The 288,358-nt window shown below is 42.6% G+C and overlaps 3 protein-coding genes and 1 long non-coding RNA gene across 13 annotated transcripts; 1 reads left to right on the top strand and 3 right to left on the bottom strand.

The window, feature by feature from the left end:
* Positions 1 to 21,244: 21,244 nt before the first annotated feature.
* On the bottom strand, positions 21,245 to 68,780 carry LOC118079881 (uncharacterized). Of its 2 annotated transcripts, XR_009557190.1 has the most exons (5): positions 68,699 to 68,780; positions 37,508 to 40,456; positions 36,684 to 36,787; positions 28,909 to 31,722; positions 21,245 to 27,522 (listed from the first exon to the last, which is right to left on the bottom strand). It is a non-coding gene; the product is annotated as an uncharacterized LOC118079881 (long non-coding RNA). The 2 variants fall into 2 exon arrangements; XR_009557189.1 differs by having other exon boundaries at positions 36,684 to 40,456.
* A 308-nt stretch (positions 68,781 to 69,088) lies between these two features.
* Positions 69,089 to 184,844, top strand: TNRC6C (trinucleotide repeat containing adaptor 6C). Of its 9 annotated transcripts, none has more exons than XM_035104572.2 (23): positions 69,090 to 70,614; positions 93,837 to 93,933; positions 95,721 to 95,742; positions 119,760 to 120,092; positions 132,191 to 134,779; positions 141,799 to 142,008; positions 142,659 to 142,828; positions 144,062 to 144,142; positions 144,582 to 144,639; positions 144,909 to 145,054; positions 149,490 to 149,639; positions 152,375 to 152,521; positions 153,433 to 153,552; positions 161,018 to 161,101; positions 161,389 to 161,656; positions 162,477 to 162,644; positions 163,979 to 164,170; positions 164,604 to 164,747; positions 171,270 to 171,386; positions 175,663 to 175,857; positions 178,284 to 178,354; positions 180,174 to 180,313; positions 181,723 to 184,844. In XM_035104572.2, exons 2-23 carry the CDS (start codon positions 93,871 to 93,873, stop codon positions 182,081 to 182,083), a joined length of 5,829 nt encoding a protein of 1,942 aa, XP_034960463.2. In that variant the 5' UTR covers positions 69,090 to 70,614; positions 93,837 to 93,870; the 3' UTR covers positions 182,084 to 184,844. The 9 variants fall into 9 exon arrangements, with proteins under 9 accessions (XP_034960470.2, XP_034960463.2, XP_034960466.2 ...); XM_035104575.2 differs by having other exon boundaries at positions 161,389 to 161,620; XM_035104574.2 differs by having other exon boundaries at positions 141,802 to 142,008.
* An 8,037-nt stretch (positions 184,845 to 192,881) lies between these two features.
* On the bottom strand, positions 192,882 to 194,600 carry LOC118079878 (GTP-binding protein Rhes-like). The gene has a single exon (XM_035104571.2). The coding sequence runs from the start codon at positions 194,573 to 194,575 to the stop codon at positions 193,733 to 193,735; it is 843 nt and encodes a 280-aa protein (XP_034960462.1). The 5' UTR covers positions 194,576 to 194,600; the 3' UTR covers positions 192,882 to 193,732.
* A 36,610-nt stretch (positions 194,601 to 231,210) lies between these two features.
* Positions 231,211 to 269,028, bottom strand: SEC14L1 (SEC14 like lipid binding 1). The gene is made up of 17 exons (XM_035104569.2): positions 268,816 to 269,028; positions 265,244 to 265,334; positions 251,149 to 251,298; positions 250,931 to 251,062; positions 249,310 to 249,438; positions 248,264 to 248,495; positions 247,683 to 247,792; positions 244,448 to 244,637; positions 243,248 to 243,336; positions 242,433 to 242,503; positions 241,493 to 241,664; positions 240,843 to 240,977; positions 239,621 to 239,755; positions 238,089 to 238,340; positions 235,893 to 236,071; positions 233,533 to 233,634; positions 231,211 to 231,729 (listed from the first exon to the last, which is right to left on the bottom strand). Exons 2-17 carry the CDS (start codon positions 265,304 to 265,306, stop codon positions 231,714 to 231,716), a joined length of 2,157 nt encoding a protein of 718 aa, XP_034960460.1. The 5' UTR covers positions 265,307 to 265,334; positions 268,816 to 269,028; the 3' UTR covers positions 231,211 to 231,713.
* Between the last annotated feature and the right edge of the window lie 19,330 nt (positions 269,029 to 288,358).

The following is a 288,358-nucleotide window of genomic DNA, read 5'->3' on the forward strand; positions in this document are numbered from 1 at the left end:
TATTAACAGTACAATGTGTGCCATATGTATGACACAATCTGAACACACACAACAAAACTGGCAGTTTTTTTCCTGCAATTATACTGCAAATTTCAGTAAACGGTATAAAAAAAATGAGATTTATAACAAGGGAAGCTCACCCATACCTATTTATAAATTGTGTGTGAAAAGTGCCTTCCCTTCAAGTAACCACAAGAGGCGGAGGAGGAAAGCTGCTTGTCTTGGGGGACAATTGCCCTGTTTTAGCATGGCAAACAACTCCATAAGCTGTGCAGTTCCTGGGACTGTGGGTGAAGCCACACCTTGTCCAGGCTTTCCCGTGTGCAGAGCAGAGATCCTTGCAGGAAACTTTGCTCCTTTTTTCCTACTACTGGGACTTTCTGTTTGTCCTGAAATGTTGCATGCATTTGCCTCGCTGTGGCTCCAAGCCCTTGCAAGTGTTGTGCTGATGCTGCTTCAGCTCTACCGTATGTGTTATGGTATTATTTCAGAATGTGCAAATGACATAGGTTTGCCTTTATATGCAAATGGCATTGAAATTCTGCCCCATCCATACTTTTGAGTACTTTTGATGTATAGGATTGCAAGTGAGCTGCCTAACCATATTTGCCATCCTTAACAAGCTTTGTCTGCTAAGCATGCAAGGGAGACCGACCATGGAGCATCCCTAATACAATTTGCACCTTAGAGCCAGTCTGTACCCACTTCAGATAGCTACAACATGGGACAAATCTGGCATGAATGCTGCTGGGAGGGGGGCAGTGGCTAGAGGGAAGTCGTGGGAAGACCCAAAGCTATACAGGGCACATTATTTTAGCATGTCACTCTACACAAGTACTCTGTGATGGGGATCTTCTATCAGGCTTTTCAGAGTCATTGCTTGCAAGAGGCAGGGTCCAACAGCACTGTGTTCCACAGCCCGTATAGCATCTGGCATTCTCTCTAGGAGATATTCAGCTACTCCAGTCCTAGCAAACAACAAAGTCTGAATGCTCCAGCAGAGATCCTGCACTGCAGCATTCTTGTTTCACCCAGGTGTTGTAAAGCCAATGGGATTTGAATAGGAGAATCCTTGGGGATCCTGCGTTTGTTTTTTGCTAAATAATAATAATAAGACCTCCACACTAGAATCAAAGTAGAGGAAAGTTCGCTGCTTTGTGTCCCTGCCTGTACCGCAGGGAGCTTAGAGAGGCCTGATGTTGATAGATATCACTCCAACAAAGGTAAATTACACGTGAGAGCAACAAGAGGGTCCATCTCATCTTACAGATCTGCCAGGGAATTCATAAAAGGAAGGTGGCTGTTTCATTGTGCAGCCAGCCCTCTTTTCTCATTCCCTTTTTGTCAGGGGAGCACCAGGTCATACATTTTAATGTATATTTGTTCTTCATTCTGAAGCATGAATAACAAAGTGAGTAAATAAGGTTGGAATGAGGATTGAGTGCCATGGAGTGGATTCTTGTGAGTGCTCAGTGTTATTTCGATTGGGACTCAAAGCATACATGCACATTCATGCACACAGGCATACACCAAAGGTTTTCTCTCTCCACACACACCCTTTCCCCTTTTTGTTTTTGGCTGTAGCATATATAGCCATGTGTTGTTAATCCTTACAAACAGTATTTACATAAGCAAGAATCAGGAGTTAGTCATGTCCTCTTCTAGTAGAAGGTCCACCATGGCTTACTGAAGGGGGGCACCTTCTCTGCGCACAGAAGGTTAAGTCCTCAACATCTCCAGCTTGACCTGGAAGGAAACAGAAACCCTGGAGAGCCACTTCCAGTCAATGTAGTGAACTAGATTGACCAATGGTTTGACTTGATCCCATGTTGGCTGTAGCTCAGCGGCAGAGAATTTGTTTTGCATTCAGAGTCTCAGCTTCCATCCCCAGTACAAAACTAGGTGAGACCTCTGACCGAAACTCTGACAATACTGAGCTAGGTGGCTCAAAAGTCTGGTTTTGTATACAGCAGCTCCATATAATCCTGTGCTTTGTGGGGGGAGGCATGGTGTAAGGCAGGCATCCCCAAACTTCGGCCCTCCAGATGTTTTGGACTACAATTCCCATCTTCCCCAACCACTAGTCCTGTTAGCTAGGGATCATGGGAGTTGTAGGCCAAAACATCTGGAGGGCCGCAGTTTGGGGATGCCTGGTGTAAGGGATATGATAGGCAATATTCAATTGAATAACTGCACAAGCGGATTAAGCTCTGCTTGCACAAGGGGACTTTCCCTCCTTCTCCGCCCCCTGCTGCCCCCAAATCCACTCCATAGGGTTATCAGGGTACCCAGAACAGATTTAGGGGTTGCATTGGGGGCAGAGAGGGGCGGACAGTTCTGTTGCACCAGGAAAAATCCATACTCTGACTGAATGTGCTACATTGAATGCAACCCAATGAGACGCTTAAATATAAATTGTGGCCTTAATTGCTGATTTGTCAGCAGGGCTTCTTAAGAGGATTGTCACTGTTCTCACACCAGGAATAGCACAAAAAGCATGAGGGGTGCTGATGTAAAGCAAAATATGCCTGTGGAAATCAATAGAACTCAGGAACATTGGAAGCTGCCTTAAACTGAGTCAGATCATTAGTCCATGTAGTTTAGGATTCTCCACACTGACTAGCAGTGACTCTCCAGGATTTCCTGCAGGGGGTCTCTCAGTCCTACCTGGAGATGCTGGGGATTGAATCTGGGGCCTTCTGCATGCAAACTAGACATGCTACCATTAAGCAACAGCCTTTCCCCAAAACCATGATCTCATATATCCCCCCCCCCAACAGTCTATGGACCTGGTTTGAAAAGATTTATCAAATGGCAATAGATGTGAGGGTATATCCACATAACTTGTTGGGCAAATATAAATAGAAAAAAAGGTGTAATTTCAGAACCTCCCTGTAAGGATTAGTGCTGTTGGAATCATTCTTATCCATATTGATCAACTGTAACAGACAATGCTTAAAACGTTTATAAAAATAATCGTAGAATCATAGAGTTGGAAGGGACCCTGTGCTAATATATCTATCCATGTTTTTGGTTTTTATGCACAGGGTTTGTGAAGCGAGTGGGAAGACAAACACCTCACTCTAGGTGTGTGTGTGTGCCGGATTACACAGAGCTACAAATATGGGGTTCCTTTAAAATCCAAACACCGCTTTAAATCTAATGGTGCTGGCTGGTCTCCCTATGATGATCCAGCCCATTGATAGAAAGTGGCAAGACAAGCAGATGCTTTTAACAGTGCTGGATCATGAACGGGGCCAGCTGCTGGAGGCGACAGGCTATTGTCTGAAACATGAAATTTATTACACAGGACGGCATACACCGACTAAATTAGGCTATCCAGAGGGGAGGGGGAGGGCGGCAAGCCATGCCTGGTGTGTTTGTGTGTTATATGTCTGTATAGCTTGTCCTATCAGCAGTGTGGTCTTCTACGCATGAGGCAGGTGGCGGCGGGGCTGTGTAGTTTTTTAAACAACAACACCACATTGTCTTTTGAGATGGCACCGTAATGGGCTTTCTTTAAAGTGATGTCTAGGTGCTCACAATTCCAGTGGCTGGTGAGATAAAAATGAACAAACCGCTAAACATCTCAAGCCAGTGATCTGAAGAAATCACGCTCTTCCCCCCACTCCCACCCCCAGAAACGGTAGGGTAGAGGAGAGCAGGGGCCTGTCAGGCTGCAGAGAAGTTTAATAAATTCCATGTCACTCTAAAGACTATCGTGTGCTGAGTCGCCCAAGGCCAATAAAAGCCTATAAACCTCCAGATAGGCGGCTGCAACGCTCCAGTGCATGTTACTGCTTTGATACATTACATGGAGGGAGGGAGGGTGCTTGTTCTAACTTTTTGTGGGTGTTGTGTTGTTGTTGTTGTTTAAAAAAATAGTGAGGTCTTTTGCTTTTCTTTTAACCCCCCCCCCCCCAAAAAAGAAAAGAAAAATAGTGATAAAAGAACCTAAGAATTTTGCATAGCTGCCATTTGTGGCTGTTTAACTCAACGAAGCATGTGGGAGAGCAGCAGACATACAATACAGTATAGCAATCCATGCATGGGAGATCATGTAATCTTCCTCCCACCTTGGAAATGGAAAGAGCTTTTAACATTGTATTATTGTGCAAAGGTTGGAGGTCTTTTAAGATTTGGTCCCGTTTCTGCAGTACAGAGCCCTCATGAACTGGTACTTTACGAAGCAGCCTCAGTTTGCAAGAGACTGGTGTATGCATCCCAGTCCCTATCATAAAATGCTCAGACGGGACCTTCTGAACCAGGCATCCCCAAACTGCGGCCCTCCAGATGTTTTGGCCTACAACTCCCATGATCCCTAGCTAACAGGACCAGTGGTTGGGGAAGTTGGGAATTGTAGTCCAAAACATCTGGAGGGCCGAAGTTTGGGGATGCCTGTTCTGAACCAACTGGTTGTGTCCTTTCATTCACAAAGCCGCGCAGCTTCAATGGCTTTATACAGTGAAGCGATCTATGGATTAATTAAATAAAATAGCAAATAATAAATCTTCTCCCTCGCATCCACTTTTCTAACCTCCATCCTTGCTGCAGTGGTGGTAGGGAAGAACTTTCCAAACTTTTCATGTTGGCGACACACTTTTTAAACAAGCATCATTTGATGAAACAGTCATTCAGTTTTACTAGCAAACCAGAGGTTAAACTAACCCCTTTCCAGTCCTTGGAGGAGCGCAGCAGGGAGCATTCACACAACATACCTAACGTGTCACAACACACAGTTTGGAAAGCTCTGCCGTAGTGGAAGGGATGCAGGTCTCTCTCCCATTTCTTCCACTCTCACACTTAAGCATCCTGCTACAGGTCCTGAGGCTGGGAGCTCTGGGTTTTCCTTGTGTTATTGATACCTCCAGTAGTAGTGATGGGGAAGCTGTGTTTCCCAAGACTCCCATCACCAGCTTACAGGTGGTTGCAGCATGCCAGGAGCTAGAGGGATACTTGAGATACAATATTCTCTCCTTTTGCTATCCGCACAGCAGCAAGCCAGATAAGCTGGTAGATGGGAGGAACTATTCCACGTTTGGAAGAGAGCCAGCTGGCAGGTAGCTAAGCAAGTGGGAGGAGAATTGGAGGCTAACCAGAGGGGATCAGAGCCTATTGTTTTCCCATGAAATACAACAGGTCCAATTTGGCTTTACATTGGATTTGGAATAAATTGAGCTATTTTTTGAAGTTGCGGTGTGGGGGGTGGGGACATTGTTGTCTTAGCCCAGTTCCAAGCCTGAGTGCAGCAGCTTGCCTCATCCCTGCCTGTGACTAATGCACACAATTACCTTTAGTTGTCATTATTACTGTGCGCTTGAAGCTCTGTGCAGAAGGAAGGGAAATAAATTTATGAAAAATGTGCTCAGATGGCTCAAGTCAGCAAGCCATTCTTTATGTTTCAAGGGGAGGTCAAACATTAAAGCACCAAGGTAAATGGATCCCAGTGTTCCTGATAGGCATTTCTCTTTAGCTTTGATCCTTCCAACTTGGGAGAAATAAATTATGCACTCGCTGAATACAGTTTCATGTTTAAATATAGTTTCATGTGGAATGTTCAATGAGAAAAGTGCAAAAGCTTAATAAATAAAAACAACTTTCAATTCCGTGTTGAAAGTGAATGCAAGGCAAGATTTTTGATATGCATAAAATATACCGAGCTATGTTTTCCCCCTGGTAAAACATAAAAAAAAATCAGCTTTCATTTAAAGCAAGCAGCCATGAAAATAGTATTTCAATGCAGAGTTTCTGTGTAGTTCCAATGATGGTTTTCACAATCTGCATCATTTAAATGTTCCCATGTGGGCAAAAGTGCACGGCATTTTTTTTAATTGTTTACTAACCCAGGAGAAAAGAGTTGCTGAGCACTCTCAAGTAGTGCACCGGGTGGGATTCATCCATGGTCTACACATTATAAATGCCTCAGGAGAGTGAATATTGTTACAAGTGTGTTCCATTTCCAGAGAGGCATCTCTGATTGTCAAAATCGAACTCAAGCAGGGCTGGTTAGCTCAGTAGGTTAGAGAGTGCTGCTGATAATGCAAAGGTGGCAGGTTTGACCCACATATGGACCAACTACAAATTCCTGCACTGAAGGGGGGTGGACTAGATGATCCTCAGGGTTCCTTTCAACTCTATAATTCTGTTATATTCTATTCTGAATTTCCCAGTAGGATCTAAGTGGATCTTTGTTCCACATGAGGGTGGTGGCGGCTCTTGCCTAGAAGCCTCTCATCCATAGCCAACAGCTTTAGTCTGCAAAACGACAACGGTTTGTTCCCTCTTTCTAGTGCAGCCAGCATTGGTTACATGTGTCTCAGAAACTTGCTTGATTGGCACAATGTAGGGAAGACAACTTATTTGTAAGAGTGGTAGAGCAACGGAGTGAGGACTTTGGGGATCTCTTTATAAAAAACTTATTTCAAAAGTGAGTGTATTTTACAGGGAAATCCAAACTTTGCCCAGGGAGCAGAGGAGCATCTGCTTCTACCAGCCAGGGGGAAAAGGTGTGTAACCCCCCCCCCTTATTTTTTCATTATGCTAGCTTTAGGCTGGTAGACTCAAGGAGCCCAACAACTGGGTCTGCCAGTGCCCCGCTCCAACATGCCCTCATTGCAGGGCTTTCCATTGGCTACCAATGGCGGGAGAACTGATTGCACTTGTTGCCCACCAGGCACTTGTTGCCCACTTCTACTGTGGCAGAGCATTATCACCAGAAGTGGCAATTTCCTCACCAGCCTGACCCCTTCCACACATACACGCACACACATACCATCCACACTGGGAGTTAGGGTAGGATTGCATTTGAGGAAGCCATGCTCAGAGAATACAAAGTAGCTTTAAATAAAATATATCACAAAGCATTGCTCAGTATATTACATGGAGAAAACACAAACGTTTACTTATTTAATTCACAGATTTCATCTCCCAACCTCCCATAAAGGGCAGCTTACAAAACTCCCAAATTGTATCTTCAAATACGAAACCACAACAAGATAAAATAAAATAATCAGGAAAGTGGCAAGCTGGATTCCCAGCCCAAACCTCCTAAAGCTTTCCCAGGCAAAGAGCTATAGTCAACTGCTTTAGCAGTAGGAGTTGCCACATTTTCATTAAATTAGCCAATGTGATTGTGACGACAGGCTTGAACATTGCCATTATAAAATGCAACACAACCTACTGGGCTTGCCTTGCGAGAGCTTACTGTACAACAGAAGCCATAGAAATTAATGTAGGGAGGTTAGATGATGTTCCATCAAAGCAAGTGTTATCCCACACTTTCCACTGCATTTCCCCACCACTTTCCTTATCACAAAAAGTCTGATCTTTAGGGAAAGAGCTTTGCTACACAAAAGCTCCAAGTCGACTGTAATTGCACAACCTGAATTTGCCAGTATGTGATTGAATCACACCTGAAAATAGCATCAGTCTAGAAGCGCTCCTAGATAACTGAGAATAAGGATTTTCTGGGTGCTTTTCCTCCTTCCAGGAGGTAGCTTTGAATTTCAGGCCAGAATATTGTAATTATTTGGGGGCTAGCACTGTGTACCTATGAACATGCTTATATGCTTTATCAGCCTATACATTTGCAAATCAACTTACTATTACAAAGACATTAGTTCTTTCTCCTCCAAATGCTCTCTGAACTTTCTGCTGCTTGGGGAAGAAGGGTAAAACAGTCTAAAAAAAAAGCCATAAAGGGCATGTGGGAATCACTTTTCTTTTAAATTGCACGATGGCCTGCAGAGAGGGAGGGGGAGATATTTCAGATCACATATCTATTCTTTCAGAGTAGATCACCTGTCCTTGGCTCCCTTTTGCTTCTCTATGCTATTAGCTCAAGTGTTTGAGCTATATATGAATTAGATTCCTTCTCTGTGCGCCTGCAGAACTGTAAGTCGGATGTATGTGATGGGAATGAAATGCATTTATATAGAAGCCTGCAAGGGGAGAAAGAGAGAAAAGTGTCTGCAAATCTTTAATGTTGCCCATTTTTCAAGAGCATTCACTCTGTTCATCATAATCCCATTTTCTGCCTTCGACGTGTCATTACTGCCCACCAGATTTGGGGTGACAGCAGCAGGAAATGAGCTGGAAAAACATTAAACAGGTTTTTTTTATAGAAAAAAGGGGGGAAATCATTAACACTTTAAAGATATTTAATGAACTACAGGCAGTTTCCATTCTAGGTAAGTATAAATTCTATTTGCAGATGGAAGGAAGATGTGAATAATATGCATACAAGCAAAGGCAAGGACTTGGAGTTCATGTGGAATACCTTAGAAGTGAATGGCAGCACCTGCAATCTATAACTTTGTTCCATGTCCATCACCAGTAAAATCCATGGAGCTTTCATTGATGTTTAAATTAAGCAACCAATTCTGTGACTCAGGCCCACCAACTCTCCTCCTTTGGGTGGTAGACTAGGTCACATAAGTGCTGGTTTCGGCCTGAACTTAAAGTCTGAATGTTACCTTTTTGCTTGCAAGGTGCTTTTCTTTTGTTCCACCCAGTAAAAAAGTGTTTGTTTCTTTAAAATAAGCTTTGGAAGAGGGTGACTGCATGCCAAATAAAATAAAACTTGCAGCCATTACAAAGAAGGGCTAAAGTGTGGGTGGGAGACAGAAAACACTAAGCTGCTGCACCCTTTTAAACATGTTTGTGCAAACACTATATGTTTTAATGCTAATATGGCATGTGGTGAGTAGAGATGAGTGAGCAGCCATATGCTTACTCTGGAAAAAGAGTGAGGCCCTTCGAGTTTTCCATTCAAATGCATGACATAGCTGCCAAGTTATCCCTTATGCTGAATAGGCTTCCTCACGAGAAAAGGGAAAACTTGGCAGCTATGATGCATGAAAATCATCCAAGGAACTTCCAAGCATTCTATGACATCCTCTCATCATGTGGTTCAAGATGGGGTGGCAGATAGTGGCACCCCCTTTCAGGATGGGAGAGAACCACTCAGGCTCTCCTTCATCTCCCACAACTATCTGCAAAGTGCAGAAAACTCATATCAGAACCACCATTACTGTGACCCCTATACTACAAATCTAGGCTATTCATCAAGTCCCAACTAACTGATTTATGTTGGCCATTAAAACTGAGGTCCATGTTGAGCTTTCTGCACTTGAACAGCCTGCATGGTTGGCATGGCCAACTCTACAATTTAGCAACTCAAGGAAACAAAGAGGGTCTGCTGCTGGCTGAAACCCAAAATGATTCTATGTTAACTCTTTATTCAAAAAAAGTCAATCACAACTGATATCATACAACCCCATTCAATGTAGGAAGAAGCAGACATGTTGCTTTGAATCCAGTTAGGGAAAGATGCATTACGATGCCCGATGCCTGATGCACAGGATGGGGGGAAATACCACAGCGAGGATGTTATGTTCCTATTTAGAGATGTGTGCATGCGGAACCCATGATTTGAAAGATTATAATACAGGAGAGCTTTTGACCAAGTTCATGCCACTAGACTCATAAATTAGCTACTACGATTCCATATCACAAAGGAAGTTGCTTCTCTTTGCCCATCATTATTTGGAATTAAGATTGCCGGAAGAAATATCAACAACCTCAGATATGCCGATGACACAACCTTGATGGCAGAAGGTGAGGATGAATTAAAGAACCTTTTAATGAGGGTGAAAGAGGAGAGAGCAAAATATGGTCTGAAGCTCAACATCAAAAAAGCCAAGATCATGGCCACTGGTCCCATCACCTCCTGGCAAATAGAAGGGGAAGAAATGGAGGCAGTGAGAGATTTTACTTTCTTGGGTTCCTTGATCACTGTAGATGGTGACAGCAGTCACGAAATTAAAAGACGCCTGCTTCTTGGGAGAAAAGCAATGACAAACCTAGACAGCATCTTAAAAAGCAGAGACATCGCCTTGCCTACAAAGGTCAATATAGTTAAAGCTATGGTTTTCCCAGTAGTGATGTATGGAAGTGAGAGCTGGACCATAAAGAAGGCTGATCGCCGAAGAATTGTTGCTTTTGAATTATGGTGCTGGAGGAGACTCTTGAGAGTCCCATGGACTGCAAGAAGATCAAACCTATCAATTCTGAAGGAAATCAGCCCCGAGTGTTCACTGGAAGGACAGATCCTGAAGCTGAGGCTCCAATACTTTGGCCACCTCATGAGATGAGAAGACTCCCTGGAAAAGACCCTGGTGTTGGGAAAGATGGAGGGCACAAGGAGAAGGGGACGACAGAGGATGAGATGGTTGGACAGTGTTCTCGAAGCTACCAACATGAGTTTGACCAAACTGCGGGAGGCAGTGGAAGACAGGACTGCCTGGCGTGCTCTGGTCCATGGGGTCACGAAGAGTCGGACACGACTTAACAACTAAACGACAACATCTTGAAAGAATCAAGATGGCACTTCAGATGCTTGTGCTCCCTTCTCTCTTTTGAACCGTTCCTTGTGATTTTCAAGGGGAAGGGAGCCAGGCATCCCCAGGCATCTTGTAGCCTAATGGGTTCCCTGATCATTAGCATGCTGAGGTATTTTGCCTCCCTCACCCCTACTCCAAGAAAACAATCCACCCCTCTTCAGAAGAGAGGCCCCCTTTCCTGAAATATTATTTTCCAGGAGTCATAATTGCCAGATGAAATTAGAGGCTAGCCTTCAAAGAGAGAGCCCTCTGAATTGTGCATTTGCCATCTTAACAGGATAAGCCCCCTTAAGAGTTTGCCCTCATTCCCCTCTTGAAATTATGTTTGACTACAGGGCATGAAATGTTATTCATCCATCTTGCCATCTCCCTCCCCATCCATTTCTATTCAGATTTGGTACTGAGTAGCAGGTATATGAAGCGGGGGGGGGGGAGGGGGGAGATTTTTCAGGTGTTTGAGTTCTTTTCTCTCTTTCTTATTTCCTGCTTCCCCTTTTATGCAGGGGAAAATGGCATGAAGAGCAGAGCAAATGAGAATCAGAAATAAAGTGAAGGGTTTTTAAAGCAATCTGTTAACATTGTAGAGTTTATTATTCGCCGACGTGCACTCGTGATATGTAAAACATCATACGCTGAATGGAAAGTGAACTGACTAATAATAATAATAATAATAATAATAATACCCCCATTCTCTCTTGCCTAGGAAGAGAAAGTGGTCAAGGGCAGCTAAGAGAGGATGGTATTGTGGTGGCGGCTGGGCATGAGGTTAATATCCATTTCACTCCCTGGCAGTAGAAATTTCACGGATCTTGTCATCTGTGGACGGCTGCAGGAAGGGAAGATCAGAAATGACAAATATCCACATTACCTCCTGGGATTAAAATGCCACGAAAAGTTCTTTTAATATGAAGCTGTCGGTTGATCAACGATCTGATTGTACAACAGAAGCCACAGCTTAAAAAATACCAAGGCTATGCAAAGGTAGCTGCAGCCTTCCAGAGTATGAGCCTAAATGGAGCCACCCCAGGGATGGAGCTTAATTGGAACTGTTTACTCATATTGGCTGCCTGTTGTCTTCATTCGCTTTCTGGTAAAAAAGAGAGGCAGATGCTTTAAAAAAAAATCCTTATTTATAAATCTAGACTTAAAAACAAACAAACCATGCTTTAAAAATGTTTGTATATTACATTTATATCTCGTCTTTTAGAGATCATGGTGGCACACATCCTCCCCCTCTGTCCTGTTTTATCCTTACAACAAAACTGCAAGGTAGGTTAGACTGAGAAACCCACCACTACCAAATCTAGGTATTTCAGCACACTGTAAAATCTGTCAAGTAGCAAGCCGCCAATTCATGTGGGGAGTTGCTACAATGTCAGAAGACCAAGCACTGATGGGAAACACAGATGCAAGAGTAAGAAAGAAAAGTATATAAATAAAAGCAAGGAAATGAATTCTACTTCTTTTAGCTCCTCCTTGCTATCCCCAAGAGAACAGCCTTGACCAAACATCTGCACAAAAGCTACATAACTTGCAGACTCAAATGGATGTTGTGTGGCGATGCCCCGAGTCCTCCCCGCGATAAATAAAGACACGAGACACATTGTATAAGGTTAATGGGCATAAAAGGCCACAACTTTATTGATTATGACTGTAGAGGGGTATTGGCATAGGCATTGGAGCTAACCGACTATATCTGACTCCAGCCCGTTCTGCTGGCAGTCTGTGAAGGGTTAACCACCATTGGATGAGTCCTGTGATGCACATCAACTAGGAACTCATCCTGGGGCCACCATTAGGGGCGTGCCCTCTGGCCCTCACCTACCACGGCTTCGGACTTGGCAACGCCCCAGACTCCTTAGGGGAGTACCCTTCCACATTCTGGGGGAGGTGATGGCAGCAACCTCCCCCCCGCAACCTGTACCTTCTTGAGATAATCCAATGCCTACCGCCAAACCCCCAAGTTGTGACGATTTGCATACGCGGCAGGCAAAAACCACAAGGCCAGAGCCAATTTGCCAAGTGGGAAAAATCCTACCAGGTCCCAGATGGCGACCAACAAGTGCGCAGCAACGTCAAGAGAAGAACCTGCCTATGAAGAGGGTGGGTGGGTGGGAAAAGCAGGATCCAGGTCCGACGAAAGCAAGGCCGATCCCTCGCCGTGTGCTCCCTTAAATGCGTGAGCCGCGCCCCCTTGGCGCAGCCCGATTGGGTGCGCCTGGGGCGCGCCGTGGCGAGGAAGGAACCAATGGGCTGGTGGGAATGCTAGCCATCCCCCCCCCACGTGAAGGCCTCGTGTGCCCACAACATCTCCTCCCCCCGAGGAGGGAAGAGATTTTGTCAAAATATGAACAATAGGAGGTTCATGACATTGGTCTCTTTGCTGGCACAGGTGCGTAATGGCTGTGATGATTGGCCAAGAGGACGGCCAACACCTGGCCACCTCCTTAAATAGTCTAGGGGGCAGACTGGTTGCAGCCCTCAAGCCCCTTCCTCTGATTGGCTGAGCGTGCGCTGCCTGCCCTTACCTGAGGGCCCAACGTGGCTGGAGGTGCGCAGTGCCAGCCATCACCTCCCCCCAGCCACGCCGGGCGATTGCCACCCTGGGCCCACCACAGCCCTGGCATGTGGCACCAGCTGCCCACCTAGAATCCCAGGTGAGTGGATATTCTGTTTCGGCATCTTCTGCTTCATATTCCCAAAGAAGGATGGAGTCTAACATATTCATCTAAGAAATCTGCTCACTTAATTTATCTTACTGTGTAGTCTTGTGTGGTTCATTCCACACGCTTTCAATTGGCAATTATATTCTGATAAGAGCTCCTGTGCCATTGATAGCTGCATCAAAATCACTTTAGAAGGAAAGCTTCTGAAGGTGCAGGATTGGGGAAAGATTCACCTGCTAAATTTCTGCATATCATTAAGTTGTTAAAACCGTAGTGGCCCTGCTCTGACAGGGGTGCTTCCAGACCCTCGCTATTTTGCAGAAGGGATTAAAGTGCACACTGAAAAATAGGTTTGTGCACTTGTGGGTTAAAGCTCTCTGTCATTTTTAGCACAACAAAATCCCCTTTAAAAAACAAACAAACCAGACTTCTTGCAGCTAGGAAAGTGAATCAGAGCAAATGCTTAATGAAAACTGGATGTAGTCTAACCACTGCGTAAGAAAATCAGGATGTATGCTCAATAAACAGGTTGTCAAGAGGAGCACCTGTTCAGTCTGGAGAACTGTTGTACCCTGTGACTCTCGTACTCCCACAGGTGCCATCTGCACTATGTAATGTATGCATTATCAAATAAATATCTGGCAGAAGACAAGGCACACCAAACATTTAAAGCAATATTATACTACTGTACTTTAAATAGTCATGGTTTCCCCCAAAGAATCCTGTAATTTGTTAAGTGTGCTGACCTGAGATTTCTTAAAAGACACCCTTCCCCTCCCAGGGCTACAGAGGGATTTAACAATCAATCCCTCTTCTTGGGAACTCTGGGAATTGTAGCTCAGTGAGGGGACTAGGAATCTCCAAACTACCCTCAGCGTTCTTAACAAACTACAGTTCTCAGAATTCTTTGGAAAAGCCATGACTGGTAGGATACTGCTTTAAATGTATGGTGCAGATGAGGTCATGTTCCCATTTCAGTATAGGAAAGCTGTTTGAATGGCCTTTTAGCAGCAGCTGGCAGTCTGTCTCTGGCAAGCAAAATACAAAAAGAACTAGTGACTGACTAAAAAGGAATGTTGTCTCTCCTAGTCCTTATACAGTCTCACATTTTCTAGTCTGTCATTTAAACCCATTTCCGCTAACACATCGCGCATGTGTGTGTGTGTATGGGCTCACATTATTTTTGAGATTGTAAGTTTTTAAAAACTGTTTTTAATATTATGTTTCAATGTTGCAACCCACCCCGGAGCCTTTTGATAAATGGTGGGTTATGGTTAATAATAATAATAAATAATAATAATAATAAATAATATAATATACCAACTCAAGGTTTCACCTGGTGTGGACATCTTTAAAAACAGTTTTGCCAAGGGGTTGCAAGGTGATATGAGCATTAAAAAATATGAAAATTAAGAAAGGCATAGTCTGGGTTGAGACAAGTCATTAAGAATTATAAATAGCTCCTAGAGGGTTGGGAGATATGGGCCTGAACCACATTAATTTCATTTAAAACCTCCCAACAAAACTTTGCTCTAATATTGGCATTTTATTTATTCATGCATTTCACCTTCTCCCTGTGTGCCTGCTATTTCAGAGAAGTCTCATCATGTCCTCCCACTGACACACACTATTAGCCGGGAACAAAAAGCTTGGTTTCAAATTTAGTCTCCAGCACAATGAAACCTTGAAATGCCAGAACTGAAAGCACTGTGAGAGCCTACAACAAAGGCTTCATTCAGTACCAAGGGAAAGAAATGCACCAAGTGAGGTTGGTTTAAATTTAGATACGGCCAGGAAACAGGAAAAGAGGGAGTGTGAGTGGCCCTGCTTCCTTTTCTCATTCTTCCAGTGTAACACCCAAATATGAAACTCCTGCAGGTCTCCCATGAAGAAAGGTGTCTGCTGAGCAAACAACAGCAGCTCAAGGTCTACCTGCAGGCAAGTTCTTACTTTTGCCATTACAGAGGAGATGCAAAGAAGCAGGTGCCATTCATGTTTCCTTGACTTTGGCCTTAGAGTAGTATCCAAAGATGCCCATATAGAATCATAGTATCATAGAATGGTAGAGTTGGATGGAACCCCAAGGGTCATCTAGTCCAATCCCACATTCCCACAAGTATTCCACATTCACATCTTTAACTGAATTGCAGACCTAGGCAGTGAGTTCATACTAGGGACAAGCTTCCTATGGTCCTGGGATTCGTCCTTAATATATTGTTATGAGTTTGTGGGGTTTGAGACACCCTAAATTCCTGGGTCCAATAAAAGAATAATCAAGGTTGGGGGAGCTGAACTGTGCCAAACACTGAACCTCCAGATCAAGTTTATGTTAACGAGCCAGGGCAGCCTGTTGATTGTTAGCTGAGTGTGGGTTCTTAGTTGGACAAATGCTGGTGATGACCTATCAAGAAAGTCACCTCTTCTTCTTCTTTGGTGATCACTCGTAGCCAAGTAAGTTTGTCTTCCATACACACGGTTTTAACAATGAGTCTGTAAGTGACTGTGGAGGCCAATTCTGGATCGACATGTCCTTCCACAGTGGGGACATTTGTTTCCAGGCGGGAGTTGACCGTGGTGAGGGTTTGCCAAGCGTGCCTCCCTCTTAGCATGTTTCTCCCTTGTGTCCTGAGTTCGAGTGTCTTCAAAGCCCATGATACCTTTGGTAAAGGCTGTTCTCCCATTGGAGCGCTCGCAGGCAAGTGTTTCCCAATTGTTGGTGTTTATACTGCATTTTTAAAAATTTGCCTTGAGACAGTCTTTAAACCTCTTTTGTTGACCACCAGCATTACGCTTTCCATTTTTAAGTTCAGAATAGAGTACAGTAGTTGCTTTGGAATACGATAATCAGGCATATGCACAACATAACTTCAACATCAACTTCGTTGGACTGGTCATTGTCTGTGCTAAAGATTGCCTTGATGTGCTCCTTACCAGAGCTATGATGAGTGCTGGTGACTGCTGGACAGATCACCAATTAATACACTCCACGATGGCTATCAAGATTATACCTCAACACTCAAGCCCTTCAAGATCCCATTAAGCGGGATTGCTTCCAAACTACTCTAAAGGCCCATCTGCTTTCAGAATTCCCTGATAACATCAGAAGTCACCAGGAGGGTGAAGACAGTAGAAATGCAGCAATGAGTAGAATCATAGTAGTATAGAGGTTTCTAGACAAGACTGATTTGCGCGATTTATAGTTATACATACCGTAGATGAAAGCCTGAGCTGATGTCTCAGTAGTACTGTGAGACTAATTTAAGGTGTTGGCTCTAGCCATTTGAGCTTTGCTTCAGCAAAAAAATATTTGAGCTGGCTCAATTTCCTGAGCCATTTTATTTTATGTTTACAAATTAGAAGCTACTTAACATAAGCAACCTCTAAACAGTTCTAGCAGCAGGGGGACTGGGTTCAGAAGGACAGGGAAGAGGAAACCTCCTAAATCACTGTGTTTCCCCAAATGCTGGCTGTTTGGATGCAGGAGGTGTGGTCCCCCTGTTATTGTGATTCCACTTGCACAACTCAGGAGACTTCATTCAAACTTTAAAATTGAAACACCTCACCTACAAACACATAAGCCAAGCCTGCACTTAAAGGGAGGCAGTATTGGCAGGAAGGGGAGAAAATGTGTCTGGTAGTAAATTTAGTGATTTTAGCAGTTGCTAATTGCCAGGAGGTGGCCACATCTGCTATACTTGCCACTTCCTGCAAATGAACTGAATTGTTAATCAGAAAGACACCTGCTAGGACTGATAAAGTTGCAGGGCCAGCATCTGCTTCTGTCTCAGCCTTCCGCATCATGCCCGGAACTGCTTTCCAACATTTTAAATATAATATTTTAATCTCTAAATATGATGAGGTCAAAACTAAAGGAAAGGTGGGGTGTCTGCCTAGCTATCATTTATACTTCTTCTCAAGCATGCTATTTTATTTTATTTTATTACACAGTCCTGCACAGATATCCACTAAATATACACATAATAGCCATGTTGGTGTGCAACCACATGACTTTGTGTCAAGGCTCAGCCATCGGCAGCTGTCAGGGTGGAGTCATGCCAAAGGTCAGATCCATAGGTTTCAGCCAACCAAGGATCCAAACCAGGAGTCAAACCAACCAGGAAATAGTTGTTGCCCAGGCAAAGTCCCAGCATGCACACGAAGCCAGCCAAGGAGTGGCCAATGGCCGGCCTGAGTGTGTGGCAGCACTCCAGAAGCTGGAAACACTTTGTCCAGGGAGTTACTACAAGCTGCAGTCCTGTGGCTTACAACACTGGGCTGGGGAAGGAAGGAAGTAAATCTTAAAACGCACTGGGAGGAGGGATTAAATCCATCACATTACATTTTGAACAATTGTTCTTCCTCAGGGGCATTGGCTTAGTAGGCACAGTGGAAACATAGTGGAAGGAAAAAAACCAGTGCGTCATGGTTACCTCTGTATACAAGCTCTGTAGAAATGACCAAGGAACCATGTCCAGGAGGTGATGTTGCTCTGTACACCAAGTAGGGCACCGAGTCCAACAAGCTAGAAATCCCTAAAGGGGTAGGCTCCTCCACAGAACTGTGGGTGGAGATACCAGAACCCAGGAGTAGTACTTTAGGGACATGCCATTGTTTCCTGGACCAAAATGCTCAGGGAAATCTTGAGATGGAGAATGAGATCAGGTGTCTTCAGCTACCATCACATGGACTGGGTTCATGTGTCATGGTGAAGAGGTAACATTTCTAGATACCCTAAAGTTGCGGTGTCCTGGAAAAGTTGGTCTTGGAACTAATGGCGGTGGGGGATGACAACCTTGGCTTAACTTTGATATAGGTGTTTTGCACCACTGAATTTCTAAATCTCCAAATGATCTTTTTTAGATATACTGATGTATATTGGTCCAATAGTGGTTGGGAAAATAAAATCCAACAGTATAAAATGTTTACCCCCTGACTTGTTTGATTGTCATAGCAGAGCCTAGTATCACTGGAAATTGCGTTCTTTGCATTTTGAAAGGAAAATAAATTTCTGAAGGTATTAAACCTATACTGTATGGGGAAGTAGTACTCAATTACCCACTACCTCCCCGGAATAAATTGAGATCCAAGCTATTTTTAAACATGTTCCATTTCACTTTGTGGGTTAATAGTTCCTTAATGGCTCTCTTTTCCAACATGAGCCTATGAGGGGGTGGTTCCCCTTCTGAATTCATCTTATTTCATTTGCTCACCATTGTCATCAGTCATCATTTGATACATGCTGTGATAGGTGTCACTTGGGTTCTCCATTTTTTTTATTTAAAAAATGATCCTGTTATTAATATAGCCCCAGTGCTCCTTCTTATAAGTCAGGATTGTAGACATGGAATGTGCCCAGATGGATTCCACTGAGAATTTTGTTCCACAAAAAAAGTAACTGTGGTATCCACAGTTAAAGCACATATCAATAGCTCCAGTTGTGCTATTTTTATATGAATCTGTTTTGTGGCAATGCTCTTGTTCCTTCTGCTAAGAGACATTCTACAAATCTTCTAGCTTGGGGTATTTCCATACTGGCTGCTTATTCTGGAATAACCACTGGTGGTATCCAACTAACTCATTGTTCCCTCATAAGGATTTCCCCTTGGACAATAGAACTTACCTCCATCTCCCTTCCTCACACCCACTAATCATGTTCTGGATTTTCCTCGAACCCTTCAGAACAGATTTGGAGAGGCCAGTGCTTTTCTTTTTTTTAATTGTTTGATAATGCTCCATACTTCATTCCTCACTTTTTATCAAACTTCTGCATATCCTAATTACAACTCTCCTATGGTTTTCCTGTGGTTTTCCTGTTTCTTTCCAGACTTTAAGAAATCTAATTTTGGGAGAAGGAATGGCTAGTCTCCACAGATGTGGATGGATAGACCAACATAACTTGGACTTGATCATTTTATAGTGAAGCTTTCCCATTCTCTCCTCCTATTTCACAAATATAGTCTACTATAAGTTGCTGAATTAATTCGTTTACATTATATATTGTGCTACAGCTTTTACTAGCAGCCCAATGGTAAGAGCAAGTTTATTTTACACACCACACCACTTTATTGCTCACAAGGACTCAAGATAGCTTACAGATAAAAATAAAAACAGCTTAAAACATAGGGGAAAGCATTTTAAAAACAATTAAATATTCATAGAATCATGGGACTGAAAGTGCCTTGGTCGCACTGGTTGATGATCTCCGGTGCGCTAGGGACAAAGGTGAGAGCTGTTTCCTAGTTCTGCTGGATCTCTCAGCGGCTTTTGACACCATCGACCATAACATCCTCTGGACTGTCTAGAGGGGCTGGGAGCTAGGGGCACTGTTATACAGTGTTTCCGCTCCTCCCTCCTGGGCTGTGTTCAGAAAATGGTGGTGGGGGATGAGTGTTCAGACCCCTGGGCTCTCACTTGTGGGGTGCCTCAAAGTTTTGTCCTCTCCCCCATGCTTTTCAACATCTACATGCAGCCACTAGGAGAGATCATCAGGGGGTTTGGGCTGTGTGTTCATCAGTATGCGGATGATACCCAGCTCTACCTCTCTTTCAAATCAGAACCAGTGAAGGTGGTGAAGGTCCCGTGTGAGTGTCTGGAGGCAGTTGGAGGATGGATGGCAGCTAACAGATTGAGGTTGAATCCCGACAAGACAGAAGTACTGTTTTGGGGGGAAAGAAGGTGGGTAGGTGTGGAAGACTCCCTGGTCCTGAATGGGGTAACTGTGTATCCCTACTTCCATTTGGTCTGTGTTTTATTCTGCTTGCCCCCATGCTTTTTAGTGGGAAACACCAGGTTTTCCCGTGGAAAGTCACATGGTAAAAGAAAAATCTCTCAGATCCCGTGCCTAGAAAGCATAGGGCAAGCAGAAGTGTGGAAGAGCCCTAACGGTGTATGTACTCACAGATGATTATATAAAACCAGAGTGCCTTATTTGCATAAATATGGTAGCAAAATGTTAGTTGGGCGAACAGTTTGAACTGCTGGCTATTGTACCATATTTATAAAAGCATACAGAATTTTGCTAGGTGGATTTCTATTTGTAAATCTAGAGGAGGGTTCAGAGTTCTTTCCTCTGCTTGTGGTTCCCGCCATTCCTAAAAATGTGTCTGATTCCCTGTGTTATTACTAGTGAGGTCCCTTTGATGTGTTACGTGTTTTGTGTTCCCCCCCTCCTGTGCATCCATCCTCACAGCTCTGCGTGTGGCCTTCTCTATCCTCAGATGGGAGGCAATATCTTTTGTGACACAGTGTGGCTAATGAGCTGTCCTGGGAACTGAAATACTGGCTCAGGATTGATGAACTCTGCTGCTTGTTTCCTGCTCTGTCTTAATCACGGTGTTGTAGAGCACTCTCTCTCTCTCTTTTGTATTTGTGTTTTAGTAAAAGACTGTTCTTGCATGGAGCTGTTCAGTAAGACTGAGCAAGAAATCAAAATCAACAAGGGTTTCAATGAATGTGTGTGTGAATTAGTAATAGAGGAAGGTAGGAGCTAAGTAACTGTATTGTCAGAAGAAGATGCATTGCAGGGCAGTCTTTGGATGCCCTCCAGATGTATTGGACTAAAATTTCCATCAGACCCGACCACCAACTAAAAGCGAACACTTCTGAATGCCTTCCAAATATGTAGATAGGGGACGGAAGGAGCCCAGAAGAGGCTTTATTCAGTGGAGAACCTTCCAGACAAACTCCACCCACATAGGCTGGCCATTGGACCCTTCTGAAGAGAAGGAGTATAAAGGACTTCCTGTTTCAAATGAGCCTTGCTTGAGTGGCAAGGTTTACCTGAGCAGTGCGTAGCCCTGCTCTGATTCAGGCTGTTCCTTGCTACTGAATCCTAGTGTGTCCTTTGATCCTACCTTGCACATCAGCTATAACTTCTGGACTTTCCCATGGCTCTTGGTTCTCAACTCCAGACTCATCTCAGACTTCTGCTATGGTCCTACCCCAGGGGTCTGCAACCTGCGGCTCCGGAGCCGCATGTGGCTCTTTTACACCTTTGCTGCGGCTCTGGAGCGGATACGAGGGGAGGAGGCGTCCGAGCCATGCACCGCCTGAGCCATGTGGCGGCGCCCGCCACTCCCGCCAGATACTCGCATGGTGCCCACCGCCGCCGGAGCACACAGTTGCGGCGGCGCGCTGTGCGCCTGCACCCTGCACGGCACCCGCCGGAATCCACAACTCCGCTGTGCGCGTGCGCTGTGCAAAAAGGACGCAAGGTGACGTTAGCAGCCCGGGGAGCGTGGTCGGCCCCCTCCCTGCATCAGCCCCTCCCCGCCGCATTTCTGCAGCCAATAGGCTCACGGGGGCGGGGGCAGAGTTATTTGTTTTTTTAAACGGGCGCGCTTCTTCCCGCCCAGCAGCAGAAAAGGCTTGCGGGCTCGGAGCGCGTGTTTGCTGCTGCTGCTGCTCCTGCCTGCGGGCTGCCTGTGGCCTCCTGTCGGCCTGGTCAGGAGATTGAGGTAGATGTATTAATCAATGGGTTGATTCAATATGAGGAAATTTTATAAGTTCACTTGATGGGAGCAACACACATGAAACCATACAGGTGTCCTAATAAGGGAGTCAGAGTTTTGCCCATTCCCAGTAATCAAGGCAGCCCAAACTCATAAGGCAGTGGTTGCTGGTGCCCATTCCCAGTCATAGCTGCCAAGTTTTCCCTTTTCTCATGAGGAAGCCTATTCAGCATAAGGGAATTTCCCTTTAAAAAAGGAAGAACTTGGCAGCTATGTCCCCAGTAATCAAGGCAGCCCAAACTCAAAGTTATTTTTATAATGACGAGGATGACATTGGGCCCTCATTATTAATTATTATTTACATCAGGCACTGATTATGATTTATGGTACACTGGGGCCCTGATTAATTTTCTATGGCATTTTGGGGCATTGATTATTGGGCATAGCAAATTTTGCTATGGGGCCCTCTGATTTCTAATTACGTCCCTGTTTTGCGGCTCCCAGTTTATTTTTTTTCTTCGGAAACGGGTCCAAGTGGCTCTTTCTGTCTTAAAGGTTGCAGACCCCTGTCCTACCCTGACAGTGCCCATTCTTAATGTGTTGTTAGGGTGGAGGAGTGTCTTAACGTGGTGCACCTTACATATATACAGGCGTCCCCCACTTATGCGGGGGTCAAGTTTCCGGACTCGGCGTGTATATGTGAAATTTCATAAAGTGGGGAGGGTTCTATTGAGAGAGGCTGGGAAGCAGCTCTCTTTCAGCAGTTCCTGTCCATCCCATCCCCTTTCCCCAACCGATGATGTGCCCTTGCACATGTGTGCCCTGACTGCCTCTGGGGACCAGTAAGTTGAGCTGGGGGGTCTGTAGATAGTTGGCTCCTGGTGCCTCATATCGCTGCAGGGCCTCTCAGCACTCTCCCTGTTAATCCTGGAAGTTGCTGGAGACAATTTCTTGACATGAGCAAGCAAGGGAGGGAGGGATGGGCAGACAGGTGGAGGCGCAGAGCACCCCCCACCAAACAATGGCTTTGGTTCAAATAATAATTATTTTTAATTTCATGGCAGCGTGTATAAATGTTGTGGCGCGCAAGTGGAATGCACATGAATGGGGAGGTGCCTGTACACCATTTGGTGAATTGGCCATCTATATTGCTAATCTAGCATTGAGCAGAAAAGGTATTTCCAAAGGTTCCTGAGTGTCGTGGCTAAAGAAAGCCTTGTCTTCTGTCTCTCCCTGCCATATTTTCAGATCTTAAATTCAAGTGTTTGGCTGCATTAAATATTTGCTACTATTGTGAAGTATTTTTAATATTCACTTAAGTTTGAGTCTACTTGAGGGTTCTTGTTTTTGTGAGAAACTGCACTCATATCTCTGAAGTTATGGTTCTGTGTGTGCTATGTGATGAAGGGGGTGGTTATGCTTTCATATTAATATTTTGTTATAATTGCACTGCGTTCATATTTGAACATATTGTATATTACAATTGCAATAAAAAAAACTAAGCCAACCCCACCACCACCTACATTATATTCACAACTTGAAAACTTCACATTAGAACAAATTAACTACCTCCTTCCCTAAACAAAGGACCAGGAAGTAGGGGTCAAACATTGGAGGACTGTATAGAGGGATAACTAGAAGTAACATTTTTCCTATCCTGGTGGGGTAAGTCATGAGGTATACACAGGCCCTCATGTCCCAGAGAAATGTATGCTAATCTGAATCATGACTCCTAAATCAAAAGTTTTTTAAAAAATGTATTCCAGTGCTCTGGTGATTCAGATAAGGGGCATCTATTTGACTTGAAGGTGTCAAAATAAGGGGCACTCCATAAAATATGAAGCAATTGGAAACTCCAAGTGTCACAGCCAAGCTGCATTCTCACTACAATCATTGAACTTGATTCTTAACATATGAACAAAAGCCAAAATCTGGCACAGATTTCTATTTCGCTTTGCTTTGCTTTTCGTCATGGATTATTTTCCTTGACTAGGTGGAAGGACACCAAGCTGAGATGAGCGCTTGCAGCCCTGTCCTGTGTGGAGTTGGGATGCAGCTAAGCCCACTGCTTTTCGGTGGGCTTAGATGCGCCTAACTCTGCATGGGATCAGGCTGTCAGTTTCCTACTGTATAAAGCTGTAGGGAGTGGCGGAGCAATAGCCTTACCCTCTCATTTGCAGAACGCAACCTGCAGAGAAGCCAGGCCCTTGGTGCTTTGTAACACAGTCATTTTGCTCTCCCAGCTGTGTTGGTGTCCACTTTGATTTATTAACATGCTGGCTCACGTTAAATTTTAATTGTCCTATTTTTCTCATAAGAGACACACGGTGCACAGGGCAAGAAGATGCCCGTATACAGGGGAGATTTTTATCTTTGCCTAAAAGGGCACTGTCCTGTTATTTTTCAAAATCTTTCTTTTTTATTCTGCTGACACTTATTTTTAATTAGCTCCCATTGGAAGGCTGGCACTGAAATCTGTTTCCTCTCATTGTTGCTGGATTATTAATAGTAGTACTGAGCTGGCAGTATGCCCAGCAGTGTATATCATTGGGTGGGTGGAAGGGAGGCAGAGGGAGAAAGAGGGAGGGGAGGAAGAAAAGATGAGACGGAGATAAAGGAAAGCGATGGGATTCCTTTCTGTGTATTTCCTTATTACACCTACACTCTATACACACTGTGAACCCAGAATCAATCTCATATAAATCAATACAACCTCACTGGTGTAGTAGAGCTCACACACTTTACATGGCTCAGGCCTGAACAGATGTTTAATTGGAGGCAACAGCCAGGAAGGCCGAGCTCCTCCATCTCAAGAGTCAGGTCAGCAGAAAGGAAAAGAGCATGCTGGCTGCACTCATCCATTCGTTGTTGTTGTTATTGTTGTTGTTGTTGACTTATGAAGCGCATAATAATTTCTGAGTATTGTACAAAGATTGAAATATAAGGCAGGCCCTGTCAATAGGCTCACAAACTAATAGACACAATATGAAAGGAAGAATGAATGGTGAGGGATCTGGTGTGGTTGTGCTTGGAGCAGCTGCACCTTAGCTGGCCAATGGATGGGATCAGGCAGGTCTCCCTCTTGCCATGGTGCTCTTATTGGATAGCAGGGGGTACAGACTCTCAGTGATTAGTGGAGCCTGGTGCCTGTGAGGACTGGTAGGTCCTTTCTTACATACATATAGGGAGGGGGCTGCTATCAAGCACGGAAAAATTTTCACTGCTCTCTTCCTCATTAAGCCAGCACTGTGTTATCGCATGACCATGGCATCAACAATTATCTGCCTGTGGAGTTCAACAGGTTTCCATCTGCATAACAAGCATCAAAACATTTTAAAAATTCAAGAAGTCAAACATGAAAAATTCTTATTCCTTTGGGAAACATTTGAAATAAAAAACCGAGGCACAGCAGCTGAAACCTGTGTAGTTTCCAACAGGGGTAGGGAGATCGCTTGGCCATTTCCCTTTCCATTTTTAAGTGGAGAGTCTCAGAAATGAACAAATATGGCTCTTACTACAATGCTAGACCATCATGGTGATGCACAAATTACAACTAGTGAAGAATGCATCAATTTCTCTAAGTTCCTCGTTTTTCTTAAGTTCAGTTCACCACATTAACTCATCAGTTTGTCAACTGATTCTTCCTTTTTAATGAAGTCCTCGTGAAATTGGTCAGCATTTTAGTGTGCATCTCTTCTAATTTACACATTTGTATATGTGATTACGGTATGTCTAATATACACATTTTTGCAAGCTGTTTCCCCTAAGGCAATGTGTTTCTTATGTTATTTTCAGCTACATATGCATTATTGTGCAGACTCCCCTTTAATATATGCATTTTTGTACATAGTCTTTGGCTGGAGAACCAGAATTCAGAGAAATAGATATTTCAAATGAGAGCATATAGCATATTGTTTTAGGAAGTGTGCACTTTCTCCTCCATCTTTATAACATAGTTATAATAACACACTACAGAATCTGATTCAGAGAGCTGAAAGCCAAAGGCTCCCATAAATGTAGCCTTTATTATGTATTTCATGAGTCAAGAAAGGAAGATATATGCAGCAAATGAAATATATCGCAAACAATCTCACAGTCTAAAATCCAGTCACTGACCTGGCTTCCGTCTGAATCTTTGTTCTTTCTCAGCCCAGTGTTGCATGTGAGTGAGTGGCCTTGATTATATTTAAGATCACAGGCTGCTGGCTGAGATACTTAAAAGGACTAAATTATATAGCCATTTCCAACTGAAACTGAGGGGAAAGAGGGCAGAAAACTGTGGCATTTGTGCGACCTCAGAGTTGTTTGAAGAAAAGTGGTGCCAATCACCACAGCACCCTACCACAGCCACCTCAAGCCACAGCATTTGGTCACTATGAAAGGTAGCAGATAGGGAAACAGGCAGTTCTGACCCATGGAGCACACAAGCTTTAATCAGGGCTGGCCCTAGCATTAGGCAGAACGAGGTGGTTGCCTCAGGGAGCAGGTTTTGAGTGTCATGAAAGACCAGCAAGCTGTTATTTTTCCAAATGTATTGTTATTATAATTTTGTTGCTAGAGACAGGGAGAGGCACTTGTGTGATTTTCAACCTCAGGGGCAAAAATGATTTAGCTGGTTTGGGTATTATATACCTTGACTTAGAGGTGTGTGATGTTTGCTACTGTGCCTCAGGCTATAAAATGCCTTGGGCTGGCTCTAGCACCATTAGAACGGATGGCAGTAGCTCCCATTCATTTTGCTGAGGTTTGGGCAGGACATTTCCAGCTGACTACATTTGTTAGTTAGAAGGAAGGAGGCCGCATTTGGGTTCTCCACCTAGATGTCTTAGGCTGCCCCTGGTGACACCTCCAGAGGCAACTTCAAGGTACACTTCAAGGGCTTGGCAAAATAGCCAGATTCCCTTTTCATCTCTTATTATCTTTTTTCTAAGCGATGGAAATGAAGTATAATTGCAACCCTTAAAAAAAGAAGAAGAAGTTATGAATTAACATGGAAGGGTCAGCTCTGTAATACATTAAAATATAACACAAGGCACCAGTGTAATGGCTCAGGGGGCTGAAGTGGAGATAAATGGTTCAGATTGCTATATCTTAAAATGAGACAAGGGAATTCTGGTATTATTGTTACAGTCTGAATGTTTAAAAATAAAAAGAACAGAAGAAAACACACACTCCACCACCAAAAGCCACTCAAGAAACTGCCTGATAAGTCTTTGAAGGAGTGGAGTTAAATACTGTAGTAATAGAAGTAGCTAGAAAGAGAGAAAGAAAGCATGTTGCAAAAGTATCGTTTAGAATCTAAAGGCCAAACGAACGGGCCCCCCAAAGCACAATAAATTCTGCTCTTTAAGTAAGCAGTTGTTTATGTGCATTCTTTCTGTAAAACAGAAGCATTCGACATTTTTCTGTACCGGCTAGATTTCCTTTCCAGTTCCAACTCAACCAAAACACTGAGAGTTGGCAGGAATAGCCATTAATCATTCTTTCTGGAGACCTGGTCAAGCAGAATAACCTTTTGTAGGTGGTATATAAATACGCTTAACCTTTAAAAAGAAAGTTTAAGTGAGGACCAAAGGCAATGTGAAAGACCCTCACCCAAGAGAGAGATTCCCAGCTGGCTGCTTCTTGACTCCAACCCATCAAGAGAAACTCTCAAAATGAGACTTGGGGATCTCTTCCATTGATCCTCGTTTATCAAACTGACAGGGCTGTGCTGCCCACTGAGGAACATGGACGAAGTGAGAGGGAGGGGGGTGCAAAGGGAGAAGGGCTGCCTCTGAGGAGAATTCAAGGACAGATAAAATCATTATGGTTCACCTGTCCTGGCTTGCTACCAACATACCGCTTTCCACTGAAAGGTCAGATGTGTGGGGATGTGTTTCTCATCACTTCCTTCCAGGTTATTTTCACTCATCAGCAAGGCTGAGATGCTGCAATACCCATCCCGTTTCCCTGGTACATTCTCTTTTGCAAACTAGAACCAAAGGGGTGTCTTCAGGAAACCTGGAGGAAAACATGGATGGAAGGGACATGCTTGTTTTCTTCCTGGTCTGTTAGCCTCCCTATTGCTAGCACAGTTTAGTCATAAGCTAGGACTGAATGGAAGAGCTTTGTTCTATTGCCTCATTTACAGCTACAATTTCTGCTTCGGTAAAATTAAGGTTGAGAAGTAAGCTATGTTCCATGTCATCTATATTCTTTTCCTGCCCCCTTCCCTCTGGGCAGTTCTGGCAAGCCATATGGTAGGTTTCCCCCAACTCTCTTTTGGCAGTATACACATCAGTCCAGATAACAAGGGCCCAGAAGTAGTCAACATGGTGTAGGGCTGCCATACATCCGGACATTACTGGGATTTCAAAGGCGGAATTGAAGTTGGGGGGGGGGGGTTGAAAGGCGGCACTTTTTCCTGGATCTTAGGAAAGTCAATTGAAATTTTTTGGGGGGGTTGTGTTTTTGTAAAAAAAGAAAAAAAGAAGAAGAAAGCTCAATAGGGGCGCCCCAGTTTTTACTTTTTGAAATATGGCAACCCTAACATGGTGTCCTCCAGATGTTGTTTGACTGTAACTCCCTTTAGCCCCAGCCCCAGTGGTTAGGTACATTGGAAGTTGTAGTCTAATAGTATGTGGAGGGCAGCTTTAAAAGTTTCAATGTGAAAGCCTGTATTAGGAAACTTGCAGTTTTCTCAGCCTTTGCTATTATTGGTTTTGTTTTTATTAAGTGGGGTTTTTTTGTACTCCACTTCATCAAAATTGATTCCAGGGTGATTTACATGGCTAAATAAATTACACCAGCTTTCTTCCCAGTAAAAGTGGATTTGTCAAAGTTATCACATGCGAAGCAAGTTCCTGTTCTGAAGCTCTATGATGAAAGGCAATGCTACTCCCCATTCAGGGGAGAGACCAGTAGTTGGAGAAATACTCTGGAACTCATCCTGGGTTTGATGGTCAAAAGGCAGGATATATAAATATACCGTAATAGAATATCACTTACATTAATAGAAACACATATAGAATTAATAACTGCAGACAAAAATGCCAGTGAAAGGTATTTGTAATGTTAATGTGCACATTCTTAGTCCCTATGATTTTTTACATTTGATAATACTCATTTTGCCTCATGTGAAAAAGCAGCCTTCCTCACACTCATACACCCGGCAGAAATTCTCTAAATCAGTTTCTCAAGAAGCATTTTTCAAGGCCAAAAGATACGCAATAGCTCTAGACTGTGTGTGGACAATGTGTTATGATTCTCATCAGCAGCATTGATTTATTAATCACTTTCTAAACAACTGTCTCGAGGCAATTTTAAGATTATTAAAAACAGTTAAAAACACAAAACATCAAATACATTTAAAACAAAGCTAAAACTCTAACAACTCATGGAAAATACCTGTTTATCTAGCTGGGAAAGCCAGAATAAAAATGTCTCCAGTCTTTTCCAGGAAGTGCAGATGGGGTGCCTGTAGTAGAAGAAAGAAACACTCCATCTCTATTGATTCTAGAACATGTTGTGCATACTGTATGCTGCAATGCCTCCTTCTCAAATTCAATGCTAGTTAGCATTCTCTGCTTGAAAGTGTTCTAAACTCCCATAAATGAAGGCCACACTGAAAAGTCAAAATTTCAAGGGCTCTTGCTATTCATTCTCACAGCAAACACTTGGCACACTGCGAGATGGAGATGCAACATGACTAGCAGGGGCTGACAGTGTCAACAGCTAATATTGTATTGCTCAGAGATGGTACAGAAGTCTTGCTGAGAGAGGCTTTCTTAAAACCCCACATTCACGATGTTGACTCTAACACTATCTCTGATTATCACGGCGACACCTTGACATTGCCAGTACAAGGAGAATTTTCTGGTAGGCTAGGCCTCCTACCCTCTCATGGTGGGAATAAGGACTGTATACACACCCATTTTGATACTTCTTTATCTAAATCATGTGCGACAGTTGCCACAAGTAGCACAGGCGAGGCAGTTAGGACTCTTCCACACTTCCGTTTCTGCTGTGCCTAGAAAGCACAGGTCTGAGCAGTTTTGTGCTTGCTCCGCTCCATTCCAAGGGAAAGCTCACTCTATAGCGATAGATTGGAACAAATGACAATCATAGCTGCCAAGTTATCCCTTTTTTAAAGGGATTTTCCCTTATGCTGAATAGGCTTCCTCGCGGGAAAAGGGAAAAGTTGGCAGCTATGATGACAATCCAGGGAAAACTTGAATTTCCCTGTTTGCTCTGATAGAGCCTTAGCCCTTAGTGGCATACCTCTGCAGGAAGGAGATATGAGCTGGTCGTTTATGAGCTACAGTCTGGAAACTAAATAGGATTTACAGTAGAATCCACTTGGTTTTCCAGTGTATCTAATTCATTCAGCGGCATAGTGGTAAATTTTGAAGACAGCCCCCATAGGCATACTCCAATGAGATTCCAAATATGTAGACATCTGCTTTGATCCATTCACACACAGGGAGGGAGATAGAAGAGCAGAACAGTGGCATGTTGTATAGTACGCAATTTATTAGGATCAGCTTAACTTCCATGCTATGTAGTTTCCTGGAAGGAAGGTCCATGGAACTCAGTGGTGCTTGTTTCTGACCCTGCTAGCGTGAAGTAAGAGTCCCATCAAAGGAAAAGGTGGGGGCGAGTTCCCAACCCTTGCTTGATTATTTTCCTCATTCTCTAGTTTCCTCTGGTCCAATGATCTGTGACAAACTTGAAAGCCTCTTTATCACCTCACTTGCCAAAGGGAAGGAGGAGACGCCAGTTTCCCTTGTTCTCCAAAAGGTGATGTCCATCACTCCTGCTGTGAAAAATCTCCCAGAGCTGTGCTCCCCTTCATTTGCACGCTTCTGCACCACTCAATCTGTGTAACCTTCATGCACCAGCACTTCTGCGGTGCTCCAATCTGAATGACAAAACCTGCCCAGTTTAAATTGAATTCCAATGTCCTCATTAAATTCATAAATGATAAAAAAAATAATATTGACAAAGAATGCTAGACTTTCTCCACAATTTCGCCCGAAAATATTCAAGATCTGGTTTGTACTTTCCTGTTCCTAAAACGCCCCCCCTCTTTTTTCTGTGTATCTCACTGTTTATGTAGGGTATGTAGGATAGCTCTTCCGTGTTCAGAATAGGCAACTTGAAGAACAGAAAGAAAAGCAGGAGGAATTGTTTCTGCAAGAACAGCAGCACATGAGCCGCCTAGAGAAGTGAACTTGTTAGTGCAAAATTAGATTCAGCACTAGCTGGTCTTGCATTAAGGACCTTTAGAATAAAACTAGGCTAGTAGACATTTGCCGTTTTCTTCTACAGCAGGAAACCAACTTCTGAGGCAGCCACTATTTCCCTGCTGGCTTGGTAGGGCACTCATCAGTGGAGTCAGAAGAAAATTAGCTGCCCTTACCTGCCCAATCATCAGCCCTGGCCTATCACTCCCTACAGACCCAATCAAATATACCTGGATCTAGTTTATTGTTTGTATTCCATTCTTACACCATCCACTTTGCTTAGGGAAGTGGGGTGGGGTGGGGAGGCCTATTAATAGAAAGGAGATTTGCCAGCCCCCCTCTGCTGCAAGCAGGGAGGGGGAAGCTTTTCTCTTTTTTTAAACTCTTCTGTTATTTTTATTTTATTTTACACAAGCAGCAGTGGGAGACAATAAAGCAAAATTGATGCTTTTACAGTAAAAACCCATTAGATGAGTTACTGTTGTAATTTAATAATGGGATTGTGGAACTACAGAAAATTACAAAAGTCTATAATTAAAGCGAATCTCTCTTAAAAGGATCATTTTCATCGTGTCACATCCCCCCCCTTCCTTGAACCTCCTTATCTTTCTTTAAAAATAAAAACCAAGCGCTGAGAGGAGAAAGCTGTAACCGTGACACTTTTCTCTGGAAACCTCATGCTACACACCTTTTATGCTCATAAATCTGTGCATATTTATGAATCAGGGAAGCCAACACTCCAAGCGAGATTACACAGATGATTACACCTTTTAGCTTTACCTGGCAAGAATGTTAGGGAGGCAAAAATTCCTATTGTAGCCAAGGCACACTGATGCTTTATACAAGGCCTCCTTGCTGCTGCTGCTTCTTTATAATGTTACATGTGATGCTCATAAAACAGGAGAGGTAAGGAAAACTTCAGGGTTGGCTTTCTGGAATGAGGACCAGGTTTCTTCCTCCTCCTCCTCCTCCTTTTCTAAAAGAAGCCATATAAATTGGGTGTACGAAAAGGAGCAATAACATTACAGTTCAAGTACAAATCAACTACAACATACAGCAGCTGCAACAACAAACAAACTCCTGGATAAAAGCTAGTATTTGAAAGTAGCAAATAGAAAACAAGAGGATGTGTACCTTTGTGTCCTTGGCAAGGAGGTGAAGCCAGGAGAGACCATGGACCAGAAACTCAAAAAGTTTGCTTTTCATTGCCTTTCGCACAATGATATGAGATGATAATTGTTCACATTGCCTAGGTCCTGGTTTTATTTTTCCAGAAGGGGGTGAAGGTTAGACCACAACCACAACCTGGTAAATGATTAGTATTTGTGCTCTCCTTCAGCACATTCAGGCCTCCACTACAATATGCCTGGTTCCCTAGCCATACAATGCAAACTCTCTTTCTTTTTATCTTTATCTTTCTCTGTGTATAGTAAGAACTGTTTAAGCTTATAACCCAGGCAGTATGAGTATGGATAGTCTGTATAACCTGTATTTATTAACTACCTTGCTATTTATTTGTTTATATTTTAGAAAATTCAAAAGCTATTCACTCAAAAACAATAAATAAAAATGTCCCAGGCGATGTACAAGTCCATCACTTAATATTTCTGTATTGGTGCTCCAAATTAGAATGTTGTTTTACTGACTTTCTGCTATGTTATGTAATTAAACATAGACTTTTCCTTTTTTATTATTTATTATAATGTACATTTATTGTTTCTTGCAACCCATCCACCCCACTACTCTCATGAGAGCCCAGGGTGGGGGCTTAACATAAAAATTCAGCATCAATGGCAGAAGCAGAACCACAATACAAAATGCAACATACAATAATAATCCACATTACTTTATACATATTTACAATATGGAGAGTGGATTGAATCTTGGCTTCTTGAATCATTATCTAGACCACCAAGTAGTATTTTGCCTACAATTAGGGTTGCCAGATTCAATAGAGGACAGGACTTCTGTGCCTTTAATTGCCCTGCTCTCTTTTGAGTCTGGAAACCTTAAAGAGAAACCAGCAGACCCTTTGTTTAATTTCCAAGCAAAGGGTCTGCTGCTTTCTCTTTAAGGTTTCCAGACTCAAAAAAGAGCAGGGCAATTAAGGCACAGAAGTCCTGTCCTCTATTGAGTCTGGCAACCCTACCTACAATGCAGTCCTATACATGATTACTCAGAAGTAAGCCCAGCTGAGTCTGGTGGAGCTGAGTAACAATGCAAAAGAAATAAAGCTACAAAACATGGTCTAGAAATTGCATAATTGGTGTTGTTGTTTTTTAAAGAAAATGTCTCCATGCAGGTGAACCTTGGCGCCCAGAGATCTAATATGCAATTGCTCAATGGACATAAAACAGGACTGAACACATCAGTTATGGAAATTATACCTTTATCATTCCACTTAGAGAAAACATGATAAGCTAAGTCTAGTAGAGACCTGGATAATCGTAAATTGATACTAACAGAAAAGAACAAGTAGATCTGTCAGTCTGTGTTATGTGTGCCCCATTTCCCATCATACACTATCACAAATGCAAGAAATAAGAGCTGAGCTTTCATAGCCTTGCATATTTGGCTTTCTTGTACAGTCATACCTTGGATTAAGTACGCTTTGGTTTGAGTACTTTCAGTTTAAGTACTTCGCGGACCCGTCTGGAATGGATTAATCCACTTTCCATCACTTTCAATGGGAAAGTTCGCTTCAGGTTAAGTACGCTTCAGGTTAAGTACAGACTTCTGGAACCAACTGTGTACTTAAACCGAGGTACCACTGTATTTGGCAAAAGAAAGGGATACTTTTAATTCTAAATGCACCTACCTCTGAATAACGTGTAATAGCCCTCTTTACCAACTCCCCACAGAAAAAACTGAACAATCCAATCCATGGAAACTGATAACATGATTTGCTACCGAGGCCCTGTCCATGTGCTTTCCAGTAAAATCTATCAGGTTTTCAGACATAAGAAAACAGGTCTTTTTTGGTGCTGGCTCCATCTCTATGGAGCAGCACCTTTCCATGTGAGGTAAGACTGGCTCCTTACTTCAGTGTTTCTCAACCAGTGTGCCTCCAGATGTTTTGGGACTACAACTCCCATCATCCCTAGCTAGCAAGACCAGTGGTCAGGAATGATGGGAGTTGTAGTCCCAAAACATCTGGAGGCACACTGGTTGAGAAACACTGCCTTACTTAACTGTTTTTAAACTGGCCTTAAAGACCCGGTTTCTGACTCTACTTTTAATTGACAGTGATCTTATAGTTTACAAAAATTATTAACTCATCCCATGGATGTCAATGGGACCTAAGTTGAGTTCACTTAGCCTGGATCGAACCCTATCCCATTCATGCTGTTTATTCTTAGCTTCCAGTGATTTCATGTGTTGGGACACACGATGCAATCGTCTTTATTAATAACCACTCACAGGTCCATTTTCCATAACTTTGCTTTAATATCTTTATATTATTAGTGAAAACTATTTCCTTTGGCAGAGTTCCACTATGACAGGCTTCCCCAAACTAAGGCCCGGGGGCAGGATGCGGCCCACAAGGCTCTTTTATGCGGCCCCTGGCAACCCCCGCTGCCGCCGCCCACTCTTAAGGACGCAGCGCAGCGCGGCTGCCCACTTCCGGGTCGTCGGAGCTTGGGAAATAGCTTGTGCGCATGTGCAAGCATCATTTCCGGTGCGCTTCTGGGCTGGAGGAGGCCCATGCACATGTGCACAAGCTATTTCCGGTGTTCTGGCGACCCAGAAGTGCGCCGGAATTCACGGGTGCACATATGTATGGGCACGCGCTCCCGCACGCTCCGGCCCACAGCACGATCGGCGCTGGCGGCACCGGCCCTCGGTGAGGTAAGTTTGGGGACCCCTGCACTATGATGTTAATCTTCACTACCAACCAGGCATCCAAAGGGTTTATTTTTAGCAATGCAACTGTGCACTGTCTGCATCCAGTGTTAAAATGCTTCTGCACATGAAAAACAACTGCTTGCCTTTGCAGCAGGAGAGGGGGAGGCAGGAGAGTGTAAATATGGCGATCCGTTTTATTTTTGAAACTGAATAATATTTTAATGACTTTTGTTATTGCATTAAAATCCATCCTCTGCATTTATTTGTGCATAATCTTCAATCTGGGAGAGTGGCAAGCAGCTGTTATAGTTGCTTGACTTAATACAGCCATGTGACAGAAAAGTCTAATGAAGAGTTCCATGATATGAATGTAATTGTAAAGCGGGTGGGGGAGATTGAAAAATTGGTTCCAGTAGTGTGCGATGCAAGAGTTCATTTGTTTCCTCATTCATGCACTAAACAAGGTCCTAATTAATCTTGGACCCTAGAAGGAAAAGAGACTAGATTGGCATCTTCTGAATAAGAATGTACTTCACATTTTTGGAAAGTTTGAAGAGGCTCTTCAGCTTTCTCTTTTAATGGTATTTTTGTGGGGTTTTAAGTGGCTTTCATTAGGCAGCCAAAGCTACTAATTGCATTACCATATTTTTTAAACTTTGGAGATGCAGATTAGATCTAGGCACTTCCAAAATAATCAGATTAATTTCATAGCTGGAAGCATCTCCGTTTTATCCGAACTGAGAGGCTCTCCCCTTTGGTGCTTGTCCTGATTGATAGCAATTGTGTTGGTCAATTGTGTTGGTAGACTGGACCAACAAGATGTTCCCCGGCTAAACAACCAGCCAGATGCTGCTGCAGCAATCTGGTCTTTAATGTGCATCCTGCAAGGCAGGTGGGAGGGGAGGCATCAGGGTCAGACCTGGCATCGGATGATCCTAGCAGCAAATACATGCACCCTGAAACATTGCATAGATGACAATAAGCCCACGTTTACTGGCCAAAGTGTGGCCTTTGGCTTCTCGTGCTGGTTTGGCACACTACTCTCCTTGCATAGTTTATCTTTCCCCACAGAATATCTCTTTGGAAAATTGGAAATGCAGAAAGAAATGTGGTACCCATGTGTGCAGGGAAAGGAGCGGGTGGGGGTGGAGTTTTGTTGCGCAAGCAGAAATCATTAGGCTGGTGAAACATGTTAGCTGGACACCACCCCCTTCCCAACACATCATATCAAGTCATTTGATTGACCTCTTTCTCAGGTGAGCTGCATGGATCAGCTGAGGAGGGGGGGCTGTGTGTGTGTCCGTCCTGTGTGGTGCGTGTGCCTGCACAAGATAATATGGGGTGGCCACACAGACTGCATGAAGCCCCTGGAAGGTAAATGCAGCCCTTGGACCAAAATAGTTACCCACACCCAGGAGCAGCCAGCAAGAAGTGCCAATGCGCACCTGGCTCTCCTGTGCCAGCATCACTGGAGCTTACCAGGACAGAGAGGGGCAAGGTGGCAGGGAGGTTGGTACTGTGAAGGCACACTGGCAAGAATGCCAAATTGGCATCTGCACAGCGATGCCAGTGGCAGGAGGCCAGGCACATGCTACTGCTTTTCCTTGCCAGCCTCCCCTAGCTTACTCTGATTAGGGGGGGGGGTGCAGCCCCATCTGCAACAGACTGAACACACACACACACCCAAACAGGTAGGCCACCTGCAGACAGGACCTCTGTTCTTGTTTTACCACACCTCACCTAGCCCCTCATCATCTGCAGAAGGTTCTTTAAGCTCATAATGCCACAGCTACATGGCAGTGGTTGACATTATGGAGTAAATCATTTTTTAATTATGTTTTAAAATTTGCATTTATTAAAGAAAAAGCACAAAAAAAGAGAAAGGGAAACCCCCCCAAAAAAACGTCCACTGAAATTCACAATGCAATAAACATTGTTGCGCCCGTCTTAATTTTCACATAGTTCTATATACTATGTGTCTCCCAAATGAAGCTGGTGTTACAGAAAGTATGTCTGAATGTAGCAAACTCATTAACTATAGACACACAGTGCAATTCTACGCATGCCTCCCTAAAAGTCAGCCCAGCTTACTTTCTTCCAGATAAGTGTCCATGGGACTGCTGCCACATGATCCTATACTAAAAGGTGGATCCTTTTACCAATTTCACTTCTTCAGCTGCCACACGCTTTTAAGTCTGGAATGCAAGGAGAAAAGGAAAAATCTTAGCCTTGGGAAAGTAAGGAAGTGCTGTGTATTAGTATTTTTGTAGCAGTTCAGCGATTCTCATGACAGTCGATGGTCTTCTGAACTTTAATGAGGTCACTTCTTTAGAAGAGAGGCTTCAGCTAATCCAGGGGGTTTATCTAGGGCAGTATTATTGCAAACTGGATAAGATAACATGCTTAGCACAAAACATATTTATCAGTTGTTGATTGCTATTGGCTGTATTTTGTTAGTAGAAAGGGAGAGAGAGGGCAAACCAGCCTTTTCTAGAATTATAAATGTCATGATAAGAGCCAGCATAGAATCTGAATAAGGGAAAATATCTGGAACAAGTCTGAGGTGGGAGCTGAATGCTGATCATACTAACATACAAATGAACCTGTCCTCTCGCAAGTGCCCAAGGATTTAATTCATTTTATTTACTTTTTTTTTTTTTTTGCAGATTGTGCCCTTGCTCATTTTGTCACCCCGTGATGCAATATATTATTGGTGTCCGCAGGACCAAGAGTCATTGGGGTTTCATTAGTTATGTTTATGCCAATAGAAATAAATCTCAGCAGTCAGAGGAGAGGTGGTTTGTACTACAGGCCCTGTCTAGGGAATTTGAGTGGCCGCATCCTTGATGTGCTGGTGAAGCAGATACAGTTTGAGATATACTTTTGCCTTATTGATTTCAAGGCTCCTTCATTACCTCCACAGCATTGCCAATCGATAACCAGGCCTGGAGCAACATAATAGATTTAAAAAGAAAAAAGAAAATCAATTAAACAAAATATTCTTAGCAGAACCCCAGTGGAAAATTCTAGTTGCATTTGGTGTTATCTTCTGTAAGGCTGCAATGGATTTACAATTCAGGTGTTTGTTTATTATAATAAAGAATCTTTGTTTGAAGAGGCACATGCCGCAATATTAACGCGTTTGCATCTGAAGGGTGATCACTTATTATTAAAAGCAGAAACCTCCCAGCTTTCTGCTTTGAAACTCAAATTCATCACAGAAGGCTTGCAGGAAAGTGAAATAATGTTTGTGGTCTTAGCTCAATTCCCACTGGACAATAACTCAGTTAAAATACACTGAAATCCGTCATGATTCCCTCTCTCTCTCTTGCTTGCTCACTCTCTGAATGCAGGGAGGACGGTTCCTTTTAAATTAGCTTTCATGCTTGAAAGGTTTTTCCTTGTGCATCAGAGCCCGATTCTGCTTCAGCTCATGCCAGTAACAAAGCCAGCATTGATTTCTCTGGGTGCGGGATTGGGGTCAGAAAAACAGATTTCCCAAAGGGCAACTCCCCGAAGGCTAAAAATGGCTCATGAAGTTCTAGAAAGGAGACCCTTCTGCCCTTCTCAGCTTGAGGTGGAATGAGGACATGGGGGAGATCATCAGGGTGGGGAGGAGGTTATTTCGGACAAGCAGTCCCTCTTCATCGGGGAAGATATAAATGCAGGCAGGTGTTATTGCTGGATGCATTTGAGATGAACAAAAAGATGCCATTTCAAAACTAAGTTAAGGATTTGCTCTCCACATATGACTAAATCCCTTTAAAGTATTGACTTTCACACCAGGTTTCAATGTGCATGGTGGAGCTGAATCAACTCCCCCCCCCCCCAGTTTGTAAACCATAATCACTTTGCCCTTGATTAATTTTCTGGTGGTTTAGAGAGGGTGGAGAGAGAAACCTGACTATATATTAATTTTAATCTATCAGCATTGGCAGTTTGGGTGGGTTTGACTAGGCTGCTTTATGTGGTTTCCTCTCCCCTCCAACAAATAAGACCCAGACCCTGGTGGAAGTTGTTTTCTATGTATGCAAGGTGTGAAAGGTTTGAAAAAAGACATATTTCTTCCAGATATGTTGATATTTTGCAGGAACATGAGGGAGCAGCAGCCAGGTGTCAGTGACTAGCAGAATCCACACATACCCAAATCAAAACTCGAGCTCTAGTTCCAAACCATCAATTCCTAATACCTGTGACTTTGTAGGGATGGGTTCGGACACTTAGGTTCTTAACTATTTAGGGCCTGTAATCAAAGTTAACCCCAGTGTAACCACCCATCTGCTTTCTTAAAAGCTGCAGGGATAGGAGCTTTGGGCTTAGATGCATGCTCAGCAATTGCAGGTAACCTCCTCTCCCCCACATAGTTAGGAGCACCGAATGACAGGTTTTTAAGCAGCTCCTGTGTGATGGCTCCCAGGTGTCTCTGCAGCACTCTGTGAGTGGGCTTAGGGGGTCATCAAAGAGACAGAGGCAACATCTGCACCATACATTTATAGCAGCATTATCCTTTTTGGAAGCTGCAGTTTGTTCAAAACATAGTTGCTTACTGGAAGCAGGCATCCAGGGCATGCTTGGGTGGTGCTGAAAGATCTTCATTAGGTTATAGCCCATTTTTAGTTGCTATTCAATATCCTCATGCTCAGCTTTTATGCTTAACATAGCTTGGGACTTGGGTACCTGAAGGAGAATCCACTCTCACATCAACCTACCTGTGCACTTAAGGAGGTCTCCCTCTGGGCATCCCTTGCTTTCTGGGGTGAGGTATTGAACGAGGAGGGAACCGTCTCTGTTGCAGAACTCCACTCATGCTGTTCACCAAAAGCTCATTTTGATGCACTTCTGGTGCAAGATGGAGACTGTACATTTTTAGCTCCTTTCATTGCAATTTTGCCTGCCAATATATTGCTTTGATGTGCTTTACTATCATTTCATAATTTGCTTATTATATTTGCTTTGTGGATTATTTCATTTGTTTGTATTGCCGGCTGCTTCCAGCACCCACAACCACCCCTACAAAAAGTTGTGAAGAAAAGTTAGGAAAGGCGAAGGGTGTCTTCCCCACTGTCTGTCAGCCTGCCACTCACTTTCAATTTACAAGGCAGACAAGGTGTTCTGTTTCTTTTAAGAGAAGGGGCTTGGCCTGCAGTGCCAATCCCTCTATGACCACTCTGCTACTAGACGCTTTCTAGAAGGACTTCAGTGATACAGTGTGACACATCCCATTGCCATAGAACAATTTTAGGAAGTGTCGGGGCCCTTGGATGGTCTGGTGCCCCAGACTAGGACTTCCTAGTCAGGACCTTGTGGTGATGCTGCCTGTGTGCTTCCCCCCCCCCCAAGTCAGGGAGGGAGGGCTGCAGAGGGGAGGGGAGGGTGGTGAAGTCACATTGTGCAAGCAGAAGCCCATTACTCAAGCATGGACAGCTGTGGATACAGTCCTCTTTTGTTAAGAACAGCCAGGCTAATTTATTTATTGAGAAATATTGATTAAATAACGAATTAAAAATTGAATGTTGGTTAAATAATTAACTTATACCTGGCCTTAAAAAACAACACCTTTCCTTACAATGCAGCTCACAAAAACAAAGTAACAACAATATATAAAGCAACATAATTAAACTAAAACACACCACCTCAATGCAATCAATCAATAAGGACAGGCAATTATACACATTAACATATTAAAACAACACAGCTCAGTAATAACAGGTGTGTTACTACCTAACCTTCAATTTCAGTTGTCCATTTCAAGCTCCAAAAGTGCCCAAACATTTTCAAAGTGTGTGGAGACTTTCTCTAAAATGGATAGTTCTTTTAAATTAGTTCACCCTCCTGCTACATTTATTCTCTGCTTTCACTGCCAGCTGCAGGGTAAAAAATATCCCTGATGTTTTATTTCATTAAGCATGAGAATCCCACAGAACAACATGCCACAAACCTAACTTAGTTAGGTTTACACTAATAACTACTGTATATTTTTAATTCAGTAGGTTACACACACACACACACACACACACCTATCAGAAGGCACTCTAGGAAGCCTGAAGGGACATATAATCATAGAATTGTAGAGTTGGAAGGGACCACAAGGATAATCTAGTCCAACCCCCTGCAATGCAGGAATCTTTTGCGCAATGTGGGGCTCAAACCCATGGCCCTGAGATTAAGAGTTCCATGTTCTACCAACTAACATTACATATGTTGGTGTAGATGATATCATTTAAATCTAGAGGTGGGGGTCTAGTGGCCCTCCAGACACACTTGGTCTCCATCCACCATTCCTAGCCAGTAGGGCCAATGGTCAGAGATGGTGGGAGCAGGAATCCAGCACCCTCTGGAAGAACCCAGTTTCCCATTCCCGGTCTAGAGTCCAGATAGCCATATGGAGAGACTGTTCCCTTCCGCTTGCCTTTTCTTCTTCTCTTCAGTTAAGCCGTTGTGCATTCCGCATGGATGGAGAGGAGAATGAGAGGAATCTTCCTAGCCACAGAGTCTAATGAAACCATTGGGAGTAGCCTTCAGCTCTATTTCTCCATTAAAACTGAGTCAGGAGAGGCCATGCGCAAGGTGAACCTGCAGTGCCGGGGGGCAGGTGGCTGCATGAGGGTTGAGAGGCAGAAGCTGGATCCTGCTAAGAAGGCAGAGGCACTGTGGGCGAGTGGTCCCTAGGTCCAAGAGTTGGGAGCTTTGCCTGTTCTGGATGGGGCTTCACACCCTTTGAAGGTGCGCAATTTAGTCCCCCATCCTGCTGCTGTCCGGGTGTTTTGACCATGCCTCCCATCATCTCTGATCATTGGTTATGCAGGCTGTAGCCCCAAACATCTGGAGAGCACCAGGTTGGTATATACATAACATTTCTTTTGACTTGCCATTACTTCCAGTTCACACAGTTTCGCAGGTAAATGAAACAAAACAAAAACCCACATCACCTGTCCACCAGAGGCAAAAGTGGAGTGAGAGAGCACATTGCAAGCAGCAATTCCTCTTTCAAACTACCTTCAGCCCTCTGAAAACACGATTTTCTGTTTGCAGCCTTTGTAGACCTTTGCAATCATGTCTCAAGAGACTGGAACGGGAGATCCACTCATTATAGACAGGCCATGTGTACAGAAAGTATAGATGGTGGTAGCATTACAGTTGACATTTCTGTCTCTCCGTTCCCCCCTTTGTGATATTACCATCCGCACTTCTTTTGCCGTTGAGAAAGGATTATTTCCCTATGATATTCTATACTCAGCTAGTCCACACTATTCTTGCAAGAAATGTAAAAAAGCATGAACTGCTCCTTACGAACACGTGTGGGTTTTGTTTGAGTAACACATGAGAGGAAGGAGGGGGAGAGGGCATGTTTGGAAGAGTGATTTGTTTGCTTTGGTGATAGTGAGCTCTGTTTTGGAGAGACAGATGGAAGGTACTTTTTATTTGCCGCAGACACTTCATGATCCAAGCTGTCCATATTGTGTAAGAGAGGCCAGATGCCTTGTTAATTCATAGACATGTTTGCAGCATAGGGATCCTTAGTAGGTGAATATGAATGCTAAATAATTATTAGGGCTTGCTTGACAAACGTCTGCCTCCTGACTGAAACTGGAGCAAAGCTTTGACCTTTTCTAGAGCAGCAAGATATTCTGGCACATGATAAGCTTTGGGAGCAATTTCCACAGCTTAGAAAGGCAAGCTCCACAATAAGGTTTGGGCTGCAGGCATGAGAGGTTTTTAAGTAAGATTATGCCTGCAGAGATGGGCAAGGAAGGTCTTTGTTCCTAGCAAAATCCAAGAGTAGGTTTCCTGGAAGACTGCCAGGTCCTTGTCCGGAGATCATCATGTCTGTACCTTTAAGTGCTACAAGACATGGAATGAAGCTGCTGGCCATTCCTCCAGTGGTCCTGTTACCCACTCCCCACCTCCATTTTACTGGCCACATCAGGTGGAATAGGGTAGGTTAAAAAGAACAGGGGGGGGGGCGTAAATCACAGAGGAACATGATGCTTTGAAATATTTAGAAGTATGGCCACAAACTTCTGAAGAGTACTACTGTGTGTACATACGAGTTCCCCAGGCCCTCAAGGGAACAGCCCATATGTGGTGCCAGTAATTAGCCAGGTCAAGCACTGGCTGGGGGCCAGGAGCTCAGAAGAGCCCCACCCTGGCCCAAGCCTGACCTTCCCGCACAGGCCATGACACACTAGCGCTCACTCACCTGCCTCACCTCTGCACAGCCTGCTGCTGCTACTCACTCATTGGCTGCTGGATCTGGCACAGAAGGCAGAGGATGCAGTAAATGCCTTTCTGAGTGGGAGTTGCTCAACTCCCACGACTGGGGGCTGCCTGCCATCACATTACCCAACATGCAATGCCCTGATGAGGTGATGTGAGAAAAGGAGAGTGCTACAGAATGGGTGGAGGCAGCTGAGGGGTGAGGCTGCAGAAAGGCACAGGCCCTGCTCTGTGCCTTTTTTGGGTGATTATTACCGTATGTTGACATTAGGAGTTCCAAAAGTCTTCAATGTGCTGGCCAGCCGCAGGACTTGATGGAAGCATTTTGGTCACACTAACTGTTTGATGCCCCTAATACGTAACTTTAAAAGCCATGACACCCCATTGCAGACAACAGAAGAGCTGTTCTTTTACACACAGAGAGAGTTTAATTCTGATCAGACTTCCCACTAGATAAAACACACCTTTCTGAATATTTGTGTAATTTGATAATGGTGGTTAATGATAACATTTTAAAAAGGGTTTTCCTTACTAGCAATGACCTGACTATTGCCAATTATTCAGAAAAAATGGCTAGGTTTTTACTGCCATAGACCATGTTCCAAGAAACAAAGCACCGCTGAAGAGCTTGGCTCTTGCCGGCTTGGCACCCACACATGGCAAAATGATTGCAACTGGCTGAGCAAACTCAGCTGATGCAATTTGTCTGCTGTCTCAGGGTGGAAGCTGAATGATGCACACGGCTTTTTGGCAACCAAGCTCAAGAAGCAGATCACTTGCTCTGTGGACTGAAAAACTCATGCCTTCTCTCGAGGCATTGCCTCTCAGCAGGAAATCAAGCCTGATACAGGAGCAAGAAAAAGAAACACTGGGCTCGTCTGATGCCCCATTAAAAGCTAGCGTGACTGCTTCCTTCTTTGGCACTGCATTCCCATACAGATTATCCCCATAGGAAGTAGCCTTATACCAAGTGAAATAATTTGTCAGCTGACTCCAATATTGTCTACCCTGACTGGCAGTAATGGATTTCCAGCATCAGCCTGAGATCTTTCACTTCACCTGGGATGCTTTTAGTTGGGAGATGCCGGGGATTGAACCTGGGACCTTCTGCACGCAAAGTATGCATTCTTCCAACTAACTCACGGTACTTCCCTGAGGGACATTATTTTCAGGTGAAGAAAAAGACCCACACATGCTCAGCAGTTAACATTCCTGAGCATCTGCCAAGTGCCGTTCAGTGTGCATGGTTTCCAAAAGTTCCAAATAAAAGCAAAAGCAAAGTCAGAGGTTTGTTGTCACTCTACGTATTTGGAAAGACCATAATCACCCAGGGGATGTTTAATAGTTCTGACTCCGCTATAGGTCTCTGAGATGTGAGGTCCTGATCCTGAAGAGCATATTCTTCACCAAGCACATGTATTCTCCCACTTACGACTCGGCATTTCTTCACACAATGCACAATTACTAATTTTGGGAATTCACTGCCCAGTGATATGGTGGTGGCCCTTGGCTTAGGTGGCTTTAGAAGGGGGTTAGACAAATGCATTGGTAGCTGTCAAGGAGGACAGCTAAATAGAACCCTGAAGATCAAAGGCCATGTAGCTCTGAATACCAGCTGCTAGGCAGGGGTGGTGGTGATGGTGGTGGCAGCAAACAATGGAGGAAAGTTATTGCTACCATATCCCACTTGTGGGCTTCCTGGAAGCATCTGGTTGGCCATTGTTGGGAATAGTATGCTGGACTAAATGGACTCTTAGCCTGATGAGGCAGGGTTGTTGGCATCATCTTATGTGGGGACCAGATCTCTTCCCAATTGTAGCTTTTCTGAATTGTGCCAATATCACAGTGCACCCTGGAGGAGTGAATGATAATGGTTTTAACTGCCCAAGCCAGAAGGAAAATCAGATCTGCTTTTTGGACTCTGCTTGTGCCCATATGGGCAGACGTTTAGACTCTGATCTTGTCTACTCCAATAAAGACAGATGGTGCGTTGCTTAAATTTTGTCTACTTGCACTTAACTGCCTTCAGATTATGGGAATACCAAACAATATGTATTTGGCCAGAACACAATGTCATGATAAATGTATTGCTGCTCCTGAAAACAGCAGTTGCTTTGGGTTCTCCCTTCCCTGACATATAATTTACAACCTTTGGCCCTCCAGATGTTGCTGAACTGCAACTCCCATCATCCCTGGATACTTGCTGGGGCTGTTTTTTGTTGTAGTTCAGCAACATCTGGAGGGCCAAAGGTTCCCCATACCTGATTTACAACAATGGGGGTGGGGAAGCTGTGGGGAACTCCCCAGATTTTGTTGGGCTCCAACGTCTATCAGCCCCAGCCCCATGGCCAAGGGTTAGGGAGCTGTAGTTCAACAGCATTTGGAGAACCAAGGTTTCCCCACTTATGTACTGCAAGTTATCTATAACATGTGCTGTAATTGTGTGTTCCCTTCTACCTGCCAGGAGAAATCCAGATCCCCATTATGTCAGAACATGGGTAAGTTGTACTAAGAATGATCTAGCCGATTAATATGGTTAGGGTGATGACAGCTTGCTACACAAAGCAGGAAATGTCAAAAAGAAAATCCTGTGTGCTAGGAATGTTATCTTCCTGAGGTCCACATCTGTCCTGCAGTACGTTCACATTTGGTGAGCAAGTGTGCAGGGATTGGCAAGTGAAATGGCCTCCAGGAAATGGATAAAGAAGATAAAGCAGCATACCTTTTGTTTATAAAAGGGCACGAGATTATCATTTGGTCAGAAGGATTCTAGAACTTCCTGCCCTGCATGCACTTTGCTCTGCTTATTGTTAGCATTATTTCTAAGCTAAGAAAGAGATGCATTGTCATAAGCATTCCTAATTATGTAATGCACAGCCCTATTCTAGAAGGCTGGGAAGCCCTATTCATAAAGAAGGCTGATCGCCGAAGAATTGATGCTTTTGAATTATGGTGCTGGAGGAGACTCTTGAGAGTCCCATGGACTGCAAGAATATCAAACCTATCCATTCTGAAGGAAATCAACCCCGAGTGCTCACTGGAAGGACTGATCCTGAAGCTGAGGCTCCAATACTTTGGCCACCTCATGAGAAGAGAAGACTCCCTGGAAAAGACCCTGGTGTTGGGAAAGATGGAGGGCACAAGGAGACGGGGACGACAGAGGATGAGATGGTTGGACAGTGTTCTTGAAGCTACCAACATGAGTTTGACCAAACTGCGGGAGGCACTGGAAGACAGGAGTGCCTGGCGTGCTCTGGTCCATGGGGTCACGAAGAGTCGGACACAACTAAACAACTAAACAACAACAACATCTTGAAAGAATCAAGATGGCACTTCAGATGCTTATGCTCCCTTCTCTCTTTTGAACCCTTCGGACATGACTAAACAACAACAATTCTATCCCAGAAAGTAAATCCCATTATGCTCAGTAGAGCTTCCTCCTAGATAAGTGTGGATTGCAGCGTAAGGATATATCATCATCCCTCTGACTCCCCATCCCCCCTGCCACACACCTTGCCCCAAATTGGGGCAAGTAATTCATGCTCTGCCTCCACAGTCAGAGACTGTGTCAGCATGCCTCTGAAGGTCAGCTGCTGGAAATCTCAAATGGGAAGAATGTTCCTTTTATTCAGGTCCTAGTTTCCATAGGTATCTGGTTGGCCACTGTGAGAACTGGATGCTGGACTAGATGGGCCATTGGCCTCATCCAGCAGGACTCGTCTTATGTTCTTCTGCTAAAGAGGCCCATGTAAACAGAGTGACAAATCCAGACTATATCACAATGTTATAATGCTATCTAAATGATTCCTTGGTAGCTATCGATGGCTAGTCAAGATTGGTTATATACTACTTGTGTATCAGAGGCAGTATGCCTATGAGTACCAGCTGCTGGCCATCATAAGTAGAAAGGGTGTCATTATGTTCATGTCCTACTTGTGGGATTAAAAAACAGAGAAGAATGGGGCCCTCAATTAAAGGTAACAAAGAGACCAAGCCACAATTAAAAGTGATATTGATATAAACACATACAAAAATGATACAAGCTGAGACCACAGAGTAATTACAAGCAAAGGATGTATACAACCATCCAATTCACCAGGATATATAACTTAGGTATACAAGAAAACAATTATCTAGATCCCCAGTACTATACCTCCTTTTCTACTTCTTCAGACACCAACTGGAGAATATGTGTGGATGGCAGCAATAAGCCTCTTATTTCCCCAATTTTCCTTTCTAGATTTTTCTTCCTTGCAGGGAAATATCATTATCATATATCCCCAAAATCACCCATTGAATAATATTAGAGCATACAACATGAGGCTGCAGCCAATAGTAGGATTAAAATAACTGCTGAAATTCTTTCCCCGTGCTCCTGTGCATCCAAGTACGACCAAAAAGGGTTGTTAACTCCAAACATACCAGATTAGCAATATGAACAATTTAATTTTCTAAAATGGGATAACTATTTACAAATTTCTAAATTCAAAACCAAACCTGTAGCTCCAAACTGAGAAGTTTTCCATTTGCAGAAGGAGGGTGGATATATAAAAGCTGCAAACTAATAAAAGTTAGCTTGAGGAGCAAAGTTGTTAATCCACGTGATTCTAACAAGTGGCTCCTCCGCTCAAATGAACTGCCTGCTCTAAGATGCAAAACACTTTTAAAGGAAACACGTCTAACAGCTCGGTGGTTTAACAAGCAATCCCTTTCCCCAGGGAACTATGGGAATTGTAGCTCTGTGAGGGAAATAGCGGTGTCCTGTCTACCCTAAGCACTCTTAACAAACTACAGTTCCCATGATTCTTTGGGAGAAGCTAACCCTGTTTGAATCCATATGACGCTGCTTGGAAGTGAGACAAACCACACAAATGTGAGAAACTTCCACCTTCACACATTTTAACAATCTTCAAAATGGGGTGGGGAGGATTGGCAGGTAGGAACAACAGCTGATGCCACTGTTTAAAAAGTGAAGGAGGGGCTCTGATAGGTGCCGTGGGTATCTTTGTTTTGCAGCAAATGGGCACCAAACAGATTTATCACAGGCCGCCATCTGTAAACCACTTGTTCCACAGGTTTGGAAATCTATGGGATTATTTCAAAGTTAACTGGTTTGTGGATTGCAGCCATCTATAAAAGCAAAACAAGCCTCGGTGTGTTTTATACCCGCCATTTATTTTTTAATGCCATTTGATTATATGATGTGCTATCATTTCAAAGTTACTAATTGTGACCCCTCAGCATGCATTAAGCCCCCACATAACTGTGTGTCTCTATGTCTCTAGCCACAGGCGGAAGCCACAGCCACAGCCACACAGCTCATCCATTCATTTTCATATTATAGCTCTTTGCTAGCTATCAAAGCTGCAAATGCTGATAGACTTAAATAGAAGGAGAGGGAGAGCCTGGTAAAGAAAGAACGAGAACCCAAGAGATCTTCTCTGAATGGGAGGAGAGATCCCCCTACCACCGCAACCCAATGTTATGAATATTGTCAATGAAATTAGCGAACGCTGTTTGGGAAAGAGAGCGTGGGGAGGGTGAAATGTAAGGCAGGCTCAAAGGAAAGCTGGCAGAAAGAGAGCAGGAGTGAATGAGCTCTTTGTTTAGCCTGCTGGTGCAGTGAATAAGCAGCCTGCAGCCCTGTGGTTCCTTGCAGGCTGCCTGCTGAATGAGGGATGGGCCTCCATTAATAGGAGCAAAGGAAAGAATGTGATTCACACTCATTCTGAGAGCTAACCAGCAGAGGAGTAAAGTTAATTTACTATTGGAGTTAATTCCCTGGTTAAGAGAAAGGAAGAAGGAACAGGTTATAATGTAATGAACGTGCAGGCGCGGGAACGAAAGAGGTGCCAGGCCGCCTTCCATTTCCCGATAGGAAATTCTGCACAGCAGATACCAGCGTATTATTTCTGGGCTGACTTAAAAGGACCTATTCAATGTCTCTGAGAGACATCGGCATGGCTGGCAATACGGAGAGCAGGATGGGGGTAACTGAGAGGAGGGGGGGGTCAAATTTCAACATACAGACAGAATGAATGCTGCATCGTTTCATTTCATCTCATCCCATTTTTTTTTAATCTACATGTGCCCCAGCACTTCTAGAAAGGAAGAAGAAAAAATTGCAACACAGGGGTGGGGGAAATTAAGTGTATCATATTTTATAATTATTTGCCCAAGCCAGTAATTTTTAAAAGGCTGATCAAGTACCCTGCCCAGTGCTCATCTGCAGGGGAAGGGGAATTTGCACTGAAAAGGAGCAGGGAAGGTGAATAAGGAGGAGACTGGCTGAATGAATGTTATACTGTGCACATGCCTTGCACACCCATTCACTTTGGGATGGATTTTCATCAGCTTCTGTTATCCCTGCAAGATCAGGGGCCGACCCAGAAACAGGGAGGTGAAGGCAGAACTTGTAAGGGGACTCCCAGCTCCTTCCTAGCTTGGCATTCCATGTGGCAGCCCAAGAAATGCGCTTTTCTAATCACATCACCTTTCTGGATTTATCACTTTAATGTTCTCTGGGCCACTGAGCCCTACAGCTGTAAATTAATTTTTTTGAAGTAATACCGGTTTTAAAACTTCCATCTGTTTTAATGAGCTCGGGGGACTCTCCTTGCTTGCATTAGGAACAGGAAAAAGAAAACTCTGCATGCAATTATTTTTGCCGCCTTGGATTCCATCAGTCTCAGGGACGAAACCTGCGGGACACCCTTCTTGCCCTCTGAGAAAGCCTGGCACCTTTGCAGCTGTGTGCAGTAGGGCACCTTCAGGGCTCCTTCTATGGGGAATGTAGCCAGAGAGAGAGGTCTCTTCTAAGGGTTTAGAACAAACATTAGCTAGTCCCTTGGCAGCCTCCTCAGTCACCTTCCCATTAAGCCAGATCTGCAAGGTAGAATTATGAGGCCACTAATGAACAGCATCAGTTCAGGCTGCCTAAAGAACTGGATTAGCTGGACGTCTCTTTGAACTGCCTGATTACTGGTGGGAAAACTTCACAGGGGGAGAATTGAGATCTGTATTTGTTGTCCCCCGCCCCAGCCTTCTGCATCTGCATTGCAATATTTGCTCATGGTATTTTTTCTTCTTAATCAGCAATTAGCCTAATAAGCCACCTTTTCATTGCACGTGCGTAGATTAGCCACTTCAGAGAATACAAAACAAACATTGCACACACACACACACACACACACACACACACACACACATGTCTGGGGGTGGGGGAAAACAAATGAGTAAAGTGAGTCCTCCAACCTCTGGGGTTTTGCATTTACTTATCACTGCTTGATATTTTTTGGCTTTTGCTCAGATCTCGTCATTAGCATTTCAAGACATCAGTTTTAACACAGTTCATTCTTTCTTTAGAAGTAAAATATTCTGAAGGATGAGTGGGACATATGAATAGGAAACCCTTGGGTCACTCAGATCACACAGGAGGCTTATGATGTAGTAGGACCATTTCATACATGGTGCATAAGCAAGCCAGGTTTGGCCACTGGGAGTGGCAGCCATTGCATTTTGGGTGTATAATTAAAGTACTTTGGATGCATAAAATCCCTTCCCCTCCAAATTGTAACCAAACTGTTTAACATGCTTTGGGAGCCAGCATTACTTTTTGCACTGCCACCAAGCTGCTATGTCCTGCATGTGTGTTGTGTTCTGCTCCCAAGCTTTCTAGCTTTGCAATCAAAAAACCCATTGGGTTTTCAGTGGGTTGAAATCAAGTTAAAGCATTAACTTGATTTCAATACTAACTTCTCTTTGTGTAGCTTTGTGCTTGGTGTGTGTTTGGAATATGGCTTTTTGTCAAATTTGCTCATTGTTCCTTCTGGATGTATGTTTGCCAGGCTGGGGGAGGGAATGATTGTGCAGATGTTCTGTGGTAGAAGGAAAAGGAACATTGTATTGGAGTGTGTCAGCTATTTTGAGGCAATGAGGGAAGAAGTAGAAATGGCCTGGGGATCCAGGAAGCTAGGCAGAATGGGAAAGTCCCATCATTTTCTGTTGGAAAAAACTGCATAGAACTGTCCACTGTCCTTAGCACATAATGGTACTGTCCAAACCTCCGTAGGGATAGAAAAGAGTTTGTTTTCATAAGGTCCTGTGTGTGTCTCTGTGTGTGTGTAATGATAGCAAATGGTGCTGAAGAGGTAAAGTCGGTTATGATATATTGGGCCAAAGACTTTGGGTACAATATACGGCTAAAAGACTGGGGAAAATTGTGGAAAGAAGGAATAAAATTTACAGCATGCAATGCCTTGAGAGAAAATGTAATGAAAATGATGTACAGATGGTATATTACACCAGTGAAATTAGCAAAAACATGGAAAATAAGTAATAAATGTTGGAAATGTAAGGGGGGGGAGGGACTTTTTATCACATGTGGTAGGAATGTAAGAAAGTAAAAAACTTCTGGGAAATGATATATAATGAGTTAAAAAAGATGTTGAAATAGACATTTATTTAAAAAAAAACCAGAAGCATTTTTACTTGGTATTGTTGGCAAGGATATAGACAAGATAAGAAACTGTTCTTATATGCGATAACGGCAGCTAGAATATTATTGGCACAGAAATGGAAGCAAGAAGAATTACCGACAAAAGAGGAATGGCAAACCAAACTAATGGACTATGCAGAATTGGATAAGATGACAGGAAGAATTCAGAACCGAGGGGATCAGAAGTTCTTAGAAGATTGGAGTAAATATGTGAACTATTTGAAAATCAATTGTAATCAACAGATTACGCTTATGGGACTGCAAGAAATTTTGTAAGGACTATATGAAATATTGTACGGAAAAATTATGAAAAGGACTATTGGTTATGGACTATTAAAAGTAATAGTGAAAATAATGAAATGCAAGATAAGTGAGGAAGACTGAAAATCTTTAGATGTGGTTGATGGAAGTCCAAGGCTTATAGCCAAAATAATGTATAAGATAAGGAAAAATGTTATGTGGTGTATAGAAAATATATGCAAAAATTAATAAAAATGATAACAAATGGTGCACTCAGTAACTGCATCTAGTAATTAATAGATGTGATCTCAGAGACGTAAATATTTGAACTTTCTACTCACAATGTGGGGACATGGGTGGCGCTGTGGGTTAAACCACAGACCCTAAGGCTTGCTGATCAGAAGGTCGGTGGTTCGAATCCCCACGACGGGGTGAGCTCCCGTTGCTCGGTCCCTGCTCCTGCAAACCTAGCAGTTCGAAAGCACATCAAAGTGCAAGTAGATAAATAGGTACTGCTACAGCGGGAAGGTGAACGGTGTTTCCGTGTGCTGCTCTGGTTCGCCAGAAGTGGCTTTGTCATGCTGGCCATATGATCTGGAAGCTGTACGCAGGCTCCCTCGGCCAATAATGCGAGATGAGCGCCGCAACCCCAGAGTTTGTCACGACTGGACCTAATGGTCAGGGGTCCCTTTACCTTACTCACAATGTGGGAAGCGGGTGGCGCTGTGGTCTAAACCACTGACCCTAGGGCTTGCCGATTGGAAGGTCGGCGGTTCGAATCCCCGCAACGGGGTGCGCTCCCGTTGCTTGGTCCCAGCTCCTGCCAACCTAGTAGTTCGAAAGCACGTCAAAGTGCAAGTAGATAAATAGGTACCGCTCTGGCAGGAAGGTAAACAGTGTTTCCGTGTGCTGCTCTGGTTTCGCCAGAAGCGGCTTAGTCATGCTGGCCACATGACCCGGAAAAATGTCAGCTCCCTCGGCCAGTAAAACAAGCTGAGCACCACAACTCCAGAGTCATTTGCGACTGGACTTAACTGTCAGGGGTCCTTTACCTTTACTTTACTCACAATGTAAGCTTTGGGTAGCAAAGACAAAAGCTTGGGCTAATGCAACTGTATGAATGCAGCCAATGGACAACGAATCTGTGTATTCATGGCTGCTACCTATGGCAATGACCACTGGCTTCAATGGCTTTACAAGGCAATTAGACAAATTCATGGACGAAATGTAAATCATGGGCAGGGCCAGTCCTATCATTAGGAAAAGTGAGGGGACCACCTCAGGTAACAGATGATAGAAGCCCCCTGGCTGTTTCTTTCCTAGGCTGTGGGGCCATTCACCTCTGTTGGAGGACAGCACTGCATATTACTGTTATTTCTTAGGGGCTAGATTCAACTAACCTGGTGCACTAGCAAAATGATTTGCAATGACTCCCTTACAGAGCTACAATTCCCAGCTCCCTTAACACACTACTGTTCCCAAGATTCTTTATTTGGGGGGAGGGGAGTGCTTCTAATGTATGGTTGTATGCAGCCCTACTTACCATTACATACCCTGGCTGCTTGCCATACAATTTTCAAAGCAATGCTATTTTCAAATACTATCATTTGCTTATTTGCAGGTGGTGGTATACTTACTACCTGTCTTTAAAAAAATATAGCTCTGTATTTTAAAGAAATCCAAACAAACCATAACCCATTCCCCCCCCCCTTTGATATGAGGAAATGTTGCAACACCATGCTAGAAATGGTAAGGGTGTGGGGGAAATCAAACCTTGATCCAATAAGAAATATTTGCTTCAGAATGAAATTACAGCGATAAAGCCTATTAAAAACATTCCTGGATAATTAATTGGACAAATTTAAATGTATAAAACTCCTGTGGTTCTCATTACGAGAGATGCATTATTATGCACAGCAAAATCCCTAAAGCAGAAACAAATATGTTCATTTGCAACATCCGTACCCCAGGAGATATCAGCCATCAGGCATTTTACAGCAAGGCTGGATCATGTAACCTGTCTGAGCTCACACCTGTCTGAGGGATTTGGTCAGTCGACAAGCAACTCAGGACACACACACACATCCTGGTTTACTTTTGTCTCTCCCACACCCACCACTTGCCTGTATCCTGCTTCCTGGTCTAGGGGATGTAGTTACGCTATTGAAATGATTGCAACCTGGTACATGCCATGAAGAGCCATGTGTAGTAGTCTCAAAGCATCACTGCAGGGCACAGTCAGAAACCATCATTACTAAGCATATTTTAACAAGGCAGCACATGATAAGAGAGTGGCACAAAGTCAACCTTTCCTCAAACATTACAATCTAGCAAATGTTACTAAGCATTTTACCAGCACCATTATATTTTATGGCATGTTCCTTCAGGGAGTTGCCCCTTATAGTCCCACAACATAATGGGCATCCCTTAAATTATTATTCTTTTGCATTAATTTATAGACTGCTTCAGGACGTGGGTGGCACTGTAGTCTAAACCACAGAGCCTAGGGCTTGCTGATCAGAAGGTTGGCAGTTCGAATCCCCATGACGGAGTGAGCTTCCGTTGCTCGGTCCCTGCTCCTGCCAACCTAGCACGTCAAAGTGCAAGTAAATAAATAGGTACCACTCCGGCGGGAAGGTAAACAGCATTTCCGTGTGCTGCTCTGGTTCACCAGAAGTGGCTTAGTCATGCTGGCCACATGACCCGGAAGCTGTACACCGGCTCCCTTGGCCAGTAAAGCGAGATGAGCACCGCAACCCCAGAGTCATCCACGAGTCAAGGGTCCCTTTACCTTTACCTTTATAGACTGCTTAATGCCAAATTGGGCTTCCAAGTGGTTTACAAGTATAAAACCAACGACTTGAACTTTAAAATATAAGCATCCATAATCAAAAGACATAATAAAACAACTCAAAGACAATGCTAAGATATAGAAGGGAAATTCAACAAAGCACTATGGCAACCCCTCTGTTAGTGCAAGTTTTTCCTCTTGCCAAACAAAAAGTTCCCCCTCTCCGCCTCTCACACACAGTTCCAAGGGTTCTCCTGATCTCCCCATGAGCCTGTATTTTGGGGGGGGGATCATGGGGGCATGTGGAGGGAGGAGACAGGGAAGCCCTGTTGCACCAGCACGGACCCTTGTGCTGGCTTTATCAGAACTTGCTAGTTGAATCCCACCCTAAATGTGATTTAAAAACACAATAAAAGCAATTCCATCAAAACAACACAACAATTAAAATAGGAGACTCGGGTAGATAGGTCAAGGGAATGCCTATGTAAACAGCTGAGTCCTCAACCAATATAAGCAGGGTCTCTCTTTTTTTCCCCAGCAAGGAGTGCAGTCCATAACACCAGTGCTATTGGTGAAAAAGCCTGGCCTTAAAGCAGGACTTGGCAACATGTGGACTGAGGGTGACATTCAGCCCTCGGGCCTAATCACTTCCCCACAGGAAGGGCTGGTAACCATATTGACATGTTGCTTGTAAGGATCTAGCGGTGCTTGGCATATTACAAACAAAGACGGGTCCTTGCCCTTAAAAGGTATGCATGAGGATGACAAGCCAAGTATATTTGGTAGGGCACAGGCATCTTTGTAGACACATATAGAATTGCCCTGTAATTCAGTGTGTCAGCCTGTTAAAGGAGCAGGAGCAGAGCAATTTTATTTTTTATATTTTTTTTGTACTCCCGCATTCAGCCCACAGGGTGCTCACTCCCTCGGTGCTGTCTGGGGATTCCCCAGACTCCACTCAGAGAGGTGTGTTGAGTGGCGTTGCAAATTATGAGAGTAATTAGGAACAAGGGAACATAAGAGAAAAAGAGAAGCCAAGATTCAACAGGCAACAATGATGTAGCATTAATCATCCACAGTGATTTAGAAGGCGTTGTTTAAAAGCTGAACGTGTGTTTCCAAATCATAACCAATGGGTCCAGATTTTCATAACCCCAAAGCTCATGCTCTCTCTCCTGTGATGAGAATGAATCAGCTTAGTGGAGAAGATCCTTTGCATACCTAAGACCTGCACAACCGATGACCCACTAGCAGCCATGGAGTATGGCCTGGTAGTTTATTTATGTGTTTAAGACATTTATATACTGTTTAATCACTAGCATTCCTAAGTGGTGCACATAAATAAACCATACAGATAATAAAACAGTAGAAATACATCATAAAACCAAACATAAACTCATACACTTCCCTAAAATGCCTGCTGGAATAATAATTAAAAAAACTCTGCCATGTACCTGACATTTGGCAAGGAGGGTACCTATCTCATTGCAATTGTGAGGCAGTTCCACAGGCTTGGGGCCACAACACTGAATGCAGTGTTTTACAATACCGTAATTCTACAATATTACTGAAAATGAGACGTTTAACTATATTACAATTCCACCCACCCATTCACCTGTTTTTATTGTATGAAAAATATGTGTCCAAATCATACTTACTGGATGTCCACAAACTGGGACTGGATTCCCATTGGATGCAAAACTATTACTTTAAAAATGGCCAGACTACAATTTTTTCTCTTGCTGGCTAGGGCTGATGAGAGTTATAGTCCAGAACATCTGGAGGGCAACAGGTTGAGGATGGCTGGTGTAAAAACAAAACAAAAAAAAACCTATCTCAAGCCTGATAGTGAGCACATGACTTTGGTGCCCACATTCCGCATATTGTTGCGCTATGTCATCTTAACCCATGAAGCCACACAACCCAGGCAATGAATGTACAATGCTGAATATGTGGCTTCCCTCTGAAAATTCTCTGTGGAAAACTATTCTCCTACATCTGAGATTGTGACTAATTGGTTGCTCTCGTTAAGGCAACTGAATTATTATACCTTTCTCGCAGAACAGTATATTATGATTAAAGGAGCTGATCAAAGGTGTGGGCTCCCTCAATATTCACCTTCATTATCGTAATATCCCTGTGAAAGAGACCGCTAATGATCTATATTGCCATAAAATTCCGGGCATGGTGCATGTGGGTCAATGATTTTGATTGTGCCCCCACTAGACAATTCGGGGGTGAATTGACAGAATCTGGAAAAAGTCAAATCCTTTGCTTTTGAAGGCTAGGACTAGATAGATATTCAAATAAAGATATGCAAAGGTATGACTTTGCCAGAAGTACACAGTTCCCATCTTGCCAAATGCCCAGCAGGCACAGCTATCTTTCATCCTTGAAATATAGTTTCACTTTCTAGGTGCACCTGCCAAAATTGCCACTGTTGGAGGGCATTGTTTCTGTTGGGGAAAGTATTTCCTTCAGGGCCCAGAGTGGGCATGTGAGATACAGGCACATGCAAAATACAGAGAAGAAAAAGTATTAGTTTCAAAGTGGGCTTTAATAGACCTGACTAGACAGCAAAGAAGCCTGAGGCTCAAGAAAAACATAGCGAAGCTCTTCACACAGCCTTCTGCCAGCTTTTCAGCTGGCAGGACAGGCACACACACCTGGGTGACTTCAAATGCTGCTACTTTCAAAGGCACCTATTGAATGAATGGGCTCTTGACACAGTTCCCTGTGGCTCCTGAAGCATCATTTAGAACTGTTTTAAACATTTAAAAGATAGAACCCACCCAAGACCTTTGAATAGGACCTAGACATTCAGTGTTGTTCATTTGCTCTGTATTTTACAATTTTATAATTTTCGTGTTTTAAAGTCATTACATTGTTTTTACCCATGTTGCTGTTACTGCAACCCAAGTTACTCTAACAGATGACTGTACACCACTATGATAGTTGGTGGTATGTAAATACCTGTGGTTGTCTAACTGCCCTGTGAACAAATCAGTAAAGACCAGGCACCATCTAATCACTGCTTAAGTTTTTTTGCAATCTGATCAGGATTAATGCTGAATAAAGAGCTCTGAAAGAACCGCTAGTAAGGCTGTTCATATGTGATACTCTGTGCTTGTTACAGCCTCTACACATTTAAACACACACAGCGGGCACATATTAGCTCTTGTAGATGACACTAATAGTAACAACTGACCCTACAATAGGCTTCCCCTGCCAAGCTTGACACCTACGTGGTCATCACTCAATAGAGGTGACAGAGCCAGCAGAATTAAGAGCTTCTTTATAGAGCAGAGTGGCAACTGAGAAAGATAGCAAAGCTGATCTGATAGGGAGTAGATTCATCTTGGAGAGTTAGAGGAAGCTGAGGTGGCTGAAACAAAAGCTTTCCATCAGAGGAGTTTCATTTCCAGATGGCTCTCCTGAGGGCTTGTAACACAGGAAGGAGTCAGCCATGCAGAGTTAGGTAGATAAGTGAGCAACAAGGAACCTCAACACGACAACAGAGGTGTTACTCAAATGCAGCAAAATGCCAAAAAGAGTCTGCTGGTATTTGAACTAGCAATGGCAGAATGACCCCAGGAGGTAAGCAGCAAATCTCTAGCAAATTCTTTTGTATTATATAGATATACAGGTAACTGTACTAGGAAGCAGAAGAAACTAGACTTCAGCTTCAGTTTTAGGCTTCAGTTCTATTCCAACTGATGTAGGGGAAAGCTCCACTGAAATCAGTGAGACTTAACTTCTGAGTAAAAACATATGGAATCAAGCCGTGTTGCTGATGAAGTTGAAACGTAACAGGCTGAAAATGTGAATTTTCCCAGTTTGCAAATAACTTGATTGTACAGTATTGCGAATCATGCTTCCCTGCCCTGAAATTCTGGTCCTATTCAGAATTAAAGTTGAGGTACATTATGAGGTTCTGTGCCAATTCTGCACTCAGTTGGTCTGCATTCAACAGACCTGTCCCCAAGGCTGGAAAGCTATAGTTAGAATAGGCTCAGAAATTTGTTGTTTTAACCTTTTATTTCAATGCTTCCAGATGGAGGTTTATTGCAACATTGATACTGCTCATGCCCAGTTTTCCAAGCTCTCCACATGATGTCTTTAATATCAAAGTGTTAGCCCACACTTTCTTCATTTTATTTATTATTGGGATTTATATTTCTTGTTTCACCCTCAGGTCAAAGGACAGGTTATCAATAACAGCAGAAACAAAATTAGAAATAGAACATATTATAAATCTAAAAGCAACATGCCAAATTTTCCACCTGGTAACAATAGTTTTCATCTGCTGCCACAACCCAAAGGCTTGAGAAAAAAAAAACATTTTCAGTTGTCATTTAATACCATATAGTGTGGCAGCTTGTTTGAATTCATGGGGGTGAGGATGTTTGTCAAATTCGAGCTCTAGGGTGCCACCACCTATAATGTTCTGTTCCAGGTTCTTTCCAGTCTCCTTTGACTTCATCATGGAAGAGAGAAAGCTTTCCTGGTCAGTCTCAGTTCTTGGACATGATGGAATTGGGAAAGGTGCTTTTTAAAGCAGCTGGGCCCCAAGCCATTTAGGGTTTTGTATACTTAACACCTTGAATTGGGCTTGGTGAGAAATAGGCAACCAATGTAATGGCCTCGGGAGCCATGTTATGTGCTTCCAAGGTGACAATATAATTGTCTACACTATGGCCTTTTACTCCAGCTGCAGTCTCCAGACTGTCTTCATGGGTAGCCCCATGTGGGATGCATTGTAATAGACAAGTATTCAATTAAGTAAAAATGACCCATGTATACATCTGCAGTTACCACTGCAGTTTTTGTGTGTGTATGCATTTTGTCATTTGTGTGGTGATGTTTCAGTGGGTGGTCCCTCTTGTCACATACCTGCTTGCATTTTACTCTCACCTGAGCAAAATATAGCTATTGTTTCTGGCAGCCCATACTGTACAAGCCTACTGCCACCATTTTGGCTGCAGGCAGAAGGCACCTTGGAATTTCAAGAATGCAGTTGAGAGGAGCTATTTTCTCAAAGTCTCAACACACCTGAGGGGTTTCTTTGGAGACTGTAATTGCAGCATATACATCAGGACTTTTTGAAAAATAGTAGTAATATAGAGGTCTTGCACAACAGCTCTATGCTACACTTAAAAAAAACCCAAACCCTCACACAAATGGAAATGAATGTGTCTCCCACGCCCCACCCAACGTCAAAAGAAAGGATTAGTCACAAGTTGTTTTTTTTCCTATAGTAAAACATGATAAGGGGCTGGTAACATTTGCTCTTGTGCTCTACCAGTGACAACTTTTGTTACAAGGTGTACACATATGGAAATAGTTGTGTGTATGCCCAGAACGAGAAAAAATAGTGAATGACTGAGGGGAGGGGCTAGAAAATGCAGTGCAGAAACATTCTGTTAAGGTCTGCCCTCTGGTGTGGACCGAAAGCAGTGGAATGCTGGGAACTGACATTTTTGTGGAAAGCACTGGGTTAAGCAACCAAGGTAGTTTCAATACGAACTCTCCATCAGGGCCATTCCATTGTCACGGGTGGGACACTTGGACCATGTTTTTTGGTATTCACACATGTGTAAGAATGTAAATATACATAAAAATTAACAACCAAAATTTGAACTATGTTCTTAATAAGATACTGAACATTTTACTAATTTTTTATTATTTTTATGGATATTTTTGACAATTTTATTAAATGTTAAAGTATTGTCACGGGTGGGACAAAAAAAGGACATGGGGCTTGAGATAAGTTTGATTTATGGAAAAACTCTGTGAGTTGGGAGGTGAATCAATTATAAACTCAGCATATTTGTTTAAATCAATGTTTATTGGTTACAACTATGCAATCAGAAATTCAGGTTAAGAAATTTAATGATACAAAATTAAGGAAAAAATGCTGTCACGGGTGGGACAATGAAATGTCACGGGTGGGACGCGTCTGGCATACACTTGATTTAACATACAATTAAGGTTGTTAAAAATGGAATAATTACAAAAAACCTTTTGCTATTACTATACTTACTATCTACCATAGCCTACAAAGTATAATGTTGTATTTACAGTGGTACCTCGGTTTACGAACTTTCGGTTTACGAACTATCCTAACCCGGAAGTTAGTAAACCGAGGTGCCGGAGGTCTACTGAGCGTCCGATGCCTTCGGGGAGGCCGGGCCTTCGCTCCGATGCCTCCTGGAGGCCCGCAGCGAAGGCCCGGCCTCCCCGAAGACATCGGGGGAAAAGGCCAAACCTCCCCAAAGGCATCGGAGCGTCAGATACCTTCGGGGAGGCTGGGCTTCGCTCCGATGCATTTGCGGAGGCCGGGGAGCGTTTCCGTGACTGGGCTGCAGTCACGAAAGTGCTCCCCGGCCTCCGCAAAGGCATCGGAGCCGGGACTTCGCTCTGATGCCTTTGCGGAGGCCGGGGACCGCTTTCGCGGCTCCCCGGCCTCCGCAAAGGCATCGGAGCGAAGTCCCGGCTCCGATGCCTTCCGGAGGCCGGGGAACGTTCCGGGGACTGCTTTCGCGGCTGCACAGCCCAGTCGCGGAAACGCTCCCCGGCCTCCGGAAAGCATCGGAGCCGGGACTTCGCTCCGATGCCTTTGCGGAGGCCGGGGAGCCGCGAAAGCGGTCCCCGGCCTCCGCAAAGGCATCAGAGCGAAGTCCCGGCTCCGATGCCTTCCGGAGGCTGGGGCTTTGCTCCGATGCCTTTGCGGAGGCCGGGACCGCTTTCGCGGCTGCAGCCCAGTCGCGGAAACGCTCCCCGGCCTCCGCGAAGGCATCGGAGCAAAGCGGTTAATCCGTTCTAGGGGGTGTTTTTCCTCGTCTAGAACGGATTAATCAACTTCCCATTACTTTCAATGGGAAAGTTCACTTCGGTTTACGAACACTTCGGTTTATGAACAGACTTCTGGAACCAATTGTGTTCGTAAACCGAGGTTCCACTGTACTAAAATTAAAATCTATTAAAAAAATATTTTCTTGATTTTGATTTGCTGATTTCAACTGTTGGATTATCAATCTCATAGCTGCCAAGTTTTCCCTTTTCTCGCGAGGAAGCCTATTCAGCATAAGGGAAAATCCCTTAAAAAAAGGGATAACTTGGCAGCTATGCAATCTTAAATAAGGCATAGGCCTCTTGGACTGTCATATTCATATGCCGCTTTTGGATTTTGATTCTTTTTCCACTTGTCGGATCTTTAATAGATTTGACATCCTTAAATCCTGGTGCCTGCCTGCTAATATCATCTGAATTATAAAACTCATGGACCTTTGAGATATTATCTTGTGAAATAATAGAACTTTTGGTGTTCTGTTTAGGGCTTTTATCATATACAGTCGTACCTCGGGTTGTGAACTTCGCAAACCGGGAAGTATTTTGCCGCGCGCGCATGCGCAAAAGGCGGTTTGGGCCCTTTTCGGGTTACGAACTTTTCGGGTTACGAACTGCGACCCGGAACGGATCGCGTTCGTAACCCGAGGTACCACTGTAGTGGTTTTGGCGCTTGAGGTGAACTCTCATACACAAGCTTTCGTAACATGGCTATTCTTTATTCTTTTCCGTGGACTTAATGGCAACACTCTTTTAACTTTGGTAACAGCCTTTCCAAGAGATTGTGGGCATTTAAATGACCCAATCTCTGGAATAGTAGTGTCGCCAATTGGCCTAGATTTTTTTCTTTTATCTTTTGTCTGTACTTTCTTTTGTGCTCAGTTTCTTTCCGTCTGTATTCCATAAGTGATTTTGCAGACAAATTCTTTACCAACTTTTCTCGCCTATTCTTATCTCTGACCCTCTCCTTTTCTTTGAAGCTTTCACATTTGTTTTTATCTTGTTTTAGTTTTTCACGCAGCTTTCTCATACGTTCTGCAGATGTAGTCTTTCCCATTTTGTGTATTGATTCAAAGGTTATATTATCTGTATTACTGTATGTATTCGTACTAGGGTAAAGTAACGGTAACTGCCTTTATGTTCCAGAAGGAACAGCTACTATTGATTCATTCAAGCAGCTGCATTTGGCTCCTTAGTCTTATTGGTTTCCACCAAAAGGCAGCTTTGTGATTGCTTGAGATTGTTCCCTCCAAAATGTATCCCTTTCTAGCTAGTTCCCCTCTCCTCAGTCCCTCAGTCTTGTTTGCCAGAATAAAGAATTGTTACATGAGGAATCTGTCTCCTGTCTGCAGAGAGCTGAAATCACTTGCTGAAATCACTAACTCAAGCTACAACAGTAAAACAAGTTGAAAACTGTCACGGGTGGGACAGAAAAAGAATTATTAAAATTTCATGGTGTTTACATTAATTAACTGCATTTTTATTACTGATAGGTGTGTTATACTCTAATACATACTCCCACAATAAAACAAACATAACCTATAAATTAGTTTTATCACAAAATAAACTTTTGTACCTTTTGCTGTCACGGGTGGGACACTGAAACAGCATCCCATTCAATAATAAAAATAAAATAGAAATAACTTACCTATTTAAAAAATTTCAAGTCCAATGTGTAGACAAAGGTCTTCACTTTAATAATATACCAACAATGACAACCACAATTTTTGTTTATCTTTAAAAAATAATGCCAACCTAAATGAACAAAATTAAGCTACACAATCAGAAAAATGATACTGAAACTTCAAGCTCAGATTTCTCATGAAAAAAATAATTTCAAATTCTTTTTTCCTTTGGAATATTGAACTTTAATATGTTTAGTTAATGAAACTATAAGTAAAATAAGTATATTTTAAAAATAGTTTTTTTCTAATCAGGCTCATTTTTCACGGAATGGCCCATCACAAGGTGCTCCTCCACATCCTTTCAAGTGAAAATATAAATCTGAATTTTGGAGCACTACCAATGAGTTTCTAGAAGCTGTCTTGTGGATACCCTGGTACTTGGAGAACAGGTACACAGGAATCTGCCCTATCCAGAGTCTGGCCATTGCTTCATCTAACTCAGTATTGTATACACTGACTGACAGAAGCTCTTCAGAGTTACGGAAAGGGGCGTCTCTCAGCCCTACCTGGAGATGAAGAGAATTGAAACTGGAAAGGTCTGCCTGCAGAGCAGATGCTCTGTCACTGAGCTGCAAGTGGTGAACTACATGCAATTAGAATATAGCTACAATTTTTGGCACTGTTTTAAACAGTGCATAAAAACACCTAGTTAGAAAGCTTTTCCAAAAACGATCTTTTACAAAACCTCAATCTGGAAGCAAATTTCATTTGGCATGTTTTCTTTTAACACAGCAAAACAAGCCATTCTAATCGGACAGCAGCTTTATTTATTATTTAATTAGTGACACTGTAATCATATTATATCCTGTTAATTAGATTGTACTGTACATCAGCAACGAAGCCCACATGGCTGTGCCCATTCTGTTTGTTTCAGGCTTTTGGCTTATGTCGTAAGCAAAATCCTTTCTGAAAGTATCAATGAGACAATCTGCTGTTGTTGCTGTTTGGTTACGTTGCTGGAGGGCGGCGGCGGCAGGGGGGAGGCGTTGCAGGTGTTGACCTATATTTATATACATTACAAAGTTGGCCTGGTTCACAAGTAGAACTCTTATTTGCCGGTTGTTGGTGTGTGTGTTTTTACTCCATGCTTAGCATGCAATTCACCTATGCCACAGACAAAATAAAGCCCCCAGCACCTGTAGTGTAAGGATGGCTGCTGCTGCTTGTTGGCACAAGTTTGCTTTTAAAAAAAAAGTTGCTAGAGCCAGGAAAATTATTATCTTTGATTGCCAGTACATTTTGTGTGAGAAGCAAAAGGTTAAGTTTAAATCTCACTGCTGAAATACTTTGCATGCATATAAATCCTGCCTGCCCTAGAAAACAGTATGTTCTAAATATAAAACTCTGGTATTTGTTTTGCTTTGTTCTGGGCTTCTCTTTCTATTGCTTTCTCAAGCAATGTGGTCTCCCTCCAGTGGCAAAAACAGATCTAATTATATTCCCATTCCCGTGAACCAAAGACACTGTCAGTCTGATACACAACAGCTAAAAATAGAGCTATTATGTATTGAAGATGGGGGAAGCGTTCTCCCTTGCTTCACCCTTAGCATCCTGTTACACTGGTTATCACTTGCTGTACTCAATACACGGCATACAAAGATCTGAGATCTCTTTCTCTCCATGCCAGAGCAAATGTCCCTTAAAACAGGGGATTAAAACACCAGCAGAGATTTCAGGTACAGTACTAGAATTCAGACCAGAACTGGAACAGAAAGCTATTATAATAGATGGGAGAACACCACCTGGTGCTTTGCTTGCTTTAAAGCAACAGCAGCATTGTTACAATAAGGGATCTGATGGCACCCACAGAAAAGGGGGCTTTCTCTCCCCTCTTAAACCTCAGTGCAATAGTTGCTTATGAATGTTGGAAAGGAGCTATGCTGTTCACATCACTGGCTCACTTTCCAAATACAGGGGAAAGGACACGGTCAAGCAGAGACGAAAAAGAGAATTGTCCTGTCCTATGGTACCTTAAAGGTGAACAAATTTATTATGGCATAAGCTTTTGTGGACTACAACCCACTTCATCAGATGCATAAATCATTTGTTAGTTTTTAAGGAGCCATGTGACTTTTTATTCTTTTTGCAATACCACAGATTAACCCAGGCAACCCCTCTAGAAAAAAAGGGACCGTTGTCCCTTTAAACAAGGGACAAGTAGTGATTAAATGTGCAAAAGTATACCTTTGTACCTTAACTCCAATTATGGTTTGCTTGCTGAAGAAAAAGACTGGGATTTCTTTCCCATAGAGTAGCCATAAGGCTCCTCAAGATGGTGCATTTATTGAGCATTCATCCTGATTTGCTTACATGGAGGTTAAATTCCCACCTGTGGAGTTCTTGAACACAAACTACAAAACCTGTTTCTGAGGCCCCTATTCATAGAAATGTAGAACTGTAGAGTTGGAAGGGACCCTGAGGACCATCTAATTTAATGCCCTGCAATGTAGGAATATGCAGCTGTCCCATATGGGGACCGAACTTGCAACCTTGGCTTTATCAATACCACACTCTAACCAACTGTGCTATCCAGCATGCGAAAGGCTCTTTTTCTGTTATTTGTATACATGCAATCCAAAATTTGGCTGGTTACTTCAAATCATTTGAGATGCAGCGACTTTCTTTAATAGCTTCTCTACTCTCCTGGTTCTCAGGCATATGATCTAAGAGCATCCCAAGTTCCTTTGCTTAGCAACTCCTTTTTGGACCTGTCACAATGTTCTCACAGCCCTCCTTTCTACCTTTCAGGTTCTGCCTTCTATCATGCTCCTGTTTTTCAATCCACTCCCTCCGTCCTACATCTGGCCTCTATCTGTTAGCTTCACTACTTTGACGTAGAGTTGGTGTTTGCTTGTGGGCTTCTCGTAGGCATCTGATTGGCTACTGAGGGAACAGGATGCTGGACAAGATGGGCCTTTGATCTAATTCAGCAAGGCTCTTTGTATGCTCTTAGGACCAGTAAAACAAACAAACCTGAGCAATTGGCTGGTGAGTAAATATTGCCACAGTAGTAAGCAAGTCAGTTCAATGTGTTTGTTTCTTATGACAGTAGCAAAGAGTTATAATTCTGCAAATCTTCTATATGACATCACTGCTCCAGTGCTAGATCACATGGAGACAATCATGATCACTGCTACACTGGGAACTGCTTGTGCAATTTGCTGTCTGCTTCCTCCTCCTGAACCCCATGTTTTCTATTCACAAATGCTTTCAGTTATAAAGCCTGGCCAGAAGGATAAGTTTGGTCGTGCACTTTAATTGGGAAGGTAGGGCTGGAAGCTCCCTGGAAAAAGTTGCAGGGCAAAGGGTGTGTACTCCTAAATGATATGTGGCTGGGTGTTGAGGAAGTAGGAGGGACTGTCACTGCTATCAGATATTCCTGTGATGCAAAGAAAAAGTGAAGCAGCCACATTTCTATTTATACACTGCTCTTCCTCTCACAGAGTACAGAATGGTGCCCAAAATGATAAAATACAATAGAGCAATAATAATGAAAACCATCTAAGTATTATAACAACACAACTAAATAACAGGCAAGACATGAAGCATGGTATCAGCAGTAAGACCATAATCTATATTTGTACCTGAAACTTGAGTGAATAGATGTGTCATTGGCTGCAACCTAAAACTTAACAGTGTGGAGGCTAGCCATATTTTCCACAGATGAGGTGCTGCCACTGAGAAGGCCCTACCTCTTATCACCAACATCCACATGACTTAAAATTTGACTATGATCAAACTGACAACTTGCCTGGCTAATTGACTGATATACCAACTTTACTTTTAGGAGCTCTCAGCCTCCCATGTCAATCCTTTGCGAGATCCTTTTCAGTCAACTTGGTCCTTCACAGATGCTGCATTGTTGGCAGCTTTCTGTGAGATCTTAGAATGTTTTTGAGAAATGAAGCCCAACCGAAGCCTGGGAGTGGAGTGATGCAGGCAACAAGCAACTGTTTTAGCCCATTTTATACTGATTTTATTGTTTAAAGCTGGACACTCAATAATGCAGATTTTTCTTTTTTGCCCTTGCAACTTTGTAGTCACCATCATGTCCATTTTTATGTGTACCGCTTGTGTGTTTAAAAGATTGTTTTTTCATACTTAGGGGTTAAGTGAGGAAGGGAACCAAATTTATGTCATTGAGAGTTTGTTGCTTATTCATTAATATGAAGCAAAAGGGCATGATCTAGGGTTTCTGGCAGTAATTTGCATCCCACTTAACAAGTTTAGGTTCTTGATGCAAAAGCAGCTAGGAGTTTGAACCTATGGATGAAACTTGAGAAATCCATGCATTCAACAGGGAGACACAGCATGATCTGATGCACTTCCACAAGGCTAGATTTACACACTGGATCTAATAAATTTCCAACAGAATTCTCCTTACATGCTTGCCGGGCTCATACAGAATCCATAGCATAGGGTGCATTCCATTGCAGGTGCATTTCCCTCCCTTCCTTACAACTGTTACTAAACATGCCAAGCAATTCAGAGTGATGTATTGGTGTGTGGGGATGTGCGCACACACACATGCACAGCCTGTCTGGCACTGGCACATCCTGCATTGGCAAGCTCAGTTTGTTTTTGTTTTACTAGCTGTTCTTGCAGCCCTCTGGGGATCTCAGATGGGAGTTAGTTTCCTTTCTCAGCAACAGTAGGATTTGAAATTAGATTTGTCTGGTGTCAGGTTGTGACCCTGATCTTTCTATTGGGGTGCGACGGGACATTTAACTAGCCACTAAACTGTAAGGGATAGGAACTCTTGTAAACAGACTATGAAAAAACAGCCAAAGCAATTGGTTGGCTGTCAGGCAGGATAACAGAATGTTGGGGAGCATGCTGTCATTATCTCCCCCGCCCCATATATTTTATTTTGACTTCACAAAAGCTTGTCTGCATGTCTGGAAACTTCAGCTAAGTGTACTGTGGGCTGGTTTGTTTTGCATCAATAGCTCTGGGTTTTGAATTTGCATGGGTATTGTTTTTTAACACAGCCCCCCCCCCCAATCCGCCATATCACAGATCACATCTGTCTCTATGGCCATTGTTTTGTGGTGCTGCCATGGCACAGAAGCCTTCACAGTGCCACCATAGTACAAAAATATGGATCGAAGGCAGTTTCCTATGAATCTGCTTGATTTTTTTATTCAGGTTCCTGCCAAATCTATCACCAAATCAGAACCTCTCCATGTTCACAGTCTGCACCATGAACATTACTGCTGCCATAGTGCAATATTATTGATCTGTTTTTGCACACAGCAAAGCTGTCAAGTGCACATGCCATGTTATGCTGCAGTTCATGGGCACAGATGTGATCTCTTGTGTGGCAATTTAAAAATATGTACATTTGTGAGGGATGCTTTAACGTCCTTTTTTATGAAGATGATGATGCAGTTGGTGGGTACAGATAGGATCTGTTGGAATTCCATAGAAAAACACAGGCGACATATGTCCTGTGGCATTGCCCAGATGTCTGACTTTTGCAGGGCAGTCTGTACACACCAATGTAAGCTTTAATTTGATGCTCGGGAGGGGGCGGGATTTTGTGTAAAAACTAAGCAAATTCATTCGTTTTCATTCAGAGGAGCCGACTTGTACTCCCCGCCCCCCCCCAAAATCTTTCAAAACAGCAGCGCCAGGTTTCTGCAGAGCTAAAAATAACAACAGCAATATACTGAAGCAGATGCAATTCAAGCGCAGGCTAGCCGAGTATTATGCATATAGGTAGATAGATAGAAACCCCAGTGCTATGTTTTCCCGTGCAAAATTACCACGGCAAAATTCCCCATCATTTTCATTCCGAGCCTGTGCTTTTTTTCCCCTTTTTCACCTGCAACGCGGACGGACCGTATCTGATAGCTCCCTCCGTGCAGATTAGGTAACACACAAGATGGACGGAGGAGAAAGGCAGGCAGGCGGTGTGTGTGTGTGTGTGTGTGTGCCGCGCATCAGCTCCGGCTCTCAGGCGGGCGAGATGAGAGCGAGGGAAAGGCGGAGCTGCGGGACTCCTGCCGTCACGCCATTGGCTCTCCTCCCCGCCTCATTTGCATGTCTCAGAGCTTTCTTTTATGCCTGCTGTTCCCCAACCACCACGTGACTTGAGCGGCGGACGAGACTTCCTGTTTGAGGTTGGGGAGGGGAGGAGGGAGTAATTCTCGCGTCTCCCTGCCCCCTCCTCCCCCCTCGCGCTCCGTTGTGGTCTCGCGCTGCCTGCCTGGCGGGGCTCTTGTCAGTTAGTAACAAAATGGCTGCGGTGGCAGCAGCTCTGCTCCTGAAGCGGAGGATAGAGGCGGCGGCGGTGGTGGTGCAGGCGGCTGCTGCTACTGCTGCGAGGAGGAGCGGGGGGCCGGCCCGGCAGCATCACTGAGCTCGGCGGCATCGCCTGTCCCGCCAGCGGCCCAACCCCCTTCCCCTCCGAGCGAAAGCTCGGTCCGAGGAGCCGCTCCTGCTGCCTCCACAAATCCCCCGTATCTCCCCCCCCCCCCGAGAACCTCTCTCTCTCTTGAGTCCCTGTGGAGGGGAAGGAGAGCGAGCGAGCCAGCCTGCTGGATCCTGCTACTGATTGGGTGGATCCCACTGGGAGAAAGCCTGACGGACCTCCTTATGAGAAACTCAACGGCTGGATCGCCCTGGGATCCGTGGATCCTGACCCTGTGAGAAAGAAAGAGACTGGATTTCGCCTTCTTTTCTGGATCCACCTATGTTTGGCATAGCTGGGTGGATCCTCATGAGAGAGACTGGTGGACCCCCTCGTCACCAAGAAGCTTATCTCCTGGATCCTTTTAGGATCCCTGTCTATCAGAGAGACTGCTGGACCTCCCTTCCTTGGATCCACATATGAAAGGCACAGCTGGTGGATTTCCCTGGCATCTGTGGATCCTTGCCTTCTGAGACACTGCCTGGATTGCTCTCCCCCTTGGATCTGCCTGAAAGAGACTGCTAGATCCTTTTCCTGCTTATGTTCCACGTCTCTCCTCCCTTTTTAGAGAGACCGAACTGGGTACTTCTTCTTTGGATGTGAGACTCTTCTGGATCCCCCGTGGCTCCTTTTTGTTTTTCCTAAGCTATTCCCCTATACACTTCTGGATGGGTACAATTTTCTCCATTTTAATTTGCACTTTTGAAAACAAAATCTTCAGATGCTCATCCATATAAACTGAGAACCTCCCAAACACATATTTTTAAAAGCTGTGTTCTGATCAATTAGAAAGCATAACATTTTTCACTCTCGCACATCCCAACTGTTCATTTTTGCTGCAACCACGTACATTTAATTTTAGAACAAAATTCCGTGTGCAAAACTCTAGCTGGGGACTCATAACTGCTAGTTCTGCTTCACTGGAAATAAAAAAGATCTTTTAAAAAAAGGACCTGCATCTGCTGCACTTCTCTGGGCTGGAATCAAACTGGAGCTTTTAGCTCTTCTACTTGGATACTGTTGATTTCTTGTCTGGTTTCCCCAACCCCCTCCCTCCTCCTTTGTGGCAGGTTATTTTTGGTGGTTTTTTTATTGGAACGGGCATAAATATTAAAAAAAAAACCCAACAACTGACTTTCTTGGCCGTGTGAGATTTTTTTCGTATTCAACGTGAAAAAATACGGGTACTTTTTGTAAGAAAAAGCATTAAAGAAAGAAAGGAGCACGCTAGTGAAACTCCCAGACGCCAGACAAAATATTCACTTGTTCTTTTTCAAGGAGACTGAGTCGAAAGCTGCCAAAGAGCCCCAGAAGGAAACGAAGCAAAGGTAAGAGGAGGGCCATTCCCTTCTCTTAATAGGGAGGCAGGAAAAGTTAAAAATGTAAAAGACTTCAGTGCATGCCATAAGTACAGAACAGAGCAGTTTTCTGTAGTGTTTTTAAAAAAATAAAAATAAAAATTGTGCTGTAGTCAGTAAAATAATAAATCTATGAAGTGCTTTCTAATAATAAACTATTATTATATTCAAAGACTAAACTAGACTTGGATGCCAGCTTTAAAAACTTCAGTACTGTATTAGGCATATTTTGAATGTAGTTCCTTGTCCCTGCAAAAAAATCCCACACCACATCATGCACATGAGAAAATATGGAAAAGACAATAAATTATGGAACAGAATTAATCTTAAATTATATTAGTGTGTGCATGCTGTTGATAGCATCTCACATTACCATGTGATGCAATGTTTGGAAAATAGTGATAATTAGCCTTGGCAATTTGTCTTGGTTTAAGTGTAGCTAGAATGGAAAAGCTGATTGAATGTAACCAACTGGAGAAAACTTGAACTTCATCCTTGATTGCCTACAGTCGAGTATAAAAAGATGACTGGATCTTTTTTTCAGTGTTTCTTTAGAATGTAGGCTTCTTTTGTGTCTATATTATTAAGTTATTTGCTCGAGTAAAATATTTTAGCATATTTTTGTGTCACCAGTTTTTCCTTTTATGGTAGCAATGATTAATGGAGCAAACCATCAGTTACCAAAGTATCGGGGTCTAAGTAGGATTTCAGTGTGTACAAAATTCTACCTGTGCAAATTTTATTAAAAGTATTTGGAAAACCCTCTGCTTCATTTGCTTCAAAGGCTAAACTTGGAAGTGCAATAGTCCATGCACAGAAGGTTGCTATGTTTTCAAAATATAGAAAATGTTATCTATGGTTCACTTGATACAGAATGCCTTGGTAGATATTTTAGTTAGTCGCTTTATAAATATCAGTCTTTAATTTTAGGTTAATGTCCTCTGTTGGAGAGTTTTTCTCCATTTAAACTCTGTATGTAATAGGTACAACCCATTGTTTTGTTTTCTAAGTCAGGGAAGACCTACAGTACTCTGTAAATAAGGTAGTGGTGTTCATTAATTTCAATGATTCTACTCTGAATAGGATTAACATTGGTGACCATCCAAAATTTTCATTGTAATTTTGACACATGTTTATAATATCAACTCATTCTTAGAGGTATTGAAATGTGGGTGAGAGAGAAACCAAAATCCTGGCTGAATTGGAATATATAAAAACAAGTAATTGTCACTTATTTTAGTGAACCTTATTGGATGCATCAAATTTTATGGGTAAATTGTTGAGATGCAGCAGATAAATGCTTAGCAATACAGACATAAGAACACATAAAGAAGACAGCTGCAATAAACTATAGATATGTTTTTAAGAGCCCATAATATATCATTACGATTTCTACGTAGTGAGACTCACTTCTGGCTTGTTTTTATATGTTTGTGTGGCTGTCAAGATACACATTTAGTAATTATTTAATTTTCCTCGTAATCCAGATAGTTGAACAGTTTTTTTAAGGGGTAAAGTTTATGATTTAATCTCTCCCCCATAGCTGGTTATTGGAATTTCCAGTCATCATCTGACACCCTCTTCCTTCTACCCTTTCTGGCTACTGATACCTAACTGTGAACTCTGATACCAAACAGTGTATCAGAAATATTTAATATTCTCTTCACAGCTACAGGCATGTTTTATTCATACAGTTATTTTCCTGTTATCTGATATTATCAATTTTCTGTGCAAGCATTTGGTAACTTTCAGTTTTCTGAATATCTTCCACAGATACCTTTTGGTAGAAAAGACTCTTGTTTTTTGTTTTTGTTTTTTTAAAAACAATTTGTGTCTTTTCTATTGCCTTTTTTTTTTAAAAAAAAACCACTTTTGTTAGTTGGTTATAGATTTTAAATGCAAATTTTACTTCCCTGATGATGTTTGATGTCCTAGAGCATTAGTAGTAGCAAGTTATGATGCTTTCTACTTTTGTCACCTGGGACATGCATGGATTAGTAAATAAAGTTCATTATGAAAGAGAGATTCCTACTAATGCTGTAACCAAAGCAATTATGATGCATTCTGTGAACTCCTTGTCAGAGATGCTTCCATTGCAAAACTGACTATTGCACTGATCAAAAAATGAAATGGGCTTAGTGAGCACTAGGACTCATAAAGATAGCCCTTTCAGTGCATAGGTGGGAAAACCCAACATATTTTCCACTATCCATACATTCTGAAAGAGAAAATGTGCAGATGACAGGAATGGAACCTTGAGTTCATGGTGAATAATGCAATGAAAAACCTTAACCTAGTACAGTATGCGGCAGCTGTGAAAAAAGCGGATTGCATGAAAGGGATCATGCCTTTACAATATATGGTGTGACGACATTCGGCATTCTGTTGGTTGCTGCTTCTCAAAAGGATGTTGTAGAGCTGGAAAAAGGGTAGCAAGCAAAATTATCTGGAGGCTGGTGCGGAGAAACTGGATTGAGAAGTATCTTCCTCATACTATAAGTATGGGGGTCATCCTATAAAGTTGAATGGTGGGAAATTGAGGATAGACAAAAGGTAGCACTTTTTCAGACAGTGCATAGTTAAAGCTATATAATTTGCTTCCACAAGATCTGCTGATGGCCGACTTAGATGGCTTTAAAAGGGAACTACCGTAGATTAATTTATAAAGGGTAAGGCTATCAATGGCTGCTAGTCATGATGGCTATATGCTACCTCTAGGATTAGAGGCAGATTGCCCCTGAATACTAATTGTTGGGAAACAGTGGGAGAGGGCTATCTTCCTCATGTCCTGCTTGTGTGCTTCTCATAGGTACAGTATCTGGTTGGCTGTTTAGGAAATGGAATGCTGGATTATATAGGCCTTTGGTCTTATATAGCAGGGCTCTTCTTATGTCAACAAGCAGGCCATAAAACACTTTAATAGTGCAGTCTTATGCATGTTTACTTTTATACTTCAGTCACATTGATTACTACAAGGGAAGTGAGTATAGGATTACAGATGAAAAGCACGATATTAATCCACATGGGATTTATTTTTGTGTCCTTACACAGTGTGATTAACTGTTGAATCTTCAATACCTCATGTATTTCTAAATAGTATGCCAGTATTAGTTTGTTCTTCAGCTCTGTGGGTGTTAGCTCATCAAGGGCAGATGTCCTAAGCAATCAGTCTGAAGCTGTGGTGTATCCTTTTTCTGATTGGACTGTTTGTCATGTCTTTGGGAAATGCATATCACATTCTTCTGGAATAGGTAGTGAAAGCTACTATACAGTGGGAGAGATGAAAGACAAAGAAATGGGCCATATACTTATCATATGTTGACCAACATATTAGACACTTGTCTAATGAGATCACTAGCTAGTAGTTCCTGGTGTTGACCCTCATATTAGACTCCTTCAACATATATTCTACAAAAGGGATCTTCATTTTGAAAATAATTTCCAGACTAACCACCTGAAGGCTAGACCCCATGTATTGTTTTGAAGAGGTCCTTTAATCACTTTCACCTAGCAATAGCATTTTGCCCTGTTGCTAAGAAAGAATTGGGTTTTATAATTACTTTTGTGATTCTTGATTTATTCCTGAAGTTGGAATAGATGTATGCTTTTGGTGATTGTTATTAGCCCTTTTGGGCAGCCACAATATTAGGATAGTAATTAAACATTTTAACATTTTGTAGTATTTTAAATTTTAAATTCTTTTGATATTCATTATATCATAAATTGGAACATCACATGATCACTGTAGAAGAATCATATGCCCAGCAACAGAGGTTGTGTGCGATTTTGTTGTCATTTTTTAGTCAGACATTTTAGCAAGGTGTAACACTCCATCATCAGAATAAATAGTATCTCAAACTTGTGTTTGATAGCATTACAAAACCTTTTGTATGTGAAAATAGTCAATCTAGGAAAGAATAAACATTTTTGAGTCTGTTTCTCTGTACTTCTATTTTAAAATGCAAACAGATTTCCATGTGTAGGGAATTCAGTTTTATTTATAAGCAAAATGGTTGCCATAGTGATTGCCAGTTTTGGAACACTTATAAATCTAAAAATGTAGCCCTTAGAGATATACCTACTAAAACATCAACATGATAATTTTTTGGCACTCAGAATCTTAATGGCATAGAAATAAAGCTGCCGTGTGTGCGAGAATGGATAATACTTTTAAATTACATTTAGTTGTTCTATGCAGCTGGTCTTGTTGAGATAAATATGCACTTTTCCCAATGCTGTCATCTGGCTCCTTTCCAAAACAAGCTGGAGGAGGAGGTCAGGGGTGGGGCAGACTTCTACTTCAGCAAAGGAAGGCTTTCAGATGGAAAGAATTGCTAGAGAAAGTCCCTATGAGAACACTGCAGACTTAAAGCTTAGCTCCCACCCGGTTTCTATTCACACAGGGATATATGCTAATTTATTTGCTTTTTGAAATCTTACAATATTTCAGACAAAATCATTTCAAATGTGTACATCAATACACATTCATTAATCTGCTAAATTTTTCCATCTATTATGAACAATAGAAGATTGTTGCTTTGTTGTGTGACTAGGATTCTCATTCTTTACTTTGTAAGCTGCTTTTGGCTTGTGATGTTTTATTTATTGTTTATTTTTAGAACCCGTTTAAAATTCAGATTGCAAGATAATGTCATATTTGGAATATTTCCCCCCTGGTCTTGAAGCTGCAGGAAGGAGTTCATCAGGCCATTTAGTAGTAGAGATGAATGATAAGAAACCTCTTAAGTGCCCGGTGTTGATGTAGTCTAGCCAATTTTGTATCAGCTGTTACCTTCTGGTGATAATGGGTAGAGGTTTTCAGTAGCTTTATAAAGACATCAGCCAGGTCAAAAGAATTTAAAGACCCAATATATTTTGCTGAATTGCAATACGTTATGGCAATAACAAATTTAATTACAAAACTGACTTTCAATTGTTCATATTCTTTGTATTTAGAGGATAAATATAGCAAGTTGTGGAAACAGATTAGTCATACGTGCTGTCTTCCTATCCTGCAGTCTATTCAGAAACATTCTAAATTGAAGGACTGTTGTATTGTTGGCTGTGGAGCTTGCTTTAAAGTATGTGTGTACTGGCTAAGATCCAGAGAGCTCCCATTTATGTGTACAAAGAAGTTGTGCATATGCAGAAGGAGGTGATCATTAAAAAAATAATAATTCTGGTGGCATCTTCTCATTGCTCATGGGATGCTGCTCCAGAGAACTTGTGATCATTGTGATGGGTACAGAGGGCTGCGGGAGAGGAAAGCTAAAAGTTGTGCATGCATGCATGATATTCTGTATGTTGACCCATACTGTGAGTTAAAAGCAAACATCAATTGTAAACATTTCCACTCAGAAATATAGAGTGCACAAACAGCTTCATTCTCAAGTAAAAATCAGTGTGTATTTTATGAGATTTTTTTTTAATGGTCGCTTATTTCTTTAATCTTGTTAAGCCTTCTATAATTCTAGCCTGTTTTCCCCTTGCTCTCTCTGTGGAAACCTATTATGAACTGTGCCACATGTCAGCATGTGATTGCTTTATTTTTATTTTTTAAATATATTTACTTCAATAACATTCCTCCTGAATGTTCATTTGGGTGTGGTTTTGTATTTTAAGAATAGATGCAACCCATGCACAAACTTTGACCCATGAAACATAGTGTCTGATACAGTAAAGGCTAGTTACCAGAGCCCCTCTTGTTATATTTTACAGCTGTGGAGGGCTTAAGAGAGTGAAAGCAGTATCTGTGCTACAGAAGTGATGTTTTATGGCTGGCTGCCCAGATTGTCTAGCTTTGCACACAGCTCTGCAGTTTGTCTTCAGAGTGCTGGAGAGGTGGAATGTATTCTTAATAAATAGCCTCATCTCTGCAGAATTGCATTTCCCTATTTCAAAAAGGGGTCCTTTTTCCAATCTTCATATTTATTTAAAAAGTTGTAGCTTAACTACCTAATATTAAATTTTGTTTAAAAACTGACTGGGCTACCATTGCTCAAATATCGTTTTAGAAAGACTGCTCTCAGAAACAATGTTAGTTCCACACCCACACCCCACTCCGAATGAGATTCTTAATTGGTTTGAATAGCCCTAAAACAATATTGTTGTAATTGCCACCTTGCTTTAACTGTCAGGACAGTAACCCCTTCTTCTCCATCTGCCTTGCTCCTGTGACATATTGTAGTCAAGGAGAATCATGCACATGGCATACCAATATTTCTATAGCAGTCTTTTGTTGGTACATGTCTGCTGACCTCTCTTCCCTTGTGTCTGATCATGGCTGTTGTCTCTCACCCCACTCCTTAAGTTGGTATTTCCTAATATATTCAGAGCTGATTTTTTTTTTAATTGTAGAGGGGGTTCTTCAGGAACAAAAGTAAAAGTAAAATTGGCTGCATTCACTTGGTGCCCTTGCACAAGTTCAGGACTTTTGATCCATCAGGAGGTGCCCAATAACAGAGGAAGGGAGCAGATTGCCAGCCCCCCCTCCCTCTCAACCTTTAGTACCCTGCCCTGAAAATCAGTTGTGAAGGCTCTCCTCAAGAAGAGACTTTCTGGGGGATGCAGGTGGGTGTTTTTGTTTTAAAGAAGAATTCCTCTCCTCCATAGACTCTCTCTTGTCCTCACCCTACAGCCATGTATTTTGAAGTTCTAGGGGTAATAGCATTTCATATGCTTTGTGAATCCCCTGAAGATGAATCCTAAGGAAAGCAAAAGCCCAATAATAATAGGGGATTGTTTTATTGACCCCCAGCACTGCCTATTCCATCTGCCACATGGAAATCATATGCTGCCACCTGTGCAGTTGGAGGGACAAGACAGCACATGTACACATACATTGAGGAGTGCTTAAGGGAGAAACATATGCCTCCCCTATCAACCTTGCTCATCTTAAGGGGACCCACACATTTTAATAATTTTGGATGCTATAAATTGCTGTTGGTTCATCATGGTTTACCTTGAGGAGTGCTAATTTATACCTGTGAAATGCAACGTCTAACACAGTACAGTGGTACCTCAGGTTACAAACACCTCGGGTTATAAACACTTCGGGTTAGAGACTCCGCTAACCCAAAAGTAGTACCTTGGGTTAAGAACTTTACCTCAGGATGAGAACAGAAATTGTGTGGCAGTAGCACGGCAGCAGCGAGAGGCCCCATTAGTTAAAGTGGTACCTCAGGTTAAGAATGGTTTCAAGCTTAAGAACGGACCTCCGGAACGAATTAAGTTCATAACCAGAGGTACCACTGTACTCTGTTTTCCCTGTATATTTAGCATGAATTGTTTTTGTGAAAGGAAAGCAAGTTTGGGAGCAGCTACTGCTACACTGGTCAATGGATGGGGCCAAGTTTGTAGTCTTCCTCAGAGGCAGGAAGTGTGGTTTCTCAGTGGCCCTTGGTGCCATGACTGATGGCAGACATCATTGGTAAATCAGTTCAAACTTAGGTTCTGTGTTAGAACTGCATACAATAATGGGAGACTGCAATGAAAAAGTGGTATAGGAACCCAGCTTTGTGCTCTTCTGGGTTTCACTATTCTATACATCTTCGTCTAGAACCAGATGGACGTGATTGCCACTCTTCCACACCAAGGCTAGTAAAGTAGCTTCTGAACTAGATTAGGATAAGAAGTTTCAAACACGTCTTTACAGTGATGTGTACTAGAATTCTTAAATAATGTATGTTATAGGTTGTTTTGATAATTCAGTATAGATGCTGTTAAACTGTGGAATTAAAACTGCACCTTTTAAATGCAACTTTAATCAAGAAAACAAAAGAGCAGTATTACATAGAAACAAGAAGGCTTAATAGAAATAAAGAGGATTATGAAGCAATTTAAGCATTACAACTTCAGATGGCATCAGGGTTGGATGGTATGCTAATCAGTTTTGGCTTTTACCAGGTAAAATGATGGGTTTATAACCTTTAAGGGCTCAGCTTTCTCATTAAAAGAAAAACTTCGACAAACATGCACTACAGGTGGAATCCAACACTGTTTAAGTTTGCTTCCCCTTGTGCATTGGGACTTCACCTCTCATCCCTGTACAGGTCTCTGTGTGCTCCCCAAATTTCGTTGGAGGGTTCCCCAAATCATCTGGAGAATATTTTGAGTGCACATGGACTATTGCATGGGGGAAGAGAATAAGGTAAAGTCCTGTTGTGCAAGTTGGTTCATTCTACTTATGAACAGACAGTGTTGGATACAAGCCTATTTTGGCATTATTGTATTTGGGCATGTATTGATAATGAGCTTAGAAAGGTAGTAGTAAATGAAAAATGACATAAGACTGCACTGTGTGTAATACAGTGGTACCTCGGGTTACAAACGCTTCAGGTTACAAACACTTCAGGTTACAAACTCCGCTAACCCAGAAATAGTACCTTGGGTTAAGAACTTTGCTTCAGGATGAGAACAGAAATCGTGTTCTAGTGGCGCGGCGGCAGCAGGAGGCCCCATTAGTTAAAGTGATACCTCAGGTTAAGAACAGTTTCAGGTTAAGAATGGACCTCTGGAACAAATTAAGTTTGTAACCAGAGGAACCACTGTACGCTTCTCCTCAGGTGAGCAAATTACATAGTTACATGGTGCCTTTTTAATATGCTTTGTGTATTTTATTAAGAAAAAGTTGATTTAGCAAAATTGATGGTACATAAAAGAGGCTTGCCTACAGAAATACTACAGTATTCAAAAATTAGGTTCATGGATACAATTTGAATTTTCTCTTTTTCTAGTTATATAGCTATGTGTATCTATAAATGGCAGTTCATAGGTTCCTTTTTACAAGCCCATCTCCCACTGAGTACCTTTTTTCTGAATGCAGGGGACAGACTGGATTATCTCTAAACTTTCAAAAGTTATTCACCTTGGGTATGTACCGTAAGGTTTGGTAAACTCATCTATATTGGGGCTAATACAGTATTTTTAGCTTACAAGAGTGCATTTCTTGTACTTGAATGGCTTAAGGCAGGATTAAGCAAATTTCATTAAAAAGTGCTCTTTGTGGATTTCAGCTTTCACCTGTATGAGAATAGTATGGAATGATATGATGGCTTCTCATATTACATTAAAGAGCATTACTGTTTAGTAGCTATAAAATAGTATTTCAGTAGCAGTTAGAGTCATTTGTATAAGCTACAAAGACAATGTTATAGAAAAGGGTGCCTTTCTGTTTGAGGTTCAGTGTAGCAAGTGCAAAGCACTTAATATTCTGCCTTAGTAGTATAACCACCATAATAAATCTTAATTCCAAGTATTTCTAAGTCCTCTATTTTGTCACGTAAGCAAAAGTTTTCTCACTTAATCCCACCCACTCCTGATTTGGTGTTTCCCTCCTCTTGAGAATCCTAGGACCCTTGACATTTCATTGTGTCTCTTGACTAGCTCGCCAGGGGTCTGAGTTTAGAATTCTTCCCATCTACTTAATACACTGAATTCCATATTCACAATGCTTCTAACAAGTATGGAATTTAGAAAACTTTTAAAGGGTCTATTGAATTTACAAAAGAAACGGTCAGTTCATTGAAGAGTTACATCTGCAGCTTGGATGTGGTTTTACTACAATGTGAAGTGGGAATATATCGCAGAAATAAAATGTTCAAAAATTCTTTTGAAAAATCACATTTTCAAAGCAATCCTAAGCTTTAAGCCAGCAGTTTCCAACCATTTTTCCCCAGAAACTGTCAACTAGTTTGGGATATGATTTACCTTGTTCTGTGAAAGAACTGTTGTGCTTTTTAAAAGTACAACCAGTGTGGAATTGAGACCCATTCAGTTATGATTTTTTGGGGGGTAAGATGCCTAGTTTGCCAGTCCTCAAAAAACAGTGAGAAGATTTCTCCCATTTCCCACAAGCCTAACCTACTAGCAACCTCCTCCTGGTTTCCTTAGTGATTTTGAACAACTTAGTTCAAGTTGTTCATTGCAACATCACTTCTGGTAAGAATGATTGCAAGTGAGGGGGGAGACTAGCAGCTGCTGCAGCAGTGTTAGAACCTAAGTGGCAGCAGATGTTAAGCTGAATATTGTGTTAGTTCACCCATAATGTCAAAGCATGGATTGGTGCTATTATAGGAATGATTTCTGTGCTCACACTTCCCTTGTTTTCCCTGAACACTGCAATTCCCTCTCAATATTTTGACAAACTGTAGCAGGTTTGCTACCAATGGCATTAATATCTAGATTGGCAGTCTGAATCATGTTCTTGCTTTTCAAACCTGAGTTTGATCCTGGTATGCAAGGTGAGCACAAACCATAGTGGTCTGATGGAAATTTGTGTGTATAAGGAGAAGAGGGAGAGGAGAGAGCATGTGAGCCCAAGACTCATTCCAAAGTGCCAAAAATTGGGAACACTTACATGTGGACCAAGTTATTGTAGCAAGGCATCATGTAATCACCATCAAACATCACTTGGGGCATTTGTGAAGTGGCGGTAGCTTTGCAGAGACCTATAAGGCCTGTATATTTGATTTATTTCAGTTGCATAAGGATGGGTTCCCTCCCCTTTTTATCCTGGTTGTTTAACAGTCATTTCTTGATGGAGTAGTGATTTGCTACCTTTCACAATAATGGTGGAATTTTCAGTATTAAAGTCTTGATAGCATGATTAGGGATTATGTTGAAGCAGAGACTGCCAATTGAATTAAGAGGTCTTCCTAACTGCCAACCTGTGCTATTAACTTCATTGTTTTTAGCCTCTGTTATCCCAAAGTGAGAACAGAGGTGAGGAAATTATCTGATTATCCAGGAGCACTGTCTTCTTTTTCATTTTCTTCAACTGAGAGTTTACCCTTTGACTGGGTAAAAAAATTGTAGTGCAGAAAAAGCAAGATCAAGATTGCCATTCCAGTGAATTGCCCAATATATTCATGGCAGTTACTAGGATCACTCAGTTTTCTGCTCCCTAAAGACCTATGATGCTTGTGGGATCTATGCAGGTCTGGCTCCAGAGCTTTGGGAGGCATTGCCAGGCTGCCCTGAATGGGCCCTGAGAGTCCTCAGTGGCTCCTCCAGTGCCCATTGCCACTTGGGCCCTTGTGAAGCCACTGCTGATGGTGCCAACATGGTGCTCATGGGATTGCCTCATTGGTTTACCTAACCGTGCTGCTCAGCTCACAGTCCATTACAGTGTTGCTGCTGGATAAGTGCACAAGAGGGTAGAGCAGTCATCAACCTTCCCTTCCCTCTTGTGGTGCCAGTGCTTCAGTGGGTCCTGGCTCATTACAACACCAGTGTTGCTGCTGTCAGGGGCTCAAGTGGCAGCAGGTATTGGTGGGGACAGGCAAGGCTTCAAGTGACAATAGGCCCCAAGAGTGTGTAAGTTGTCCATGCTTATCTCTAGTAGCATTTTTCAACAAGTTGGTTTATATGAATGTGGAGCACATACTTGCGGTTGAAATTGCTGCTGCTGCTGTTGAACAAACTTGAAGAGCCCTGCTGAACCAGGCCAATGGACCACCAAACCCAGCATCTTGTTTCCACAGTGGCTGATTTGAACACAAGAGCCCTCTCCCTATGGTTTCCAGTAACTACCATTCAGCTATGGAGGCAGAACACTGGGGGGAGGGGGCAACAAAAGAGAAGAATAGACAAGAAAAATGGGGGCTCTTTTCTTTCAGAGTAATACAAGTGGGGAAGATTCTAATGCCTCCCTTTTCAGTCCAAATACCTCTTTTAGCATGTATTTTTACTTAATCATTCCATGTTCATGCAAGTCTAGCTAACAGGCTTGCTCTTTATAACAGCTTCTGCATGGGAGAATTGCTGGAAATGAGGAATTTGCATTAGTTATGGCTCGTATTGGAGCACGTGCATATCCACATTTTAGCCAAGCTACAAAAAAAGAAGAAGTTCTATGCCCAGGTAATCAGCTCTCTGGCAAGTAAGGTTGAGATCTGTCACCATTTATAAATTTAGCACATTGAGCAAGTTTTGCATACATTTGTGGGGTGTGAGGGTATTAAAATAATTTATTTAGGTTTTGCTAGTCGTTAAAGGGCTAGAACATTGATGCTGTACCCAGTCATAGATGCCCTGCCCCCTAACTATTGGGAGTTTCTTTCAAGCATAATGTGATAATATGTACAAACTTTTTAAAAATGAAAACAGAGATTCAGGAAGCTGGACAAGTCATCTATTGCTTTGTTTTTTTCAGAATTGTAGCATGGGCACAACCTCACCATTGGCATCCTTTTGAAGAGACTCCAGTGTCCATCAATGACCTACAGTAATTAATTGAGTAATACTTTCTTCTATGTTGAGAAATCCCTCACAAGGAAGAGTTAACTCTCTTACATTGGGTTACATTTCTTCCTCCTATAATATCCCTCTTTTCAGTTTAATTTGCCAAACTTAAACCATTCAGTCTGAGAAGCATTCTGTGCCAGCTTCTTGCCTCAGGCTAAACTTGTTTTGGAAAGTTTCAGGGTAATGGTTCAGCCATTTCAGAGGAAAGAGATGGGGAAGCATGCTGTTTTAGTGCTTCCATCTTTTGGCGGAATACACTGAAACAAAAAGAAAATTCCCTGAGAAAGCTTAAGTTTACAGCAGCTGATTGCTTTGAACTACTGCTATGTTTCTTGATTCTCAGTAGGTATGGCCAGATGTTAGGGTAGACATCAGCTACGAACATTCATGCCCAGTTTTCTTTTGGTAGTGCAAAGATAGTACTGGTATGTCTTTCACTATGTATTAACAATATGTCTTGCTCACTGGATCCCAAAGAGGATAGCGTATAGTTGGGAGTGATGGAAGAAATTTCTAGAGTGGTATGTAGATGGAAATGCTGAGAAGAGGCCAGGATTGCCAAAGCCAATAGCAGAAAGTGGATTATGGAATCAGTGGCCTATTGGGCAAAGTGTGGGATAGTGTGCACACACTCATTTTTCTTCCCTCTCTTATGTTGGGGGTGATGTCAAATAGTTGACTTACTAAGCTTTGTTGCAGGAGAGGCTGGGCAAAGGATTGGGTAAGAGTTGAATGTGTGATGTGATGGGATACAAGAGACCTGGTGGTGGGGTTTGATTGGCACTTCTAATTGTGTATGTACATCTTTGGGAGGAATTGGCTAGAACAGGCTGATGAAAGAGGGGTGACAAAGTAATGAAAGTTGGGTGAAGACATAGGAATATATATGAGTTCAATTTAGGCAATATATTTTTTTGTTTATTCTTTTTAGAACTTCTTCCTATAGGAAGGGATAGAATAGTTCAAGGCTGTGGAACCTGTGCCTTCTTCTCCAATGATACTGGACTGCCAGCTTCCATCACCCCCTGCCAGAATGGCCAAAGGTCAGGGATGGTGGGAGTTGGAGTACAATAGCATCTGGAGGGCCATAGACTCCCCACCCCTGGTTTAGTGTAGACATCTCAGTGTGGTGTCTCATAATCAATGTACTGTACTGACATTTAATTATCCAGTTTATAGATCCTCTCTGATTCAGACCTTCACAGGTGTACTGTGATATTGTTGCCTTGCTCATTTGTTACAGTGGAGGCAACTTTCTGCTTGTAGCCAGTGCTCTTGCCATTGAAATGATTACTGAAGCCCTTGCATGTACTGTACACAACTTCCATGTCTGTATGCCAGTAGATTATAGCAGTTTAAGCACCATTCTAAATCTGGTAGCATGGTAAAGCTTCTGTTCACAGTTTCAAGCCACTTTTGACACAACAGTGGCAAACAGGAATGAAATCTTCATGTTCAGTGGTCTCTTTCATCTTTCAGCCAATGCTTCGTTTCTGTGTTTCAAAATAAACAAACAGAGAAAGAGGAATGTGTAACATATACTAGGGTTTTATCAATGCCTTTGTAATCACAGTTCTAAAAATAACTTCTTGAACACTGAAGAACCTTAAATATTATCCTTTCATTTCACTGCTAGATGATTAGATGTGTCAGCAGAAGCTACTGTTTGACAGACCATTTGGATATTCAGTTCTAATATTTTAAGCTTATTTAAGTGCATGTATTAAAAAATATCATTAGGTAAAACAGTTATGAAAACTGAACTCTATTTTTAAAAAAACCTAAGTATCCTTTTCTGACTTAATTTGAGCTGCTTTAGGCTGCAGTCCTATACAACTGTACCTGGGAATACTTCCCATTGAATACCTTAGAATTAAAAGTAAACTTCATTAATAGGATTGAGCTATTAAACTCAGAAACATATATTTAGAAAAAATAGTGTTTCATTGTGAATTACACTTATGCCTCTTACACTTATCACTAATACATTAATTTGATGGTATTCAAATCACATTGTATTTTTAATCAAGAAGAAAATGTTTGTGGTTCTCTGATTAGTTTTGAGAGATTCTAATTCAGTAATGTTTTGAAGCTAGTTAAGTACTGCTTTAAATAAACAAATGAATATGTGTAGAGAAACTAACATTGGAGACAGTAGATCAGATCCTATAATATTCATAATACATTTTAATATTTGGTCATCTCTAGTGAAATATTCCTAGAATCATAGAATTGAAGAGTTGGAAGGGAACCTGAGGGTCATCTAGCCCAAACCCCTGCAATGCAGGAATGTCAGCTAAAGCATACATGACTGATGGTCATCCAACCTCTGCTTATAAACCTCCAAGGAAGGAGAGTCCACCACCTCCTGGGGGAGCCCTTTGCACTGTTGAACAGCTCTTACTGGCAGAAAGCTCTTCTTAATGTTTAGTCAGAGTCTTCCTTTCCAAATACACTCAACTACAGCTAAAACTGAAGCATTTCCCGAATAAGTTAAAATTTACGTGAGCCTTCCTTTCAATTTAGATCTTTGTGAGAAGTCTTCTGAAGTGACATACATGGCTACTGGTGAGAAGGTCTTCTCAGTAAGACATGTTTATGTCATGCTTTTCTACTATTTTAGGAGTCATTCAAAGGCCTGTTGTCTTGAGTTTTTAATGCCACCTAAATTACTTGATTTTATTTTTATCTTCTGAATAAGTTGCTTTTATGGATTGCAGTTTTGTATTTTGCTTGTTTGTTGTTACCTGACTTGTTGCTCTTGAGAAGCCAGGTTAATAAATTTTGCTAATAAATACAAAATAGCAGGAATTCACTCTATCCTACAGTCCAGCCCTTTTGAATTACAACTTTATGCATTGATATTTTGAAAGGAAAAATAGTTGTTTCCAAATTCATGTGGAATACAGTAGCTGTAAGGTTTTAGGAGTATGTGTAATGGAAAAAAAGGACATTCTGGGTCCATTACCTAGTGCCAGTTCAGAGATGCTGAACCTAAGGATGAAAAGCAAAGCTGTGATTAAATGCTTCGTATCTAACAAAATAAGCAAGAAATTGCAGGTCAGAATAAAACAATGTGATGAACATGGGGCAAAAGATTCCTGCATTGCAGGGGTGGACTAGATGACCCTCGTGGTACCTTCCAACTCTACAGTTCTGTGATTCTATTATTCTATGAATTATATCTATATATCTTTATCTGCAAAATATGAATTTAAGTCAGTAGGTGACAATCTTCCAACAGGCTAGAGTACTTTAGCAAGTCTTAAAATGGCTGTAAGACTTCAGTATTCATGCAGAATGATTTAAAAAAAAAAAGAGGGTAGAAGTGGGTGTAACTGCATGATCTGATCCTTATGTGGATATTAAGGATCTATCTGTACACATATTCAGATCTAACTCTGTATTCTGCAACATTTGAAAGTCACTTTCCAACGTCAGCCCCTAAGTGTGTAACTTGTTTTGTAATCTACTCAGGATTTGCTTGTCTCCAGTGTACATGAATTGTAATGATCCTATACTGGATCTTTATATAATATAGTCTGACAAAAAGGCTTCCTTGTCTTAAACATGCTGTTCATCATTTGAAAAGAAAATATTCCATAATCCAAAACTCCTCCCCCATTCCCCCCCCCCCAATGGGGACAGATTTGGAAAAAATGGTGGGAGAAGTTTCTCTTCAAATCTTTGTGTGTTTTTTTTCTGTGTCTTCCCATCTCTAAGCCTAACAAACAAACTGAACCTGCAGCAGAAGTTATGCAATTAGCCTTTGTTCTCTTGGAGCTCTCCTTCAGTTCCTGTGGGTTAAAGGGCTGCGGTGTAATACAGAGCTGTGAGGGTGAAAAACCTGCTATCCACTTCTAGAAACCTGTCATTATAATCAAGGTTAGCCTCTGTTGCAGTGATGTTCTTGACTGTGAGCTTCTGCTTTCTTCAGCATAAGTGTCTCTCTGTTGTTTGTTTCTGTGAGGACATGAAAGTTGCTTCACATATTGGGACAGTGTTAAGGTGGGTCATCTACCACTGCAGGGCACCTTGGAGGAAATAAGTGATCGTCCTTCCACAGCTAGCAGTTGAGGCACTCTGCAGCCTTCTTGAAGTGCAATGGAAAGGAGGGGAGAGATTGATGGGTATCATCAGCATATTGATGATACCACATTCCAGATGACTGAACAACCTTTTGCAGGGTTTTAATGTACATGCTGAATTTCATGAGGGCCAAGATGCATCCTGGTGGGACCTTCACATCCCCAAAGGCCATGAAATCAAGCAGTGAATGTTTCTTACCTTGTCAGGGATTGGATGCTGTTTGGAGGAAGAGAAGACAGGGGAGGGTTTTTCACATCTTGCCCTGTGATGTTGCCTAGGGAGTAGCATCAGGGGATAAGAAGTGGTAAATGGGGCAGGGAAAGTAGGGGAATAAGGTATGTAAAGGACTGGAGCATTCCCTTCAAACCACTCACCATTCAATTTGATGTTTATTCTGAGCCAAACTTAGACATGAATGGATAATTTGGTGGCTTATTTCTACAATACAACACAGTCAGATAAAATACTGTATATTCCTGCATATAAGACTACTTTTTAACCCAGGAAAAACTTCTCAAAAGTCTTATACGCAAGGTCGTATTTTTTATATGGCGAGTATATCCCAAACTCTATATTTTAACTGGAAAAGTTGGGGGTCGTCTTATACGCCCAGTCGTCTTATACGCCGGAATATACATTAAAACTGCAGAAATGATTTTAACACAATCAATTTAAAAAACCACTAAGAGCCAGAACTGCAAATACCTGCTGAAATCTAATTGTGGGCAACAAAAGAGCCAGGTGTACCTCTCTGGCTATAGCAGGTGGAAAATTCCCTATCTCTCCTACCCATTGCATAACTCACGTTTTCCTCCATGCAAATATAAGGGAAGCCTATCTTTTTACATGAACGGGAAAGGCTACTTCCCTGCCATCTTGCTGTACTCCATTGCTTGGAGTACTTTTTTCCTAGTTAGTCTTGCTTCTGGTATCAGGGTAGGTCTCGGAGAAAGCTGGACTGGAGCAAGGAAGAGTGGGTTAAAAATCATTTTTAAAAATTGTAAATGCTAAGTTTCGCTATGAGTCAATTTTAAATAACCTGCTGATAAGCATCCTAGCCCAACAGTTACTCTCTAAACCACATCCAAGCCTCTACCATATACCATACATTGAGTTAAAGGAGCCTTTTCTACACATATGAATATTGACACTCTACTCACCAAACCCAGGTCTTTCATAATAAGGTAACTGAGCATGATTTTATGGTCAGTAGTACACTTTATATAAATATTTGATTTCAGTCAGCTTTTTTGTTGCTGTCCTTCCACACGAGTTTCTTTTTATGTAAAGAACAGAACATCACCCACCCACACCCAAAATGTAAAGGGGCCAAAACATATGGATTGCTTCCCTACTACATCTAGTTCCATGCTTAGCCATCTGCATGTCATATTTAAAAACTAGTTCTCTCACTGGAATGCAACAGTAGTGAAGAACTGGGATGGAGGGACATGATAAATCCTGTTTTCAAATCCATTTTTCATCATTTTCTGTTTTTCCTTCCAGAAGTGGTTAGTGGCGAAAATGAGCATCTGGTGAAGGAGATGTGCATTGGAGGGTGGGGGATTTGTTTGGGTTGTGACCTGTGCAGGGCAATTTGCTGAATAGATTTAGGGCAGTGGTTTCCATTTTCCTAAGTATTGCGGACCCCCTGTCTTTCAAAAGTCAAGCCATGGACCCCCTACTTTTGAAATGTTATCTCAGTGGTAGCTTTCATTATGTGGCTGGTGCCCCAGACACCCTGGGTGGGGTATGCAGACTCCCTACTGGGAACCACTGTTTAGGGGCTGGGGATCATTTACCTTCTAGAGCAGGCATCTCCAAACTGCGGTCCTCCAGATGTTTTGGCCTACAAATCCCATGATCCCTAGCTAACAGTACTAGTGGTCGGGGAAGATGGGAATTGTAGTCCAAAACATCTGGAGGGCCGAAGTTTGGGGATGCCTGTTACCAGTGAAGTTGTTGGACTACTGGTATTTCTAAAATTGTCCCCTAGCAGCATGTTCACTTCACTTACGGAGGACTGCACAAGGGGATATACAATCACAGACACAAATCTAATATTACAATAAGATAAAATCCACTCAATCAAGTCTCCTAAAGTTGGAGGGGGCGATATCTGGAGAGGCATCCAGAACAACATTATTGAACTGCAGTTGAAAGAATAATTTGGAGAAACACTTAAGATATACAATTATTTGATTTTTTTCCTTGTGTGATCTTTGAATCAGTAACTTTTAACAACTGATGGAGAACATGAGTTTCAGCCTTTTAAACGCTGTTTCAGTACTCATCTGGAGAGCAGGAATACCAGCGACAATTTTAGCAAAGGTTTTAATATCTTTGCCTGGTGTTTGTAGTAGTGAAGAATAATTTCTTTTTAAAAAATTAGAAAAGGCTAATGTGTTTGTAGGCCTTCCTTTGACCAGGACTTGCTTGGAATTCTCTCGCACTTTCAAAGTTGTCAGCTGCGCTGGCTGCATAGGTGTAATACATTTCATCTTTTGAAACACCCAACATCAAAACTGTCATGCAACCTCTCATTTTAATTATGAATCCCAGTCTTTTCTTTATTATCTGGCAGATTCCGTTATAGTGAAAGCAGGATATAGGACTACAACCCGCAAATCAATGGCTCTTTCCCTTCTTTTCCCTTTATGGAAGCCTTGAAAATGCAGCCTTTCTGCATCTATCTAGACTTGGAACAGAAAGGGGCCTTGCTTTAACACCCTTGGAGAAACCTCCCGAACACCTGCTTATGGAACAATTCATCATGAGCCAGTTACTAGATTTTCTTTTTAGGTTGTCTTCAACTACCATTGTAGCTGGAACTTTCTTCCAAGTGCCTTTTACACTGTAACATTCTCACTGCAGTGCGAGAAGGACACAGTTTATGTGTTTGTCTACTCTATATATACATTCAAGGATTATTTTGTTGAAGACTGGTGCCCAAATTTTAAATTTTAAACAGAATATGAGGCTGGTAGTTATTGGGTAGATCCACAGTATTCTGTGGGATCAAAATTAAGCATTCATGTTTTGTAAATAAACTAGTATTTTTTCACCACTTTGTGAAGTTCATCTCCCCCCCCCCTTTTGAAGTTTCATAGCTTTTGCCCATGGGTCATCAATTGATCATCCCTCATGAAACAGAATTAGACTAAAGGATAACAGTTGCACAACCCTTAGTTTGAAAGGATAACAGTTGTGTGTTGGTTGAGATCAACTATTTGGGGTGTGGGGGTGGGGCAGTATTTCTAGTGTAGCTCTCCTTCATGAGATGCAGTCAGTATGTGGCAAAAGTGAATCTTCTAATTTGTGAGAGATGGGGGGAAAGCACCCCTTCATACTAGCAGACATGTGAGCCTCCAGCCAATACAGCAGAGGAAGAAATCGGTGTCATTTTTTTCCTGATAGCTTATTGCTGTGTAGATAGGTATGAAGTAGAGGTGTGTATTTGAGTGGTGATAAGTTACAGTGAAATCATGTCTTTAAAAAACCTAAAGAGTTTTCCTGTCCTCCCTCCCATCTTCTCTAGAGGATTAGAACAAAACCCTAGAACAGATTTGGGGGAAGGGGTGCAAGACAGAAATCCTTGCACTAATAGGATGACTTCATTAAACCCACAATGTTTAAAATAATGGTGGCCAAACTTGGCCCTCCAGCTGTTTTGGGATGACAGTTCCCATCATCCCTGACCACTGGTCCTGTTAGCTAGGGATGATGGGAGTTGTAGTCCAAAAACAGCTGGAGGGCCAAGTTTGGCCACCACTGGTTTAAAAACTTTGCCGCACACCAGCAGTGACATTTGCCTTTCCTTATTTTGTATGAGCATCCAAATTGACAAGTTATGTGTATCTTTTTTATCACATGCCTTGGCTTCATGTTAGAATTAGAAATGTGTCATTTGTAAAGGCTGTCTTAATTTGCTTCTTATGTCTGAGTGCTTTGTAATAAATTAATTTTTGTTAGAAACAAAACATTTTAGAATGAAATTTAAATTAATATACTTTAGTAGGAAAAATTCTTTTCAGTTAGTTCTCAATGAAATCCTCACTCAGGAGGAAGAGCTCTGCTGGATCAGGCCAAAAGCCTATATAGTCCACTGTTGGAGATATATGCAGAGTCAGACTCACTTGCTGGGAATCACTAGTGGAAAGTGCTACTGCACACAGGTCCTGTTTGCGGGTTTCCCATAGGCATTTGCCTGTCTAGTGTGAAAACAGGATGCTAATCCTGTGTGCAGTAGCACTTTCCACTAGTGATTCCCAGCAAGTGAGTCTGACTCTGAATATATCTCCAACAGTGGAGATAGAACACAGCCATTGTGGCTAGTAGCCGCTGACAGATGTATATCCCCTAGGAATTTGTCTAAGCCCCTTTTAAATGTATCCTTCCTATACACCATGAATACCTTTATACACCTCTGTATTCTTTGCCTTACTTGCTTCTTTTTCTAAACTAAAAGGCATCAAATGTAATCTTCCCTGATAGGGGAGTTCCTCTAACCCAGGCATCCCCAAACAGTTGAATCTTTTTCCAGTTCTGCAGTATCCTTTTTTGAGGTAACTAGAACTGTACACAGTTTTCCAGGTGAGGTCTCGACAGCCACATTATGATTGTGACATTTTAATTTTCAATCCCTTTCTGAAATTCACAGCTGCTGGGCAGTCCCCCCCCCCCTGCAATAAATAAATGAAAACTTCAAGCTATGGTTTTCTTTGCAAAGTTTTTCTGTCCATACATTCACATTTTAACTCTCCAAGAGTTACTCTGTGATCCAAGTCTACGACTTTTTTCCTATGATTTTAGCCATGATTGTAACACAAACACACACACAAACACTTGTTCTTTTCCTGGCATGGCAAACTGCAGCCCCCCTACATTGCAGGTTGTCAACCTTCTATCTATTTCTTTGCTACCCTTTGTTCCTCCACAGGTTCTGTCACAGTTACAGTCTGAGTTAAAATATTCCCAAAACACAAAAGGCAAGGTTAAAGGTACTCTGGGAGCTGTAGTTCCCAAACCTCTTGATTGCAGTGTTAAAGGTAGTAAAAAAGACTACATTTTGCCATCTAAGGTGGATGGGAAACCTGTGGTCCTCCAGATGTTATTGGACTTCTCCCATCAATGCCAGCCAGCATTGTCAGGGGTGGTGGAAGTTGTAGTCCATCAGTATCTTTGAGCGCCACAGTCCCCATGTTCCTCAGTGAGTTACAAATAAATAATTTTAAAAAGAAGGTTTAGCTTCAAATTTGGCCACATACAGTGTGTGTGTGTGTGTGATATTTTCAAATTTCTGCATGAATATACTGTTCAGTACTCCCTATGTACTGTCCAAATACTCCCTTTAAAAAGCTTCACACTGAGGTTATACTTGAAAAAAGACAGATAATTAACTCTTGAACAAATTTCTGCTTCGAGAGAGGCTTATTTTTAGCAGAGTTTGTAGTTGCTGGCTGTGTAACAACATAATTCACAGTTCATTGATCTTGCTTGTACAGAACTATGGTGTAGGGTCAAAAGCTTCATCTGCTCTCACAATGGGTCAGGATTTTATATGCTGGATATCTGACACTGAGTAAAAATGACAGAAGAGTGACAGACTTCCTGCCTATTTTCTCAAATTTGCCAATTTACAAACTGTAGCACAGTGCCCATGAGAGAGATTGCTATTGTTACCAGCTGGAAAAGAGTTGGGAAATACGCTGTAACTGTACCTATTGAAAAACAGCTTGATGGTGCAGAAGATGTGTGAGTTTTTAGCATACTTAACACATTTAGCTTGATCTGCAGCCCAGTAAAACCAAAATTCTTGGCCTGAAATTAAATTGTAGATTGGATTGGGTTGCCTATGTGTAATTTTTGAACCCTCTCTGGAGATACAGTGTGATTGAACCTTGGCCTTTTTATTTTCAATTACTCATAGCTTAATATTTTAAGTACATATACAGAAAACAAATGGAGCTTAAGTGATATTTAAAATGTAAAACAGTATAGAATTCTTCAAAATAAAATTGTAATTCATTTCCTCACCATCACTACCTTTGTTCCATCAGCTACTTATCGCAATTGTAATGAAATGTTAGTCCTTCTGCATTTTAAGTGAAATTTGTACCTATATCCCCACTAAAGATGTCATTACTAGTTTTTAGCTGCAATTTTTGCTAATATGTCATTTATTAATCCCCCTCATACTATTTTTCTATTATTTATTAGGGTTAGGTTTTTATGGGTTCTTGCATCAGGTTTCTGAATATAGTGAAACTTTTTTAAAAAGAGTTTCAATATAGTGAAACTTTTTTAAAAGAGAGTTTCAGTTGTGTTTATATTAGTTTTTTGAGATCCTTGGTGTATCTTTAATGTTTCTCAAGTGTTCACTTAATAAGTTGTAGGTACTATATTCCACTCCCTGTATACCCCTAAAATATGCTTTGGAGGGTCCCCCAGTCATTCAGAGCAGATTTGGGGGACATGTGGAGGCCTGTAGTGGAATGGAGAGAGGAGAAAGAAAATCCCTGTTGCTTGAGACATTTGCTCTTCCTATATTTGGTCTATCTATGTTATGTGCAGAACAATAGAAGACGTATGGAACATACAGGAAATGCCTCTTGTAAGACTTGGAAATTTTGATTGCTTTTGTAGGGTTATTAATTAATGCCAATTCTTTCTAAATGTTGTTTGTTACAGTAGTAAAGAGTTGTGTGTAACTGATTATTATTTTTAATTAAAAAAATACACATTGTAGTATAAGATGCATTTAAATATTAGCAGCTTTGGCTATCACTCAGGCTTATTTACAGATTTGTGTAAAACAACCCTCTGTAAAACAGTTACCATTCTGCCACTTTAAACAGGGAGAAAGAACAAACACAAGAAGAGGAACATTTGATGGAAGAAAAGAAAAAGAAAAAGCAGGAAGAAAAGAAAAAGAAGGAAGGTGCTCAGAAAAAGGTTTGTTTGAATGTTTCTTTAATGATGTAATTTTCATATTTTAGGGCGATTTCACCAGGGTGTCTTGGATTAATTATTTGGATTTGCTTTTATATATAGTCCCATAGTCTGTGACCACTATTTGTAAAAGCTACCAAATTTTAGGCATATGTTTGGTTTTCTTCACATTTCTTCTAACAGCTAGAAATACGGTATACCAAGTGATCTATACATCTGTGGATCTAAGAAAATGCTTTTACTATAATTGGAATAGAAACCCCCATATTTATCTGGGTGGCGCTGTGGGTTAAACCACAGAGCTTAGGGCTTGCTGATCAGAAGGTTGGCGGTTCGAATCCCTGCGACGGGGTGAGCTCCCGTTGCTCGATCCCAGCTCCTGCCAACCTAGCAGTTCGAAAGCATGTCAAAGTGCAAGTAGATAAATAGGTACCGCTACAGTGGGAAGGTAAACGGCGTTTCCGTGTGCTGCTCTGGTTCGCCAGAAACAGCTTTGTCATGCTGGCCACATGACCTGGAAGCTGTATGCCGGCTCCCTCGGCCAATAACGTGAGATGAGCGCTGCAACCCCAAAGTCGGTCACAACTGGACCTAATGGTCAGGGGTCCCTTTACCTTTTAATGTACTTTAATGTACCCTTTATACTCATTTAATGTACTTGTAGATTGTACTGTAGATTCAAACCACCAACCACCTGATCAGCAAGCCCAAGAGGTTCAGTGGTTTAGACCACTGGTTTAGGCCACAGCACCACCCGCTCCTGTTTTACCTTATATATTTTCAAGATATAAAAATATTTCATTACTTAGTCTAATTCTTTCATTGACACTCTAAACTATTTTCATTGCTCAATTCATGTAATTATTTAACTGCTTGTGTGATTAGTGCCAAGAGTTCTCTGTAAATATACTGAAGTGCCTTATTTCATCATGTATCATTATGGGTGATATCCAGATTTCAAAGATTAATACTGTCTGTCTTAGTAGTGTCTGTATACATAGGTAGTCTGTAAATTATAACATATACTGTATCCAAAATAAACTTCGTAGCATATGTTCTGTACATTCATTTCTTAAGCAGTAAAGCAGTGATTTGTTTCATCAGACTAGACCTGTATATTGACTTCTGCTGCTGAGGGCCTATCTTTGCTTTCACTTTAAAGCAGAATCATGAGTTAAAATGAACAAACTTCTAGAGGAAAAGATGTAAGAAACTAAAATTTTAACTTTGAAATATAGTGGCTTCCCAAGTAGATTACACATTTTTATATGCATATAAGCACATGTTTTTCATGCCATAAACCATTGCAAATATGTGTACTTATATACATGCCTGTACCTGAGAGTGAGGATTGGTCACAGCTCACATTCCCCATCTATGTGCTCCTAAATGTTGAGATCTCTTAAGGAAGTCGTGTTCTGTGAAGCAATAGCTATGAAGTGATTGCTCTTTTGTGCTGAAGCCTAGTTCCTACTATTGTTTGGTTGCAGTCCTAAACACCTTACTGCTTGCATCTGTAAGACTTCATTCTGAATAACTTGTAGTGTTCAAGAAGAAACAAAGTAAGCACTATAATATACTTCAGGTGTTCTGCTGCCAGTAAAAGGCTATGGAAAAACAACAGCTCTGTCCTCTATTCTTTAAAAAAAAATATGGTGTGTTCTAAACTGCTGAACAAGCCATATTTGGTTATATTTTATATATGGTGTGGTTGATTGCAAGATGCTTTTCACAGATGTCTTCAGTAAAAAATCCTGCTACTAACAACTTTTTTTCTTTTTGTTTTTCAGGCTGCTGAACAAAAAACCAAAGGTAATTGAATAATTGATTCCTTATAAAATATTAATCACTTGCAATTATTTAGAATTGTCATTTCAATGCAGAATATAGACATTGAACTGTTTCATTGTGCGTGCAGTCTTTGGACTGTTGCGATATTGGTTTTAAGCTCGCAGACATATGCTTACTTCAGGCATCATGAGCATGTTCCTCCTCCTTCCCTTCTCTGGTTTGAGATAGCCATAGTTTGCCATGATGCCTGAATTGGGCAAACCATGGTTCCTGCTAACTATAGTTTGCATACTAGTTAGGGAATGAAACTTGCTTCAAAATGTGGTTTCAGTCCCTATCTTGGAGGCTTTGTATTTGAGCAGTTGACATCAGTACTGAGACAAATCTTGCTTGGATCACCTTCTCTGAGCAAAAGCTCTTCCTTACAGTCACTGGGGTGAGCCACAGAGATGAGAAGGATAATAAGGTATTTTCCTCTACTCTCTTAGCAAGGGACTGAAGGCTCACGGTGTTTCTTTTGTCATTACACAGCTGCTATATCTAAAAAGGCCTTGAAGCTTCAAGCCACATTAAAAATAGTAATGAAAATGCTGTGCCAGTAAAGGCACATATCTGTGCTGTGAATTAAGCACATTTGCGCAAGTACTGGTATATGCTTATTTTCTAAAATTCTCCTGCCAAACTGCTGGAGTGGACTTGCAGTTGAATTCATATGTTTTGCTGAAACATGATTCTCATTAGGTGACTGGGTCAGTCACAACCCTTAGTTCTTATTACAGTAAATTTAGAAAACCCTATGAACACCATCCTTAGTTCCTTGGGGAAGACATACACATGTCACAAACAACAGCTAGAACTAGCCTGTGCCTATGGTCAAAGAGGGCAGCACCCTTTCCGAGCAAGCCAACTCTCTGCCTTTTTGTTTTATCTATGATGCTATAATACTTGAAACTCCTTGCTCACATAGTCATAGGTGGCTTTTAAATTACCTTGTGTCTTGAGGTATACAGTGGTACCTCGGGTTAAGAACTTAATTCGTTCTGGAGTTCCATTCTTAACCTGAAACTGTTCTTATCATATCTTACCAGGCATTTTCAAGCATACATTTGCAGTCATGAGATTAAAAATGACCCCTACAAAGATGAACACTAATAATAATAATTCTGTACCCAGTGCTAGAGTCTATGTTTCTTCTTCACTTGCATAGAATACATAGAAATATACACAGCCCTGCTTCAGGTTAGCATTTCAGAGTGAAGTCAAGACTTGAGATCAAAAGTAGCAATCAGTGGTCCACCTGAAAGTCCCATTCTTACTGATTTGCCTCAAAAATATGGTGGAGGTTGACAGCCTTTTAGACTTGGAAGACAATGGAATGATTCTTTCCCGCTGCTCCATGTCAAGTAATTTGGGAAAGTGCCACTCACTATCACTGTCATGCATCTTTTTGCTTCATCATTACAAAGAAAGTGGGAGGAGAAATACTATTCATAAACAGGAATGAATCAAAAAGTTTCTGAAGATGTTCAGGCTGATCAAGTGAGGCGTTATGATAAATCTGTACCAGGGTGACTTCTTAGCCTCCATTGACCAATGGATAATCAACATCAAAATATTTCTCTCTCTCCATCTGGAACAGTAAGCTGTTTGTTTAGCTGGAACAAATAGTAGTTCCAGTATCCAGTCCTCCTGCTTTGTTTCATTCACTTCAGCAAACCTGTTGTCCCTTGATGGCAAAGTTTCAGGAACATGGCATTCTGGGTGACTCCATCAGGAAATTACAACTTGATAACCATGATAGTGGCTCTGTCTCTGAATCTTTTCCCAGCCCTGCCCAGTTTTCTTTAATTGATGGGACTTTTAGGAAGATGATGGGGCCAGCAGCAGAAGTCATCCTGAGAGATCCCAGTTAGCTTGGATACCTTTGTTCTCCTAACCTGATAGAAAATTCTGATTGATTCTTGGTTCTTCTCAAAAAATACTTTTATCTTTTTCAATAGGGACCCCTGCTGCATTTTTCTCTCTCTAATGAAAAACAACAACAGAAAACAGTTAAATTTCATACTGTGTTTTGAAAGAAAGCAGAATCGTATATCCTGTTAGGTATAGTTTGGTGTAAAATAACACCAACTACTGCTTACTTAGCCACATTGTCTCCTGTAGTCTCAGGAAGGAGTGACTGGTTAAGCAGAAAAACCTTCTTCCTGTATGTGGGTGTATGTGGCATGCTGCCAATTAAATATTACACAGGGGCCTCATTTGGCTAAATGTTTTCATTCATGGCATAGAATGTACAAACTATCCAAAATAAATATATGTACCGTCTTGCAATAGAAGGTTCTTTGGAAAAGATTTTCTGCTTTTGATGTTACTGTTCCAGTGCATAAGTGAGAGCTGTTTCAAGAAAGATTTACTTCCTACACAAATACCATAGCATTGCTGGATAACACTAAAGTTATATCCAGTTCAGCATTCTGTCTCCAACAATGACCAATCAAGTGACACTGGTGAGAGCCATTCTTTGATGTTTGTCTGCAGTGTACACAAGTTTAGTGTTAATATGAAAGGAACTTGCATGTGTCCAACTAGACACACAAAAGGTTCAAAGGAGCTAAATGTGTCATCTTTATCTGCTACAATTCTTAGGATTCATGTGTTGATTACTGCAGTCTGCATTTTCTGACATGATTAGTCATGCAGATATATAGTTCCCTGTTGGTTGATGAGATATAAAGCATATGCATTTTTTTAAATTTTATTCATTCATTCATATTTATGCCTTGCTTTTTAGCCAAGATTTGCTTCCAAAGTGTATTAAAATTCCAATCCAAAAAAACATGGAATATGTTAGGGATTCACAGAGATGTTTATGGTATCTATCTGCTTTCCACAGATAGTTAACCTCTTTCTTTGCTCTGGAGACCCAACAAATGACTTTCCTGCTTGATCATTTTCGCTGTCACATTATCATGAGTTGTTGGGACAATCTCTTCTATGTGATGTTAGATGACATTCTATAGTAGCCATGGCCAAATTCATTTACTTTCTCAGAGGGGTTATCATCCCAGAAAGGGGAGTGCACTCCAGTACTACTATTGATACCAGTATTCTGAATAGCCTTGTTTGCCTGACAACACCAGCAACTTTCTCCAGGTATGCTAGTTTGTGCCATGGAGAGTTATTATGAAGAACAAAAGCAGGTTTCTTATGACTACATAGAGCAATAACCCAAATGTTGTCATACAACCCAAATTAGGAGTGAGGAACCTGTGGCCCTCCAGATGCTATTTTACTGAAACTCCCACTATCCCTGCCATGTTGCCTGGGTCTGTTGGAAGTTGGATGCAAACAACATTTTGAAGGCAGCGTGTTCCTCATCCGTGCTTTAGGTCGTAAACTCTCAGTGTGGTTATGAAGCAAGCAAAGAGGCCAGCACTCACCACACCTCTTTAGACATGTGCAAAATGGAAGGAAAGAACACCTACCCATTGTCTAGAACATTCTCTAAGTTGCTCTGTGGGGACTGAAAACCCATGTGTCCATTTCACAGCACATGAAGAACAACTAGTTATAGATAAGCAACTTTTCTCACCCTTTTAATTAGTTCAGGTTGTGAAGTACAAATAAAAGAAAGTTCTAGTTTTGTTTGATCCATGGAAAGTCTGTTGAGTTTACTGCCCCTTGGGTTTCCTGATGGTCTTTGCAGAGTGATGGTCTTTGCAGAGAATGTTATTCATTTTAGAACACCCTCAACGTACAGGCTACTTACAAAGTAATATAAGGAACAAAAAAACCCAGAGATAGCAACTCTGTTGTAGTGTTCCCTCTTCTCCTTCGATGAATCTTACTTTTTCTTGCTACTAAGGAAGGAATACACTGGATGTAGTATAAATCTTCACTAAGGAGAGGTGACAAGTTGGGTACCATTCCAAAATTGCTCATCAGAGTTTAGCAAAATGTTTAAAATTCAGATAAACCCACAGACTGAAAAACGTGGGAATCACTTTTTGCCCTCCCCCTCTGGTTATATTTAAAGCTTAAAAGCTTTAGTCCCGATTCCCTAATGGTGGAATAGGAATAGTAGATTCAATAACTCAGCTCTCACAAATCCTCCGGTGATCCTGGTATAGACGACATCCTTGCCTTTCCCCACCTTTCCTCTGTTTTGTTTGATGAATTGAATTAAGCAAAATACTATGCCTGCGTTTCTTTGCTTTTCTAAGGAAAAGAAGCATTAAACGTCAGCGATTTGCTGAGAGGGCTTGCGAGTTTTGTGTCGGGCCAAAAGGTCATTCAGGAAAATCAATCTCACAGAATAGCACTGTGCTGGCTAGAATATAAATTTAGCCCAACTACTCAACAATAGTTGAGGTAGTTGTGATCAAGCTTCCTGCTGCTTTATGGTTATTTATCCGCCCACAGTGTATACTTCACTGTGCAATAAAAGACTTTTTCTGCTCTAATGTGCTTTGCCTAGTGCACTTTATTAAGCCACACCAGCTGTGATGTGCCCAAACAGTTGAAATTTTAGAAATCACAATGGTTTTAGAAAATTCATTTTTATTTTGGCATGGGGTAGAGTGGGGTAGGCTGAGATCTATGTACTCAGGGATTCTTGTCTATATGCAAAGGGCAACGTCTGATAGCTGCATCCCATAGTTGCAATATTTGAAGAAAGAAGATTGCTGTATATTGTGATATACAGGAAAGATTATTCTAGGCATGTTGCCATTTTTCAGGAGTGTTTATTTCATATTTCAGAAATACACTGGCCTTGATCCTGAGCACCATGGGCATACAAGGTCTCTGTATCTGGGAGACCTTCTGTATGTTCAGATTCATATGTGAAGTCACATTCCCCATGATAACAGGCATATTTTAAAAGGTGCATGCTAATAATTAGGACATCATCCTCTCCATTGTTCTCTACGCAGATACAGATATCAGAGGACTAATATACATTCACCATGTCAGTTGTGAAGGGTACATATGTTTGTAAATAGCTGTATTTTACAGTACAGAGATGCAGTGGCCAAAAAAGGCTCATATTTTAAAGGGAAGTGTGTTCGTACAAGGGTATGATCTCCACAGTTGATAGGTTGGGCGTGTCTCTTATAGTCCAGTACATATCAGATGCACAATTTTAAAAGAAGGTTTTTAAACAGATGTATCATGAATGTGCATAAATGTAAACACAGTATTTCCCTGAATAGTTTGGGTAAAGAACTCAAAAAGTGCTTGATGAATATTAAGCATATTTAGCTGAGTCCCTCTTGCAGGCAATGGGGGGGGGGAGGCAGGGAAATGGAGCATCCTAGAAGAGGGCATGACTTCTTAAAAAGCCTTCCACGTGGAAGCATTTGACACACCTCCTTTCCTAAAGTTTTTGAAGAAATGCAGAAAATAAGGGCCAAAGATGTTAAACATTTCTCCTTTACTGAAATGTTAACTCTTCTGTACCTTTAATGAAATGAGCATTGCATCTCCCCCGCCCTCTCTGAGTAACACCAGTATCAGCAGGATCAACACAGGCACAAGAATAGTGTGTGCTCCCTCTGCTGTTCGCAGAAGATTCCTCTTTTAGCTTGTTCATAAAGAATGGTTCTGATACGCAGGGTTTCCCTCTTCAATAATAGGATGCCAAGCTGTGTGGGGTTTCCCCCTCTTCTCTGTATCTTTTCCAGTTCTTGTGTGGTAACTCTGCACAATACTCATTGGTGTTTCCTAATGATTCCTGAGACGTGCCAATGACTTTTTGAACCTTGTCCACAGGGACTCCAAAGTATTTCTGTGGAACGATAATATGTAACTTGAACGCCAACATTTTGTACAAATTGGAATTTTAAATTTATTAATTTTATTTCCTTTTTTAAATTCCCCCTCCTCTAAGGGTGTTACATTTTTTCTGTAATTCTTTTTAAAGTTTGCTTTATATGTTGTTACTTCACATGTTCTTGATCTTTTCTGAGCTGCCCCTCTAAAATGTGTGTGAGAGAGATAGAGAGAAAGAGAAAGAGATAGAGAGATAGAGAGATAGAGAGAGAGAGAGAGAGAGAGAATATGGAGTCCACATCTTAAGCTTGAGAAAAAAATGTTTAAAACAGTGGTATTATAGCATGGATGAGTTGATTGAAACCAACTTTGCCCTATTCCTTGTCATAATTTGCTGTAAGCAGAGCTGTATCAAATGCAGACCATTCAAGTTAGGCAAAGCATGCATGTGTCTAAAATCAACTGTACAGAATTTTGAATGAATGTAGTAATAGCATAATATTATTAGTGGTTTTAATAAAACATTTAATTTATTTTAACATTGATGTAATAGAATCTGATTTACTGGGAGTGGCATTTAATTAATTTAATTCAATTTAGAGAGTTAACTCTATTACATATTAGTACAGAAAATTACCTCTGAACAGTCATTTCTCATTGGTGACATGCAATAAGTTAATTTAGCTCTGAGTTCGTTTGGGTGCATTGTGAGTTGTGCACAGAGTTGCCATGGCAACGGGTGCTCAAGCAAGAGCTGCCAACTAAAACAACAAATAGAATAAGCCAGCTCTGCACACTGGCACCATTGTTGTTAGTCTGTAAACACAGACATATGGATTCTGTTTGCTCTATGCCTGATTCTAGTCTCTTTGGTGTTTTTAGAGGAAGCCACTTGTTTATATGTTTATAATAGCTGGAGTTGCCCTGGAAGATTTAGCGAACATAAATTTGAAGGCTTCTCTGGTCATGTAAAAGAGTGGCTACATCTGCAAGAAAAACAGAAGGGTTCATTGTTATGTGTGCAACAAATTGAAAGGAGTGCTGCTGGTTTTCATCAACTCATTGATTGGAGAAATTTGTGTGTGTGTGTGTGTGTGTGTGTGAGAGAGAGAGAGAGAGAGAGAGAATGAGCAAGCGGGAGAGGGTAGGGTTTTTTTATATATAGCAGTTGAGAAATCTAAAAACTGCTGGATCTGCATTCCTAGTGTTCCTGAATAATTTAAATGCTGCTTCCCATATATGTCATTAATGTATGATGGCCCTGCAGACATAAAATTCTGTTAGGCTTCAGCTGAATTAATGAAGAGCTCTCCTGATACTGTATCATTCCAAGTTTTCAGTATTGAGCACTAGAATGTCTTTGGTTGTTTTTTTTTGTTTTGTTTTTTAAGAAAAGTGTACTAACCAGCAGTGAATGCTGGCCTTATTAGTGAGCCAAAGGAAACATTTTATAGTTCTGGACCATGTTCTAACATGCAAGAAGTATGGGCATTAACAAAACGAACAGATTCTTCTTTGATGTTAAAAAAAAAAAGGTAACACACATGTGAAGATGTTCCTATCTAGAAAATATTTTTTCTGTAAATATTTTTTTTATTTGCTTGTCTGTTGCACTTCAGCATTAATACATAAACTATTACATTAAAAAAGAAATAATAAGAATGCATCTTTTCATATACTTCCCCTCCTTCTATGGTTCCCTATCTATTCCCTGCCTATCCGCTTCTTCATCTTCTAAAATTTTCTCTCTCCCTCTCCTTATCTCATGTTATAACTTAATGCTACTGAGTTATTTAGAAACATATTATTTTGAAGTTTTTAAAGGGCAGAAGCATCATGAAACAATACATGTTATCTATTTAGTAGATGAGCTGCAGGCTATAACGGTATTTGAGTATTCTATTGTCTATAATTTTTCCCCAAAAAATATTTTTATTAGTTTCCCAATATTAACCCAAGATTACCCCAACTATACAGTTTATACAAATACCAATTAATTCCAAATTAATACAATTTAATTATATAATCCTTTATGGGTATTAACATAATATGGATAGAGAGTAGAGCTGAATGCACTGGTCTCAGCTCTACCTGCTCTACTGCTCCCCCATTTTCCACATTGGGGGCATCTCTGTGAAAGAGAAGTCTTCTGACCATGCATAGGTTATAGGGCTGGGCATGGATACCCCAATCCAATTTGTGGCCCTGAGGTGTAAATCCAATCTCGCCTGATTTGTTCCCGTTCCAGCCCTGTTTGGAATCCAGATTGCAATCTGGAAATCTTATTGACTAGTGTCATGAAACCAAATGGCTATATTAAAAATATATGCATATATTCACATAGGTGTCTGAACGTTGGAGACATGGTAGTTCCTACAGATGGGATAATCCCTGCCAAAGTTCAGACGGGTAGCTCTAGGACTAGCTAGCTTTAAAATTAGCTGTTTTCAAAAATAGATTAAAAAACAACAGGGTCTTCCCTGGGACTTCCATCAAAACTTTGAAAATATTTGAGGGTTTTTTCCAAATAATAATAAAAAAGGCTTGAATTCTAGGCACAGGCAAGCAGCATCAGGATAAAGATATGCATAAATGATAGAGAAATGATACAAGTACAGAAGTCATTTGAGAGGTAGATAGTTAGCAATGGGGGGAAACTAATGTTCCTTGGAGTTACAGAAGAGACCATCTCATTGCCAGCAGCAAGAGTAGATTGCCAGCAGCAAGAGTGAATGAGGGGGTAGAGAATAGAAATATTTAATAGTATTCACTGTGATTGGTAATGGGAAATAATAATAGTGACGATGATACTGAAGTCAAAAGCTTGGCTAATATGCCCACAAGATGTGGGTGGCCAAATAATAATAATTTCTTAGCAAAGAGCTACCCCACAACTAGGCTGTTAAATTGCTTAGCAGTTGGAAAGAACAACAACAACAATAAGAAAAAACTCAAGGGTATGGCTCACTGCTATAATAATAAAGTACTAGACTGTGTTATGTATTCACAATAGACACACAAGACTTAAGTACTAATAAAGACAGACACAGAAAACTGAATACAGCTGTAAATAAACCTTACCTAAAAACTAGAGCCAAATTTTGGAGGGGGTGGGATACTAAGACAAACTTTTTTGTTTTTAAGGATGGAGCTGGGATTTATTGGGAAAGAATAGAAAACAAACAGAAGCTGAACAAATGCCATCTCACTCCACCAAACACTTCTGGAAAGATAGAACTTGGAGAGTGTTGGGTAGATTGATAGCATTCTAGACTAGCCCTGCAACTCCTATTAAGGAAAGTCCTGTGATTGGAGAGTGTTGGGTGGTGTGAGATCATTCTCCCCCTCTCCCCACCTTGGCATATTCCTTATAGGGTGTTGTAATTAATAATTGCAACAGTTTGAAGCTGGTATGTTTGACTTTCTGAGCAACAGATCAGCACAGGTTGATTTGGGACAACTTGATCTGTTTTGATTTGTAGCTGCTTCAGCCTGATGGAGGCAGGGCACAAATTGACCGATTCAGCCTGATTCATTTCAGAACGTAGCTGAATCTGATGTTTAGACCTCATACATTGTCCTCATGAACTGGAACCCTGTACAATTTCTTCGTGTGTTTTCTGTTTCATCTCCTGTGATAGGCCAGTTATTTTTTACGGATTTCTTCAGAATCCTCTGAAAATTGAATTGCTTTGGCTGACATTAAAACATAGTCCATATTATAGCAGGTAATACATACCTATGTCCTTACCTTCTGCTTCTTGGTGCAAAGATGCGCAACATGTTTAATATAGTACACCATGTATTCTTTACCACAGACAATACAATTGCAGAGTTGTGTATAAGGTGCAGAATTCTCAGCATCCTGAGAAGTTCAGCTTTTGTTTGGGCTGTAAAGCAAACCTCTAAGTATTTTGGTTTTGTTGGTAGGTTTCAATATGTGAGCATGTTTGGCAGTGGAGGCACTGCTTAATTGCTCTGCATAAAGTCTTGCCTTTTCCCATAGCCGTCACATCTATGACAGCTCAACTCCTTGCTAATTTGGTATGTTTAGTTTGGAGAAAAGAGAATTAAGAAGTGATATGTTAGTCATCTTCATATGATAGTCATATTTGAGACATAGATAATGGAGTAATTCATTTCTATTGTTCCAGAAGGTAAGACCTGATCCTATGGGTTCAAATTACAGGAAAGAGGATTTAGACTACATATTAGGAAAAAGTGTCCTGATAATTGCAAGCTTCTTGACAGTACAGTAATACCTCGGGTTACGAACACGATCTGTTCCGGATCGCAGTTCGTAACCCGAAAAGTTCGTAACCCGAACGCGACCCCCCCCCGCTTCTGCGCACGCGCACGCGGCGAAAACACTTCCGGGTTTGCGCAGTTCGTAACCCGAATTGTTCGCAAACCGAGGTGGTCGTAACCCGAGGTACGACTGTAGAACTGATTGCCTTGGAAGGTGGTGCACTTGTCTAACAGAGGTTTCTAATCAGAGGCTGGGTGGCTACCTATTGGGGCTGGCCTGTCCATGAGGCAAGCTAAAGTGACCACCTTGAGTAGCAGGATCCACAGGGAGTGCAGATTCAGCCTCTGAGGAATGCATCGCCCACTGCTACTGCCATGTTGCTAGCAGCAACTGCAGCACACTACTTGGAGGCCAGATCTGTCTTCTCCTCAGCAACCCCACTCCCAATGATGCCTCCACAGCGGCCTCTCAGTGAATAGGAGGCACTGCTAGTCTCCTCCCATCTCTATGGAGGAAATGGCAGGGTCTCCTGAGATCTGCACCCACCTTCCCAGTACAGCCATAGGATAAGGTTGATTTGATCCCTCCCGCTTGTTCCCGATATCTTCATTATTTCCTTCTTCCTTGGCCAGAGGGGTGGGGACCATTTTGTGGTCCATCTCAGGTGCCAAAATGCCTCAGGCTGACCCTGCTACCTATTGGGGAATCTCCAGTAGTAGATTTCTTGATTGGCATGGAGTTGGGGTAAATCAGATGTGAGGAATCTGTGGCCCTCCAGAATTTAGTGGACTACAACTTCCATCGTGGTTGATCATTGGCCATGTTGACTGGCCAATGGAACAATAGAGTTCAAAAACTTCTGGAGGGCTGAAAGTTTCCCATCCCTGGGCTAGATGATCTTTGAGGTTCCTTCCAATCACATGATTCTCACAGCAGATGGTAAACATGGAGCAATCTTGGAACCCAACTTCTTCACAGAAAGCCCCCCTCTTTCTCCATACCTAGTCTGTTTTCATAGAATCATAGAATTGTAGAGGGACCACAAGCGTCATCTAGTCCAACTCTCTGCAATGCAGGAATCTCTTTTCCAACGTGGGGCTTGAACTCACAACCCTGAGATTATGAGTTTGCATGGGTACTATGGAAATTCACTATTCTTTTGAATTCAAAACATTTAAAAAGATGATCCTGTAATTTTCGGAGCAGAAAGTGTGTATCTATTGGAAATAAGCAAATAATTGCTGTTGAAACAACCAGAAAGAAAATGTGAAAAGAAAAAGTGAAATATAGCAAAGTACCTATTGCTATCTTCATGTTTGGCTTCACCATGGAATGTGTCCCTTAGTAGAGTTCGAGGCTGAAAAATGTACCAGACACCTTGCTGTTGAGAAGCCTAATCTTATTGTGTTGCTTCTGAAGTGGTGCTGAAAAGTTTGAGACTTAATATTTGTATGATATCATCATACATGTGGAACTAGGCCAGCTTTGGTTCTAACCCGCCAATTCTACATGTCAGGATCATGTTGTGCTGGCCTGGAATGAGGTGCTGTGACAGGAGTGTCAAAGATGCCACCATTGTGTCATTACCTTTTGCTGGCTTAGATCTCTGGCCTTTTATATCTCTTTGAGTAAACTCAATTCCAGTTGCATGCCCACTGATACAGATGATTGCTCTGCTGATGGCAGAGCAGAATGCTGATCTTGGCAATGAATACAACAGCACTTGGGTGTCCTATGCCCCCGCCTTACAGACTGCTGAAGTACAAGGAAGTTGATGCAGTAAGTGATACGGCAGAAGACTGGAATGATACTTGGCTTGAGCTAGGGCCGATCACATTTACTATTTTTAAATTACAAATGAAACATTTTTTAAAATGTTGCCATTATGGTGATAGTTTCAACCACTACTTTTTGTTCCTTTTTTGCTGCCGCTATAGCAAAATTATGCTTGGTAGGTTTCAGCTGAAATGAGTATTTTGTGATGCATTTGTTTCCTCCTGTTCAGATACACAATTTCTTACAGCTTGCTGGGGTTATTTAGACCCAGCTTATAGATAGAATGTAGGGTTGGGAGTGATGGTCTTGGTTTAATTCCTTGGATGATTTTTTACTTGTAACCCACTCATGTAAAGAAGATGCTTGGGGAATGCAGACAACTAATTGTGTGAGTTAGCACAGATAGCAAAATGTCTACAGATGAAATAAGAATATTTACTGGTTGAGGTTGACTTCCAGCCCACAATTCCACATACAAAAGTTGATGTTACAGCACTGTGGAGCTGGCCTCCAGCAGTAGCTTCATTACAACTTACCATGGTGGGAAAACTGGACCGACTTTGTTTCCACAGCTGTTCTGGGGTACCTTGCTGCTGCCCCACCCCCACAGCATTTGGGGAAACAGCAGTGTTGGGAGGCTAGCTCCATATTGCTGCCTTTCCCTGGCAACCACTGTCTGGCAGTGGTTTGCTACCATTGGGACACTGGTTCAGGAGGGTGGGAAGGATGGGAATGGCTGCCTCACTTTGCCTTAAAAAGGCAGCTTTCCAGCCTTTACTGAAGAAACCAATGCTACTAACCTGCTTTGGGGCAAAATTGTCAGAATAGCTTCTAGTTTTGCAGTTTGCCAGATGCTGCTAGGAGACATAACTGATGAGAATGACGCCTCCTACTGGACTCACCTTTGCCTGTGGGTGGGCCTTACATCTTATTAAGTATTGGGGAACCCCAGCTCTAATTTTCACCACTGCATTTTTACCAGTTTCTGCACTCATTTTTCTGCAATAAAAGATTCGATATGGAAGATCAAAGTGGAGCAAACTGTAGTCTAGACACCATCTGAGGTGCTTAAGAGGAGGCCTCTGCCAAATTCACTATTGCAAGGAAAGGAGCTAACTAACTTCTGACTCACACAGACATGGGTTGGTCTGTATAACAAAGTTTTCCTGGCCCTCTCAGTGCTTTGTTTAGAATCTGTCTGTCCCTGTACATCAGCATTCTGAAGGGCTGTGTTAAGGATAGGTACCCATTTTCCATAACGACAGTTATTGATGAGGCAATAGGAAACATAATATCAGGACAGCTAAGCTAGTTAACAAAGAAAGAAATAGATAAGTTCTGTTTCCAGATAGCAACCCTGGTTCCATATGTTCTACCAAAATTCAATATAGATGGTATGATAGCAGCATCTCCAGGGATCCTGAAGAGATGCAGAAATAATGGGTTTTTAAAAGCCCAGTTTTAAGAGAGGCTGTTAATGTAGAAAAGTATACGTAAAAGCAAAATGTTTGAAGCTCTCAAAATTAAAGTGCAACACATTAAATGCTATTCTTAGTGTACTTGTATTTATATGCTTGAGGAAGGATAAGCAAGTCAGATTCAAGTGAAAATGTGTAATTTGTACTGAGTGTATGAAATGCTCCCTCTGAAAAATGTGATTTGTGACTCATTCATTGTAGAACCTATAAGTTACCATGGCTTCCTCATAAAACGTTGGTATCCCACTGATGGTTTTAAATTCTTTCTGGATGACATATTTTCAAGCAGCTTCTCTAGCACAAAAATTAGGAATTAATTTGTCTGAATCAAAAGCTGCTGAATAGATGGCAAATAAATTTCACTGTTTTATAATAGCCATTTAGGATGGGTAGTTATCTACCAACTTCATTTGATGATCATATGTCTTGGTGTGCGCTTTCAGAATAAATTATGCTTCACACCTTGAGGCCCATTAAAACGGTATTCAGATGAGAACAGGCTAAACTGATGTGTTGTCCCTCTGATTTAAGAGCCACAGATAGAAAAGACTGTGAATCTGTGAGTGGAACTGAACTGGAAAGACATTCTGCATACAAATCCTTATGTAGGAAAGAGAGGGGTTATGCTAAAATCTTCACCAGTAGTACTTTGTTAGGATATTTGTCTCTGGCCTGTGTAGGTGCAGGTTAAAACGTGAATGTTCATCAGGGGGCAACTTCTACTCACCATAGCTGCCAAGTTATCCCTTTTTTACAGGGATTTTCCCTTATGCTGAATAGGCTTCCTCGCGAGAAAAGGGAAAACTTGGCAGCTATGCTACTCACCCCAAGTGGACATGCGAATGGCAAATTGCATAACTGAACTAATTCGTTGGAAATGTTTACCCGTACAAGAGCTTGTCACAGTTGAGCACAAGGGCTAAAAACAGATGTGTAAATGTGGCATTTGGAATTATTCCTCATGAATAAGTAAATACATGAATTTAGTATCTTTTTGTAAATTTACCAAACCCCAAAGAGTACTTTTTAGTAAAATCTTGTTTGAAAGCATTTAAAAGTCCATTTGCCAGTATAAATTTTCCAGGATTTTTTGCCTTATGTCATGTGTAAGGTTAATTTTGTAATGTAAAACTTGTAAAGGCCACAATCTAAATGGAAAGTCAGGGATGTTTGGTCTCCCCCCACCTCTGCCCCTGCCCCAGCATCCTAATAGAATATGGTACAGAAGCAACAGCAAGCAAAACTAGATGGTTATATCAAAATGCTCTTAGTATCCTGTCTATATCTCAGGGAGTGTTTAAACAAAAGAGTTTGGTTGATATAATCTTCTAAATCTCTATGCACTCTTATGTGGCAATAAGTTCCTTTTGAAACCAGTGGAATTGTCTTCATGCTATATGCTTAGGACTGGGGTGTTAATCTTGAATCTATAAATCAGACCAGCCTTATTGTCTTTTAGTGGTGCTATTTTAGAGAAAGTGATGTGAAGATTGTAACTAAAATCTTTAAAGCAGCAGGGTTGAGAAAAAATTACAAACCTTGTTCATTTTTTTAAAAGCACCACTTAGAGTAAAACTTCATTTTACACATGATTTGGAATTTTCTGTGTGTAGACAGACATAGCAGAGAACTACCTACATATGAAAAATTACTTATGTAACATTTGTGATACCTTCACTTTTACCAGCAGATGTCACTGTTGTCAAACCTGAGAGTTTAGTAGACAAAGGAAGTAATTTTCTGAATAAAAATTCACCATCTGAAAGTGGAATGGGGGGCAAAATAAGCATTTCCATTATAAAACTGTTTTCTTGCCCTTAAAAACAGAACTTACTTTAGTTCCTGTGTTTCAGCTGAACTGGGTAAGCTCTTTTCTTTGTATCTGGCTTCAATAGGGGTACCTCTTTGTGGGTGTGATTACCTTATTGGTTTTATTTAAAGGGTGTTTCCTGTTTCCTGTTCCTGTTTTGAGGTTGCTTTAACAACTTCTTTCTCTATACACCATACACAGTTTTGGACACGAAGGAAGTGGCTTCATTAAGAACCGGGGGGGGGGGTAGAGGGGATGGGGGGAATTGCCCATTTGATTGGCTGGATGAATAGCTCTGATTTATGGGATCCATCTGTTTCCTGTAATGAATTCATAAACCCATCAAACAATGACCCAAACCAATTACGGGTGGGTGGGGGGGAGAAATACATTGGCATGATATGTTTTATGCAGTACGGCACTTGCATTGTATAATCAAATATTCTTCTCACATACAGCACTTTGTAATGGAGCTGCTGTGTTTAATGGAAGCTGTAAATAAATCCTGTCACAGCAGTGGCCAAGAATGCATTGCTGGGTTTAACTGTTCCTATTCCAGAATACTCTCTTGTGTTGCACCTCTCTTTCCTCCTGCCGATGAAGAAATGCAAGGGGATTTTGTGTGTTCTTGGAGGGGGTTGGGTTCCTTTATTTTAGGAGTGGAAGAGAGCATAGTACAGAATTTGATCTCATGATACTGGAAGTCTAAAACAGTGAGAAATCAACACTATGGGGAATAAGCAGTTTTTGTCACTTCTGTATGCATTCCTTCCTTCTGTTGTAGAAATGTGCTTAAAAGCTTTTGTAGTAATTAAAATCTGGGTGACTGATCCCATTCATTGCATTAATAAAATCCATATACAATTTCTTAATGCTTTTGTGTAGAGTTGGGCTTCCTCTGAGATTGTAATCATTAAAAAGCATATGTAAGTAATTATTGGATTTGTTTCTCTAAAATTGGATTAGGAAGTTAGATACCATTAAGTATGGTGTGATTATTAGCAGCAAGCAATTTGTTTAGAATGTGGAAAGCTTTTGTGCTGTATTACAAATAGATATCTATCTTAAAAACACAAGGTAGTATTGGTTTTGTCTCTTAAAATCCACGTTTGAGCTCTCTTTGTATCAGAGTTAGCCCCTGCTCTGTTTATTTTGAAAATAAACAGTTTTTGAATGTTGTTTAGAAACCAAAATAGTGCATGAAATCCTATCATTTAGAAATGAACAATGCAGTGCTCAAAAGTGGGCTGATGTTCTCAATGGCCTCATGATGACACTAGACTAGATTTCTTTTCTGTATCTCAAGGAGCTGTTTAAATGACAACAGCAACGGCAATATATTACCTTCAGGTGAAAGGGTAGACAGGCAGCCTCTTGTGTAACTGGCAAGATCTTTTTGTAGATTGGCAGATTGGCCCTTGGGGCTGATTAACTGTGTGGTGCACAGCATTCTAGTGTTCCAGTCAGCCTCCACTGACCACAGCCGCTGCCATGCCGTGTTGTATCATTCTATAAAGTTTGCTAGATATATGTGTAAGAGTGTTTGTGCATTCAGAAGAAAGCTCTCCCTTCCAAAATGTACCATTTAGATCAAGAAAGGTGCTCTCTAACAATTGACAGTTTATGAGTCAGTCACTGGATCTGCTACAGTCAAGAAAGCTTTAGCAAAGCTAATGCATTCACTCAAAGCAGCAGGCACTTTCCCACAATGCTGTAGGAAATCTCCACAGCTACTTAGCTGGTGGTGAGGGCTGTTATAAAATTGCATGTAAAGGATTTTATTTTAGTATGTGTTACAACTTGGTGCTTTGTTGCTTTAAAATACCTTATGCAAATCATTGAAATGCTTGATACCCAAAGCAGCAGGTCATTTGGAAGCAAGCCATTTGTGATGTGTAAGGTTTTACTTTATCTTGGTGATGTAGCTGAATGCCTCTCTTCGAAATTCTATAATCAAGTGAGCCTTGTTTTTTGGTAGAAAGACTTTATTATTCTTAAGTGGTTCCCTGCCTTTTAATGAACTTGAAAGCGGGCTGGTTTTTTGTGAGGATACATTCAGAACCCATTTATAGTTTATTGAAAAATATCAGCTCTCATAAATATTTTGAGGACATTAATTCTAAGTTAGTAGGCTGATTACCTTCTTATTTCTAACTAGTGCTGTCAACTGATTAGTTTTTAAAATCATTTTATAGCTTTTAACTGATTGATTATATTTAAATACATTTGCATATTTTAAAACTCTACTGCTCATGCCCTTTAAGAGGCTCTTAAAGAAATGGCACAATCTAGTCTTAAGGATGAAATGTAGGATTTTTGTTTATTACATATCTCATTGTTTAATAGGTTAGAAACCTTTTTGGTATTTGCTTCTCCATCAAATACGTCTTTGCAATAGCACACCAGAAGCAAAGTAGCACAGAAAAAAACACAAGTTCAACTGCTATCAGTGTTTCAGAAGAGCCAGGTTTAAAAGATGTATTGACACTGAATTCCTTTCCATCCCAACTTGTTAGCTTCGGTTTCATATGGCAAAGTTATAATTATTACACTGTTAAAGACAGTCTATTACCCTTTGGTTGAAAAAGAAACATGTTCCTTTCCATAGAGTTGGATACACATGTAGAGATCTGATGTGTTAGTGTTGCCTGTATAACATTGAATCCTTCAAGTCTTAATAATAAAGGCTCTTAATTGAAGTGTCAATGGCACTATTGTTGGGCCAGTGAAACACAATTTATAGATCACTTGCAGAAATAAACAAGGAACACTTGTGTTACTACTCTTATTCATTTTACCACTTTGCAATTAACTGAGGCTATATTAAGAAAATTAGTAAAGAGCAACTGGCATGTTTCTCATCTTTCTTTTTCATGGTCTCTCTTTGCAATCACACGTAGGGTTTTTGTACCTGTGTATAGCTTAGATCATTTGGAATATCTCTAAAGCTAGGCTAGATTTTTGGCACATGCCAAATCCCTACTGTCCATGTTCCTGCTCATTTCTCTTTCAGTTGTCACACTGGTAGTGTTAGAGTGCTTTCTGTGACATTGGGGTTGTCACAATTTTCATTTGACCTTTTTGGGGTTGTCCTTTGCTGCTCATTTGGGCCTAAGACTCAACAAGTGAGCTACTTTGCAAGTCTTGTGGGAGGAGACTCGCTCAAACAGATGGACACAATCTCTTTCTTCTTTGTTTGTTGAATCCTACAATATAAATACCTTCAGCATTGGCAGACTTCCACCAACCAGGCAAGAAAAAACTGAGCTAATTTGAGTTTGATTTCTAAGCAGACATTGTAAACTTGTAATATTATCTAATTTGAACCTATGCAAGGAAAAGGTTACTATCTTAAAAAACAAAAACAAAAAAATCTTTTACCAAATGCATATAATCCAGGAGAGAAAGTCCCACCCCTCCCAAATCTGGGCAATGTTTTGGAGAGTACACCCCCCCCCCCAGTACATTCACATAGCTAATGCCTAATGATGACCTTGGTAAACTAAATAGCATCTTGCAAGAATCATTGGGGTGGTGGGGTGGGAGAGGTTATTTCCAGAGAGCTGAGTTGGTGGGGCCCCTTCCTCAAGCCCCCTGTTGTATCAAACCATGTTTCTAAGTGGAATTGAAATAGCTACTTCAAAAGGTTTCTTGTTGGTGTTTATTTCCTAAGCCCTATGCAAAAAGGCAACTAAAGTACTATAGCAACTACTGGTTTAACTCCTCCCCTCCACAAGCACAGCTAGGCAGCTCATCAAAAGAGAGATTGAAATTTTGGGTACAGGTACCGTAAGTACTAACCAGTTTAGACCTCTAAAAAGCAGAATAGCTTATGGAAATTGGAAGTCCTCCCTTACTTGGTGCAGAATGCAATTCACTACAGGCTGTGCAGAATCTCATGAGTAGAAGCCCTGTCCTTCCAAGCAGCAATACTCCTTTACAAGACTGGGTTGAAATTCATTTCCTGAGGGACTGCAGTCAATTTAATTCGTACTATACATTGTAAGTGTATTCCTTAAAGGTCACCTGCAATAGCGGAGTCTACCACCAAGCGGCTAAATGTATTTAAGCAAAACAAAATACTTTGAAGGCATATCAGATATTTTGCAAAGCAGAAGGACTTTTGCTGCAAAAGCCCATCAGCACATAACATCATCAAGCAAGTGTTGAATGTGGTTTAAGCTGTATTTGAAGTGGCACATATCTACTTTATAGAGAAGCATGTCTAAAAGGCAGGTGCAGTGCCTTTTTGAACATAAGACTAAACTATTGTTTGGATTAAGCAAATGAGCCTCAGATTTGTGTACTCCCACCTCCCCTGTTCTGTCATTATTGAAACTATGGCTACGGTAGTTTAAACCACTGCTATTTTTCTAGAAAAAGAGGTGCTGGAACTCATCATGAATGCCTTCATTGTTCTCTTATAATGGCAATGGCATCCACCTGAGAGGTGCCGGAACTGAGTTTTGTTTGAAAAAAAGCCCTGGTTAAAACTATGATTAATTTAAACAAGCCAGGATGAACCCTTTGTATATGATCCTGGCTTCTTCACTAACTAGAATTCCCTCAAGTTCACAAGTAATAAGGAACTTTGGTTCGTTTGAAACTGGAAGCAAATACTTCTTCTCCTTTCTCCTTTCAGCTGCCCCAGACAGGAGGATGGGGTGTAAGTGAGCATGAGTTTTAGCAATATGTCCCATCTTGTCCTGATCCCGTGATGGAGCCCACAGGACAGGGTGAGTCTGTTGTTACGGTACCAAGGAAACTTCCTAGTGGACAACTTGCTTCAGGAAGGCTTAGAAGTGAACTGAAGCCTTTGGAACTTCTGCCTCTAAGCCCCTTCCCATAGGTTCCATCTGCTTTTGGAAAACTGGAGTCTCTGAAAGGGGCCAAGTTCTGACCTAAATATCTTGCACCTCATGGCCTCCTTCCTTGTGTGCTGTCTGTGCTGTGGACTGGTGAGGTGGTGTGGGAAGCATTTATTTCCTCAGATCTGGCAAAAAGTAACCACCACAGTCCTGGCTCTTGGGATCCTGAAACTGAGAGAACTGGCTCTGCAGGTTTTTGCCTGCCGGCCTTGGGTGCAGTAGTCTTCTGACCATCAACACTAGGCTCAGATCGAGGAACCTTAGCCAGTGACATTGTAACGTCTAATTTGGGGTCCTGATCACTGCTGGACTCGGGGGGTCATATCTTCAAGCCATATAATTGTTTAGCATAATGTCCAAACTGGCCCTTTGAATGAGAATTAACAGAGGAGTGGTTGTCTTGAATAGTTTTTAAGACTGCCTCTTTCATTTTCTGCTTTTTAAAAACTATTGGGAGCTATGTGCACAGTGTTCATGAGAAGCCAAATTGTTTATTCTTCAGTTTTGTCTTAATTTAAAAAGGAACATTTAGCTTCTAATATTATCCTCCAAATCCATTTGCTATTTAATCTTCCTTTCTGTTGTGTATTTTTTGTTTTGATTTGTTTTGAGGCTGTCACTGTACAAATAAAAAATATTATTGCTTTTATTCCTTACAATATCTAGGTTCTTTGTGGAGTCCATTGGCTTTTCTCAATTGTCATTGTGCTTTTCTACTTAACCATAGTAGTGCTTCTAGATTTTCTCTTGTAGGACAATCAAACAGCAGCTTCTGCAAAGTCTGCCTTAGATCAGTGCTCGGAATTGGTGGATTTCCCAAGGCCATATTTTTATTTGACTAGCACTCTGTGCTCTTTCAGCCATTCTGATAACTCATGTGGGCTGCCAGTTGCATTGTGTCACTAGCACCCCCTCCCTGCTAGACTCCCAATTGCTCTGTGCCAGAGAATCAGGCACAGACCAAGTGAGTTTGGCCTCATTACTTCAGGCAAGATTAGCATTTGTGACATGTTTGATAGAAATCTGGAGGGCAGGTCTGAGGCACACATCATGACTGGGATGTGCACACGTGGCTGATATAAATAAGTGAATAGGTCTGCATAAGAAAAGCCAGACAACAAAGATTTAGCATGATGATTCACCTCTGAATTAGTCCTGCTACAATTTTGGTTTCCTGTCTGAAAACCCTGCATAGAGACCTACATTTTCTAATATCTTTCCTGTATAAACACTAGCCTTTCACTGAGTGTGAAATGGATACATGCAATGTCTTATGTTTCAAAGCCTAAAGAAGTGCTGTCTCCTGTGAACAAATGGCTTTCACCAAAGAGAAGGTTGTAACCTGAGAAATTGTACAAGGGAAAGGTTTATTTTTGTTTGGAGTAATTGGGGAGTAAAAGCCTGGGAGCTTACAATGGTAATGTAATGGTTTAATGCATAATAGTTGTAGAACAACTGGATGTGTTCATTATGTGGCGAATGGTTGAATGAAGGAGAAAATAGTGCAGTCTTCCATATGCAGTTCTTAAATGTGAGAAGTTCATTCAAATGCTTAAAGAGTATTCTATAGTGCAGTTGTAGGCATGTCTACTCTTGTGTAAGCTTCACTGAGTTCAGTGGGACTTACTCTCGGGGAGGTGCACATAGGGGTGCAGTCCTAAAGAATGGATAGATTTTTTTGGATTGTGGTTTAAGCCACCATGTCAGCATTTCACTTTCAACGCAATCTTATCATGTTGGTCTCCCTTTCTGATTTTATTAAAGCCAGAAGGGTGTACACTGGAAACACTGGGAAATCTGAAATTCCCAAATGCAGACTATCCTGTCAGAATGTGAGAGATTTTGACAAAACATATATTAATATGAAAAAAAAACTTTGGCTTGGTGTGTTTGTATGTATACACACATGCATGCACATGAAAGGGCAGCTCCTTCCGTGCCTGGCTGACAGATACTGACAGTGCAACCCCCAAAGGACTTAAGCTAGTTAAGCCAGGTGGGCTTTTGGGACCACAAAATGGAAACTATTAGAATTTGCAGCTTGAGAGCCTGGCTGTCAACAGCACACACTTATCTCCATCATATTATGGTTTCCTGTGCAACAGTAGTGGGGAATCTGTGTCCCTCCATATTTTATAGAATTATAGAGTTGGACTGTAGAGTTGGGTCATCTAGTCCAACCTGCTACACTGCAGTAATCTTTTTTGCCCATTGTGGGTCTTCAACCCATGACCCTGAGATCAAGAGTCTCATGCTCTACCGACTGAGCTATTCCAGCTCGACTCCAACTCCTGTTAGCCCTAGTCAGCATGCCTAGTGGTCAGGGATGGTAGGAATTGTATTCCAGCAACATCTGGAGGGCCACAGGTTCTCCACCCCTGTGGTACAGGATGAGCATATTGGAAATTAGAAATGGGGGGAAAAGAAGTGTTGTAGAAAAGGTGAGATGGCAACAGAGCAAAGTTGCACATCAAATTTGCACTAACATTTTGGACTACTATCTCTGGGTAACGTTCTTAGCTGAACTTTAAAAAAGAAACTGATTTCTAATAGATCAGATTAGGTAGGAAATAGAAAATTCTGTGAAGATGTAGTAAGATGTCTGTATTTAAATGGTACAAAACATTTGTATTTGGCAATGTAATTAATGTAGTAAAACTAGCTAATTTCCTCCCCAAAGTCCTTTTAGTAAACACCCACACACATTCTGCTTTAATAGGATCACATTGCTTAAAATTTTCCAGGAGCCTGACTCTGGCAGCAAATACTGCTGCATCAGCTGGTTAATGGTACAGTTGTGGATAAAAAGTCATGTTATACTTTTCTATCAATTACTTTGTGATTTCCTCTATCTCTAGATATTGACCTTAGCAGGTAATGGGGGGGGGTGGAGATTAATACAGTACAAGCATTTCTCTGTTTGATACTTCATTGTTCTTGGATAATGTTACTACAATGGGGATCTAGCTCTGGTTTCATTCCAATTAAAAACCCAGGAAATGTTTCTACTTTTGAGCGGCTGCAGAGGTTTAAACAAAGTCAGTATTTCATCTGTATTCCCAGAGTATACATTCCTGGGCTGTGTTAAATGTACTGTATATGTAGTGCAGCACATTGACTTTGAGCTTTGCAAATGAAGTTGAAAAGAATGTAAAACACAAGGGCTGCTGTGAATGTTGTAGAATACTTAAGCTCATTTTTATTCTGTAATTGTTCAGAGAAGCAGGGTATGAAGGAATGGCATCTCTTTTTGTACCTATGTAACAGCAGCCAATTTACAAGATAAGAGGTGAAGTTTGACATTTATGAGAAGGCACAAATTGAGTCTTCATTGTGATTTGTTAAGAAGATACTGAGATTATTCTAACAACATGGTACCTAGGCCTGCCTGAACATTTGTGACCTAGTGTGTAAACTATACCAAACTATGATTTGCTGACTTTTATCTGCATGAACTGTTACTATGCTGTATGAAGTTTTTCTAAGCCATTGTAACATAAGGTATTCTGTGTGATGGCTCAGAAACCTCAGTTGGTTCAAAATGCATATAATACGGGACATATATTATTTCATTTGTGATGGTTATTGATTTGTTTCCAGGTCCAATGCAAAGTACTGGTTTTGACTTCTAAATCTCTCAATAATCTGGCTCATCCTAGATGTGCTTGGCCTTCCACTTAAATCAGCATTTGAAGCCTTGTTTTGCATTCCTTCATATGCAGAAAGCAGGTGGGCATATGAGACAGGGCCTTTTTAGTTGTGGAGCCATGATTAGGGAACAACATGATAATTGATTAGGGACCTGCTTCTAAAATTATTTAAATGCACGTCAATTAGGATCCCTTCATACTTCATAATCAGTCAATGTTGCCAATAATTTTTTTTTTCAGAAAAATGATTGCATTTAAATGTACCATGTGTTGGTTTTCCATAACACATACTTTGGGGGAAACTACTTAGTTTCTATTTAAAACAAGTGTACAAAGGTGGACTGAGATCTACTTTCAATGAAGCTGTGTTTTAAAAAGAATGTTGTTTAATTCTTTCGCCCAATAAATGTGTTCTTAATATTTCATTTTCAACAGTGCCAGAACCTATTAAGACCAGTTTAAGCCAGCCCCAACCTGCCGGTACCAGTACCAGTACTTCCACCAGCACTATTACTAACAATAGCAATGGCAAGCGTGCATCTGCCAATGGGCAGCAGCCAGCTGCATCCCGATACCTGCCTCGTGAGGTGCCTCCACGCTTCCGCCAACAAGAACAGAAGCAGCTCTTAAAAAGAGGCCAGCCTCTGCCTACTGGAACTCTGATCAGCACGAGCCCAGCACAAGGTACTGGACAAGCAGGAGCAAGTCCTCCTCCACAGCCAGGAGTAGGTGGACATCACCACCCCAGTAAAACTCAGACCCCAACAGGTAAGGATTTATGCTGGAAAATTCATTGCATGAAGATAACCTGTTCAGATTCTCAATTAAATAGTTAACCTTTAACTCAGAATTGCCTTTCTCCCATTCAGAACATAGTGGTCATTTAGATGGGAAGACTTTGTTCTGTTCTCTGGTCACAGGAGCACATTCACCTAGAAAGTATGTGCGAGCAGTGTAGAAATGAGACTTAATTCTTCAGAAACACTAAAATAAAGCTGTGTTGCTAGCTTATTAAGCAGTAGTCACACGCTGTTTCTGTACCAAATGTTGCCTGTTTCAATCCTGCTGATCTCTGCTTACCATACTCTAGTAGAGAACATTGCCCATGCATGCTTCCCTGAGAGGTTAGAATACAAATGTAATAAACTAAAAGTCTTGAAACCAAGTTAGCAAGAAGCAGCTTGTAATTGTAAAGCTTTCCTACAGACAACAGCTAGGACTAATTAATTGAGACAGTGGTTGTCAGCTAAGTTCTACTGAGAGTTAACCTGCTGAAATGACTAAACCCATGTCTGTCAATTTCAATGGGTCTACTCTTATTAGAACTTAGTTGGATGCAACCTTGTGAAATCATATGTATCTAAAAATGGTGTACAAAAGGAATACAACTCTCAAAATGGAAGGTGGGTCTCCATAAATAGACAAGACAATTCATGGGAAGAGTGCATTCCTTTAACCAAAATCTTCACAGCCTGATGCTTGTATATCTTGAATGGACCAAGTGATGATTGCTGATCAGCTCCTTCTGAGTCCGTACAACTTGAAGTATATTTTGGCTTAAATAATTGTGGTGATTTTGCTTCCTTGATACCCCATTCTGAGTGGACATTGAAACATACTGTGCTTGAATCTACTTGTACTGAGATAGGCAGATCCTATTGGTAGATTGATTTACTATGTTTTATCAGAGCTGCATCCTTGCTACAGTGTTCAGAAGCTATAAGTGTGTCCTAAAAGCCATGAGACAATGTTGCCTTCTCAATGGACTTTGGCTTCATGTTAGGTTACATGTGTATAATTTTAAGGTTTGTTCTGACGTAGCCGTAATGTGGATAATCTTAAAATATTCACTGTTACAATAACAACATTAATTTTCTTCATAGTTATTTGTAGCCCACATAGGAAATCATAAAGCAACATTTAACCTTGCTTCATGCTTGGCTGACTTCAGGTATTCCTTTCAAATCTTCAGTTCTCATAATAGAAGGCTGTCACGGGGAAAATATATAACATGCACTCAAGTAATGCTTCATAATATTTCTCATTAACCAATCTTCAGAAACGTTTGAAATCACACATCCCTTCTAAACTCTCTGTATCTTCTGCTCAGTCACAAATATCTGTCTTGCTCCTCTAACCTCTGTGCAGCAGCTTCTTGTCCACTCGCTTGGATCCACTCCCATCTTCTCCTTGCTGCATTTCATCTCTGCTTTGAGTTAACTGGACATCCAGGCAAGCAAGAGATATCAGCCCCCCAACTGCCTATTTTCAGCAATTCCAATGCAGTTACAGATCACCTCACCGCCTATTGAGAAATCTTAAATTTTGACTGTTTATGGAAGGGGTGGGGAACCTGTGGCCGTCCAGATGTTGGGCTACAACTCCTATCATCCATGACTGGCTGGTTGAGGCAGAGGAAAGTTGGAGTTCACCAACTTCTGGAGGGTCACAGGACCCCCACTCTTAGTTTATGACATATGTGGATATAATGCAAACATTTCATACTACCAGCTGTTCTCCTGCACAACCCAATTTGAGGAAACTGTCTGCAGAATTTGTCCATGAATGCATGAAGCTGTCTTACATCAAAGCTACATACACACTATACCTTTGAAGCACATTTCTGCCCTCCAATAATTCTGAGCGGTATAGCTTGTTAAGTGTTGCTGGGAATTATAACTATGTGAGGTGTAAAATACAATGCCCAGAATTCTCTGAAGGGAAAGAATGTGCTTCAAAGTTGCTTGAAAGGTATAGTATGTGTGCAGTCATAGTCAAATCATTGTTTCATCTGGTTCTGCTTTGTCTATTCTGACTGGCAGTGACTTTCTAGTGTTTCAGAAAGGTCTCTTTCTCAGCAATACCTGAACATGCCAGGTAATGAACCGGGGGCTTTCTGTGCAAGATGAGCCCTGTTGTATCTGACCAAAAGGCCATTTAGTCCTTTGCTTTACTTCCTATTCTACCAGCGGTCAGACATTTGTGAAGTTTGCAAGCAGGACCTACATGGACCTACCTCCAGATTGAGGTAGAGGAATGGGAAGAACATAGCCCTCTTTCCTTTCTAAGAAACTGCTATTTATGCATTGCCATCATTGTCTGACACCACTAGGTCTTCTGAGTCTGCCTTTTATAATTTTGCCAAATGCTTTTATGGACTTTAAAATGTGTTTGTGGAAGGGTTGGTTTTTTTAAAACTATTTGTGCTTTTACCTTGTATTTTTATCTTGTGAACCACCCTGAGATCTTATGATGGAAGGTAGTATATAAGTCAGATAGATAGATAGATAGATAGATAGATAGATAGATAGATAGATAGACAGATGATAGACAGACAGATATGTAGGTAGGTAGGTTGGTAGATAGAGCATACTCCCCCCACCTTTGATATCCAGCAACTGGTATCCAAAGGCATGTGGTTTCTTATTGTGGCGGTAGTATGCAGCCATCATGGCTGGTGGACATTGATAGTCTTGTTTTTCAACAGCCTCCCTGACCGAACTGGCTGAGGTTGTCGTGTTGGAGGAACCCAGAGAGGTGGTTTGGGTGACTTCAGCATGCACGGTGAGGATTCCTTTGTTCAGCTCGGGAGTTCAGGGCAACCATAGGTCTGTTTCAGATAGTCATTTGTCCAAGGCACAGAACAGGGCATAATCTTGATTTAGTCTTCACTTCATGTGAGGAGAGGGGTGGTCTGGAAATAAAGGATGGTGAATATCACTCCATTATTATGGTCAGACCACTTCTTTGTGAGAGTTGAACTTGCAATGACAATTCTGCCCTGCCAGGGTGGGGAACCAATTAGGATGGTCCACCTTCTGGAGACTGATGGAATCTGATAGATTCCTTACTGCTGTGTTGTTTCTTTTCAGTGGATAGCACAGGTGATCCTATCAAGGCCCTAGTTCCATTATGGAATGGTGAGACACAACTGCTCTTGAAGGCCCTTTCTAGGGCCGTGGAGCCCACTTCGTTTCTTGATATACTGAGAAAGTGTGGTTGATGAAATGGGCTGAGCTAGGGTTGGGGCATAAGTGACAGTGAGCCACTCTATCTCTGTATAGGTTTGAATAAAATAATTTATACAGTGTTGACACAATTTATTTCTCAAAATCTGAGTTTGAAGTTATTGTTTGTTTAAGTCAGCTGAAAAAATCAGCAGCTGTTACTTTAAGAAACGTCAAACCATGAGCGTTGGCAACTGTTCCTGCTATAAATGCATGATATGATATTGTAGCAGGATGAGCTGGTCCTGTGAGAGTTAATGGGCTTTAGGCCAGCTTATATCATAGCTGAGAAGAATTACTTGTAGATCTCAGAATGTATTCCTTCCCAGTAATAGCCTGAGAAAAGATGAGGCTAAAAGGGGTCTACCAAAGCTGACCCAGACAGTATGAATTAAATGCAAGGCTTATTTGGAGTAAGTAAATGGAAGGAGGCATTCTCTTGTAAGAAGGAGTTCAAGATACACTGAGTGCAAATCTTGCCAATCCCTTATCCAAAAACAGTGCTGAAGTCTAACTGAAAGTTCTGTGTCCTCTGAAACACATTCATTGGGATCAGACTGTGGTTCTTCAGATGTGAGGAGGAAAGCATTCATGAACAGCAGGACGGAGCCTGAGCAGTAAAATCAAAACCAAAAAACAGTTTCAAGGGCTAAATTGTGGTGAGGTTTGAGTCTAATTGAGCCCTGATTCCCATTTTTCTTTCATTTGTATACCTTAATACGCTTAACAGTGATAGAAAAATTGGCCGGCACTTGTTTGTAGCAGTTTAAGAATATTTGTAAGCACAAAGTGCCAACTTCCTTCTTATTGGAGTTGAAGTCTTACCCCGTTTCCCCCCAGCTCTTGTACCTTCTTGTATTGTTTTTGTGCTTCCTGGCTATGCAGTCTTAAGGCTGGCAAAATACGGTAATCTTTTCTAGGTAGGCTGAATGCTGAAACATTCCTTAAATTCTTAACATTCCTTTGTTTGTTTTTCTCAAAGGTCTGACGTCCTAGACCTTAAATGCTGGTTTTAATGTGGTTGTAACATTTCATCAAATTATTACCAGCTAATACCAGCTAATATGAGATCTTTAATTGAAAATGCATGTGTTGTATCCAGTGCTGTGTTAGTGAAGCTGCACTTGTGCAATGGGACTGCAGCCTCTTGTGAACTCCCAAATATGCTCTGGAGGCCTGCCCCATAACCCTCTGGAGCAGATTTTTGGGGGTGTGGGGGACTATAGAGGACAGAACAGGAAGGTGAAGGCACACTCAACAGCATTTGGCTGCAACCCTATGCATTTAAATATGTTTATTCTTGAAAGACAGTTATGCTGCAGCCTCTCATGCAAATTGCTTTATTCTATTCTTCCTAGTGGATTAGTTCATGTGGAGTTATACATAAACCTTAGGGGTTTGATTGAAATAGGCTGGGTTTAGAATGAATTCTCAGTTATAGCAGTGTGATTCTGCTTTGTCCTTTATTTTGGTTTTTAATTCTGCCTATCCTTGATATTTCTGGGTGGGGAACATATGAAAACAATAGCAGTAAAATACTTTAATAAGATATGAAAATAAATCTGCCATCAGGTTTCATATGGTTATGAAGCACATTCTGCTCAGTCTTAAAACAAAATGATTTTAGTTTCTTGGTTGCACATCAAAGGTTTGAATGTCTGGAGAAGAACACTTTTGGCAGAGGGCCTCAGATAGATTTTCTAAGTGCTGATGCTGTTGAAATCTAAATATGTAAGTGGAGAACCAACGAGAATGCTAGCACTAGATGTACACTTGAAGGAAAGATGACAGGAAGGAGAAGTAATGGAACTGGAGGAGTTTTATTCTTTCCAGTATATCATTAAAGTGAATGAATAATAAAATTGCTAAGATACAACATAAATTTCCATGGGCCTTTGCAGTAATCAGTTACCTAATACATAAAATATGTATGCAAATAAATGCCATATTTGTTAAAACATTATTATTACTAAACTATTTATTCCCTACTCTATCAGAGCACTTTACATATGGTTGCCAGGTGATTTCTGATCCAGGCATCTTACTTTCATTTCTTCAGCAGTAGAACTGTTGTGTGCATGCAGACCATTTTTGAGCATTATTGTTCCATATTTGCTAATTAAAAACATAGTTTAATGTAGTATAGCTGACGACTTTGAAAAGCAGATGTGTTTTGGAAAACTCTCAAACAGCAATGAAAATTAAAGGTGGGTATGGAAGTGGAAAGCTACACACATTCCAAAATATAAGGACAACCACTTTCGTGCAATGCCTAAAGAATAACTTAGCGTTTAAAGAGAAGTAGACTTGTGCATACTATTTAATTTCTTAAATATGAGTGACATATCTGTGACCACTATTTTAGATATACCTCTGCACATAATTTATGAAGAAGAGTTTGGATTTGGACCTTGCTAGCTTAAACATTCAGACTTCACTGAATTACAAACAATTGCATTGCCTTTAGTATCTTGAGGTCTAAAACTATGAAAATTTTTCCTATAAATGGAGTTTAGTCCAAAGTTCACAAAGGATGAAAAATTTTTCCTCAGAATTCTGTAGGTTCTGATATATTTGTTAATATTCCTTTTTAAAACCTTGTCACTTGCTGTACCTGTTATATGATACTTATTGAAATTCAGACCCCTGATATTTAGAAATTTCTGAGTGATAGCAAACTAAGCCATATTTGGAGTAGACCCATTGAAATCAAGGTGCTTAAGTTACATAATTCTATTGATTTCATTTGTTCTACTTTGAGTATGACTAATATTGGATATCGTCCACTGGTAGCCAGAATAAGTTTCTTATATTATAATATGTTCCTACATTATGTTCCCAAAATATATTAAGTGCTTAGCACACTTTTCATCATCATATAAACATGAAATTTAAGTAGTAGTTTGCTTAACAGATTTTGTTCCTGAGCCAAACATTAAAACATATGTTAATATAATTTTATTTCTCAGTGGGGGAAAGTGGAAAAATATAACCCACTACCCAGTGGGGTATATTGGAAACTGAATGAGAATACTTCAAGGCTATCATATCATGAAAGTTTGGCTACATGAAGAAGGGGGTTCAGAGCAATCAGAAGGAGAGTGTGAGACATGGCCTTAGCATCTAATAATAGCTGAGCCTTAAAATGTTTGTCTTGAGGTAAAGGAAGAAGAGCATCACTTTGGTAGTTGGCTAAACTTGGCATTTGGGAGGTTGTGAAAAGTGTACTATGTAATCAGTAACCTTTGCTGCCTTACAATGGAGTTTTTGTATATTTTTAGCATGGCTAATCGGTTTTGACTGGGTTGGAAGTTGACCTGCTCTTCCTGCTGCTTATGTCCCACTTGAAGTCCTAATCTTCCTTTGGGATGTTTGTGACATAACACTTATTTGCTGTGGAGAGGAGGGTGCCTATCATGTAAAACAAGTTTAGGATTTCAAATGACAATTCCAGATAAATAGATTAATTTCTGAGCAGAAAGCTGATTTTAATGTATCTCCTAAAATGTATGCACATGTTTGTTTCAAGTTACATATACGAATATATGTTGTCCTAAGCATTATGATACTCTGTTAGAAGTGGCCACATTATTTTATTTATTTGAATGCATTTATAGATGTCTTAATTTTTTAAAAAAACCTCTGTGCAGTATACAATATTTCTGTGTAAAATTACATTACACTGCTTTTATTTTCTGCTTGAGACTTGCCTAAAATAAATTCCAGACATTTGAGAAAGTAATTTAACTGGAGAGACTTTGTAACACTTTTGCAAAAAGAAAATATTTTCTGCAGGGCTTGAAGAAAAGAATAGCATTAAATTGATAATCTGTAATAATCTGTACACCACCTTTGGTTCTATAATGGAAGAAAGTCAGGATATAAAAGCAACAAAGAAAAAAAAAGGAAAACAGCATTAGTAACTGCTGCACCCATTACTTAGTTGGATAGAGGTGGTTGGGTGCAAGACTGGAAAAGTGATTTTAATAACTAGGGCCAGCATCACATTTTGGGGTTGCCTTTGTCATAGTTTTAAATGCCAGACTTAAATTTGTAGGCGCTTGGCTACCAGGTGCTTGGGAGTCTTCCAACATTGGCAAGATCCTGCCAACAGCTGATCTCTCTATCTAGTATGTCTGTGAGTAATTGGAATAGTTTGGAACACATTTTATATACCTTTGAAGTCTACCATGTTTAAAGGACAACCAAGTAGCTACAAGTGCAGAGTATAACACTTTTCAAATACACATTCTTAAATGCCCATAGCATCCCCATAGGATTCCTGACAACTATAGCTCAATTCAGGACACCTTTGGAATGGAAAAGGAAGACAGATGTTGGTTAATAGGGCAGAAGTAATTTTATTTCCCCATAAACTAATGTCTGGCTTTTCAGTATTTAGCAATTGTTAGAAACTAACTTGTAAATAGTACTTTGAATACGCCATAGCAGTTTTTTAAAAATAAAAAATACATATTCGATATATTTGTAGCAGGGCTCGAAATTAGCAGGGTGCATTTTGCACCCAAAGATTCTCCATTTGTGAGCACCTCAAAAAGCCTTGAGTGCCATTTTTTTGTGCCTGGTTGTCACTCAAGGATTACTGAAATGTATGTGCTTTGAAGCCTCAAAGTATACGGTAAGAATAGACAATATGTTAAGGAGTTTAACAATAAAGAGTAGAGTGTTTTGAAAACAAGTACAGTACCAATATTTTTATTGTAAACACCAAATTGAACATGTGCTAACAATTTCTGCTAAAATGTGATATTAACAATGTGTCACTTATGTGAATTGCGTATTAGTTCATGCTTATCAAAATAATAAATAAGAAGTGTTGCTTATTCCCCCCCCCGGGGGGGGCAACTAGACATTCTGTTTTGGTGCCCACATCTTGCTCCTAGCTATTCTATCCCTGTTTCTAACACTGCTTTGTAGCAAATACGTTGACATATCTGATATAATATTGTTGTTAGATTATGAGAAGGTGGTACAGAAATACTTTTAAAAGTAGCATAAATTTTACAGAAAAGAGAATCCAAGAATTTGCAAAATGAGAGCAAAAATATATATAAGAAAATACTGAAACCCAAAAATATAAATTCTTAAGAGAAGGTAAAGCAGTTGCAACGACTGAGGAATTGGTGGCAGCTGCTTGCGGCTAAATGTTCAAAGAGACATCAGTGATACTGTGTCATTTAATAAAAGAGATTGTTGGCCACGTATACCCTGCATTTAAAAATGGTACCAAAATAACCTAAATGCATATAGGCGTCAGGATGTAGAAGTTTGCAAACAAAATCATGCAGACATTTGCATTTTTAATTTTACATGCTTTTTTCGGTTACACAGAGGACAGTCCGCTGTGCAGGTCAATGAACCCTTGCATACTGAAGACTGCAGGACATTTGAGGTCCTGGCCACTGGAAATCTTTCTCAGCAGCCCCTCTAGCTTCTTCCATTAGCAATGCCTGCTGATTTTTGAGCATAGCATATAACTCTTATGGGCTAGAAACTTACTTTTTAAATTTACAGTATATATATCTTAGATTCACAGAATGTTGGCTATGTTCCTTCATATGCTTGGTGCAGTTTTATGTGTATATTTTTAGGAGCTAGATAATGTTTTGTGTGTATTTTAACTTCTTTGTTTCTGAGTAAATTGCAGCTGATTCTTCTCCAATGAGATCTGTTGTGGCAAGTTGATGCATATTTTAGTTACTGTACTTCTGGGAGTACTTATCCTATGCTAGGACAACTATATTATTAGTAGTAATCCCTATTGGTGGTCGGTTTTATAGTCTTAAAGTCTGGATAGATGGATGGCACCATAATTCATAGCTTGTATGCTATAAATCACCTGATTTGCTCTCAAAGTCTAGGAAGGCTGACAATGAACTTTAAGCAGCAGTAAAAGAGTTCCTTCTACCATTCCACGCTTTGAAATTGTGAGAGGGAAAAGCACTTACAGTCTATAGCGTATTGTTTGAGCATGCAGTGACAATGCTGTATGCTCACAAATAGAAGCTGTGATTTTTAATAGACTTGCATGTTTTCAGCTTTCGCGATAAAGGCAGAGAAGTAATTAAGCACCTGGAGGCCTGCCAGGTTCTATATAAGGTTTGTCCCCAGTATTGTAGTTAGTGCTGGTATGCCAAGTGTGTGTAGCACTGCTGTTTAGAGAAGGAAAGAAGAGGATGGAAACATGAAGGAAGCAGGAATGTATTTGCATGCAGCCAATCGGCAATATGCGGCTGTTCTTTTGGCTGACTTTCAAAAACCAGAAGAAAAGCAGCCACCGTGCTAATTGTGGCTAGGTCTCGAAGTGAAAATGTTTTGTGACAGTTGAAAGAATTTAAAGAGGAAGGAAGATCGGTTTAGTGTCAGCTGCAATTAGATAATCAAAGCTTTAAAATCCTCATCTGTTGATACCTTACCCAGAGTTAAGGGGGCTGTGTGCTGCTGGAGGTGGGGGTAGGAGTCTCCCTGTGTGGAAAGGGCATTTCCAAAGCCAGCACAGCCAGGGCCTGAGCAAGCTTGCAGGTTGTCTGGGCGCACACTTGCACTGAGCGATTTTCTTGGCAGCTCTACAGGATGAGGCTCACTCTGTACACAGCCGACATATTGAAGCCGAGAGCCCAGGCGAACCTAGATGCAGGAGGGGAGACAGCTCTGCACACAATGTAGCGTCTCCTAGGATGGTTGGGCAGCACCTTTTCTCAGGTATTTCATTACTCGTTGGCCCCTATACAGCAGCAAGGGGGGGAAGGGGACAAATGGCATCTGTTTTTGCTAAATCAGTTTATTACATAATGTTTCAGAGACAGCAGCAGCAGCACAGCGTCCTAAGCTTTTGGCTGCCTTTCAGGTTTGATAAAATGGCGTCCTCAGAGAAAGAGCTGCTTGCTAAAGATATGCTGCGCTGGGCAAAAAAATGAAGTTGTTATTTGTCATTATCTACTGCTGTTTGGTTTTGGAGTGTTAGTATTTCATGGAGTACTCACTATCTAATAATGAAGAATGCTCTTTTTTACGCTGCTCAGCTGTTTTTCTGAACGCATTAAAGGTTCCCACATCAGACGGAACATACTTTGTAGCATACCGTAGTGAAGAAAATTAAAAGAGTAATAGGCTTTCCCACATGTGTTGCCTAATTTAGGATTTTGTCTCTTAATAAAGCTGTTTTATTTAGCGTTCTCATCTCTTAACCCTTCCACATTTGCATATGCCTTTCTGGGAGAGCCTTGACAGCTTCGGCATTTATGGAGTCAGTGTTGTTGTGAAAGCAAACTTGCAGGACAGATTCCCACTTAAATGTTTGTGCTTTTTGAATTCCTGACTGCATAAACAAGTATTTCAGCTACTAGAATGGAAGAAACAAATAGAAAGAAGCTGACTTTTTGGGTGCTTTCAAATTTGTATTAGTTTTCAGATTTGTTCTGACCTCAGATCTAAGTGCTGATCAAATCAGTCAGTGTCTGTTAATGTTGGTAAACATACAAGCTTAACCATTTCCCATTGAATTAGAATGGAGGGTTTTTTTGTTCCAGGATGCAGATTTATAGTGAATGTCCATGTTTTTCTTCATAAGGTTATATTTTCACTCTGATTTCAAGATTGCTTTCTGATATGTTTTGATCATTTAAAATACCGATTATGATATCAGATCTTGGAGTTACATTAAAATGTTCATTGAGGTCATGATACTGACTACTTTTTATTTCAGGGAGGGAAGTTATTGTTGCCCCAATTTAGAATCGTGGAATTTTGTCACATCAGTCTTAAGAAACTCAAATTGTCAAAACCTACAGCATTAACAGTTTAGGAACTGGACGAGGCACAGTGTAACAGCTGTTTGAGAAGATCCAGCTTATTTGTAGAGGGAGATTGGCCTGTCAATCAAGTATCATTTTAAAGTCCCAAATCATATATGACAAGTACAGAACATGCAATTTATATTTAATAGCTATCAGTGCTATAGTACAAAATGTAAGTGATCTTCATTATTAACTACCGTCATAGTTACCTTTTTTTTAAAGCACCCATATTTTTGATCATATATATGAAATGAATGAAAGGCCTCAATCCTGCAGCTATTTACAAGTGGTTCTCTCTATTATACCTTGTGATTTCTAATCTATGACGTTGGTCTAAGAGCCTAGGCCTGTCCTTTGCTGTGAAGTGGACTAGTATGTTGGCTTCTGTTTGAAGAGACCCAGTCTTGTGCGCCAGCACTATGTGTGGCTCCACCTTCTGTGGTAGAGTGATAGTATGTATGCCAACGAATACCAGACGTGTCATCGAAGTCTTAGTTTACAGTGATAATACTTTCTAAAGTATTTCTTTGATTTCATTTCATGCAGTGAAAACATACAACTGAAAGTGATAACAACTCATATGTTTGAGAAGTATTTTAATATTTGAAATCAGTCCTCACAGTCCTCTAGATCCCTTTTAATAGTTCAGCTTAAAATGTATGTGGTATATAGGAAAATATTGAAAATTGCATGCCCCAAAGTATTGCTTATTACATCTAACCCTATTAGTGCAGCCTAATAAAAGAGAAATAGTACTATTGTCTGCATGTAAATCCTTTGTGTATTAGCACTGAACATACTTGTTTTTTCAGAACCTAGAATTCAAAATGCATTATTATACTTATTGAAGAATTTGTTTGGATTCACAAGCTGTGCTTCTCCAAGGGCTTAGTGAAAGTTGGGAGCCCCTAACCATAAGCTAGACTATAAAGGAGGGAGAAAGAGTCTTAAAGAATGTAAACATAACAATCAAGCCAGAGTTCAACTGATGTATCTGGGTCATTGGATAGCAGACTAATTTACATCATGTTTAATTTTTCAGACCTTGGTCACAGCGGATTGGGAGACCATTATGAGAATACTCACTGGGGACAGCAGCCCACTTTCCGAAGTGAAGCCAATTGCAGCTGGGATAAAGTGATAATAGACAGGACTGACAAGGAAGCGTGGCCTTCCATTACAGGAACTGAGACTGAATCTGCCTCAGAATGTACTACAGACACTGACTCTGCCTCCAACTGTGGCTCAGAGAACAGTAGCATGGCTACAGGGAGTGCCCAAGGCAACTTCACTGGACATACAAAGAAACCCAATGGCAATAATGGCACCAATGGAGCACTCATCCAAAGCACTTCTAACCAGAGTGCCCTTGGAGCTGGTGGAGCAAATGGTAATGGAAATTCAGCCAGAGTGTGGGGTGTTGCCACAGGTTCCAGCTCTGGCTTAGCTCATTGCTCTGCCAGTAGTGGGGATGGAAAGATGGACAACATGATTGGAGATGGTAGAAGTCAAAATTGCTGGGGTGCTTCCAACTCAAATGCTGGCATTAATCTTAACCTTAATCCAAATGCCAATCCAGCTGCCTGGCCTGTACTCGGACATGAAGGAACTGTGGGAGCAGGCAACCCTTCCAGTATTTGCAGTCCAGTCAGTGCCATAGGTCAGAACATGGGCAACCAGAATGGGAACCCAACGGGCACCTTAGGTGCTTGGGGAAACTTGCTGCCGCAAGAGAGCACAGAACCACAAACGTCCACTTCTCAGAATGTGTCTTTCAGCGTACAACCTCAGAACCTTAACACTGATGGACCAAATAACGCAAACCCCATGAACTCTTCATCAAACCCTATCAATGCAATGCAGACAAATGGACTGCCGAACTGGGGCATGGCTGTTGGCATGGGGGCCATCATCCCGCCCCACCTGCAAAGCCTTCCTGGTGCTAATGGGACATCAGTTTCTCAAGTCAGTGGGGGAAGTGGTGAAGGAATGGGCAATTCAGTGTGGGGGATATCCCCAGGTAATCCTGCCACAGGAAACAGCAATTCTGGGTTCAGTCAGGGGAATGGAGACACTGTGAACTCAGCATTAAGTGCTAAACAAAATGGATCCAGCAGTGCTGTACAAAAGGAAGGGAATGGAACAAGTGCATGGGATTCGGGGCCTCCTGCTGGTCCTGGGATCTTAGCATGGGGCAGGGGCAATGGCAACAGTGGTGTTGGTAATATGCATTCTGGTGCTTGGGGCCACCCAAGCCGCAGCACCAGTAATGGTGTTAATGGTGAATGGAGCAAGCCCCCAAACCAGCATTCCAGCAATGACATCAATGGGAAAGGATCAACAGGGTGGGATAGCTCCAGTGTTACCAGCCAGAATCCTGCCATGCAGCAGGGCAACGAACAAATAAACTCTTGGGCCAAAGCTGCAGCGTCTGGCAACACAGGTAGTGAAGGCAGTAATGATAGCAATGGGAGTCAGAATGAAGGCAGTACTGGGAGGGAAGGAACTGGAGAGGCTCGAAGAAGAGACAAGGGAATGATAGACCAAGGACAAGTCCAGTTGCCAAGGAATGATCTTGACCCAAGGGTTCTGTCCAACACTGGATGGGGACAGACTCCTGTAAGACAAAACACTGCCTGGGAATTTGAAGAATCCCCAAGGTCTGAACGAAAGAATGACAATGGAACTGAGGCCTGGGGTTGTGCAGCTACTCAGCCTTCAAACTCGGGGGGCAAGAATGATGGGTCCATCATGAACAGTACAAATACCTCTTCAGTATCTGGGTGGGTCAGCTCTCCACCTGCAACAGTTCCAACTAATACAGGTTGGGGCGACAACAATAACAAAGCGCCAAATGGCCCAGGGGGGTGGGGAGAGCCGGCAAGTTCTACTGCTGTCAATAATGCTGCTGCTGCCAAAAGTGGCCACACTTGGAGTGGGACCACAAATCAGGAGGACAAGTCGCCTACTTGGGGTGAACCTCAGAAACCCAAATCTCAAAACTGGGGAGATGTACAGAAATCAAATCCAGGCTGGACTTCAGGGGGTGGAGATTGGGTTGATTCCTCATCTGTCCCTGGACACTTGGGAGATGGGAAAAAGAATGGTTCTGGATGGGATGCTGACAATAGAGCAGGGTCTGGCTGGAATGATACTACACGTTCTGGGACCACTGGATGGGGAAATGGCACAAACAGCAAGGCTAATACAGGTACGAGCTGGGGGGAATCTTTAAAACCTGGTCCTCAACCGAATTGGGCTTCTAAATCCCAGGACAACAACGTGAGCAATTGGGGAGGAGCTGCTTCTGTTAAACAGACTGGATCAGGATGGGTTGGTGGACCAGTGCCAGCCAAACAGAAAGATTGTAGTGAATCAACGGGGTGGGAAGAGCCCTCTCCACCATCCATTCGGCGCAAGATGGAGATTGATGATGGTACCTCAGCTTGGGGTGACCCAAATTACAATAACAACAAGACTGTAAACATGTGGGATAGAAACAATCCTGTAATCCAGAGCAGTACCACAACCGCCACCACTAGCACCACCATTATCAACGCAAACATGGCTGAACCTCAGCCCCCGCACCAGTCAAGTGCCCAGTCAAACCGGTCCCCGCTGCTTGGTCCAGGTATGATACAGCTTTTGTTTTCACAAAATAAGTATGCTACCTTTTAGAAAGAAACTTTAATAAGTGTGTTATAGGCATTATTTGTTTATATTCAAGCTATACTTCCTGCCTTAAGGATAAGTTTGTATTTAATACGAATAAGGTATAAAAAGGTGTCCAAAATACTCATTGCTATTAAAATTTATCATTTCATTTTCCATTCTGAATTACAGCACACAGTCTGGGCAGACACAAGAGGCTAAGTTAGGATGACCAGATGAAAATTTCATATATGAGAAATGATATGCAAAAGGATAAAAGATGCAGACAATTTGCCATTAGATAATTCTGTGGATCATCTTTCTTTTGATATTGTGGTTACGATACTAATTGTTTTACTAAGGATGGAGAAAAAATCTAAAAGGTGTAAAGAATTATCAGATTATGAAATGATTTTGGTAATTGGCTAGTGATACTAATTCCTTGTCTTAGAATAACCAAGTTGGTGTGTTTAAAGCCATAATCTGGGAATTCTATGGGACATAATGGTTGTCAGTTCATCTGCACATGCTTGTCAGATCACTAGCCCTTCGCAGGACATATCTGACAATATTATCTTCATTCGGGAGCGTTGCTGTAGCTCACATTGCTTGCCAACTCCCCCAATCCCCTTGCCAATCCCCTCGCTTTCACTCAAAGCTCCCCATCCCCTCACACCTCATTTAATCTGTCTAACTGTTGCCACCCCAGTTGCAGATCCCCACCCCCCAAAACATATCCATACCCTCACAGCTTGTCCCATCCCAAAATCCTGCTGCCACTTGCAGACAATAAGGGAATAAAGAGGAGAAAGTCTTTCTCCCCTTTGCCTCACACTGCAGTGGTTTGAGGCAAGTTGTGAGGATAGGGGGAGTTTTGGGCAAACATTGGGAAGCAGCAACAAAGACAGGGAGCACATGAAGGTCTGCCAGGGGGCATGCTCACTCTGCTGGACTGCCTGCCTGCTTGTTCAAACCCCAGGCTTCCCAGGTGGCAGTGGCTGCAGACAGAACATGGGAAGGCCTTCCTGGGTAGCCCACCTGCCGGCTTGCTCTGCCAGCTTGCTCACTTGTGTTGCCAGCCTGTCTGCTCTGCTCACTTGCTCTGCCTGCTTTTGTCACTGCAGTTCTCATAGCCACCTATTGGCAGCCACACAAACTGCAGCATGACTTTTTCCTTACAAAAATATTATATGGTAAGATATAATTTCATCATGTTTTTGAATTTAGTTTCTTTGCTCTGTTGCTGTTTGTCCCTCTTTGATGTGCATTCTCCAACACTATCCATCTGTTTCTATTACTCTGGCTGTCTCCTGCCAAAGACATATTTCTGCAATTGTGGTTGTTACCCAAGAGGCTGCCTAGTTGTTGAACCAGTGATTTTTATTCATTATCTCATACAAAGAGATTTTTGTCTTGAGAAATCGAAAACTCTCTGTTTACTTTTTATTTTTTGCTGAACAAAATAGTTAGCTGTGGTTTGTGTTGTCCTAGTATTTAAAAACTTCCGATTTTTTGCAGCAGTGAAGAAAACTTTTGACAATCCTCTGTACTTTTAGCTAATCCTCAAGTTTTAACTTACCACTACCAGAAGAATGCAGCTCCTAATCATTAATGCTTCCCCCCCTCCAATTTTAATGTCTTTGTGTCATTTTCTCTATTTCACTTGATAATGTTTAAGAAAATAGTTTTGGAGGAGATTTTATCCATTCTGAATGTCTTATGTACTTGGATCCCATGCCCCTAGAAATTTTGTAACCCTTTGACCAGATTTGGTAGGGTTTCGTATAATCAGTCCTATTTCTAGAATCCTGAGTTTTCCTGACTTTACTACATTTATAGTCACATGAAGGTAGATGAGCTACTTGTACTCAAGCTCATTGGTTTAAGTAAAATGCATTTGTGTGGGGGTCATAATAGATCCAAATTTGGGGACAGTCAGAGGGGTGGGATTTGTAGATTTCATTAAGATCCCCCTACCTTTCCCCCCATAATATGAGCACTGTACCCTCCTTGTCATTGTGCTGTGGCCAAGGCATGCCTGGCCAATTAATAAATCAATTATAAATGCACACACACACACATGCCAATGCCCCTGGGGATTGAGCAGTCTAGACCCTTGTGTGCAGGGTGTTCCTATGTGGGATATGTCACAACCCTGCAGCCCCAAATACCAGCCAGCCCTCTCCCACGAGCCAGTATAGAAGGCAGGGTTGATACAGAGATGAGAGTAGCCTGAGTCACAGAAGTGCCAGCAACTGGTACAGCTACAATTTCTGCTCCATATATTTAGGGATCAGCAGTTGAATTTATCCATGAAAACACTGTTTGATATTTTCAGTTTTCAACCATAAAGGAAGCCAAGTTATGTGGCTGAATGAAATGGTAGCTATGACTCTTCCCCACTACCCTAAATTGCATCCACAAAGTGACTCTCCTGTACATTTCCTGTGTGCAGACTAGCTGAGTTTGCACACGTTTGAGGGACTTAGACAAGGCAATCCAGATATTCTAAATCAATGATTTTCTGGATCAATAATAGCAGCATTTGTTACAAGTTGTATAGTAATATACCAGCAGTAGTGACTCACCCAGTGGGGCAAAGCTGCAATGCTAGCTTCCCAGCAGGTAGTGTCACTGCCACTTATCTTGTGGGATAGGGTGAGGGGGTGTGGAGCTCAATACAGTGTGGGTGTATTGACAGGAGTGCTGGATTTGCTCTACTGGTGCATGTTGGAACTCCCCTCATAAGCAATAGCCTGCTTAGAAAAAAGGGTCTTTTCATGCGCAAGGAAGAAGAGACAGGCAGCTGGGGTGGCTAGAAAGCAGTATGTAACAGGGAGATAAATGGTAGCTACAAAGAAGGGCTAGGGCAGGCATCCCCAAACTTCGGCCCTCCAGATGTTTTGGACTACAATTCCCATCTTCCCCGACCACTGGTCCTGTTAGCTAGGGATCATGGGAGTTGTAGGCCAAAACATCTGGAGGGCCGCAGTTTGGAGATGCCTGGGCTAGGGTATGAGTTTTCCTCTTCTCTCTGACTGAATCCAAAGGATGCCTAAAGCTTGCCCCATCATCTTTCCTGACAACTACTTAGTGCAGTTATATTTACAGGCCTTTCTTTACAGCCACATAGCCTAGAAACATTTTTGGTTTCTTTTAAAGGAAAGCTGAGATTTTCAGGCTCATCTGCAATATGTGTTTGGGGTAGTCCCGATCCTTGCTGTTGATTTGGCCCCAATACAAGCCCCTCACCTCCACTATGTAGAAAACTAGCCATGTGAGCTGGGTCATTCACACAAATGCCTCTTCTCCCAGAGGGAGAGATGATCACATGGACAGGCTTCTGTGTGACCAGGAGTTTACAGAGAAGCCACACTTCAGATGGCAGATCATATGGATGGTGAAGGACAAGAGATTACACCTCTCCTCCACAACATTATTTCAGTGCCAGCTCCTAATGAATTGCACAGCTGAGTTCAGCAGTACTTCCCATTTGGGGAAACTAGCATGAAAGCACAACACAATCTGAATGTAACTTAAAACTCTAGTAATGTAATGTGGTGACCTTAATAAGACATGAAAATCTCTTACTTTGAGTCATATAAATGCCTCCAGTGACTAATAGAATCTATTTATGTTGTAAGCTACAAGAGTTGCACTAGAAAAAAGCTGTTTATGTAAGATATTTTAAATTTCTCATTGACTCAGAATTAAATATTTCTGTGGTCTATTGTAGTTCATTGTGTAGGACTACTATTCCGTAGTATCAGCCTTCTTTCTAGATAATGTAAAAATATATTAAAACACAGCAAACTAACTTAAAATATATAGACCTAAGTTATCCTTTTGTCCCCTAAAGCATGTATAGAATCATAAATCTTTATTGAGACATTATATAGCCACATTTGAAATGGAAGTTTGCACTCTGCATGGTAACAAATGAAGCCTATATGTGCATAGAAAAGTAAAAACCTGGATGAATGCCACTTTGGTTTTCTATCCTAGCTGGGCTGGACAGACAACATAAACAGTTCCAGCAAATAAGATCACAGCACAAAACCCTTCATTTACTGATGTTTTTGTCTATCCGATGTTTTATTCTCTTTGTCTGTCATCTGTTTCCTCTGTGCTTTGAAGTGTTCCTCTAGTAAGGATGTTGTCCTGGTGAGGTACTGTAAGATAAGAACGCCATTTCTCTGGCTTATTTTCAGCAATAGTGCAGACATAACAAAGTGAGAGGTGAGTGCCAAATTACTTCTCACTGCCCCTTGCAGGATGAGCTTTCCCCTTCTATTATATCTTCTTACAATTCAATTACAGTGTATCCGTGGGATGTAAACAAAATTATGAAGTATATTATCCACCTTTAGTTATACATGTGGATCTGAAACCACCCATATCCCTTTAATTTAGCCATAGGCATCTAAAGTGTAAACATTGTTGCATGTTCTAGGTCATGTGGGAAATTCATAGCTAGTGGACAATCCTTCCTTGGAGGTTTTTAAGCAGAGGTTGGATGCCCATCTGTCATGGATGCTTTAGTTGAGTCTAGATGACCCTCGGAGTCCCTTTCAACTCTACAATTCCAGGATTTTTAAGATTGGGACTGTTGAATTCCAATAAATCAGTTACTTGTTGACTTTCTAGCTACAATGAAATAAAGCAGTGGTGGCTAACATATGGCCTTCCAATTGTTTTTGGACTCAGAATTCCCATCAGCCACAAACAGCATGGTCAGTGTCAGGGATGATGGGAGTTGTAGTCCAGCAACACCTGGAAGGCAACAGGTAGGCCTTTGGTGAAATAAAGTATGTTACCCTATCATCAACCAGACAGCTGTAGCCCTTTTAAAAATAAGTCTGCCTTAATGTTGGGGAAAGCAGGTTAATGTTATGGAACAGTTCTTTGTCTGGGTCATCAAGGAATGCCTTCTACCAGTATGAGTCAGTTTATTTTGAGGGATGACACACAAATGACTGGGGTATTAAAAAAATTAGAAGAAATATCATGCCAAAATTCATCCGCAGTGGAGATCTCCCACTATCATCCTCCAATGCAGTACTTCTAAAGAGACCCAGCTATCTGATCCTGTGAGCCTATGAAATACCATTAGTAATATGCTTTGTTGGATTGAAGGTAGTGTGTGTGTGAGAGAGAGAAATGCAAATATACATAACCGTTCTGAAACCCTCAGTGGAGTTTGAATTGTTTCAGGGATTCAAACGTCAGCAATACCCAAGTTACTGTTTAAGGATTTTTCTAACTAACTGCCGTCATATTCAACACTGCAATTTTTTGCACTTGATTTGATCTCTTGAGAACTTTACAAACTATGGGTGTCTTAACACATGTTATTGTTTTCATGTAATTACATGTAATTTGCCAGGGCATGAACTCCCTTGTTGTGCGTAATAATTTACATAACATTGTGTGGCTCAAAACACAATGTATTTAACAAAATGGCTTATACATTACAGATTGGTAGTGATTAATCATTATTATTGAATTTAAAGAGAACCCAGGGAAGCTGGTCCCTCTTTCTTTGTACTTAATAAATGAATACATGTTGCAGTGGAAATTGCAGTATTCAGCTTGAGGTTAAATGTACTGTTGCAAAGATTCAGAGCTCTTTAAATTGTGCATTCTAGCTTCCTTTCTAATAATTAATGGGACTTAATTTCTTCTATGCCAACATGTATGTCAATATATGACCACAGGATGAAGGCAGAAATGAGGGGAAGCCTTTTAACTCCATGTAAGAGGCATCCAGCCAAAGATTTGGCTGGCTATTTCAAATCAGTTTTTCAACTTTATATTTCCTTATCTCTGAAGCTCCCCATGCCTTATGAACGGACTATTCTTTCTCCAGTCTCCACTACACAAACACCTCCATCTGGCTTCAACTCTTCAGTTCTCTCCTTTTCTATGTTCCTATCTTAGGCCGCTTGCCTCCTTTTGCTACTTCACAAGTCCTCCCCTCCTCTTGCTAGTCCCAGTAGTCCTCCACAGTCTTAGGGTAGCTCCTCCACAGTCTTTGCAGTTAGCTTCACTCCCATAAAATACCTTGGAGCAGAAGTATCTCCCATTAGCTTAACCAGTGTGTGCAGTGGTCAACAATAAAGGCAGTTGCAGTCCACCACACTGGCTAGCCTTGTCTTAGTGTATTATACAATATACCTTTCTGAGCCCAAGGGCACAGATCTAAGAACTGGTGTGAGCACTACAAAATACCCAGGTTACATAAAACAACCTGGTAATGCTCAGAACCACCCCCACCCCACACAAAAGCAGGCAAAAGCACCTTGACACTTCCCAAACAGTCTAGCCACATCTCTACCTGCCCCACACCTGCTGTCACACACCTAGGGCAATTGGCCATGATTTGGGGAAGTTGGGCTCGGGTACCAAATTGGGACCCATGTCAGGCCAAATTTGGCCCACATGCCAGAGGTTTCCCTCTCCCATTAGATATCCTTACATTAAGGATACCCCTGAGGTAACTCCTGTTTTACACACAGACCTGGAGATAAAGACTTGCCCATTTGAATATTAAACAAGGATTTGAACCAAACTCATGGGGAAACACCTTCCAATACCACAGCTCCCAGATCACACACAGTTAACAAATAGGTAGCCGTGTTGGTCTGGATCGAAGTAAAATAAAAAAATTCCTTCAGTAGCACCTTAAAGACCAACTAAGTTTTTATTTTGGTATGAGCTTTCGTGTGCATGCACACTTCTTCAGATACAGTGAAATGGAAGTTTCCAGGCACTTATGTAGAGAAGGGGTGGGGAGGGGTGGGGATGGGGAGGGGGGATCACCTGTCTCCCCCAATTAAATCCTGTCTCCCCCAATTGCTTCATGTTTAAAAGTTGTCCATAGCTAGTTGTATGTATAAGTATGGAAGTATGTAACGCTTTCTGGAAATGTAGTCTGAAAAGTTGATTTTATGTTTCTTTGTTTCCTCTAACCATGTCCCCCCCCCCTTCTGATTTCAGCAGGCTGGGGAGAGATGCCTGCTATCCATGCAAAGCCTGAAGCTTCATGGGGAGAGCCTTCCTCCCCTTCTGCTGCAGTTGATAATGGCACTTCAGCATGGGGAAAGCCTCCCAGCAGTGGTACAGGGTGGGGAGATAACTCTGCTGAGTCAGCAGGGTCATATGGAAGAGCAAGTGCACCAGCTGCTGCCCCAGTACTGTGCAAACCAGGCAAGTGTGTGTGTTGACTTGTCTTGGCTGAGTTGGCAAGAAGAATTATAGCTCTGTTTTCATATATATTTCTCTCTCTTTTTAGCTTAAACATGTATTCTGCTTGATTACTTGTACAACCAACAACGGCCAACATGTATAACCTATGATCTTTTTATTAATTCATACATAAGCTCTCCAAATAGATGTAGAAGTAAAATACAGAACAATCTCGAAAAAAAATCCAAATACAGTATATTGACTCGCACTTAATGCTTAGTGTGACCTGAGTGTCTGGGGTCCCAGAGAGGAAATAGTGGCCACATTACACCTGCTGTCAGCTTCTTGTGATTTGGCTTAGTGTGTTTTCTGAACCCAGGCTCGCAGTTTTTCTCACTCTGAACAATGGCTTTTCATTCATGATTTGTCTGGAATGAGACAAATCAAAGGCCTAGGTTCAGATGAATAAGCCACTAAGCCAATTCATGATTTGGCTCACGGTCGTGCAGCAGTGCTGGAGGGAGGAGCAAAGTGGTTGCTGACTTCTCGGTGAGAGCCCACATGTTCGTGCTAAATCATGTTTGTTCTAAGTCTTGACTGTTACATGCAAACGAAGCCCATTGATTTTAAAGTATAGGAAGGTTAACTGAAATGTTCCATTCCTCCAACAGCTTCTAAATCTTCTATGCAAGAAGGCTGGGGCAGTGGTGGAGATGAAGTAAATCTCAGTACAAATCAGTGGGAAGATGAAGAAGGAGATATGTGGAATAATACTGCTTCACAAGAGAGTAATTCCTCTTGTAGCTCCTGGGGGAATGCTCCAAAGAAAGGACTTCAAAAGGTAGGACTAAGCACAACTGGGTTATAAAAATCAGTAAGATGAGATGGTTCGTGCACTTATTTTTTTTATACTTTATCAAACTGTTTTATGAAAGTCATTTTCAAAAAGCACTGCAATAAGATTGTTATCCTGTAGTTACCATCACTTGTCTTGTTCAAGTGGTGTTGGAAAGCTGGAATGGACTAGAGAATCAGTTGATATGCTATGGCCCTGCCTAACAGATTCCTTTGCACCCTGGTGTAGATGTCAGTCACATGTTCTTTACAGACACATACAGATCTGATTTTTTCAGTATTTCAACCTTCATGCAAAGACCACATAGTCAGAATGAGTTTGACAAATAAGGGATACAAGAGCTTTACAAGTCATATTGCATGCAAGTGTGATAAGCTATTTCTCTTCTGTCCAACAAATAAGGTAGAAAGTAGGAATCTTTCTCAGCTGATTGTATGAGATTTGTGTAAACCTGAAAGCCTTTACTTCCAGTTTTAAAGTAACCTGAGTTCCTCCTTGCATCCACACTTAAGGAATTCTAGGTGGCAAAAATTCTAGTTAGTGAACAAGCCAGGATCAGAAACCATTGTTTGATCCTGGCTTATTTGAGCTAACGAGTCTAAACCAACCAGGGAACTGATTAATTTAAAATAAAAAACAGGCGTTCCCTACTTTCTCTACTTTTGCACAAAAGAGGAGGCTTGCTGCAACTTGTGGATGTGATGCTCAGCCATGCTTAACCATAGAATAATATATTTTGTTTACGTCCAAACTGGTCTTATATTGCTTTTCTGACAAGAAGAAACATATTTTCTCTTGTAGTGTGAACCCAAAACATGCCACAGCTCATGCATGTAGTATTATATCTGAGGTAGAAAATGTGGTGCCCTCCAGATGTTGTTGGATTACAACTTCCATCATCCCTGGCCATTGGCCGAACTGGCTGGGGTTAATGGGACTTGTAGTCCAACAACATCTGGAGGGCACCATGTTGCCTAACCCAACACTATACAATGGTTTAACATTGCACCCAAGCCATCTCACATTCATGCAATATTTATATGGAAAGACTTAGTGTGGATTTTCATTCTCTTTCCCTGAAATAAATATGACAAATAAAGAAATTTAGGCTGCAATCCTGTACACTGTTACCTAGAAGTAAGTCCTGTTGAATTAAATTGGGTGTAGGGTTTTTTTGTTTAACAGTTTTCCATATTCCCTCTCAATTAATTTTCTCAGGGCATGAAGACATCTAGTAAGCAAGAAGAGGCCTGGATCATGAACCGTCTGATAAAACAGCTCACAGACATGGGCTTCCCAGTGAGTAACATTCAGTTTATTTATTTATTACATTTCTATCTCATCCGTCATGTGGCTCTAGGCCAGGAATATTAATGTGCTAGTATTTCCTCTGGCTTTGGCTTCAAGTTGTTAAGCAGTGATGAGGAATCTGTAGCCCCCCAGATGCTGGTGGACCCAAGCTCCCATAAGTCCCAGCCAAAATCAGCATGTCAAATTATGATGTCTTAACAGAGGACGTAGTTGCTGTAAGGTGCTCTGAATCATAGCTCCTAGCAAATCCATCTCACTCCAAATTTTACATATATATTACTGACTTGATTGCAAAATTCCTCTGTTTCAACCAGTTGAATGGTTTGAAAGCTCTAGGTATGTTTCCCCTTGCACCTGTTTTACAGTTCTTGTAAAATCTACATTGTGTTTCATAGTTGTGGAAAAACCCAATTTCTCATTTTTGCAGAGAGAGCCAGCAGAAGAGGCCTTGAAGAGTAACAGTATGAATCTAGATCAGGCCATGAGTAAGTATTTTTGTAACTGAAATAAACATCTGCGGGGGTTGATCTGTTACAATGAAATCCGCATCACTTTTCCCAGCAGCGTTATGTCAAAGGATCAAGTTGGTTGTAAATTATCAAGTGCCAATCTTAGTGTTTTAAAAGACGAAATGCATTTTAAATTTCAAGTATGAAGTGTATTAATATCAGTGGGAGTGTAGCAATAGTTGTATCAGTACAACAGTCATTTTGTCTTGATTTAGGTGTTTTCATATTGTGTTTACTTTTTGCAGGTGCTCTGCTGGAAAAGAAGGTGGAAATGGACAAGCGTGGAATGGGTGTGGCTGACTACAATGGAATGGTCACCAAACCCCTTGGCTGCCGCCCACCACCGATCTCCAAAGAGTCTTCCATGGACCGCCCCACCTTCCTTGACAAGGTAGGTGCAGCACTCTGGAAGCAGAGTGGGAAGAAACACTAAAAGTTAGATTAACCTGGAAAATGTGGGTGGGGCAGGTAAATGTACTGTTTTGCCTCATGGGTCTGCTCCATTTACTTCTTAGCTTACTAGTAAAAGAAAGCATAGTTCCTGGAGAGTGAGATGTTCTATTTCATCTGCAGGTGTAGACATTTGGCATTAGCACAATATCACCACTTACTGTTTCCAGCAGTCCTTTTCTAGCAGAGCTGGCTAACCTATGGGCCTCCAGACCTTGTTGAGACTACAACTCATGATTCCTGACAACTGGCCATGCTGCCTATAGCTGATGGGATTTGGAGTCCAACAACATCTGGAGAGCCACAGGTTTCCCATTCTTGCCATAAGGCAGAGATCTTTTCTTATGTTCCTCTGTCTTGTACCACAGTGGTGCCGTATAAACAATAAATATTGAGCTGAGACATCCTCTTGCAGTGTGGATATGTGAAATATGAAAAATAATAATTTAGGTCTCTTGTCTTTTGCCAAGTAATCGAGAGACACCAGTAATAGATTTTAAACTTTCCCAAATACATTGAATAATTAAAAAAGGCCCAGCCACTACATGGAGCTTCTCTTATAGGTTTGTCCTTAGACACTCTAGTACAGGAGCAACCAATGGGCTGCCATCCATATGTTGTTGGGCTCCAACTCGCATCAGCCCCAACCAGCATCAGAGATGATGCAAGTTGTAGAATAAAAACACCTGGAGGGCACCACATACACTAACACTGCACTGACACATCCACCACATCCAAAATCCCATCTCTGGCCATGGCAATTTGTAATGCTCCAGAGAATAAAAATCCAGGAAGAACACTTTTTTGGAGTCTGTAATTGAGACATCAAGATAAAGTAATCATCATATACATCCCCAACTTTATTTCTAAAATTATTAATTGCTCAGCAAGTGCCTTTATTTGTTTATGAAAAGACTAGCTTTTTACAGTTTACAGTTTTAGGTAAAGTATCACACTTCTCTGTGTTTTTAAGAGTTGTAAACACAGCAAATGAATACCATGTGTTCCATCCAGACTTGCCCCGCTGGTGAAAATGCTCAGAATTCCTTTTCCATTAGTGTAGGACACTTTCAGGAAGTTTTTCTTGTTAACCAGGGGCATAACTTGAAAAAATAATTATTATGTGGCATTAGCACATAAAGGTGCAGCGGTGGATTGCACTTAAATACAGTACAGTACTTGAAAGTTCTGTTGTGGATCAGACTATGGAGTATGGATCACAACAAAACATTTCATTCTCTTTTCTTTTTCTTTGGCCTTTTAAGTGTTAAGGCCACTTTCCCCTTCTCAGGAATGCTTTTCTTTCTCCTTCCAGCTATGTCCTAGCTTTCTTCAGGCCAAACTTCAGACCAAATGACTTTTTAAGCATTCCACGGTATTTTGTATGTTACTAGGAATCTTGGTTTTGAGAGCAAACCAATCCTGAGTAGAAAGAATATATAGGACACTGAAAAGTATTCCTCCTTAAGAGGCAAGAAAGGATAGCAAACAGCTCATGACCTGAACAGAAGAAATCCTTGAACCTGTTACTGTCATGTAAGCTGCAGTTTGTGGAGCATGACGGATATTCTTGCAGAATGTGAAACATGTTGAGCTGAAAGACCTTGGGGATATGATTAGAAAATGTCTGTGTCCTCCCTCAGGACCTTCCAGCACTAAACTAAGTATCACATTGGTTGATGATAAAGAAGCTTTTCATGGGCCTCTACAAGGAGTTGGCTGAAAAACTTGTATTAGCAGTTTATTTAGGACTCCACAGATCTTTCATGTTTGATTGGCATGGTACAATATTTCACCCTTTTTAGGAACATGGGCTATTCCCTGACAGTTAATAATCTTCTGAGTGAGTGGGTGGGAAGATGATGCAAATTAGCTGTAAAATTACTGCTTTTAGCAAGTTAACAAAAGAGCATGCATACACTCGTGAAGCTATAATTATTTGCAAAGTACACAGCAAAATTGAGATTTTTTTCCACATGACTTCAGGCTTTTACTTGTAGAATATATGCCTGTGGAAGGGGATATTTAAGCATCAGAGAATAATCTGGCTCCACAAGGGGCAGAACCTTTGCTCAGCACCCTGCTGCAGTCTGTGATACTAAACCAGTGGGGGCGGGAAAGACATGCTTTTGTTTACTATCATTCTTCCAGTCAGGCACAGCATAGCAGTAGAAGCCCTTGTTCTCACTTCTATATTAATTGCTCCAAAGCACATACATTGCACATTCATAAATGTAGTTCAGATGTAATGCCAAAGAATAGCTTAGTTTAGCATTGAGGTGGACAACCCTTTATAAGTGAAGAGCTGCATTTATTGGGAGAAAAAGTGGCTGAAGACCATGCGAGGGCAATGGGCAGGGCCAAAGTCCAAAGTGTTGAGACACACCACTGTCTTCCTCCCCTTCACCCCAACAAAAATCCATTCATTCTCTATTCACACATGGAAATCCCCAGCAATCTATTCACACACGTACAGAAGCATGCACCATACTCAGACATTCACTTTCTCTTCCACTGTTCTCTCTCACACACATTAAATTTGCAGTCCCTTTCCCCCACACTACCTTCTTTTATTGTGGCTCCTGCTGTTCAGTTTCAAAAGTAAGTCTACACACACACACACACACACACACACACACACACACACACACACACAGCCCTCTTACTGTTGCCTCTTTCCCCTCACCGAGAACTCACTTTGTCCTTCTTGTCCAGGCATAGGCAAACTCGGCCCTTCAGATATTTTGGGACTACAACTCCCATCATCCCTGATCACTGGTCCTGATAGCTAGGGATGATGGGAGTTGTAGTCCCAAAACATCTGGAGGGCCGAGTCTGCCTATGCCTGTTCTTGTCACTTACTTTCATTCCTTTCTCATTGATCTTCAGTGCCTCCCAACATATCCTGCTCCTTCCCTTCCTAATCGTTCTCCATGTCTACCTGTCTTGAGGAGAATGAGATTGAGACAGGCAGGAACACATGTGAGCTGAGGGTCTCGAACACAAATCCCACTAGATTTAAGAGCCTCTTATTTAAAGAAACTCGTAACTGCTACACTCTGTACTTGGGCCTCTGAGCCAACTTTAAGTTGTGATTTCCAGTAATAGTTTGGAGAATATGCACAAACTAGCTTGACAACACTGAGGTGATGGCTTACCTGGTTCAAAACTTAATTGACTCTGAGCATGCAAGGGAGGGAGGAGATAATCTTATTTTTTGAGGGATTAGAAGGGTTACGTATGAACCCACCAATTTGTGGGATGCTCTTGCTCCCAATTCTTAGAAGAAATTTTAACTGGAAATTGGTTGGGGCGGGGTTACAATTTGGTTTTTGTTTATGCTATGACAAAGCTGAAGAATTAGACACAAAATTCAGCCCACTTATTCAAGTCCTACTCATGCCAGTGAAACTTATATGCATATAATCTGGAATATGCTTGGGGCTGCAGTTGACAATACAGAATTCTTTGAAGATTCTGATTAGCTCTAAAACATGGCATTTAGAGTAGGACACTGTCAACATAGCAGCCCACTTGTCGTCTTCCTCATCCCTCAAATTGGTAACTGATTTTAAAAATAAATTGTTATACACCTGCATTAAATAGCAGGTGTTTGTTTACATACTGATTACTATGCTAATGTTTAAAAATAGTTTAATGTCTGTCATGTACCTAACTGTAGATGACACAGAAGATTAATGGAACAAGTTTTCTCAACAGCTGATTTGCAATTTAGAGCACTACCTAAAATAGGAATTGTTGATTATGTATATTACCAAAGAATCAGTGAAGAAAGCTTTCTGAAACTCCTGTAATTTTTAACTTTCTTCATAAGTCTGTTTCCACTTTGGCCTATGGCAGTGTTCTAAAAATGCAATCAGGGTTTTCAGGGTTTTCAGAAGAATTGAATGTCCTTTTGTCCTCCAACCCCTCCCCTTTTGTTTTATTTTGTAATTGAGAGAAAAGAGAGGAAATGAAGTGGGCATGGAAGTAATGATCAGACAAAAGTCTGTCCTGTGCGGGTGTTCTTGCCATTCCTCTTGAGGCAAGTGATCGGTTGCCCTGTAACATTCCTATTTTTAAAATGTTACAACAAGCATCCTTTTTTGTGCCTGCCATTTTTCATACTACAGAATACTGTTCAGTTATTTACAAAATGCAAAGTGAAAACTAAAGACAAACAGTATCTAAATTCTGTTTCTCTTTTTCTTCTCCCTTCCACCCCATACTTTTCATTATATATTCCTCATGCCTTTTTAAACAATATTTTGAACTTTTATTCATCCATGTTCCACTTCTATTTCCATGGGAAACTGTTCTGTGCACTGTCTGTACCTGGACACTGCACACAGCTCACCCTTTCTTTTTTCAATCAGGATGGCGGCCTAGTGGAAGAGCCCACTACTTCACCATTTTTGCCTTCACCAAGCCTGAAGCTCCCCCTTTCAAACAGTGCACTCCCTAATCAGACCCTGGGTGGGATTGCCTCAGGGCTGGGCATGCAAAACTTGAATTCTTCTAGACAGGTAAGGTATCTTTTGACTGAAAGTGATTTGAATGTCGGCACGCTTGCTCTTGCTAGTCAGCAAGATATTTGTTTGGCTTTGCTTTTCATTTTAAGGCTCCTTTTTCTCAAATGTAAAGAAGTGAATGAAAAGTCAAAAATCAAGTGTGCATGCACACGAAAGCTCATACCAAAATAAAAACTTAGTTGGTCTTTAAGGTGCTACTGAAGGAATTTTTTTTATTTTACTTTGTCATTGAAGCGTATTTCAAATGACAGTTGTTACTGCACGTCCAGATTCCTAAAGGTCCTTAGCTATAGAACTGCAATCCTTGCCCTTGCTTTCCTGCAGTTCCTCCAGTCTTTGTTGTTGGTTCCTTTTCTCCTCTGCTGCATCCCGCAGCGTCCCTGCACACTGGCACTCCTTCCCACCCTCACACAGACCATATTTCTTGCCGCTCGTAGCTCTTGCTGCTCTTCCTTACTTCCTCTTTGCCTTCTCAGCTCATACACGTTGAAAGGTTTCCCTATATTAGGCCCTTTATATCACTCTTCTCCTCTGCCCCCAAGCTTTCTTGGTTGCAGTATGTGCTTGTTAGGTGGAACAAGACCAGTATTCATTTTAACTGTCCAATCCACACATTTGGTGCTGCTTCCAAGTCTAGATGATAGAGCACTAGAGAAACCAAATATCTGCCCTTTTGCCATTGCTTACACTATAATGTCAATGCTGTGCACTAAAACCTATGGACCAAATTATTTATACAGTGGTACCTTTGGTTACGAACTTAATTCATTCTGGAGGTCCGTTCTGAAGCTGAAACCGTTCTTATCCTAAGGCGCGCTTTCGCTAATGGGGGCCTCCGGCGCGCGATTTCCGTTCGCATCCTGGAGCAAAGTGCGCAACCAGGATCAGCTACTTTGGAGTTTATAACCTGAAGCATCCGTAACCAGAAGTGTTCATAACCAGAGGTACCACTGTATTTGAGCTGGCTAGGTATTGTTAAATGCCAGCATCCTGTTCCTGCAGTGGCCAAGCCCACAAGCAAAACAGAAGTTCCTTAGCACTTTCCTACTTGTGTTCCCCTGTAACTGGTATTCAGAGGCAGATTGGAGATTGGAGATAATGTACAGTATAGCTATTGATACCATAGTCTTATGCTCCGTGAATTTGTCTATTCACCCTCTAAGCTATCCAGTGTGGCATCAATCACTGTGTAAAGAAGTTGTCTGTCTTGAATCCCCTACCATTCAGCATCAATGGATTATCCTGGGTTCTAATACTGTGAAACTATCCAGTTTCTCCACACCATACATAATTTGTTTCACGTGCCCCAATTGCTTTTTGCATGAGCTAAAAAAACCCAAAAATTGTAACTACATGGATAATCAGAGAACTACATGATGCAAGTGTTTTTTGTTTTTAAAGTGAAGGCAATAAAAGGATAAGCTGGAATGTTGACCAAAACTTATTAGAATACAGTAATAGTAATTAATTTTTCTTTGGCCACATTTGGACATCACACTTAACTATAGGCACCCCTGACCATCAGGTCCAGTCGTGTCCGACTCTGGGGTTGCGGCGCTCATCTCGCTCTATAGGCCGAGGGAGCCGGCGTTTGTCCGCAGACAGCTTCCGGGTCATGTGGCCAGCATGACAAAGCTGCTTCTGGCGAACCAGAGCAGTGCACGGAAACGCCGTTTACCTTCCCACCTGAGCGGTCCCTATTTATCTACTTGCACTTTGATGTGCTTTTGAACTGCTAGGTGGGCAGGAGCTGGGACCAAGCAACGGGAGCTTCTCCCGACCTTCTGATCAGCAAGCCCTAGACTCTGTGGTTTAACCCACAGCACCACCTGGGTCCTATAACTATACACTTAACTATAGTTTAGCATAATATAAAGAAGCTGCCTCCCTTCTGCTCAGGCATGACCATTAGGAAGAACAAACAATGCCCAAATGCATTCCAGTACCCAAATCTATATTTTTATGAGATACATTCCACATGTGCAACGTATTTTTTATTTTTATTTACTGAAACTAGAGGGGAAAGCTTTACACTACATGTCCAGGAAAAAAGTAATTTCCTAGCTAAAGTTAATTCACATACAGTACATGTAGATTATGACTGACTCATTTTGAAAGTGAAATTTAAGCCTGCTTTACACATGCAACTACCTTTAAGGTTGGCTATTTGTATCTGCATCCAGTGGCTTGCATTGCATTTGATAAGCACTTTCTATAGCAGATCCCCATGCTGTTGCAGCACTTTCAGTGGTATCATTGCTAGCCGCCTTCTAGGGGCATTTGCCATGGTTTGAGTGAATGAGGTGCAGTTTTGTATGCCCCATCAACTTTCCAAAGGAAGCTGCTTCCACAAAGTGAACACGGTTGGCTGCGTGAGTAATTTAGATGAATTGATGTATTTGTACCAAACTCCTACTGATGGTACATGCCAACTGATGTTTCAGTTTGCTATACTTTAGACCAGTGATGGCCAAACTTGGCCCTCCAGCTGTTTTGGGACTACAACTCCCATCACCCCTAGCTAACAGGACTAGTGGTCAGGGATGATGGGAACTGTAGTCCCAAAACAGCTGGAGGGCCAAGATTGGCCATCACTGTTTTAAACCTTTCACCTGCTGCTAATCTGCATGAGAGCTCCTTTGCTTGCTAATGTCTTGAGCTAGTCTACAGTGACAGTCACAAGCTATAAAATTGTGAAACTTAAATCTTCTAACCTTGTCATCCCACAGATACCGAGTGGCAATCTGGGTATGTTTGGCAATAGCGGAGCAGCACAAGCCAGGACCATGCAACAGCCGCAGCAACCGCCAGTGCAACCTCTTAACTCATCCCAGCCTAGTCTTCGTGCTCAAGTGCCTCAGTTTCTCTCCCCTCAGGTTAGATTGAGCTCTGCAGCATTAGTGATAGCCAGGGATGCAAACCCAGGTGTCATTAACCACTGGCAGTTGGAAAACAAGGGCCTAGTGGTTAGCACTTGGGTTGCCGGTGAGGTCAGGAGGCAGGTTTCTCCTCCTCCCTGGCTTCTCCGTTTTGCAAAAAATGGTTGTATCCCTGGCGATGGCCATTTCTGTGCCATAACTAATGCATATTGAGTGGAACACTTAAATGGAAGAAAAAATAATATATTTTTAAAGTTACCTGCACCTAGAGATGGCTTATAGTGCCAGTCGGAATAATGCAGACATAAAATATTGACACAACCACACTTACACAATATATTTCTATGAAAGGCACCATGTGTAGAGAAATGCCACAGAGTTTTTAAGTTGCCATGCCAGTTTATTTGAATTACAAAAAATAGCATGTTGTGGGAAAGTTATTAGTGACTCAGGTTGTACCCTACTAAATCATTGCATGTGTGGAATGACTTTTGTGAACAGGGTGGAACTTCCTCCCCCTTTCCTGCCCCTGCACACATCCCAAATCTGCCCTGGGGCGTTCCCTCAACTCTCTGGAGCAGTTCTGGGGGAGAAGAGGGAGAGGAATTTGTGTGGCATTGCAGAGGTTGTTAGACACATACAATGAGTTGGTTGGATACAACTCTCAAGTATTTATATTTTATGTGTCAGATTTAGAAAGGATGAGCAGTTCTGGAATGAAGGTTTATTTTGCTGTGATATGTTATGTTTGCTTTCAACTTCTACACATAGCTTTCTATTAAACAAAAATCACAGCAAGTAATCTAAAAACCGCTTTCTTTGGAATTGTCTTGTTTAAACTCTGCAAGGACTTGTAACTAACACAGCTGTAGTAATAAATATTCACCTCTTACATTCTTTTTCTCCAGGTTCAAGCACAGCTTTTGCAGTTTGCAGCAAAAAACATTGGTCTCAATCCTGCACTATTAACCTCGCCAATTAATCCTCAGCATATGACGATGTTGAACCAGCTCTATCAGCTGCAGCTGGTGAGTTAAAAGCCTCAGTGAGAAAGCTATAAATCCGGAAAGAAAATCTTGCATTTAGAGCCACATGAATGGGCATGTTCACTTCAGAAATGATGATTAGACTTGGTTCTGAAAATGAATTTATATACCTACTTGAATCTTAAAAGTTGCTTGATACTTCCAGTATGATAAGGACTAAATTCTTTGCTCATAACCATTTGATTGTTGTAATCTTAACTTTTGAAACACATGTATAGGAATGTAACCTCAAAAACAACCTCTGGTACCACTAGTATTACTCAGAATGCTACAATATTTCTGATAGATTCCTGTGTTGTTGTTTTTGTATTGTATGCTAATCTAATTAAATTGAGGTTCTGCAATAGTTATTCACCAGTAGATGCAACGGAGCACTATTTCCATTCATTTGTGCAATCAGTCATACCCTTAATATGCGTGTATTTTATTGCAAACCTTTCAAAGTTATTGCAAACCAAATCTTTCTAGGACCCAGTCTTCCAGATATTAAGATACCAGTGTAGAATTTAATGTACCCAATGGCAACAACTGATCTTAGGTTTTGAGAAAACTGCCCCATGTTATAAATATAGAACTTGTTTTGTATTTCAGTTTTGTGAGCATATAGGAGTAGGGCTCTGTACAGACATAACAACAGTGGTATAAATACCTTAACTAAGTGTCACAGTGGCCGGAGCGGACTACTTCAGAGTAACGACGCTACGCAGCTCTGCATTTTATTCTTTTATTGGTGCTGCGTATTTACAGTGCTAAAGTCATTGCTATTTACACGGAGTGATGTGATCAGTCGGTTTCAGAACCTCCTAATGGCTTTTGGCGCGTCTTTCTCCAACACAAAAGCTTTGGCAGACCCATCCTCTTTCCCCTCCTCTTTCTGCGTAGTTCTGGCGTTGGGGGGATGGGTCTCCCTCCCTTATTCGCCCCTTCCTGTCCCGCCTGGGACCCTGGCTCCTCTACCTTGCCTGAGCCTCGGACCCGACTTCCTGCTTCCCTACTGGAATCGGAACTCTCTCTGCTTTCCCCTGTGCTCGGTGATTGGCTTGAACTCAGGAGGTGAGGGACTTCGCGATATCCCCTGTCCCTCACATCCACCCCCCTCCCAAGCTCTCCTTCACCCCTCCCCAGGTCCCCCCCAGGTGTCGGTGACGACTGGAAGCCTAAGAACTCAGTGCTTTCCGAGCCCGTTGGTGTGAACACCTCCCCCCAGTCCTGCAAGCCCCCCCCTTCCGCCTGGGAGGATGGGAATCCCAAAAAGTCCGTGGCGTCAGAGCTGGTGGGGGTAAAAATGTTCTGCCAATCTGCTCCTTCCTCTGACTGGGTGGATCTCGGTGACACCCATACCTCATCCTCTGGTTCCTCAAACTCCGCTTCCCAGCGCCATGGTGAACTGCTCTCCCGTGCTTCCTCCCCCTCCCCCTCCCTTTCCATGTGCCAGGGCTTGGGTCTATGGGGAAAGAGGGCGTGAAATTCTTCTACCAGGAATTCCTCCTGTATCTGAGTGGCTGGGACCCATTCATTCTGGGACGGTGGAGCATACCATGAGGTACTCCAGTCCCCCCACCCCCCACCTTGAATCCAGGATGGCCGTGGCCTCATTGAGTTGCTCCCTGCCTTCCCTCTCCCCCCTCCCTCAGGGGTTTGTTCGCTGTCTCGGAGCCTGCTGCTTTCCCTGTACGGCGACAGCAGCGATCTATGAAACACAGGGTGCACCCTCATGTCCTCTGGCAGTGCCAGCCTGTATGCCACCGGGTTGACCTGTTGCGTGACCGTGAAGGGGCCCAACCTTCTGGGCGCCAGCTTTTTGCATCGCCCTCTGATGGGAAGGCCCTCCGAGGACAACCACACTTTGTCCCCCACCCTAATGACCTCCCCCGGTCGCCTGTGGCGATCTGCCCCCTTCTTGTACGCTTCCTTGGCTCTCTCCAAGTGTTCTCTGAGCTGCTGGTGCACCGTCTCCAGTTCCTCTGCCCAATCCTCAGCCTGTGGGCCCTCCTCCTCCTCCCCCTCCCTCTCTGGGAAAGATCTGAGGTCACGCCCGTAATTGGCCTTAAAGGGCGACACCCCTGTGGAGACGTGCACCGCATTGTTGTAGGCAAATTCTGCCAGTGGCAGGCGATCCACCCAGTCCGTTTGCCGCTGGCTGACGTAGCATCTCAGGTACTGCTGCAGAATGGCGTTGACCCTCTCCGCCTGTCCATTGGTCTGCGGGTGTCTAGCCGTTGACAAGCTGACCTCCACCTGCAGGAGGTTCATGAGCCGCCGCCAGAACCTGGAAACAAATTGGCGGCCACGATCCGAAATAACCCTTAAAGGTAATCCATGCAGTCTGAATACGTGATCCACAAACAGTTTGGCTGTCTCTTCTGCAGAGACCGCCCTGGCACACGGTATAAAGTGGCACATTTTGGACATGAGGTCCACCACCACCAACACTGCGGTCTTGCCCCTGGATGAGGGCAGGTCTGTGATGAAGTCCATGGACACTACTTCCCACGGCCTGTGCGGTGTGGCTAAGGGCTCCAGCAAACCTGCTGGTGGCGCTCTGACCACCTTTGCCCGCTGGCAGGTGTCACAGCCCCTTACATAATCCCTCACATCCTCCCGCACCCCTGGCCACCAGAAGTGTCTCATGACTAGGTGAGTGGTTTTATCCCTCCCAAAATGACCCGCCGTTGGGTTGTCGTGCATCTGCTTGAGGACCGTACGTCTGAGCTGGGTGGTGGGCAGGTACAGTGCACCCTTGTAGAAAAGCAGCCCCCTGCGTTCTGCAAAGTCTTTTGCCTGCTCCCCCCCCCTCTCAGTTCTCTGAAGATGCGGTTGGCAAATTCATCCGCTGCCGTCAGTGCTGTGAGTTCTGCCTCGCTTACCACTGCTGCTCCGCAGGACCATGCTGACGGGGGGAAGATGTGCCTGGGTGCCGGTGGCGCCTCCTCCTCCATGTACTCTGGCTTGCGGGAGAGGGCATCCGCCCTGACATTCTGCTCTCCCGGGATGTAGTGTATGGAGAAGTTGAAGTTCGAGAAGAACTCTGCCCACCGTATCTGCCGCTGGTTGAGCACCCTGGCAGTTCTCCAGAACTCCAGGTTCTTGTGGTCTGTGCACACCTGGATGGGGTGCTTGGCGCCCACCAGGAAGTGTCTCCAGTGCTGGAACGCAGCGTGGATCGCAAGAAGTTCCCGATCAAACACCGTGTAGTTTCGCTCTGGCTGGGTCAACTTCCTGGAGAAGAAGGCACAGGGTCTCCACTCTCTGTTGGCGTCCAGTTGCAACAAAATGGCGCCCACAGCTTTATCAGAAGCATCTGTCTCCACGCGTAGGGGCGTGTCCTGAACCACGTGGAACAGGTTCTGGTCTGAGGCGAACACCCTCTTGAGGCTTTCAAACGCTGCTTGCGCCTCTGGTGTCCACCTGAACTTCTGCTTGCCTCTCAGGCAGTCAGTGATGGGAGCCGTAACGCGAGAGAAGTTCTTGATGAACTTCCTGTAGAAGTTGGCGAAGCCTAGTAGGCGTTGGGCATCTTTGCGCGTCCTGGGGCTGTGCCAGTCCAGGATGGCCTGCACCTTGTCCTTGTCCATCGCCAGCCCCTTGTCTGACAGCTTGTAGCCTAGGAAGTCCACCTCCTTGGTGTGAAACTTGCACTTCTCCAGCTTCACATACAGGTGGTTCTCCTTCAGGCGCTGCAACACCTCCCTGACATCCTTCACATGCTGCACTGGGTCATCGGAGTAGATAAGGATGTCATCCAGGAAGACCAAGCATTTCCTGAAAAGGAGGGACCCCAGGACGTGGTGCATGAAGGCCTGGAAGCATGCTGAGCCCCCTTGCAACCCGAAGGGCATTACGAGATACTCAAAGGAGCCCAGAGGCGTGAACATCGTGGTTATCCATTCATCGCCTTCCCGGATCCTGATCAAGTTGTACGCCCCCCTCAGGTCTAGCTTGGTGAAAATCTTGCCCCTGCGTGCCGCTGTCAGGAGATCATCCACTCTGGGCATGGGGAAAGCCACTGGCTCTGTTACTGAATTCAGCCGTCTAAAATCCACCACAAGACGGCGCTGTTGCGTGTCTTTCTTGTCCACCCAGAAGACTGGGCTGCCCCCTGCTGCCTTGACTTCTCTGATGAACCCCCGCTTGAGGTTCTTGTCGATGAAAGCGCGCAGATCCTCCAGTTCCTGGTCTGACATGGCGTACAGCTTGGCTGGGGGTATAGTTGCCCCTGGCACCAGGTTGATCTGGCAGTCAAAAGGCCTGTGTGGGGGTAGGTGGTCGGACTCCGCTTCGCTGAAGACCTCCTGCAGGTCCCAGTACGGCTTGGGTATCGCCTCACCCCCTTTGACGTGCATGGTGGCCACCGTGGCTATCGGAGGCCCCTCCCCTGGTTGGTGCTGCATGCAATGTTCCAGGCAAAAGTCCGATCCAAAAGTGATGCATCTCTGGTGCCAACTGATGGAGGGGTCGTGGCGCGCCAGCCAGCTCATGCCCAAGACGATGGGGGGGTCTGAGATGGTTGTGACGTTGAATGCCAGTGTCTCTGAGTGCCTTCCCACCGTCATTCTCATGGGGGGGGGGTTTGATGAGTGATGGCCCCTCCCAGCAGCTCTCTGCCGTCAATGGTTGCCACGTGCAGGGGAAAATCCAGCTGCAGAAGCTGGAGCTGGTGCTCTTCTGCAAAGTTTCTCGAGAAGAAGTTGGCTGAGGCACCACTGTCAATTAGGGCGAGGACCGTCAGGGGATAGCCATTTGGGAGCGTGATCGTCACTTCTAGAACCACTCCTGCTCTGGGAGGGGTGGGCTGGCTCTGCTCCTCTCTGTGCGGGTGGGTGGGCTGGGGCTGTTGTCTGCTGACTGTGCCTGGCTGCTGCCCCTTGTCTCCTGCAGCCAGGCTTTCCCGTTTCCCTGCTGTGGTGCTGCGTCAGTGGGGGAGGGCACAACCGTTCCCGCCTTTCCTTGCCACTCCCTGCGATGTGGGCAGTCTCTGACGAGATGCTGGGGGGAGTTGCAGAGAAAGCAATTCCCGCCCCTTCCCTCCTTGCGTCTTGGCGCCGCTGGGGTTTGAAAAGCCCGCGCGCGCGCGCTATCAATCTGCATGGGTTCCTGGTCCTGACTGGCCCCAGGCGTGGCTTGAAAGGGTTGTTGGGGGAGTGGCTTCTCCTGCGACCGTGGGAACCAAGCCCGCTTTGCGCGCGTTGCTTGCTTGTCGCTCCACCGGGATTCCTGTCTCACCCCCACCGCCAGAGCCGCTTTGCTCAGCTGATCCATATTACTGGGCTTTGGACCTCTTGAGAGCTCATCCTTCACCTCCTCATGCAACCCCAAGTAGAACGCCGCTTGCATTGGGGGTGACTCGAGTTCCCACCCCAATCTGTGCACCAGCATGGTGAATTTCGCCCAATACGCGCGAACTGTCATATTTCCTTGGCGTAAATTATGAAGTTCCTCCTTAGTCTGGTCCATATGACTATCGGACGAATACATCGTTTTCGAACCTTCTAGAAATAGTTTGACATTCTTCATGCAAGGATTCTTTGTTGCGATTAACGGTCTTAGCCACTCCCTGGCTGCCCCGGTAAGGTGCTCCACAATAAACGCTACCCTGTGCTCATCATCAGGGAACTCAGCGTGGTGCAGCTCAAGAGCATACACAATCTCAGTCTCAAAGCCCTGATATTCCCTCGGGTCTCCATTGAACTTGCTTACTAGGGTCCCGGCTCTCCTTCCTGGCAGCACTTGGACTTGGGGTGCCCCTCCCGCCTTGTTTTTCTCTGCATCCAGCTTGTTTTGGAGGTCTACCGCCACCGCCCTTAATTCCTGCTCTCTTTCCTGTAGCGCTCTCACCTGTTCCGCAAGTTGTAGCCGGTCGTCCTGGACCTTCCTAGTCTCTTCTTTAGCTGCCTTCAATTCCCCCTGCGCCTGCAGCGACAGCTGCTGCAGTTCTTGCTGGGCTTGCTCCGCGATCTGCCGCCATTTCTCCGCCTCTGACACGCTCATCCCGGCAACTCCAAAGTAGCCCAAAAAGGATTAGGAGGTTGCTGTCACAGTGGCCGGAGCGGACTACTTCAGAGTAACGACGCTACGCAGCTCTGCATTTTATTCTTTTATTGGTGCTGCGTATTTACAGTGCTAAAGTCATTGCTATTTACACGGAGTGATGTGATCAGTCGGTTTCAGAACCTCCTAATGGCTTTTGGCGCGTCTTTCTCCAACACAAAAGCTTTGGCAGACCCATCCTCTTTCCCCTCCTCTTTCTGCGTAGTTCTGGCGTTGGGGGGATGGGTCTCCCTCCCTTATTCGCCCCTTCCTGTCCCGCCTGGGACCCTGGCTCCTCTACCTTGCCTGAGCCTCGGACCCGACTTCCTGCTTCCCTACTGGAATCGGAACTCTCTCTGCTTTCCCCTGTGCTCGGTGATTGGCTTGAACTCAGGAGGTGAGGGACTTCGCGATATCCCCTGTCCCTCACACTAAGCTTAAGCACTAGCCAGAGAACCAGGTGTGAATGTATGGTTTGAACCATAATATAGAGGGTTTCAGGCAGGCAACAGATGTATTCCACTGGTATTATCTCAATGTATGTGTGCTCCAAGGCTTAGTTTGACAAGCTGAAGGTTCTCTAATCCTTTGGGGCAAGTAGACACATTTGGAATTTTGAGAAAGTGCTAGGGATGTCAATCACAAAATGGCTGCCAGGCGGTCAGGCGGTAACACAAAATGGCTGCTGTGGAGATGTAGCATAATACCAAATAACTGCTGGGGGTGAGGGCATGACATAATTGCTGCCACATTTAAAAAAGCAGAAAAAGAGACAGCAACACAGAATGGTGTTGCTCTCCCAGTAGCCACCCCATCAAAGAGGGGGAAAGTACATACATCAGCCACCCCTACACTTGCTCACAGAGAGCAACTTAGCACCCAGTGAGACGTGGGCATGTTTAAGGGGGCATGCTCAGTGTAGGAGGGGTGGAGTCGTGCAGACAGAATTGAACAAGAAAGGCAAAAAGTTTGAGAGGATTTTTAAGGGGTGTTTATTAAGACATTTAACAAGCACCTTGTTGGCAACCTCTGCACCACAGTGTTCCCATTAACTTGAGTTCTTAACCAGGATTAAGAGAATTAGCACGAACCCTGATTAAATGTTTTGCCTACCCTGGGCCCTTGTGATTAGTTCTCTCACATGCTACCAACACACTATTTGCACCTCCATGTTTACATTTTCTTGAACAATCATTCGTTGATGATGCCTTTTCCTCATCACATTTTAAATAGCTTTAATTGACCATGTATTGTTTGCACTCTTGGTCTGAGCTGACTTCTGTCTCTGGGTTTGTTGCTCCCTGCAAGGAGGTCTTTGGGAGCATGCATTTGTTTCATACGCTATTTAATGCAGTTGCAGTGAGAGCAATGGGCTTCTTCACACTGTGACCTTAGACTGCCTTTTTTTCTCAACTTGCAGGCGTACCAACGTTTACAAATCCAGCAGCAGATGTTACAGGCTCAGCGTAATGTTTCCGGACCCATCAGACAACAGGAGCAGCAAGTAGGTGTAACTTGTTGACCCAGTTCCAAATGTAAAGCCTCTAAAGAATCTAGCATGTTACATGAAAAAGCTTATTCGTGAAGGAAATCTACTGTGCTGCACACTTTTATGCAGACATAAATCATGAGCGGGGCTGACAGACTTCAGCTTCTCTTACCATGTCTGGGATGAATCTAATTATTAATCTATTGAATTCATTGTCTGCTGAGTGGTTCTAGATAAAGTGCCACAAACCTTTGTTCCATCTAGCATTTGCTTACTTTGTTCTATTTTTTCCTTGCTGCCAGGTTGCACGTACAATCAATAACATGCAGCAGCAGATCCAGCAGCACCAGCGCCAGCTGGCCCAGGCCCTGCTTATGAAGCAGCAGCCACCCCCTCCACATCTATCTTTGCACCCCCCTGCAGGCAAATCAGCCATGGATAACTTTTCACCCCATCCCCAGGCTCCTGGCTTATCTGACCTGCAGACCAAAGAGCAACAGTCTTCACCGAACACCTTTGCTCCTTACCCCCTTGGTACGTGCAGTTATTTAAGGACCAGTTCAGAAGGATGTAAGTTACATAATTACGTATACATACAGTGATTTAACTTGCTTCTGTCTAGAATCTTTTCTCGAGCATACCTCTGCTTCTTAACTAATTTGGCAACTGTGTCCAAATTACTTATTATCTTTATTAATATGGTACCCAACAATGAAGTTCTCTGGTCGCTAATAATAATAATAATAATCCCATTAAAATTGAACCTTATCGGAAAGTGATATATAATTGGTTTGGAAGAAATTTTAATTGGAGTGTATTGATGGTTTTCTATTGTAGAATCGTGTTTGTCGTTTGTTTATTTGTCTTTTTTGTATTTATATCTCTTTTGTTTGTAGGTTTGTATTGGTTTGTCTGTTGATTTGTTGATTTTAAAAATGAGGGGAAAAGTTTATTTTATTCAAAAAAAATAAAAAATAAAAAAGAATAAAATTGAACCTTATCAACACCAAAAAATGGCACAGTGTTAAAAACTTCAGAAGCAGAGAATAAAATCAGTATAACAAATCTCAGACAGCACTTATACTCCTTATCTCTTGTATAATATTAGAATCCAGGATCCCTGAATGGTAGAAGGTTTAGTACTGACAGAACAAAATAACTTAAGTCTTAAATTAATTTACGGAAAATGTAGTGGTAGGTACCAGTTTAGGTGGTTGTGAAATACTGTCCCTCCCAATTTACTTCTTGGGCACTTGCTGCTTTAACCCATGTTTGCAATACTTGTAGGCATAAAAAGATTAGCTTGTGACTTCAGTTTAAAGTAAAGTGTGATTAAATGCCAAGAATCGGGGATTAAGGGTTTCTTAATAGCCTGCCTACTTCCTCTTAGCTGGACTGAACCCAAACATGAATGTAAACAGCATGGACATTCCTGGTGGTTTGTCAGTGAAGGACACTTCGCAGTCCCAATCTCGCCTTCCTCAGTGGACACATCCCAACTCAATGGATAATCTCTCCAGTGCTGCTTCTCCACTTGACCAGAATCCTAGCAAGCACGGTATGTGTCATCATTCTAAATACATCAAGTCCAATTGCAAGATTCCACGTTTTGCAGGTATTCCCCCCCCCCCCCCGGTTAGCAATGGGCATTGCAAAGTACTTAACAGAATATTATACTAAGTTACTTTGAAGTTATCTTATGGCTTAATACTTTCTTTTTTTATGGATAAATACTTTCTTTTTTTCTTGGGGGGGGGGAGTCTGGGAGGTTTATAAAGATATTTTATACCGGTGTTACTAGCCCTGAATACTACATTCCCACCACACCCCTACACACATATTACTGCTTATGATTTAATTGCTCATATTTAAAACTTGGTCATAATAAATGTTAATGGCCTAAAAAACAATAAGGGAAAACAGAACATCAAGCACCTCGACTTTTGAGTGGCTTAGGCTAGTCTTATATCCATTTACTAGGAAGTATGCCCCACTGAACTCAACCTATTTTAATCTCCAAACAGGTAAGCATAGAATGTGCAGTTAGAAAATTAAATTACAGATGTGTTATATTTTTCTCATGAATCCTTAAATCTTATATTTTCTGAGATGTTAAGAGAAGTTGGCAGGGGCGGAGGTTCACTTAGGTGAGCAGTTTCCAAAAAAACACACCCCAAAGAGAGTGCAAAATACCTACCAACTGTGTTTGGCATTCATCACATTAATGTAAATCGAATGCAGACTACATCAACTGTATGCAGAGCAGAAGTAAAAATTCAGTATTGCCCTTAGAGTCATTATACATTTTAGACCAATACTGAGAGAAACCTATTGTCGCTCCCTGCTCTTGTTTCAAACTCCCATTTTCTAAACTCACAACTAATACTGTGCTCTTTAAAAACATTTACATTTTGTGAGTATATTGATATGATTTTTAAGGATCTCAATCTACTGATTGTGTCCATATAGCAAAGTTCTTTTGCTGACACTCAGCAAAATACCATGTTGTATCGCGTACATTTTTCATTAGAGTCCTTTTGTTTTAACTTTACTTGACAATTTTATTAGTAGCAAATCAGTCTCATGCAGGTTTGCTCTGAAACAGGTCCCACTGTGTGTTCAGTGAGATTTACACCTAGTAGCAGCTTTAATCTCACGAATATTTGATAGATAACTTCTGAACTGTGTTAGCTACCTTTCTGCCCCAGTTTAACCTGCTATCTTTCACTTATCTGGCCAGTGTTACAGATGTGTTGTGTGAATGATACTTTGCTTTGCTAATTTCTGTTGAAACAAAGAAAGAAAAATTATAGTGACTACTAACAAGAGAAGGAGCCAAATGTTAACCATGCTCTTAATAATCTTGTGCTGTCTTTCCCACCTTTGTTCTAGGTGCTATCCCTGGAGGTCTGAGTATTGGTCCTCCAGGAAAGTCCTCCATTGATGACTCTTATGGCCGGTATGATCTGATTCAAAACAACGAGTCACCAGCTAGTCCTCCTGTAGCCGTTCCTCACAGCTGGTCACGTGCCAAATCTGATAGTGATAAAATCTCCAATGGCTCCAGTATCAACTGGCCACCAGGTAACAAAAAAATATGTATTCTAGCTTTTAGAGCTGGAAGGTATCTGAAATGTAATACAAACCCCTTTACTGAGGCAATGCTTTCAGTATTCAAATATTAGCATACTAGTTCAGCTCATTCCAGCTGCAGTCTTCCGTAAGATGAAAGTATGAGGAACATTTTGCCATGCTATTGGCACATAATTTTTTTTATCCTGGTGTGAACCGGGATAAAACTTCCTACCTGCCTGTTACTAGCACTGAATTCGGACAACAAAATTCATCCATCCAAACCTCCCTTATAAAATGTTTTTTCTTAAATTTTTTATCAAAATGTCCACTCCATCACCAGAGAGTTGTGTACCTGGTTTCATCTTCTGCGCAAAGGTACCTTTTCCCACGCTTGTGGATCTTGGAAAGAAATGTTATGTCATCTTATTTCCCCCCCCAACAGAATTTCATCCTGGGGTACCATGGAAAGGATTGCAGAACATCGACCCTGAGAATGATCCTGACGTTACACCTGGAAGTGTTCCAACAGGGCCAACTATTAACACCACCATACAAGATGTTAATCGCTATCTACTCAAGAGTGGAGGTAGAGTAATATCCATATGTCCTGTTGCCTTTATTGTTTCCCTTCCTTTCTCTTCAACTTCTGTGTTTTTATAGTATACCCAAGTCTGAAAGCCATCTGTACTCAGGACCAGAATTAACATAATTTGCAATTGTATTTGTTCCCCAAACATTTATTTTTTAAGCTATTAACAGCCTTGGAATAGCAGGGGAAAGCCCTATGTAAATCATCTCTGCTGGCTGCTTTCCCACCCAAAATCACTCCTTTCCAGCTGTTCTTTCAACTTGTGGGAAAGACCGAGCCAGATAGGGGAATGACTAAGCAGCCCCTTCCTCTTTGCTTTCAGTTCACAACCTCCTCGTGCTGAATTTTATCTTATTTTTAAGACAAATAGAGAAAGATGCACATCACTAAATGTCATGTCTAGTTTTGGTCCTTACACTCATGCAACTCAAAACTGTGCCTGAATATCTATTTCATAATAGCTGTGTCTGCTTGAACACCTGCCTTGAGTTTTTATGTATTTTAACTTTGACCTGTAAGGGTATCATTTGAAGACTTCATAATCATCTTTGAAATTTTAACCCTGTACAAGTTTTAGTTTAGTGAACAAGTCTTCCATGTTCATCAGAAGTTGCTATGTCACTCTTGAGCTTCAGTAAAGATTTCCTTTTCACATCCTGTACATTACAGCTGTGAAGTCATAATCCAGTTGCAAGCACCTATCCTGTTAACAAGAAAGTGAATATCATAAATCTCATATGGGGTGTCATTTGTGATGAGAAAATGGGCTGACCCGTCACTAAACCCAGAAGCAGGCAATATATATATAAAATAGATGCCCTATATAGTGAATGTTCTTTGTCACATCTTTATCTGAGCTTCCTCAAACACCAGGCTATTGACTATACTAACTGGATTCTAAAGTAGCAGAAACAAGAGCTACATATGAAGATGCCTGGCTTATATTGACTTGCACTGCCTGGTGGAAGTCCAGTAGCAACCATATTAGCTGGGGTATAGCTGTGTTAAGTTTACATTTAACAGGCCTCCCAGTTATAGATCTGAGTTGCTTCACTCCCTATCTTCAAGGATGACTATGAATCAGTTTTGTCCTTAGAAGTTCTGTACATCTGGATGTATTTTCCAGCTATGTTCTTGGATTTGTCAGTTATACCATCTATGTACATTTTACATTGAAGTTAGACACATAAGAATAAGAGATTATGGTCGGTAATAGACATTTCCATGTATGTACAAAGCTCTCTACCTTTTGTTTCCTACATGTACTGTAATACCGTTCTTCCCAACCCAGGCTGTAAAACATAAGGCCAGTGAACTTAGTGTATCTCCCTTTCCTGCCTGGTGGCATCCTTTTGGAATTTAAGGGAATTCCAAATAGCCATTATTTGTGGTCCTTTGCCTCATATTTGTGGGAGCCTTGAAAAGGATGCATGCACCACTACATTTGCCTTGGCCCTTTTCTCCCTAGATTCCAAGGTGGAACTGGTGCCAGGTTTTTCCAGCTTATTTACCCACCGAACTGCACTGAACGACCCTTTTGCATTCTATGAGTGCAGCTAGACATGATCTATGATTAGCTCTCCAGCTCCTTTTTAACAGTTTAATGGCAACTGTGGAGTGTGCAGTGGAAATAGATTCTGAGGTGCTGGTGTGGGGTTTTTATCATTTCCTGATGGAAAGGAAGGAGGGGGGTCCTTTTCCTTCCACCATTTTCACAATTATAACTCATTTCCAAGATTCTAATTCTTCCATCATGAAGACATACAGGTACTATATGGCCGCAAATAGCAGCTTCAGTGGGTGAGTGAGGCATAGCTGCCAAGTTTTCCCTTTTCTTGCGAGGAAGCCTATTCAGCATAAGGGGAAATCCCTTCAAAAAAGGGATAACTTGGCAGCTATGGTGAGGGACAATTTTCATTAGGTGTTAGCTTCTTGCTTTTCCCCAGTACCAGCATCCTAATTGGATTCATGACAGATAAACACCAGCCCAGAAACTTCTAATTTGATTCTGAGATTTGTTCACTGCTGAGCATTACTTTGGTTGAGGGATCAAACTCCACAAGGCAGAGGGGGAAATGAGGGGGGAGAGATGGTAATGAGAGTGTAGACTTGTGGAGTGGGGAAGAGGAATCATAAGTTGTAGAGAAAAAATGGAAATTTGGATACCAAGAGATCTGTACAGGGGGAGGAAGAGTGCTATAGGAAGCATAGAAAAAAATAGGGAAGTGATGGCGGAAACACCTATGGATAGGGAAGCAGAAAAATAGAGGATTCAAAGACAGAATAAAGTGTATGCTGTTTCCCAGTATAGAAAGAAAAGTGGTTAACAGAGAATGGGTTAAAGAAAATGCAGCATTAAAATTTTCAAGAAAAATGAGTTTCAGTTATTAACCATATGATGTAGTACTCTTGCATTACTAAAAATATAAAAGTAGCCTTCAGTTTGACTGAATTCCAAACTATGATTTGAAGTTGTACAGCCCTGTTCTAATGCATAGGCCTACCTTAATGCAGAAGCTATTCATCCCATAGGCAAAGCTGTTTTCATACTGTACAGTAGAAATTGATGTTATAAAATATTATGGAAACCAGAAAAACTTATGGAAAATATTTATTTTGTATAATTCTGTGAACATTTATACATGTGGACTCTTCAATAATGAAGTGGCCAGGTTCATGGTTCAGATATCACATTCCAGTCCTTCACCACCCGACCCCAAAAGAGTTATTATTCCCTTTTCTGTTTTAGAACTTCCTCTAACCACAGTCTAGACAAATTAGTACTAACCTCCAAACATCATTTGACCCATAGTTTAAAGTGGATTTACAAACTGAATTGTCTCCCACCAATCTTTTGAAAGGAAAAGTGTGGGTAATAGAAGGACAGTATATTGTTCTGGATGGGGAAACCAAGGTTATGAAAAGAGCAGGATACATTTGTACTCCACAGACTGTAGACGACAAGATTTTTCTAACATTTGAAGCATTCCTAACATTAACATTTGAAGCATTCCTAAGACTCTCGGGGCTCAGCATCAGATTGCACATATAGAATCATGGAAACTTGTTTTGTTTATGTGTTGCTTCTTGGTTATTATATTGCACAATGAAAATTATCTGCATTTTTTTGGAATGCAAATTAAATTTTAGTATTTGCAACTAGCTGAAGCATCCTGATGCCTATTTATCAGCACATCTTCGTACACATACTTACTACCATAATTTTATCTATCTTATACATGCTGCCTGGATGTTCAGGTTCTCTGTTAGGAATACTGTACAAAAATACTCTGTACATTCAGTATTCAGTATTATTCTTTCAGCAGCTGGCATGAACACAGCTGTGAATGCATTGCCAGAGATGTCTTCTTACAGTCATTAATGACTGTGCCTTCTGCTAGAGGTTGTGGACAAATCTTCACCCACAGCTGTTTCTGTATTACAGCTATTTGCCCTCAGTGCAGATTGAATGTTCTGTCATGCCTTTTTGTCATGATCATTGACAGTTCCACTTTACCTGCATCAAATCTAGGTCACCTTTCTTAGATTCACACCTTTTCCAGTTCATTTTCTCTCATTGAATATGAGGATAGAGGGCATCATACCTGCAATATTCACACCGAAATTGATTGTCTGTGTTTGGACATAATGTTAAACCACAGTAAAATGTTATGAGAATGTGCCTCATTCCCCTTGGGCTTGGGCTCCCCCTCTTCCCCCTGTGATGCAGGCACAAGGAGATCATTTGAAAACTAGACTGTGGTTAAACTTAACTATGGTTAGTGAGAATAGGCCAGATTCATAAATTATGGTTCAAAGTTGGCTTATTGTCACTAACCATAGTTAAGATGCACTGGTTTAGACATGACAATTCCTCCTCATAGCCATGTTGGAAGAGAAGTGGGTAGAATGCAAGCCCACAGAAAGATTGGGCTTGTTCTCATATTGCTAAACTATGCTTTAGTTACTCTGAACCTACCCAATGTCTTAAGTGCAAGATCTCTCTTCTCAGGCTTTTACCCTCCCACTGGTATATTTTTTTACCACAGTATCTGCATTGCTGCAACTTTGACTTACTTCAGCTGTAATGCCAAACCATGCTTTTTCATTAAATGAATGAGCCTCAGGCTCACTTATTCTTTCCTTTCCTCAGATGTTTCCGTTCTTGCCCACACTTCCTGGTTCTTAGCAAACCATAGTTTGTAGAATACATGAGGGAATGAATGAATGCACAAGCGTGTGAGGTTCATTCATGTGAGCTGAGCCATAGGGTTGTGTTCAGCTAAGTTTACTCATGGCAGACCCACTGAAATCAGTGAACATGACTAAGTTAGGTCTAAGTTAAATGGGTCTGCTCTGAGTAAAATTTAGGTGTATACCACTTATAGTCTTCTTACAGCCTTAATGTCTGTAAGCATTCTGCTTCCAAGACTTTTAAAGTAATTTTAGTAATACGGTATTTTCCTTTCATAATTTTCCATAGATCCAACTCCCCCCCCCTTTTATGTGCTAAGGCAGGGTCACCATCATATATGGAGAACATATAAACAGGTTGATGATTTGCTGATTTCCTGGAAGCATGGGAGCCATTCAAAAATATATGTGCTCATGGGAACTAAAGCACTGGTTTCATGCAACACTCACTGACTGCTCAACTGACTTCCTCATAGTCTGGGATGATGCAGTCCACATGAGTGCAGGATATGCAAAACATTATGTAGCGTCGTGCAGTTTCTTTGTGGGTTTTATACTGTTGGTTTTTCACTGGAGCATTGATCCTGGAGCAGAAGTTATCACACAACTTTGTGTTACAATTGGTTTTAGTATGTTTAGTTATCTTGTTATGAAATACTTGTACAGTACAAGATAACGACCAACCTTTTTCAAGACTCAGAAAATAACATCAACTTTCCATTTTCTGAATTTATATACATTGGACATTATCTTCTTGTAGGGGTAGCAGCAAATGTAGGCCAAAAGCTCAACTAGGCTCGGAAGAGATCTGCTTCCCCTCTGCCCGCCCCGCCTCACAGACATGCATGCAGGTAGTGTGATAGGATGTTAGACAGAAAGGAGCAAGGATTTTAGACAGAAAGGAGCATCTCTGTACATCTCATGCATCCCTGTCCAGTCTGTCCTCTGCCCAATACAAGATACTTATTCTATGACCACCAGTGACTTGCAAGGCATGGAGAGAAGGGGCTGGATATATGAGGCATGCACAGATGTCCCATCACAGCGCCTGCATATTTTTCAGTGTTTGAGCAGGCAGAGAAATAAAAACCAGGGAGCCCTATTAGAGTCCTCTGAATGTGGGTGCTGCAGCCGCACAGCATATGGATCGGCCCTGTGTTATTACTAAAAATGCTGGGTGCACGAGCAAGACATACTGCAGCAAACCAGTCACTGAAGAGTGATTCTCTTATTAAAAACCATTCACATATACATCTAGTCTTCACAACAATATAGCAAGGTACCTCAAGCAGAGGATATCTTCACACAACTCAATCTACCATAGACGAGTTCAGTGTGGGATCCTTAAGCCTTTAAGATGAATGGCTGATGTTTGCTCCACCACATCTGAAAACTTGGATAGTCCCTTAATTTATTAGAATAGAGTTGTTGTCCACTTGTAAAGTAATGCTAATGTTAGATTGGATTCGATTATTTGGGCTTTCCCCCTTGAGATTATTCCTTCATGTATACGTTACCCATACCAACTAGATGCCATGTGTGTAAGTCATGTTTAGCCTTTCTGACTATATAAATAACTTCTAAGGTAATTTGTGTGTCTCTGTCTAAGAAGCATTACAACAGAATTTATAATTCCAGGTGGCTTCTAGCAACTTGACCACCCTATTGGTAGCTGGTTTTCAACAGCCTAAATGTGGCAGTTGCACAGTGGCTGCAGAGCACTAGACCTAACACTCGGCTCCCAGGGCAGATCTATGGAGGCATTTGGTCCTGCAGCTCTGGCCTTGGCCTGTGATGTGACTTATTTTGCTGAGGCTTGTGGGAACATCCTATGCAACAAAGCTGGAGGGGGTGGGATTGACTGGCAACAGTTGCAGGGATTCTTGAAGTCAAGTGGGGCAGAGATGAGCACATCTGTCTGACCTGCCTTGCACAGAACAATGCTTTTAACTTTCTGACACATGGGTCACCACAACTGATATGGCTGCATTTTCATAAACATTTTTCATCTACGATTCATGTATCCTGGATACGGTGGCAATGAATGTCACCACCTTGGAAATAACAATTTAAGGAGAGTTAGAATGTATCCTTCTGCATGGGCACAACTACCCTTGTCACTGTGCCACCGTTTTTTGTACTTAGTTCTGCTGCATCGGATCATGCTTCCTATAACATTTCATTCCTAGACCTCAAAAGGCAAGGCTGGATTAGCATCTTACCTTGCATGGTTTCTGTTTGCACATGACGGTGTTAGAATTGCATATGCTACAGTAGACACCATTCTGCCCATCTTTCTTAGTTGCTTCTTTGCTGGTTCTGCAGGGTCATCCCCAACATCATCTCAGAATGCCACGCTGCCTTCATCGAGTGCCTGGCCACTTAGTGCCTCCGGCTACAGTAGCTCTTTCAGCAGCATTGCATCCGCACCTAGCATTGCAGGTATGACCAATGGTCTTTCTACTTAGAGTCCCTCTTTATCCACAAAGAGAGGAGGTTCTCAAAAGGCTTCTGCTCAATGTGGTAATGATGGTCCTGTAGGTGTGCCGCATGTCTTTTGCATACTGTGCTCCTTCAGTCCAGTAACTGTCCTGAGAGTTTGGCAGTGATGAATATGTAACAGGGATGTTTGGCACGGAAAATACTTCAAAATGAGAAACATAAATTAGATAAGAGTGTCAACGCCTTGGTGCATATTGGACTAAATTCTGTTCATGAAAACAGGAAAGCTTTTGACCATCATTCAAGCTAGCTTATACTGTTTCATCAACAGAAGTTGTGGAATAAAGAGCATTGCTTATCTGATGTTGTGTTTCTCATTTCCTGGGAATAAGTTGATCAATACAACCAAAGTCTTTCACTTCTCTTTGTTCTCCCTTCCCTTCCCAACTTTGCCTACCCATCTCAGCAAATGTCTTGACAAAGCAGAAAGTGGGCAATGTGGTCACTGTCAACATATATGTGGCTGAACTTCCATTGCATTACTTCTAACACATACCCAGCAATTTTCAAGATGCTGTCAGCCGTCTTGCTTTGTTCAGCCACCCTGGGGCCAATAGGTGCAAGTGGACTCAATAGGGCAAAGGGGGGTCAGGGTCGGGGGCAGCAACAAATTGTGTCCTTATTGCCCATCTCTAAATTCCCAAGTGGCCTTCTTGATCATGCCCTTTTCATATGGTGCATCTTATTACAAAACGAACACCTGTGCCTGTATTGTAAAGGTAAGATTTGTTTCCAAACAATAAATAGCTTGACTTATTCTGGGCCAGCCCAAACTTTTGCCAAATTGAAGCAAAAAGCCCTACTGTCTTGGTCCTGTGACTTCCTCTTTGACCTGGGGAAGGGGTGAACAAAACAGGCCATAAAAGTTTTTTTGGCAATGCTTAGCCTGGTTTTCTTCCCAGTGCCATATATAGGAAAAGGTGATGAGTTTGATCCCTTCATGCTGTAGAAGTTCAAGGGAAGGCCCAGCTTCTCCTCCTCCTTTCCTCTCTTTTCTCTTCATTTCAAAAGGAATAGGGTTGTTTCTGTGCACATGTTTTGTTCCTACCTGGAGACAGGGGCTAGGTCAGCAAAGTGGAGGGTAACTTGTGCCTTATCTCACATTGCCCATGAACCAAGAAGGAAGCAGCCAGTGCAGCTTTTAATCACTCAGTGGGAGGAATTGTGCCATGCACCCCCACATTGCATATCACACATTAGAAGGGGTGGGGCACAATGCTTTTACTGTGAGAACAGGTGCTTGCTGCTTACTTTTTTCCTGAGTAGTGCTGAGGAGTTTGTATTGCAAACTTTCTCAAGTTACCCTTGCCACTGCCACCTAATTTTCTCCCAGAGATGGGGGGCTTCAACCTGCAGATGTTGCCAGGCCTACCCTAACTAGAATCAAAATGCCAGCAATGTTGCAGTTACAAATGTATGCATTTTAATTGATTGGCCAAAATAAAACACTTAACATCTAGCAGATAGGTAATTTTTGAGAGCCATGATCAAAATGTTAATATGTTGACATGATACTGTTTTATTTTGGTCTCCAGACTGAAGACTGTGAGGGTATTGGGTTTCCCACTGCTGAAAATGGAAAGGAATGCTGAACTCCTTTTCAGCCAGCAACTGGACAGCCCATGGATCTGATGTTTTTTTATTGTAGCCCAAAACCTCAAAAATATTTTGAACATTTATTTTTCCTGCTTTTGAGTTACATGGTCTTCTTACAGTACTTTGGCCCCCTTGATGTAAACAATATGTAACCTACCACCACAGCTGGATGCAGACTTAGATAGTCCAAATGATAATTCCAGTAACTGTGAATTTCGTAATGGGCAGTTTAACCTGAAATCTGTAAGTAATAGGGAAAGCTCAGCTGTTTTTCTTTACTGTTTTTCCACACTGCCTGAAGTCCTGAGAAACTGGTATACAGCTGGAATCTTATACTCTATTTCAGATCTCCCATCTCCCCGGGCTTGCTTTGGGAACCATATGGGGCAAACAGCACAAAATGGACCCCACAAACGGCTACATGAACACAGGTCTGCATGAATGTAAATGATCTTGGTGGGTTGTGGAAACTGTTTCCACAGCTCGCCAATGTCATTTACATTTATGCAGACCTGTGCTCAGGTAACCATGCTTTTGGTTTCTTATATTTATGTACCCATTAAGGCTTGTATCCAGCCAAGTTCTTCTTTCAGCTCAAGGGCTTTTGTCTGTGCAGTGGAATATCTTCTTCCCATGTGCCGCTCTCCCCAAATCTGTTCTGGGGGTTCCCCCAACCCTCCTGAGCAGATGACGGGCATGGGGACGAGAGGGAGAGGAAGTCCCATTGCACAGGCAGAAGTCCTGCATTAAAAAGACAACCTCAGTGGATACAATCTTAAATCTTCAGCTCTTTAGATTAAGTAGTAAAAGTGTGTATTTTTAAAAGATTACCTGTTAACAATTCTTTAAAAGGAAATAAAACAAGTTTACTTACCCTTAATTTTAACTTTTATGCCCTGCTCCTTCATGTAGCTTTTCTCCTTCTACTATTTTTACGTATCATTTATCTACTTCAACCATTTATATACTGCTTAACAACGTAAGTCTCTATATGGTAAATTGTGCACTGACCATGTGAGAACCAGTGACATAATGGTAAAACTCTTTTGAAAATGTTTTCTTTTCTTTCTTTTTTTAAAAAAATGACGATTCAACATTGAATATTACTTTTAAATCAGGCTCATATGGTTTGTAAGACCATTTTTGCAGCATTTAACATTTTTATCCTTTGAGTTCATCTTGTTGAAAACATTGTATCTAGAAGGAGAACCAACTTAACTGCAGGTGAATTCACACATATCACAGCTGTACAGTTTGCACACAACATAAGGACTGGGTCCTGGTTCTTTTTATTTTTAAAAAAGAATGTGTGGTGAGGAAGCCCACACAAGTTTGAAGTTCACATTGGGACAAGGCTGTGTGTTTAAGTTACACTCTCACAGCACAAGGCATACTCCATGGTAAATGTGTTTAGTACTGCATGTGTGAATCAGCTTCCTCTCTTTATATACATGTGAAAATACTTTAAAGCTGGGAAGTTATCTTGCATTTTTCTTGCTGACCTCTAAGTACCTCATTTATATGATGCTTAATAATGTGCATTTCTTTGCTTTCGTTGAACACATACTATTCATTTCTGGTAGTGAAGAAGAATAAGAAAGGGATGTGTGATTGCAGGAATAAATGTTGTGCCATGAGGGGTCCTTGTGGAAACATTTCAGATTAATATGGGAGATAACAAGATGAGGAACTCCCTATCTTCTCTCTTTCACTCCCTCCTCAGAAAGAAGGAGAGAAAGGTGCTTCTCTCATTTCTGGGATGGCAGTTGAGAGGTCAACTCTCTCCCCTCTGAGAGCCAAAGTAACAGCTACCAAGGTACAAGAATGCCAATGATAGTGTAGATTCAGTAATACGCTATGTCTAAAGGATGCAGAAGGAGCAAGATCTCCCTGTCTCTTGCATCCTTCACTCCCATCGTCCTTTCCCCACAGATAACAGGAGAGGAAACAGTTTCCATATTGTTAAGCAAGAAACAGCCTGATGTGGTCTCTTACTGCTTTCAGGCTATCTAGAAACAGTTGGAGAGTACCCAGGGTAATTGCTGGGCAATAACTTAAGATGTCAGCAATTCTCTTCCTCCTGTGGATAGAGAAGGAGGAGCAGGAAGAGGAGAAGGCGTGAAATATGGTGATGGGGCAATGGGGCTTGTCAGCAGATCACTTTTGGAACTAGCAGGGGACTTGATCCACCATAACCTCTAGCATACTCAGAAACAAACATGACAGTTCCTCCAGTTCAAGAAAAAGAAGAAAAAGACTAATGTTAGGCGCTTAGCTATTTAAAACCTGTAAGTTTTAAAATGTTTTATTCTAAACTAATGTTTTATTTCAAACTTGTTTTATTCAGAAGTCAGATTAATTTCAGACCTTACAGTTTGGACTCTGGAAGCATTTACTAATGGGACTGTTGTCCAAACCAGGAGGAACAAATCTGGGATCTTTAAAGGCAGTGGATTAATTATGCAGATATATTAGCAAGAGAAGCTCTGCCAGTTATGATCAATGTTAGCTATAGTGCTTATTATGCTGGTGTAAAGAGAACAGAACAGAACCCTGGGGATCACTCAGTGTCCCTATACAACATTCTAACAAATACATGAATTGCATTTCTCTGTTGCAGGTAAACTGTCAGACATCAAATCAACGTGGTCCTCTGGCCCAATTTCTCACACACAAGCCTCTCTGTCCCATGAACTGTGGAAGGTGCCCAGAAACACTACTGCTCCTACAAGACCACCTCCAGGCTTAACAAACACCAAGCCATCATCTACTTGGGGTGCCAGCCAACTGGGTTGGACCAGCTCTTACTCCTCTGGTATTCCTGACTCCTGTCTTTTTTCCTTTCCTTTCCTTTCCTCTTTTTTTTTTTGCAATGCAACAACTTTTTTGTTCTTATCCCCTTGCTGTGTTCAGGTTTTTTAATGTAGCAAATCTGTAGGTCTCGAAGGGAGAGTGGAATGCACTTATTTGCTGGATTATTCCAGAGATGGAAAATTCGTGCAACCAGTCAGACGTGACAGTTCTCCCCAGAAAGTACTTTTCTCAGTAATTTCCTCTGTGGCAGGTGCATTTCTATGTGCTATTAGCAGTTGTGCTTTCAGTAATTCAGGATAAAAGCCATTGAAAACTTACTGGGGAATAAACTCAGCTGTGGTTCCCCCAAGCCTGCAAACACCTCTCTCTTCCGCATGAATGATAAGATCCACACTCAGAGAATGAGTTTACTGTTGGTGTCCATGATTATATCATTTGGTATATAAGTTCATACCTATTTACCAAATCACTGCAAGTTACTGAAAGTGGGTATTGATGGAACTTTCTCTCTCCGCTCCCCCATATTTTTGTAGAGAAAATAATGCACAATTGTACTGCATATGCTAAGCAGAATTTTGTAAAACGAGGCATGTTACCCCATAAGGCAAAAACAGGCTACAAGAGAGTCTTGTTGAAACCTCAGACTGTAATGTAAGCAAGGGCTATGCAGTTAAAGGCAAGAGGGACTTAGGTTGTTTGTGCTGCAAATAGGACATAACTATCTTAAGCTTCTGGAATTCATGGAAACTCAAAAATGAGATCAACATTTTTGCCACTGTTTTCCTACTGGTTGTTCTGCACAGTCCTAATGGGAACCATGTTGATCTCCATGATAACTGATGCTAGCGCAAAATTGATTGGCGGATCAGCACAAGTGGCACAGCTTGCTATAGCACAAAACAGCTATATTCGGAGATTTCAATGATTCAGAAGAGCTGTGATTGGGATGAGCAATCAGCTACGAAGGAAGCTGAGTGGAAAGGGGACGGAAGTCCTGGATACTTGCTGAGTGGAGAGGGATTTTATGCTGAAGTCCTGCTTGCCAATTTCCACAGGCATCTGTTTGGGCACTGTGAGAACAGGATGCTGGACTAGATGGGCCCTTGGCCTGATCCAGCAGTCTTTTCTTATGATGGCTTTACTAGTGAAAATTCTTCAGCTGATACCATCACACCCAAATGCTCCCGAATAAGTGTGGGCCCTTAGTGCAGCACCAGGCAGAATCCTCTGGAAAGCAATGGCAAAACACTGCAAGTTAATTCTGAATGAAGGGAAGATGTGTAATGAAGACATACATAGCTTCCCATAAGATGCAAAATCCATAAAAAGGTTTATCCCTGTCCTGACTTTATGATCCATTTATTTGGCTACTTCTGTTTCACACACCATGCACTGTTTCAGATGGATTTTTTCATTTGTCACAATATTTATTGTTTTACCAGTAAGTGTGGAAATGAAATGCTCCCATCAACTCTTTGAAAAACACACATTATTAGCTTTTTATGAGCTCCACCTGGTGGCCGAATAACAAGGATTCAAATTTCAGCTTCAGTGCAGTAACCCACCTGACTTGGAAGTCATGTGCCTTTTTAAAATGCTGCCATTTAAATGTCAAAGCAGTGCAGGTTCAGCAATTAACACTGCCTTAGTATAGAGGAAATAATGAACTGGAAATCTAGAGTTGATTTGCTTGCTCTACTGTACATATAATGGGTGCTAGATGTCTGGATCACAGCTGGAAGATACGTTCTTAATCTGTTTCATTCATCCTGTGCCTTACATGGCATTCTGCTCTATGCAATTACCCTGTCACATCACCTATTCAAATATGATAAGCTGGACTCCTGGGGCCTTAACTCGGCATATCTGAAAATCAGGAGGTGTAGAAGCAGCAATATCCTTTTGAAATTGCCTTCTGAGCATTTGAAACTATTGTCTTTAAACACAATCTTTAAAAATCATGATCTGGTCATTTTGTAAAACAAAGCTTGACAGATAACAGTGTCAAAGGATAACAACAGAAAAGGCCACAGGTTGCTTATAATTCCATTAATCTCACCTCATAGCTACTGAAACATAGCATCACTGATGCTGCTTAGAGAGACATCTGTTCTGCAGTTTCCAGAGGGGTAACCTGCAGCAAAAAAATAGCAAAGATTATTGTGGCACCTCAAAGGCTATTATTGCATTAGCTTTTATGGACTAGAGTCCATGTTAGCTGATGCATGATTGTGGTATAGGTATTTACAGTACTGTCTCAGTGCTGCTAAGGGGAAAAAAAGGTTGGTAGGCATTTGATAAGTCACCTCCTTATTAGGAATCCCTATAGCAGTTCTATTCCTCATGTTTGTGTTCTGCATGTTGTATAGCCTTCATTCAGTAAGTTGGGTTGGGCTCTCCATAATCTTTCTTTTCTTTGTGGTATAGGCTCAGCCTGGAGTACTGACAGCTCAGGAAGAACAAGTAGCTGGCTGGTCCTCCGTAACCTCACACCCCAGGTAAGCAAAGCTCCCAGATTAATTCAGAAAATAGCTGTGGGCCATCTGAGATATCGGGGAGATAAAAATTGGCACCCTGCTTCTAAATCCTTGTGCTATATAGCTGCCTATAATTGTCAGTGTTTATGACACTGCATTAGCACAGCCATTGGTGCATCCTGTCCTAAGCACTCATTACGGGTGCTGTACGTTTTAGGATTGGCTCATTTAACCCTTTGCAAACACACCTAGAACCAAATGCAAATCCTCATTCTTGAGAGCCCACTGTGTTTTTATTTAGTGCTGCAAAGTTTGCTAAATTTAAAATAGAATCTCCATACCCAGAAGTGAGCAAACGTCCAAGTTTGTGGGATCTGAGCCCAGATATTTGTTTTCAATAGTAGCACCCAGTGCTTTCTCACCAAAATCCAATCCTAGTTTCTTCCCAAATTTTCTTCATTTCAGCAGCCCGATCTGAAAGGAAAGGTGGTTGCTATGGTTCAACCAAAGGGAGTCAGAATTCCTTAGTGATTACTGCACTCAGATCCCTTTGCCCACCCTATCCTAACCTATTCATTTATTGATTGAATCCTTGCAAACCATATCACATGAGTAGGCATGAGCAATGAACACAAGCTGCCTTGAAAATACAGAGTTCTTCCTCCTGCTTTTGCAGGTTTCATTGCCAGATGTAAAACGGGGCCATCAGCTAATGCAGAAATACGATCTTAAAAATAATTGGGACATCAAATGATTTGATACCCAGAAATATACGAGGTTGTCTTTCAGTAGCACGGCTGTTGGTATATGTTACAGAAAGTGTACTATTTCCCCTGATGGCTTTAGGTGGTCTATGGAAGCAGTAAGAGCAGCTATCTGACCTCCTAGTGGTTGCAACTATAAAACATTTGCAAAGTTAAACAAGGTCTGGTATGGTTTCAGATTGGATGGGTGACCGTGTGTTGAGATTCCTGTATTGCAGGGGGTGATCTTTGGGATACCTTCTAACTCTACAATTCTGTGACACTGTATGAGAAACTCACACATCCACTTTTCCATGTAATTACTGGAGAAAGTCACCAATCGATCCCATATGGAAATGTATGGCCACCAGAAATGGGGTTCAGCTCAGCCACCTGCCCATGCAGGAGATACACATGCAGGAGAAACTGTAGTCTTACTATAGTGAATCTGCTCTACATGGGAAAAAAGCTTAGCCATCTTTAGATGTGGAGGGGCCGTGCCACCCTCCCAACACTGGCATCACTGCTCCTTACCTGGACAGTGCAGAGTAGGACAGAGCTGTGCAGGTGCATCAGTGGAGCCATTCACTGGCCACTGCCCCCCACCCTTCACCATCCTGGTAAGTGGCAGCAGTACTGGTGTCAGGAGGCGACACCACATCGACCACTCTGGGAAATATCTCACTCTGGGAAATAATCTTAAACAAGTTCCCTGACTCAGAAGATGCATAGCATTAGCAGCCAGATCAAATGCTTTACGTTAAGACAAGTCTGATTAAAGTCTTATTTCTCTTTGGGTTAATGGGGTAATTAAGCAATCCTACCAATTAAAGCTTTCAGACTTAATGAACATGACCTCAAAATACTTGGCACAGAGGCTTACAGAAACAGCTTGAGTGTAGCTATGCTGATATCGGGGAGCAGGCAGAAAGAGAAAGAAGTGGGTGTGAGTTGCCTTGTTGTACTGGATCTCCAGAGAGAATGTGAGTGAGTGCAGTTAAATTTTGGAGAAAGGCTGGATAAAACCAATGTGATGCAGGTGTTCCTTCCACATGACATCTCTAAATCAATCTCATTTGTGCTCCTTTTCCAATTAGATTGATGGCTCTACACTGCGTACTCTATGCTTGCAGCACGGTCCTCTTATTACATTCCATCTGAACCTGACTCAAGGGAATGCTGTGGTTCGATACAGTTCCAAGGAAGAAGCAGCGAAGGCCCAGAAATCTCTGCATATGTATGCAATCTATTCAGTATTTGCTGTGGTTCATATGTGACCTCTGTGTCTTAGTTTGGTGTGTCTGTAAGAGCAGAAGCAGAAGAACTGAATAATGAAAATTAAGCTGTGAGATTTATGAGCAGGGCATTAAGTGAAAATGATACAGGATATGCCTATAAAAACTGGCAAATTCCAAAAGAGGTAGATTTGCTCCTACTTAGGACTCCCAATTCTATTCAACAGCAGTCCCGAAGCTTCTGCAGCTTTTATCCTGCACTGAATTAAAAACCAATAAAATTAAGTTTAACATTTTAATGTTTGCAGTAACCCACAATGCATTCCTAAATGTGGGTTGGTGAGGAGGAAACCTAGAGACATGGTGGATCAGTCTCAGCTTTGGTTATGGAGTACTTTTGCAGCATTTCATTATGTAAGGCCAGAAGTAGTAATTAGAGTTAATTAAGAAGAAGAATGGTAGTCTCCACCCCTTGGCTTACTGTGTGGTGTGTTCATTGCTAGACATGCAGGAGGGTGTGAAGATAGGGATTGGAAAAATGATTTCTGAGGCCACAGAGGCATGCAATTGAAAGCAGTGCTCTTGCCCAGTACAGTTCCCAGGGGAAGAAGGCACATGAGAAGGTTCTCTTCCAGGTGAAAGATTTCCCTCCCTCTCAGCTTTTGCATGGTACTTCTTGTCAACCACACTACCAAAGCGGCTCAGGAGAAGAAAAGTGGATGGACACACACTTGCATACATGTGGAATATAATTATGTGGATCTAGAATAAACCCATGATTTTGGTATTTGAACAAGCAACCACAAGTCTTAACCAAAGGCCATGGGTTGAAAAATAATAGCCACTTCTGTCTTTGAGGAGACAGCCAAAGTAGAACTGACTGCTATTTTTTGTATACCTCCTGCTAGCCAGCATCACCTTCCAGATGTTTTGGACCACAGTACCTGTCAGCCCTAGCCTGCATGGCTGCTCTGCCTAGGGCTTATACAAGTTGTCATCCAAAGCATCTGGAATTCTGGTCCAAAGAAATGGGTTTTGGAAAGGTTGTCTATCATCTGAAATATATATTCTAAACTCTACGGAAGTCTATATATTCATAACAAAATAAAGTATGCAAAATAAATGTGTGTGTACTTTGTATGCTACGTGCATCCATAGATTTGCTTGGTGCAGTTAGCTTCAAGCCCTGTTTTTTCATATGTACATGTAGCATTCCCGCCACTGAGTGATGATTGCAGTATATAGATAACCATACATTAAAATAGAAATAGTAAGGATTGATTTATTAGATTTTCATAGCATTAGGTTTCATAACAGAATATGAAAATGGCCTGAGACAAATCCCCCTCTCTGAGCCCAGGTAAGAGTGTGGTTTACCTTTGAGCATCTCTGTGTCTTTCTCTGTTTTCAGGTGCGTTTTGGGGAACACTACCATCTTGGCCGAGTTCGCTGGAGAAGAGGAAGTGAACCGTTTCTTAGCACAAGGCCAGCCACTGCCCCCCACCTCCAGTTGGCAGTCCAACACTGGAACCACTCAGACACGTTTGGGCTCCACAAGCAGCTCACACGGCATGGTGCGCAATGATGCAGGCCACTGGAATACCCCCTGCCTAGGTGGCAAAGGGAGCAGTGATCTGCTCTGGGGCGGGGTCCCTCAGTACTCAAGCAGCCTTTGGGGTCCACCCAGTACCGATGACGGCAGGGTTATCGGAAGCCCAACGCCTTTGAATACTCTGCTCCCAGGTGACCTTCTCAGCGGGGAGTCCATTTAGGACACCAGAGAAACAAGAAACAAAATGGAAGTAACAATCATCAGCACTAAAGGAAAATAATGGTAACCCTTTCCAGTCCAGGGCATCGCGAAGAATCCAGCTTTAATAGATCAGACTGGCAGCCCTTTTTTTTAGTACCTCTGTCCAATATCGACTATGAAACTCTGCCGAAGTCCTTGTGAACTGTTAGTGCAACAGTATGGGCTCCCTTTGGTCAGTGTCACGTGCTAATGATAGGTTTTATGTGGGTTTTTTTCCAATGGCTTTTTAATTTTGTTTTTATGTTTGTATGGTGTTTTTAAAGACGTATAAAAGCTGCTTAGACTAGTTCTATCATGAAGGGCACTTTTCAGAATTTGGGCTGGAAAGGGTTATTTTATCAACTGTGGGAGTCGGGGAGGGATGAAAGGGGGGGAGGGTTGTGAGAAAGCCTATTTAAGATGAGCCTGTGATAATTATGCACATTACCAGAGGCGGATCCAGTAATCAGTAGGGGATGGCATCCGACCAGCCCGTCAGCAGTCAGCAGCCTCAGGGGAACAAATCCTATGCCCCTCAGCTGCACGACTTGGATTGAGAGGTGGGGTGGAATATCCATGTCCACTACTCCCACGGGTCTTGCCTATGCACATTACACTTGTTTCATTACTTTTTTGTGTCACTGTTTTTTCTTTAAAACTCCCCCCAAAAAATTGTAAAAAAAAGAAGAAGAAGGTTTTTTAAAGAAACATATCAAACATGCAACTATACTTGAATCCAGCAGGCCAATAACAAAATGTGAACACTTTCTATTATTACACTTCCAGGTCGGCACCAGAAAACAAAAGAACAGGCTCTAGGAATATTTTTGTTAAGTTCTTTCTTATACGTATGCATTGGGGGAAAAGATGGATAGATGTGTGAGCGTATGGACGTGTGTGCGCGCCAGTTGTACAACTGAACAAATTGTGTGACTTTTTTCCTTTCTTTCCTCCTCCCCACTTCTCAGTATATGCTTTTGATTTGCTATTTGGTCAAACGTTTAATTGTTATTAGCTTCTAACTTTGCACTGAGTGTCCACAGCCCTTCTTGTAGCTAATCCTACTTGTTTTAAAAAAAGAAAATTGAAAAAAAAACTGATAAGAGGGGCTGGCGACAATTCACGTGTAAATGTTTACTCAAGGACTCTTACTGCATTTTAAAAAAACTTACAGTGTGTATCTCTGGAGAATAATATGTATATCTACCTTTAGCAGCTTTTTATTGTGGACTAATGCAAGGAAATAAGTACCGGAGTATTGCACCAATTTTTCCCCCATTCGGAATATAAAGTTTTAAAAAAGGAAAAAAAAAACTCTTGTTGAACTGTGGCCATAAATACTTGTAAAGAGTGGATGGTTCCCTGCAAGCCGGAACGGAAACAAGCACTTGGACATAGGTTTTGACTGCTTTTGGAGGAGCCTACGGTTTCGGCTCCCACCTGTTTACAGACCTTTTTTTTTCCTCCTTCAAACTTTAAAATAAAAAAAGGAATTGAAAAAAAAGAAAAAAAATAGACTTCCATCATAAAGAAACCTATTTTCAGAATGAAGATATGCTACTTCAGAGCTCTGGGATTGAACAGTGTTTGTTGTTGTTGTTGTTATTGTTGTTGTTGTTGTTGTTTATCCTTTTCTTTGGCCATTGCTGTGTACTCCTTTGTTGTTTTTTCCTCCTCTTCGTCAAGAGTGGCGAAAAATATTGTGATCACTATCTTGCACATGGTGGAAGATGTCTCAGGAAAGCCGGGTTTCCCGAGGAGCAACTCCACACCATTTCATGTATTTTTTAAACCCAACTCCTAGCACTGAAGATATTATTAAAAAAACAAAATGAAAAAAATAAAAATAAAAAAGACAGTAAGAGAAGAAGAAAAATACCTAATCTAATGTGTAGCAGTTACATATTTACCAAATAATGGACTCAAAAGAAATAGATGTTTGAAGAGTGCTTTATATATTAAAAATTGCTTTATGTTTAAAAATGATCAATGTTTTTGATTGTTTTGAAAGGAAGAAAGACAATGGAATAACATACCCTTTGAGTATGTTTTAAAAATTATATGAACATTGTGCTCCCTGCCTGCTTGGATCAGGAAACTTGTGCATTACATTTTTTGTTTTGTTAAAGATTAGCTTTTTAATGGTTTTGTCCAATTAAAAAGGGTCCTGCAAGATTGCAAATCAACAAAAGCTGGTTTTCTAGAGGATCATGAACTATGCACAGATTGGGTTCCAGACTTGTGTTTTCTCAAGTTTTCGTAGTGTATTTAGCTGAATACCCTTTTCTCAGAGTGCTTGCATCTCATTGTCATTACACGCACTCTACATATGTATTGTGTATATATATATCTCTCTCCCTTAATACACACACAGACACACACACATTATATTTATATATATATAATACATATGTGCCTATGTGCGGATTGAAATAGTCAATACAATTTTCCATGCTGAAGTTTAGTAATGAGTTGTAGAAAAAGAACTCCTGATCATTTAAAATTGGGGATGGACATAAAAAAAAGCAAATACATCCTGTTAAACTTTTGTTTTTGCCTTCTTTCATTTTGAATTCAAGATGTCTGTAACTCTGAGATGAAAAGATAAAAAAAAAGTTTGTGGCTTTTAATGTTATTTCTCCTCATAGAATGTGATTGTTAAAAACATGCACCAGAAGTTGCTTTCAAGAGTACGAAGATTCTTTGAAACTTAATAAACTGCAGTTTTTCTTGGCTGTTAAGATGACCGTGTATTTTTCTTGTGTACAAAGATGACTGTTAATTCTAGCTTTGATCACAGGGGGTTGTTTTTGTTGTTGTTGAGGGCATTTTTAAGGCTTTCCACATTCATACATGTGCAACCTGCCAATATCTGAAGTGATTAAAATTTCACCTTCCATATGTGTATACATTAATTTACATGCTATCTTCCAGTTACAGATTGTGGACTTGCGGCTTGCAATTGCCTACTCTTGCCATTTGTATCTGATAGCTGTCCTCTTAATCTTTCTGACGTAATATAGGAATGCATTGTCTATGAAACAGTTACTGTATTTTTGTTAAAATGCTACATGTCTGTTTTTGTCTTTTACAATACCGTGGAACAAATTCTATAATTCTGCTGCAGTTGTGATGAAATAAGAGGCAGAATTCAGAGTACAGTGGTACCTCGGTTTAAGAACAGTCCTGTTTACGAATGATTTGGTTTACGAACTCTGCAAAACTGGAAGTAGTGTCCTGATTTGCGAACTTTACCTCAGTTTACAATGAGGCCTCATTAGGGAAAGCGCGCCTTGGTTTAAGAACAGTTTTGGTTTAAGAACAGACTTCTGGAACGGATTAAGTTCATAAACCGAGGTACCACTGTATAAACTCTGCAAACAAACCCAATTTTGTCATGCTTCTGAGCCACCCTTCCATTTGCCTCAGTATTAATGGACCTCTTGAGAACAAAGACATCCACAGGTAGAATTGAAAAGTGAGCAGAGAGACTATAATCACAGTCACAAGACAATGTTTATGAGCATTCATTTATGGTAAATTAATACCACCTTTATTTTTCTTCTCTTTATATTATAATTCTTTTAAGAGCCTTGTTCCCCTAATCCCTATTTTAATCATAATCAAATTTGTCTGCCTCTAAAGGTTTCAAATAGTAACTTTCTGAAAGAGGGAACAGCCTTGATTGTGATGCACTGAGACCACAATCCTTTACATCAGGCATGTCAAACCTGCAGCCCTCCAGATGTTTTGGACTACAATTCCCACCTTCCGCAACCACTGGTCCTGCTAGCTAGGGATCATGGGAGTTGTAGGCCAAAACATCTGGAGGGCCGCAGGTTTGACATGCCTGCTTTACATAGTTAACTGGGAATAAGTTCCACTGAATTTAGCGGGGATTACTTTTGAGTAGACATGTACAAGATTGCATTTTAAGGTAGTTCACACTTTGAGAGGCATAGATCTATTTGGACAAGAGGGGGCTTTCTAATAACTGTGGGCTCAAATAATTATTAAGCAAGACTTTTCTTACAGCCTCTGCAAGTCAGCAAACAATGCATCACAGAGCAAGTAAGCGATAGCGTTTTGCACAAATGAATCTTCTATTTCAGCCACCCTTTAGTTCCTTGAAGGAAAGGTGGGATATAAGTGAATCAATAAATGTAAATAATATATGACAATGGAAGGAAAATGACATTGTTTTCAGAAAATCAGTACATTTATAGGCAGATGTTCCTACTCACTCTCATAGACCAGAGAAAAATGCAGATCTCAGGTGTTTCAAATGGAGTTTCAGGGCTTCTGCTGAGGGGGTTTGTTAGGTGAATCCTGCCAAAAGTATATGCATATTTAAATAAGTATACAGTATGTAATTTATGGGAATCTGTGTTTGCATGTAAATGCTGCTAAGATAGGAGCTTCAGAACTCTTTAAATGTGACTGATCTGCACAGAATCCTGTACAGGTATTTCACACATTCTGAGCATCTCATTTAAATGGGACCTGAAGGGGCTTCCCAGTGACTGCTAAAGGGCTAGAGTTTGGTGAGCTTTTACCCCCAACGTGGAGAAGTGGCCTGTGGTCTCTGATTATCTGTGGAGTCTAGTGCAGCACGGAGAAACAGGAAGCAGTGCAGTCTTGGGTTTCACCACATGAGTGGAAGCTACAGAGCACTAAAGTATTTTTTTAAGTAGCTAATGTGTGGTTACTAGGTTTTATGAAGTGGGCTAATTGTAAGATAAGTTGTTTTCTGACAAGAAAAACAACATGCCCCTTCAGAATTTCACCATCCATTAAATTAATGGTCGAAAAATTAAAAGAAATCTAAGATAGAATGCTTATTGCAATACATAGTGGCCAATTCACTGCCACAGGATGGTGCGATGAACACTAGCATAAATTGGTGTCTAATGCATTTGAGAAGTATATGGTGGTGCCTATTGCTCGACAGTCTAAAAGTGCCAGCAGTTAGAAATGGGCTTTTTCTTAGCTGGTGATAGATACTGATTGCTATCAAATCCCACTTGTGAACTTCCCTCTATACTATTAAGGCAGTATTTGTCTCAAATTGGAACAATGAGCTGTATTAGCTGTACTGTATTAGTGTTCCTATGAAAAGTTGTCAACTTTAGGGGCAGTTTGGAAGTGTTTAATGTCTCTGGAGTACACTTCCTGTCCCCCTTTGACGGAGAGGTGTGCAAAAAGCCCCCTTTTGGATCAGAGTGCCACTAGGGTTTAACAAATTATGGCATCTAAGGTTTAACAAATTATCAAGGCATAAGGGTTTGTGGACTACAGTCAACTTTGGATGAATGAAGTGTTATCCTGAGTTGCAGGTATGTATATACAGTGGTACCTCGGTTTATGAACACAATTGGTTCCGGAAGTCTGTTCATAAACTGAAGCGTTCATAAACTGAAGCGAACTTTCCCATTGAAAGTAATGGAAAGTGGATTAATCCGTTCCAGACGGTCCGCGGAGTAACCGTTCATAAACTGAAGCGAACTTTTCCATTGAAAGTAATGGAAAGTGGATTAATCCGTTCCAGACGGGTCTGCGGAGTACTTAAACTGAAGCGTTCATAAACTGAAACATGGGTGTAATTGGTTCCGGAAGTCTGTTCATAAACTGAAGCGTTCATAAACTGAAGCGAACTTTCCCATTAAAAGTAATGGAAAGTGAATTAATCCGTTCCAGATAGGTCCGCGGCGTTCATAAACCGAAAATTCATAAACGGAGGTGTTCATAAACCGAGGTTCCACTGTACATATGTTTGGGTGGAGGATTGTAAAAAGTGTGGTCAAGGGGAAATGAACTGAGGAAAAGTACAGACAGCGGTAATTAGGGACTTGTGAATTACCACTGTTAAATACACTAGTCCATGAAAGCTTGTTCCATAATAAATTGGTTAGTTTTTAAGGCACCACAAGTCTCTTTGTTGGTTTTTTCTGCTACAGGATAACACATCTAAATCTCTGGAAATTTTGAACTACTTGTGTACCAAGCCACTGCAAGCAGGTCCACTTGCAGCCTTCTGGAGCGGAGGGTTCAGTGTTCCTTGGACTAGCCATCAAACAAGTTTCATACTGCTAAATCATAGGTAACCAGGGTAACCAGGTAACTAGGGGTAGGCTGGGGGGCGCGGGGCGCCAGGGGGGGCGCAGCGTGCTGCTGCGCCCACCAGGGCGAGGGCGCCGGAGCAATCTCCGCGCCAGGGCGCCCGACATGCTTGAGATGGCCCTGGAGGTAACAAATTATTTTCAATGCCTCTGTGAGTCAAGACAGTGGGGCCCAAATGCCTTTTATATCAGAATCATAATAGTAAATTGGCCTCTTCCTACCACACGAGCAAAGCCTGAAGAGGCAGCAGAGTGTACACACTATAGCAGCTTGTCCCACATGTGGCTCAGCATACTCTGTCCTAGAATGCTGCTCTCTTAGATAAACTACCTTCATGTTCCAGATTTTCGTTGTTAGGTGCAAAAACTTCCCATTGTCAGACATTCTAGCTCTGACTCTGTCTTTAGCTATGTGTGCAGCAAATTTCAACGTTCTGGGTGATCTGAAAAGACATTGCACTTTGTATCCCATTTTTTGAAATCCATTTTTAACAGATCCATTTTTTAAAATGTATTTTTGGTAGGACAAAATATGTAAAACATTTCAACCTGCAACATCATGATATACCGTAACTAATCCCATAAATGAGGCCTGGATGTCTATATTATTCTCACCCACACTTCACCATAAGGTCTTAGTATGGGTTGCAGCAATTTAAAAATACAGTATTAAAAACATAACAGAAGCATGCACCATAAAGAACCCGGCTGCTTAGTTCACATTAATAAAGAATATGGTTCTTTCCCACAAACCTCCTAAACCTACACTTCCCCCAGCTTCCTTTTTCTCTGCCCATAGCCTTTTCTGCTACATAGCATCTCTATGACTTGTACCCATTTCTCATTTTTCAAACTTCTTCCAAAAGCTAGGTCCCATGCAAAGTTTTAATTCCAGCCAAAACCATCTTTCTTCCTTTCAGAGGGTGGGAGTCATCTAATGAGTCTCATCAGCAGAAGCCCTGAACAAAATTGGTTTGGGTAGGGTGGGGAGGAGAATCCTTGGGACAGTGGAAGAGGGGGTGGGATTGTTCCTTTTGAACAAGCTGAAACGTGCTGATGAAATGATTGCTGGTTGCCTTAGCACAGCACCTGAATTCCTTCCAGATAATCTACATACAGGTAAGTTTACTGATCAATTGGAATACTCTTGAACATTCTGTGTCATCACACCAGCTCAGCCAATCAGTGCCATAGGCTTCACTACTACACAGAGTAATGTTCTCAGATCATGTTATTTTTGTATTTTATTATCGGGCTAAATGCTACAAGCAATTTCTTTCCAATCTCAAGATTATATATTACAATATATAAAATTTGGATATATAAAACTGCTCAGAATGAGAACAGGGTAGGAAGAGACAAGTCACATTAATTCTGCCTTAGTTCCCCTCTTGTAGAAAGAGAAATATTAAAGACTATCTCAGATGGTGGAACAAACAAATGAGCTGATCTTGTAAAGCACTCTGCACACTTAAAGAGATTGCAGGTATAAAGGTTTATCTACATGTAATCTTATCTGTACAGCATGGCTGAAGACTTAATCATGTTTTTTTAGCTAGTTCTGCCCTTTAATTTACACATTTTTGTTGTCTTTTAACTGATTTATTATGTAAATGTACATATATTTATGTACTCAGATGTGCTCAGTGCTGTTTTTCTAGGAAAAGAAGTGCCAGACTCGCCACGGACACCTCTCTTTTTCTCTTATAATGGCAACGGTGCCCACCTGAGAGCTGCTGGAACTGAGTTCTGGTGAGTTCCGGCTGAAGAAAAGCCCTGCATGTGCTTACTGAAGTATGGCAGTGTTTGCCATGGTTGGAGACCTGCCAAAGCCTACTCCACAGAGGGTCCCCTACTGATCACCAGAGCTGCTTGTCTCTGCTGCTGCTCTTCTTGCCATTCCCACCAGCTCAATCCCTCCAGCCCAGAGGGAGCAGGCCAAGTGAGCAGAAGGCCTGTTCGCAGGAATGGCCTTTCTCTCTGGACCCAGAGGCAGGGAAAGTAGCTGGCTGCGGGAAGGAGGGGAACCTGATGCATCAAAGCCTACTGATTAAAGCAGGGGTGAGAAAATGCAAGTCTGGAGGGGAGTGCCTATTTCCAGCTATGGCTGGTTCACCAGCTATGGCCCCTTTGGGACAGAGGTGACTTGGCTATGGTACTCCATGCTTAGGCAACTTCCAAAGTGGACTATTGCAATGTGCTTAATGGTGACTAGGAAACTTCAACTAGTCCGAAACTGGTCCCTGACGATGACTAGGAACTGGTCCAAAACAAAGTGGCCAAGTTACAGGGGTATGTGTTCCTTTTACAATTCATATGCATTTGCTATCAGTTCATTTCTGGGCTCAATTGAAAGTGTTCATGGTAGTGTTTAAAGCTATAAATGGGCTTACGCCCCAAATATCCAAAATACCATTTCCTTCCCTACAGATGCACCCAGGTATTAGGGGTGATGGTGGTCCGAGAAAGGGCATTCTTTGCAGCAGCTCCTATGTTCTGCAATTCCCTCCCCACAGAGGTGTGGCTGGCTTCTTCACTACACAGCTTGTCCTTTGACATCCGAGATGTTTGTTTCCAGGACCCATCCTATTCTTGTGACGGGATGCTGCGCCTGGCATGCAGCTCTCACCTGTGGCTCCTAGTAGCTGTCAGCATTCAACAGCAGCCACACCCTGGAAATGGCTTCGACTGGCCGGCTAAACCAGGTGAGGGTAGCCGATGGGTCTCAAACCCTCGGTAAGTTAGGGACTTCCCCTGCATGCAAAGACAGGCTCTGGCAGATTGAGTGGGCGAGACCAGTAGTGGGTCCAATGGTCAAGAAGGTGGATTCTACACATGCTATAGAAGGAAGTGAGGCGCAGATGCGGCTTGACAATCTGGGAAAGTAGCCGATCTAGAAGAAGGAAAACTCTGATCCTAAACTTCTGCTGCCTTGCAAGATATCGTCGAGGGAAGAAAAGGCTAAGGAGTAAACCCTACACAAATCTGGGGTGGAGTCCCTAAGATGGTTGGCTGGCGCCTTGTATGCCTCCTTCCAGCAACTCCTGCAGCCAAGCTGGTGCCAAACATACTGCTCTGCTTTCCTATGGACCACATAAACGAGGCTAGGAGGAGGGTCTTGTCATCTGGGCAACCCATATACACTGCCCAGGCTTGCACTGTGGGGGAGTCACCGGTGCTGCTTATTGCAGTGGTTTGTGTTCACCCTCGGAGACACACTCCATTGTCTCTCGAGGCAGATGGTTGTCAACAACTGTCAGAGATTTGTGCTAGCACAAGAGATGCTACTATCTATTATAAAACGATCACAAAAAATTGAATTGGTCCTCTAATGATATTGGGGAACTAACAATTTCAGATAAAGCCAGCAGAGGGTGTAGTTGACTTGAGTTTTATGTCGTCTCCACTTTCTGACCTAATAAAGCATGTTTGTGTGTATGAGAGAGAGACTGATACACCTTTTCTCTTGTTAATTTAGGAAGGCGAGGCAACCAAGGATTGCTCACAGTCATGGCTGAAATCAGTACTCAATATATTTAAAGGGGGAAATCAGGTTGTTTGCTTAAATGGTGAATTTCTGCATTTCTCAGGTACTCTAGGCTAGGGAGTGAAATCCTGAAGAAAATGGATTTAATGCACCACTGACACAAAGCTGCAGTTGTGAGAAGCAGGTGCTATATGCCTTTTTCCTCTATAGTAAGGAGCCATGGTTTACATCCCCACACCAAACCCCTCTTCAGCACGGGTTGGGGAAAACAAAGCAAAAAAATCCTCAAACCTGGGATATTTTTTTCTCTCACCTGTCACTGTGTTGGGTTCAGACAAATCTCACTGTCGCATGGTACAGTATGGACACATTTGACTATGCTGTAGAACGCATTCCATACGGATCAGACAGCCCCCCCCCCATGTTGAATGTCAGGTGCTAGACGAAGACCTTTCTATTTCAGCAGGAATTTTAAGTAAGTTGCCTTCTACGTTTTCATTTGACCTTTTTGATTTAAACATTGTAGTATGGATCACTTTGTTGATGGTTATGTAAACCACTTTGTGACCATCTATGGTGAAAACAGTCTGTAAATATGGAAAGTAAATAAATGTGTTTGGGGATCACCAAAACTTGGGTTGTTGTTTTTTAAATTATAAAATACCATTTACCTAGAGCTATTTAGATGGAGGGTAGGCAAGCAGTTTTTTTGAAAGCAGCAGCAGCTAGAATGTTTGGCTAATAAAGTTTCAGAAAATTGTGTTGATAGAACTGTCTGGGTCACATTTATGCAGATTCAAATGCTCACCAACAGCACAGAAAATGCAAGGGAATCGGTGTTAGCAGCTGAGCCCAGCTGAGAGGGACTGACCTGGCTAAACTTGTGAGTTTATGCCTCAGGAGGAGTTTGAGCCATGGTCTCCTAGGAACAAATCTGACAATATTGCCCCCAGACTACAGTGTCTGTCATAAAAACCACGAGAGCATAAAAACCTACAGAAACTCAGCAGGGTGGCTGTCCTACAAAGATATGAAGGCAAAAGCATAAAGCAGAACATGGGAGCAAGAGAGGCTATGTAACAACCAGGTGACAAGAACTCGAAGTGTGGGTTTTCCAGTCACAAGCCTCGCAGCAAAATAAAATAAACAACACTCTTTTGGGTGGTGTTTGAGTTTTATTTTATTAGTTACAACCCTTGAAAAGTTGGAAATTAAAATCATACCTACTCAGGCACACACTGACCCCACTGGGTGACATGTACATCTTTCCACAATGCAGAGGTGCTTCATACAATAGTGAGCTCAGTTTAAACAAAATCTGCACAAAAGCACATGCATGCAAATGGTAAATGCACACATTTGAAGCAAAAAAAAAAAACCAAAACCCACTATTTTGGGGGTAGGCAACACACACTGGATGTTCAGTAGGCACCAAAAATGTCTTTTCTTTCCCATCTTCAAGCATACCGTGTCTGTTCAGTCACTCAAAACTCAAAGAAATCAATGCAACAGGGAAAGGTAAGTAGGTGTCCCAGGAATTAAATGTTTCCTAGAGGAGTCCTCAAATTCTTGCCTTCTAAGTTCATGCTATGGGCCTTGTCAACATCAGCCATGTTGCCTCAAAAACTGGTCTGTTTGGCCATCCATCCTTCACTTCACTCCTTCACTCCATCCTTCACTTCCATGACTTAAGGGACATATCTTTCAATTTATACAATAACAGCTTGGATCTGCAGAACAGGCCAGAATTAGAGACATTACACTGTGCACAGCGTTACAGGCTTCCCAATTCTTGGGTTGCAACTCAAAATCAAATACATGAAATGGGCACAAACATTGGTGACTTTGGGGCACTAAAGCTGAAATTACTAAGTCACGACGACAAGCCATCAAGGTTCACAAACAGCTCCTGAGCCCCAAAATGACTGAGTGCCACAGTGCTGTTATGGCAGGTGCAACCTGATCTCTAAACTCAGGTCACCAAAGTTCTCAAAAATCCATGCAGCTATCATTCTCACATAGTTCAACAGACAGTACAACTATTGGCTTTGTTCATGGGGGGCCGCAGTGGGGGCTCCTTAGGGAATGTCTCCCGTCTCCTGCGGAGGGCAGGGCTCAGCCGGCTGGGCAGATTGGCTTGATGAAGCAGCTCCCGGAAGACCTCCACCACGTTCTCGTTCTCCTTAGCAGATGCCTCCAGGAAACGGCTGTTCCAGTCAAGCTCCACCAAGGAAAGGGCGTCCTCAGGCAATACCTGTCTAAGTCCACCGGCTTCTGCCTTATTGCCCACCACTACGATGGGAGGGAACTTGTCCTCTTTCAGCTCAAGGATCTCCTCGTGCAAAGTCTTCACACACTCAAAGGACTCTGCATCATCCACAGCATAGATCAAAGCAAAGGCATCGCTGTTCTGGATGGAGAGTTTGCGCATCGCTGGGAAGGAGTAGCTGCCGCTGGTGTCCAGAATCTCAACCTTGATGGTGGCTCCACTCACCTCAAACTCCTTGGTGTGCATCTCCTCTACTGTTCGCCGATGCTTCGGCTCAAAAGTGTCCTGCAAGAAGCGCCGGATCAGGGCCGTCTTGCCAACCCCGGCTGCACCCAGAAACACCAGGCGCACTTGACTCTTCTCCTTCACTGCCAAAGACATGGTTCTGTGCCTCTCTGTGTGGATGTGTTGGCTTGGGCGAAGGAGGAGACAAGTTGCTTTTAAGTCCTCAGAGTGTGATGAAGCAATGTGTGCCTGGTCTTTATGTGACCCGGCTTCAGAGAGCAGCGTCTCCTTCCCCAGTAGCTCTGCAAGTTCGCCTCCACACACTCTGCTCATCAACTTCTCCCGGCTGAAGTGCTGCTGTGCGCACAGCATCCCAGCTCATCTTTCCATTTATTTACACTCCCTCCTGCCACACTGCACACACACACAGTCTCTACTGTCTCCTCCAATCTCTGCTGTGGGGAATATGTGTGGAGGGAGGAGTGCAGGAGACCGAAGGATGCTCTGGGCCAATCAGCTGAGCGCTGTCCTTGAAATCCATCCCCAGCCCCTGGAGAGAGAGAAACTGCACTAGCACACATTGAACACAGCTCACTCCGCGGCTGGTTACTAGAGAGAGCTTGGGTGCCTCTCAGCTGCTTTGCACAATGCAAAGTATAACCACCTGCCCTTCTTGAAGACTGGCTCACATTAGAAGGCAAAAGCATATTGCTCTCTGTAACTCCCAGAAGGTGCCCGGCTCTTGTAACTTCCCTCTGTTGGCAGATTGTACTGCAGGGCAGGGAGGGGGAGTTTAAATTAACAAACAAAATGTATTGGTTTTTCAAACCAAGCCACCAGTGTTATTTGGGCCCCTAAGACTTACAATGAGGTGGGAAGAAGATGATGTGTGAAACGAAGTTAAGAATCAAATCTGCAGAGAGGGGGTGTTGATAAAAGTAAACTTTCATTTTGAAGTACAGACTTTAAAAACCGATCCAAATCTTGTCTAGTATTTATAACAAATTCATAGCTCGAATGTTAGAGCAGGCTCCGTTTTTTTGCATGCAGGGTGCGCTTAATTTGTCACCAGAATCATGTAATTGTACAGTATAACCATGAGGTATTTGGAGGTCTTCTGTCCTATCTTCCTAAATCATGGTGAACAACCTGACTGCCCCCTCCCAGCCTTCCCACATCTGACCCCATGGAATTCCTTCAAGTTCCCCATTAATTTAGCCTCACACACTTCTCAAAACAGCACCACTACAGGCTAACAGCAGTGAAGGGCTCTGGTTTTCAGGGAGTAGACGGGCCCTGACCCAAACAAATTTCCTGGAGTCAGTAAATGCACCATGAATAACCAAAAACATCCTTCATTTTCACTGACTGTCCTTCCTGGAGGGACTCTAGGAAGCTGAATAAGGGATCCAAAGGCAGCCACTGCTGAACCTGTAAATTTCCACTTCAGCTTTTAACAACACAGGAAGCTGCCTTGCACTAAGTCAAATAATTGGTCCATCTAGTTTAGTTTGGTCTGGCAGTGGTTTTAGTGTGCTTCCAGGCAGCTGTTTATTGTGAGATCGGTGCTGCTCATGTACACAAGTTTTCAACAGAATCCACATGATGTGATCAGCATCAAAATGTCAGCTCCTATTCCATCCCACCCACCCCCATATTATTTCGGATTTACCCTTTCTGTATAAAACCCTAAAAAAAAACCTGCTGCCAACAATTCATTGGTGATGTCCAAATATCCAATTTGTATTATTAATCCCTTATGTGGAACTGGAAGCATGCTCAGACAGGGATTTTTCCAGTCCTATCTGGAGATACCAGGTACTGGGACTGTCTGTGTTGCAGCACCCTCCAAGCTTTCAGTGCATACGTCCTGCTTTTCAGTTCCATTTCCACCACTACCTGAGGTTGCTTTAATCTTTCCCCTACAAATACTGAAAGTACAATGATATACCGTAAAGAGTGAAGGATCCATGTGCACCAGTACATGTGATGATCACACAAGTGTTTGTTTTGCCACTAGTAACATGTGGTTACTGGTGGTAGCACTTTTCCAACAAATAACTTGCATTACCTTCCCACAACAGTGTATTACACACATGCCACACTCTTGTAGATAATATGTCATGTGTGAACTGGCACCAAGTGGGTGGAGAGAGAGAGGAAAATATCTCGACTCTCATTACTGGAAGTGATAACCATTTCAAACCAAGCATGAAAAGGTGCTGTCAGAATTATAATTCACACAGTCGCTGTGCAAAATATGTCCACAGGCTAAACCTACAGAAACCAGCCCAGGAAATCATCAAATTGTCTTGGCAAGAGAGCTGCCTAGATCTCACATTGTGTTTATGCTGCTTGTAACATTCCTACTTCTTTGGGAAAGAACATAAGAAGCCCCTCTTAGACCTGTGGCTGTGTACATGCAAGCAAGAAGTTCCAAAGCTGGAGGCAGTGCTGCAAATTCTGAAGATCTGTTCCACATTCCAGAACAATCAACTCTCTTAAAAACAGGTGGGCAATCACATCATCACAAATACACATAGGTCTTCTCCACCTGCTGTCTATTAAATTACCCTTTAAAAATTATATCAACTATCTTCAACCTGTGGATGGACCTGATTGCATTTTATTTTATTTTTAAATAGAACAGCTGCAATGCAAAAAGTGCAGGTGCTCTTAAGAAGCAACAGAGAGCTGGGTCTGAAACTTCCAACACAGGTGCCTACAGTAACATTTAGAAAACAGATCCGTGACATCTCCCTCCCGAAGTCAAAAACGGGGAGCAGCTCGGGTTTTGCTCAGTAATAAAGCAAACGCCGTCTGCAGCTCCTGAAACGCTCTTTCTCATAAGGAGAACCAGCAGGCAGCCCAGACTCGGCAAGCAGGCAGAGCAAGGCGAGCAGGAGGGAGCAGTTTCAAAGGGACACCAGGCAGACAGGAAGCGGCCATGTTTGTTGTGGGCCAGAAAGGAGCTCACTTCCTTCCTCCTGCTTGGAGGCCTCTTGGAGAAGACTGCTTCTTTCCCCGCTGGCTCTGCCTGGCTTGGCCCAAGCCCCTTAGTGGAGGGAGCTCCTTTCCACCCTGGAGGAGCTCGTTGCACCTCGACAGACGAAGAGTGGTAAGAGAGGGGAAGAAGAAGAAGGGGGCCGTTTTGTTTTCAGTTGGATTTGTGTCGCTTGGCTGTTCCTTTCGAAGTTGCGCATGGGGTGCCTATGAAATTGTGTGCATGGTAGTGGTTGAGGTAGAAGCAGAGCAGCTCACAGATCATGCTGGTGACCGGAGAACCCTAATACTGTACTAGAAACACTCCCCTGAGTAGAAACAGGGTTAGAAAGTGAGAGAGGTGGGGAAGAGATTGAATACAACACACTCACACACACTGCAGTTTTCTCCCACTCCTGGTCATTTCAAAATGACTGGGGGGTGTGTGCGTTTGCGCTTAATTTTAGGCCATTTACTTTCTTTTCAGTTTATCAAAACCCTAAACTCTTACATAGGGCATTTCTTGTCTACCTCCACCCCAAGTGGCTATGGCAAAATAGAAGCTGCATTATATACTGAATATAGCCTTAGAGTGCCAGTAATGGAACAGTTACAGGTAGGTAGCCGTGTTGGTCTGGTGTAGTCGAAACAAACAAACAAACAAAAATTCCATTCCAGTAGCACCTTAGAGATCTAAGTTTTGTGTTGCGCACAAAAGCTCATACCAATGACAAACTTAGCTGGTCTCTAAGGTGCTACTGGAAGTAATGGAACAGTTGGGTTTCCTCATTTATTTATTTAAGGCATTTATATACACATAATCATTAGCATTTCTAGGCACGGTTGATGAAAATCAACCAGAATGCTGCATTAACTAACTAACACTGCACTGTTTTGGTTTAGTCCCTCTTGGTTCCATCTTTGCATGTGCACATGTGCTGAAGTAAATGGAAGGCTGCATGAGGTGCTTTGCTTTGTTTCAAGAAAATTATGTGCTGTTCCTAATACAGAGAGAGCTGCATATCTAATTTGCATGCGTGCTTTGGAAATTACTCTGTTTCTAAGGAAGTAATTCAGTCAATGTAATCTTGATGACTCAAGCAAGAGCACCAACCTAGCATGGCACCATGGAAACATGAGGCAGCAAAAAAACAGTTGGTGGGTGGGTTGCATTGCAGGGATTTGGACTAGATGACCCTTGTGGTCCCACTCAACTATACAGTTCTATGATTGGAGGTGGTTTATTTTGCTTTATTGCTGTTTGGTGTGTGTGTGTTTCCAGGATGAATGCTCAATAAACAGATTTGTTTGCAATGAGAATGGGCAACATCAGCTATTTATCGAGCATTCATTCCAAGCTGTTTGCAGGGATGTTAGATGACATTGCATCAAAAGTGTTATCCCACACTTCCCAGTGCATTTTTTTCTTGTCACTTTTGCGGAAGTAGATTTGTAGCACAGCACCTCCCAATCGGCTATCATTGTGCAACATGAATTTGCTGTTTATGTGATTGAATCCCACCCCAAAATGGTGCCAAACGGAAAGTGTTGTAGTTTTTGTAGTGGTTTGATGTCCCCCCGTTTTTTTCCTGACCAGGGGAAAAGACTTATGAGTAGCAGTTATGCAAACATGTTGGAAAATCCTCTACCTACCTAATTTTTAGAAACATTTTCCAGACGATCAGTATTTGGACTGGCTATTAATAGCTTGAGCTATGCAGCTATTGAATAATTCATAGAACTTGTTTAAGCATCTTAATGGTGTTTATTTGTGTGTTACAGTATGTCGATTGTTTTAGTATTGCTATGCTAAACGGGGAGGCTAAAAATAAAAATCAGTTGTTTTAAAATTAAGAAATAGCTCTGCTACTAAGAATGAGAATATGCAAGGATAATTTGTCAATAAACAATAAAAGAGAATGACTTCATAATCATCTTCAGAATTGGACTTCACTCCATGGTTGAAGCTGGAATTAGTTTTGTCCACTGAGAACTGAACAAATTTATACTGTAGTTCTATTTCAAATATTAAGTTTCTTGTGAGTCCTATTTTAGCCTATTTTCCCCTAGGTTTTCTTTAGAGGGAATAGTTCGTCTTAACTCCCCTGCTGTTTTAGTTCAAGCAGAAACTCCTTAAGCAGCAACATATGGCTCCACATTAGAGTTGATCAACCTTTTAGAGTGCCTAAAGGCTGGGACACAGTTACCTGGTGCAGTCTCTAAAGGTACATTAAATAATTTCACCCTGCCACTGACCTGTAGGTCGTGTTAGCAAAATTCAGGCTTGCTGTGGAGAAATAAAAGTGATAGTAGCATTCTGATCTAGAACAATTTGACATTATCAGTTTGTTGCAATTTTGATGAGATAAATTCAGCCTAAGTTGACCTACCCACATGATGAAACAGCCTTGTGACTTTTCTGTAAGCATTAAGGCTTAAGCCTCATTGTGTCTTCATAAAGCAACAACATTGTGATTTGTTCTCTGAACAGAAATACTGAAAACGCTTGCATGACCACTTCCCTTTCCAACAAAATGGTGGACAATGCCAGCGATTTCCATTTCACAATGATACCCCTGAGGCTCCACTATTTATCAAGCAGCCGCACTCATCGACATCTACCATTATGAGTTGGAATAAGTCCATTTTCTGTTTGCTGTGCACTTAAAACACTACTCTACAGACCTGCCTGTAAGCAGCACTTCCTATACTTAGACAGTACACTGGTAACAGACTATGAACCTGCCTGGCTATAAATTAGGGACTCCCAAAGTAAACAAGCAGATAGCTTTGTCTGAAGATACCTCATTCTAGGAGTGAAAAAAGTCAACGAAACAAAGATAACAACATATAATGTAATATTGATCAATAAAATATGCTTAGCCAGCCTCCAAGCGGCACTTCCCATCACCAGGCAGCAGTCTGCAGTGAGACTGATAACAGAGCATATGCCTGCCTGTTCACAAATTAGGGATTCTCCAGACCTACAGGGTCTATGTTGGTGGTAGTACAGTACTCTAAAGGGTCATCCTTCATCCCCTGGGGCTGTGTTGTTCATTCAAATAAGGGAGATCTGGCCTCCCTTATCAGCCCATCTTCCAGAGACATATGGCCATTCTCTCCTCTAGTCCTACTTCCCCATAGTCCTCGTAGTCCTACTGTAACTGTAGCATTTGTCCCAGAGAGCAAGTGGAGAGGGCAGCAGCTGCAGAAACTTCCCCTCTTCATCCTTGGTTTTCATTGCCTATTAATGCAGCCAAATTGAGGGCTAATTCTCAAAGTTAAAAGCAACCTTGCCCAGCTGCGCCTTAACACTAAGCGCCATTGACAGCCCCCTGTCATAGCTGCCATGTCAGCTTTGTAGGCTCGGCCACTGGGTGCTGAGCAGCTGGAAGGGACTAGCAGACCTGTCAGGACGCCTCCTTTCTAGGACACAATAATGCCTTGGTAATCGGCAGCATACTCCTATCAGCCCACAGGGCTATTGTCATCCTTATGACAGGGCAGCTATATTAGAATGTAGGCTTCCAGTTCTGTATTGTTTTCTTGCTGACTTTCAGAGGCAGTAATGTTTCTGAATACCAGTTGCTGGAAACTACAGGGTGGGGGGGAGTGCTATTGTGCTTGGGTCCTGCTTGCGAGTTTCCCACTGGCTTCTGGTAGGCCACTGTGAGAACAGGATGCTGGACCAGATGTGTCTCTACTTCCACCCAACTCTTGATTGTCTTGGTTCTTTAGGCCTCAATCCATAAACCATAAGCCTCCTATTTACCTCCAGGTTTTTATTCTCACAGAGTTCTGCAGAATGCTGTGCTTTGGTGAAGGAGCTGCACATTGCCAAGTCTGGTTGCCCAGCACATTGGTCTACCTTTGGTTTACAACAGCACACCAGCCAATGGAACTGGCTAACCACCCATTTCATAACATATAGCCCATAATACTGTAATCTATAGTCTCAGTTTCTCACCTGAGCAACACATGTGTATATCATAGCTACAGATCTACTTTTCTAATGTGTTCTGGTTAGTGCTTCCCGCCCCCCTTGAGAAAAATAGATGCAGGTACTTGCCATGAGGTTTTTACAGTAAGTGCCACACTTTTTAACAACAACAAAAAAGAGGTGCTGGTACTGTGTACCCTTGAGTACCCCCTGAAAACCCCCACTGGTTCTAATGATGGTTTTGCATCACGTATATAAACAAGAGAGAATGTGATGCATGTTAAAAGTGGAACAAAGTCCTGGGAGAAGGGGCGACACTAGGTGATCTTTCCTATTCTATAGCTTGGATTCAAAGGGCTAACAAGGAGGAGCCTGTCCACAGCATGGCTATATCTGAGGTCCCTCTTTTTCTGAGCACAGCCTTCTGTGCTGGGCAATTTCAACCCTTTTGGGTGTTTGAGGTGTAGTTTCAGTACAGCAAACCTTAGAATATGTGCAGGCTCACTTGCACACACCTAGGAGGTACTTTGGATCATGGCCTTTGGTTATAGTTTGTAAAGCACCATCAATCCTTTGGAAAGGGGGATAAAGAACAGCCTTTGTGAAGGGGGATAAAGTTCTCTGGAAGAGCATCTATATGCCACTGCAAAGCGCCAGACGAAGGGCAATGGCAGTTGCTGTCCGGTTGATTTGGCTGCTTCCTTATGAGAGGAGAAGAACTGTAAAGAGCAGCAGTGAGCCTTGTTGTCTGTCACCACTGATTTTATTTCCAATGTCTGTATGCATCCCCCTTCAGTTGCAGCCGCTGCTGGATTATTTGCCTTTCATTGCCTTACACTTTCCTGAGTATCTTCTTGAAACAGACTGGACTTGTCATTTGTAGGATCCTGCACAGGCCACACAACTGTATCTGAGTTAGGAAAGGCACTGTGAACTAATGATGCTCAGGGCAATATTACAAATGTCTGCTGTCATTTTGAGTGCCTGGTGAGGCAGAATTTGGCCACTGGTAGGTTCTCATCTCACGACCCTGGTCCTTGCTCTGAAATTAATCAAGCCTTTTTGAAAACTGCCCAGGAATTATACACAGTAAGCCTTCTCTCTTCCACCCATGGCTGGCGACGTTTTTATCCCAACCTTCTGCCAAATTGCTCAGACCAGCATATATGGGCATCCCTCTGAATGCCAGGTGCTTTTGGGGGGGGTAATAAGAGCTGGGGACTACCACAATTATCTGTGTGTGGTTTTCCCAAAAGCATCTGGCTAGCCACTGTGGGTAATGGACTCACTGTGCTAATGGACTTTAGTCTGATCCAGTTAGGCAAGCCTTAGACTCTTATGGGATGCAGTCCTCCCAGCCAGTGCCAGCCAAATACATTTTGCTGCCTGAGGAAAAGAACAAGGTGGCACCCCTGCCCATTCCACATACAGAAGCTATGCCCTTGCAACTTGACTTCAACACTGGTTTCACTGCACAGCAGAGTAGCTTAGAGAATGCAGGGTAGATTACACGGCACACACAGCTCTGTCCACTCCACACCCTCAGCAACTGCAGCCTGAGTTGCCCCTCTCATTCTGCCTAATGATAGGGCCAGCTCTGCTGCAAGCATCAAGTCTGTTTGGATATCCACTGGATCACACTGGTGCTTTACTAACCAATCCACTGAGTGCATTTGCTACCTGGCAAGTATGCTCAAGACTTCAACCTACGAAGGAAAAGTGTCAGAACTGTATGATGCATAAAGCCCACAGTAGCCCTTGCACAGTTGACTAATTTTACCCATTTAATTTGTCCTGTGAATTTACATCTCATGCTGCCCTCAAGCACAAGCTCTGCATTCAGTGGTGGTTCTAATTTCTGATTAAAGAAAGTTACATATTTGGATGCCTGAATTGTAGTAACTATTTTCCTTCCTTTATGACTGGAAGCAAGCAAGGGAGACGAGATGCAACCTGAGGCTGTCAAAGAGAAAACACACACTGGCAATGCAAACCTCTAGGCAAGGTTGCATAACTATTAATATCTTTTAGAAATTCAAAGAAGCACTTTATAAGTCTCTGTAAACTGTGAGGGTAGGCAGCATGTTAAAACATGGACCAATTTGTCCTCAACTTCCCTGGCCTAAAAGCGTGTTAGATAAAACAAGTAAGAGAGTGAGTGTCATGAAAAATTATAATAAAGATGGAGTCCCTCTGCTGGGGATAAGCAGACTGATTGTGACATGTGTTGATGAGAAATACCTTGTGAAACCTGAAAGAAGCTTTGATGTGCTTAAGATTTAGGGTTTCTTTCCATCCTTTATTGGAGAAAATCAAAGATTAGAGCCATTAAATACTGTGTTGTATCAGATGATTAGCGAGTATAATTTCATGCTCACTGGTTTATTGTTAATTTTTTATTTTTATGGTTATTTTTAAGGTGGATAGGAAACTGTCTTACACTGAGTCATTGGTCCATCTGCAGAGTTTCAGATGGGGAGCACTCAGAACCCTATCTGGAAATGCTGGAGATTGAACCAGGGGCATTCCTGGAGTGCCTGGAGGTGGTTGGAGAATGGATGGCGGCTAACAGATTGAGGTTGAATCCTGACAAGACAGAAGTACTGTTTTGGGGGGACAGGGCAGGTGGGTGTGGGGGACTCCCTGCTCCTGAATGGGGTAACTGTACCCCAGAAGGAGCAGGTGTGCAGCCTGGCTTCTGGCTGTTCCCTCACTGCGAGATGTGGGGTTACAGGGAACCAGGTAAGAGGGCCTTCTCAGTGGCGGCGCCTGCCCTGTGGAACGCCCTCCCATCAGATGTCAAGGAAATAAACAACTATCTGACTTTTAGAAGACATCTGAAGGCAGCCCTGTTTTGGGAAGTTTTTAATGTTTGATGTTTTATTCTGTTTTAAATCTGTTGGGAGCTGCCCAGAGTGGCTGGGGAAACCCAGCCGGATGGGCAGGGTATAAATAATAAATTATTTATTATTAGTAGTAGTAGTAGTAGTATTGGAATTCCACATGCAACATAGATGCTCTTCCGGTGACAATTACTACAGCTAGTCATGACAAATAAGTGCCCCAGAATGCCTTTCCCATCAGCCTCTCTGCTTTGGTAACATACTGCCTGATGTAGAAGGAGTTCTGGATAACGTGAAAACTTAACATGAATTTTTAAGAATGTTGGCAACATCTTGAGTGCCCTCTTATTATTTGGTTGGCTAATAAATGTTTGCAATGTTGCCACTAAGCCTACTGTAGAGGTATCATGCATGTAGAAGAATACAGTTCAAACACCAGAACTGGCATTCTGCTATATGCCAGGTCAAGTGGATTCCCTGGTAGGCTTCATTTCCCCTTGGTCTGTATGGGTGAAAAATAGTTTTGTATTCAGTTTGGCATCCTTGGGTGGAGAAGCTCCTGCCATTCAGCCGGAAATACATTCAGTTGAAAGTTCTGCAACCTTTGGGGCTGGGTTTTGTGCGTGAGGGGGTTGTGGAAGGAGTTGGCTTGAACAGAAGTCATGTGAGACAAAGAGATGACAGATCATTTGTGGACCTGGGGACTTAAAAGGGTTGGTTGTGGTATGGGAAGAACCTTAACAACTATGATCAACCCATTTTGGTTCGACACTCAAGTTGTGTTCCTGATATTTCCATGATTCTGAAGTCCTGCTGAGTGTGCTTTGTGTCACATCTGCATCCTAACCAAGAGCTCGGTTGCATTACTGGTACGCAAAAATTTCCATTATTTCTCCCAACCAGGCAGCCTTCTGTGAAATCTCAGCATGGTTGACCTATCATGTTGCTAGCAACTGTTTTCATTTTTGTTAAGGAAGTGGCATCATGTCATGCTACGCACACGCTCTCTCTCTTTTTTGCAGAAACTTGTTCCTGGCTGTATAAGCCAGCCAGCTCCGTGAAGCAGAAATTGACACATTGTGGCAGCTGACATCTCTAAGGAGAATCAGCATGAAAACACAGCAAGCCTGCAGCTGGCTAGCATGCCACTAACAGGCCGCTCTGCCAATCGAAGGCAACCAAGGGATGGCCGGCTGGGGACAGGAGTGCCAAAGAGTTTGCTCTGGATCTGCATGGCAGATAGCAGGGCTTGGGGGCCTCAAGTGGCCAGATGTGCTTCGAAATCTCTGGCCCCCTTCTCGTGAGGCAACTTTGGGGAAAGCTATTTGTGACGCACACAATGAGAGCAGAAGGAAGTGCTCCTTTTCTCTAGGGGGCTAGGTGTTAGGTGTGCTTCTGTTCCTAACAGGAGACCGGGGCGGACAGGTGTTGTTCAGAATCGCCATGAGGCAAATAGTGATTACACTTGAGAGCACCGAGCCTGTAAGCAAAGGAATCCATTGTAATAAATGGATGTCAAGCTTCAGGAAAGTGAATTGGTAGGTGTTTGGTACAGCTTCAGCCTGCAGCAAAGAGAATGTGTAATAAATACAGCTGAAACCCATAAGGCTCTGTCATGTGTTTTCTGCATGGAAAACATAGGTAGTGAATATAATAAACATGGCAAAATCTCTTACATAGAAGTAAGTACCACATTTGGAGACCACTGTGACCAAGATTGACATTTTACCAGCTATATTTGTTGCATATGCCTGTTGTCTTTGTCCATGGAGTTTTCTTGGCAGGGATACTTGCCAGTTCCTTCTCCAGGTGGATCACGTTTAGTCAAAACTCTCCACTATGACCTGTCCATCTTGGGTGGCCCTGCATGGCATAGCTCATAGCTTCTGAGTTATTCAAGCCCCTTCGCCACGACAAGGCATTGATCCACCTCATGAGAAGAGAAGAATCCTTGGGAAAGACCCTGATGTTGGGAAAGATTGAGGGCACTAGGAGAAGGGGACGACAGAGGACGAGATGGTTGGACAGTGTTCTCGAAGCTACGAACATGAGTTTGACCAAACTGCGGGAGGCAGTGCAAGACAGGAGTGCCTGGCGTGCTATGGTCCATGGGGTCACAAAGAGTCGGACACGACTAAACGACTAAACAACAACAATATTTGTTGCATAGGCTCTGTTGCTTCTTTCATCCATACCTATGTAAGATTGAGTACTGTAATGCTCTCTGTATGGGGCTGCCCTTGGAAGTGACTCGGAAACTTCAGGGGATGCAAACTGTCTGCTTGCATCCTAATGATGCTTTTAGGTCCACTTTTAGGCATTTTGTGCATACCTTGACATCTTTCATGGCCTTCAGGAGCTGCCTCTCCCTATTTCAGCCCTGTGAATTCAGGAGACCACACCTTCCTCTGTGTGCCTGCGCTTCGTGAAGGTTGGCTGCCAGGGGCAGAGCCTTACCTGCAGCAGCCCCGAGGTTATAGAACAGCCTGAGGGCTGCATTGCCTTCTAGGCAACATCCAGCGGTGGGTGGTGGCAGAAGCGAAAGTGGTTAGAGCACTTTGACTCACACTGTCCTTCACCCAGGCAGGCAGGAACCATTACAGCGTTCAGAGACATGATCTAGCCAGGCAAAACCCCTGAAGGAGGGGGAAATACAGGGTGTGCCTGGTGAGAGGGTGCAGCGTGGTAAGAGTCTTGAGGGCCAGATGCATTTGGCACGCAGGCCTGCGGTTTCCCATCCCCATTACAGAACAACTTATTGTTGAGGTCAGAGGGTGTTTCTCTCTTCTCTGCCTTAGGCTGTGAAACGGTTCTGTTCTTTGACAACCCTTTGGGGAGCCTGGTTGCTGGTCTGTTTCGCGGGGCCGGATCATTTTAGCTGGAGGCTGTTGTGGCTGAAATGGCTGATGGATTGTATTTTAAATTGGTTGGAATTGCATTTTAAAATGTGTGTTATTCTGGGCAGAAGAGGCATAGCAATGTTTCGGATAAGTAGTCCTGCTAAGAGCTGGCTCCTGACAGCGTAGAGTCAAGCATGAGGGTAAAGTGAGCAGTGCAGCTGTCATGCGCTCCTGTGCGTCTTCAGGGCCCCTCTCTGCCCCTTTAGACTTTCACTGCAGTATTGCCAAGGACCATCATGCACCCTTGTTAGGAAGGTGCAGCTTTTAGATTCTGGGCTTTGTGTTCTTTCGGTGAGTGGGGGACTCTTTAGATCAGGAATCCCCAAACTCTGCCCTCCAGACGCTTTGGGACTACAATTCCCATCATCCCTGACCACTTGTCCTGTTGGCTAGGGATGGTGGGAGTTGTAGTCCCAAAACATCTGGAGGGCCGAGTTTGGGGATGCCTGCTTTAGATAGTAAAGTGTTGCCTCACTTAAGCTCAGAACCTCCCAAGTCAATCTTGCTGCATTTGGGACTTTTCCGCAAATTCTGCTGAGTGGGCCCTGGACCTCTACCCCAAACCCTGCCCTGATGGCAGCCTGAGCAGCCCATCCCAAGGATGACCCTATTGCACTCACAAAATACACACAACCTCCCCACAAGTGTGCTCAGTCATGAAAAATCTTGTATTTTTTTTTAGGGGGCACAACTGAAGTAAAGCTTTTATTCCCTTCTTTCTGGAAAAGCTGTCGTCTTTAGCAATTTCGGGAAGACAGGGCAATGGGAAGAGGCGAGCAAGCCATGGTGCTGCATAGCCTATGGTTTTGATGATGGACAAGCCTCCTGTAATGGGAAGGTTTCTTCTGTCTTCTTCCAGAAGACTCAGACTGGATCATGTCTTCTGGGTCCCCGGACAATCTGGCTCCCAGGCACTCCAGGGCTAGGTAAAGGGACCCCTGACCATTAGGTGCAGTCGTGACCGACTCTGGGGTTGTGACGCTCATCTCGCGTTATTGGCCAAGGGAGTCGGCGTACAGCTTCCAGGTCATGTGGCCAGCATGACAAAGCTGCTTCTGGCTAACCAGAGCAGCACACGGAAACTGCGTTTACCTTCCTGCTGTAGGCCAAATAGGCCAATAACCTATTTACCTACTTGCACTTTGATGTGCTTTCGAACTGCTAGATTGGCAAGAGCTGGGACCGAGCAATGGGAACTCACCCCATCGCGGGGATTCAAACCACCGACCTTCTGATTGGCAAGCCCTAGGCTCTGTGGTTTAACCCACAGCACCACCCGTGGGCTAACTTGCCCTTATTATGCATCCAGACTGCTAGCATTTCCCTCAGTCGCATACAGAAACACACAGGTGGATCTCTGTCTGTTTTTTAGCCTACCAGCAAAGTGCTGGTTATGCTTTAGCAGGCCCACACATTATTTATTGTCTAGGAAAATTGCAAAATGAAACAATAGTCCTCCGTGACAGCTCATTATTTTCTAGCTTATTTACAGTCATACATAGAACCCCCTATAAAATTTTAGAGATGCAGTAGAATTTGAACAAGAGGAGCTGCATTTCTAGCTATATTTGTAGCCGTTTTATAGATTCCCATCGCTAACTTGGAAGTCTGGTTTTTTTAAAAATATAGTTTCTAGCTTCAGTCCCCCCCCCCCATATATCAGCCAATTAATAGATCAGTCTATCACCAAAGATGCTCAGAAACAGAGAAGTCAAATGAAGGGAAACTTAAGATTCTGTAAACAAAAGAAGCAGCATTACGGTATTGCAGAGTATTATAAAATGTTGAGATAGATATTTAAAAGAAAAATTTATACCTTTTTTTAAAAAATGAAAGAATCCTACTGCATCAGACCACTATCCAGTTTTCAATAGTGATCAACCAGATTATTAGCTTGATTATACGTGTGTGTGTTTTCTTCCAAAGTATTTCAGTACTTTGGGCTATGCCCATGAAACATGTAAAACTGAAGCAAAGCTTTTGATTGGAGCCCCCTTCTTCAACATATTTTTCTTAGCTATTTGGGTTTTTTTATTGCATGGTATCCTTATAATCAAAAAAGAAAGCATTTGGCATCATTCTAATGTATTTCAGTTTGGTTACAAACCACTAAGTGATTTCAGACATCCCAAACTCAGTGCAAGATATTAGAGACTTCCCTGGGCAAGACCTCTGTTTTACTGCATGTGCAGATAGAGATAGATAGATAGATAGAACATTTATCTTGTTTTGACATGAACCATTAGGGGGTTCCTTTCGAAGCCATAATGCAGCATATAAATTATTTTGGAAAAGTGAGGAGCAAAAGTCAATTGGGTCAAGGCCAAGAGACTTGACAGCATACACACATTTAAAGCATCTCAGTCCCAGGCTAGGGGAAGTGGGCACTGTGCCCTTCCTTCCAGGTGTCCTGGGGCAGAAGGCCACCTGGGTCAGTACTGTGCAGGTGTGTAGCTTCTGACTGGCCACACCAGTCGACTGTGTCAGTAGGCTGCTGCACCTGTGTTGAGCACGCTTTTGCTAGTCAGAAACTGTACAGCGTTGACCGAGATGCTTCCACTATGGCCACAAGCCATATGCAGATGAGAAGAAGGGGAAATTTTTATTCAGATATGCTGCTCAGGTGTCTTGTGAAGCCCCACCTCAGTGGGATAAGTTGGCAAAATCACTCTGGTGTAGACAATGTGCACCCCCTGCCCTGCTCCAAACTCAAATCCCGACTTAGCTGTAGGTAAGATTCCAAAGTGCCAAGTACTTGATCCCATTTCTCAGTGGCATTTGTTTGCTTTGACTAGCTGTTTATATTGGACTGGGAGAGAGGAAGAAGCTGCTGGATTGGGCGGTCCATCAGAGTCTCCAATCTAATCCGTTTAAGGAGCTGGCTATATATTCCTATCCCCTTTGGAAAATGAAAAAGGACACACTGACACGACCTTGTGGTCGCCTGAAGCACGCTGCAGGCAGAAATGGAATCGTGCATCTCTTTGCCCTTCAAAGTTAGAGGGGGAGCGGGGAGATTTGCCACAGACTGTCTCTGTAGAGCTATGAGGAGAGACAGCTGGAGAGGAAAAATGCTGAGATGGGGTGGGATAAGGCCATCAAGAAGCCACTGTAACCCAGTCAACAGCACTGGCCCTTGGGGAGGCGTCTTGGGAAAGATAGATAAATGTTTGCCACCCAATTTCTTGGATTTTAAGCATACGGTTTTTAATTCTTAGTGAGACCAAGGACAGCAGCATTTATAGAATCACAGAGTTGGATTCTTCTACTGCTGCATCTTCCATGGCAATCGGACCAAGTCTATGACAATTTGCCGTAGAATAGAACAGAATCAGAAAGTTACTCCCGCCTCACTTCCCCAACACAGTAGGAGGCTGAAAAGAATATCTAGAGATCTCACTCCATCTGATTTATTGAAGCCCTTTCCTATTTCAAAGAAGAGTTTGCCAAAGACACGTAGGCACTGTGTCTTTGGTCTCCCTCCCCCCGCCACCCCAGTAATAAACCAAGTAAAGAAATAAGTAAAACATTTGCAGATATTTTAAAATTCCCATCAACTATTTCACTCTGTCTTACGATAGGGGAGGCGCTTCTGTTCCTCATACAGTCAACATGTAGACAAGAACTGTATGGGTGAAAGGAATCCAATGGGTTATAATCTGACCAGCTGCCAGAAGCAGGCGTTTCCTATTCCTTCATCATCACTGCAACATTTATGGGCATTCTTGGGACTCAGTGATGCATCCCCACCCCCACGTTGTTGTTGTTGTTTAGTCCTTTAGTCGTGTCCGACTCTTCGTAACCCTATGGACCACAGCACGCCAGGCACTCCTGTCTTGCACTGCCTCCCGCAGTTTGGCCAGACTCATGTTCGTTTGCTGCAAGAACACTGTCCAACCATCTCGTCCTCTGTCGTCCCCTTCTCCTTGTGCCCTCCATCTTTCCCAATATCAGGGTCTTTTCCAGGGAGTCTTCTCTACTCATGAGGTGGCCAAAGTATTGGAGCCTCAGCTTCAGGATCTGTCCTTCCAGTGAGCACTCAGGGCTGATTTCCTTCAGAATGGATAGGTTTGATCCCCACAGTTGATATTTATTCTCATGTGTGGATATCAATATATTTTTAAAATCTGAAAAAGAAGGGGAGGGGTAAAGGAACTGCTGTGAAAAGGGATGACTGAAGCGGCTGTTTCATGGAAGGCTAAGGAAGAAGTGAATTTCCCTTTCCCAAATGTACTCCCCCTCCTCAATCCAAAATATTAAATGGTTCATTAGCTAGAATTCTAATTGTGCTGATCAGGAGAAAATGGCAGGTCTAATCTCCCTCCCATAAAGAAGATAGCTAGTCCTTCGAGTTTAGCTCCATAAGAAAGGAAGAAAGAGCAGGAAAACCAATATGAATTGTGTAATATGAATACACAATTGTGTATTTTGGGCACTCTCCCATCCTTTCCTGCTTAGGGGGAAGGCTAGCAGCTTCATTAGTATTTCAGTTTCCCTGGCAACAAGGGTACCAAGTCTCTCTTCTCCCCCCCCCAAAAAAAATTTTTTTGCTGCGAGTCTGACCTCCTTTGCCAACGAAGGAACAAATCCTTCAAAGTGAAATGTCAGTCATTTCTCCCAGCTGTGACTCATTTAGCAATGTTGTGGGAGGAAAGAATTGGGCAGAGCTGCCAGGAGTTTGTGGCCTCATATTGATGTGGGCATATTTGCAAAGATGCGCGGGGCAGAGGTGGGTGGGGGGAGATCGGGAAAGCTGCTTCATTCTTTTGACATGCACAGAGAAATAATATTTCGGGAATTATAATAGTTTGCCCATGGCAGCCTATGGGATGTATCCCGCCCCCTCCAAAAACAAGCTTTTTTTTTGCTGTGCTGTGATTCTTTTGTCATTTCTAGCAAAACCAAGAGAGAAGTGGGTACATTTTGATACTAGCATCCCAATTGACAGGCATTAGAAGAGGGAAAATCTGCATGGCCGTAGACTTGTTCAGTTTTGTATACCCCTGTAAAATCCTTCATCTCTCCCACTGCTTGAATAATCAACTTTCTCTTAAAGTCCTCGCCATTATCTCACATCACACCAGGTTCAGGTTTTGTTTCTCCAGTTTCAAATTTTTGACTACCCTTGACCACTGGTGCTCCTTCCTTTGCTCTCACCTTATTGCAGATTGTCTGCCCCTTTCTCCTGTTTCCGTCTTGGTGCCCTTTGCTCTCCTGCTTCCTAAGCCTACATCAATTTCCTTCATTGTGTTGAATAGGTTGCCTCTTTCAAGACCTCCCTGAAGTTCCGTTTCTTTCAGGAACCACCCTGATGTCACTGTCATCACCTTACCTGACCTGTGCCGGATCTCACTCCCATCCCTGTCTACTCTTTTTGCAAATGGTAAATCCCCAGGACAAGGAGATTATGTGGAGAAGCATTCAGACATGTCGTCTTCCCCCTGCCTGCAGCCAGAATACGCGGTTTCTCCTGGTCATGCAGTGTGGCTCTTGCTCTGTGAATCAGCAGCCCTCGTTTTTAATCTTAATTGCAATAAGTGTTAAAACAAAAAAAAGGCAGCAGACTTGCAAGTAGACATAATTTAGAACTAATTTGTGTCTGCTAACAACCATGCCATAAAGTACCTCCGTGTTTTTATAGGGCCTAAGGTGATGTTTGTCTTAATTGCCGCACACAGAAGGAATTTTTAAACAATTGTTTGGCTTAACTGGAAGAAAAAGACGAGAAAGCTGTAAGGGGTTCTGAACAAAGAATGTTAACTTGTTTATTTGACTTAATCATCTCACTGATGTTGGGACAGGAGGGACTGTCATAGAGGATGCTTTGGTTATGGCCATTGGCTGGAGAAGGCCTCTTCAGCTCTGGGCGATATTTCAGCCTGGCTGCTGAGTGCAAAAAGACCAGCAGCTTCCCTTTTTGCTCTGCATTTATGTATTCACATCCAGACTCTTTTTTCCCCCTTTTGTGATAGTGAATTTAGTTTTGTTTGTCAAATCGTTGGTTTTTACCCCCAACCCGGCATTCTGTATTTTGATCATAAGTGGAGATTTGTTGTATGCCACTTTTGCCACAGCTCACTGTGTAAAGGCGATGACATATAAATAAACTCAACCCATCAGACCTGGAAGGATATGTCTCTCAAAGGCGATGATTGGCCATGATAGCAAGATTTTATTTATTTTATTTTTATGGTGCATATATGGTTTAATTGTCGAAATCTCCATGCAGTTTGCATTGGGCATAAATGAGGTCTCCATGACCAAAGGTAGTAGAACTTTGAAGTCCAGATGTTGGGGATGAATAAGAAAGGTCAGCCACCATCACTTTTGTTGCACTACTTGTGAGCTTCTAAGAACCATCCATCTGGTTGCTGTTGGAAACAGAATGCTAGCTACCTCAGGTGGACCTGTTCTAGGAATAATAATAATTTTATTATTTGTACCCCGCCCATCTGGCAAGGTTTCCTCAGCCACTCACAGCAGTCAAGTTCTTATCAGATCAATATTCTGATGGGGACATTGGTAATAAAGATCAGTGGAAGAACAACTGATTTGCATGCAAAAGGTCCCAATTCTCAGCATCTCCAGATAGGCATAGGAAAAGACTCTTGCTTGATAACACCAAGGACCAGTCAGTATAGACCATGCTGTGCTAGACCGACCAGCGTTCTGACTTAGTAAAGCAGGGTACTACGGCACATTCCTGTGCCACACACATCATACCCAAATCCTCTTCCAACATGTCGATTCTGTTTCAGCAACCTGTGAATAATAGGAGTGAGGGTTTTCCCTACCTTTACACTGTTAAGGCAGATAATGTCTACAGCTCTACACAGAATGAAATGGACATGTGGAGTGTCCATGGACTATGTAGCTGAGCCAAACTTTATTAGAGGGCATTTTTCTGAGAGAATTTGATTATTTTCCTTTTTCTCACCCCCACCCCCCAGCGCCAAAGGTGCTGTAACAGCTAAATTTCTTTGCCACTTATTTTCAAGTGCATTTTAGGATGAATGTTGTTACTACTATAACTAGAACCAATTTAAAAAATGGGTTATAAAAAAGAGAAAAGACTAATCATGCTCCATTCCCCTCCCCCCGAAAACTCTCTCTGTTTCTGGGGTGGGGGAGTGGGCACAATTTCTCCTTCAGTGCTCCATTGCAGCAAATGCAAAATGGCACTCAGGCTGCCAGTCCAGTTGCTGTTGCTGCCACTGCCACTATTCAAAATGCCAGTAATGGCAACAAAAAGAAAAACCTTTAGGGGTGAAAGGAAAATAGAAGCTGTGCTGCTAATGATAGTGAGGTCACCTTAGGAAGCGGGTGGAGAATTTCTCTTCTGCCTGTAAAGATTTGGTGAAATGGTTCCTCCTTACTACCCGATTTCAGAAACTGAAGAGGCCATTAATGTACTGTTCACTACCGCCAGGGAGAAGACTGGAATTATTATATAAGTGCCCAGGACAGGAGCAGCAAGTAAGTACAGTGGAACCTCGGTTTACGAACACAATTGGTTCCGGAAGTCTGTTCATAAACCGAAGTGTTCATAAACCGAAGCAAACTTTCCCATTGAAAGTCATGGAAAGTGGATTAATCCGTTCCTGACAATGGGAAACGCTGCGCTGTGCTCATTTAAGGAGGCTGAAAACCGGAGGGGGGGTTTCCCTTCGGAAGCTCTTACCTCGCGGGTAGAAAAGGGCTCCCAGCAGCAGCAGCAACAGCGGCTGCGGAGGAGGAGGCAGGTGGAGACTCCCGAGCCGCTTCATGGTGGAGACCCCTGCTGCAGCTCCCGCAGCCCCTGCATGACACAGCCTCTCCCCTGCTTGGCAAGCGGCGAGAGGCTTGAGTCGTTTTATTGCGCGGCGGCGGCGGCGGCTCTCCGTTCCTCTCGCTCCGCGGTGCCGGCCGGGCGACCTTCCTCCTTCTCAGAGCAGCCGCCGCCACCACCAGGCGCCAGGACTGGCCGGGGTGGCTCGCGGGGGCTCGCGGGGTGGCTCGTCGTCGGCTGCTTCTCTTGACCCTGTGCCGACGTCTTTCTCCACCCCGCAGGGGCGCAACGGTGAAGGTCCGGCTTCGCTTCTCTCGACTCCTCCGCGAGGCTGGGCCTTCGCCGTCGCGCTCCTGCGACGTCTCTCCACCTTCTCCGTCGCGTTCCTGGACGGCGCGACCTCCAGGAGCGCAACGGCGAAGGTGGAGAGACGTCGCAGGAGCGCGACTGCGAAGGCCCGGCTTCGCTTCTCTCAATGCCTCCGCGAGGCCGGGACTTCGCCGTCGCGCTCCTGCGACGTCTCTCCACCTTCGCCCCAACAAGCCTCTCGCCGCTTGCCAAGCAGGGGAGAGGCTGTGTCATGCAGGGGCTGCGGGAGCTGCAGCAGGGGTCTCCACCATGAAGCGGCTCGGGAGTCTCCACCTGCCTCCTCCTCCGCAGCCGCTGTTGCTGCTGCTGCTGGGAGCCCTTTTCTACCCGCGAGGTAAGACCGGAGCGCTTCCGTGGCCTCGGAAACCTCGGGTTACTTACTTCCGGGTTTCGATCGTTCGTAAACCGAAAGTTCGTAACCCGAGGTGTTCGTAAACCGAGGTACCACTGTAGCAGCAGCAGCTAAGTGTTGATTGACAAGATGCCTGTCAGCGGCTGCCTTTGACTACTATGTGATCTCAAGAGCTTTCAAAAGTCCCTTTGTCGAACCTGCACCTTTCTTGCCCCTTCTGCTCACCGCCTCATGATACACTGTAAAATGAATGACCTTCTTAGTCTGCCGCCGCCTTTGGCGAGGACTTCACTTCATTTGCCTGTATCTCTAAACACTTTCCCACTTCCCCCTTAATCTTCCAGAACTTAGAAAACAATGCACTCTTTTCAAACTATCCTGTTAGCTTACCTGGCGTCTTAATTATACAGTACTTAGATACATGTTTCACAAGCCAGTTTGCAGCCTGTGACAGCCTGTGTCAATGGAGAGGAAAAGGAGACAGCAGCTAACAATGTTTTTGATAAAACCAAAACTCCCTCTTCCCTGACCCTTGCCTCCCCCCCCCATCTATTTCTCACTCCCACCTCATCAGAAGCCAACCAGGGTCAGTTTAATAGGTTCTTGGGTGAAACAGCAAAGGAAGGAGAGATCATGTGAGAGCAAGTGGTGGTGATAGGGTCATTGCTATGCACTTGCCAAGGGGCCCTGATCTCTCTCTCTTTTCCTGGGCCTTGGAACTGATCCATATAGTGATTCATTGAACTTGGGGACTCTCCACGGAAACAAGAGGCAAAATAATAATAATAAATCCACCATGTATTGTGTTTACCCTCGCATTAAATGAAAAGATTTAAAAGACTCTCTAATGATGCAAGGCTTCATGTGCTGAGCAGCTGCCTCGCTAATTTTTATCTATTGGCAAGCACATAAAAGCTTTTTTGTATGGAGAGATGCAGCAGAAATGTTTTCCTGGAAGTGAGGAACTGGGGCAGTATTGAACTATAACATTGTGAAATTTCTCGCGCTCCGTTATGACTGAATTCAGAGGACTTTCCCATATGGATGAATCATGATGTCCCCAAATCTCTGCACCAAGTGGGTTCTCTGTATCTTTCTCACATTTACCCCTTGGGTCTGCTTAGCACTTCACTTTATTAGAAAATTATTCCCAAAAATGGTGTTTAGCATTTAAATATTATATTGGCCACTTGACTATCATCATATGAAGACCGAGGTATAAATTCCCTAAATTAATAAACAATTGTTGTTGTTATTGCTGTTCTTTCATAAAACACCAACAAGCCCTGTTTGCACAACATTTGTGTTTCCTTCCTGCAACACCCCACCATATTCAATTTGTGTATGTTTATTTCCCATGTGTATTGTGCAAACATGGTTGACTGCATGTTTTCACCAATATAATGCTGTGTTCAATCCACCACAACACCCCTCTCCACCTCCTGGCTGTCTCTTACATTCTTGAGAGCTGAGAACAGACAAACAGTCAAATAATCCAGCTTCATAAGAGTTTTATGGCTGGTAAATGTGTATCATACAGTGTACAAACTGTGCTCTCTGCCTGTAGGCCTTCAATTAGGAGTGTACACTGTATGATATTAATTAGTGTGCCATGCTCTTATCCAAGCAGGCTCGGCTTAGCTGCTGGATGGGCACGAGCTATTAATTACAGCCTTAATTAAGATTTTCAGTGCAAACCCAAAATGTGTGCATGCAGGGCCTGGTTAATTATTGCGGTTATTATTTATTATTATTAATTGTTGTTCTGGCTGACACCAGCGCTATCTTGGTTTCTCAAATGTGCTACCAGGGACGTGTGACATGCCCAGTGAGGCATAGAAGTAGGTTGAGGGGACAGATGAGAAAGGAAAATATGGATGGGGTGGTGGTATAAGAAAAGCAACTCCTTGTGCACTGGAGAGCTGAGGGCACAGAGAAGCTAAGGAGAGGAGTCTGGGCTGTGAGATGTGTACAGAACTTGATTAAAAATGATCAGCTGCAGTTACTCATCCAGCTTGGATATGTGATCATCATGTTGAAAACTTCCCAGCACCCCAGGCATGCTAAGGATCTCTCTGAGCAGCCTTCATCATCCTTTGCTGGCTGGGGCTGATGGGAGGTTGCAGTCCAAAACACCTGGAAAGTGCCAGGTCTAGCCAGGGACCACATTGAGCCTCTGCCTTTTACTCAGCTGCCACAATGGTTGATTTCCATCAGGGTAAGCCAGGCATCCCCAAACTGCAGCCCTCCAGACATTTTGGCCTACAACTCCCATGATCCCTAGCTAACAGGACCAATGGTCGGGGAAGATGGGAATTGTAGTCCAAAACATCTGGAGGGCCGAAGGTTGGGGATGCCTGGGGTAAGCCAATGCTTACGGTAATTCAGGGGGGCAGAAAGGTCAGGAGGAGGTCCTAATGAAACCCAAAATTGACTCTACCTCCTTCCATTTTGTTCAAATCATGGTATCCTCCTCAGCCATCTGAAACCAGTAGCTAAGATGGAACAGGCCTCTTCAGCCCCACTATGATTCAAGTGCTGCCATACACTGCTTTGATGGAGCAGAGAATCCTTTGTAGGGCAACCAAGTCTCCTGCACCTTCAACATGTCATGCAGAAGAGGGCATTTTCACACATGGAACTTTTCTCGGTCCTTAAGACACTATGTCATGATGAGAAGCTGCACTTTTCCGAAAGTCACTTCCACTCATGCACAGCATTTAAAGGGCAAGAATGCCCGGGGGGGGGGGGTCTCATGTTTTGCATCCACCTCCAGCCTTTGATGCCTTCAGTGCCTTGAGTTGCGGAAGGCGCCTCTTGTTCTGCTTGCAGCCTCTGATTACATATGCAAACCATCGTGTTGGTTTCTGTTTTGCCCTCCCATCCCAAGCTGTTCTTGTTTTGTAATATCAATTAGACAGGGGGCAATTAGCTGCAGTCTGAGTTAAACTGAAAGCTGTGCTCATAAGCAGCTATTGATAAATAGCTGCGTTGCTACGGCAGAGCAATTAACATCCAGGGCTGCTTTTGTCTAATTCAAGTTTTTATAGCTTATTATCAGATGATACAAATGCTGGCTCCCTGCTTCCAAGGCAGTAATGAGAGCTCTCCACCATGAGCCTTCATCTTTGATATTGGAGTTATTGGCTAAATACAGCCTCTTAATGCATCACCATAGCAACAGGAGAATGGAGCCAAGCACTTGCACAGAAATGGGGATGTGGGGGGGGGGCATTGTGTTCCCTGGTGTGGCCACTTCTAGTGTTGTTTTTCCTTGAAGGTCTGCTGACCTCTTTCACCCTACCAAGATGGTCTCTCTTGCAGAGTTGAGATTTGCCTGGGGCCTTGTGCACTGCTTCTCGCAAACAGTGCACAAGCAGTGATAAATCTGTGTCTGGAATTCAGACTGTGGGTGCACAGTTGTGTTTGGCACCCTATAAAATCATTCAATCAATCCCTGCAGGGAGAGAATAAGCACGTCAGGGAGCTTTCTTCTGTCCGGCAGGCTAGTTTTCATGTGAACCTCTTACCTGCAACACCTTTGTTTGCCAAGGTGAACCTTGTCCTTAGTGACTCTGAGGTGAGTATTATATAGCACCATGACAACCAAAGACTGTCAAGCTAACCAAGAAATGTCCTTATACCTTCTGTCTGCAAAGCAAGGGGCTGTTACTGCGGGGAGGTGGGGCGGGGAATGACTGTAAAAGGCAGGCATAGGGAAACACCTTCACTGCTCTGTGGCAGTGATGTGAACACACTAGCGATGAACAGCACAATCCTTTGCATGTTCAATGGAGCTTGCTCCCAATTAATGTATACAGGACTGCAGCCTAAGATTTCAGTCCTTTAAAGCAGCCCCACAATGCAATTCTATGTGCTTACTGTGTTCACTGGGAATTCCATTGAACTAGTACAACTCAATTCTAAGTTACACTGAGTTGCATAAGACTGAGTAAGAATTAGGAAGTCCGCACTACTCAAATCCCAGCCGTTAGGTGGCCTCAGTAGCCAGTAGGCAAGATTCAGCTCCCCTCCCTTATGGGGATCATGTTGACCTGCCTTGCAGGGCTGTGGATTTTTTGTGTGGCTTGTGTCCGGTATCCTTCACTGATGGTTTCAGGCCTGGGAAATATGTCCAACACCCCTGGCATCACATTTGCACTTCGATAACTATTGCAAGGAGCAGAAAGTAATTGAGCATTAGTGCATGATGGGATGAGAATCTAAGGACTGTGTGAGGGTATATTTTCCTGCTCTTTCTCCAGTATCTGTGCTGCATCCCACAGTTTGAGAAATGTGGTGTATGATGTATATTGACATTTATGGCACAGTGCGACCTAGGGTATAGGAGGGGAGCTGATGCTGGCTCTTATATAAGGATGCATGGCACTGGGGAGAATAGATAGACCACCTTCTGTGGTCCCTTTGATCATTCCAGCTATTCTCTATCACTTATAAATCCATGTTCCTTTTTATGCAGCGTTTTCCTGCTTTCCGAAGCAGCCTTTAATCTCATCCTTCAAAGGACACATGCTTACCATGTTGCCTATCCTAACCTGAAGGGCAGAGCATCTGTTCAAACAAATAAACTTAGGGGTGAGTGCACAGCCACTTTGCCCCATCCACTCTGCCTGTTGCTTTGTGCAAACTGCATGCCTCTAAAGAAGGTCCTCTATTCGTTGCTTGAGGAGCAAGGCGTTTTTTGTATGTTGAGACCACATCACCTCTCTCAGTTCAAGGTACTTCAGTGTGAAAGGTTTATCCTTCCCACTTTCCTCTTAGAAGAAAGGGAGATGTTAGGAGAGTGATGGAGACTCGCAGGCTCCTGGTTTAGCTGCAGGAGAAGCAGATCATGGAATAATTATTTAGGAAAGGTTTGCTAATGGCCTGGTATGGTGAAAGAGCTCAGGACCAATTTGCACTTTGCTTTTTGAACTCCTGAACAAAGTGTCTTGAGATTTGTTGACAAAAATATGCATGTGTTGCCATCATTTGTTGAATTCATCAAAAATGGAGTCCTCAGAGTATGCACTGAAACCCTTATCATGGAAGGATCAGGCCCTCCTTCCATGCTCATTTTGGGGAAACCCCAACCCATTTTTCAGTGACCATTTCATGACTGACAGCAGCATAGATTGGATTTTGCTGTTTAGAACTGCATACACCATCATACAGTTAAAATGCAACGCCACTACCCTGAATCCTGGGAATTGCAGCTCTGTTAGGTTTCAACTGCAGTTCCCAGGATTCTTGGTGGGTTGGTGTCACTGTACGGCGTGTATGCAGCCTGAGAATAAGTTTAAAAGAGAGAAACAGCCCCATTAACATTAACACATTTTTAAAATTAGTAGTGTTTTTGAGCAGCACCAGCTTTTTTGACGAGGTGGAAAGAGTCCTTAGCAGACCATAATTATCCAGGCACATCCCCATAGGCAGCTCTCTGTCTCTGGGGCTTGGTGGGAATTCACACTGTGCTTTCAACATTTTAAATGTTAACTAGCTTTTACATGCTTTGTAAAGACTAGTTTGTGTGACTGTTCCGTGGTGGCAATGTGTTTGTATGGTCCAATGAGCATGCTACCTCCCCTTCCCCTTCCTCCCCCCCTTTAGGGAATAATGAAAGAGAGGGAAGGATAAGTTTGCTGTCAGAATTAGGGTTTGAGACTAAAAGCTCACTCCAGAAATGCCATCAATGTGCATGCTGTTTGTTATCCAAATAACAGAATCAGGTCTGTCAGGGAATGGGTGGGTGGGGTGGGGGCTTACTGTGGTCCTGACAAAATCTGTCCCCTCTGCGTGGGGGAGGAAAGTCTCCGTTGACACAAAATCACCCATCCCACCCGCAGTTCACAGCTATTAGTCTGAAATATTCCTAAACCGGGGCAGCTGTGATCATTTACCATGATGGCTGAAGAGATTGTGAGTAGAATTTAGCCCTTTTCCTGTTACCCAGCAGAGATGCCTTTAACCACCTTGTAGAAGTTGCCCAGCTGTATCTCCAAATAGAATAAAAAGCTTTTCAAAATCAAAAATGTCTTTAACTAGATTCCTGAAAGCTAACAACGTTGAGCATCTTCAGAGTTTGCTGTGAAAAGAAATTATTATAAACCAAGGGCAACAATGGAGGGGGGGATTCATTGTGCAGCTGCACTATCTACCTTTCAGAGCAGGGATCTCTAGCTGGCCTAGGCAGGAAGGAGACCTCATTCAAAAAGACTGGTTGGAACCAGGCTAGCTTTTAGAGCTTATGCTTTACTTCACTGGTTTCTGGTGATAACAAAACAAGGTTTGTTGTGCCATTGTGAAGACCATTGTGGGCAAGATATTTTGCTGCCTGAGGCAATTCCCCTCCCAATTCCACAAACAGAAACTGGCTGGACTCCAGTTAAATCCTACTTCTATACTGGTGAAGGGATAGCATCCTGCACTTGGAGGTGCAGAATACCTGGGGGCTCAAGAGGAACAGTCTCTGAGCATCTGTTACCTGAGCCAGTTGCCTCCCTCTGCCTAATGGTTGGGCCAGCCCTGTCTAAGGATCTTTGGCCTTTGGAAAAAAAAGAGAGGGAAGTCTTCCCTTCATTTCTGCCATGATATTTTGTGTCAGGTCAATCATTTCACTGGTCAGTTTTTATTCCTGCTCTGTATACGAAGCGATACTAGGGGGCTATGTGTTGGCATGCAGATGTGTGTTTGTTGCTCACCGCTTTCGTTCAAGCGGCGTCTCTCTGCAGCATTGCACTCTCCAGAGAAGTCTTCTGAAATAATTAAATCAAACTGTTCAATTGTGGAAGCCTTTTATAGTTAGATTGCTAGGCCCTATGGATTTATTAACAAAAATAATCTTCATATTTTCACTTGTCGCAGAACCTTTATGTGCTGTGGTCTCCGGGGAGGTTTGCTAATGTCTGTTCATTCTTTCATGGCACTAGTGTGTTGACAATGATGTTGTAGAAGGTATTACTAAAAAGGCTGCTTTTGACTTCCCTGTATTACAGGCCTGGAAGAGAGGAATGAGAGGAGGACAAGAGGGGATAGTGTAAGAACTAGACACAGGAACACACACAGAAAGTTGATCACTGATGCTCAAATTACAAATTGCCTCTCAGGGCCAAGCAGTTCAGAAGTGCTACCTGGCACATGGTACCTTTAGTTTATCATGTGAACCAGAGGAAGCAGAGAAAGGAAACTAGTTCCCCTAATCCTTTCCTTTTGTGGCTGCTATCTTGTATAAATATTGTCCTTCTCTTGCTTTTCCTGGAAACCACAAAGCCCCTGAAACGGCTCCTCACGTGATGGCATATGGCCACACGCTTGAGCAGCCTTGGCTCTTAATCCTGCATAATGTACTTCAATGAGTGGGGTGAGCTAAGCGTCCCTGGCAGGCGCGTCCATCTCTGTCTCTATCTCATTGCCTCCCTCTCCGCCAGAGATGCCGCTGCAGACACGGACTGGCCTCTGTTAGGCTGACATACTCTATTAATGAGTTTGAAGCAGAGCTGCTTTTCCTTCTGTTGCAGTTTGGACCCAGCAAATTCCAATTTCTGTTTCACATCTTCGCTGCAAAATGAATGTACTCCTGTTTCCGTAAATTGATCATGCAACTCCTTACTGCTACCTGCTGAGTGTTTGTCCAAGCTGGCTTTGGCTGGGCCAAAATTTAGCCAGAGGGAGAGCTGATTTCAGCCTTAGTGCTGGTCCTGTAAACAACTGTGCCATGTTTGGGAACACTTCATTGTACAGATGGTGGTTGTTGGCCCTCTTAAATCGACTGTCAAAATATCTGTGTCTGGGAACTGTTCCATAATGTCTCTACTTTTTTAGTTCCTACCCTTTTCCTGATAGATTTCTTTCCTTCTGAGCAGCTTACTCTCAGTCTAGCAGCTTCTCAGTCAAAAAGCATCCCTTTACAGCAGGGTGAGGAAGCTCAGGCCTGGGGGCCAATTGTAGCTCTCTAGGCTTCTTGATTTGGATCTCTGGACTTTGCTCCAATCAAAGAGCTCTCACTAGCCCTCCTTTGCATCCCCCTTGAATACATTTGCCGGGCAGGAATGTGTCCTTGAATTCAGATAGCGCCTCTTGCTTGCTGGTGTGGAGGATGCAATTGCAAAGGTGTGTGTGTAAATCTCTTGTTTTTGTGCGGCTGAAATGTAGCCTGCTGTACAAAAGTGAGAGACGCCAGAGTTGCTCCATCCACGTTTTGCTCCACCCACAGCTGTGTCATGCAACATTCAGAACTTGTCCACAGGGGAATGTAGGGTTACTTGGCCTGAAAAAGGTTTTCCCCTTCTGCTTTACAGATTTCTTTAGTGATAGTGTTAGCTTTTATGACAGAAGTCAAATAAACACAGCAGATGTTAGACACACACAAAAAAGCTCCTTGAAAAAGCTTTGTCTCCTAAGCAGATTAATTTAACATGTTACCCTGTGCAGTTATTATTATTCAGAAATAAGTTCTACTGTTTTTAGAGGAGCTTGCATCCACATAGGTGTGCACAGGATTAAAAACTAAACTTTGCAAAAACTTAGAATTGGCTCAATTCAAATTAGAAGTTATAAGCAAAGCAGGATGGCAAGAGGAAACCAAAATTTATACAGCATTCTGCCTTGGTATCTGGTGCACCGTTGAGTAATTTGGCAGGTTTTCTTGAATGTCATCAGTGTGAATGTAACTTAAAATAGTAAAGTTGCTTTCTTGACCTGCAGCATGGTCAGAGCTAGGGGACTTCTAGATCGAAGGGTAATTATGTGAAGTGGAAACACAGATGTCTACATGTAGATTTGGGCTACTTCAGTAGGATGAAGGAATATTACCTAGAAATTTTTTGGCAGAGATGTTGGACACATTTGATTAGCAAGTGTGTATGTCCTTTTCCTAGGTTCATCAATGTTGTGTTTCCTCTTCAATTCCGGTTGCCCACCTGGACCCTAGATTCTCACCAACTCCAGTCTTGTGTGATTAAAATGCAGTGCCATTTGGTTGGGGAAGGAGATGCTGAGGCAAAGTGGAATCCAAGCTGACTTGAGCTGCAAGGTAGAGAATATTCTACTTTTCTTTATGCGGGGATGGAATAGAAAGAACTGGGCTTTTTTGGTCTTGGTATCTGCTGCCTGCGAGTCCAAGATCTGCTTCATTTGCTTGCATATTTAACCTTATGTCCATACAATGACATAAAGTTTATCCCACTTTTGCCAGGTCAGAGTATGTGCTTACCCCACAGGGATTGACCTCCAGTTCAGATATAAGGCTTCTTCTGCAGACAGGCAGGTCTCTGGTTGGTCACACAGCAGACCTTACCTCTTTTGAAATCATGTTTGCCCTGATGGCATGGAGAACAATAACACCTTGTGGACACCTTTTGCTCTTAGAAAGGTTGGCTTTCTCTCACCTGCTATGAAATTGGACTAGCCTACTTTTGTCCCCCCCTATCAACTTCAATCTCTCTAGGACAAAAGGCCGTCCTATTACTATGGCTGGCTTTAGAGTAGATCAGGCATAGGCAAACTCGGCCCTCCAGATGTTTTGGGACTACAATTCCCATCATCCCTGACCAATGGTCCTGTTAGCTAGGGATCATGGGAGTTGTAGTTCCAAAACATCTGGAGGGCCAGGTTTGCCTATGCCTGGAGTAGATGCTGCTGCATCCCTTGAGTCTGCCTATAAGAAAAGCCTGCTGTATCATTTCAGTGGATCCATCTAGTCCAGCATCCTGTTCTTGCAGTGGCCAACCAGATGCCTGTGGGAAGCCCACTTGCCCACTTACAGTTCACAGCAACCGGAAGCAGAACATATAACCCACCATGGCGTTTTGCAAGGGATGAATTTCTTCAATCATCACTGCATTCTCGCCTTTAATGATGTTTTCCAGATAGGCTAGCAATGAAACTTCCCCCTCTCCCCCTTTGACTTTTAGCCATGGAACAAACCCTCCTTCCAAGATAGGATGGCAGTGTGCAGGTAGACTGGGAGCAGGTTTGATTTCAGCATTTAGCTAATAGTCCAAGCAGACCAGATGGGTGACAGGAGGAAGTGGAACAATACAGCATAATGAAGCTTCTTGGCTTTGCCCCGCCTTTTTAAATACGTTTCGTGTTTGCCAGGAGGGAGCCTAAGGCATAAGAGATCAAAGCTAAGACTTCCTTGCTGTAATACCTTGGGGAGGGAGCCGTTGAATAGAATAGACAGGCAAGCCACCATCCACTTTGTTAAAACATCAAGAACATTGCTAATGATCTACTTCTGTCCCAGCAGGTAAACTACAGTCCTGCCCATTTTTTATCACAGCTATTAGCCAGGTGTCTAGGTGCAATAAAAAGAAAAAGAACATTGATGCTTCATTGGATTGTCTAGGCCAACAAGTTCACTTCCTACAAATCAAAATCGTTCTTGCAGCACTCCAGTTTTCCAAATCAAAGCATGTGGGGAGTCCATGCTCGTAGTCTCAATTGCAGCTGCACTTGGGCTATGTTCCTACACCTGTTTACTGCATAGTATACACTCACATCATTCTCAATGCTGGGATTTTAATCTGCGTTCACCTGACAGGTTATCCCAAATGCATATGTATCCTGCACTTTGTTATATGAAACTATGCTTTGATGTGTTTCTCAAACCACCTTCACACTGATTGAAGTCCTTGAGCCATTCCTAATTTGTCTTTAGCCAACTTGCTCTAAGGTGGTAATTTGAGCACACACTGAAATTATTGGCACAATGGCAGCAAGTGCCAGGGGCTCCTCCCTCTCTGTAGTTTCAGAAAGGCAGCTTTTACCCCTTTCGGCCCCATAGTAGTGCGTTCACTGTTGTTATTTTTTCTGTCATGCACAAATAAAAAAAATACATCTTTAAACATTGAAATGAGTACATCATGATAAATGAAATGGTGTGCACATTCATTTTAAATTCAACTAACTGAATTTGGATTAGGACATTGTAATATTTAAATTGTTGCAAATGAATACATTATACCTAATTTGGATTAAAATTAGATCCTAGTTCCTAAAAGGGAGCTATGAGCAGCTAGTGCAACTCAGAAACATTCAGATTTCAGTTATTTAATAATTTCCAGAGTAACTTTTCTTCAATTGCATATTTCACTCATAGCAGAGCCTCAAGTTACAGGTAGGTACCGTGTTTCTCATATTATAAGACACGTCTTATATTTATTTTTTCCTCGAAAAAACACACTATGGCTTATTTTCAAGGGATGTCTTATTTTTTTCCTCCTCCTGCTGCCACGGCCGGCATTGCTGCTGCGCCTATCACTATGTCTTATTTTCGGGGTATGGCTTATATTCCTTGAATGCTTAAAAATCCTGCTATGGCTTATTTTATGGGTATGTCTTAAAATATGAGAAACAGGGTAGCCGTGTTGGTCTGAGTCGAAGCAAAATAAAAAAATTCCTTCAGTAGCACCTTAAAGACCAACTAAGTTTATATTTTGGTATGAGCTTTCGTGTGCATGCACATGGTGTATCTGAAGAAGTGTGCATGCACACGAAAGCTCATACCAAAATATAAACTTAGTTGGTCTTTAAGGTGCTACTGAAGGATTTTTTTTATTTTGCAGCAGATCCTCAAGATAGGCAACACAGCTCGTGTGTCATAAGCACAGTTGTGTGGAATGGCAAATCTTGCTATTGTGTTTAACTACACTTGGACTTTGTGTGGGGTCCAATTGTTTTATTGATCTGTTACAGCAGGCTATGGCAAGGGTACCGTAACATAATCTTTCTCCTCCTCACAGTAACTATAATATGAATCATATGGGCTACCATAGCAAATGTTGTGATTCTTAGTGACGTCTACATTGAGTTTTAAATCCAATGTGCAATTCCGGCACATATTCTGTTAGAAACATCTTGTCATTTACTTACAGACCAGGGCTATAGAATGCACTATGCCTTTTCATTCAGCTAAATTAAGTACCATGAACTGGCAGGACCTCAGCTTTGATTAAATGCAGGTCTGCAGACATTATGCTGGGAAAGTTATCTTGATTTTATAAAGATTGCTAGCACCACCTAGTGGACATTTCTGACTCTCCACCATTAACATTATACCCTGAATGAGGTAGGCTCATTCACTTCTTTGGAAGTGAATTTCCATTTTCAAAGCCTTCGGGATACCCTCTACTTCAGGCTTCCTCAAACTCGGCCCTCCAGATGTTTTGAGACTACAGTTCCCATCATCCCTGACCACTGGTCCTGCTAGCTAGGGATCATGGGAGTTGTAGGTCAAAAACATCTGGAGGGCCGAGTTTGAGGGAAACTGCTCTACTTCTTACTTCAGCATTTTGTGACTGAGCCTTGGGCTCATGAGCTACACTCCCTTTTCTTCCTTTAGCACCAACACAAGGAAAGAATTAGAAGCTTTCGCTGTGCTTTCAGCTAACCGCAGTTACTGGTTTGGGCAGAACCTGGACAAAGTGTGGCCAGTGCATGATTTAGGAGCAGATCAAGATGTTTTAAATTAAGGACATGGAAGCAACATTGCATGCTCGAACTTGACATGCAGTGAATGACAATGCTTTCTCTTTTTTAAATAATCTCCACTTTAAATTCAAAGAGAGTTTTTCATGGTTCCTTTACATTTAGTGAGAGACACTGTTATGACAATGCTTCCTTTAGTTGTTTGGGTATAGGTTTGTTTCATAACCTTGTGTTGTTTCAACAGTGTTGACTTAATGTGCCTATCTAGAGAGAAGGATGTTTATACCTTTCAGACTGGGAAGAACATAGGTAGGGCTGTGTATACACCAGGAACATTTCAAAATTCAGCATCCTATACAAATTATGCAAAGCAAGCAAATGTTTACCCATTTTGTATTATTTATTATATTTATTGTTGTGAGATGGTGTCTATTGGGTAGGACTGGAAAGGAGCTATCCATGGCAATCCACAAAGTGAACTAGCACACATTTGTCAAGTAGGATTGAATGCAATTTCCTAGGGACAATGAATTAAGAACAGTGAGGTTTTTTGTTTTTAAAAAACCAATGATAATTTGAAATGATGCTGAGCTCTGTATTTGAGACTTGCATTAGATGGTGTTTAAAACCTGTTAGCTTCTCTAATCTCAGTTTCTCTCTCCTCCTTTCTCAATGCCAGCATTAAAAACTTAATCTGAGGCCTATTGGGTTTTGCATTGCTTCTGGAAAAGGCTTGAGGCAAAGGTTTGTGGTGGTTGTGGTTGCTGCTGCTACTGCTGCAATCATTAAGAGGATTTCCTACAGGAATATGCCTTTCTTATTTGCATCAGACGACAGATGCAGAAAATACCTCTTGCATCCAAGAATCCATAACCTCACAAGGTGCAAGGCGCATGTCTCTTTGGCCAATTTTCCTACAGAAAAGACAGTTTGGCCAGTAATGGTTAAAAGTACCAGACTAAGAACCTGGAAGACTGGGATTCCATTCCCCATTTATCCATGAAGCTCACTGGGTGACCTTGGACCAGTCACCATCTCTCAGCCTAACCTTACATCACAAGGTTGTTGTCATGAGGATAAAATGGGACGGGGGAGATCCATATGCACCACCTTGAGCAGCTTGGGGGGAAAGGTAGCACATAAATGTAATAAATAAACAATATCTGGAAGTAACAGCAGTCTACATGATGTTTTACAGACTAGAGGAGAGCTGGAATCAAATGTTCACTTATCCGCAAAGCTAACTGGGTGACCTCGGACCACTCACTCTCCCACAGGCTGCTGAGAAAGAGAGGAAAGGAATGTACCATGTTGATCTCGGAACTGGGAAGGAAGGTAGGATAAAATTTATGCAGCATTTGTGGGAAGCTAAGGTACCAGCAGGTGGCAGTAGAGGAGAACTGACAAGGTATCTCCATTAGCGCCTGCAAGTATGTATTGGTAATTTGACAAGAGGTGAAAACAAAGAGAGGACAAGGTACCAAGTGCTGCTGCTTCAGCAGAATATACCGAGCATTTTTGTACACAAGCTATGGATCTCCTGGGAATCTGCTCCCATGAATACTTAAGAAATCTTTTCCCTAGCCCGACATCCTCATTGCACCAGTCGATCACCCTCACGTAGAATCGAATATATTCAGCTGTATTTTCACAAGGTGTGCAATTTTCATATGAGCAAAAGACATGCAATATTCCAAAAAATGAAAAAGTGGGTGTGCCTAAGGAGGCCATGTTCAGTTTAGGAGGGGCTGAGCCAGTGCAAACCAGGAAGAGGAAACGGCCTCTTGCGCATTGTAGAATTTTGTAAAGGTACTTACAGAGACCCTTTGCAACTGCCTAGGAAGCACCCCTGCACCCAAGGGCGCCTAGGTGACCCTTGTCCTTAACATAGGTTAACAGATACATCATAATACACAGAAAGTTTGGTTCTGGGCCACATTCTTCCCTGTAACCAAGCTGCCCACATTAAGCAGCTATACCAGGCACCCCCAAACTGCGGCCCTCCAGATGTTTTGGCCTACAACTCCCATGATCCCTAGCTAACAGGACCAGTGGTCGGGGAAGATGGGAATTGTAGTCCAAAACATCTGGAGGGCCGAAGTTTGGGGATACCTGAGCTATACCTATCCAAGGTCGTCTACTTTTACGTAGCTTCTGTCTTCAGACAAAACCTAAGCTTTTGAAAGCAGAAGGTGCAAATGGAAAGGCATAGCCATGAATTGATGCAACTCATTATGGCTGCGGCACTCTTGAACCCTCTCAATTTTTGAATCTGTCCCGTGGCTAATTAAACTGCTCTCTCTACAGCAGTGATGTCCAACCGGTCACCCATGGGACCCCTCTTGATCTTAGTTATTGAAAGTCTCCTCCCCCCTCCTCCGTCACTCTGTTGTGTGAAATAGGTGGTCTTTAATTACAATTAGCCGACGAGTTAGGAAATGAAAGTGGTGGTTACCGCTGCAACGTTCTTTTAGGTTAGCGATTTCTTCCCGCCCCCCCCCAAAAAAAGCTCAACAACTTTGGCTTCCCAAAGTAGATCACTTCCAGAATTTTTATAATGGGAGATCGCAGTCTCTTGTGAGTTGGACGTGCCTGCTCTACAGCAAGGGCGGCTACAACTCCCATCAGCCCCAGCCAGCATGGCTAGCAATGGTGTTAGTTGTCTAGCAGCCCAACAGTATTTAGAGGTATGCCAAATTCCCCACCCCTGCTCCCAACACACACACACACGACCAGCCCCAAATATTTTGCTAAATGTGGCAAAGGGCAGGGTTGCAATTCCTACGGACATTCCATATGCAGTAGCCAAGTGGGCTGGCAGGGGAATCTCCTTCGGTGCACCTGGGGAAAGCAAGCTAGTTTAAGGGCTGCAGGACTGGGTGTATGGCACACAACAGTTCTATCCTCCCAACCAAAGAGAATTGCCAGGGTCTGTCTCTATTGCCCCCTAGCATATTCTGCCTGAAGTGGTTGCCTCATTCTTCTTAATGGTAGAGGATAGCTAGCCTCTCTTGCTGTAATCACACAAACTATTTAAGGGGGTGGGCTTGTAGTACATGAATAAAGAGAGCTTGAGTATGGAGTGCAGTAGTAGGCCTGCCACCTGTATTCCCATACTGAGGTGTTTTTGAAAAATATTGATTTGTGTTTGTGTGCACGTGTGTACACAAACACACGCCCATCAGATTGATATTGGCCCAAAGTCATGAAGAATGCATTGGATCAATGCAGCAGAATCCTGTGAAATCCTCCATTTGAAAGCGGCCTTAGAGAAGAGCCCTTTGAGGTCTGGAAGTACTGCCTGCTTTAAGCCCCAGAGAGGTAAAAGGAAAAAGGGGACAGTCATATGTATAGTTTGACTTTCCTCAGCTCAGCCCTGTTATACCACCTCTTCTTCAGCTGGGAAGAAATGATTCAGACTTACTTTCCCAAACAGTTCACATTTATTGATACGAATAAAAAAAAATCTTTTAAAGACCGTTATCTTATTACCAAGATTGAGGTAATATGTTTACAAAACATTTACAGAAATTGATATGAAGTTCATGAATACAGATGAGGAGAGAGGGGGAAAGTTGTTAAATTAAGTTCAGTAAAGGTAGGACCAGCAGAATTATCAGTTCTGACAGGAAGGATCGCGTAGGTAGGACCACACACTATGGAGAAGAGGATAAGTTGGGTAGGTAATAGTTGCCATGGCACTCCATTTTTTAAAAAATGCTGCTTTTTGTGATGTATGGACCCCCTCAAGTGTTTGTGCTTTGAGCTCTGAAAGATGCATTTGACTTCTAGGGGGGGAAAGTATCCCCATGGGACACTTCTGAGCAAACTTAATAGATCTTCAGACAGGAGAAGTGGCTGTAACTACAAAGCCAGACATCTCTGAGCTGATGTGGACTCTTGAGTGAAGTGGTTTCTTTACAGCTGTCAGCAAAATCGCCATCTGAGAGAAAAAGAGAGAGAGAGAGAGAAAAAGAGGGGACCATCCCTTACAAGTGGGGAAAAAAAGAGGACATGCCTTTTTGCACCAGGAACACTAACTGGCTGCACATGGCACTATGTTTCTTTGAGGCAGGAGCTATGTTCATGACTGCATATCAAGCATTAAAACCGCTTCTGAAATCATGGGGTGGGGGGGGGGCCCTGTCTTATTAGTTAAGCAACTATCACAGGCAGCAGGAGAGCAAGAGAGCATGTGTGAGTTTGTGACCTAATGTATATTCTGCCACCCTTCCTACAATTTGACCAATACTTGAAGGGCCACCTTGACATAATACTTCAACCACCACAACTGTTGGTTGTCTAATTCTTAGGACAACTGTTTTAGTCAGCGTTTTACGACCTTTAAATGAACATAGGCATTTGACACCCTGATCCTAAACCGATTTCCACAGAGCACAGCACCATCATATTCTACAAGCTCCTTCTCTGGCCTAGTCCTATTTATAAACAAGGGGCTTTTAATTTAAATATATTTCCGATCTGGGGTGGGTTGAAGAGGATACAACTTCAGCCGCTACCCGCTTTTCCAAGTAATTTGCAGCCTTTGAAATGTTTTAACTAGCTGGTTATTAAGGTCCGATGCAACACAGCAAACTTAAGACTGGCTGAATGTTTTGAGCTTTCCAAAAAATACATGCAAGGTTTGAAGCTGAAGTCTCTCAAATATTAAGGAAGTAGCAGGGGAAGGGTGCTTAAAAGAGCACTTAGCATAGTAATTAAAGCCCTGGTTATAGGAAAATTGAAGCTGCAATAATTGTAGCCACAGCAGACTACACTTGTGTTATAAACAGGATGCAGTGGCATCTTAGTGACATGTGAGATTTTCATTGCAGTTGTAGGACAGATAAGAATCTGAGAAAAGAGCAGCCACCCCCTTCCACTCATCAGCTCTTGGCAGAAGAGATGCCAGCACTCAGTGGGTGGTTGTTCAGGGTGAAGAGATGCAAGTTGGGGCATGGTCAGATGGGGCTCTGGAAGTTTAGGATGTTGAGACGAGCTTGCTCTGTCCTCTTCAGTGCTCAGAGGTGTAACTTTATGGACCTGAAAAACCTTTCAGTGCCGAAAGCTGGAGTTATTAAGCCCTTAGCAGTGAAATGTATGAATGTCAAAAGGGCTGCCTGAGAAGACCAGAAATCCTGCTTCCTCCGCCGAAGGCAGCACTCACCTGTGACAGAGCTAGAGAAAAAGGTAAGCAGTTCAGCCAGGCACCAGCTGGCACTTCATGAAATGTCAAGTATTCTAGCTACTGCCTTCCTCTAGACCTAAATGCTGGGCAGAAGCAGAGGAAGAGTCTCACAGCAGCCCAAAAGGAGGAAGTGTTTTCGAGCTTTGCGAGAACCTCACTGACAGGAGCTTTAGGTTAGATTTCTAATGCACTATAGAACGTGTTGAAAGGATGGTATTTTAAAAAATAAATTCTCAACCACACTGATTACTCCTTTCGTTGCAAACCAGCCCTTGCATGTCCAGGTTAGGATTTGTGCAAGCATGCTTATGGTTGGGGAAGGGGGGAAATACTATGGTTACCGCATTAAGACTGTGGATATGCTTTCAGTACTAATTCAAAACAAAACCAGTATACTTAAATGCACACACAGCTACTTTACTATCTATAAAAAGGCCTTCCACATGTTTTTTTTTGTTTTTGCATTTGTCACCGATGATTAAGCTGTATTGCAGTTGGCTGCCATAGACGAAGGTCCGGCCATCTCATCAACTGGCTTTTGCCTGGCAGTGGCACTACCTGGAAATCATGGAGCTGGAGTGAGACTGGCCGGAAGAGGTTGTAGCAGCACTGAGCTGAGAAAATCCGCTGTGACTTGATTCAAGGCTGCTCATGGACCCTCTGCAAAAGAGACAGATAATAGGGTATTATACAAACTTGGTTTTTTGTTTTGCTTCTGTTAATTATCCTGGTTGTGTGGAAGTTCCCTCTTTCCATAGAATCACAGAAGTTGGAAGGGACCCTGCGGATCATTTAGTCCATCCCCCTGCAATGCAGTCTCCAGCTGTCCCACACAGGGATCGAACCTGCAACCTTGGCATTATCCTGTGCTTTCCAGAACAGTAACTGTACAGTGGTGCCTCGCTAGACGAAATTAATTCGTTCCACGGGTCAATTCGTGAAACGAAATTTTCGTCTAGCGAGTCCCAGTTTTCCATAGAAATGCGTTCCTATGGGCTCCGGGGGACTGGCGGCAGGGAAGGCAAGCAGGCAGGCGCTTGCTCTCTTGCCTGCCTGCCTTCCCCACCGCCTGTCACACGAAGATCAGCAGGCGCTGCTTGTCAACCAGCGTCCGCCGATCTTCGACTCCGTCCCCTGATGCGCTACGGCTCAGGGAAGCAGGCAGGGAGACGGCAACAGCCCGCAGCTTCCCGGGCTGTTGCCATTTCCCTGCCTGCTTCCCCAAGGTGAAGCGCCCGGGCAAGCCCGACACAGCGGGGGATCCCGCCTGTCACACAGCGGGGATCGTAGGGGCTTCTCAAGCCCCTACGATCCCCTCTGTGTCGGACGGGATGTGGGGGGGAGCGCAGGAAAAACCCTGCATTTCCCCCGCATCCCGCCTGTCACACAGCGGGTATCGTAGGGCGCTTGAGAAGCCCCTACGATCCCCGCTGTGTGTCGGACGGGATGGGGGGGACGCAGGATTTTTCCTGCGCCCCCCCCCATCCCGCCTGTCACACAGTGGGGATCGTAGGGGCCTGCCTCCCCCGACATGGAGCGCGGCTTCGGAGACCTCCGAAGTTGCATTCAGTGCCAGCGGAACACAAAGGGGAACCAGCTGCAGCAGGGAAAGAAGGCAAACGGAGATCAGCTGAGAGGCGGTGACAGCGCCTCTCAGCTGAGCTTCCTTTGCCTTCTTCCCTTGCTACAGCTGGTTCCCCTTTCGCTAGATGAATGCCCTGATTTTCGGAGGTTTTTATGGCCACGCTTCGCAGGACGAAGCGGTGGCCATAGAAAATCTCGTCGTATAGCGAGGCAACCTCCGATCAGAAAATCCTTTCGTTAAGTGGAATTTTCGTCTAGCGAGGCACCACTGTATTGGTTTGTTGTCCTATTTATTTTTTTATTTAAAAAACCTCTTTATACGCTCTGCCTACCACCAGCATATGAGTTCCCACAAAAGGAATGTTGTCCTCAACAGAAATAATAATAAAAGTTGCTCATCCCTGATTTACACGGTAAGGTAAACCCAAGAAACCAGAGTAAATGGGGGGCTCTTTTCTTCAATCTAAATTCCAATTTAACACTTGATTCAGTAGGAAAATATTTAAGAATTCTCAGTCCTTAATGCCCTTGGAAGAATTTCAATTCAAGATAATGTTCAGATATATAGGGAGAGAGATTTCTTTCACTTCTGACCATCTTGAAGGTTGTATCCAAACCAAGAGGTTTTTAATATGCCAATGGATTTGCACAATACTATGCAGCCAGAGTGAGGCAGCTTTGTGATCCTTGGGCCCAAGTGCATCTGAAACTAGGGGCAACCAACTTTTCAGGTTGTCTACTCTAGACAAATTCTGCAAGTAGGCATTTCACATACGAGTTCGGCTTCATGAGAATCTGTTCCTTCACAAAATATACTTGCAGTTTTTGGATCCTTTCGGCTTAGAGCCCTGAATAGTTCCCTATGATTACAGTCCCTTGTAATAGAATTGTAGAGCTAAAATGGACCCAACAGTCATCTAGTCCAACCCTTTGAAATGCACATGGTCCTCCATCCAATTTGAAACCATACTGGACCTTGCTTAGCTTTGCAAACATGCTAGCAGTTTTACTGCTGCATCCCTGATCTTGGTGGTCAGGTATCTCCATTCACAATAGCTTTGCCTCCCTCCCTCCCCCTTTCTATTCCCTGGTTCCTGCCAACTTTACTTAATACTCGTATTTGATCTGCAGTAAGTACTTTCACAACATTGCTGTTCTAAGCAATTCTGGCAAAGTGGCAGAACTGCAAGGACCCTTCTTCCATGTTTAGAAGGCCTTCACGGTATTGCCTTTCAACCAAGCAAATCTTAAGAACCATTTTTGATTTTCCTTTCAGGGGTCTTTCCATTGGGATTTCCCCAGCATTGTGCTTGCAAAGCCACAGCTAAGCATACCTGAAATCTTCTGACCCAATTACTTCCGTGTAGTACATCACTTTGCACTTATGAGATGAGACCTGTAGAGATGCCAAAACATCGTCCACACGAGGCAGGCTGGTTGTAGCACAAGCAGGCATACTGTGAAACTTCCACTGGAGAATGTAGAAACCAGGCCACCTTGTCACATGGGACCCCTGAAAGCAAAGCGGGGGGGGGGGGGATATACGAATGAGCTTTGTTCACAACTCTGGTTTGCGACTCATAGTTAAGAAGCAGCAGTAGTATACATCAGGCATCCCCAAACTTCAGCCCTCCAGATGTTTTGGACTACAATCCCCATCATCCCTGACCACTGGTCCTGTTAGCTAGAGATCATGGGAGTTTGGGGATGCCTGGTATACATCTTCTCTAAAACTGTTTACTCCAACAACAATCCTGAAACAAACCCCACACAGGTGGTCTGTAGGCAAATTGAACAGTAGGTTTAGCCTTTATAGCTGGAGTCAGTCAAGGCCTCACCTTCCCCAGATGGACTATAGGAAACCAGGTCTTCCAGGACTCATAGCTAGATAATCACCTCTCAGAATGCTGCATGTGGCAATTTTTGTGTTGTGGGAAACTGATGGGCTGCAAAGTGTTTCAGCCTTACAGTTGTGGTGAAACTCAACTCCCCCAACCCCCATTGGCTGGAACTTCTTTTCAAGTACAGTGGTGCCTCGCTTTACGAATGCCTCACACAACGAAAAACTCGCTAGACGAAAGAGTTTTGCGTTGCGAGAGGCATTCGTAAGATGACAAAAATTTCTATGACCGCTGCTTTGTCTTACGAAGTGCGGCCATAGAAAGCGGCAAAGGAAGATCAGCTGTCAGCGCGGGAAGCTAACAGCTAATTTTCCTTTGCCAGGGGGGGCGGAGCCAAAACGCGGCGGTGCGGCGGCTGCCCCTGCCTGTCTTCCCCTTGGCTCGGGGAAGACAGGCGGGGGCAAGCAGCACCTGCTGTGATTCGGCTTTGTCCCCCGGAGCCACCGCACCGCCCCACCAGGGAAGACAGGCGGGAGGCGACGGAGGGAGAAGCGCTTCTCTCCCTTGCCGCCTCGCCAGCGCCATGAGACGGCGCTTCCTCATGTTGGGGGAGGGAGGTGGCGGCGGGAGAAGTTGCGCTCTGTGTCGGGGGAGGCAGGCGGGAGGCGGGGGGAAGCTCTTCTCCCCCCCCCGCCTCTCGCCACACTCATCTGGCACGGAGCGCAACTTCGGAGACCTCCGAAGTTGCGCTCTGTGTTGGGGGAGGCAGGCGGGAGAAGCTCTTCCCCCGCCGCCGCCTCTCGCCGCGCACAGCCGGCACGGAGCGCAACTTCGGAGGTTTCTGAAGCTGTGCTCCATGTCGGGGGAGGCAAGCAAGGCAGTGGCTGGGAGAAGAGAGCTTCTCCCCCCGCCGCCTTGCACACAGCCAGCATCGGACGGGGCTTCGGAGACCTTCTCCGAAGCCCCATCCCATGCCGCCGCCAGTCCCCCAGGGCCTATAGGAACGCATTGATTAAGTTTCAATGCATTCCTATGGGAAACTGGGACTCGCTAGACGAAAAATTCGTTACATGAATTGACCCGTGGAACGAATTAATTTCGTCTAGTGAGGCACCACTGTACTCGATTGATATATCTGGGGATATGAAGTGGATGGCAATACCAGGGCTTTCCTTTTAAAAACTGACCAGCACCATCCTAAAATCCCTTACCATTCCACAGCAAACAGTAAGGCTACATACATTCAGTAAGGCCACTCGTGACGCAAGGCAACTTTTCATTGCAACTTAAGAATTCTCTTAGATCTGCCCGGTTACTGTTGGTTGTGATCAGATAGCCCATCCAAGAGTCCAGTGATGGAAACCCCATAGCGCTTGAGGCATTACTGACTACAGCTCCCATCATCTTAATTGCGCTACCTGGGGTTGATGTTGCACTGGGAGTCAAAACATCTGCAGGGGCATAGAATTGGAAGGGATCAAGAGGGACATCTAGTCCAACCTCCTGCAATGCAGGAGTCTTTTGCCTAACATAGGGCTCAAACCCACGACTCTGATATCAAAAGTCTCATGGCTTTCCCAACCCCTGCTGTAGTTCTCTTATTACCAATTCAAGTGACTTCTGCTTGGGGTAAGAAGCCAGTTGAAAGTACCCTAACAACATGGATTTTGCCTAGAGGCTGGTTCTCACCTGTACGCTCTCCCCTTCTTTACAGCTAAGCGGAGACTCCACCATGCTGTAGTCCCGCCCCAGCTGCCAGGCTTTTTCTATCAGTTGCACATTATTGCCACCGGGAGAAGTAATGCTGTGGGCCCCCAGGGAGTCCTTTTTCGGAGGCTGTGGTGCTCTCTTGGAGTGATAGATGTTAAATACAATGTCACCTTTGCAAACATCAAAATCCCAGGTGATCACAGACGAAGCTTCCACAATCTGAATGAAGATCTAGAGAGTTGGAGGATAATTATATTAAAAATTAGGTCAAAGCAAAATCCTTTCAATGAGAAGAGCCAATTTGGCGCTGCTGTCAAATTCCACACACTTCGAATGCTCTGGGGTAGAAACCCACTGTGTTTGTATTTGCTACAAAACCTGCTATGAGGGATTCTGTAACCATATGCAAGAGTTTAATTGCTTCTGCATCCAAATGCGTAACATTTACAAACAAACATTTTAAAAAGCAGTACAAAGTCAAATTACACTGTCAATTTTCATTTAGGCCCTACAATTAACAAAACAAAACCCATGTTATTTTAGAAGCCATAAAGGGGGGGGGGACAAATTCACCCTTGGCTTTATGACAGCAATTGTCTGAACTTTTGTTACTTTTCATTAGATGTTATCCTTTATGGTTTTTTGCAATGTTGAGGTTTCTTAATGATGATATGTTTTTAATTGTTGTAACCTGCTTGAAGGGCAAGTAATAAGATATAGGCCTTCCAGTGCTCGAAAGGGACAGTTGCTACATCTAGCACATCTCTGCTTTAAGGAAATGCAGATTAAAAGACTGGCCCTCCAATAATTGGTGGCTCAACTGCATCAATATTCTTCCAATTACTACATAATAAAAAAGGTAGATTAAAAGTATGCTACAGGCACCAACAGAGAGTATTCAAAGTGCACCACATCTTCTTGTTTTCTGGGGGGGGGGGAGTTTAGTAAGGGGGAGAGTCAAGGGTTGCCTTCACAGCAGGACTAGGAACAGTAATCTGAGCAGTGCTCAAATTACAGGTGGGTCAGAAGGGCTTGACCCCCTTATATTTTGAGGCAGCCCATGCTACTACTTTTAGCAGACTGCAGGAAAACAATGTTAGACTAAAAATGGGGATGGAGTTGTGTGCCTCTCTACTTCTTCCCCTTATTTCAGCATTGTTCACCAACACAAGTGCAAAAGAAAGGACTTAGAAGGAACTAAGAAGATGTTTCAGAAAGTCCACTCTTACCGATAACTGTTCATGCGAGGCCGGCTTGCATTACTAACAAAACAGCTGAACAAAGCTGAATTAAGATTTTAGCTCCTCTGTTGTGAATATAAAATTCTTAAGGTAGCATTTTTCTAACTGTGGAAGAGAAGATTCCTCTACACAGTTGAACAATTATTTTGAGAGTGGACCAGCTGAAATATCATCTGAAGCACCTCTAATTGCACAAAGTTGGCATGAAGCCCAGAGCTTGTCTGTCATAGACAGACAATTGGATGCAAGAAAGAAAACAAGGAAACTTGCCTCATGGGGAGCTCCTTTGAAGACGCTTGCAGACTGATAAATTGTTTCTGTCCACAACTTTATGTCTTCATTTTCCAGTTCTTCTGCTGTACGGTATAGAGATTTGGGAACCAGCCCACCTTCTGGAACTTCACACTTCAGAGATTTAATTAAGGTGGAGGGGAGAGAAAAATCAGAATTAGATCTCAAACAGATCACACCTCAGAAAGAATCTGCTCAGAAGTAAAGCTCTTAATGGATGTGTGTTATCATTGAACAAAGATACTGAAGAACACATGTGAATTGGTTTTTAAAAATTGTGTGTGTGTCCTGCCCCCCTTACAATTTCATAAATTCATACAATTTCAAACAAGACCAAACTGCAAGTTTGGAAAATTTATATAGTGGGTTGGACCCTCCACCCCATATTCTTATTCAATTCTCCTGGTGCTGTTGTTTTTACAGCCAAAATGGCAACAGCCACACAAGGTGGTCATTAGCAAAGTTGGGTAACCCTGAGAACTGCCAGAGTATAAACCTTTCAGGGAACCAGTGATTCTAGATGCATTGTTAATTAGAATTGCAGTGTGCTCCACTGAGTTATCTGAACTTGGGGCGGGGGTTACACATTTGACAGTGGGGCTTCCCTCGTGCTTGATCCGAAAGGTGCGGTTAGTGCAGAATGCCACAGCAAGAGTGCTGCCAGATGTCAGCATATAACACAGCTCTGCTCAGAGATCTGCACTGGTTGTCCATTTGCTACCGGGCCAAGTTCAAGGTGTTCCTATTCGTATATAAAGCCCATAACAACCTGGGACCAGTTTGCCTACGAGATCGCCTTACCCTACACATGGCCACTCGACCGCTTGGATCAGTGTAACTGCCACTACTTACAGGTGCCACATAATATCCGTTCTGCATTTTGTAAGAACTCAATTCCACTTGGAACTCCCTGCTTATTGAGATTAAGCAGGTGCCTTCCACTGTACTATTTTCGGCACCTGCTAAAAACATTCCTGTTTAGACAAGCCTACCCAGATGTTTAGAAAGCTAAAGTAATTTTAATCTGTATTAGTATTTAAACATTTGCATGTTTTAACTTAGGGTTGTACGTTTGTTCTTTTTATCTGCTGTGGACCACTTCTGGGTGGTGGTGGTTTTTACACTTGAGCAGTGTATACATTTTATGGAATAAAGAAAATTATCAATGAATGCAGTTCTGCTACAACTACTGTTTACTTACCATGCATTCTCCACCAAGAAAATCTGGAATGATTTCTTTGTCAATATAATCCAGCAGTCCACCGGGTCCTTGATAGTCATTGCCAGCATAGATCAGGAATTTCTTTCTTGTGTTGTCATCAATGAATGGACTAACCTGCAAGTAAAATACGAAGTTAAAAAGGTAGCTCAATGGCTTTGAGGTGATTGCTCTGGAGGCAGAGGCAGCTTCAGAGACACAATGGGAAGTTCTGGGGTACCTAAATGAGCAGGGTGTGCTGCAGTCATTCCTCTTTATGAAGGGGGTAAATTACAGCCTCCAATTGCTTCTCCCTGTGGCCAGAGGGCTCTGCCGGTCAGCAACTTTGTGAGCAGGCTCACTTGCCAAGAGGGCTGCTGACACCAAGGGAGTCAAGTCCCCGGATCCTCAAATGGCTTCAAGAGGATACTTTTACTATTGGCGATGCTCATAAAAGTGGCATGTTCAAGAGGTGAACTATTCCACCAGGCCACATGACTACTGTATGTAACTGGATTGCTTTTGGTTCCAGAAATGATGCTCCCTATAAAAAACAATGTTGCAAGTGTTGACCATGCCTATTTTATAGTACTGGGCTGGGTCCCATTTTCCAAAGCACAGGTCCCAAGGGAGACAAAAGCAGATGAACGTACCAGTGTCCAGAGGACTGGAAACACCCTGGGAGCTCGCAGAATGAGGAGGCGCCCCAAGGTTTCCGGATAATTGGCTTCAACCACCTCGATGATCCTTAGCAAAGCCTTGACGCCAGGCCTCCATAAGTGCCGCATGTTCAGGCCCTCCAGATCCACCAAACAGGTCCAACAACTGTTTGCCCCAAAGCAAAGGCAATGAACTTACTAAATGTGTCTTTTTAAAACACAACAAAAACCTCCCCACAGCTCCCCCAAAATCAGATTTGCTGAAGAGGTTTGTATCAATCACTAGAAAGATGTTTTACTCTTGTCACCCTTGCCTTAGTTGTTGGGTGCATCACTGAACTGACGACATCCAAAGCTTCTAGGGCAGGCATGGCCAAACTTGGACCTCCAGCTGTTTGGGGACTACAATTCCCATCATCCCTGACCACTGGTCCTGTTAGCTAGGGGTGATGGGAGTTGTGGTCCCCAAACAGCTGGAGGGCCAAAGTTTGGCCATGCCTGTTCAAGGGAGTCCCCAATGTCACAAAACTCCCTTTCATCTATACTCTGGGTGTGAGGGATGACAACCTGTCTTCACCCTGGAGCAGGTGAAAATCTACTTCCAAGTGCCACATAAGGCCTGTAAAGACATTTCCCATGTTTTCCTAAACATTTGGCTGAAACTCATATGAGATGTGTCCTCCTAATCAATATGTGGGCCATGCACCTCCCTTTGAAATCATGGCTTTGGGCATGATGCACTGCAGTGGCCAAACATGGCGTTCCACTGCATCTGTGGGCACGGGGACAGGTAGGAGCCCTCATACACAGAAATTTCACGAGTATATCCTTTTAGCTAACATATGAAACAATCTTAGAGTGATTAGCATGGAGTCTCTCAACACTTCACATTCCACTACTCATTATATTTCATTTAAGAGCTATTCTCTTTTACCTTATAGGTCTTCCAAACACTTTCGTATTTTCTTCGCACCTTCTCAGTCCTTCTTCGTTAATAGAGAGAACCTATACACACACAAAAATGAGAAACCTAAACATACACAAAAATGAGAAACAAGGATACTGCAGAGATGCTGTAGCAGAATAGCCATGGCCAAAATCAGGACATAGCGAACTGCTTTTATCATCTGTTTTACCTTTGAAAGGAGATAATTTCGTTGTTCCCGCAAGGGGACAATGACAATAAAGATATCTTATCTTATCTTAAAAAGTCGCAAGAGCTGGCCCAGGGAAGAACTACAGACCAATCTCCATAACCGTTTTGTCTAGCTGTACCACAGAATGTTATGGGATGAGGTAATATAGTGGACGGTTCTACTTCACAGTGGGGAAATTGCCTTTTTGCAAATCCCCTTCCACACACTAGAAACCTGGCAAATGGGAAACAAGCTGGTTTAGAAACTCTCCTCTAATGTGCTGCTCCCCTTTGCATGCTGACATTTTTATTTTTAAGATGGGGAACATTAAAAAAAATACCCACCACCTACAGCCGGAAGTAATGCAAGCCACTCTAAGACCTCAGGATTCCACCACTTCACCTTCCTACATATGTAGACCACAAAGTAAGACAACGCCACCCAACCCACAAAGAACAGACCAAAACTTCTGATATTCTGGCAGAACAGTGTGAAAAATGAACACAGATTGATGAAGACAGCCACAGTGTGCTCATCTTTCTAATATGAAGCAGAGATATAAAACAGGAACATCGTGTTCACTACCAAAACACATGGCATCAAAGGCACTTACATAGCGAAGCAAGGCTTCTTCCCCGAGAGCTCGCACCAAGCCTTTGGTGTCCATCTGGCCAAGTCTCAGCACATACAGTGGACGCCCATCTGAACAAAAGAAAGAGCAGCAACAACTGTGGTTTTGCAAGGGCAACTAGAATGATCAGTGTTTGCTTGGCTACTTTGGTTTCCATGAAAGCAACTGTCACTCCTTGGCTGCAAAGGAAATCTGAACTTTGGCGTAGCTTAACTCCTCCACCACCTCATTAGGAACTTGTATTAGCAAGAATCCTGGGGTGAAGGAGAGGGAGAAACACACTTTGTATGTTCTCATTAGCATTCTTAAGAAACAGGACAATGCTGGCAACTTGGCACAAAGCTATAAAAAATCAGGCTGCAGGACCAATTTAATGTATTGGTCAATATTATCTGAATAATTGCAGCTTTCAATTTTATCTGAATAGTTGCAGCTTCAGGCAGAACAGCTTGGAAAAGCTTAACATTCCTACAGTCTGAGCTATTAATGGAATGCAGCTAGATGAAAACCTAAAACTATTCTTTAACCCACAGTGTGTGGCTTTGAGGATTGAATAAAATCTTTTATAAGTTTGTGAGAAAACTGTAGAAGCTTTAGTACTTGAAAGCAGAATACTTGGCAAAAAAAGAAGAAGACAAAGGTTGCTGTGAGCCCCTTTAAAAGTTTAGGTATTTCAGTTAAAGCACAACTTGATGGAGTAAAGCATCATTATTTTTCTCCACCATGAAGGCTAGTTTTTTATTTTTTAAAAATCAAGCTGAATTTCTCAGAATTCCAATATACATTATTGCCAGCTTTTATTCTTTGAAGCACAGCTTTCCGGGGCCGAGTCAGGGGTCGAGTAATTTTAACAGAGTGGCAATATTTTGTTTAAAACACTATCTTTAGCAGCAGAGATAACAGACACATCTCCTTGCTTGTTCCAACAAATGCACACTGTGTGTGTCTTTTGGACCACGTTTCTGAAAACTATGCTTTCATTACTTCAATCCTGCCCGAATGCTGCTTGAAAACAGTGTAGTGATTCAGAAACATTTTGTTCCTAAGTCTGCAGGAATGTTCAAGGGACATTTTAAAAATCTACAGAGAACCTTTCCCATGGCCCCTTTTGCTACACATACCAGCCAAAGTGAATAATGGGCTAACAACCTATACTTACATAGGGCAGCAGGGCTACTTTACCTTTGTCATGGTGGTGCCAGCCTCCAGCATAGTAATCCTGAAGTACTTGAGGAGGGTTCCAAGTCTCCAGAATGTAGTCCACCTGGTGCTGCTTGCGCCACGTTAGGGACTGGCACATGATCTCTCTGGCTTTGTCAATGTTGAAATCTCTCGCACGCAGGAATCGTAAGATATGCTCATCTTTTGGGATCTGCAAACATCAGTGAAAGGGGGCTGAAAGTTACAAACCAGCTGATTCCAAAGTTATCTAAACGGTGGAGGTGAATTTCATTTGCTACTGAGCAATATCCATTTTCCACCCTCATAGCAGAAAACTGGGGCAGCTGCCTTAATTGATTAGATTTAAATCTACTCTGCATAAATAACTTGTTCTAATATTTGCATTAATGTTTACACCCAGCTTTTAAGGCAAATTGCCAACCCAAGGTGGCTTATGCTATCTTAGATAAAACAATGTTAGGTATTGCATGCTCTTTAGATGGTGCACATGAGTCAAAGGAAGTTTCTCTTAGATGAGGCCGCCCCCATCCCTTTCACTCACGGAGAACCAGGAAGACACCAACAGTAGAGAACTAAAGAAGAAAAATATCTATTGTCCACTGAAATACAGGTTATAGCAGAGCTTTCCAGACTTTTCATGTTGGTGACACACTTTTTAGACATGCATCATTTCGTGACACAAAACCAGAGGTTAAAGTAATCCCTTTCCCTGGGAGGAGCACGAGGAGTGTTCATGCAACACACCTACACAATGCAGCCGACACACTAATGCAGGGGTAGGCAACCTAAGGCCCGTGGGCCTTCTCAATCTGGCCCACAATGGTCTGGGAATGTGTCCTTTTATTAAAAATGCATCCCTGGGTTATTTGTGGGGCATAGGAATTCATTCATTTTTTCCTCCAAAATATAGTCCGGCCCACCACATGGTCTGAGGGACGGTGGACCATCCCACGGCTGAAAAAGGTCGCTGCCCCCTGCACTAATGGGTCATGACACACAGTTTGGAAAGCTCTGGGTTACAGTATCTCCACTTAGGTCTTTACATCATGGTTGCAGGGATACAAGCATCAAGAGAACAGCAAAGAAAACTACTGAAGCCCTCTCTACAATTTCCATGAAATTTGGATGAGAAAAGATGGAGAAAGCAGGAAATAGTAAAACGGGGTGGTTGTATGTTTTCTGCTATAGTATAGCTGTTAGACTTTTAGCAATTAACAGGAGGCAATCAGTAAAAGAGACTCATATTGAAACACACACACACACACGCACACACAGGATTAATAATCTGAATTAGATTCCCAATAGCACCTGTTTACCCCCTTTTGTGGACATTGACCACAGCACAGCACACTTTTCCATTCACAGCATTGCTGTTCATGTGCCCCAAGGGGGGGGGGGGAAGCAAGCTGGGAAGTTTTTGCACACTTTGTAAGAAAGTTATTTGTTATTCCTCTGCTCTAACTGTGTTAAACTATAACTGATTTACAATGCCATCCTGAAAAACATTACTTTATGCCACCTCCAAGCAGACCAGAGTGAAAATGTGTGATAAAGAGATGAACAGCTGAGGAGAGTTTTGTTCAAAAAAATCAGATGGAAATGTCATCAGTTCTTTAGTTTAATCCACAGAAAAATGGGTACAATCGGGCAAAACATTTAAGAGACGAGAAGGGAAATGGCAGACACCCAAGGGTTTTGCAGTGAACTGGATAACAGAGTTATCTCATCTGCAGTGAAGATCAAGCCACTAAGTAAATATTGGGAAAGTAATTAAGGAGATTTTGGTTATATGGCAGATAGCATAAAAATAAGCAGGTTTGAAAGAAAGAGCACTAGTACTTAAAAATCTGTTGGAACAAAATACAGCCCAGATTTTGGAAAATATAATAAACTTTTGGCCTCTACATCAGAAAATATTTACTTAAGAGTGGTGAGAGGTAATGCTTGAAGCATCTTTTTTTTTTTACTGCTAATGGAGCCAAATCAAACCAGACATTCTAGATGTTAACATGACATAATCATGATTAAAATGTGATTTAAACTGAGCTTCTGCCCTATAGCTCCGAAGGTAATATTAGGCTAGAGAAAATGACCATTTCTAAATCTTGGATGGAAACGGGAAGCTGTAGGAGTGAACAAGCTGACTTACGATAGAAGGAAAGTACAAGAAAGAAACTTAAGGAAACACAAAAAAGCACGGGCCGGTGTGAATAAACCACCATATTGGGGTGCAGAGGGGCACAGAAACTTTGCAAGCTGATGAGGCGGGGGGGGGGGGATGCTACATTGATTTTGAAAACAAATAATGAAAAGTTAGAATGAACCACAATCCATTTTAAGTAACACATTCACACCAAGAGATCAGGGCACAATGTGGCTTCTAATGTGGAGCTGGAAGCTTTGGATTCAAGTTGAGTTTAGCTAGGTACTTACTATGTTGAAAGCTGCCTTCAAACTTAGGGTAGCTTCGTATGCTATACAGCAGCAAATAAGTTTTACCACTAGTGGGGTACATTCCTTGAGCAGCCACAGCTATTCACAATTCGCTGGATCACGTCGTGCCCATCTCTCTCCTATGCGATTTTCTACCTAAACCTCAGACTTAGAACTGAAGTAAGCTAACTTTTATTTTGCTGTGGAAGGTGGGGAGAACAAAACAGGAAAATGGAATTTGGCTGTTGCGGTATTTCAGGAAAGATGTATTTGCATGTCCAACTGGCCATTAGCTTTTATGCTAGTCATATAATCTCAGTGCAACGTTCCATGAATTACGGACCACCTGCCCAAGTGTGCAGTCTTGCATGCTTTCAAACTATGCTGTGAGAAAGGCATGGCAGTGGTTAACAGAGGAATGTTAACAGGAGCTTCCTTGCAAGCAACTAAATCTCCAAGCTGAACACAGTAAAACTGGTTGATTTGTTGACATTTCAATTTTATGATTCTACAATACATAACCTTTAGCATATATGAAAGGATATCTAGGCTACCAAGCCAAAGCTTTGTTTTCTTTAAGTATAAAAGCATCTGGTTTCTGCACTCTGGGAAGTAGATTTAAAGATTAGACTTTTTACAGCACACAGAAAAACTAAAAGGTATCAGGTTCAAACTAGTTCAAGGCCATCTTATGTAAAAATGTCCATTCCCTTGGATGGATTATTGACATGCTGCCAGACCATCTTGCATGCTGTGCACTTTTCCGATGAACAGGAAGTCAAGCAGGGAGACAGATACTTACTTTGCCTTTGTGCGTTTCCTGGAGCCACTGCCGAAGCCTGATGAGGCAGCTTTCCTGAAGTGGTGTCAAATCTCCCAAATACCTCTTGATGTAGTCTGCATCCAGCTTGTCTGAAACCATTATTTACACAAATGCTATTAGAATCAATGATTGCTGGATCAATTAACAAATAGCTTTCAGTATACATTCTTCAAGCTGAAGCTCTGGCTTGTCCCTTTGCAGAGCAAGCTGCCATTTTTAATACATAGTTTGAAAAGAATAAAATGCTACTAGCTGAGCTGTTTTTCTTCCACCAGTTCCAGCTAGGCATCACCCTAGTCAATACTAGGTGCCTTTCCCTCACTCAAGGTCTCTGTTAATAAAATGCAACCTACAGATTTTATATCTGAAAACATATCAGTGTGCAGTTGTTTGTGCTATTTATGCTATGCAGGTAAAATCATGAAGTTTGGCTACAGAAATTGAAGACTTTCAGCAAAGAAATAGAGATTCACTAACTCCTTGCTTAAACTATAGCTGTTATATTAATGGAGACACACAAAATAACCCCAAAAGGGAGACAGGCCAGGCAAACAACGCACCATCGGGTGTTCCAGCTGTGGGCTCTGATGCATTGTTGCAATTGTTGGTTTCCTTAGGGCTGAGTCCCTCCTTGGTGGTAGTTTCAGGTATGTTGATTGGAGGGGACAGTGGCCGCCTTACATGAGATGCACCACGTTCAAACGTAAATTTAGCCGGGGGACTCCAACGAGGAATATAATTAATTCCCTCCTCTTCTAGCTGCTTCAAGTAGTACTCGATTATTTCTTTGCCCTTTGAAAACAAGGCAGTTCTTTAGTCAATGCAAACTTCTCTTTGGGCATGTTTTCAGAGGAAATTGCACTATTAGTTCTTCCTTATGTAAAACAAGGTGTGCTCTAAGAAAGTGAGAGCCCCACTACATGCTTCTACATTTAAGCATCACCCCTCCTAGAGCATGAACTATTTTAGAAAAGAATGAACCTATTTCCATGGTACTCAAAAGATACACCAACTCAAAGTCACAAGGAGACCTAGGGCAATGCAGGTGCCCACCGACTGCTTTTTGGCCAAGCATGGATACGGTTGGTCTGGGAAGCATGGAGCTCCCACTTTTGACAAGGGCAATTGAGCATCTCCTCTACACACAGGTTAAAGCCTGGACGCAATAAGCTAGGCAACCTCCTATTTTTGACAAGTTGTTTTATTCTTGTGGGGAAACTTCTTCTAAAGTCGCATGCTGTTTGGCACAGTATGACTTAAAGTACTGCCAATCCAAGCCAAGCTTGCAGTTGGGCAACTGCCTCTAGGGAGATTAATAAAAAAAAAGCAGTGTCTTATTTACTTTGTTATAACAAAGAGTTTAAGGACCTATGACGCATTCCAGGAACCGCATAATCAACTGTCAAATCACAAAGTCAGTGCACACATGGGCTCCTCTATTTGCAACAAGAGCAGATCAATCAATATTGTCTAAATAAGAATGCACCATTCATAGAAGACAAGAACAGCCACCAATAAAGCCGTACCTGGCTGGACAAATCCCAAATGGGCTCAAAATCACTCCAGCTGCAATATCGAGAGCCAGCAGGCCAACTTGAAAACTCACCTTTTTAATATTGCTGGTGTATTGTTTCATGGCAATCTTTTCTACTGTGCTTTCAAATCCAAAGAAAGATTTAATATCAAGGCTTGCAGACTGCTCAAAACATGTCCAGTCTTCATTGTCTGGATGCACCTGGGGAGTTGAGAAACAAAAGGTTGGCACATAGTGTGAGAAATCTGATCAAGTATCACAAGAAAATTCTGACGTGCAGCATACAATGTTCTTTTTTAGTGCAGCCAACTGGCGGGCTCACCAATGCACAACACAACTAAGCTTCACTTTAAAGTTGCACCACTATGCAATGTAAACCACAGTGGCTTAAGAGTGCCATGGTACTTTGGTCAAGGACTCAGGTTTGAAAATAGTAATCAACCTAAGTGGGCTCTATTATGAGTTTTCAGTTCTCTTGGTTTTTAGTCCCATTTCAAGATCCAAAAAGGCAAGACACATGTGTATTCTCTGCATTTCAGCAGAACTATTCCAAGTATTCACATTCAAGTTATTGGGGCAACTCTTTGCTAGTTTCTCAACATGGCTTCCACCATCACAGAAGTCAACTTTTCTCAATTCCTGTCACAAATCACACAAGTCATCCTGAAAACTGCCACAGAGAAAGGAACTGCTGTGCATTGTCTAACTCAAGGCATAAGGAATTTAACAGCCTGTTCCTGTGCAGACTTAAGGCATTCCTACATTCACTGGAGTTGATTAATTGGGCTAATATAACTCTGCATACGGCAAGGCTGAAAGCAGAGATCTGGCACATTTAACTTGGGCAGGCAACTCCTGTACGTTGCTAAATTAATTCTACTTGGAAAATTATGACTGATTATGGTGTATGCCTTCAAAGTAATTCTAATGGAATATTAAATGTTTGGGGTTAGCAGCCAGAATCAAAATTGGGTTTTAATATTCAAAATGCAACACACTACTCCTATTTCTTCTTAGCAGCTAAGAGTTTTTATGGCTAAAACCCCTTTTATGGCTAAAAAACCCTTATCATTGAAAAAATTGATTTGCTATCTCTAGATTTTTCAGCTCTGGTGTTTAACCCTCATTAAAAGCAAAAACAAAAAACAAAACAAAAAAGCAGACAGTGAACATAGGCTTGATTTATATGCCTATTTCACCTGGTATTTAGATTTTCCTGTTGGCAAGAATGTGGAAACTTATGCATGCAACAGAGTTCTTTACCAGCTTTTCCTAAAAATAAAAATAAAATCATGGCTGTCTGGAAGTTTAAAAGACACTGGAACAAGAACTTGCCGACTCACCTGCATCATATCCTATGCCCTGGCACTGACATACTATCAAGTGGGAGTCTGAACACCTGCTAGCACCCATGCAGACTTAAATCAGAATGAAAATGAAGTGTTCTGAACACATGCCAGTCCTAACATATTCAATATGTTTGTACTGCCTGAGCACAGAATGTTAAATATGACTAGATCTGACTAGATTTGGTGTTATGGGATTCTGTCCAAAACAATAAAATTCCCAAAAGCTTAAAAATGCCAGCGAAATATGTGCAGCATTGGACTTCCTTATTGAAGGAAAAGCCAAAGTGCAAGCCTCCACTGAATGCCCCCAAAGGCTTAAACCACACCAACCTGCCTTGACTCACCGTGTAACAGCAGTGTTCATTAATGACGACCCTATTTGAGAAAGTCTCGTTGTGGGCCTCTATGTGCAAAGTGCGGTCTCTTCTGTTCAGCGAGTTCTTCTGGATGAAGTAAACATAATCAACTCCTGCAATCTGAGAGAAGGGAAGAGGCAAAGTTAAACTGGAGTAGCAGCAGCCTTGCAGACTGCTATCCAGGCCAACCATTGTTATTCAGCTACCTTTTTCAGGAGCCGTGGTGCATCTACGTCCAGTTTACAGCGCCTTTCAATTATGTGGATGGCCTTGTCCTCGCTCTTGAATTCGTTCACAGTATCACTGCCTACAAACATGGGAATGAGGGGGCATGTAGGAAACCTTTTTTCGTAAGCCTGTAAAAGAAAGGAAGAACAAATGTCAAAGCTCCGTTTACAAGACTTTCCAGATAGCATTGTAATATGTTTGAGTTAAAGCTGATCACGACCCGTTGCATTTTCTTCAAGTTGTTAAAGTAATTAAAGGATGATGATTTGTGCACTTCAAGTACCGTGTTTCCCCTATTTTTAGACGTAGTCATAATATAAGCCATAGCAGGATTTTAAGCGTTTAGGAAATATAAGCCATACCCCGAAAATAAGCCATACTCCGCGGAGCGAGACCGCTGAGTGCCCCAGCCAGCCAGTGGGACCCAGCACGCTGGCAAGAGGAGGAGAAGCAGAGAAAGAAGTCACAGCGAAGAGGGATGTCTGGCAAGCGGCGTGGGCTGCCGCCGAACAGGGCCACCGAGGGGGAGGCAAGGGTGTGCGCGGATCCTCCGGGGCCCCCGCAGGCAGAGCTCAGTGCCGGACCTTGCGCTGGACTCCTGAGGGGGGGAAGGAGAGGGGGCGCGAGAGTCACACTGCTTTTTGGCGGATGCCGCTGCGCGAAGCAGCTTTCCGCGTCTCGGGATGGAGTTGCGGGCGAAGAGGCGAACAATGTGAGGCTCGAGGTAGGCAAGACGGAGGGGTTAGGAGAACAAAAAGGCTGGGCAGCAGGCGGCTGCATGCACCGTGGCCTCGAGCGCAGGCTGGGGAAGAGGAGGCGAAGGAGGCGCGCTCAGTGGGGGTTGAGGCATGGTGGAGTGCCCCGAGCCTCTGGGAGCCGGCAGGAGGAGGAGGAGGCTTGCCGGGTCGTCACCCAGCAGCGTGCGTGGAGCGCCCCGAGCCTCTGGGATTGTTGTTGTTGCTGCTGGCTGCCGGAGGCTCGGGGTGCTCTGCGCGCGCTGCTGGGTGACGACCCGGCAAGCCTCCTCCTCCTCCTGCCGGCTCCCAGAGGCTCGGAGCACTCCACCATGCCTCAGCCCCCACCGCACTGAGCGCGCCTCCTTCGCCTCCTCTTCCCCAGCCTGCGCTTGAGGCTGTGACGCCAGGGACGAGCGTGCACTCCTCTCGCTGCTGCTGCTGTCCGGGAGAGTGACGAAGCTGAGCGAGATTCCCCCCCCCAGTCCCGTTCCCGGTCCCGGTCCCATGGGGAGGCCTGACATCACCGGGGCCGGAATATGCCCCCCGCTGCCTCTGGCTTCAGCCCCTGCACGCCTTCTCCCGGGGAGCCTCGGCGCGGCGCTTTGCAGGCGGCCCCGGCGGGAAGCCTGCAGCTACGGCGGCGAAGGCGCCTTGTGTGGAGACCCGACCTACCGGGCCATTTGCACGCGCCGCAGACGGGAGCGCATCAATTCCCGCAGGTTGCGTGTGCTCGCCCTGCCTGCTCTCTCCGCAGCCCAGAACCGGCGGCTGCTGCAGTGCAGAACGCTTCGAGAGCCCAGCAGCGCCGCGGAGCAGAGAGCCTGCGAGGAGGGAGAAGGAGCAGTAAGAGAAGGAGGAGGAGGACTCCTCTGTGCTGCTTGGCGGTGGCACATTAGCAGCACGGTCATGGACACCCCGGGATAGGGGCCCTTCCTGACAGGGTGGCTGCGGCCCCTCAGCGCAAGCTGAGACCCAGTGTCGACGGGGTGCCCCCTCCCCAGCCCAGCCTGCTCCATCTGAACGCGGGGAGGGAGGGAAGGCATGGGCGTATGTGTATGTGTGTGTGTGTGTGCGCACACACACGGTCCAGCCCGCCACAAGTTGTAATACTGTATTTTACAAGTACTGTAATAAAAACAGTAATAATTTTTTTTAAAAAAAAGACATCCCCTGAAAATAAGACACTGTGTGTTTTTTTGAGGAAAAAAAGTTATAAGACGGTGTCTTAAAAAGGGGGAAACACGGTATCTACCAACAACAGTATGTGGCACTAGCAGGCTCTGAGTCTAATTTTCACTCCTTGTGAAAGCTCTCCAGGCGACTCTCGAAAGTACTTCCCCAGAGGCTAGTAAAGACTTTCAAGGTCTGTTCCTTGCAATAATAGCTCTCCCCAAGCACAATAGCTACATTCATGTAATGACTACAATGTGCCATTACCAGACTATACTTGTGCCTAAGAACTTAATGCCTTTTAGTAAGTTACTCACACAGCAATGTCCTCAGTTCAACTAAACAAAGAACATGGTCACAGCATCCATAAACCTTTGAATCGCCCCCCAAATGGTACTGCATTTCAAGAAAAAACCCAGACAACTCCAAAAGACAAATTCCAAGGGTTGGAATCCCTTCAAATCCCTGAACACAGACTGACAAACTGTTTTGCATTCCCTATTATCAAGGCCTCACATGAAGCAGAGAGAACAGTTGTGTTGTGTACATGTATCCAATACCATTATTCTCCCATAATGCCCAATTATAGAATCAGGACTTTTTTTCTGTTCCATTTTACTTTATTTCACAGTGGACTGTTTCATGGAGATGTCATGAGAAGAGATGGGGATTCTATGGGCTGGAAGCATGCAGCTGAAAACAACAGGGTAGGTGGCTGAATTGTTAAATTGATACCCTTTCCCATCTCTCATGGCAACAAATTTACTCAAGAGAAACATACATACACCCTAAAGGAATTGATCTGAGAGAGGAATAAGGAAGTAGAAGCATTAATACTATTGCCTACAAGGGAAGTAAAATGTCTTAAAATGGCAGCCTGGCTAGAATGGCCAGAGTAGAGACCCAGCTGCAACAGCAGCAGCATGCAGGCATGATGTCCAGGGCACAGATTGATTTAGGCCTAGTTCTGACTTAGTTGGTTAAACAGTGTCCAGTTTGTACTGCTTCAGACTGCAAGTGGAGGCTCCTCTGTACAAACACACACACAACTCCTGCACCTCTCTCTTCATATGCAAAGCTACAAGTCCATGAGAAAGGTTGAAAGCCTAGCACACAAAGCCCACCCGACTAAGACACTAGTATTCAGTTGGAAGGAGTATTCAATCGTGAGAAGCCTACCAACAATCTGAAGTGGCACAGCCCAGACACAGGTTTACCACAACAGCAACAAACTGAAGGTCACATTCAAATGAATTCTTAAATGCAGAAGTGAAATCCTTGCTCTTGTCCACTTCTGCAAGTAAAGAATCTCCGCTGCACTGAACCACATCAGACTTTTGATCTCTCTCAAGCACATGCGAATTTCTTCATTTTTCATCAAAACTGGGTGGGTTTATTTACAGGCCTCCCCTTTTGGCACAAGAGGCAATTTCCGACAGGATACACCCAGCTGCTCTATACTTCATGTCGTATGATGTCAAAAACAGAGCAGGTAAAAACCTGACTTGGCTTAAAGGGGCCTATGAAGTGCCTTTTAAAGTGCTGTGTGAAATAACACTTTGAAGGGGGCTTTTGAAGACACAACAACCAACTATGGTCCATAGCTTGTGGTTTGTCTTGGGTTTAGACAAAATGTTAAACCAAACCAAGATTTAGCACAGCAGCAAAGTTGTTGCCATCTCCTCTCCTGGAACCTGCGCAGTTGCTTCTTCATGCTAGGCTGTGCTATACAGCTATAGTGCAAGTGCTGGCTGGGCTGGTGCTGCTGGAAGTCCTAGTTCAAAACACCCAGAGGACACCAAGTTGGTGAAAGCTGGCCTAAACTGATTCAATGTCACCACAAAGCACTCAGCATTAAGGAAAGTTTTTCTGTGCAAATGAGGAACCGGTCTGATCATTAATCAAATATCAATATTTACACTCTGATCTACTGAACACAGGCATTTCATTTTCACCTGATATTAGTCATGAGCATAAAATCAACACTCTGCCCACCAGGACTGAGAAACGGTTATTTTCTATAACTTGCCCAAGCTATGTAGCTTCGTGGAATTAAATAACAATGTAGAATTAAGTAACTCTATGAAGTTACTTATTATGTAAAAAACAAAACAAAACTGCTAACTCAGTCCAAGGTGTCAGTTACTGAAAAGGCTCAGCTTTTCTACTCCCAAATTTAACAGAGAAATTGGGGGGGGGGGAGAGAGAGAGAGAATAATGGTATTCCAAGACCAAGCATAACTCTGGGCCAACTTATATAGTCAGCAGAAACAGGTGGGAATGCTTTCCTTGAGCTGTACCAGTGAAGGAGGGCAGCTGAATGTTGGAATGCTCTGCAGTGCACAGACCACACACACAAACACACATGCTGGGGGAGGGGGGAGTGAAGCACATGCCATAGAAAAACAGCATGTGCAGAAAGTTCATTTGGTGGAGAACATTCAAATATGAAGTACACCCAAAGCCGTCATAAACTTGCAGCCTTGATGCAATCCAGTCCACAAAAAGCATTCTGCCAACTGGATAGCCTCTATTTCTATATTGCAAAACTTGAGGTGTGAACTTGGTCTGAACTGATTTAATCTGGCAGTTCATCAAGACTGCCAACAAATGGAGTCATCTGGGTCAATGGATATTGCGAGTTGATTTGAGTTCAAATCCTAACTCAGTCATAAATTCACTTAGGAGGCTTTTGACAAATCACTGTTTCCCAAAATACAGAGGAGTCTAATGCAGCTTCCATATCAAATCCACTTCCACAGCAATGATCTGTCTCAAGATTCTGCAGTACTTAGTATGACTATGTTGTCTTCAGCCATCTAAATAACTGTCTCAACTTATATAACACTCCAAATGCTTGATGAATCCACCCCAATACCTTAACAAAACCCTGCATTCATTGTGATATACCAAATGTCATGATGGCCCCGCTACACATACCATAAAAAATAGCATTTTAACAGTATTTTTCTTGCATTCAAGACACCAAGGAGGCTGTTCGTGCACCCATTTAAGTCACCTTAATTTTGGCAGGAGCAATGGGTTTCCAAATATCGCCCGAAATAGGTGCGCTCAGACAATCAAGTACCATGGTTTGGAAACAAATTCTGCTTCTGAACAGGATTACAAGAGAAATAAGCTCCCCAGCAGAATCTACTTACATAATGTATTTTGCATTATTTCCACATAGACTAACTGCTGCTCTTGCTTGCACTCAACATTCCTGTGAATCAGTATCTTAAGGAAGCTTATTAAATTCATTTGAATGTTTCTTTTTCTGTGCCCCTACCATTCACTCTTAAAACCCTAGGTTCTGGGATTATAGTGCTGATCACATTTTGTTCAGTGCCCCAAATGTAGCTGAAAAGCAGAATCAAATGCGATTATAGTTTGTATTTAAAGAGGCAATGGCATCTTATTTTAAAGCTGGCTTTGAACCCCTGAAGGTGCAAAGCACATGAATACCCCATCATACTTATTATGTGACTCAAAAGGAAGCAGCTGGATTATGAAAAGAACAAAACTAAAGCACTACTACAAGACTGGGCAGGTAAACTAAATACATAGTAGAGCATGAGGAACTTAGGAGACCAAATGCTTTCTCTTACTCTCAAGCTTAAAAGAATTGTGCATGAAGAGCAAGCATGATTTGTACAAATGACTGTAATTATAATTGTGCAAATAATTCATTCTAGTTCAGAAGACTGGAGAAAGTGAGCCTAAGCTTGGATCTGAAAATGGTAACATATGTTTAGCTTTAACAATTCAAATATACCGGTATATATTGAAATATGTGGTGTGCATTGTAGCTGTCTTGCAATAAGTTGATGCCTCAACACAAACATCATAGTTTCAGGTAACTATTGATATTTGATTGGCCTGTAATTGCTCCATGTTAGTAGTAGACATTTTGTTCAACACTAAGGATGACATCTAGATCTGGAAACATTGGCCTAATCAGCATTACTAGTTTCTACTTTGCTCTATGGCTACACAATTTTAAGTGTGGCTAGTGCATGATTTTGGTTGATGGTGGTGTTCTAAACGCAGCCATGCTTAGAACTCTTCAGTGAAAATCTGATTACAACAGACATTCTCTATTTCTATCAAGACATTCAGCAGCTAGACTTCCCTCATGATCTGTGCACAGTCAACGGCTGTACCATTTCATTTTCCCACAGCAATTGGTATGCTGGGAAATGACAGAGCCTGTCACCAGCTGAGACAGTGGAGAAGAGCGTCCGACATTACCCTCCCCTAGCTTAAAATCTCAGCTCAACCCATGACAATGCAGAGGGTTGCCTAGCAACCATAAGATTTAAAATAAATTTTGGTTGAAAGGGTAGCTTAGCTATTAAATGCTGTTCTGAACTTGCACAGCTTCAGGTCTCATTTGGGTAAATTTTAGAAGGCTTTCTAGTAACGATGTATCAGTGAAGCCCAGCATTAAAAGGTTGCCTGTCGCCTTACTGGGTTATGCTAAATCCATCACAAAATTTTAAGCGGCTGGAATGTTTTAATTAACTCATTTCCCTGTTCTTAAGACGTCAAGTAATCATTGAAGCCTGCGCCTTTGTGGGGTGAGCAAAACTTTCTAACTCGGAATGCATGGCTCAGTGGCTGGAACATTGGTTAAGGGTCTCAGATACTGAAGCTTTGCAATTTTGTGCAAACCACTCCCTCCCCTTAGATACAATTTTCCACATGGTGAGTAGGTCACACAGTAGAGCTGACTTTGGCAGCCAACCTGGAGTTCAATGAAATGGCAGTTTGAAGAAACTGCACTCACAATGAACCTGAATTTGTTCCAAGGGCATAGATCTATGCATATGGATACCACCACCTCATTCTACACACCATGTCCATTCCCCAAATAAACATTTAAGACCAAAAACGTCTTCTGGTCTCCCAGATTCAATTAGCAGGACCCAACTCAGAGAATACTGCCAGGATTCCAGATGCAGCTGCTACAGTGTGGTCTACCCCAGTTAAATCTTGGTTAGCTCACTGCAATAATGGAATTTCAGGAGAATCCTGCGCAACAAGGTACAGACCACCAGCATGGCAGCTGTGACCTTTTGTTCTCCAGTTATGCAATTGTTCTGCAATTATGTTTATTTCTTCTACTGCTACGGGCTACTCACAAAACTGGAATAGCAAGCTTCTCCTTCGCTCAGCAAGAAAACCCTGAACTGTCTGTCAATAGCAAAGACTGTGATAAAGTGCAAATGGCAGGGGAGTTTGAGGTGTCCTCTTACTGAAAATGATGGAATATTAGGCAGGCTTATAAGGGAAATGGAGGGATGGCATGCTATGTTAACAGGTTCCCTTGTGCTGATGCTATGGTCTTCCACAAATGCTACAAGACAGGAAAGTCAGGCATTTCCCCTATAAGGCAAACAGATGTCTGCAAGGAAGTCACAAGGCAATGGGACTCGATATAAATATAGCCAAAAACCACATATAAGGATATAACACCAGCTGCATTCACTTGCTTGGCAGCATACACAATCATAAAACCACCATATGGTGGACATATGGATCAGTGTTAGAAACTCAGATATGTATGCTAGGCGCGAAATCACTCCTTAAACCAAGGTTACAGAATGCCTAGGTGCCATTTTTGGGCCTGATGGTCATATTTTTCAAATGATGAACTTACTGTGATTGATCATCAGTTAAACATCTGACTAGTTCAAATGACAACCTTGAGCTAGGTTAAGAGCTTTGAGAATTTAAACAAGAAAAGTCACTTGATCCAGGGACAGTCCACTTTTTCTTAATTGTGACTGCTCCTCCTCAGGCTGCACAAAAAAGCAATTTGGTTCCCAAAATTCATTCCGATTGTGCAGAAAAAATATAACTGGTATAATTCTACAGTATGGGGTATTAGTGTGTGAAAACAGTCCAGATCCAATGATCCCCAGATGGTGGAGGTGTCAAGTGCCATCCTGGCACCTGGCTAATTTCGAACACTACTATGGTGTTTTCTCCTTATGTAGGATGGTAGCTAAATTTTACTGAGAGTAGACCTAATGAAATTAATGGGCCTAACTTAGTCATGGTCACCGATTTCAATGGATTTGCTCAGAGTAAAACTTAGCAGAGTATCGCCCATAATTTGTGATTCAGTACAGAAGTCATGGGATGCAGGTGGAGCTGTGGTCTAAACCACAAAACCTAGGGCTTGCTGATCAGAAGGTCGGTGGTTCAAATCCCCGCGACGGGATGAGCTCCCGTTGCTCGGTCCTTGCTCCTGCCAACCTAGCAGTTCGAAAGCACATTAAAGTGCAAGTAGATAAATAGGTACTGCTTCTGGTTCACCAGAACAGCTCAGTTATGCTGGCCACATGACCCGGAAGCAGTACGCTGGCTCCCTCGGCCAGTAAAGCGAGATGAGCGCAGCAACCCCAGAGTCGTCTGTGACTGGACCTAATGGTCAGGGATCCCTTTACCTTTACCGAAGTCATACCATTAACTGCAGCAGTAGCCAATGCAGTACAGGAGTCAAAATGGGACATATACGCTCCAACTATCATTGGAAAACAGTTGTGAACACTAGGCTTTGTAGCGGTAGGCTACCTAAACTCAGAAAGTAGGGTAAAATGCAAAAATGCAGTGCCAGGAGTTAGTAGCCTTACAAAAATGTAAATTATGGTTGAGATTCAACTAACAAGCCTTGCCAGCCAAAGCTTGCATAAGGACTTCCACTAGTACAACGAGGCTTCTCTCCACCACATGGCGGGTGGGAGAATCCCTGAAACAGTGTGCAGGGGGAAGAGAGGACAGATTGTTCCATCAGACAAGTAGAAATGCTTGTGCTGATACAGATATCTGCTGAGCACTGCACTACATTTAATTCCATTCTCAAAGTCTCAACATCAAAGAAGAACAGTTGAGAGTCTCTTTTGGCAAATGCTTTCCTACTATGCCCCAACATCCTTTATAAACCCTCCTTTGACATTGCCTCTTCTTCCTTCCCCAGCTTTGGGAGTCCAACCAAACCACCCCAGAAAGTATTGACAAATAAATTTACAACCAGCCCCTCACATTATAGACAAATTGTGACAACAGCAGCATCTGCAGTTTACAGACCATGAACTACCACCACAAAAGCACACAGGAAGAACTGCGAAGTTGACAACTAAATTCTGACAAGTTGCAGAACAGAAAGTGTATACTCAAAAGCAAAGGGTGTTTTTCAGTACACAGATTTAGAAAACACCCTCAAGAGGGAGGAAGACCTACTGGCAGAACAACTTAGGTTCTTGGAACTAAATCCAAGGCTGATGTCACTCACATTTTCCAGCAAGTGGAGAAACACAATAAGATTTGGAAAAGTAAGCAATTCTGTCAGGAAACTCATTGCTTGCTCTCCTATTGTGGCCCGAGCATATCTAAATCCCATGACATTTGTTCCCACAATGTTGTGGGAGACAAGAGGCTACAAATACAATAAATGTGCCCTTTTTAATCACACAGGGTGTATGTATCACAATATTATCGAAGCAAAAGCATGATAACATCAATGTCTGCTGCTGCATTAAACCACAACACATGTTCAGAAAGGCCATTATGTTAGGGTACCTTGAGAGCAGCTTCTTGTTATCAGCACATGGTAGTAACAGACTGGCAGGTCAGAACCACAGCTGGAGCCAAGCACAGGTGAAACCAAAGCTGGAGCAATGATAGGTGGGACAAATAGGCTCACTGCACCATACATGGTGACAGTGTAGCAAAATAAAGAAATTTTGGGAAGAAATCCACTTTGAACTAGAAAAAATGTTAAGAATCTCATTTATTAGGAAACCAGAGGCATATCTGTTGGGCATTACTGATTCAGATATTCCTAAAAAATTTAAAGATTTTTTTTGTATGCAAAAGTGGCAGCGAGAGTTCTTATAGCTACAAGGTGGAAGAGCGACATAATTCCTTCTAGACAAGAGTGGATACAAAAATTGACTGAATATGCAGAATTAGATAGTCTATCTGAAAAAAAATTGAATTTGTATCAAAATGGGAGGCCTTCAGAGCATATCTTAAACAGAATTATACCATGTTAAAATCTGTAGCAGCTTTTGAGTGATCCCAGCAGTTTTTATTAATTGCTTATATAAATATAAACATTTATAAATTGTGAAAATGTTAATTTCTTTCCTTTTCCCTCCCCTCTTAAGTAGTACCCCTTTTTGGAATTGTTTTTGTGTGTGTATGTAATATGCATGGAAATAAGCATGAAAAAAATAAAACAATTGAAAAAGAAAAAGAAAACTGATTTCCTATTCAGGTGCCAGAAACAGCCTCAATTTCATTTTGTGCTACATTTCTCGGTTATTTTTTTTATAGACTGAAATAGGGGTAGTGAATCTTCAAAACATAAGCATCAAGGCAGGTTGATGCTAACCCCCAACCATCCTTTTCAGCAAATACTTTCTGGAGGGAGAGACTTTGGCAAAAAGGCTGGAAGCCAATAAAACACCCAATCCACAATGCAATAACTAGCCTCTCCCTTAATTCATAGGAGTATAGTACAAAAGCAGAGTTAAGTTCCCCACAATTTCTTTGGCTGTTAATAGAGGAACAGAAACTCCTGCGTTTTACTTAAGCTTTCTTAAGAGTTCTTTTTATGTAATCACTTACTGTAAAATAATGCTTTAAATCTGACATTTAAATAAGTTAAATGAGGAAGAATGCTCTGAAATAAGAATAAGGAGCAGTGTAACAGATACAAAATCCAAACACACTCTGATTTTTCAAGTCACAGGATTCCAAGGCTAATTTCATGATCTAGAGACAGGGCTTTTAAAAAGTTGGCTGATTTCTATGCAGCTCCCATTTTACATTGCTGTGCCAGGAGCCATATATACATAAAACTTAGCATGCTTAATAGTCTTAAAAACAAAACAAAACTACACACAATATTTGTAATTTGAGAGGTCACTTTTCTCATTTTAACAGCCAACTATAATCTTCAGGTAACTAGACATGTGGTTCTCTGCATGTCAGCCTAACATTACACTAAAGCTGCAATTCCACACCCACTTACGGTACATAGGAGTAAGCCACAATGAACTCAATGGGACTTACTTCTGAGCAGCCTGTATAGGATTCTGCTGCAAATAAAGGTTGCACTCAGGAAATCACATATGCAGCTTTAAAAGAGATGTAAATAAGGCCTCCGCTTTGCAAAGAACTTCTGTCTCACAGGTAGTGTCGTCTTCTCCAAACCCTCAACAACCCTGCCAAGATCAAGTGCAGCCACAAGCCTAAGCATACTACACTCAAGAAAAGTCTCATTTTTCGATACAACAATCTTATAAAAGCCAAAACTACTATTAGCCAGCATTACAGAAGCAACAGACATCAACAGAACTGAACTTCAAGCCAATATTTATGGTGCCTGCCAGTCAGACATTTGCTGATTTTTTAGCAACTCTTGACAAGAAAAGCTTGCATCTTCCATCTTCAGCATCAATAAAACTGATTAAAATCTATGTAGACCAATCCTGCTCTATTGGTTTCTGGCTAGGCCACACTTCTCCCCTACTAAAGAAAAGAATCAATATAGTTAGCATTATGAAGCATGAAGTAATGAAGCCTTTTAAAGGTTTCCTAATTACATGCAACACTTTCCCTTTTTGAAATCTAATTCCACTGAAAAGGCTTTTGCTTGAAAGAAGAGAACAGCGCAAAGGAATTACCACCACCTTCTCTTTCAGTTTCCTTCTCAAAAAACATTCCTACTCCACCCTCATTGTTATCAAGCCCTGACCAACTTTGGCTGCAACTCCTCATCAGGACAAAGATAACGTTGTTTAATCTAGAACTGTGTTGCTATACTGTACACATATTTGCAGGACTGAGCTCAGGGAGTCTAGTTTTTAAAATAAATCACTTAGTTGCATTACAGGGGTATTTTTTTATAAAGCACCCCTTCAGCCAAATTCTCAAATTTTAAGTGTGTATTTTTGAAATGCATCTGCTGTTCAGAGCTCAGTAGGTTATATATTCCAAGCTTGAACAAATCCATTAAGCTGTTTGCACTGCTCATGCATGAAACCCATTTACGCCAGCAATAAAGAGCTTGCTCTTGCTAGGTTTTGAAGATATTTACAAAGATATTGGTAAACTTGGTTTCGTCTTCTTTTCAACAGGCTGAACATTTTCACTGCATATATGGGGGCTTCTAGGTATGATGCACAAATTATGTTTTACACAACTAGAGCAGAACTCTACATACAGTACTTATTATTGTATACTTATTGCAAAGATGTTTGCAATATATGGCTAGTGGGCCATGAACAAAGGCTTCAAAGTGAAGCCCAAAGCTTATGCTTGAAACCGCTGAGAACTCTCATGTCTCCATCTTTCATAGACAAACCTCTGCCTTAAAACTGTAAGCAGAAGTACCAAAAATACACATTATTTTGCTTTGGTGCCTAGTGATTTCTAACGTCACTTTATTTTTTGAAGGTGGTTTTTTGGGAAGTGTTGGAAGTCTTTACTTACCAATAACAAGTCTCACCCTAGCAAGTGTTCACATTGTTTGCTGCCAGTCCATTCCCATGAGGAATTTGGGAGGTGGGGGAGGGAAGGTTGGCCACTGTGTTAAGGAGATACCATTACCAGGCTAAGATTTCTCAAGGACTTCTGAACAAGGATACTTAGTAGAATTTCCTAGATCTAGGATACTGTTTCCTGAACCGAACTTTGTTTAAGCCCTTGTGCAAAATGAGAAATAACAACCCCTTCAGCATGTCCACAAACATGCACTTTTATCTGCAAACTTGCTAAAAGCATCAGCAGAACTTGACTGAACACATCTGTCTCATGTGCTCATCGGCACAATTTCTGTCCTTAAGATGCATGCTCAGGGTTGAGACATGTTGCCAACAAAACTGAAGTTCTATTAGCATGGTTGGGTTTTGTTCTGTTTTTTATTAATCTTGCTGCCTTCTATGTTCATTTATGCAAATTCCTACAAACACAAAAAGGATGGCTTCAGCTCTCTTTCTCACTTAACCAAACCCTAACTTCTTTTTGACCCCTATTCCCATGAGTTATCATGCTATGCTCAGTTAGGATGTTTAGAAAATAAAATATAATGGTGGTAAGATCTCTTCCCCCCCCCCAGATTTCAACATCACTTCAGACAAGGTGTGCATAGACAAGTCACAGGAATGTCATTACAACTGAGGAGACTTTAAGAAGGAAAATCAGATTAAATACATGCATTAATATCATCACTTAATACTGTCTTAATGTAGGAGTTCTTCTTCCTGCTCCTATACTTGTGCTGACGTATCTCCAAGTCATAGGTATAAACAGTGCCAACTTGAACTGATCCTCTTTACCAGTGTTTCAAATATATCTTGGCACTATAGTCAAAAGAAGCTGTTTTGCACAGCATGTCCTGGTGATCTGCTTAAAAGGCCATTGCCAACACCTTCAGACTTGCTGTGCCTCCTACAACAAGTCTGTCGGAGTTCCTGCTAGGCTTCAGAGCAAGAGGTTTTTTAAAAGTTACAAATACGTATTTCACTCCTCCCCAAAGACGTTGCTTATCTCAAGACTACACTAAGAAAAGATATGTGCAACATCGCAATGCCTAAACCATATGCTTCAGTGGCTTCAATTCAGACATCACATCAAACCATGGCATACCTAACCAAAGTCTGAGAGCAAACCATAGTCTCATATATTTTAAAAATACAATGGCTTTAGAGCTGCCTGACTGCTTTTGTTTTTCATCTAATCTGATCTCTAGATGCAACAGGCTCTGGGGACAGAGCAACAACCATAACTATTGTTTATCAACTCACATATCATGCTAAAACTATAGCTAAGTTTCATTAATCATGGTTTGGTGTGGTGATGGAAATGATCCCATGAACTGCCTAATCTAGATGAACAGACAGCAAGAAACACAGAACATACTGTTCTAATTTCCCTCAGGTATTTCTCCAGATCACCTGCTGAAACTTTTCAACCATCATATCCTGGAGCAAATGTGAAAGGCCTGCCTAAATTATTTGTTAACGGGAAATTGCCTTACATAGCACCCACTTCAGAGCAAAGATACCCCATGGCACTCAGTTTTTATTAACCAATGTTACCCACCCAAGCAAATGAGTAATTTATTAATATATTATAAACTGATACTTACAGCCATAATTAACTCAAAGGGCTTCTTATACACCCTCACGGGAGATTGGTATTTCTGCACCATGGTTGCACAGAGTTAGTACTATACAGATCTGGGAAAAGAGAACAAAAATAGTGGGAAATAAATGCATTCATTGACACTAATTTAAACAGTTACCATGGAGACTTTTTGCATGTTCCTTTCCATCACCAAAATTCCACATCCTGATGACATATGCAAGAATATTTTGAGGACTAAGAACTCAAGGTCAATAATTTCTACTGGTGGTGCTACTATCAGAATACGTTCACTGTTCACCACATGTTTAAAAAGGCAATAGCCAAGGTCATTATCATCATGGAATCTGAATAACTATACTAAGTCATAAATTAGTATCATTTACATGGGCTAAAATATGTGTGTTTGGGGGAGGGGTACTTAATCTACTATTTTAAGCAACACATTTCTGGCTCAATTTATAATTTCACATTCAGAGGATGGCAGAACACCATGCACAGTTACTGATACAGACCAGGAACAAGCATTACATCATCAACCACAGGAAGTACAAAGCAATATTTGTACTACGCATGTGTTTTCACTTCAGCCATGGCATTTCAAGGTTGTGGTCCTCATGGTTTTACATAAGCTTGAATACACTAATAAATGCATTTGAAATAACCAATAGTCAAAAGGCAACTAAGAATGCAATCCTACACCCACATATTTCCAATCACGTCTGCAAGACTCCCTGTATTATACTTGGCACCTGCACCTTGGGAGGTAGCAATTCTTATCTTTACTTAACTCCAAGAAGCTGAAAGTCAGAAAAGGATTCGTTCATCTCAATGGTGTAAGTTATGTTACTTGACAAGTGGCAAATACAAAGCCTTAGAACAGGTTTCTATGCTATGTGCTACTTAAGCATATATTCAAATAAGTTCCTCTGAAAAGGAAATTGGGGGGGGGTACCTTCTAAAAATACAGTATGTTCTCATACTAAAACTAGCAGATCTATATAATGTAAACAAAATAGCCACAGACTCAACAACTTTAACTGGAAAATGTAGCAGGCAACTTCTTTTTTAAAAATGGGACAAGGTACTGTATATTGAATATAATGGGGAAACTAGGAATAAGATTTTATTATTACTTTCTCTATTGATTTTTCCCATTAAAGTGGCTCTGAACAACATCTGTTTTTAGCAAAAAGTATGGAAATTATTCAGTATACCTAGAATAAGATTTTTGAATTGATATCTAAGAGTGACATGTTGCAAAACTGTAAATAAAAAACTGACCTATTTTGAAATCTAAATGCAACATGGGCTAATTATTGAAATTTAGCTCAGTCTTTCCCCAAGACTCAGGGCTGGTACCAATCATTTTAATAGACAGTAAATATTTTAAAGTTACGAAAAGAATAATGAATATTTCATTCTTATAAACACAATAAAGATGGTAAGTAGTAAAATAAATACCTTCCAGGCATACATTTGGTATATGTTTAGTTAATTTACTTCTGCACAAGCACACAGAAGCTGATGAAAAATACAATGCTCTACAGATAATTAATTGCCACTAGGGCACTTAGTAGGAACGCCCTTAAGGAATTCATGGGACTGAATATTACTGCCTGGTGTGTATTGCTTAACAATCAAGACTTCTTCCACACACACAAGAATGTACACAAATCTTGTGTACACAGCCAACATAAATGGGTGTTAGGAGGCCATTCTATTTATTATTTATTATTTGTCCCGCACCCATCTGACTGGGTTGTTCCAGCCAGTCTGGGTGGCAAGGACCAGTTTCTACAGCTACAGAAAAAAGTCTACAAACGGCTGCTTTTCCAAATTAGCTTCAGAATGCCAATGGAAGTTAACAGTCTCTTCCAAGATTCCAACAATAATTCTGTAAGCAGCTAAAGGGAAGAATGTTGGAGGAAGATCAACTCCCTGCAACACAGTGATCGGTTTGTCAGCAAGCCACCAAACCATTATTCTTAGGAAGCTAGAAAGACAAGAACTGAAAAGAAACGTTTGGTCACAGTATTTTTGACACATCTAAGCAGAAAAACCCAATCCAAATAATGATAAAGTACAGGCTCGAAACAGTTTTTTCCCTCTTTCTCACCACACTTGCAGCCTGCAAAGCAGTCGAGAGCAGAAACAGAAAAAGTCATCAAGTGTGACTAAGTTTGGGGTCTATTTATTCTGAATTCATCTACCACAGACTCATAGAATTAAGTGACTTTAGCAAATTTTAATAATCTCCTGTGCACTGTAGCCCCTTTCCAGCAACTGAAGTTGAAAAGGCAGGTTTTAATGGGACAAATAACTTTCCCTAAACTTAAAAAAAGGGGGGAAGGGTTTAAGAACCACAGAAGAGAATCAGTGAGCAGGGAGGAAGCTTCCCAAAGATTTGGCCACTATCCATCTGACTTATTTGGAGGTAGGGCAATTGTTTTAGGAGCCAGCTAGGGAACAACTGCCTAACTTCAGAATATGCAAGCAGAAGAATAGCATAACAAACAAAAAGCCACAGTGGGGGAGTGTGGTGGGGGCTGGATGAGAAAGAAAGTAGTATTCTGGGGCAAAGCAAAGGGCACTCAAGTAAACAAAGCCCGAGTTTGGGGTTAATAAACTGAGAAGAAAATTAAAAGAGAGTAGGGAACAGCCAAGAGCTGCCAGGGGACAAAGGGGAAAGCCAAGGCATTTTAAGGACAAGCGTGGGGAGAGATCAATGGGAAAGAAGCCAGAGAAAGACAGCAATGGCACATGTGGGAAAGCTGGAAGAGGGAATGTGAATGTGAATATGGGGAAGAGGTACAGTTTGGGTACCAGAAAGTGGTGGGTGGAAGGGAAGAGGCAGGCAGGCAGGCAGATAGAGGAAAGGATTGCGGAGGTAAGAGGTAGGATGCACTGAGAATGCTGAGAGTCAGGTAGAAGTGGGAAGCCAGGAACAGGGAAATAAATAAATAAAATAATGATATCCCGCTCATCTGGCTGGGTTGCACCAGCCACTTTGGGGCAGAGAGGTAAGGGGGGGGGAGGATAATCCTCAAAAGAGGCATAAGCCAGAGAAAGAGAGGGAAGTCGTGGTGACCGAGAAGGGGGGGGGGAGGAGCTGAGGAAGAGAGAAGACCCTGAGAGGGAAGGCAAGCCAGGTGTGGAGGGACTCGGGAGGGGCTGGGCCGAGGAAAGCAGCTGAGATTAGGCGAGGGAAGAAGGACCGAGAGGAGGAGGAGGAGGAAGAGGAAAAGGAGAAAGAGGATGGGAGATGGCCATAGGTGAAGAGGAGGAAGAAGAGCGAAAAGGAGGCGCAGGGGGATACCATATTCGTGGATGGGGGGGCAGCTGGGGGAGAGGAGCACTGAGGGTGGGAGTCAAAGGGAACTGGGGGGGAAGAGAAGGTGCTTAAAAGGGGAAGGGGAAGGGGAACCCGGGGGCGGCTGGGGGGGGGTGAAGGGGGCCTCCTCAGGGGGTGGGGAGAGCAGCCCGAGGAAGACGCTGTTTGGGGAAGCGACGAGGGAAGCAGCCGAGCGGATGAACGGAGAAGCCGAGCTCCACCGCCGCTGCCGCGGGACCCACCTTCTTCTTCTATTGCCAAGGCCGGCTGGTCTCTTGTCTCATGTCGACTCTCTGCTCGGCTCCCTCCTTCGGGTGTTGCTGCCCCCGCCGGTTCCGGAGGGGTGAAGAGGAGGAGGAGGGAGGGGGGAACAGAGAGCGGAGACGGCCCGGCTCGTTGTTAGCCAGTGACGGAGCAGAGGAGGGGCCCGGCTGCCTTCCAACCCGTGCGCCTGCGCACTGTGAGGAGGCGAGAGGACGCTCCACCCCACCCCTGCACCTCTTGTCTGCGCATGCTCCCAAGAGGCGGCTCGCGCAGGTTGTATGGAACGCTCAGAGCGAAGGCGCGCAGCTGTTTTTGCGCAGCAAGTGGGGTAGTTTCCACCGTGTTGCTGTGGCAGCTGATTGGTATAGAGAACGACGCTGAATGGGCGCAGTCGATCGAGCATGGCTTTCGTCCACCAGCAGAACATTCGGAACATGGTGCAATGGCACTTTTATCTGAATAGCGTGCATCCAGCGAACCACAGCTGGGATTGTTTCGGTTATAACATTTCCCTCTTTTTTGTGATGTGTCTGTACTCCGATCTGTTGGTATTGTTATTTCCCCCCTCCTTCTGTATATCCGATTCATTCATAACTGAAAATCAGTAAAACTCAAATTAAAGCAGAGAGAGAGAGAGAACGCCCCTACACTTTCTGGAGCCGGCTCACTCATAAGGCAGGCTGAAGTAGCTGCCGCCAGTGTCAAAACACCCCTCCCAACTGGTGGGGGCAGGGGGCAACATTCCCAAATAAGTTTGCTTCTAGTCTAGGCTACTGAATTGTGAAGCAGCTGGCTGCACAATGCCTGAAGGACAGGCAGGAGTGTGGGGCACAACTGCCCCTAGGTTCACAGACCTTTCTGCTCCCCTCCAAAAAAGGTAAAGGTTAAAGGGGCCCCTGACCATCAGGTCCAGTCGTGTCCGACTCTGGGGTTGCGGCACTCATCTCACTCTATAGGCCGAGGGAGCCAGCGTTTGTCCGCAGACAGCTTCCGGGTCATGTGGCCAGCATGACAAAGCTGCTTCTGGCGAACCAGAGCAGCGCACGGAAACGCTGTTTACCTTCCCGCTGGAGCAGTCCCTATTTATCTACTTGCACTTTGACGTGCTTTTGAACTGCTAGGTGGGCAGGAGCTGGGACCAAGCAATGGGAGCTCACCCCGTTGCAGGGATTCGAACTGCCGACCTTCTGATCAGCAAGCCCTAGACTCTGTGGTTTAACCCACAGCACCACCTGGGTCCAAGTGGACTCCAAATTCCCACTGTCTGTGTCATGCTTACTTATTTGTGACTATCATGTCACAGGCAGGTTGTCCACCCATATGACCTTTTATTTACGCTCAAAAATGTGAAAGAACATAAAACATCATAATTATGTGTGACACAACATCACGCACATAAAAACCTCGTGTTCATTTGTACTGTGTATACAACTTACCGATGTGTTACTTTAAATTCATTTTAATGTGACACAGTACTGTACAATTATATGCCATGCATAGTGTTATGGATGGGGGACTGAGCTGGATTTTCTCTTTGGTTCCCTTTCATTTTGGGGATTCTGTTAGTGTTAAACAGGTTGGACATGTTTTGCTTGTTACAGAAATTGAAGGCGGGTTACTCTTAATTACTCTCTGTATCAGTGGCCAGCAAAGATTTCCATGATCTGCCTCACCCCTGCCACACATATGTGTGTAAGTAATAGACCTGGAAAACTGAGTGGCTGCAGTGAACTTTGGGTGCCTAGTGGAGGATTTGATGCTGTGCCTTCACCTACACTCGACCTGCATATTTTCAAATAAAGACCAATATTACAAAAGACCAGTAAGCCTCATTTGACCTTATTCCAAAAGAAGTAAAATCACTACTTGGGGAATTGTGGTAAACAATATTATAATCCTATATAATAAAGTCCAAGTGTCTCTGCGTCCAGTCCCTGGCATAGCTGCCAAGTTTTCCCTTTTCTCGCGAGGAAGCCTATTCAGCATAAGGGAAAATCCCTTAAAATAAGGGATAACTTGGCAGCTATGGTCCCTGGGTTTGTGCTACTGCGCATGTGCCCCACGGGGATGAGAGAGACATGTCCCCGACGTTGCTAGAGCAACAGGTCTGCTCTAGCACCCGTTATTTTAATGGGCTTCATGATACTAGTTCCATAATAAATTAGCACAAGCTGGATTTTGTTTGTTTTTAATACCAGGATTCAGCCCTAGAACATGTCAGTTTTTAAAAAATTAAAAGTGCCTCTGAGAGCAGATCATCTGTGCCTCACCATTGAAAATCTGAGCTGATGCAAGTGAACTTCCATGTAAACTTCAGCAGCTGTACCTGCTGTGTTTTTGCTTCAGTCTGCTCCAGTCCTGTGCTCTTCATCCCAAAGCCAAAACATCTAAGCCTGCCAGCTTAGTGTGAGCAAACACTATTCTTATAAAACTGCAAGTTTCAGAATCTCATTGCAGCATCCTTGGAACAGTAGAGAGTCTGCTGTTTTCAGGAAGACTTGTGGGAGTTAATCATGCCCCAAACACAGCTCTTCAGGAGGCTGGTTTCACCCCTACGGTGTCATAGACCAGGAAGAATTTTGCTTGTCTTAACACCCTATAACAGGCAAATTTGCATGGGCATGTCAATGTAATGCTACCCAACTATTCACTGGGTCAGATACGTGGGAAGGAATGTCTCAGAGGCATGTTCTGCAGGGAGCATTCTTATATTTGGATATTTTACTTCTGTGCACTTGACTGGGGATTCTGGGACATGTTCTGGTGTTTGCAGTCTAAGCCTGGTGAACTTAGCTGTCAACTCATGAGAGTGAACCCTACAACACTCCTAATGCACCAACTGGTTTTGTGTTTTGGAAGAGAAGCTTGAACCTGGTGAACAAGCTCTCTTTCAAGTTGCCCACCGTGTTAGTGAGCTTCTAATTAAGCAACTTCTGTTAAGCTTCTGCTCAAGTCCAGAGTTCCTAGGAATGCAGCTTGAAAGCCCAATGCCGTATTTTAAGAATCGGTCTCTGTGCGGTTACTCAAGAAAACAACTGTAAATAGTTCTCATGCTTTTATGGGCGGAGTGGGGAAATCAGTATTTATATTATTGTTGAGTCATTTTTTGTTAGCCTCAAGGGAGGAGCAAGTTTTGTTTTGTTTTAATTAAATATTAGCCAATGTGTTTGTCTGTAACCAGAAAAGGGTGAGTGTAAACGGTGTAGACTTTGAAATCAAGCCATAATAATATTCTTCCAGATACAAACTTTTACTGCTTATTAATGGCCGTTGAGACAGAATCTGGCATGAGTTATTTAGGTTGTGACCCTCACATGGTTCCTTCTCACACTGCCAAAATTTGGGATTTGGTTTGCTGTTCTGTGCAAGAATTTCCTTAGTTATTTTTCCTTTCCCCCATCAGAAGTTCTCAAGCTACTGTTAACAAACTCTTCCTCCAGAGTAATGAATATTTGACTTGTTTTAATATATACATATGCTCCAGGATTACTCTTAAGAAAAGTGATTTACTACATTGTAGTCTCTTAATTTACCAAAAAACAAAACAAAAACAAAAACCCAATTCCTGTGCCTTTAATAGCAGCTTAAAAACATAAGAACCACCCAGCTGGATCAGACCACTCTAGCAGTCAATCTTTCCACAGTGGCCAGCCTATGGGATGCCCACAACAGTCCACAGTACTTGTGCTCCCCAGCACACAGTTCACTGCTATTGGAGGTAAGGTAGATAGTGGCTGTTATGAGTTTGGGGTAACAAAGCCAGTGGAAGTGATGATATTCCAGCTGAACTATTTAAAATTTTAAAAGATGATGCTGTTAAGGTGCTACACCCAATATGCCAGCAAGTTTGGAAAACTCAGCAATGGCCAGAGGATTGGAGAAGATCAGTCTACATCCCAATTCCAAAGAAGGGCAGTGCCAAAGAATGCTCCAACTACCGCACAATTGCGCTCATTTCACACGCTAGCAAGGTTATGCTTAAAATTCTACAAGGCAGGCTTAGGCAGTATGTGGACCGAGAACTCCCAGAAGTGCAAGCTGGATTTCGAAAGGGCAGAGGAACCAGAGACCAAATAGCAAACATGCGCTGGATTATGGAGAAAGCTAGAGAGTTCCAGAAAAACGTCTACTTCTGCTTCATTGACTATGCAAAAGCCTTTGACTGTGTCGACCACAGCAAACTATGGCAAGTTCTTAAAGAAATGGGAGTGCCTGATCACCTCATCTGTCTCCTGAGAAATCTCTATGTGGGACAAGAAGCTACAGTTAGAACTGGATATGGAACAACTGATTGGTTCAAAATTGGGAAAGGAGTACGACAAGGTTGTATATTGTCTCCCTGCTTATTTAACTTATATGCAGAATTCATCATGCGAAAGGCTGGACTAGATGAATCCCAAGCAGGAATTAAGATTGCCGGAAGAAATATCAACAACCTCAGATATGCAGATGACACAACCTTGATGGCAGAAAGCGAGGAGGAATTAAAGAACCTTTTAATGAGGGTGAAAGAGGAGAGCGCAAAATATGGTCTGAAGCTCAACATCAAAAAAACCAAGGTCATGGCCACTGGTCCCATCACCTCCTGGCAAATAGAAGGGGAAGAAATGGAGGCAGTGAGAGATTTTACTTTCTTGGGCTCCTTGATCACTGCAGATGGTGACAGCAGTCACGAAATTAAAAGACGCCTGCTTCTTGGGAGAAAAGCAATGACAAACCTAGACAGCATCTTAAAAAGCAGAGACATCACCTTGCCGACAAAGGTCCGTATAGTTAAAGCTATGGTTTTCCCAGTAGTGATGTATGGAAGTGAGAGCTGGACCATAAAGAAGGCTGATCGCCGAAGAATTGATGCTTTTGAATTATGGTGCTGGAGGAGACTCTTGAGAGTCCCATGGACTGCTAGAAGATCAAACCTATCCATTCTTAAGGAAATCAGCCCTGAGTGCTCCCTGGAAGGACAGATCGTGAAGCTGAGGCTCCAATACTTTGGCCACCTCATGAGAAGAGAAGAATCCTTGGAAAAGACCCTGATGTTGGGAAAGATTGAGGGCACTAGGAGAAGGGGACGACAGAGGACAAGATGGTTGGACAGTGTTCTCGAAGCTACGAACATGAGTTTGACCAAACTACGGGAGGCAGTGCAAGACAGGAGTGCCTGGCGTGCTATGGTCCATGGGGTCACGAAGAGTCGGACACGACTAAACGACTAAACAACAACAACATGAGTTTGGGGTGGGAGAGCAGACTGTAGGCGAGATCCTTCTAACCCCTGGATTAGAAGCCAGGCTACCTTCCTGTGTTGAAGAGACAGCCTGGGAGATTGGCCATTAAGGAAAACAAAGGAAAGGGGCTCTGCAAATGGATGGGGCCCCTTCCCCCAGCTCATGGTTTGAAAAACAAAAGACCAGAGCAGAAAGTGTGTGATGCAAGCCAGAAGCTGTGAGAGTAATGTTTTATTTCTGTTTGAATCCAAAGCTTCCTGTGGGAGAAACAATATCATTTTGGGGTGTAAATGCTGTGAACCCCTCCATTGTAGGTTCAGGTTGTATATATGTGTGTAAATAAACCATATATCATAAAGACACCACAGTCTCTGCTGTGCCTCATTCTGAAAGGAAATACCCTGGGTGACCACCTGGAACCCCTGGAATCTCGCACCACTCAGAGATTGGGGTGGCGTGCAACAGTGGCCTTTCCCTCTTAATTTGTCCAAGCTCCTTTTAAAGACAGCCAGGTCACCTGCCAAAATCAGAAGATGAAACCTTTCATGATATTGGCATAAGCATCATCACCTGTTAACACCTGCAGATCAAGCTGTTGAAGGCAAATGAGCAGGGGCCTGTTTAAAAAGTTGGCAACATTACTAGGCTATGGATGTCATCAGAGAGCAATGTGAGAGGAATGAGGAATGGTGGAAAATTTCCAAGAGTAAGTTACTCTGTCTCTGATTGTTCAATAAATACTTTAATCTAGAACTGATGTTTAATAAGCCACAGTATATATATGCAGTCCCAAACTCCCCTACTGATTGTATCCTTTTTATGAAATCACTTTAACTACTGTAGTTTCTAAAATTACTTTATCTTTCCTTATCTAATATGTTGTAATGAAATGAACTAATTTCTATATGAAGGATAATACAAAAGGTTCCCAGCATTATAATGTAATGTATGATCTTTTTTTTGGCATAAAAATACATGGTATTTCAGTTTTCCTTATTCATGTCAGGGGTTTATAGTTCTTTGTTTGGCAGGATTAAATTATTCCTGGGCCATATGTGGCATATTTAAAAGCTCAGCTTGCGAATGGAGAGATAGATTTTAAAAGAGAAGACGTCTCTATAGATAGCATTTTAACAAAGCGTTAACATTTTTGTGTGTGTGAAGTATAAGGAAAGTAGTTTACCATTCATCACTATCTTAAATGTTCATCCCCTGATTCTAAAGAAAAACATTTTGATTTAAATTTAACATGTTGCAATGAAACCTTTCCCGGCTCCCTCAAGAGTGCAGAGTGTTTTGTGAAAACAAACCCATATTAAGCAACTCTACTTTGCTTGCAACACAGAATGAGAAACACAGATTCTCATTATGTAGTCATTTCCTGAAAGTAGGACACAAGCTTCTGAAAATGGGCACTTTTCCAAATCAGCAATTTCTGGATTGGCATCATATAACCTCAGCACATTACATCATCTTGCTGTTGCGTATAAACCTATCCGGCCAACACAAGGTACCTGTGGCTTCTCATTGGATGGTTGCTTATTCCCTCCCTCCCTCCCTCCTTCTAGTTAAAAATTGGCTCTAGCTTCCTCTTTGCTGCAAATACCTGGAAGTGAGAGGAGAAACAGTTTGCCTTAGGGTAGGGATGGGGAAGAATTGATGCTTTTGAACTATGGTGCTGGAGGAGACTCTTGAGAGTCCCATGGACTGCAAGAAGATAAAACCTATCCATTTTGAAGGAAATCAGCCCTGAGTGCTCACTGGAAGGACAGATCCTGAAGCTGAGGCTCCAATACTTTGGCCACCTCATGAGAGGGGAAGACTCCCTGGAAGACCCTGATGTTGGGAAAGATGGAGGGCACAAGGAGAAGGGGACGACAGAGGACGAGATGGTTGGACAGTGTTCTCGAAGCTACGAACATGAGTCTGACCAAACTGCGGGAGGCAGTGCAAGACAGGAGTGCCTGGCGTGCTCTGGTCTATGGGATCACGACACGAAAAGACGGACACGACTAAACAACAACAACAACAACAACAACAACAACAACAACGGGATGGGGAATGTCAGTCCGAGGGGCCAAATGCATCCCTCTAGGCTGGTCAAGTTTTAGTTGGAACTTTCACCAGGTGCCCCACTGCCCCTCCTCCAATCCTCATGTGTTTTTGCTTGGCTGGATATGTACTTGTACTCTGATAATTATTCTTTCCTGCATAGATGGGAGGGAGGGAAGGAGGGAGGGAGTTTAGAAGCTAGCCTACTGCTCAAAACTAAAAATGACATTTGTTGCTCCTCTTGGGGAGAAGTTCACCGACATGTCACCCTCAGATGGTGGTCCAGAAAGCAATACGGACTTCTCAGGCTGGAAATGTTTCTGGCACAGGCGGGGGCTTAATCTGCGCCAGATTTGATTCACTTATTGCCTCCCTCCCCTCATTAGCCTCTTTAGTTGTTTCAGTAGGAAAGGTGCTCTAACCTTTGAAATTCTCTTTTTCTATTCATTCAATGCTGTTAAATCATTTTTCTTTACATGTGGCAACCAGAACTGTGCACAGGATTCCATATGTGGTTATGCTATGGATAAAATGGCGCTACAATACCCGCCGTTTTCGTTTTCAGTCTGTTTATAACATTCAACTTGCCTTCCCCCCCCTCAGCTTCTTGTACTATTTCTGATTGGTCTTCATTCATCCGTTCCCATTAAAATTATTATGGACAGATCAAATAAGTTCAGGTGTCAGCATTCTGCCTTCCCATCTTCCAAAGTCAATGTACTATTGCCCAAAGTTTATGCAAAACCAGAAGTGGCATGCATCTAAGCCCCAAGCCTGACTCATGGAGGTTATGAAACAGGGTAAGCACGTGGTCACAACAACCTTGGCAAGCCAAACCCCTATTTCCTTCCTGCAAAGCCAAAAAGCAATTCATGCCACGGTTTCCAAACAGATACAGAATTAAGTGCCATCATTCACCAGGTCTTAGGATTAATGAAGCCGCAAAGCATAGAATCATAGAGTTGGAAGGGACCACAAGGGCCATCCAGTCCAACCCCCTGCCAAGCATGAAACACCATCAAAGCATTCTTGACATATGCCTGTCAAGCCTCTGCTTAAGGACCTCCACAGAAGGAGACTCCATCACACTCCTTGGTAGCAAATTCCACTGCCGAACAGCTCTTACTGTCAGGAAGTTCTTCCTAATCTTTAGGTGGAATCTTCTTTCTTGTAGTTTGAATCCATTGCTCCGTGTCCGCTTCTCTGGAGCAGCAGAAAACAACCTTTCACCCTCCTCTATATGACATCCTTTTATATATTTTAACATGGCTATCATATCACCCCTTAACCTTCTCTTCTCCAGGCTAAACATACCCAGCTCCCTAAGCCTTTGACCATTTTGGTTGCCCTCTTCTGGACACGTTCCAGCTTGTCAGTATCCTTCTTGAACTGTGGTGCCCAAAACTGGACACAGTACTCCAGGTGAGGTCTGACCAGAGCAGAATACAATGGTACTACCATATTTCTTCCCTTGATCTAGATGCTATACTCCTATTGATGCAGCCCAGAATTGCATTGGCTTTTTTAGCTGCTGCATCACACTGCTAACTCATGTCAAGTTTGTGGTCTACCAAGACTCCTAGATCCTTTTCACATGTACTGCTCTCAAGCCAGGTGTCTCCCACCCTGTATTTGTGCCTTTCAATTTTTTTGCCCAAGTGTAGTACTTTACATTTCTCCTTGTTAAAATTCATCTTGTTTGCTTTGACCCAGTTGTCTAATCTGTTAAGGTCATTTTGAAGTATGATCCTGTCTTCTGGGGTATTAGCCACCCCTCCCAATTTGGTGTCATCTGCAAACTTGCTCAGGATGCCCTCAAGCCCATCATCCAAGTCAGGCATCCCCAAACTTCGGCCCTCAAGACAGAACCCTGTGGCACCCCACTAGTCACTACTCTCCATGATGAGGAGGAGCCATTGATGAGCACCCTTTGGGCTCGGTCAGCCAGCCAGTTACAAATCCACTGAATGGTAGCATTGTCTAGCCCGCATTTTACCAGCTTCTTTACAAGAATATCATGGGGCACCTTGTCAAAGGCCTTGCTGAAATCAAGATAGGCTACATCCACAGTGTTCCCTTCATCTTGCTGACATCATAGGAAATGGCACATACGCACAAATGGAGGCAGTTTTGATATAATTTAAATGAAATGTCAGTTCTATAAATGTAAGCCAAATTGGAATTTTGCCCGAATTTGAGATTTGGTCAAAATTACAACTATACATGATGAATAACAGCAACAACCAGGGGAAAGAAAGACATAACATCTTACAAGGACAGGAATAAACACCACGGACAGAATAATTGCCATACACAGGAAGAACAAGGATATAGTTTGAGTTCCTCACTTGTAATTTTATAAATCATTTAATATGTCAACACAAATCGGAGTTATTAATATTGCAGTTGTTGTATCAGTGATTATCACCAGAATGTAATTGAAATTAGCAAGTTTTTGCAATGCAGAAATAAGGAAAATCATCAAACCATCAAATCTAGCAATCGGGGGCCCACTTTATCTAAATTATATAATTTGGTATTTGAACAATTGGTATTAATAACTGTATTATAAATTGGTATTATTATAATGAGGCTATTATTGGACCGTAATTGAAAACTAATACAAAATTATTTTTTTTAAAAACCCTATAAAAGCACACCCTTCAATGTTACATTCAGGGTTGTTGTTTTTTACTATGGAACTTTTGGAACCAAAGTTTGAGAGATCGTAAGCATTAGTAATTTTAAGTGTTATATGTCAAGTTGCAGGAGTTTTCACCACCCCACCTCCCAAAAATCACCTGGGTGGAATGGGAGGACTGTGGTGCACAGCAGAATGAATGGTTTGAAATAACATTGTTGCATAAAAATGAATGAATTTAGAATAACAGCTCCAGACAAAACAGCTTGTATGGAAGCATCCACCATTTGGTTATTTCATCACCAACAGCAAACATCTCTCTAATTGTCATATGTTGGCAGATGACAAGAGCTAGGAGAACAAAGGTGGGGGACACAGAATAAGATCAAGATTTCAACATTTCTCTGAAGTTATATATAGGAGGGGGAAAATCCTTTCCTGTCTTGAATACTTTCAGGGATTAACAATACAAGCATTCCACGTTTCTGTACTCAGAAATACATCCCTTTAGTTCAGTAAGTTTCTATGAAATGCACAATAGAGCTCTCTCTCTCCAACACACACACACACCTTGTGGGATATAAAGAAATGTGTCCTACAAACTGTAATTGGAGGGGCCTTCTGAGAAGAGACAGAGGCTGAGTGAATTATCGGAAGGATGTGAGACCCTATGCCACTCCCTAACAAAAGTTTGACTGAATGCTTGCAACTGTGGATGAGGCCCAGTAGTGTGTGTTGCCCCCAGAAGGTACAACATCACTTAGCTTAAAGTAAATTATCAGCAGCTGTAGGAAAATACCTGACTTTTTTGTGAGTCACCTTTTGTGGTTGTTCCGGTGGAATATAATGATCTTGTGAGCAACTCACGCAAAGTTTTCCTAGCTTCTCAGAAACTGGGAGAGGAAGTCTGGGTTGGGAAGCCCCTCCACTTCATGTGTGATCAAAGAGAGAGAGAGAGAGAGAGAGAGAGAGAGAGAGAGAGAGAGAGAGAGAGAGAGAGAGAGAGAGAGAGAGAGAGAGAGAGAGAGAGAGTCACACAGAGAAAAGCTGAAGGAAATAACATTTATAAATTATGTGCATGAAACAAATGTGCATATTATGCTCATTCTTGCATTGTTTAGTTTGCTTCTTTTAATTGTGGGGAGAACAAAGGCACTTCACCTGAGCGCTGGAAAGCATACTTCCCCAAGCACCACAGACCACATATTGACTTTTGAGAGCTCCTCAGGAATGCCTCACACTTCCCAAACTATGATGACTGAGAAAAAGACAGCTAAGAAGATGGTCAAGAAACTAATGATATCACACCCAATACCACAATCTATAGGTTGTCTGTGCTTCTGTGGAATACATATTATTATCAAGACTCAAAGCAGGCTCAAAGCAAAAGCAGCCATCAGGGTGAACAGAAGGATATTGAAGTTTTTATGTTTCTTTTTAAACAAAATATTTGCCTTCCAGTACCGTATGTTCATTATCTTTGTATCCAGCTTTCTGAGGGCAGGCAAATTCAAGGTGGCTTACCAGAAGCATGTTCACCAGTATAATTTGCTGCTTCTGAGGCTTCTTTTGTGCCAGGAAGCAAAATAATCACATTCCCTTTCAGAATTTGCTCAGAAAAAGAAGCCAACAATTGGCAGGCAGTTAATGGAAAGGTGGCTGCTGTATATTTTGCTCCTTACCTCAGTCCTGAAGATTTCTCTGGTTTACAAGCCCAGATGGAAAGTTACCAGCCAACCCACTGAAAGCAAGATACACATTAGTGGCTGAAAACACCATGAGGTAATTTCCCCTCTGCTGCATTTCAATGGGTATTTTTACCTTGCTGTCCAGACCAGAGAGGGTGTGGGGATGTCTTTACCTGATGCACGTTACCCAATTTGTTTCCCTGCACTCACACACCCAAACTCCAATAAAGCTGTCATCTGCGCACACAGCAATGGATATATGAAATATACACACCTCAGCTCAACTGCAGCTGACTTTTTTTTTCAAATAAGATGGAGACTGCTTTAAGAGGAAATGCATCAAATGGGTAATTCTCAAGAAACTATAGGATACAAATGGATTGCGGCCAATGTCATGCATACTCAGAAGACGATGAAGCTGGAGTAAGTGGTAATGTGGATGCAGCCATAGATGCAAAAACATCACTGGTGTCAAAAGTGCAGTTGGTGTAAGTTCAGAGACGTTTGGTAAGAAAAAATTAAAAAATTAAGAATGATTGTGTCCTGGAAAGGATGCATGCTGGAGAAATATGGTAGATAATTGCAAGTACTATGCACACGCAAGCCTGAGTTCTAAAATTAGAATTTCCAATTCATGAAAGAGATCCTAGAGTCACCGAAGGTGATCTTAGCACAAATGTTAACTCAGGATGCTGCAACTGGAGAACAGTATCAAACAACGAAGGAATACAGAGAGTAGAACCTCATCAAGCACAACCCTGAATACGGAATAAGAGAATATTGTAATGTACACTAAATCTCTCAATGCAACATGTACTAGAACTCGGAATAATGCGAGCTTAAAGAATATACATATATATATGTAGTCTCAGATCAATCTTGAAGAGGTATAAACAATCTTACACATTACTACTCAATGTCACCAGGTTCAAGGGTTTAATGCAGTGCATTGATTCTGTGTTAAATCTTGTAGTTGAGAAACTGTGTATGAGAAGGACTCCGACAATCAGAGAGCAAATGGAAATGTTAGGAATTATTGGGAAGTTGCCAATGCCCTTGAATCAGGTCTTGCCTGTTGCTGTTTTATCTCCAGGGGTACATTCCAGTTATGCCACATGTTCCTATTGCAGAGCCTAACTGAGTAAGAAGTGGAAAGTGTTTGCCATAGATGGCAATGACTAGGGCCAGTGCTTATTATACGGAAGCAAAGCAGCTTCACCCCCATCTCAGGGTAAGGGGCCTGTATGGTGCTTCTGCATTTAGTCTTTATTTTGAATTGGTTAGCAACATTTGCTCGTTTTAAAAAAATGCATTGGGGTGCAGGGAGGAGGAGAGGAATGAGGCTGGAAGAAGCTTTGCTAACTTCACACTTTTTACAGTCTGCTGACAACGGCACTCTTTGAAGCAGCAAATGGCCTTGGTCAGATTTTTGGCAAGCAAACAAATCCACTTTCTAACGAAATCTACAGCAAGTGGAATTTAGGTCACTGCACAGCTGTGTTCAGTTTATTCCCAGCAGCTCTTTAAATATTTAAGAAATGGCCGTCCAATTATGTTTTTTTGAAAACAGGCAGTGCGCTCATTCAAGTATTTCCAGGACTAGCATTTCCCTTTTCATCTACAATTCTATGGTTATATGTTTTCTAACGTTGGGATACAACAAAGAATTCCTGGTTTCTCACCATAGTTATGTCACCATTGTTATGTCAACCTGGCAGTGACAGTAAACGAGAGATCCAGGTAGAACTCATGTCACGTCCAAAGGATTCCACCACCACCTCTTGTATTGTCTGTTTTAAACATAAAGTTGCTATACTGCTTTGCCAAGTTATTCAGATGAGTTTACAACATTAAGAGTAAAATAATAAAAGCAATAGAACTAGCTTCCATATTTCTTAGGCAAGGCTGTGGTACCCACAACAGATCAGAAACAGGGCATAGCCAGGATTTATGTTAAGGGGGGCAGGCTTTATATTAAGGTGGGCAGAACCTCAGTCAGTTAAGTACATATTTTTATTGATTTAGGGGGGCAGCTGTCCTCCCCTCCCCTCGGCTACACCCATGATCAGAAACTTCATGGAGGAACTATATTAACTGGCTATAGCTGCATTTAGACCAGCTGATCTATTTCCAGGGCAAGGAGAGGCGAAGTTTTTCCTTTATCACTTCTTGACTTCAGACTTTTGTCTGTGCTGTTTTTGTGCTTCGCACACTACTGGCAGGAGCCTGGAGCCAGGGTGGGACTCCATCCCATGCATCACAACAGGCTAATTTATTTGAGCACATACAAAACAGAGCGTTGCTCTGTTTTTAAAGAACACGGGAAGGCAAGATTGCATGTTTAGACATATTCTTCAGTGTTAAGGTGATCGGTGCATTGTTACCACTGCAGTTTGGAACATGAGGAGCGCAGAAAGCTGCCTTACTAAGTCACACTATCAGTCCATCTAAATAGTATGGTCTATGACAGGGGTGCAGCACTTCAAGTCCTGGGGCAGAATGTGGCCTTCCAAGCCTATCTTTCTCCTGTTGCTGACCACCCGGTGCTATGCCTTCCTTTAACTGCTTCTGCCTGGCTGGAAGATGCCACTGAAGTACGATAGTGTCCATTGCTTGCCTATATGTAGAGATGCATGTGTAGAAACCTTTGACTTTTGCATGGGTTAATGTAGCCTACCGTACAAATGGGGACCCAGGTGGCGCTGTGGTTAAACCACTGAGCCTAGGGCTTGCTGATCAGAAGGTTGGCGGTTCGAATCCCTGTGACGGGGTGAGCTCCCGTTGCTTGGTCCCAGCTCCTGCCAACCTAGCAGTTCGAAAGCACGTCAAAATGCAAGTAGATAAATAGGAACCGCTACAGCGGGAAGGTAAACTGCGTTTCCATGTGCTGCTCTGGTTTGCCAGAAGTGGCTTTGTCATGCTGGCCACATGACCTGGAAGCTATACGCCGGCTCCCTCGGCCAATAATGCGAGATGAGCGCGCAACCCCAGAGTCGGTCACGACTGGACCTAATGGTCAGGGGTCCCTTTACCTTTACCGTACAAATGAGTCCCATCTGTTGCTCCACCCATTTTTGCCTCTGGCCCCACCCACCAATGGCATGCATCCCCATGAAGGTTGTCTACATGGCAATGTGGTCTTCAGGCTGGAAAAGGTTTTCCATCCCTGGTCTACAATGACCAGGGTTTCAGGCATTGCCAGTCCTAGTGGAGATGTTAGGAAATGAACATGGGATCTTCTGCATGCAGAGAGGGTGCTATACCACCACTGAGTTGCAGGAGGAATGAGCAAATTTGAGGTCCCCCCCATTTCTTGTTTTTCCCCCAGTCTTAAATCCAGTTCTTCACATTTCCAGATCAGTTTACAATTTTTAGGGGGGAAAGTCCCCATGAAAATCCACCATCATTTTAGTGCGGCTTTCTCCTGATTTTTGTATGCCAATTTGCCTACTCTGCACATTTTTGCAAAGCAATCTTTCCTGGTAGAATGCATTTCTGTATGTTATTTTCACTTGTATATGGATTTTTGTGAACATTTCCCCCTAGCATAATGTATTTTTGTACCCATTAATTGGCTGGAGAACAGCATTGCAAAATTGGAAGGAAGGTGAATTTCAAAGGATAGCTGTGATTTGGTTTCCATATAAGTTTCGGAACATGTGAATTAGCGAAGTTTGCCTTAACTGGGAAGTGAATCAAGTTTCTCCCTGTCCCTATGCTACTGCCCTTCCTCATGTTACCCCCTTGCTGTGCTGCTATGGTAATGGCGAGAAGCCCCAAGATACATTGCATGTTGCCCCTAGCAGAAACAGAGGCTATGCTGGGAAGGACCAATCAAGACCTTATCATTTTATGCCATCTCACATTCATAGGCACCTCTCCAAGAACTTCATTTTGTGCTGTAAGCACAATTAGACTCTAGTGAGAGCTCTAGAAGCTGGCATGGAACATGTGCCCATGCTCTCAGGTCCTTGAAGATTCCTGAAGCACAGATGAGCCTAACAAACGAATGAAAAGGACTAGGATACATGTACAGACAAAAGTATTTCATCATGAGAGAGGCTGGAGATAATTCATTCAAGATTCTTTCCTCTTTCAAATCCCCCTACAAGACCCATTCCTCTCTGACGAAGAAAATGCAGCTTCCTCGTATCTCTTCCTCCTCCACTGCCATTTGACTCACCTCCTTTTACAAGCTTGCACCTGTGTACTGTGCATCTCCTCCCCCAATTTCCTATTTTATCTGTCTGATGTAGACTATAGACTTGGCACAAACATTCAAGGCGAGATAGAATTACAACGGAACACGCAGGAAACCAGTGCAGGGCCTACTCACAGTTCCATGAAATCAACACCTCCCATATTGATGACGGGTCTTAGAGACAACTTCTTAAAGGCAAACAAGTTTAGCTGAAGAACTGGGAAAATAAAAGCACTCTTCTTTCTAAAAAGGACAGGCAAGCAACAAGCAGCCACATATCCACCTAGGCTGCAAAAGAACCACCTCCACTCATCGCTCTTCCACAATCCATGGTCACCAAACTGGACCCCAGGCTTCATCTCTTAAAGGCAAGCAGGGTGACCCCCTGTGATATATGGCTATGCTTTTCCTGGCCTGGCCAGGCCACTTCCAAATGGGAAAAATGTACATGAACCCATCTCTTTCAGACGTGTGTATTCATTTATGAGCAGTTGCATGGAATGACCTGGCTCATGTGACCTTAGTAATATGAGGATTGACCTAACTTCCACTATTCCACAATCTCTGTCATTAGAGCTGAAAAAAACTGGAGTGTTATGATGTGATTTAGCTCCCTCCTGGGACGCAGGGGGCGCTGTGGTCTAAACCACTGAGACTCTTGGGCTTGCCTTTCAGAAGGTTGGCAGTTCTAATCCCCATGATGGGGTGAGCTCCCATTGCTTGGTCCCAGCTCCTGTCAACCTAGCAGTTTGAAAGCACGCCAGTGCAAGTAGATAAATAGGTACCGCTCCGGCAGGAAGGTAAACGGCGTTTCCGTGCACTGCTCTGGTTTCGGTGATCCGTTGCGCCAGAAGCGGCTTAGTCATGCTGGCCACATGACCTGGAAAAACTGTCTGCGGACAAACGCCAGCCCCCTTGGCCTGTAAAGCGAGATGAGCGCCGCAACTCCAGTCATCTGCGACTGGACTTAACCGTCAGAGGTCCTTTACCTTTAACTCTTTTGTTTAGCTCCCTCCTATGCAAAAACTCCTATGTGAGTTTGCACAAGTAACCTACATGATAGCCTTGTGCTATTTTTCTAGAAAAAGAGGTGCCGGAACTATGAAAGCCTCTCTTGTTCTGTTATAATGGTAATGGCACTACTTGCGTGGTGCTAGAACTGAGTTCCTGCTAAAAAAGAACAAAAAAAACCCCTGACAATAATTATATGGGAACCTAAGTGCCATGATGCTCCTGCACTCATGAAAAATTCTCTCTCTCTCTCTTAATATCTATAAAGCGTACCTGACTGTGAGACTTGGGATCATTCTTGAACACTCCCAAAACAACATGCTGACCTTTCTGGCAGTTTGTAGAAAGGACAGACCGCTGCTCTTGCTAAACATAGAGTGTACTGAAGCACCCGACGTCAGGCAATTAACTACGAAATGGTTTGTGGATGAAAAGTTTCTTGGGGGACCACTAAATCCAAAACAGTCAGCAAACCCTGGAATTAAAAGCCTTGTGTGTTTACCAAGTGGAAAAGGACCAAGAATTTATCTCAGAGGAAATTCTTAAGTGTTCCTGCAGTTTCCCTGACTGCAAGCTGTTCGGTTTTTGTTTGTTTTTGTTTGGTGTTTTGCTGTTGTTGCTCACTAGGGAATGATTTGGAAGGTGTATAAATAGAGGCAAATAAAAGTAGGCATGGTGTGGAGAACGTGGATACAGCACTAGAATCGCAGCACTGGAAGGTTCAGGGTGGGAAAAAGTACTTCTGAACACAGCACATACTTAAAACTGTGGAATTCACTTCCACAAGATGTAATGATGGCCACCAACCTGGATGGCTTTAAGAGAGTTTTTGGCAAATTCCTGGAGGATAAGGCTATCAACGGCCACCAGTTATGATGGCTATGTTGCTCCTTCAGTGTTGGGAGGCAGTAGGCCTCTGAATAACAGTGACTGGGGGGACTCACAAGTGAGGAGAGCGCTCTTGTGTTCTCTTGAGGGTTTCCCATGGGCATCTGGTTGGCCACTGTGAGAAAAGGATGCTGGACTAAATGGGCAACTGCCCTGACCCAGCAGGCTTCTTCATACATGCTGGAGGAAGAGAAGAGTTTGCAGGCTGCTGAAGAATAACACTCAATGGTTAAGGTCATCCCTGCTAAACAAGTGAGCGGTGACAGCAGCATCATCCTCTGTTTACCTTGTGCTCTTCCTCTAGGAGGCTACATGGATTGGGACTCAAAAGAAAAAGGCAAGCTTTATCCTGATTGGGTAGCAGAACTAGGAGCAAGGGGAGAATTTTCAGCTGAAACAACATGAGGGGGTAAGTGTTAAGTGCAGCCCTTATGTGCCAGACTGCGCACGTTAGGAATGGGCGTGGGCAAGTGATTCCACAACAGTGCAAAGTGAGGGAAAGTGTCATCTGGGGAAAGGCCTGAGGGCTGCACTGAGAGGCCTGGAGGTCACATTTGGCCCCCAGGCCTGTGGCTTCCCATCCCTATTCCATGTTGTGAGATGAGAAAAAGAAAAAGAAAAAGGGGGGAAAAGAGACAAGCACTAGACCAAATTTCAGCTCTGCTCTCACACTACATTCCAACGTGGTTATTGAAGTGCAATGGCTCTTATACCCCAATCCTAGATATGTTTGTTTAGTCTACTTAATTTTAAGTGAACTTATTTCAGGTAAGTGTGGTTACAGCCCATAATGCTAGAACCAAAGTGCAAGTAGAAGCAGGAACCGCTAGCGAGAGGTTGTTGTTGTGTTTTTAAAAACGGAAAATAATTAGCGTGTTCCTCAAACAGAATGGACATTTCCTCTTTGACGTTCAATCGACACATGGCATTACTCCAAGCAGATAAGATCATTCCTCTAGAGGCCCATGTAGAGTAAGTGACCATTCAGGATCTTACCCATTCAGGAAAAACAACAATCCAACTTTACACTGGAAACTTGAGCAAACAACACTGTTCAGAGCTGTATTATTATTATTTTTAAAGACATCACTAATAATGGGACTGTTTACTGTGAAAGGGGGTGGCAGGTTTACTGAGCACCACTGATTGCTTGAGATGGGAAAAAAGGAGACAATCAAGATATAGGTATCCACAGCACTTTAGGTAAATATTATGATGGCAGTAAGTACCACAGTGAAGCTGTGCCCAGTTCTCTGAACTACATTAGTAACGCCAGAACGGCCTAATCAGAAGTCACATCACATGCTCCATAGAATAGTTTGCACACAGTTTCCACAGAATTTCACAGATTGTAGTCATGATTTAGTAGTTACTTTACATAGCCAATTTGTGCTGGTCCACAGCTTCTGTTTTGGAGCAATTCTAAAAGCCCTGCTTTTTGAATACAGAATGAAGCTGAGAGAACACCCACAGTATGTAGCTCACAGAAGCTTATGCAAAAATAATTTTTTTAGCCTTTTAAGTTTCCACAAGCTCCTGTTGTCTATCCTATTCAATTGTTTTTTTATCTCAAAATTTTGTTTGGTGGGGCATGATCCCTTGTTATTTTGTTTATTGCCGGCAGCCTCACACCTCAGGAATTCTAAGCAGCAAACAATGAAAAATCAGTATACTTTTGAACAAATCAGTGGTTAAAATCAGTGCTGTTTTGAAAACTTGAGCCCACCATCTTGTTTCAAAATAGCATCTAATCGTATCCAAGCACAGATGAAAATGTGTTCCTTGATCTCAGGGACTATCATGCAAAATTTGTTA

This window comes from Zootoca vivipara, chromosome 2 (assembly GCF_963506605.1).
Source record: "Zootoca vivipara chromosome 2, rZooViv1.1, whole genome shotgun sequence".
NCBI lineage: Eukaryota > Metazoa > Chordata > Lepidosauria > Squamata > Lacertidae > Zootoca > Zootoca vivipara.

Bases quoted from the DNA above. Each gene is read 5' to 3' on its own strand.
- TNRC6C (XM_035104572.2), top strand. From the start codon at position 93,871: ATGGAAGAAAAGAAAAAGAAAAAGCAGGAAGAAAAGAAAAAGAAGGAA. The intron at 145,055-149,489 runs GTAGGTGCAGCA...TTTTTCAATCAG, and splicing joins GCCCCACCTTCCTTGACAAG to GATGGCGGCCTAGTGGAAGA. The intron at 161,657-162,476 runs GTAAGTTACATA...ACTTCCTCTTAG, and splicing joins AAGGACCAGTTCAGAAGGAT to CTGGACTGAACCCAAACATG.
- SEC14L1 (XM_035104569.2), bottom strand. From the start codon at position 265,306: ATGGTGCAGAAATACCAATCTCCCGTGAGGGTGTATAAGAAGCCCTTT. The intron at 249,439-250,930 runs GTGAGTCAAGGC...TCAACTCCCCAG, and splicing joins ATGAACACTGCTGTTACACG to GTGCATCCAGACAATGAAGA. The intron at 248,496-249,309 runs GTGAGTTTTCAA...TTGTTTTCAAAG, and splicing joins ACACCAGCAATATTAAAAAG to GGCAAAGAAATAATCGAGTA.
- LOC118079878 (XM_035104571.2), bottom strand. From the start codon at position 194,575: ATGCTGTGCGCACAGCAGCACTTCAGCCGGGAGAAGTTGATGAGCAGA.